At 44.3% G+C, this 254,234-nt stretch overlaps 2 protein-coding genes and 1 pseudogene across 27 annotated transcripts; 1 reads left to right on the top strand and 2 right to left on the bottom strand.

The window, feature by feature from the left end:
* Positions 1–28,980: 28,980 nt before the first annotated feature.
* Positions 28,981–193,024, bottom strand: EPB41 (erythrocyte membrane protein band 4.1). 26 transcript variants are annotated; one of them, XM_066638544.1, is made up of 24 exons: positions 192,912–193,024; positions 112,429–112,863; positions 110,634–110,876; positions 104,770–104,874; positions 96,917–96,959; positions 96,204–96,279; positions 94,391–94,609; positions 89,981–90,068; positions 89,111–89,263; positions 88,094–88,191; positions 82,899–83,071; positions 82,014–82,130; positions 80,591–80,713; positions 75,912–76,034; positions 73,044–73,258; positions 66,351–66,392; positions 65,626–65,688; positions 60,942–61,121; positions 59,340–59,390; positions 45,652–45,780; positions 40,512–40,613; positions 33,972–34,052; positions 32,397–32,530; positions 28,981–29,813 (listed from the first exon to the last, which is right to left on the bottom strand). In XM_066638544.1, exons 3-23 carry the CDS (start codon positions 110,685–110,687, stop codon positions 32,435–32,437), a joined length of 2,331 nt encoding a protein of 776 aa, XP_066494641.1. In that variant the 5' UTR covers positions 110,688–110,876; positions 112,429–112,863; positions 192,912–193,024; the 3' UTR covers positions 28,981–29,813; positions 32,397–32,434. The 26 variants fall into 26 exon arrangements, with proteins under 26 accessions (XP_066494641.1, XP_066494621.1, XP_066494617.1 ...); XM_066638524.1 differs by lacking the exon at positions 192,912–193,024 and adding an exon at positions 139,630–139,682 and having other exon boundaries at positions 112,429–112,885; XM_066638520.1 differs by lacking the exon at positions 192,912–193,024 and adding an exon at positions 119,476–119,531 and having other exon boundaries at positions 112,429–112,885.
* Positions 193,025–222,838: 29,814 nt separating this feature from the next.
* LOC136661233 (CCN family member 2-like) lies at positions 222,839–228,171 on the bottom strand. Its single transcript, XM_066638314.1, has 3 exons — positions 227,965–228,171; positions 226,364–226,593; positions 222,839–225,478 (listed from the first exon to the last, which is right to left on the bottom strand). Exons 1-3 carry the CDS (start codon positions 228,125–228,127, stop codon positions 225,167–225,169), a joined length of 705 nt encoding a protein of 234 aa, XP_066494411.1. The 5' UTR covers positions 228,128–228,171; the 3' UTR covers positions 222,839–225,166.
* Positions 228,172–238,491: 10,320 nt separating this feature from the next.
* Positions 238,492–238,605, top strand: LOC136662046 (5S ribosomal RNA; annotated as a pseudogene).
* Positions 238,606–254,234: the final 15,629 nt, after the last annotated feature.

Here is a 254,234-nt window from a genome sequence, read left to right as displayed (position 1 = left end):
TACTCCTTGCTGTAATATTTCCTAATGAGAGTCCACAATATCTTTTTCCTAGGAAAAATCACCACATATACATTAATATTTTCCTCATGGCACTCAAGGTGATGTTCAAGCAATATTCTACCTAGGTATTGGGCAGACCTAGATGTCCTTTAGCAAATAGCTGGATAACTACAGTCAGTTCTCTTTATATGCAAATTCACTCTGTTAATTCGCTTATCTGCAAGGGGCAGAGCTGCCACTTACCTCTTTGATATCCGTGGCTCTGTTCTTGTTATCTGAGAATACCGGTGCACTGGGGGTGGGGCTCAGCGCAGCAGTCGGGGGCAAGAGAGGTTGTGGGGGGAGGAGGAGGAGGAGAGACAGTGGCCTCCTCATGAGCAGAAGCTAGCATCAGTGCCTTCTGGGTGGAGAGGAAGAGATGCCTATACAGTAAATGGCTGATGGGAAAGGGGGTTGCAGTAATTGCATCCGGCCAATTATATTCCAGAAAGTTGCCTGGATTGGGTCAATTTTCTGCATCAAACAAGCATTGTATTGGCCCATGGAGAACTGTAGGACACATTTGTGTCCACTTCCAGTCTTACCCCACCATTTGAACCTCCAGCTGAAACTTCACAACCCTGGCATTGATGAGAGATCTTTAGAAGGCTACCTGAGGGCTGCTCTGGGGCTGGGGCAAACCCAGGGAAGGGGCCAAAAGGAGGAGGTGAAGCAACCCCTTCCCCACTGTTGAACTCTGAGGCCTTGTTGGGCCAGCAACTTTCAATAAGTCAAGAGATATCCAGCACAGAGGAGGACACATCAGATGTTGGAGATGTTAATGAGCCCTCGCTATCACCCAGTCCCATAGACTTCAAGTTAAGATTCAGATTCATAATGTTCATAAGGTGTATGGTGAAGAGGGTCCCCTGGAACGTAACCTAATTTTCCCAATAGGCTCAATGATTCAGTATCTGCTAATTCAGTATCCACTAGGTTTTCCAGGAATCTAACCCTAGTGGAGAACTGACTGTATGTGCCTTCAAACTATGCCCTCAGCCAGGGCTGGCCCATTCATGAAGCCAACTGAAGTTCACCTTCTGAAATAAGGCCTGGATTCAGTTTTAAACAGTTGAAGCTCACAATTATCACAATTAGTACCACAATTACTATTTGACAGATGCCAACCTGGAAGGCTTCAAGAGACCTCCTGGACGCAACTGGAAGTTGTCCAGGAGCTGCACTGACTTCCCTGCATCTCAGAACACCTCTGGACACAACTGGAAGGCACCAAGTTGCATCTGGAGGTCCTCTAAGGGCCCCTGAGGATCTCAATATCCACAGGTCAGTATCTGCAGGGGGTCTAGGAACATATAATTGGCCAACCTGTAATTGATATGATGAATCAATGGCTTCTCTCCACTCTGTTTTCAATTAACTAAAAATAAAATAGCTTTGAAATCTTAGAGGACAGTTCTAGACAAGACTACTGCCTGTCTGCCTTATTTCTGAGATGCTTTTTTCCCCCTCCCTCTCCCCCTCATTGCGTTATCACTCTGTATATCCAAAGAGGACATGTGCCTTTTATTAACAGGAGGAGCTATAGCTCAGGACCAGAACACCTGGTTGCATGCAGAAGGTTCATTCCCTAGGCAAAGAAAGTTTGCTGGAGAGACTCCACCAACCAGCATAATTACCCTGTACTAGATGAATCAATGACATGGCAGTGTATAAGGCAGCATCCTCAGTTCCTATTGAGTTGAACCATTCCTACCGAAGTCAGTATAACCTATGCTGACTGGCAACAGTACTGCCAATTGGCAGGAGTCTTTCCCAATCCTGCCTGAAAATGCCAGAGCTTGCTTCTGGGACCTTCCGCCTACACAGCCAGGGCTGTGTCGCGGGGCAGCAGCTTTTCTCCATCAGGACATGAGACCTCAAGGAGAGGAAAACAGCTGATTTTCATTTTGATCCGGAATGTCTCTTGCCATGTTTCTTTCATAGTTTTTTTTTTCCAATCCCTTTGCCATGACTGCACCTACCCTCCAACACGGGACAGTGTCAAACAAAATGGTTGTCTTGTCATTCACTTCAGAGGGGCAGTTGGCATGAAAACCTTCCTGCTATCCTTACCCCAATAAGCGGTCTTTATTAGGGGGGATAAAAACCCAAGCCCAGATGCAATTCATCAACAAGATGTTACAAATGCTTCATCTCCACTGAAATCAGTAGGACTGGAGGTTGTGCTCTTTACACTCTCACATAACACCAGAACCAGGGGACATCCACTAAAATTGAGTGTTGGGAGAGTTAGAACAGACAAGAGAAAATATTTCTTTACTCAGTGTGTGGTCGGTCTGTGGAATTCCTTGCCACAGGATGTGGTGATGGCGTCTGGCCTGAATGCCTTTAAAAGGGGATTGGACAAGTTTCTGGAGGAAAAATCCATTACGGGGTACAAGCCATGAGGTGTATGCGCAACCTCCTGATTTTAGAAATGGGCTATGTCAGAATGCCAGATGCAAGGGAGGGCACCAGGATGAGGTCTCTTGTTATCTGGTGTGCTCCCTGGGGCATTTGGTGGGCCGCTGTGAGATACAGGAAACTGGACTAGATGGGCCTATGGCCTGATCCAGTGGGGCTGTTCTTATGTTCTTAACTACAATTCCCAGGAGGCCTTGCAGGTGTCTTGTTATCTGGTGTGCTCCCTGGGGCATTTGGTGGGCTGCTGTGAGATACAGGAAGCTGGACTAGATGGGCCTATGGCCTGATCCAGTGGGGCTGTTCTTATGTTATGCACAGAGGTTCAAGCAGGTAGGAAGTAGATGGGAAAGGCCTTTGCTTGCAACCCCTCCTGCCCCATATGTAGGGCCTTCCATGTGTACAGTGGGCCCTCCTTATCCACAGGCTTGGCTTCAGTGAATTTGAATATCTGCGGATGCTGAGCCTGCAGCTGGAGAACCTCCCAGACACAGGAGTGAATCCAAGGGGGGGGCCATGGACGCATAGCCCCCCCAAAGCTGTCGCGCTAGTGGGGAAAGGCGGTGGGGGAGGGCAAATGGGGATCTAGGTTTTGTTTCCATATTGGCAGCCCAGCACTTCTTGGCAGCTCTTGTGTTCCCCTGCTGTCCTCGGGTGCAATCTCTCCTGTGCGCAGCCAGGGGGCACCTGCTGCCCTGCCTGGTCCCCCTCTTGCTGCTGCTGCTCCAGCCCCAGGAGGAGTCAACTGCACCTTTGCTGTTCCAAGTGGGCAGCAGGCGGGGACCCTCTAATTGGGCAGAACGCACCTCCAGCCCCTCTCTGCGCTCGCCTGTTGCGCTTCTCAGCTCCTGCACACCCTGACTTTTCTCTTGCTTTCTCAGGCTGCAGTCCTGTCCATACTTTCCTGGGAGTAAGTCCCATTGACCACAGTGGGACTTGCATGTAAGTAGGCATGTCTAGGATTGGGCTCTGAGGCTACAGTCCTGTCCACACTTTCCTGGGAGTAAGTCCCAAAGAGCAGTGGTTCAACTAAGTGCTTGCAGGGGCAGTGGGGGTGGGGGAAGGCAGCTGTGTGATCCTGGGGATGCTGCCACTGCCTCCTCCCTGTCTCCAAGCTGCCCCCACCCCTTAAGGGGGCAGAGGCCGGGGCCCACAGGCTAGTGCGTCATGACACCCCAGTTTGAAAAGCCCTGCCATCGACTGTAAAGAGACTTACATCTGAGTAGGCATGCCTAGGATTGGGCTCTGAGGCTTCAATCTTGTCCACACTTAACTGGAAGAAGCCCCACTGATTATAATGGGACTTACTACTGGGTAGACATACCTAGGATTGGGCTCTCTTAGGCTGTAATCTTGTTCACACTTAACTGGGAGCAAGCTCCATAGACTATAATGGGACTTACTTCTGAGTAGACATGCCAAGGACTGCAGTGCTATCCACGTTTACCTGGGAGCAAGCCCCCTTGACTTACTTCTGAGTAGACATGCATAGGATTGGATGTCTCTCAGATAGCAGTCTGTTTCCCCCCTCCCTATTGGCAAGAACTGCAATTAGCCAGCTGGAGCTGTTAGGGGACACACACACACACACACACTTAAACATATTAGAACCAACTAAAAAGTCAAAGCATGAGCAAACCTTCCTTTTCAGTTCACTCTCACCTTGGATGTTAATCATCCCCCGAAAAGGGGGGTGGATGGGGAAAAAGGATGTTTCATGGTGAAACTGCGGGGGAGGGGGGGTAGACATGCCACACCACGGATTGGGTTCTCTTAGACTGCAAAACTGTTCACATTTGGGGGGGGGGAGAAAGGAGGTCAGCTCTTGAAATGCTTCTCTGTTCTTTCTGACATGATGAGAATCCCAGCCTTTCCTACCTTGAACTGGGGGCCTAATCCTATCCAATTTTCCAGCACTGGTGCAATTGTACCAATGGGACATGCACTGAATCCTGCAGTGGAGGGGCAGTCACTGAGGCCTCCTCAAGGTATGGGAACATGTCTTCCTTTACCTTGGGGCTGCATTACAGCATCACTGGTGCTGTAAAGTTGGATAGGATTGAACCCTTAATTAGATTAGCTGGTCCCTGGTGCAAAAAGAACAGCTGCTGTCATAGAATGTTCCTGTTAAAGGCGTAGGAGACTTGTGGCTTTCCACATTAAGTTTCCACAGCAAACTTTCCATGTAAAGGGTGCAATCCTAACCCCTCATGTCGGTGCTTTCCAGCACTGGCCTAGCAGTGCCAATGGGACATGTGCTGCATCCTGCAGTTGGGTGTCACTCTTGGAGGCCTCTTCAAAGCAAGGGAATGTTTGTTCCCTTATCTCAGAGCTGCATTGCCCTTATGTCACTGCTGGAAAGTGCTGGAAACAGCCCTAACTGTGCTACGGGCTTGAGGAAGAAACAGAAAACTGGCTAAATGGTCCTGTTTGGAAGTGTTTGTAACTGATTAGCTACACCTTTGCTTTGAGTCTGATTTAAATATGATATGAGGGCAGGATCATTCTCGGGGCATATTCACGTAGGAGAGATCTGTGTTGCTGTCAAATGGAAAACTAGAAATATAGGGAGCTGAACCCCAGAAAAGAAGGTTGTGTTTTTTGACTGGCTTGCAGGATTGAATGCACTGATAATTACAGTCCCTGAAAAATATCCTATGCAAATGTACCATTCTGAGTATTGCAGATTTCATATTATATTGATGATAAATGGTATGTCCAACTCTATGGACCCAAACACCTTTAACTTGTATGTAAATTTAAGGGCACCTGCTGAAACTGGGAGCAAAGTCAGGAGAAAAGGGAGCACCCACTTGGTGGTGCATCCAACTTAGCAGTCAGACTGGGAGCCCCAGTCTATGCACACAGCAAATCCATGGAGGCCACAGGTTCATCTGGGAGCCCTGGTCTACCTAGCAGGTAGATCAGGGTTCCAAGTCCAGGCAGGAGCCCAGGTCTACCTGCTGGTTGGCCTGGGCTCTAGAGTTAAGCTAGTTCTCATGGCCCCTCCAGACACAAACTCTGGATCCGCCCCTGCCCAGACATAGCCAAAAGTGGCTTTCTGTCACATCCAGGAAGCTTTTTGAGGAAGCAGAAAGGTCAGGTAAGTTGTTATGGTATCCCCCCATAAGCAAATTCATGGAATTTGGTGTCTGTGAGGGGTCCTGGAATGAATCCCCTGCAGATATCAAGGGCCCATTGTACTAGAAACCAAAGGATTGTCAGGGTAGTTCAATTCAATACTGGAAAATAAGCCCCTGACAATCCCTCTCATATTTCTCCTTGTCTCACATGGTTACACAGCTCCAAAAGATAGAGTCTGTATCGGGAGGGGGCATAGAAACCCAGCACAATTCTCCACAGAATCCCTTTTATTCTGTTCACCAGCACACTGCACATATTTCCACGGGCTCCAGTTTCTTGGTATTACTACCTACACTTTCGATCTCATTTGTATTGAGATGCATCAGAAAAATGTGCAGTTGATTCACTGGGCCCTGGTCACTGATGTAACCATACACTTGCTCCTCATTCTTCAAAGTAATTAAGTCATTTCTTTCCAATAATGTCTCACCACAGTTATTATTGATTCAAAATGGGAGAGGGAGACATGTTAGTGAGATGGAAACTTTTGTTCCAGGGAAAATAGCATTTTCCCACCTAGCATTCATGCAGCCCTTTAAAAGACATTTTTGACGTATTGTATTGTATTGCATTGTTGTATTGGGGGGAGGTCTTAAAAATTTTCCTGCTTGACGATGTCACTTCTGGCCATGATATCACTTCTAGTGGGCCCCAACAGATTGTCATTCTAAAAAGTGGGTTCTGATGCGAAAACATTTGAGAAGCACTGATCTAAAATGTAATTTAAAAATTACGTTTGACATTGCTATTAACAAAAATCACCACTCATAAACACATTGCATTATTCATCCTATCAAATTATTAAAGTGAAAACCCAAAAACATCAAGCACAATGTCAAAAAACTGATATTTCTATTTCCATCGGAATACTCTTAGAGCAATGTCTGATCTCGGAAGCTAAGCAGGGTCAGGCCTGGTTAGTACTTGGATGGGAGACTGCCTGGGAATACCAGGTGCTGTAGGCTTATACCATAGTCTTTCGAGACTGAAGGTTGCCAACCATAACCAACTTTCCAGCACTGGCATCGGAGGCATTGCTAGAGAGGGGGCGGTGCACTAAGTTTTGCAGAGAGCCTCCCTGCAGCATGCAAACAGCTCCTCCCTCTCCCCTCAGGAGCCATTCACCTCACCCACGCCCACCCACCCACATGGCTCCAAAGGGGAGGGGAGGAGCTGCTTGCAGGCCGCAGGGAGGCTCTCTGCAAAACTTAGTGCACCGCCCCACCTCTAGCGACGCCTCTGACTGGCATAGCTGTGCCAGTGGGGCATGTGATGCATCCTGCAGTTGGGGGACAGTCACAGAGGCCTCCTCAAGGTCAGGCAATGTTTGCTCCCTTCCCTTGGAGTTGCATTGCCCTTAGGTTGGTGCTGGAAAGTGGGTTAGGATTGTGCCCTTAAATGCTTATCCCATTATGTTAAGTAGCAGTCCCAGATTTCACTTTGATTCCTCTTCTTTGGCTGTAACCCTATGCACACTTATCCTGGAGTAGGTCCCATTGAAATCAATGGGAACTTCTTCTAAGTAGACATGACCAGGATTGCTATTCTTTCCCTGCCTTGGCATCTTCTTTTCTGTGTAGGCAGTGGCATCACTAGGGTTTGATTCATCCCATGATGGACCTCCTCCCATTCGGGAGGGTGGGCGGAGCAACGCCCCAGGTGGTGGGTGTGGTGATGTGCCATCATTCCACACCTGCTACTTTTTTGGCTATAACATTTGATAGATGTTTCAACATGGTTGGTTTCATTGTGTTCTGCATGAAATTATGCGTCAAATTATATATAACATGATGACGTTATTTGAAAATACCAAGATTAAAAAAAATTGTTGGTGTGTAGTGGTGTCACCCACCCCCTGCGCATCACCCAGTGTGGCCCGCACCCCCCACACCTCCCTAGCAACACCACTGCATGTAGGTATTGGATGCTGAGGATCTGGCCTTTCCAGCCCTGCAGCACGTTTGACTGTTTTGCGCTCTCTCTCTCCAATACTATAGGAACCACATAAGGAAGGCTATGTGCTCCCCCCTCTCTGGCCCTGCAAGACACATTTGGAAGGTTGGGCACTTCCCGCTCCAGCACAGCAGCACATCTCTGCTGATTTTTTAAAAATCATGTTTTCTTCTTTAGCCTCCCCTCCACCCCCATCCTCTGATTGTCCTCCTTGTAACAGGGCTTCCTCCCATCTAAACTGCAGAGCTGGTTCATCATTCTGCTGACACCGGATCAGAGCTTGGACAAGAGTTGTGCTAAGTGAGAAAAATCCATGTATTTTTTGTTTGAATCAGCAGCAAAAGCTTTTGCTGTCCTGAATGTTCAATAGCCGGTTTAGCAAATTGGGCAGGGCGCCCATAAACTCCGGGGCTTCACATAATTCAGAATCAATCTTGCGATCAAATAAAACCATGCGGTCAAAACATCAGAGTCCAGCTGGATGGTTGCCGGGAGGATAAAATATCCTTGTTCGGGTTTATGCTCCTGCAGAAGTACAAAGAAGAAGTTGCCACCTCCTTCCTACTGAGGGCTTCTTGGATAACTCTCATCTCTTCTAGCATGTTTCAGCATGTCAGTCAGCAGATCATTTGTGGTGGGGTTTCTAAGCCTCGGCTCACCCACAGCCCATACTGCCTCCCTATGATGTGGTTTGAGTTGCCCTCAGCTGCTCCCATGTCCACAGCCCCATGGAAAATGTAGCAGGTGACTTGGCCTCTCATAGATTCCACCACTGCAAGCCAACAGCTCTCCCTGCAAGCACAGAAAAGCACCAAGATGGCAACAAAAATCATGACTTGCTCCTTGCAGCTGTATCCTAGGGTGGGCTGGGTTTTAGCATGAACACAGGGCTGAAGGTCATTGCATATAGAACAGCTTCTCACAGCCACAAGGATGGCAACATCAGTAACAAATATTGGTCTACACTCCTTTGGAGTTCCCAAAGTGATTTATGTATACTGTATTATCTTGTGATCCTTGCCTTGACCTTGTAAGATAAAGAAGTGTTCTTGCCCCCATATTGCAGATGGAGAAGACTGAGACTAAGAGCAAGGGGCTTGCCTAATGTTACCTGGAGCTCAATCCTATGCATATCTATTCAGAAGTCCCATTATAGTCAATGGGGCTTACTCCCAGGTGAGTGTCAATAGGATTGCAGCTCTAGTGTGTTCATATTGGAGAGAAACACAACAGGGAGTCCCGTTTTGTCTTAGAGTTATCAATGTGTTGCAGCTCACCCTTTCATGAACTACACTTACTGGATATATGAAGTGGTGTTTTAACATTACAGGTGTATGCAGAGTTAGCCCATCCATGACAGGCCGCCTCAGGCAACAGGTTGGCGGGGTGGGGTGGGGTGTCCACCTTCATCCATCCATACACCTTTCTCCTCTTTCCAGATTAGAAAAGGAAGAGGGAGATGGATTGTAGAAGAAGCATGGAAGAGTATGGTGACTAGATCATTGGGCACTTCCCTCTTCTGCTCCATCTCCTCTTCCTTTTCCAATCCAGGAAGTGGGAGAAGCAGGTTGGGGCATTACCAGGTAAGGCGAGCACAGTATTTGGCATGCTGCCTCAGGAGATTTTGGGTTGGCCCTGGGTATATTATGTATCTGTATACATGTGGATTGTACCTAAGGAAAGTGAATTCTGATTAAATACCGTTGGAATCGGTGGGATGTGTTATGTGTGATGATTACCTTGTCTCCACTGATTTCAGTGGTGCTTAATTGGATTTGCTGTCTTTGGAGATTATATATAATCTTTGGAGACTCTCTCTCTCTCTCTCTTTATATATAGAGACACACACACACACACACACAGACAATAATATATATTATATATTTAGAGAGAGAGAGCACCAAATATCCATGAAATGCAGAAGGTACAGCCTATCACAACTCTAAATAACTGTGTGACGATTCCCAGTTGCAGGAATCTGTGATTAGAAAAACCTTCTAAGTCTCCTTAAGTGAATTGACCCTTTGTCATGACAGGCACCCAGTGTTCCAAATCAAGCCCTGTGCAAATGCAGTCAAACCTTGATGAATTCCCTTCATGAATAATACAATTAAACCTCTTGAGTTTGAAGTGAGATTCCTGATTTGTAGCCCAGCCTCTGAGCCACTAGGCTACATCAGCTCGCTTAGTGATGCATCTCTAAGAGAAAGCTCTTTCAGCTGTCCTTGGTATATCAGAGAGGGTTGCCTAAGGGATGCTTGGGGCGCCAGTCGCAACAGAAGTGTGAACTTCTCTCTGATCCCACCTCTGCTGCTCCTCCTGCATATACACACTGTGCCTTAGGTGAACAGCAGAATACCAACGCATGGTTCCTCATCTAGCTAAGGTTACCCCATCCACATCTGATCAGCTCCTTTAAGAGCTGTATAGAAGGGAAAATCCTGCAAGTTCTTTCTTTCTTCCTTCCATGGAGCCCCTGAGATTGGAAAAGCCACACCTGGTTCCATTATCTGTCCTAGGTGCCTCTTCTAGGGCAGTGATCTTTCACAGGTCAGCCAGGACCAAGAAGTGGGTCATGACCCAACCTCCTTAGCAGTGCTGCTGCTACTATTGAGTAGGTTCAGATCTGCACAGTTGGACTAGTAGCCAAGTCCTGGATGAGGCAAATGCCACAGGAGACTGAGGCTTTGGAGGAGTTACTTTGGACAAGCCTGAAGTTTTCAGCTGACCCCTGAAGTCTTTCACCCACCTATGCTGTCTCTTGCCATAGCAGTTCCTCTGATCTCTCCCTTGCATTGCTTGCCTCACTTTCTCTTTCTCTGCCTTTCAACATGGAGTGTAGACCTTTCCCATGCCATTCTCTCTCTTCCTTCCACTTGGTCTGGAAGAGTCAGCACACCAACGGGCTGTGATTCGTCAGGAAAAGAACAGGAATTGTGGCCAACCAACCACTAGCTCATCCCTCTCACCCACCAAGCTTTCAAAGGTGTATCACCAGGTCTGGACAACTTGAAGGCTACTGTATAGAACAGTGGTTCCCAAAGTTTTTAGCACCAGGACCCACTTTTTAAAATGACACTCTTTTGAGACCCACCTAGGTTAACCAGACTGTAAAAAAATTAATAATAATAATAATAAAAACTCATGCAGGGAAATCTAGAAAGAAATCATTTATTTATTTGCAAGTAATAATAACCAGAAAAAAGATGCTCACACATTTATCTCCCTAAACGCACACATGCTTGCAAACTGCAGGAGCTGAACTCTTTGCAGGGCAGTAAGCAGCTATCTGCAGGGGGAGAGAGGAGGGTTGTGGGGAATGGAGGATTGCAGAGGGAGAGGGGATGAGGGTAATGGAGGATTGCAAAGGGCGGAGGGAGGAGAGAGGGTGGTTGTGGGTAATGGAGGATTGCAGAGGGAGAGGGGATGAGGGTAATGGAGGATTGCAAAGGGCGGAGGGAGGAGAGAGGGTGGTTGTGGGTAATGGAGGATTGCAGAGGGAGAGGGGTTGAGGGTAATGGAGGATTGCAAAGGGCGGAGGGGGGAGAGAGGGGGTTGTGAGTAATGGGGGATTGCAGAAGAAGAGAAGATGATGGTAATTTGGCCGGATCCCAAAGGATCTCCTCTATGGAGAACTCGTGCAAGGAAAGCGCCCTACAGGTAGACCACAGCTGCGATACAAGGACATCTGCAAGAGGGATCTGAAGGCCTTAGGAGTGGACCTCAACAGGTGGGAAACCCTGGCCTCTGAGCGGCCCGCTTGGAGGCAGGCTGTGCTGCATGGCCTCTCCCAGTTTGAAGAGACACTTGGCCAACAGACTGAGGCAAAGAGGCAAAGAAGGAAGGCTCATAGCCAGGGAGACAGACCAGGGACAGACTGCACTTGCTCCCAGTGTGGAAGGGATTGTCACTCCTGAATCGGCCTTTTCAGCCACACTAGACGCTGTGCCAGAACCACCACTCAGAGCATGATACCAAAGTCTTTCGAGACTGAAGGTTGCCAGCTAACTAAGCAGCTATCTGATTTTCGAACAGCTTCAGGTCTTGAGGCAATTGGTTACCTGATCTTTCCATCACACCGTTTTCATTGGAGGCTCTGCAGGACCCACCAGAAATCAGGTCACGACTCACCAGTAGGTTCTGACCCACAGTTTGGGAACACACTTTCCAGGGTCTGGATTTGGCAAGGCCTGAAGTCGCATTTCAAGTCCCTTCTCAGAACAGTCCTGGCTTGTCTCGGCTTTTGCAAACTGATACTTGCTGGCAGGACACCCTTCCAGTGATGGTAAAATATGATCAAGGATATAGAGCCATGTGTCTTCCTTCCTCACCCTGCCTTATGCTTGGCTGCAGGCCAAGGATAAGAGGATCACTTTGCCATCATTGGCAAACCCCCGAGGCTCGCCAACAGAAGTAAACACATGGAGACTAGGATCCGACCGCATTATATGCTGGCAAACGGCCATGCTTCTTGCTCGTAAAAGTCTCACATCCAGAGTTGGAAGATATCCAGCTTTGATTTAGTCCAGAAGGCTGCACAGTTCTTTGATACAGTTCCGAGGCATTCAACATCTTCTTAGGCAAATGGTTCTGTTATTGAACAGGCCCTAGAAAAGTTCGTCCTAATTGTTTACCCACATCATTTTGTGCAAGAGTCCCAAACAAGGCGTGGGAGTGGCAGTAGACAGAGTTAAAGGGGGGGGGGCAAAGGAATCATGGGGACTAGGAAAGAAAATGTGGCAGAAGCAGGGACCAAAGGAAGGGAAGCTGGAACAGACCTTGCTGGAGGTTCTGGCCTGAGAAAGTAGGAGGCGATGGATAAGACAAAGGTGGCAGAAAAGCAAGTGAGACAAAGTCAATGGGTGACAGAAAGTAGAGTTGGGGCCAGTTGTGTTGCCACAAGGGTGTGGGACGCACTGGGTAACGCATGGGGGGATGACAGCACTACTGGTCACAGTTTTTTAAATCTTGGTATTTTTGAATAATACCAAGGTTTGAGTCAGGGGAACTAATTAGCTTGAAGTGAGCATAAGTTCCGTAGGTGAAGCTTGGAACAGGAATTTGGCAAAACAGAGTACAACAAGGTCTAATTAGGCTTAGAATAAACTAATTTATTTACTGAGTTTGGGGCAAAAGTAGTTTGGTTCTGAGGCTGATGGGAGGCAAAGTTGAGCAATGGTCACCTTTGATTGTTTTAAACTGGATTGGATCAAACAATTCTCAAACGGTGGGTCTAGAATAGATCATAGGTCCGGTGAGTTGTGACCCAATTGTTGGTGGGTCGTGAAACTGACCAGGCAGATTAGGCTATGTGCATCAAGGGTTAAACAAGCTGCTAGGTGAAGGGGGAAGCACTGCTTCCCAATCACCATTATAGCCATACCCCTTGGCATTTATAAATCAGGCAGCAGCCTCTAGGGCAAGGATGTCAAACTTGTTCCACACAAAGGATACCGGAAGTGACATCACTCAACAGAAAGTGACACCATGAAGCAGATGATGGCCAGAAATAAGCACTTTGGTCTCACACAGAAACTCATTAGCAGCAAATGGCAAAAGAGGACATGTGCAAATCTTGTTCATATTTTCAAGTTAGAGCGAGCTCAATTATCAAGCTGGGAGAGCCCAACTATAATGGGGTCTGGATAAATTGCTTCTGGGGGGCCCACATTTGGCCCCCAGGCCTTATATTTGACACGCCTGCTCTAGGGTCTCTGAAAAGTTTCACTGGATTGGATGAAACATACCTACATAATGAAGTAATTTGCCTGTCCCAAATAGTACAGGCTACACATGAGCTGCTAATAAATGCTGGCATCCTCAGGACTAATGACATCCACTTCAACAACAAGCGAACAGTTTTTTGTTGTCAGGGGCACAAAAGGCAATGGAGCAAAATGTCTTAAAGAACATTTACTCCAAGATGGTTGGAAGTGAAGGAGTAGAAGATGTAACGTAAATATTGGCGAGGTCCCTTGCACCAAGCTTTGAAAAATTCTTCACAGCTCAGGGGTGTCAGCTCAGTTGTGAACACAGAGGCTTTCTGGCTTCTGGTGTGAGTTTCCTAATAAGGAACGTATGCGGGTTTTTGTTTTTTGTTTTATGCAGTCACGGCTTGGTATTTAAATCGCAAACACAGCAGTTGCAGGAAGGGTGTTGGACACACTGCAGATTGCGAAGCAAGCTAGAGGGCAATGGCGTTGTAAGATTATTCAAGGGTTGGCTGGCTGTCGGCATTGGGAGAGCAGAGGGGAGCTTTCATAGGCTTTAAGTCATTTTGACATCCAGCTGGGTAAAAGGGAAGGTGCTAGCACAGGCTAAAGTTCGGAGCTAGAAATCTGGAAAGAAGGTGGCTGATGGAGGCAAACCACTGATCCCGTCCAATGTGACATCCTGTTTTTTCCCCTCCTAATTTTCAGGGCTTGTTTGTCACAACTCAGGTCTACAGGGTCAAACTGTGCATGGGAATGTGTGATGTTGTGCCACCCACTGCCACCTCCACTGGCCACATGTTCACTCTCTTGAACATCCAGACAAGGGAGACAGCCATCTCTCACCCTGGTTCTCTCCCTCTCTCAGCCATCCTGTTGTGAGAGAAAAAGAACTCTGTACTTGGTTGTACTGCTGCCTTCTCCCCCCACCCCCCAAAAAAAATTAAAAAAAAAATTGGGGCGGAATAGAGTGCTAACCACTCTAGCTAGACTGGCCACTACTCTACTGCTCCCTACTGCCTTTCCATTTCTGGGTGGGATGAGCTTTATTCCACATGCTATTCTGAAAAAGAAATAACTATACATTTCACATTGATTCTCCCATCCTAAACGTGCAAATTAAGCTTGCAGCTTTATTTGAATTTCTAGTTTATGATTCAGCAACAGACACAATAATGAGCTATGTGTCTGGAGTGACTGCACCCCTTTGTCACTAACTAGGATTCCATTAATATCTGTACTGCTTCCAGGCAGCAGTAAGTTACAGCTGCATGATCATCTCAAGGATTCCAGCATGAATTAAACTGAACAGCAAGTTAAGTGTTTGGTTATTTTAGATTTCTGGATGTTGGCCTGGATCTTCTAGACATTCTGTCAGAAATAGTTCTTAACCAAGCCCTCAAGTGTCTCTGATCATCTCCGCAACACAAAGAGCCCCCTCCTCTCCAACTTGGATTCCCCATCTACACAGAAGAGAAGGATGATTTACCTAATAAAGCTGTTACAAGAATGTTACAAGGATTGTAAAGCAGTCGGCATGTTTAAAAGTAATGCAAATTGTACAGGGAACTGAATAATTTCAGTGGAGCTCCACATCTGACAGATTTAAGAGATCTAAAAGTGTCAACTTTTAATTCCCCTCCAGCTCCGAGCTTTTAAAACAAAGTTGTCAAAGGCTTTTACTGAGTCTGAGTGGCTTAACACAAACCAACCCAAAATGGTGAATCTGGATGAGCAGAGGGAATGATGTCCTGACACACAACTCTGCAAGACATTAATCCACACTTGTTTAGCAATGTCTTGGAACCGCTTAATATGATGCGTTGTTCTAAGTGAAAGCCGGTTTCTCTGTTAGGAAAACAAGCATATGTGTTGACTAGTGATGGGTGATGCCTCCCTGGCTCAGGTCAGAATGGTACCTGAGCATACTGAGCATACTGAGGCAGCAGGTAATAACAAGGAATGCATGGGGAAAAATGCCCCCAAATTCTAAACTTGCTGTTACTGAGCCCCTAACACAGTGGTTCCCAAACTTTTTCAACCTGTGGCTCACTTGACCTACTGGACTATCGGCAGTGACTCCCCCTTTGGGCTACAATCCTATACGCCAGTGTTTCTCAAACCTACCTAGTGGGTTTCTCAAACTAGGTGGGTCTCGAGTTAATTTCAGGTGGGTCATGTAGCACCTAGCTCAGCCACCATTGAAAATACAGAGCTGAAAATACAGGGTGCAAAGCTGCAGGGCAGGGTGGCCTCCTTTTTCAAAAAATTTTTTATTTTCCAAAATAAAAACAAACAACAAATATAAACAAACACATTACAAACACAAACTCAATACACAACACACACACACAAACACAAAAGCACACCATTGGAGGGTGCAAGCAATCATATATCAATATATCTAATCAATCAATACATATCTTCTAATCTTGTTCCTCTTCTAGTTTAGCCTCTTAATATCATTTATCTATCATATCATATCCTGTATAATATATCATGTATACAATATATTCATCTAAATGCCCTATCTTATACATCTACAACTTCATTTTCAACCAAGCATAAAATGGTCTCCATTGCTCTATCTGTGTCCGTTTGCGCTATTGATCCAAAATATCTGTAAGTCTACCCATTTCCGCCACATTCATTATTGTCTCTATTAATTCATCTTTCATTGGAATTTTAATATCTTTCCAGTATCTAACATATAAAATCCTTGCAGCAGTTAATATCATAATAACTAAATACACATCGTTTTCTTTATCTATAATGTCTAAGGTAATATTAAGCAAAATTAACTCTGGTTTCAGCGATATCATAAATCCAATGATCTCTTGTATTGAATTCCTTACCATTTTCCAAAATACTTGCATTTTTTTTACATGTCCACCACATATGATAAAACGTCCCTTCTACACATTTACATTTCCAACAATTTTTTGATATGTTCTGATTCATTTTTACCAGTTTTACTGGTGTCATGTACCATCTATAAAACATTTTATATACATTTTCTTATTGTTCTAGTAAATTTTATATTATATTTCCAAATCTATTCCCATTGTCCTAATGTAATATTATGACCTATCCATATTTAACTTTTACAATTGAAGGAAGACTTCCTTTCGTTTTTGAGGTGAATTTAAGCCATTTACGTTGACAGAGTAAATACTCCACCCTCCCTTAACCATCATGTTTCTTTTTACTATGCACCTTCTCTTTTTGTCTTCTTCTTGTTGCTATCGGTGAATGCCTCCTTGTCCCTCTAGTTTCTTCCTTTTCTGATTCCTCAGTTGTCTCTGAAACATCTGATTTCTTTTCTTCCAGCTCCATTTCTACACTTTCTAGTTCTTTTCTTCTCAGTTCCTCTTCTGCAGTTTCTTCATTTCTTGTCTCATCTTTCATCACTGTACTCAAAAAATTATCTGCTTTCATTGTTGAATTTATATTATATCTCTGTGACTGGAATTGAAAAAAAACATACCTTCTGGGAGAAGCCATCTATATGGTATTTGCTTTCCTCTTAAAAATTTTGCAAGCTCTTCATATTCTTTTCTCTTCTTTCTCACTCTCCATGGGACATGTCTCAGAATTTTCACTTTGCTACCCTCCACCATCCATTCCTTTTCCTGCGAGATCTTCAATATTTTATCTCTGTAAAAAGTTCTGATGAATTTCACATGGATTTGTCTTGGTAGTTCATGTTTTCTTAGATAAAAAGTGTTCACTCTTCTCACTGGATCCAGATCCATGAGTATCTCCTCTGTTGGCATGTTGATCCACTCTGATATCAAATCACCAATCAGGCGTTGTGTATCTTCCCCTTTCTGTTCTGGTACATTTTGTATTCTCACCACTCGAGCTGCACTCTCCATCTGAATTTCCATTAAAGTTGCCTCTCCATCATATTGGTTCTGTTCTATCTCCATTATTCTAGATTGATCTTTTGTTGTCTTTTCTTCTAATTTTCTAATTTTTTGTGTATTCTCATCTGCTTGGCCTTTAACAGCTTTCAGTTGCACACTGAGATCATTTAGTTGTGTAGTTAAAACATCCAGACTAGCTTGAACCTGCAGAAATTGATTTGTGTGCTGCTGTCCCATCGCCACTAATGTTTCTATATTGTCTTGTATTGTCTGCTTCCAATCTTTCCCTTTCAGTTCCTCTTATGTTAGTTTTCCCAAGCTTGACTCCAGGGGGGAGAGCCCCTAACTTTCGCTCCTTTTCCTGTCATCCTTTTTCTTCCTTCTTATGTCTTCTTTCCTGTAAAACTCAAATATCTGTTATCACATATATCACTATCAGTTACCCATAATCACATCATCAAGAAATCAACTGTTCACCCATAAAAACCAACACAAGGAAATCTTAACTCAAATAAACCTTTGCCTTGCAATATTTTTAACGCCACTAGATGTCCTCAGCGTATCGTCCTCCTTACTTCACTTGTCCTGTTCTTGTCCTTGCAATGTCTTTTTAACTCCACTAGAGGTCCTGATGTTCTGTTCTTCTTATTCTGTTGTTTTGATTCTATTGCTTATGTTTGTTGCTATATCAACCACATACCGTTCCAGGAGAAAGTGAGAGGAATTCAAAACAATAAACCACTTTTGCACAACAAAGAAATGCAGATCTCCAGCCCTCTCCACAGGCACTCCATGATCTCCACAGGAAAATGAAACTGAGCATTCCAAAGCAGAGTTCATATTCCAAAATGATTAATTTGTAATCCAACGAGTTTTAGATTTGTAAAGTTAGAGTTATGCTCTCATATTTCCATAACAAACTTGGCAAATCTCCTCCAAAGCTTCTTCTCACACAAGCAAACAAGTGAACGGAGAAAGCCCCCCTTTCCTCTTCCCAGAGGGGGAAAATATGCCCCTCCTTCTTCTTCCCTCAGGCAAAAGCTTAATCAGGCAGTCAATTAATCAACAGACACACACAACAGAATAACACTCACTCAGTTCTTCCAATGTCTTTTCCTGCCTGGGGCCTTCAGCTTAGTTTCAAGATGAGTCCTCACCAACACCGACATTGATGGCTGGGTTCCCTTGGAGAAAAACAGCCCTTGGCTGGACCCTTCTTCTCCAAAACCACACACCATCTGTAGGATCAAATCCTACACACAGATCCTTGGATCTCCTCAGACCCATGGTTTTTGGGAGGAAATAGCATGCTTTCCCAAGAGCTTTCAAGAGCTCAGAAAAACACAGCCATTCAGTTGCCTCTATCCCCCCCCCCCCCGGGCAGGGTGGGCTCCTGATGGAAGAGAATCATGGTGCTTTGCCCTGAATAGGTGTTAAGATGGGATGTTGGAAAGGGGGAGGACTGTGCATTGGGAAAAGGATCCAAGTCTGTGTTCTGCTTTGACTTTTGAGCTGGAATGCTTGAACTCTGAGCTATGCAAAATAACAGCATGAGCGCTCTGTGTAAGGGGACCTTGGACTGATCATGGCTTTAAGTTTGAAGCCTACATTGACATGTCACTTCCAGCCTTGACATCACACCCAGATTAATGACATCATAACCATATTTGTGGGTCCATAACCATAACCTGTGGGTCCCAATAGATTGTCATTCTAAAAAGTGGGTCCTGGTGCTAAAATGCTTGAGAAACACTGCACATTGTATAGGGCAGCGATTCTCAAACTCCCAGGGAGGTTGAGAACCACTGTAAGTGTGTGTGGGGGAGCAGAGAAGGCAGTAGGGGTGGGGGGAGGCAGCAATGCGATCCCCAGGATCTCGTCGCGATCCTCAGGATCGGGCGCAGGGGCTGGCATGTACTTACCAGTCCCTGCAGCAGCCTCCCAGAGGTGTGGGGAGCCCTGAGCAACCCTCCACAGGGCTCCCAACCTTCAGAAAATAAAAGTGGAGTGACCACAACCCACCTCTGGTTTGCACAAACTGGATACAACTCTACCCTTCCCCTTTGATTTCCTCACTACATATCTTAGTTCCACTCGGACTCTGACTAAGACAGCCTGGAGTTGTCTGGGAACCTTGGCTAGGAACCTCAAAACCCATGATCTCATTCTCCAAGTTTCCTTCTAAAGATCGGCAGTGGCAATGTACACTGGATCCTAAACTCCATTCCCAGACAGCCTTACCTGGGCTGTTCGGATTTGCATCAGCTAAATAGCTGGCACAGATCCAAGTAGCCCCAAAGGGCAGGCTGGGGCTCAACATGGGGTAAGGGGAAAAATATTCCCTTAACCCAAAGTGACTTCCAGCATGCACCTAACCTGCACTGGATGCAGCGCAGGGCACTGTGACCCCCCTGGATTGGGCCGCCCCTCTGTATAATGTGTAGAGGAGGTCTAAGGCTCACTGGATTTGTGTTCTGACTATTTGGCAGTCATTCCTTGCTCCCGAGGCCTTCTCACCGCAAAATGTCTGGCTGCAGGCCTGCTTGGGCTGCTGTTGCCAAAGAGGGGACTCTTATCAGTCACTGGAATCTGCCCTTGCATTCAATTAACAGGAGCCTGCTTGTGTAGCTCAGTGAGTTTCCTGGGATCAGCAGGCTCTTATCAAACAACTTCCTCTGGGAAACCTCGGCCCTTGTCTACAGACCTATTTATGTGTTATTTGCGCTGATCCTTTTTCCAAAATTCCCCAAGGACTGGACTACAGACCACCTTTTGACATAGTCCTGGCTAAATAAGCTTGAGCCGCTATGAACCAAACCACATCTTTTCACTTATGCAGTGGGAAATAAGCTAAAAATACCCAGTTTTGGGTCAGAATGTTATGTGACATTGTGATGTCACCTCCGGCTTCTCCCTGTAGGGTAGGGCACTGGCAGCTTCATGCCTTCCCCCATTTCCGTTCCAGTGGAGACTCCTCACACTGTCCTCCAGGGAGAACCTGGAGGTGACTGCCTTGCACTACTAATGGTGCAAGGCAATCACTTCTCCATTCTCCCTTGGGGATGAAGTGCTTGCTGTAGCAGTTTTACACCCCTGTTCCTGCTCCTTCAAAGGGGAGGCTCTCCTCTGAAGGAACATAAGAAAATAAGAACAGCCCCACTGGATCAGGCCATAGGCCCATCTAGTCCAGCTTCCTGTATCTCACAGCGGCCCACCAAATGCCCCAGGGAGCACACCAGATAACAAGAGACCTGCATTCTGGTGCCCTCCCTTGCATCTGGCATTCTGACATAACCCATTTCTAAAATCAGGAGGTTGCGCATACACATCATGGCTTGTACCCCGTAATGGATTTTTCCTCCAGAAACTTGTCCAATCCCCTTTTAAAGGCATCCAGGCCAGTCGCCATCACCACATCCTGTGGCAAATTTCCACAGACCAACCACACGCTGAGTAAAGAAACATTTTCTTTTGTCTGTCCTAACTCTCCCAACACTCAATTTTAGTGGATGTCCCCTGGTTCTGGTGTTATGTGAGAGTGTAAAGAGCATCTCTCTATCCACTCTGTCCATCCCCTGCATAATTTTGTATGTCTCAATCATGTCCCCCCTCAGGAGTCTCTTTTCTAGGCTGAAGAGGTCCAAACGCCGTAGCCTTTCCTCATAAGGAAGGTGCCTCAGCCCCGTAATCATCTTAGTCGCTCTCTTTTGTACCTTTTCCATTTCCACTATGTCTTTTTTGAGATGCGGTGACCAGAACTGGACACAGAACTCCAGGTGTGGCCTTACCATCGATTTGTACAACAACATTATATTAGCCGTTTTGTTCTCAATACCTTTCCTAATGATCCCAAGCATAGAATTGGCCTTCTTCACTGCCGCCGCACATTGGGTTGACACTTTCATTGACCTGTCCACCACCCCAAGATCTCTCTCCTGATCTGTCACAGACAGCTCAGAACCCATCAGCCTATATCTAAAGTTTTGATTTTTTGCCCCAATGTGCATGACCTTACACTTACTGACATTGAAGCGCATCTGCCATTTTGCTGCCCATTCTGCCAGTTTGGAGAGATCCTTCTGGAGCTCCTCACAATCACTTCTGGTCTTCACCACTCAGAAAAGTTTGGTGTTGTCTGCAAACTTTGCCACCTCACTGCTCAACCCTGTCTCCAGGTCATTTATGAAGAGGTTGAAAAGCACTGGTCCCAGGACAGATCCTTAGGGCACACTGCTTTTCACTTCTCTCCACTGTGAAAATTGCCCATTGACACCCACTCTCTGTTTCCTGGTCTTCAACCAGTTCTCAATCCATGAGAGGACCTGTCATCTAATTCCCTGACTGTGGAGATTTTTTAGTAGCCTTTGGTGAGGGACCGTGTCGAATGCCTCCTGAAAGTCCAGATATATAATGTCTACGGGTTTTCCCGCATCCACATGCCTGTTGACCTTTTCAAAGAATTCTATAAGTTTCATGAGGCAAGACTTACCCTTACAGAAGCCATGCTGTTCTCCCTCAGCAAGGCCTGTTCGTCTATGTGTTTTGAGATTCTATCTTTGATGAGGCATTCCACCATCTTACCCGGAATAGATGTTAGGCTGACTGACCTATAGTTTCCCGGGTCCCCCCTCCTTCCTTTTTAAAAAAATCGGTGTGACATTTGCAATCAATGTGGCTAGAGGAAAAAGGAGTGTCTACAAGAAGGAAAGGGTTGTTGGTCCAGGGCAGTAGGCAGCCACTACACAGAACATGACTTGGGAGCCGCAAGTCTCAAGCCGGGCAGTGCAAATACGGTGGTTGCACAAAGTGTCAGCCTGAACAGAAGGCCTTTATAAGTCCCTCATTAGGCTAAGCTAACTGCTGGCTTGGATGTTTAGCCATAGAGAGCAATAGTTTATGCTTGGGCTCCTGGCTGAAGTCTGCCAACCAAAGCCACAGAGAAGCAGCAGTTCTTTAACTCTTATAATGCCTATTTGTATAATGCCGGGTCCCCCCTCTTTCCCTTTTTAAAGATAGGCATGACATTTGCTATCCTCCAATCCTCTGGCACCATGGCCGTTTTAAGGGACAAGTTGCATATTTTAGTCAAGAGATCAGCAACTTCATTCTTCAATTCCGTAGTAACTCTTGGGTGGATGCCATCCGGGCCCGGTGACTTATTGATCTTTAATTTATCAATGAGGTCTGAAACATCTTCTCTTAAGGATGAGAATTAAGAATTCTTCCTTTCTCTATCTGACTTAATTCCGCGGTCGGGAGGGGCTGTTCGGGCAGCGGTGTCTGCCCGAGGTCTTCTGCCATGAAGACAGATGCAAAGAACTCATTTAATTTCTCTGCCATCTCTAAATCTCCTTTTATCTCCTTTCCCTCCCTTACCATCCAGAGGGCCAACCACTTATCTGGTGGGTTTCCTACTTCTAACATATTTGAAGCTTTTATTATTCCCCTTAATGTTGCTGGCCATGCGTTCCTCATAGTCTCGCTTGGCCTCCTGTAACACCTCTCCAACAGCACCTCCTCTTCCTTTTAAAGATGCAATAGACACCTCTTTCCCAGGTATGTAGACATTAAAGCCACTTGGCCGTTTTGTGGTGTAGACACAAGACAACCTTGGCAGTGTGTGCCCCCTGCTGGTCCAACAGCATAACACATTGAACAAATGTGCAGAATGCTTGATCTGGCATGAAAGTTAGGATACACATTTCAACATACCCTCAGGCCCTTAAACCATGTGGCATGTGTGTTCTCGTCTCCCACCTTTTGGCAAAGAAAGCATGGTGAGTCTGGGGCTGTGCAATGGTGCCAGAGTTCATTCACAGGAAGAGAGATGCCTGTACCAGAAATTCCATTCAACAGTGATTACTCAAGCGAGGGTGAAAAGTTGTTTACAGCTGGTGTTGTAAACTAGCTTCAAGCCCCAATTTGAAATCCTGGCTGAGCAGACCTCAGCTGACATAGATAGCAACTATTTGTAGTTGTGGCAGAAAGAGAAGGGAAATAAAGAGCAACATGAGAAGCATGTGATCGCATGTAGTCCAGTACCTCCAAGCCAAGGCCTAAGTCAATCTAGTACCAGAAGCACTGGCCAAACTGGATGCCCTTCTACCTGAGCATGTGCCCTGAACCTCTCACTGCTATCATCTTCTTCACCACTGCTGCTTCTTCAAAATGGCCATGTTGGAAGGCTCCTAGTAGTGGAAACTCTTCTACTTGCCAGGATTCTCCAAGTCTGGAAGCAGCAGGTGGTGGAAGAGAGGAGGTGGAGGAATGTGGCAGCAGAGAAGACGATGGTCCAGCGGTAGGGCAGACATGGGGCGTAGGACAATCCCTGCCACTTTGCCATCTCACCAGCTTGCTGCTCAAAATGGCTGCTTCTTCTGGTGGCATGAATCCCTCAGCTGTGATTGAGGGATAGTGGTCCATCTGAATTGGCCCTTGGCAACAGAGGGGGAAATCAGCTTCATGTCTGATAAGAGGGAGAACTTCGACAATGGCTAATACCTCTATCTATTGCTGTACATTTCTCAGCTTTACAATGACCCACAGGGCCTCAGATGGTGACAATGGGGCACATTTGGCATGGTACAGGATGGAGGTGTCCAAGATGAGAGGAGATCCTGTTTATTTCAGGGGGTGAAAAACCATAGAATGGCAGGACATTGTGGTCTGTATTTTACATAGTATTTATACAGGTCAAAAGATCTGCCTTCTCAATAATTGTGAATAATCTCATTTTAGTTGCTGCTTTATGGACTGCTCCCTATACTGGACAACTTTGTCCAAGGGTCCTCAGCAAGTTCCCAGCTGAAAAGGGAATTGATACAGGGATCCCAACTCTATTAGAGGATTATGTTGACCGAGTAATTGGAATTATCCTACTGCCAAGGATAAGATTCTTGGTCTTTATAATGGTGTTATCAGCAAGCATACCATCTTGAGCAGTGGGAAGAGATAGAATTTAAGTATCAAGACACCAGCTTCTTCAAGTGCAGCAGCTTCTTTCTTTGATGCCAAAGAAAAGCTTTAAAGGACAATCAGGATGACATATTTTATTCAAAAATTTATTGAAAAATGCAATACAAGTAGCAAGATTGAACACTTATGTCTAAATGCTACATCCACTTCCCCTTTGACTACAAAAGTCCAAAATAACAGCTACTGAAGCTATAAAGATTGCTATTTTTTACTCTGTTTCTATTTTTGTTAAAGAAAGATGAAATTAGCTAATTCTATACAATTCACCATTATCTTAAAAATTTTACAAAGCTCCTTCATATCTGCAGTGAAATTTTGATTGAACATGTAAAAAACACCCCCCTCAAAGTTAGAATACTCATGTTTAATTGTCCAATGAGTGAAAATGGCAAACCACAATTTATGAACACCGAAACAAATGAGGTTTTATTAGTGCTTTATAATTGTAGCTTGCACACTGGTGTTTTGACAATTGAAGCTGCAGTATACTCTTCTTCCAATTTGGTCAGGATAGGTCACTGTGGTACTGTCTTCCGTCTGTACAAACATTCATACATAAATTAGCTCCCATTTACAAGACAGTTTCGGCATGACCCTTATAAATGAGGGAGGAAGTAACTGGGAACATATCCTCACAGCATTATTATAAATAGACCATATTTCATTTAGTGTGCTGATAAGGACAGCACTGATCCCCAGAAATTCCAAAGCTGTTGGAAGCTAACATTTATTCTACAGGCTTCCATGTGACAGAGGCAGGTTAGAAGATAAAAGCAGCCTGCTAAGATTCCTCCTTTTACAATAAGTAGCAATTCCCCATCTTGGTGGTAGACAGTTCAGGAGGGTGCTTCTATGGTATCTTAATTATGAGCTTTTTTCATAGCGCCTGCTATGAAAATCTAAGCTAGCCTAGCAAATTAAGCCTAAAAGTTACTAGCCCAAACATTTTGTCCACTGGTCTACCTGCCTGCCTACACATAGTTTTAAAGTTGGTCACTTGTGACACATCAACAGCCCAGAAAAAAAGAACCACAAACTCTTGTTCAATTGACATATGCTGCCCTCTGCCTGGATGTCATGAGGGTGCCTTAGTGACAATTTAAACTTCTGTAAAAGCTCAGATAAGCAGATTGTTTCCTCTATTACCTGCTCTAGAGGAGTGTATTCCAAGTTGTTTGCAAGCTGCAACTCTGCAGAAGGGCAGAAATGTCACAAAACGTGCCATGAGATTCAGCTTTCTAAGAAATTCAGTTTTTTTCCTCATTAAAAGCAAGATCCTAGCCTTATGGCTGCAAAGTTATGCTTAAAAACATATGGGCAATGCCTGAGAAAAATCTCAAGAGCCAGATATGTTGAGTAAGATCCCCAGTAATCAAAAGGAAATGTTTCTGTGTCTCAAATAGCTCCTGCTTCTCCTTACAACTAGCAAAAGCCAACTAAGTGATGTAAAGTAGCATAGGATAGAAAAAGGCAAAATAAATGACCCAACAGACAAAGTCATATAAATCTGCTTCCTCTGCATCATTTATACAAGAAGCACAATCCAGCATTACAACAGAATTAGGTTATCTGGGTGCAGTTTTCAAGGGTGGTTTTTCTGCAGAGTACATGGAGCACTGAATGTATTTTATTCTGTGTATGAAAAGGAAGGATCTTTTATTCAAGATGGAAATCACAGCTATGGTTAGACAAAGCCAGACCAACTTGTATGAGCAACATCTGCTGGGTATACATTTTGCCAAGAGGGTCTGCAATAGATAAATGCTGTTCAAGAGCAAACAAAACAGGCAATTAGCCTTGTGTCTCTCTCTGCTGTTGCTTCCTACCTAAGGGTGGGTCTGCCACATTCCTCAACTGCATTCCTTTAAGTTCTGTTTTGTCCTTCCATGTCCCAGTGCTGCTTCTCACATTCTCCACACATTCTTGCTGCCTTCTTTTTGAACTATTTTTGAGATAAGGTTAATTTTTTAAGCAAAGATAAATACTTACAGAGATAGCTATGTGCACAACTTTAGGGTGGATGGATAGAATGCAGATACAAACGTAATCAAAACAAGGGTAGAACTCAGATGTCATTGTATGAGAGGAAATAAACTGGAGCTGGGCACAGTCAGAATCAACCAAAAATCACAGCAACAAAAAACACTTCAAGAGCAACAGCACATTAGCAGAGCCACCCAGTGTAGTCAGAAAGTAAGTAAAATGTGGGCCTTCCCCTACTGGTTTTGTTTAAAGGGCTTGTGTGTTGCTTTCTCCTACTTTGGCTAGACTTCTTATTAGCCAATTCTTTCCCCATCTTAACATATCTGCCTTTGTAATAGCGTAATTTTGTCCCAAAACAAAAGTCGGTTTACTGTGTGTGGAACTACTTTAATTCCAGCTCTTCTAATAAAAAGAAGAGACACCTGAATGAGAAACCAAATCTCTGTGTGGGGGGTTGCATGAACGTCTTCAGAAGGGAGAATGTGTGTGGAGAAACCTTAAAATGGATGAGAAGTGGGAACAGGCAAGAAGAGGGACATTCTGAGATTCATATCTCTTATTATGCAAGTACATCATATCTGTTTAATGAGATTAAGTTTCAAAGAAAAAAAGAATATGTGGATATGAACCATCAGTCAGAACAGACCACATGACATCATCAACTATCTGTGGTACACAGTTATATTAACCACACTGGGCAACAGAAGGACAAGACCACCCTTAAGAGTCATACTGAAAGACAAAAGATCCATCAACAAATAACCAAGCCATGCTAACAGTGAGGGCTAACCTTTAGATACCTCCTTTAGAATAATGCTTAAGGCTGCTGCTTTAAGCTTTTAATATAAGAAGATAAAACACTACAGAAGTACTAAGATTCAGGACTAGGGACACTGGTACATTCAAATTCTAAGTGCTATGGACTGATTTTTTTTTTTTTTAAAGTTCAATCTAGGTTCTTAGAAGGTCCCAGGCTGGTCTATCCATGAGGATGGCCAAGCCATCTGCTTCATACTGGCAGTCAGCACTCATCCCTGTCTTCCCACTTGTCCTCATTGCTCCCCCCACCACATTCCCTGGATTAGAAAAGAGGGGGACGGGGCGGAAGGGAACATATGGTGGAGAGTGGTGGGTCAGAGATGCTGTAGTTCAACACTCCCCTCTCCTCCACATGTCCTCTTCTGTTTCACCCCCTTTCCTTTTCTAATACAGGGTGTGTGAGGAGCAGAGGCTGACACATCATTGGGGGGGAAACATTTGGCAATGATCCCTCAAGCACTGGGAGGTCTTGGGCTGGCCCTGGGGATACACAGAATGATTTTTGTTCCTAAAGTTGAGGACCCCACTACATTGCCTTATGCATGTTGACCAGGAAGTTGAAGCCCCACAGCTTTCACCCAGGCTCGACTTCCAGCTAACTGTGCACATGAGTGAAGCCACTGGAAGCTGGTTGCAGGCTAGCAGTGTCTGAGTACACATTAAAGCAAAAGCTGATCAAGCAGTGCTAAATTTCTGCACCCTCCCTACACAAGTCTGGACTGACTCTTTCATTAAAATGCTCTCAAAAAAAGACTGCACGCAGTGTGACAATGTCGCTTGAAGACAAGCTCCAGTCAAGCAGTAAACTGGAGCAAATTCAGAATATAGTTCATTGAACTCAAATAATTTTAAATAAGCATTTTTAAAATAACTTAAATAGCAGAAAGCTAACCATGCTAAAATTGAGTTTAGCAGCAGAGTTTTTTCTCCTCCCCTATGGCTGCTATTATGTGATATATTCCACACAACAGGCCTCTCACAGAAACAATTTTGCTCACAACTCCAGGGGTATGTGCCTTCAAAGGACTTTCAAGAGCTGCTGGAAGGAAAGGCCAATTGTTTCAGTGCTGCCAGTGAAGTCACCTCACTTAGAAGTGAAAAAAAGATCATTCTGTTCCTATGGAGCACATGGGCACCCCCATGAGGAACCCTGTCATGCCAGCGACAGCATTTATATGCAGTGAAGCTCGTCTCCAAACAGAATATCCACACCAAATTCTTGAATGTGATTTCTTTAAAAAGTCTGATTTAAAAGCAGAACCAATGATATGGCAACAAAATCCAACAAAATTTCTCCTCTACACCCCTACTGCTGTTTTTGCAGCATGCTACATTTTCTAGTGTTTATCCGACCACTCCTTTGTAAGGAGCCATGAACTGCAGGAAACCCGGGGCCCCCTCATTTCATTCCAGCATAGCAGCAAAACAACCTACATACTGAAAGCTGTTGCTCCTTTCATTTACAGCCATTCATTTCAGGTGGCTCACACACAAGTTCATCACAACTCCACTGAAAAAAAAGGGAAGCAGCAGGGAGCACCATGGACTGCACCCACAGAGAACAACTTATAAACAACTAGAGTTTATGTTGCCTTGTAAGGAGTATTAAATGAAGGAATACTCACTCCACCTAGTTGCTCTCCAGGTGGTCTAGTTTTTAACAGCAAATCAGTGGAAACAACCTAGTTGATACCTTTACAACGGCCTGCTCAGAGACTACAGGCTCTAGGAACAGTGGATTGTCTCTAAGAGCTGACTTGAGGTTGAAGACTAGACATCCCTTGCTCTTGATACGTGGCTAGAGCGCTAAGTTTAAATAGTACTAAAAAACCCAGTATGACTGAAAACTTTATTCTAATCTCCTCCCCAAAAACCCTCAAACACAAATGATTGCTTTATTCCCAAGAAAACGTTCAAATTACATCCTGCTTCATCGGATTCAGAGTCCACACCTCTTAAACACACATTTCTAACAGGCTTGATGTAACGGAAAGCAAAAAATGAGACCAGTGGATAGCATCAACAAGTGATGTAGTCTTCCAAGGAGACCAAAAGGAGAAGAAGGCTACAGTTGCCTTGTCACGATTTATTTAAAAACTCTAGGAGAATTCACAGTATAAAAGGTGAAGCAACTTCCATTATTCTTTAATCTAGACAACTATTGAAATACCTGCGCGTGTAATTATACCACAACCTCCTGCTACGTTCAAGCATCTAGGAACTGACAAATGCACAAACACAGGAACAATCCAGAGGAAAAGACAGGAGACATGCTTTTGTGCGACTCTGTCACAGAGATAGATATAAAATAGCTGTGGATGGGAAACTCTGGATGTATTTTGGATCAGTCACAAGAGGCAGGTACAAAGGATGCACATAGCAGGATTTGCGTTTCTAACAAGAAGGGCCACTTTTAGATCATTGACATACACACACCCCATCCCCACCATAAGGTGTTCCAAGGATACAAGAGAATGCAAACTGCTCGAAAAATGAGGGCAATGATGAGGAAGGGTAATGCAAGTAAAAGCAACCCCTTTAAGTAAGCCCACCATGTTTTCTGTGGGCTTTTGACATCATAATATAGAACCAAAAAAAGTGATGGCAAAGAGAATGTGGGGCAGAGGAGTAAAAATGAAAACCTGTAAAAAAAACTTCAACACAGTGAAAAGTATGGCATCCTGTCGGTCACAATATAAAACAATAATCAAAAAAGATCCATTGTATTAAGGAGAAAACCCGAGTAAACATCAAAAAGCACAACTTCCTAGTAGTAAATGAAAGAATGCTTGACTGAGAGTCAATCTGGCAAGCTTGAGGTCATGGTGCTCCAAGGTAGTTTCCTTGCAGTTTTGCTGGTATATCTTGGGAGGCCTTTTCTGACTGACACAGACATCGCCTAGGAAGAGACAAAATGCACAATGTTACAACCAATGCAAAGAAAAACATGGTTCTGAAACTCTGCAACATTTGCTGGCTTCATCCTATACGTGGAGTGGGGTGCATCAAAAGTTACACACATGCACCCTTCATGTTTAAAGGGAGGGTTATGTCCCTGGTTTCAGTTGTGTATGAGGATCAGACAACAAACACTCATGTACAACCAGAGTACGAACACTTAGAACTTACTGTAACTCTAATTGATGAGAAGCAGAAATATAACCAAGCACTCTTGTGTTCCTGGTTATCTTCTGTGCACACAATGCTCAAGTGTCTGAGAATGAGCTATAAAAATTTTAAATTCACTGTTTAAGAGTTCTTCTGTTTCTTGTATCTGGTGCATAAAAAGATACAAATCCTAAATGCTTACTCAAAAATAGCACTTGACCTTGTGCTGAAAATGCTTGTTCCTTGTGCTGAACATGCTTGGTCCAATACATCAATAGGAAACTTGCCATTTTTCTAGAGGCCAGGCTCGCCATGGGACAAGCATCATTATCCTACTGGCTATACAGACCTGAAATCTGAGGATGTGAGCCAAGAAATGCTGCTATATGAATAAAGCTGAGTTAGGAGGACTCTGCTCCCAAGTGCTCGATTCTTGTACACACAATTTTTGCATTCTTTGAATCCACACATATCCCTACAAACTGAGGACAACAGTTTACGCACTGGATGAGGTGGGTTCCGTGAAAAGGTATGCTAAGGTATGCCAAGTATGAAAAGAATTTGTTCATACTTAAAGGTGCCACAAAACACTTTATGGTTGTAGCCAAATCCTGTTCATGTAAATTACTTGCAATGATGCTAGAACAGACGTAAGAGACAAGCTTCACTCCTACAACAAGTAAATTTCTAGCACAACACAATTGTGACAGGAAGCGACAAACCTTTCACACAAATAATTCATACAGAAATGTGTGCAGCAGCCATATATATATATGTATATATAATCATATACTGTCATATATATATGGCTTCATCGTAAGAGGCTTAACCTGTACAAAACTCAGCTTCCATGTAAGGTATATTCTACACAAGCATTTGCTGCAGGCGTTCACAACTTAAAAAAACATGATGAGGGCCATTTTATTACCATTAATAATTAATGAAGGTTGCACTTTCTTTGCAGTCCACATTAACTATTAATGGTAATAAAATGCAGACTGCATATAGTGTATTTCAAAGATATGGAGAAGAGGAGGGTGCACAGACTAATCTGTAGCATAATTTTCAACTCGCCCTCACATCAAAGTCGCAGGAGATTGTGGGGCAAATTTCTCAATACTTTGCTTCCCGTAAGGGTGGCAACAGCATACAAGTCCCTGAAGTATTCAGACATCTTACTCAGCTACTTCGTAGCTGGTGGGCTGCTGTTATTCTGTGTATGTCCATTTGCCTCTCCCCAGGGGACAGATCTGTGCTATATGAGAGGTTTGTCCCAAATCACTCTCCAGTGACAATATAATGCTGCAAGTGAGTCCTTGCCTTTAAAAAGAGCATCACACAGATTTATGGAGGAAAAGTCCATTACAGGTTATCAGTCATGCTGACTATATGCAACCTCTGGCTTTAGAGGCAGCCTATCTCTGAATGCCAAATGTAAGGGAGTAGTGACATGATACAGGCACCTTCTTGACTTGAAATGAAGAATAGTTGTGCTCCTGAATGCAGCACTGCTGAAAGAGCTGGGTTCTGAGCTGTCAGATCAGGAGAGAGATCTTGAGGTCCTTGTGGACAGCTCAATGAAAGTGAAAACCCAATGTGCGGCGGCAGTGAAGAGGGCTAATTCCATGCTTGGAATCATTAGGAAAGGTATTAAGAATAAGACAGCTAATATTGTAATGCCGTTGTACAAATCGATGGTAAGGCCACACCTGGAGTATTGCGTCCAGTTCTGGTCGCCACATCTCAGAAAGGATATAGTGGAGATGGAAAAAGTGCAGAAGAGAGCAACCAAGATGATTACTGGGCTGGGGCACCTTCCCTATGAGGAAAGGTATTTGGGCCTCTTCATTCTAGAAAGGAGGCGCCTGTGGGGGGCCATGATTGGGACAGACAGAGTAGACAGAGATACGCTTTTTTTCCTCTCACATAACATCAGAACCAGGGGACATCCACGAAAGTTGAGTGTTGGGAGAGTTAGGAAAGACAGAAGAAAATATTTCTTTACCCAGCATGTAATTAGTTTGTGAAACTCTTTGCCACAGGAAGTAGTGATGGCATCTTGCCTGGATGCCTTTAAGAGGGGATTGGACAAATTTCTGGGGGGAAATATAGGTATTTTCTGTAAATACAGGAATACAGGAAAATACAGGAAAATATAGGAAAAGTTCAAGTCATAGTAGGTATGTGCAAGCTCTTGGTTTTAGAGGCAGGCTGCCTCTGATTGACAGATGCAGGGGAGGTCACCGGGACACAGATTGTGTCTGTTTTCTTGTGTGCTCCCTGGGGCTTTTGGTGGGCCACTGTGAGATACAGGAAGCTGGACTAGATGTGCCTTTGGCCTGATCCAGCAGGGCTTATGTTCTTAAAACATTACCTGATATATATATCTATGTACACAGCAGGTCTTGCTACTTATTCTGCAATCTCAGTCTCCTGATGGACGACCACCTTGGTTACAGACATGTCTGGGTGTTGCTCCTTTGCTTCTTTGATGGCCTGTACCAGAACCTGAACAAAAATGGCATAAAGGGAAAACTCATGTGAATTCTGTTCAGGTAAGCAGCCCTGACATTCCCTGAAATCATAGATCAAGCTCTATGATTGACATCCCACACAAAAAAGCCAATGACTGAGAATTCTGGATCTAAACAAGGACTTTGTGCACTCAGTGACATTGCTCCCTTTATTGGATAGAATTCAATCAATATTTTTGTAAACAATTTATGTATTTAATTTTAATTTTATTTTCAGTCTTTTTAGACCACCTTGTGACAAACGTTTGCAAAGTACTTTACAAAAAGTTAAAAATTCAGGTATAAAATAAATCCAACAGAAAACACAACACATTTAAATCAACATCACTGCAACATTTCAAATCTCCAATTAATTTCCAAATGCTTAGCGGAACAAATAAATTTCTAGCTCTGAAGAGAGTTCAAGGAATAACACACATGGCCTACTTGACAAAGCACAGTTCAGAATAACAGGGCCAATACAAAAAGATAATCTTACCATCTCAGAGGAGGTAAACTTCAAAAGGTAAGGCTTCAAAAGGTAAAATCAACTACTTTGAATTGACCCCTTAAATGAACCAGCAGCCAATGCAGATCTTCCAGAACAGATAATGTATTCTTCTCAACTCAAAGATGGTCAACAGCATTCTGCACCAGCTGCATTTTCTTCAAGTGCTACATAGAGCATTGTGTTACCAAAGTCTCAACAGCAAGTCAACTGTGCATGAATGACAGTTGCTGCTGACCCTATTTCAGCTGTAGTTAAGTTTTCAAAATGAAACTTCTTCCCTTGTAAAGGCCTTTTTCTCTTACATCAGCTGTGCTCCAAAAAAATTCTCCCTGTGCTTACTGTTCCATTGTGCTGCCACTTCATTCTTCACCTGATCAGAGCACAGGGATGCTCTGGGCAGTCGCATCTATTAACCAAAGTCCCAGCAGGCTTTGCAGCAAGATGCCTAGACAAATGCAACTGCCCAGAGCATCCCTGTTCCCAGATCTGGTGAAGAATGAAAATGGCACTGTGACAGAACGGTAAGCTCTGCTCACGGGGGGCTCTCGCCAAACACCGCATCCAGCTTGTGGGCCATAGTTTGGCAAAAGCTGTTTTACAGGATTATGCAAGTTATAATTTGTTGCGCAGGACGATATATTTGGATCCGTTTATAGTAACAAGGGCATTTATATCTTCAAAAACAGTTCACAATTTGGCTTCTAAGTTCTGGTCTGATTACTACTAAACCTTTCATAGCACAATCCTACACATGTTTACACATAATTAAGTTTCACTATGTTCACTGAAGCTTACTTTCAGGTAAATGTGTACGCAGGCTCAAAAGGCAAGCAATACGATTTGACATTGATCTTCCAAGTGTTCTGCTGATAAAAGTTCAAGTGAGTTTGGAAATATTCAAATGTCACTAAAATACATTTCTTACTTGATCATGATCAATGTCTGCATCACCTGTGATGACAATTCTTTTTTCAATTCGCGTTTCTGAAATTCCACCTTTTACAGTCTGTAATGAAAGGATCAGCATTAACCAATTTGTCAAAAGTTACAAAAGAAACTCTCTCTTTCTCACACACACACGCACGCACACACACGCACACGAAACTGAAGAGCCAGAAAGTCATCAATCTGATCTGGATCACAGGCAGAGTCAAGGTAGTTTCAAACAACTTTGACACCTTAGTTCACATGAATTTAAAGTCACCATATGCAAATGTTATTCCTACTAACTGCTATTGCTATCATGCCAATTCTGAATGGGCTGGCTACTACGTATTAATTGTTATCACTGTGTTACTTTTATTACTTTCATCAGGCTCTAACTGGATGATGTGTGTTCTACACAATCATTTTGTCCAAACCCACATATTATAAATGACCTATGACAGGCGTCACTGTTATTTACATTTTTTAAAATGGGGAACAAAAATGGATACTGTGACTCCCAGGTTTCATATATGTTTGGAACAGAGATCTGATACCTACTTTTCTTAACCTACAGCTGACCTGGCTGCCATAATGTGCGTTAACATGTTTGTGACACCTGTTGCAGGGGCAATGAATGGGTCACCTATGCTGCCCTTGCTGTGAGTCACCCTGGAACCACTGGAGAAAAGGATTTTTTCCCTAGACACACATATTCAGAACTCTAGTACTGCAAATATACACCAGCCACAATATTTGCATGTGACCCGTTTGAACACCGCAAAGATATAGACAATTTAGTTTCCATATTTAAGGCCTGGTTTCCACATTAAATTAAAAGAGGTAGAGATATACATATAAAAATACATATAGAGATGCACATATAAAAATTAAGAAAAAGGAATGAGAGAAACAAGTTTTTGTCCTGTGGTTGGCCACTGATAGGATGAATACCCAAATCTTCAGAAAAGGGATATTAGCACTGACTCAAGGATGCAGGTAGTGGAAAAGTAACATCTGAAGTTGTCTGTGGCTTGCTTTTGTACCAAACCTATCACCCAACTAAAAAAATGGTTAATCACTCATAGGAGTTTTAGTTTATTAACTAAGCTTTGGTTTGCAAAAGAAGCATACATATCACAGCAGGCATTTTCTGAAGACAAAAAAGAACAACTCTTCAGATGGTGCCTGCCACCTGCAGTTCTGATAACATGTATATATGTATTTTATATAATTTTTTAAAAATCTGTTGTGTGGTTGATGAAAACACTTTTAATTGTTCCAAAAGGTTTTAAATGTATTAATCTATTCAATTAAACATTTCAGCCCTAGTTTTACCACATTAATGCTAACAGAAGTCTCTTAAAATTAAGTGCATGCACTCCCCATATGCCCGATCTGGTGCTTATTCACCTTATACAAAATACTTTAAGAGGTATAAGCAGCAACCCTAAGCATTAAAAGCAATCCGTGTAACACAAAATGATTAATAGCAGCCTTCCTTTCTACAATATCCTGTTCCCAATTATCTGGAAAACTGATCCATCTGCTCACTCTATCTGCCCAAATGAAATGCAATCCAGTAAACTTGATCTTGTCTATAATCTGAGGTGCTTTTGACAAAAAAGCCCATGTGACAATTCCTTTCTCTCTGTTAATACAAGACTACTTCTCCATTATTAAGGGAGGTAGAATCACAAACATGAGGTTAATAATTCTAACTTCCTAAAACAGAAACTATGCAATTAATAGGATACTATTTTCCTAAACCCAAATCAGAAGGGAGTGGACAGGAAGGAAATGCAGTGATCACAAAGTTTCATTTTGGGATAGGAACAGAGAAGCCCTCACTTCTTATGTAGTCCCAAGCCAGCTAGTTGCTATCCAGAAATAAAACCCTAGAGAAATTCTGACTGGAGGCTGTCTTATTGGTTATTCTGTAATAGGCATATGTGGGCATACATGGAGTGCTTCAACTCACAATGGACATCCACCCATAGCTAATGGGGATGATAGTAGGATCCATGTAGATTGTGCCACCTAAATTGTTATTTTTTTCAACAGTTGGTGTTCTGATGAATCTCTGTGCTCCTGGTTGTAAACTACAGTGCCAAGCAGTTGTGCTAATGTGCCCAGACGATGAGTTAGAATAGCTACGTGGTATGTGTTGACTGAAACACTGAACATATATCTGGCAGCCAATTTCACTTTCTGCCTCTTTTCAGGTCAAACTGTAGAATACTTTGAATCTTTTATGTTGACTCTTCTTCCAGCCCACCTCTACTATTATGTCAAAAGTCTTCTATTCGACCTCAGAAGCCTATATGCCTCTATCATTCTGCAGAACCAAAGGAATAAGGAACCGCTTCTACAGCTTACAGAACATGCAGTGGCAGTTCCACTAGTCCAACATGCAGTGCACAGCTTATAAAACATTAGTGGCAGTTCCACTAGTGTAGCACATGAAAATAGGTTTTTCTTAAGAATGCAAAAGAGCCCATTCACACCTGTAGTTTAGTAGTTGGCATTTTTTAATTTGCAAAATCTTTGTGAATACAAAAACATGGGCCCAAACCCAGATGACTGAGTATATATCTCCTTGAAACATGCTATTGTTTGCTACTATCCCTAGTTTCAAAAACTGCCACAATCTGGTTACTTCTAGCTTACGCTGAACAAGCTTCTAGAAAAAAATTGGGTGTTTAAGTGTGCATAGAATTGCAGCTCAGAGTGCTTAAATCCTACTTGAAATCAATAGAATTAAGCAGCCCAGCAATAGGCAGGATTACAGCATTTATATACCATCATAGGAAAAAGAAAGAAAAATACACAAAAAACTAAGTAGAATCTGAAAAATAAGAGAGGGTACGGTGCAGTTGCAGCCTCAGAGCCTCAAATATTCAACAGTTTACTAAGGAAGTAAAAATACAGATTTTCCACAGAAAGTAGAAGGCAAAATCTATAGCTGAGAAGGATTACTCACAATCAGGGACTTAAACCTATTCATTTTTATGCATTATGGAATCAAACTCCACTAATAATAGTGCTCACAAGGGTATCACTACCCCTTTCCTTCATATGATCAACCGTGAATTCACACATTTTAACACAACAGTTGCCAAGGGAGAGATTCTAGAGAGCAGTTGTGTTAGTTGGCTGCAAAAAAACAATGGTGGCCCTGTGCTCTTTAAAAAAAAAAAAAAGCGTAACAGCAGGTCCAGTCTATTTATTCATGGAATTTTTAATACACGGATTTGACTCCACGAATGGCCCCCTGCAAATGAGAAGGAATGTGCTGATCCCTGGAGAAGGGGAAAAATGCATCCCTTTAAAATCAGTTTAAAAAACTGAACAGTCCTTTACTGAACAGTGGCCTCCTTAATGAGAGAGAGGGGGGGCAGTTGGCTGACAATCCATCAATCCTCCTCTCTCCAGGGGACCCCTTCCTTCCCCCCCAGCACATGAAAGAAAGATGGTGAAGGGAGGGGTCGGAGTGAAGCCTTTCTAAGCACTTTGAGAGAGACTGATTGTTGGATTGTCATCTTACTGACTCTATCTTAACATCACAAAGGTCAACAAGGCTGTTTTTAAATCACCACAGCAAAGAAACTTGGTTTTTAAAATTGATTTTCTATAGTGAGTTTTTCTGCCATCCACATGAGTGCTTGGAACAGGGCGAATAATGAGTCTCAACCTGTATTAGGTTTGCAAATGATAGGGATGAGGGGACTCAACTGATACTTGCTTCATCCCCAAAAGAGGAGACTCTTGACTTCCTCAACTTAAACACTTTGAAAAAATTATTTCTGGCCATTGCCTTTGAGAATGAAAACAAGATCACTACAGTTGAGATCAGTGGTCACGACCCACCAGCCAGGAAAGCACTCGTTTCTGGCACCTTAAGAGGTGGGAAGATGGCAGCAATGCTACCTCCAGGATCATGCTGCTGTTGAGGACAGAGGGGTTTTTAAAAAAACTTACCTAAGCTAGTGCCAGACTCCAAGGGTGCAGGGCTCCCTAAGCCTCAGAATGATGAAAAACAGCAATCGGAAAGCACTTCCGATTTTCAATCACAAAGCCTGAAGTGAGTTCCGATTGCTAATTTTAGTCATTATGAGGCTTAGAGAGCCCTAAAGGTGCCCATGGGGCTCCCTGCACCCCTCAGAGGCTGGCGCTGGCTTACATAAGTAAAAGTTCTCCTTCTGTCCCCAGCATGAATCTGGGGATCGCGTTGCTTCCATCCCCTGCATTGGCAAAGACTTACGTGGTTCCCAGCTTCTGAGGAGAAGTTTGGGAATCACTGGCTTAGATGCTTTTTTTACTATCAACCACCATGTATGCCATGAGCCTATGCCATGAACAGGATAGGGGGAATATGTCCCTATGTGTTATGCTGGACCTCTCTGCAGCTCCTGATTCTGTCAGCCATAGTACCATGGACTGTGTCTCTGGATTAGGGTTGGGAGGCACTGTATTACAACAGGGCTGCCCAAACCGTGGCCCGCAGGGATCCCCAATCCAGCTCCCAGGGAGTCCCCCATCTCCAACAGGCACTTGGCCCGCTGGAGACCCGCCGTAACCCTCGCAGGCAGGTCGTGACTGCTTGTCATAGCAGCACAAGGGGGTGCTGCAGAGCTCTCCAGCTCTTGCCTGAGAGTTCTGCAGAAGCCCCACCCATCCAGCGAACACACCAGGTGTTGGGGAGGCCACGGGTGAGGCTGCACATTGGGTGGGGGTGAGTAGTTTTGGTGCAGTGGGGGGTTGCTGAGCAGGAGAGAGTAGCACCGGCTCATTTATGAAGGGGGTGACATGCTGGCTTGGTTTGCTTTGGTGGGTGAGCTGAGTGAGAGGGAGAAACTTGTGAGATCCTTATTCCATGTTAACTTACTCCTGTGTGTGTGGGTGAGTGAGTGACGCCTGCAAGACAGAAATGCCCCCCCCCCATTGCTTGTGAGATCCTTATTCTGTGTTCTGCTGTATTTGGGTAAGTGTGTGCCTCCTGCAATCCAAAATGGTGGATTACACTAATTTTATTTACCTGCCTTTTAAAAATATTTATGCCCTGACTTTTTCCTCCCCAGAGCGGTGCCCAAGGTAGCTCACAACATAAAAAGACAAAAGCTAACAATAATACATTAAACACCACCAAAAATTATAACAAAGAGCAAAAAAGACCAAAACACAAATAATCAAGGCAGCAGAGAACAAAAAGAAGTCACCCAAGTCAGCAGAGAACCCAAAAACTAAATAAGCAAATCTTCTCCTGCCAGTGTAAGACAGGCAGAGATGAAGCCAATCTGATCTTTAAATGGTAGGAATTTCCACATGCTGAGTGACACATCAGTGGGAAGGCCTTCTCCTAGTTACTGCCAACCAAACTTCCATCTGTGGTGGAACCTGTAGGATAGCCTACCTCTGCTGATCTTTGGAAGTGGGCCATTTCATTAGTGAGGAGGCAGTCTTCCAGGTACCTTGGTCCTAAGCAATTAAGAACATTAAAAGGTAATAACCAGCACCTTGAACTGCACACAGAAATGGACTGGCAGCCAGTGAGGTTGGTTTTACAATGAGTGACACAGTCAAACTGCCTGGTGTCAGTAATAACTTGGTTGTATTCTGCACAAACTGAAGTTTTTGGGTGGTGTTCAAGTGTAGCCCCAATTACGGCACACTAGGAATTCAGTCTCAATGCTACCAGTGCACAGATAATAAATAGGTCTGACTGATCTAAGAAAGGACGAAGGTGATGAATCAGCTTAAGCTAGGTAAAGGCAGTCTGAGTCACGGCTTGCTACCTGGGCATCCAGAAGCAAAGCTGAGACTAACAACACCCCCAAATTGTAGATCTCTTTATTAGTCTTGATCAAGTGCTGGGCAACAGCAGCTTCTAACCTTGGTTCTGTTTCAAGAGACACTCAAGGTGGTTTTCTAACACATGCTTTTCCTCATAGCTATACAGGCTTATTATTCTTCCCCAAATGACCATGTAGATAAAACTTGCAATAAGAATATGAAACAAAGCTGAAAACAGAAAAATAATATTCATGAGCAGAAGGCCATGCCCCTCCAACACCCCAGCTAAGATTAATTGCTGCCTGGGTCCTCCACTCAAAGCAGTGTCCACGTGCAGCCATTCCACATGACTGCAGAAGAGAGAAAAAATAGCAATTTTGTGTGATTTGGGGACAAGACAGGGAGGTAAGCCAACCTGAAGGCATTTAAAGTAAAAATGCACATTATAAACAGATATTTGTCACTATCCCGTATGATGCAAATCCAAGTTGAAAAGTTGAAAAGTTCAAGTGAAGTATCTTCAGTTTTGGTGCTCTAAAGTACCGACAACAAGGAGAAGGAACCTTCTGAAGACACTCCAGTGGATGTCTGCACATGAGCCTTCTGAAGACACTCAGAATGTGTGCATATGCTACAAAGCCCATTAGAAAGGCCACGCAAGGACAGACAGAACGAGACTACCACTGTACAAGTCATTACTTGATGAGCAAATCAGTGAAGTCACACATTTGTTAGTATTGTATTTTACCTTTGTAATCTGTGTAGTGGTTGTGCTGCTGGTGGTCTCTGAAGTGATGGTCTGAGCAGTTAGCAGAACTCCAGGGTCTAAATCCCCACTGCCATCATCAGTCTATGGCAGAGATACACAACAAGTATAAATCATCTCCTTGCTCAGCTCAAGTGAGTTGTTCGTTCAGCAAAGGACCACGTCAAGGAAGTGTAATGAGTGGGAGGACTGCTGCTAATCTACACGTTTTTAACACCACCGCTAATTACATCTTTGTTAATGTGGCAGGGCACAGCTGGTAAACATATTCTTGCAACAGAACCTTCTAGAGCAATACCTTGCACTTTTGTCCAGTTAGGGACCAGAGCACGGATGAAAGTCAAAAATTAATATCAAAGCACAGTTTTATTTGGCTTGTGGTTTTATTTTGGATGGCGACAAACAGAACTAACCATATAACACATGTGAATGAGCAGAAGTAATTCACTGGCCCAGTGCCCCAGGCAATGACAGCACAATGCCACATCACATTATGACAGTACTTCTGGGTTCTTGCCATGGAGGTGCTGCGGTTTCATGCCCCCTTCCCCTCTGAAGGTTCCCCTTTGAAGGGGTATCTGTCCCTGTCTCTCAAGACTCCTGTCGGTGTTTGATGACCTACACCAGAGGGGTTCCTCCTGCTCATAGTCTATGGGGCCACCATGGTTAACCATCAACCTATCCATCTCTGCTTTGGTGACAGCAGTGGGTGTAAGTTGTAGATGGCCACTCATGCTGCCTGTTTCCCATCTTTACTCGCTGCACACACACAGCTGGCAGCGCTTCCCACTCCCTGTCAGTCTGCTGCTGCAGCAACAGCCGTCACTTCTCCTGCTGCCATGCAAAAGGGTGAGGGAAACACTGTTTGCCTGGTCTGCACTCACCACCCATCTGCAGTCTTGGAATGTGAGAAGGCTAAACAGAGGTTCAGGAGGGATGAGAGAAACACTTCTTCCCTCTCTGCCTGGAGCCTCAGGTCAGCAAGCTAGAAGGGGGGCAAGAGGAAACTGTGGTGGAGGCGATCAGCACGCCAGAGGTGAGGTATGCTGTGCTGAGTGGAGCACGACAGAAGGCAGCAGATAGAGCAGAGTCACCTTATAGTCTTCCAGCACAACCCCGGAACAGAGAAGTGGGGAGCAAGCCTGCCCCTGCATCTTCCCTGCTGTACCTCACCTCTGGCATGCCAGTTGTCACCACCATGCTGGTCGGCCTGCTGTTCCAGGCAGAGAGGAAGACTTTTTTCCATGGTGCAATTGGATAAGTGCAAGGTAGGAGAGCAGCAAAGCTGAGGGAGGGCATAAGTGGGCTCCACATAAAAGCAACAATTTGTACTTAACGGGGACCTCAGCTTTGTGCCCCCCCCCCAGCAATGTGCCTGGAGTAGCTGCCCCTCATGCTCCACCCCAGTTACATCTCTGCGAATGCATGAGAAAACTAAACAGAAATAAAAGAAAAACAAGAATGTTGACGAATGTCATGGAAGGTTGGTTGAAATCGGGCGGCAGAGGAAAGCTTGTGAACAAAATCTGAAATGTGGTTATAACGGAAAACAGCTGAAACAGCAAAGTGATGGAAGTCAAGTGGCTGAAAGTCAAGGTATTATTTTAATTATTATGAACTGGAGAGTCTCCATCAAAACAGCATCTCCATTTTGCTGAATAGGAGCACAATTCTGTTGGCAAAGTGGGCAGCTCATCAGAATTTGCCAATCATGGGTCTTGGTTGAAACCACTAAGTTTACCAGGCCTTGGGCCACAAGGAAAGTGCAAAGCAGTTATTTGCAGGTGTTAAGGTAGTGAAGCAACTGCTTCTCTATGCACTGTGTAGATTTAACCAAAAAAAATCTCTGCTGCAATTGCTTAGCTTACTTTCTCCCTTCAGATGCCTCAAAGTGTTCTGGAATATGACTGACACCTGGGACAAAACCCCACCAACTAGTTCAACTAACAGCAAATAAAAGCGGATATTTTTGTTCAGAAGGTGGCAAACTTGCCAAGACAAAACATCAAACCTAAGGAATGCCCTCATTTTCACATAGACTCTTCAAAGTAGATGACCTCTGAATGCTCTTCGGCAGACATCGCCCAACACATTAAATGTATACTGGAAGCAAAGTTCCTGGTATACCAACATAATTCTTGGGTTATTTGTGATCTCCAACACATCACTTCACATGTTGCATGAGTTAGATAAATCAGATAAATGAGTTCAGATATAGCATCATTCCAAGTTATCACCACTACCTTCCCCCTGCCCCCAATCTACCAATCACATAAACAAATTAGGATGCTTTATGCCAAGTCAAATCACTGATCCATCTGATTCAGAATTGCTAATATGAATTGCAGCAGCTCCCCAGTGGTCTTTCCAAGACCTACCTGGAGATAATGTTTGCATGCAAAGCAGGTATTCTACAACTGAGCTACATTCCCATCTCCAAAAGCTAGCGTTGCATAAACGTGCTGTTGTGGAAAACACATGCTACAGGCACTATTTTATGAACTACTCTGTGACCACAACGATAGCTAACTACACAAAATTTGCAATTTCTCTACCATATTTAGGCATAAAGAAAGCCTACTCCAAGCTCAGTGCATATTCCTAGCTCAGTCTTGTGCCATTAGGTGCCCAAAGAATGATGCCACACTGCAGAAACAGAAGCACAAAAATACAAATAGAGTGTAGTTCAAAAGTTGAATATTGCACAACATTGATAGTTTGCTCCAATAGGGCATGGGTAGTAATCTGATCACCCATGCTTGTTTGGTAAATGTGTTTTCCTCAGGCTATTTACAGCTATACCACTTTCACAGCAATTGGCTCTCACCACTAAGGTAGCTTTAGTCCCAATCCTCCGATAATAGGTGTACAGCCATACAAACATAATGGAGGAGGGGAGGAAGCCTGAAGGCAATCTTGTGTTGGAGAAAGGTGGGAGGGAGGAAAATATTTTCATTCTTTAAGAAAAAAAATTTAAAATCCAGATTTTCTCTCAGTTGACGAAGAAAGGGAACATACAATTTATTGAAAATGTTGAACAAATAATAAAAACTATCTAGCTTGTGCATTTTGCTTGTAGTGCTCAGCATAAAAAGAATCCGGACGTCACCATGATAAAATCATTATACTGAAATAATTAGCTACATACAGATTCCTTTAATAGTCTTACATTTATACTGATTTACCTCTATTTGTAGAACTAATTAGATATACTGTATTATAAAATTCCCTAACAATCAATTATACCTATTTACCTCTAGCTGTAAGATCAAAACAACTTTTCTTAAATCTGCCTTAGCACACATTTGAGTTACCTTGGTTTACAGTGTTTGCTCATGTTCTAGTTCATTAAGATGAAATACTAATAAATAATTAAAGGATGAATCTTAGAGAGTTGCCAGATGTGATATCTTCAGGATGACCACTAGGTGGAAGCAGCCTCTAAAGAAGCCAAGATAATGTCAAAGATTTCTAATTACTATACCCAAACATTGTGGGAGAAACGAATTTCTTCTTTAACACCATCAATCACAGAATACACTTTAGGATAAGCTCTAAGGCATTCAACAGGATTTGGCCCAAGTTTTTCCTCAACATTCATTCTAGCCATATACTGCCAATTCGCTTCTTATTCCAGGTCAACAAAGGGAGTAACTAGTTCCACTATCCTGTCTGAGGTTGCCTGGGAGCAATTAAGTCAAGAGTTTGAGACAGGTGTTAATTCCAGTGATCCATGACATTGGTGGCCTGTATACCAAATGCTAGTTTTCATTGGGATAATACTTGAGAACATAAAGAACAGTTTTATAGCCAGTTTCTGTCACAAATGGAAAGCAAAAAAAAAGTCTAATCAACCAGTATAAGCATCATCAGTATGTATAAAAAGCAGTTCACTATGGGCTCACTTCTGTTTTGGTTTAGTCTGGGAGCATTTACGTGACATACATCATTTTCCTTCAGAAATGTAACCTGTGCAACAAAATTCAACTCTCCCATGCACTTTGTTACTTCTATCCCCATCCCCACCCAAATGTTTTTGTTCTGGTAGCACCACTTGGTGAATCTACCTATGGAGACTCTGGTAGAGATTCTGGTATTACAGCAGTGGTTCCTAACCTTTACACAAATGTTGGGTAACCACGACGTAGTTGCAAGCAGTGATGGGGGTGGCAACTCGGCAGTGCAGGCACTTCTAGTATTGTGCCACTGCTGAGAAAAACAGGGGGTTTCCCACTCACCAGGGAATCACAGCAGTCCTCTGGTGGGTGCAGGGGCTCACAGTCCCTTCGTGCCACAGAACGGCTCCCTGAACTATTGCAACCCACTTTTGGTTTCGCGACAAAAACCAGAAGTGGGCTGCAATAGCTTCAGGAAACCATTCTGAGGCATAGGGAGGCCTGCAAAGGGGGCTGCAGGCCCCTGCACTCTCCAGAGAATGGCCACAATCCCCTGCTAAGTGGGAAACACCCATTTTTCTTGGCGGCAGTGTGATACCAGAAGTACAGTCGCCATCTCCACCTGTCACCACTCCCCTTAAGAGGAAAGGTAGTGGTTCCAGCTGCCCTGGGAAGTCACGACCCCAAGATTGAGGGCCACTATATTAGAGGATAAACAATTTTCTTTTTCCATCTCTTTGTACAGGTCTTCACAAGCAGATCTAGTTCTAGATACTTAGTTTAGAACTAACAAAATGAGCTTCAAAAGCAAAAGTGGAGGGATTGTGCCCTGGCGCCGCAAAACCGGAAGTGGAGCACGATCACTCCACTTTAACTTCTTAAGCTTCCAGGAGACCCGCAGATGGTCGCAAAGGGCTCCCTGCAACCCCAGGAGACTGCAGGCGGCTCTGGTAAGTACAGCCAAGCCCCTGCAGCCCTGCCTTACAGGGAATATTGATCTGAGACAAAGTAAAATCAAAATTTCAGATTTTTCACTGAGATCATAGTGCAAAACGCCACCACCTACCACTTTAATTTGATTTATTTCCACTTTTTGTAAAGCTTTTAGCTTCAAAGGCAGAACAGAAACCTTTTAATGAAATATGTTCATGAAAACTTCTGGATTTCCCAAATTCTATATAGACTATTTCACCCAAACAGCACCATCATAAAGCAACATATCGTACCTGTGCAGCTTCGTAAGTTATAGTCTTGGTCTCTGTGTGAACAATAGGAACTTCTTTAGTTGGTATTTCACTTTTCACCGCACTGGAGACATCAGAGATGGTAACTGTCTGAGTCTTCACAAGGGGTGGCTATAAAACAGGTTTTAGAAACAAAGCACAATTAGCACTGCTATACTCCTTCAACAGTACTGACAAGCATTCTGATACTGATCTGATAAAAGCATCATGGACTCCACGTATAAATCTCAATTTTTATGTTCTAACTCCAGTCATGTTCAGAAATTACCAACTTATATCATGTGATAAAATGGAAGTTGGTTTTTTTCCTGATTTCCCTGGCCAAATATGAGCATAGCTGCAAGCCAATATGTAAAGATTGATTCAGAGTGAAAGGATAAGCCAAATATACAGTTAGGAACACCTACAGAGATTACTCAAGTTGATCCACAGACTAATACAGTAATTTATTCAGAAACTAAATGGATTTAAATAATGTGAAGAAAATATAACAGGAGTGCAAAGAAAAAACTTCCATTATGAAATGTGTGGTCCATTTGCTTTTATTAAATCACTGCCAGATCATCATTCATGATGCTCATTTTTCAAGTGTAATAGGTAAAAGAAAGATCAGTTGAGCCACCACCTGATAATTAATCAAAAGAGAATGTAATGTTAGTAAGAGCACCACAAGGTTCTCCCACTCAGTCATGTCCCCTCCACCTTTTGAGAATCTGATAGATCACCTTGATTGTTAGCAGATTAAAATGTTCAGATATTTTAGCAGATGGGTCAGGAACACTGAAGCAGGCAAAAATGTTCATTATGATAGACTGTGAAGAGGGGAATATCCATTAGGAGATTCCAACATCTGACAAATATTGTACAGAAAGGTTATATTCTGTTGTGCTAAAAAATATGACCTGAGGCTATGGTTAAGATTTGATATTTCCTGTAATGCATTCACAGCAGACATCTCACTATATCTGGTAACATCGGATGCCTTTCATGCTTATGTATTTTTCTGTCTTTGCAATGCATTCTACCTGAATGAAGAGGAAACATCTTTTTAGCAAATCATGTCTATTTTCTACAAGGGTGTAGGGGAGGAAAATCATTTGTACAGACTGCAGGAGATTAAAATAGCCGATTAGTTTGGAGGAACCATTTCAGGCCATCTCAACCTAATCTTTTGCTGGGGATTTGCGGCATATGCTTGCTGCAGTGTTTGCAGATTGACTCCAGAAAACGTTGCAGAGGAGACTGCGCAGAGAGGTGTTTCAAGTTCATATTTACTACCTGGAAACAGCGAATGAGGGCAGGAAACTCATGGTCAATACTGGAGCTGTGATACTCTCCACTGAGCTTCCTAAGTGGCTCGCTTGCCATTGTTTTTTCTTCAACAGCATGTGCTTCCTTCTCTTGCTCATGGAGATGCAGTGGAGGTGAAGGAGGGATTACAGAGATCTCCACCTCTGTCTGCTTTGAGTTCTCAGTTTCCTTTTCCACATCTGAGTAAAAGCCCTTTTCACACTTCAAGTCTTCCTCACTCTCAATGAGAGCAACAGCACCCTCCTCCTCCTCCTCATTGCTTACGGATGAAGTGTCAGTTTCATGAATTGTTACGGACTCCTGTGTGGCTGACATCTGGCTCTCACTAAAGTCTACTGAGTGCTTTAAGCCCTCCCATTCAAAGTGAGAAGTAACAGTTTCCCCCTCTGCCACTGCATCCGCATCCTCTTTCAAGGGAGAGTCATTCACACTCTAAAAACAAACACACAAAAAGAGGCCAGAAAGGATTAAGAAAAGGACTAACTACATCTAGAAACACCACAATTAAACACCACCACAGGTCTCGGCACAGGCCCTATATGAAGTCTCCTGAAATCCATGTAATGGCAGAAGGTTAGCACTTCAAGCATTTTGCCATTACTAAACTTCAGGCAACCTGGTCCACTAGAATAGACAGCACTGAATATTCTGAGGGTTAATCTTCTGTAGCCAGGTCAGAATAGCTATATTGTCTTCTCTTCTTGTCAAAGGGGCTCAAGTACCATCAAAGCGGTATGGCTACTTGAGATCCCTTCTGTAGTAATGTAAAACACTTTCATGGCAATTGCACTTTTTGACAGACTACTCCCCTCAGTAACTCTCCTGCCTGTTATCTCTGCCAGCAAGAGAATAATGCTGATATGGAAATGTGGAAGCTAGCATTCAATAACAGACCTTATATGTATTATCAAATTATCAAGATCAAACTAGATGTGACCTGGGAGATCTGTGATCAGATCTCCGAACTTTATTTAGTTTTAAAAACAGGATCCCCAAATTGGACTGCAGTTATGGCATTGGGGAAAGGGATTTAACCTCTCCCTTGATGCGTTCTCAATTTAAATCACACACACAAGTTGTTGCTATTATGGGGAGGATCACTGTACCTGTATTTTCCCCCTCAATAGTTGCTTTAGTGAAGAACATTTAAATTAACAATGCAAAAAAAGAGTTATTCTAGCTTGCAGCAATAGCACCTTTGATTCAGTTCGCTCCCTCTCTCCACAGCTGCTTTAAATCTAACAGAAAAAAAATCATGAAATCAATGACAGATCTCCCACATCTTGTCTTGTTTGGCCAACCGTGGCAGGCAAGACTATGGCTACAACTTGTGCCATATCAAGCTGTCTGTATAACATCAGTTTCTGAAACTGGTAGTCTTTCCCTTTAAATATGAAAGGCATGCCTTTGCCCTGCCAAGGAAGATGCTTAAAGATTCTTTCATAGAGCAGAAATAGTCACACCACTTTAACTTTTCTATATTACAATCGAAAGTTACTATCCAGAAGCAATATAGGAAAAAGTCTGATGATACTTTAGAAAGTTACTCTTCTTTTTAAAGTATTCTTTTAGAAAGAACACCATTTTCCTATGGTGAAACTTATAATGAGTTGGCATTCCATTTTTATGGCCAGAACTTCTGTTTTAACTTTAAAGGGGACAGTATGGATAGTTCTGACAAAGGAGTTATGTACCAGCAGATGTGATGTTAAGAGAATTCCAAATGGTGCAGCCCCAAGAGATAAGAAGACAACACCATTCTAGATGCCAATGTGTTGTTTAACTATTGACAACAGTGGTGATTGTATTTTGGATACCATATTTGACTACAGGAAATGTTGCAGTTGTTAAAAGTAGAAGCCCTTGTAATACCAACACTTTTGAACTTTTGCTGTAAGATCAGTGACAGTACAAAGATGGTGTGTAAAAGAAATTCAGTTGCCCTAAAAGAAAACAAGTGTGTCCATGGCACCTGAGATACTTTGGAAGACTGTGCCAAGCCAGAGGATTTAACCAAGGCTGGTGCTATTCTGTCTTCCATCATGCGCCTGTTAGATAGTTCTCAACTAGGTCTTCGTACACCTCTGCGAGCCCTCTAGTCAGAACTTGAAGGAAAGGAATAGTAACAGAAGAAAAGACAAGAGTTAAAAACATGTGCAAGACCAGAAAACGTACACAAAAATTAGCCCCCCACCCATCACCCACTGAATCAAACAGAACATTTTTCATGTGAGAACTGGGAAGGGGAGAAGACACAAGCATCCAAATTATGGACCAGAGTTTTAAAAGGATTATACTTTTCTAGTGTATGTTTTTCATACTAAATGGAAAGGATAGTTATTACAGGCAATAAACAGAATTGGCAATTATATGTTTACTGGGGCTAATTATATAGTAGCGGATTATAAAACAATTACTGAACTTAGCTAACTAGTAAGGGGAAAGGAAAAATCAACAGAGAACTGATTCTTAAAGCTGTTATTTCCTCTAGAATAAATGGGGGGGATTACTTATTTCTGCCCCTCTATGGAGCAGACCATTTGCTTATTGGTATTTGCAACTTTACATGCACAACCCAAGCAAATGCAGAAGATGAGCTATTTTAAAAATAGCAGTTTTTTTCCTTGTATATGACTATTATGTATTAGAGGTAACCATATCACCAAGATCACCACTTTGTTTAGCATTTCTTTATTAATTGCAAACAGAAGAACTATATAAGATGGAAATCCTATGCACACTTATTCTTGTCCTCTTAGGGTTGTCTTGGAGGACTTAAGTGCATCTCTGTTGATGGACTTTTAAAATATTTATATCTTACTTCTCACAGCCTTTTTGTTTTAAACCCCCAAAGGGGCTTACAAAAGCAGACACTGGCTGGGTTCAGATATAAACGAGGAAAGCATGGTTTTTCAATACAAGAGTGAGTGTAGGAGACCCATGGGCTTGTATGACCCCCTCCCTTCCATGCCTAAAAGGAAGAGACACATAACCTTCAATTTTAGTTCATGAATAGAGAACATACTTGGTTTGGTTTACAATTTTCACATGCCTCCTCTTGTACACTCAAGAAAAGTGGAGAATCATGCAAACTTATGGTTCTCAAAGGCTCATTCTCATAGTGAGAAACCAGAGTTTCCCATTATGTTTGAAGTCAGCTAATGTAAACACTTTTGAGTAACACGTATAAAGTCTTGTGGTTATTAGTGTCTTGCAAGAGAAAAAAATTAAAAACCAACACATGTCTAGGGGCAGAAAAACTCTTATCTCATTTTACAAGCTAATTGTGAGCTGTTTTACAAAGAAATGTACTCTGATCTGAGCAACCAGATCCAGCTCTAGAGGCACAAACCTCTATTTGTGCTACAATAGTTAAATCCGGATCTTACATAAGGCAGGTTAGGAAGAACTGCCCAGATATTATCTATCTGGATTTTTACACTCCTATCCCCTTCATTACATTTTGCACATGAAAATATGAACAGTGCTTAAAAAAATGCTGTTCTCATCACTCTATGGATGCTGTACTAAGTGCATGGATGGTTCTCCCCTAGCTTGATCTTTTCCAAGACTATTGTGTGGGTTTTCTGTGTTACAGGGATGTACAACAGTGTCAAGCCAATTACAGTCTCCAATACCTTCTGGGGCATGGTACCTCTGTGAACAAGGTGCTCCCTTGCATGACAGAAGATCCAACACTTTACTGACTCTCAAAGAACAATGCCAGGAAAGGCATTTGCAAGTAAACTCAGTGACAAAGCATATACTTTGCACACAAAAGATCAGTGGTTGAATCCCTGGAATCTCTCCAGTTAGGGCAGATAAAAATTCCTGATTGAAACCCTGGAAAGTTGCTGCCAGTCAGTGTTGATGATACCACACTAGATATAAGAATGGTCTGACTCAGTGTAAGGCAGTTTCCCATGCTCCTACAGTATTTTAATTAGCCAGAAGAGTAAGTTTATACAGGAACCCTAGAAAGTTATGAACAATCTGAACTCAATGGAATGAATATAAGAACATAAGAAAAGTTCCACTGGATCAGGCCATAGGCCCATCTAGTCCAGCTTCCAGTATCTCACAGCAGCCCACCAAATGCTCCAGGGAGCACACCTGATAACAAGAGACCTGCATCCTGGTGCCCTCCCTTGCATCTGGCATTCTGACATAGCCCATTTCTAAAATCAGGAGGTTATACAATATAAATAAATTGCCCAATGCTCTGGGTTTACATCCTATTAAAAATGCAAATTGGGCTATGAATAATGGCAAATATATAAACACATTCAAATGACATCTATAAAGCAAACATACTTGTTTTCAGTAAAGAACATATGCAAATAGTCAGCCACATGCATATCCATCAAGTAAGAGGAAAAGCATAATAAGATCAGTTGATAGGAAGAGCTTGTCCTTGTAACTTAATTGCACTAGCCTGAAGACAGATGCATTTACACACAACAATAGATTAACAAAACTAGATGTTTTATATCAGGGATAGTTAACCTGAGAGGCTATTTGCATTAGTAGATACTCAAGGGTTGGTTCATTTGCAGACTCCACAAGGAAGCAGTGTTGTAGTTTTCAGAAATGCTTGGGGGCTTTCAGAGCATGGTATAGCAATAAATTGGAAGAAAGTCCCTTGAAAGAGACTTCCCCATTATGCTCACAGACACAGTCCAGCCACAGCCACCTTCACATTCTTGGATACAATATACAATCTTTAGACTTGGATATGGGCCACAGGACACCACTTGGCTCTCTCTTCTATACCAAAACATCTATATTGATGCTAGAATGTAAATCTTTCTATCTGATCTTACTGAGCTTTAAAAAAAACTGCAAAAGCTGCTGACAGTTTAAAAAAAATGAATCAAAACCAAAATGGCCTGATTTTTTAGGTGAAGACAGAACTTCCACTAAGTAGGTAGACCTTAAGGAATCAGACCACTGGTTTTCAACACACACACTGAAATAGAAGATTGCAGCCATTCTGCTTAAGATAAAGAAAAGTGAGACAAGATGTAGTATTCTCTGTAGTGTTTGCAAGCCACAATCTGTGAGCAGTGGACCAATGCTGATTGGTTGCTACATTTTGTGTAAGAAGTTACATGCCCTGATCCAGAGGCACAATGAGCATGATATAGTTCCAATGAACACATGAAGATTTCTGTGCTTCATAAGGGCTTCCTGATATTTTGTTGACAGCTCCAGGTGTATGCTGCACTGTATGTGCATACAGCCTTGGACGCCACAGTGGCTACAGAAGGTCATTCTTTATGGGCATTTGGATCAGGCAGAGTGTGTGTATAAAAATGGAGCACTAAAAAACAGGGGATAAACTAATATCATATCATGCAAAACTTGCAGGAAATGAAACTTCAGTTACTTTGAAAAAAGAATGTCTATAAGTTCTATAAGATAAACAATAATTTTCAATTGCATCCAAAAAGCTAGAGACCTCTGGAAGGAAAGCCTAGAACTGTGCAGCCACTCCAACATGCATTATTGTTCCAGTGAGAATTTTACCAGACAGTAAACTATTCCAGCCAGAATATAAAATAACTTACGAATTTTCATACTACTAAAGCATTTGTATTAGGTTATCCCCAATATTGAAAGTATGTGCAGAAGCAGCGACATTGAAAAGTGCTTAAAGTGCATAAGCAATTCAGCAAGAGTTAACTTTATAATATACCACACTCACCAGTAAGAATTCCAAAGACCAACTGATGAACAATATCCAAATCTCAATAGGGCTGCCAAAGTACGTGAGCAAGAAGTATTATGAAGCAGGCAATACAAATCCCTGATTTAATCCAATTGTTCTTGTTCACATTTCTAATGAAAAAAGGATTGAACTTTGTGGAAAGAACACTAAGAGCTACTAAAAATGTAGAACTACAATTCATGGATCTTTGGATAGATTTTGAAGTTGCTGATAAACTATCACCAAAGATGCATTTGTATCTTTGAGGAGGCCAGGCAGTTAAGTTTTTTTAAAAGCTGAATTCTAAGATGTAAATAAATATGACAGCAAGCAGTTTTTGGTAGAGTTTGCTGTGCTGTTAACATTCATCCTCCTTCAAAAGGTACATTTACTTTAGTGATTTACTAAAATCACTAAGAGACTACTACAAAAGGGTTTCAGGCATGGTAGTCAGTGACCTCAACTTCCATTAGTTTCCTAAGTTATCACAAACTTTACTATTCAAGATGCTGAACCAAATGAATGGAGGTTATTATGTTATTACTACTGGACCATAATTTGTTACATAGCCAAACAATTCTAGAGTCCCTGTTTAAAAAAACTCTTTAAGATGTACCACATGCAGGATGAAGCATAGCTCAGCTATTTTCAAACTTTTTCATGTAACAGCACACTGACAAGTTCTAAAATTGTCAAGGCACAGCATCAATTTTTTGACAACTGATGAGGCACACCATGCTACTGGTGGGGATCTCACATCCCCAATTGCCCTACTAATAAATGACCCTCCTTCAAAGTCCCCCAGCATACCTGGGGACTATTTGCGGCACACCGAAGTGTCACAGCACAGTGATTGAAAGTCAGTGATCTGCCTCCATGAAGTCTGATTTCATACATTACCTTCTCCCTTTGTAAATGAGCAGGCAATTTTCAAATAATTTCACTTGAAAAAATTTTATGCATGCCTACTCAAAAGTAAGTCTCTTCAATGTGTTCAATGAGATCTACCCCAGGAAAGCGTGACTAGGACTGAACCAACACATGACATTCCAATCACCGTATCTTTGGAGGTTAATGGTCCCATCACATCTAGATGACCTCCTCTAAGTCTTACTGCAAGTATCTGAAATTACTGAAGTGTACCATCTTGAAGATGCCACCTACTCACCAAGCTGGGAGTCTGGTGCACAGGGAGTCAATTCCAGTGGCATCCCCATAGTGCTGGAAATCACAATTTCGTGAACATACACCAAAACATGAGATACTTTCAGAAGTGATGGAAGGTATTTTTGTCTGGCCAGAATTTCGGTAACCAACCAATTTTGTACATATATAAAATTTTATTAATTTTATATTTTTATGGTATTAACAGACCTTTGAGATGCAGAAGGGTAGAAGTTAATCTTATGCACACACTAAGAGGAGTGGCTTGGGCAAGTGAACTGGACCTACTAAATTTAGTTTGCAGTCAGCATTTCTAAAGAAACATTCAACTTTTCAGAATAGTCCCTCTATACATTTCAAACATTCAGAGCAGACAGAGCAGCCCCCCAATTATTTTATCGAATGCAAATACTGGAGGATTCCTACAGTCAAAAGATGGAAAAAGTGAAATAAATGGGCGATTACATCACATGCAGAGGATGTGACGGTAAAACAAGAAAGTTCAATGCCTTTGAATTCTACAGAACTGTTTTCTCTTCTTCCTACCATGAAGATCCTTCTCTTTTTCCTATCAAAAAATCACAATCAAACATATGGTGGCTCAAAAGCACCAACAGAATCTCATTTCTAGAAACTACTTTCTAAATATGTACAGTTGGCCCTTCTTATCTGTGGATATGGTACCTGTGAATTTGACTTAGTTCAGGTACCATGCCCATTCTTGCGAGGCTTCAAGGACCTCTCAGTTGTTACTAGAAGTACCTTCCGGTTGTGTCCAGGAAGTGTTCTGAGGCATGAGGATGCCTCCTGTGCCTCAGAAAGCCTCCCAGACTCTTTGGAAAAGCACTTTTGGTTTCTCACCAACCAGAAGTAGCTCTCAAAAGCCTTCGGGAGGCCTTCTTGTGGCATAGGAGGCTGCAAGCTGCCTCACCATGTCTCAGAAGGCCTGACAGAGTCTTCCAAGATGCACTTCTAGTTTGCTGGTGAGCCCCTCCCCCCCGCCGCAGATTTGATTACCTGCAGAAATTGGTATGCATGGAGGAAACTGGGATGGTTTCCCTGGGGATACCAGGGGCCCACTATAGAAACCAACCTTCTGCTTATTTCTCTTTTTCATGTCTTGCATCATTTAAACTAAAGATAGCTTAGTAGCAGCTATGATGCTCAACATCTGGACATAGGTTCAAATCCCTGTTAAACCATGAAACTTGCTGGGCCAATCACTATCTTCTCAGACTAATGAACAGAGAGATGAGGAAACACTTCCCAAAATTCCTACCAGCCTAATTCAATTTCACACTCTCCGTGATGCATTATCACAAAACCTCTCTGCAACAAGACTCTCATGGAGTGTCTAGATTTCCATCTGTAAAAATAGCAGGAAATACTTGGACAATACATATATTTCCAATGGTAAGCTGTGTGACTATACCTTTCAGTAAAAAATAGCCTACATTTTACAATAGAGCAGTGTTTCCCAACTGTGGGTTGGGACCTACCAGCTGATTTTTGATGAGTTGCAAAAAAACAAAAAAAACAAAAAAAAACCAAAAACCTTTTCAACCTTTCAAGCACCCTTGCCAGTTTGAAGAAAACCATTAACCAGTATGTGAATAATCTTCATACTCCCAAATTAAAATGTCATTTTCTCTAGGCATTAGCATGCTATAAATCACGCATGAACCCAGTTTCAGCCTGTTTGTCTGGCCTGGAAGTTCATAACTGTACTTCTTGCTCTACAATTCAGCCTTCTGACAACCCTGGAATGTCTATAAAAGTTTGGGGAAACAGTCCTTGAACTTCATTTCTAGGGAGAGTCTGGCAAATATCTACATACACATATTATATGTAAGGTTTCTAGCAGCCTCAGGAGCACAGGACCCCAATTATTAATAATTAACAGTGTAATAACAAATACAATTTCTTTCTAGATCTTTTTTGTGTAGTGATAGATTGCCATTTTTAAAAGTGGGTCCCAGGGCTAAAAAGTTGGAAAGCACTGCAAGTTCTAAGTAGTTATGAATCAAGCAAAATCCACAAACATGGTTATGTGTAAATAATATGACCCTAGCTAAATAAATTATTTCACAGCATTTTCAGGAATCAGGTATTTTCAGGAATCAGGGGTTTTTTGGGGGGTGTCTACACAGTTACAAATACACAATACAGTACTGGAGAATTGTTCTATAATGCAGTACTGTCACAGATAGAAAGATATACACATAATTTCTTGCGCCATTTTCCTCCTCTGGCTCATCCATGCATATGAATAGAGAACTACACAAACATTTTCTAAAGTCATACCCTGTCCACAGGTTCATCAAAAAAAGATCCACAATTTTTATCAGTAAAATGCAGCTTGCTTCTGGCTTGTTTCTCTAATAAGTAGCTTGTGCAGTATGTAAAACCAACATTCCTTCCTTCTGACATCAGTTACATTCGCTTGGGCTAGCTGAATATTATCGCTGCTCGCAAATGATTTATGAATTACTCCTCAGTGTAGAGGATGGGTATAAACATCTGTGTCAGCACAACTCATCAATGAACAGCCAAACCATCAGTTTTATAACTATGTTTTAAAATTATATAAAGAGCATTGATATCAGATAGCTATCCAGAGATTTACATCTGGGTGCTGCAAAAGTCAAGCAACATGCCAAAGTTTAAGCAAAAACCATTAATAAGGAGAGTTACAATCTAAACATACGCTGTATTACATGTTTAGATAAACTTAACTGCAAACACTATGAGAATCAACATGCAAAAAACAGGACACTTATGAACATGTTTTACATTTCATACAAGAGAACTGTTATACTGAAGCACAATTCAGTGAGCAAGATACAGAAATTAATACAGCAACAAAAAAGTACAGCAAAAACTGTACTTAAGGCAAGAGAGCAATTATGTTGACAGTAATTTAGCATTGCCTCTAATGTGATTATTGGTTTCCCATCTAATCCTGTTCGACAGAAAAACTGGAAGTTGTGATTTTTTCATCTAAAGAGTAATAAGTACAAGAAGCCCAAGTGTGTATCAGTCAAGTGCTTGATACACAAGGCAGACAGAGAAAGAATAAGCCACCTGTGAAAACAGTGTTGGACAGTGTGTACAAGTCCACATCACTTCTTGCCTGGAATGCTGTCTCCCACCCAGTATCTTAACTCACCCTGTGAAGTCATACCAATAAGTGAAACACAATTCTAAAGAAATGCCTTTTAGGGTTGAGGTGAAAAACCCTTTCAGAATGAGGTGTGAAATGTTTTTCAATTTATCATGAGAGAATTAATTCAGTTGTCTGCACTGTATCCACAGATGCATACACCATTGTCATGTTCCTGAAGATCACAGCTAGAGTGTTATTTAATTACGGATGGCAGTTACTACACATATTTTGCTGCCATACAATAGTCATTATTATAAATTAACTTTGCAATGAACAACATTAAGACTTTTGCAATTGATTTTCATCTTTTTCTAATTCCCAGGTGTATCATAAAATGTTGATGCAGTGTTTTCAGAAAATTATCATCCTTTTTCTCTCCACAAGTAGCCAAACTAACTGGAAAACCAAAGTAAAAAGTGGCTACATGCAGACAAAAAGAGTCGAACATTTTTAAAAGCTCCTGACCAGATACATGCTTGGCAGTTTTATTCTGTTCAGGGACTGTAAAACCTGAAACTTTGTTGTAAATGAAGCTTGCCTGGTGATCCACCGTGTGCCTCTTCCAAGAATCCAAAACTATATGTTGAAGAATGAAATACTGTTGTTGCATTTATGTAAAAAAGAAAAGAGACTTCCTGGGCGACTGAACCCCCAGGAGACAGAAAGATTACGGTACAAGGTGGCCCGACAGTTTCAAGCAAGGTGCTGAAAAGATTCTTGATGTTTCACAAAAGCCCCTCCATTTCCAAAATCACAGAAAAACCAGCCACCACACAGTCAGTGCAAGTATCACCAAAATTGACATCACAAAAGGAATGCGTGGAGAAGGAAAAACGCTAGAGTACAAGTGGCATGTTTTGAGTGATTTCTGCTCCTCAGGAATTGGGATAGAAATCTTTGCCTGGTTTTCTTCATTTGCTTGCTGGGACAAAGTTCCCTCAGGAGCTCTCTCTTGCTTTTTAATATTTTCTTCATTCTGCACTAACAGAGGACGTTCCTGTGTCTGCTTTCGTGGTAGAAGATCAAGAAAGACAGAGATGAACAAAATGACAGATGGAAAATGCTCAAAATGGAACTTGGGGATGTGCAAGGACAAAATGACAGAAATTGCCACAGACTCCAGGTATACATTGCTAGCGCATACAATGTGATCCTCCACTTAATCTTGGGAATCAGACTGCTTGGAGAAACAAAACTCTTTCTGACTGTATGAACTTTTCCTAAATGCTAGTGGTTCTCTGTACAAAACCCATTTCATGTTAATTCTAGTCGTGTTAAAATACACCTTTAAGAATAAATTTTAAAGTGTAGAAATATTTTGCAAAACATTTTGTTGCATTAGAAAGCGACATTACAATCTCATACAAAATATTTGTTCCTAGACTAATAGCTCCCTAGACTACACTGATCTTCAAAATGGCATTTTTTTTTTTTTAAATCAGAACCTAAACTGTAGTGCAAATATCATTGCTTGAATTTTGCTGAAGGTATTGCTTGGGAAGATAGTATCAAAATTTTCTCTTCAAAATTACATTGTGGCTAAAGTGCAAAGTGTTCAATCCTTAAAAACCAAGAAACACAATATTTGTGGTTTTAATACTGAGATTACAAAGAATGGAGTTTTGTTTCACATTTTATTTCATCTGAATCAGGGTGTAAAGAATGTAGGACATCATAGTTTGCAGTAGTTCATGAAAACTGAGCTTAGATTGGAAAACTTGCAGGAATTTTTTCTTTAATCAAATCCCTGGATATTTTCTATTCTTTTCATTTGCTATACACAGCAACAGTAATGGAGCCATCTAGGAAAGGAAAAATTTGGCTCTAAGCTCTCTTAGCTGAGTCAGTCTTCTTTGATCAGCCTGATATTTGGGGACTGCGTCTTTGCACACCCCTAAGTGATGGGTATCAGGGAGAAAGTAGCTGGGAGGCTGGGCAGCAAAAGAGATATGATATAGAATGCAAGAGTAACATGAGAATTAAAACAAAAAAACAGAAAAAGGAAGGAAGACAACATAAAAAGAACAGGGTATAGTTAAACTTTCATCATTGCTCTTTCAAAATTTATGGTAACATCTTCATGCAGCTTTGTCAACTAGCCATGCACTGAAAAAAGCAGTTGAAAGCTGCAAAAGCTTGCAGCAGGGCAAATCCTTTTACAGTGTTACATCAGGAGGCTGTGAGAGATGAAACTACTTAAAAATGCAGCCAAAAGAAAATGCCACTTAGCAGCTGCTGTTGAGGGTTTTGGTTTTGCTCAGTGCCATAACAATAGCAAAAGTTTTGCTTCAGAAGCACATATCAAAACAGCAGCTTTACCTCTGGCCCACCAACCTGTCTCTCACAGGACTGAATTGTGGCTCTCTTGACCTGGTCATACACAAAGCATGTAAAAGTTCAGTCATCATGTGATGTAGAATGTAGAAACAGAAAGTTTCCCCACTTTACAGAACATCAAGATTATGGTAACACTTGCTATAAAAATAAAATCAAATGACTACAAATTACAGGACATTCCCCCTTCTCATAAGAGCAGCAAGCTAATGGACAGGAAGCAAATGCCCCATGATGGCTGTTAATTTCTTTTATTGAAATGTTGCCCAGTCTATGTTATTCCTGAAACATTTTCACAAGGATTGCAGGAGATGAAACTTGAGAAATGGAGATCACTGATGCATAAGTGCAGTGTATAAGCATTTTCTTATACTGCCCTCATGTCACAAAAACTACTATTGTAGGAGAGAACATAAACTACTCTTCCTATTCATGGTGAACTATTACAAAGAAATCTAAAGTCCAATCCTTATAATACCTACACACCAACCTTCTGCAGAAAGTTTGTTTCACCAGAACTCTAGGAGCCAACCAGAAAAAAGCCTTATAAACAGTTTTGCTTGTTGTCATCAAAGATTCCTCTATCAGTATTTCTATTTCAACAAAACACAATAGTAATTGACTACAACCCCCGCCCCCATGAAATTCTCTCTTTTATCTCCCATCAACCAAGTATACAACAGTAGATTCTGAACTCTCTAAGATTTAGTATTACAAATACCAGACTTGTATGGCTTGAATATTAAATTAGAAACATTAAGTGCCACTGGAACCAATATTTCATCTGTGTTATTTAACATGCTAAAGTTACTGGGCAGGAGCAAAAGAAGGAGAAGAAAATAGCTGCTTGCACTGCTCCACAACACTTGCAAAAGAGTCCACACAATATCATAGTACATTCTACAGCAGTTCTCTTCTCATGCTTCTGCTCGCACAAGCGGTTGAAAGTAGAAGAACACAGTGTATGTAGTTTCATTTTTCTCATGCAACACTCTAGAATAAACTACAAAATAGAACACCCACAGAAGACATCTAGAGCACCTTCAGATTCATTCCATTGTAACTAATATTAAATTTATTAATAAATGCCAAAACCATATCCATTTAGTTTTACCACTGTTGGAGAAACACTACTAGAAGAATAATATTTGAGAGTCGATTTGCCTTATGACCATAGCTAATATCCGAGTTATACACATGCATAAAATATAAAGGAACAGTCACCTAGCATGGGTCTTACTCACTAGAATTCTTATAAACGAGATGACTACATGTAACACTATGATTGCCTCACCTTTCAGCCCCAAGTAGTCTCGCATTTCAGAATAAGATCCACTTTCATAAATTTACATTTAAAGGCCACTTCTCTCCAAAAGTTACCCAAAGCAGTTTTGATTTGCTTTGAAAATATATTCCATTCAATACATGAACAGTGAATTGGCTAAATAAACTCAAACAAGATAAACCAATACACTTATATATAAGCTCTGGTTAGGGTTTTTAAGGTATTCCCTAGAGTCCTAAAAATGATTTCAATTAGAGCAAAGACAAACAAATCACCAGTACCATGCTATATAAAGTACTCACTCCTTCTACTCCTGTGGGGATCTGTCCATTGATGTTAAGGGTCCTGAAGGGAGAATGGGTAGACAGGCGTTTGTCCCATTCACTTGGCCTTGGCTCAGGGACAGATTCCATGAAGTTTTTCTTCAGTTCACTGATGTTGGCATGGTGTTTCTTGATTTCATCTTGAGTTTTATCTAGATCCTATCATTGAAGAAAAAAATCCAAAACACAAGCCATAGACTGCATTAAAAAGTGTGTTCAAAGGTCCCCAAGCTATCAAATTGCTGTACCCAGCAGCTCACACTGAACAAATATACATTGGGGACATCGTTTCCTCTCAAATTAAGAGGGATATATTTACTAGTGAGTTAAAAGGTATCCCCTAATAAACAGATTTAAATTAATTTTTCACTTAAAAAATGGTTGCCATCTATACTAACAAAAATTCTCACAACTATTAAACACTTTGTTTTCTCTATTTTATTTGACTTTATAAAATATTATAAATCCCCAATGCACCACAAATACTGAGCATCTTTCAAAGGCTAGCTCTATTATCTGTTCTCCACTGAATTGTAGGACGGATTGCTGAACATAAAAAAGCAGCTTAGTTACACTCTTTGTGCAAAGCATTAGCAGAAATTGGTTTAAACACAAAAGGTACACTGAAAAAGTAAATTTTTCTCATTACAGAAAAACCAGTATGATGTTACAGGCAGAAAACCTGACAAACCTAATTTTGTTACTTCCCTTTGTGCTTTCCACGGCAATATATTAGTTTGTGCCTTGATTAAATCATTTCCGGAAAAAACCAAACAAAGAACAGTCATCCTAAGACTGTACCACTTCAGAATGAAAATGTGGGGTGGTGGCACATGGTTGAACATTCCTCCATCTCAAACACAGGGAGTCCATGGAAAACTTAGCATGTTGGGGAGAAGAAGGTTTTTATGTAGGAAAATGTTCAACTATGCAATCCGCAGTTAGTGTTCTTGTAGCCAAGGTCAAATAACCAGTATGACAGGCAGAATTAGTGTTATGATCGGCAGAGTCAGGGACAACTCCAAGGCAACAATGCCACTGCTGTGAAAAGAGGCAAAGCTGAACTGGGCATTTCTATTCTGGTGCAGACTAGATGATTTGACCTACTTCCACCTTCAAGATGAGGATTGAGAACATTAGGAGGTAGCACTCTGAGTTGAGAGACTTGCATGTAATAATTTTGCATGGCTTCTAGTTTTGTTCATTGTCATGAAAGCTAGAGCCACAGGTGGCTGGAGAACGGATGCAAAAGAGAATTCAGATTCTCCAACAGAAGCGTCTGCATCATAAGCATCTAGGTTGGAGTCTAGGAAACATCCTCTGCCTCAGGAGTTTTGGGGTTGTTCCCTTCTTTTATCATATTCTGGTTTTTCAGAATTGTGGGACCTATGAAATAGGCTACTCAGGGCTTGGTCTAACAATTCTAAAGAGATACAGTCCCGAAAAGAGATGGAGCAAACACATTTTCAATATGTAGATAATCTCTAGCAGCTTACATGAAAATTACACACAAAAAATTCCTAAAAGAATAATAAAGTATGCTATCAAATGCTTCTTTATTGACCAATGAATAAATACAGGATATCCTGAGAATCAAGGAGGGGGAAATGGTCGTGTTTTGTCCTGAGGATATGGCACATATTCCCATCTGCCTGCAGCCTTCATCCATGATGGGATCGACCAGTTTGCCACATGCATGGGTCAGAATAGGGGTTCCAACAGATGGCTTAACACCATTAAATTTACAAATATCATGGCCGTATGGTTACTGGAAAAATTTAATGGATACCAGAGGCCTCTGGACAAATGGAGAGGCATACAAGAAGCTGTTCAAGAACAAACAGCACAGCTGGGTACAGATACCCAAACAATAGCTGAGTGGACCCATCTTACTTGCCCAATGCACAGAGCAAAAACAAACAGATTTTTTTTAAATCAAGCAATTATCCTAAACTGTCCAATTAACCATTTTTTTTTAAATGGCATATTAATCCTGCAATAAAATAGTTAAGGGCCAGATGAGGCATGTGAATAAAAAGTTAGTAATAGATAATGGATCACGTGTGTTATGTGACACAGCCATGTATGACAACAGGAGGATAACAGTACAGTACTGCAAAGACGACAAGTGCATCAGGTTATAAAACCTCTTCTGGGAGGATATAATAAACAATCAGCTTATGGATGGACTAAAAGATCATAGGTGAAATCTTCACTGCCTCTTGCCAGGTGATCTCATGTTGACTGGATTACAGACCATTTTACCAATGTCGAAAAGCTCTGGTATTGTAGCAATCAAACCAAAAAGCTGCAAAGCACTACACATTAAAAGTTCAAAAAAGTAGTTAGTGCATTAAAAAATAACACTGTTCACAAAACCCTTATTAGTTGCTGCTTCTGTAATTGTGGATAAAACACAACACAGAGGAATAGAGTCAGTATAAGAAGGCACACAACATTTTCCCAATATATACATATAATATATGATTGGCATGTTTAGCACTTCAAGTCTGTAGGTGTGAAATCCAAATAAAAGCAAGTTTGAATACTTTAAGGCAAGCTAGTCAAGGTTACACATGTAGTGACTTCTGAATTACAAGACAAGCAAAAATTAATCAGTGAAAAAGTTGTCTCCTTGAATACACCAGACATTTCTGGAAAAAAAAAAATGCTTTCAGAAAAAAATATTTTGGGATTATGTTCTATTCACATTTTTTTTGGAGACTTAAACAACAAGCTATTCTAACACCAATGTTTTTAACATTGAAATAATACCTCTGCATATTGCTTAAGTTTTGCCAAGAAGAGCCTTTGGTTTTTCCTACTTAGACCCGTAGCATACAATCATTCTGGTATTCTGTTTTCGTGTATATAGTTGGAAGTACTTCATGATATACTGGATGAGGGATAGGAGAAGTGTGCAGTCATCACTGCTGGCGAGCTTATTTATTTATTTAAAAGATTTCTATTCTGCCTTTTCTTTGCTGAAGGAAATTCACTGAATGCCTACACTAGAACCCCTACTGGCCTGTGTCCCTGCAAACAAGGCAGTTCCTCCTCCTGCTTTTCCCACTGTCCGATGGGAATATTCTATAGAGGGCCCCATGATATGGGGCTTGTGGGGAAAGCTTCCATTTGTAAATAACAGTGCTGCCACCAGTACCAAGGGATACAGGATTGGCCCTCTAATAGGCACAAGTCCTCAGTGACTGACCTACTGTGTTGACCCGATGTCATCCCAAGTAGACTTTTTCCCAAGGCTTGAATTCTTCCCAATGCCAGGCCTTCAGACAATAATGGCAAGAGGCTGCTATGCCAGTAAACATTAGAACAGGGTGCCAGTAAACATTAGAACACTTTAAGAACCTTCTGTAAACATTAGAACAACATTAAACATATGCCAGTAAAAATCAGAACATCTAGCTTTAGTTCTGATTTTAGAAATGGGTTATGTCAGAATGCCAGATGCAAGGGAGGGCACCAGGATGAGGTCTCTTGTTGTCTGGTGTGCTCCCTGGGGCATTTGGTGGGCCGCTGTGAGATACAGGAAGCTGGACTAGATGGGCCTATGGCCTGATCCAGTGGGGCTGTTCTTATGTTCACTTTAACAAACTACAAAGAACAAAGGTGACTAAACAGTTATTCAACATAAATTGGAACTGTGATCCCTGGCATATAAGGCACAGGAAAGAACACTACATACCATTCTGCTAGATACATTTCAGCTCCCTAAGTGACTGAGTTTAACTTGCTGGAGGAAAAGAGGACACCCAAGCAGAAAGTTTTGGAAAATTCATAATCTGGGATCCTTGTCATAGAGAATGATTATCTGCTCTCATGGGTCAATGGGGATAATGCCCCCTCCATCCACTCGCTAACACTACCCAATGTGGTTTCCACTGATTCATAACCTAGTGCACCTCCTCAAATCAATAACCAACTTTGTTAATAGAAACATTTTCTTGATGCGTATCGCTTGTGTTGTATGCTTTTTGGTGTTATTGTTTGTAGAATTTGCTATAGATGTATTTATGCCATTAAAGGTCTACTAACTAACTAACAATAGAAACATTACCGTGTTGTTCTTTACTTTTTTTTGGGGGGGGGGGGTGCCTTACATGGAGTTAAACAAGCATTCCAAAAAAAGTACTAGAGATATATTTATTCCTCTAGCACAAATGAAAAAGCACGCACAAAAAGTAAGTAAGTATCACGGCACAACTATGGAATACTGAACATTCTCATGCTTTTAATATCAATAATGAAGATGGCATGGGAGTTGCAGGCAAGAGAATGGCATCAAAAAATACAACTTTGAAGTTCTGGCTGCTGCCTAGGTGCAAGTCACATACTTGAGGCTCCAGCTTAGAACCTGCAATTTGCTGACAATCATGTAAGCAAGTTACTGAATTTTTAGAAACAGACTTAAGTGAAGACTATCCCAATCACATATTTTCAGGAAAATACAACAGAAAAAAAAATCTAACAGGTAGGAAATGGCTGCATAGTGTCATGTCTATTGTTCACATGCAAAAGCATATTTTAACATCTTCATGCACGGCATGCAAAATGCAAATGCAGCAACAGAGGAAAAAAGAGTTTAGCAAAGAATGCAGAAGGTCCAGGCAAATGCAACTGAAAGAAGCTTCAAATTCATACAAACCTCCAACATTAAATTGCTATGTCTTATATAAATGTTTTCACCATCTAGTCTCTTTGATCTTTTCTGTGAAAGTGGAAAAAGGGGGAGGGGAACAAAACAGCAAAAAAAAATTAAAAGGTTGTTCTTGCAGGATTTGCAAATTGGAAACGAAAAAGGTTAAATAAACATTCGGAGAGCTGTGGTGTGCCAATGGGGACTGGAATATGAAGCCACGAGAACATGTGAAGAATCTGAGGAAATGCAGACTCTTGCTTATGAATTATGATGTAATGATATAATGACTTGCCTTTAAAAAGACAGTCCACAGAACTTCAATGTACTTTTTGCACTGTGAGCCCTTTCCTCAACAAAATGCATGATCCATTACTGCACACCTGAACAGGCCACCTGAGCTTCCAAGAGTTGCTAAAAAGCATTCTTCAGTTCAGAAAGTTTAGTTTGCATTTCCTGAAAAGATCACTGCTCATGAAATCTTGGAACAATTTAGAGAAAGAACTGGGAAATGCAAAAATAATAAAAACATACTTTTATGAGAAATTTTTTCTTCAACTCTTGCCAATTCAATTTAGACAGTCTGACGAACAAACTAGACTTGTTATACTAAGAAACATCTTCAGATCAAAATAAGCACATGAAGAAACTGAGACACTGTCTTTTTAAAATGTTTCACATATGCATGGATGATATTGCGAATCTGCTTGATGTAAGTGAAAAAAACAGCTAACCTTCCTCATTCTTATCGGTTCTTCCTCTTTTTCTGCATGCTGCTGTTTTGAGATAATTAAAAAAAAGACAAAAAGTGGGTTCATTTACTTATTTTGAAGATTTCATATTTCAGCCTTCTTTTTTTAAAAAATTAAAAAATACAAGCAGCCTAACCAAACAAACCTGAAGTTGGTAACCATTTGTGGTGGGTACTGGCACTTCGCTATGCATTTTCCCCACCTAAAGTGGCAAAAACATTTTTTTGTTTTGTTAGTAGGGTTTTGAAGACAGCTTTGTTTCAAAAACATGACTATTTGCTTTTGAAACATGGTGCAAACATGCATAAATTAACATGCAATCCCCTGAAAAGGTACAGAAATAAGTGATAGTATCTCTTACAGTGACAATGTTAGTTCAACATAAACCCAACACTTTAACAGACTTCAAATAATTCTCTCAGTTTTTCCTGCTATAAAGATGCCTCTCAATAAGTATTCCTAAGTGTTAATACATTTCAAACAGCCAGTGGCATCACTAGGATTCACGTCACCTGGTGCAGGAGGCCTGCGCATCACCCCATGCAGTGGGCGGGGCAATGCCCCAGGTGGTGGACGTGGTGATGTACCATTGCCCCACCCCCACTGGTTTTTTGGCTGTACCTTTTGATTGAACACAGATATTTCAATGTGGTTTGTTTCATTGCATTCTGCATGAAATTATGCATTGATTGATATATAACATGATGGTATTATTCCTCCAAATTCTGATTTTATGATTTTGAAAACCTGTAGAGTCTCACATGCGAACACCCTGTGTCAACTTACTAACACCTTATTGCAGCAGTTCTCAAACTTTTAGCACTGGGACCCACTTTTTAGAATGACAATCTGTCCAGGACCCATTGGAAGTTATGTCATGGCCAGAAGTGACATCATCAAGCAAATTAAAATAAATAATAAAAATAATTAAAATAAAATAAAATAAATAATTAAATCAGGGGGAGCCAGTCCTGTTCCACCAAGTGAATCTACTCTGAAGTAAGTCCTATTGTGGTCAATGGGGCTTACTCTCAAGAAAGTGTGGGTAGGATTGCAGCCTGTGAGCCCAATCCTATGCATGTCTACTCTGAAGTAAGTCCCATAGTGGTCAATGAAGCTTACTCTGTAGTCTGCCTGCAATAACAACCCCCCAAAAAGAATCAGTGAGATTTCCAGCCCTCCTCAGTGCCAAGTTTAAAGTTCTTCTATTTCAGACATATCAAGATAAAGACCCAACTGGCTTTCCAAATGCAAAATAGAAAACACTCCCCTTTCCAGTTCAAGTCACTTTTTTGTCCTCCTTAGTGGGGGAGGGGGGAAAAGGCTGTCTTCTGGAGCATTTGTTGCACTCCAGCTCCATTGGATCGGGACCCTTCTGGTGTCCTCACATACCCCTTTGCCTGGCCTGATCACAAGCCGAGGCATGTCTGCCTACTCACGAATAAACGCAACCATGTGGCTGAGTTCGCTTTCCATAGAGCTCAATAGACTGCAGCTGGGAGGGACGGACCTCCTTCTCAGGTGTTTTGGGGGCTGCATTTGTTGGATGAGGACCATTCTGACGTCCTTGGAGTTCTCTCTGCCTGCTCTTTCCTACGAACTGAGGAAAGTTTGCATACTCGCGAGTAAACACACCCGTTTCAGGTTCAGACTCACAGCTGGAGGGAGGGAACTTCTGGGGTGTTTTGGGGGGGCTGCATTCATTGGATCCGGATCATTCTGGTGTCATTGGATTCCTCTCAGCCTGCCCTTTCCGACGGACTATGGCAAGTACGCCTACTCACGAGTAAACGCACAATATGGCTCACTTTCGCTTTCCATAGGGCTCCATTCATTTTTTCTTTCTGGTTTTTTGGCCATAACTTTGGAAGGAAAGGAGCTATTTCGCTCTGGTTTTTTGCATTGCATTCCTCTGGGAATTCTGCATCCAACGGTGTATGGCATGACACGGTAGCTCCTAATTCCATGATTTTAGCGCGTGCTCCCCTCAGGGCGCATCACCCCCCAGCGCGTCACCCGGTGGGGACTGCACCCCCCGCACCCCCCTAGCTACACCACTGCAAACAGCTATTCACAAGTGTCTCTGAAAATTTTTGAGTAATTTCATTGATACATCAGAGACAGAACACAAGAAGTTTCATGATCAATCCATTTTCTATCGTACATGTGGCAGTGAAAGCCTGAACTTTGGACTTCATGGGTGCCATCTAGACTGCAATACTAATTGCTAATCACAAGGGGCAATCTTGGCACACCACATGCTATAAAACTTATGGCCTCACAGCAAGCTGTGCTAAAGGTACCAGAATCTTGCCTTTCTTTTCCTAACAGCTGGCTCTGACAGGGACCTCAGCTAGACTTCACCTCAAGTCTGCTTCTCACTTTTGGAATCCTTGGTTGCTGTCCTAATCTCCACTGCCACCTGATTGTCCAAAAGTCTATAGTCCAAACAAAACCGTTAAACATCCTATGTTGTTTGGATAAATGTCTTGATCTTGCATGAAAAAAAGCTTTTGGAGTTGAAGAGATAGACTGGATGAACAACTTAAAACCATACAATAACAAAGTATTGGAAAAACACAGGTAAGATATGTAGAGGAAGTTCTCCTAGTTTGAGTTTGGAAATGAATCTCGGGGTTCAAATCAGCCCTCTCCAAAGGAAGGAAACTTCCACAGCTCCCAAGGTTCACTTCCAAGCTCAGAGTCTGGAAAAGGCCACCTCCTTGCCATCTATTTTTCTCCTTGACATACAGAGGACCCAGGGTATCAGCTCATAACAGGGAGGAGTCAGGAGGAAAAAATGGCCTCCTCAGCACTATGCCACATGCCAGAAATACGAAAAGGAAGATGGAACTCCCTTCCCAATCACTTTGAGGGAAGGGTACATTCGGTGGAGTTTGGAGATCTGATGGGAAAGCTTGTCAGAATCTTGTATTGGCTTACCACCTGATTTTGATCAAGCTCCTGCCTCTGGCTCTTCTAACTTCTCTTTGCTTACTCTGGGACTCCATCTTCTGCCCTGGATGGGATTACGCACTCACCTCTGACCCTTGGGTTCTGGTCTGCCTGTACTTGAACTTGCCCTTGCCCATTATGGGTCAAACCTATGTCTTCAGGGCTGACTTCGCTGAGGCTTGTCAGGCAGTGGCCTGACAAGCAGGAAGCTGAGGAAACAGGTAGTAAAGACATGCTCTGAATAAACAAAAACTACAAGCAGAGGGAAAAAGGCCAGTAATACTCTTCTGCAGAGAGTTGTGCAAATACTAGCAGAAGTTCTGAATGCTACAACATCTGGATGTTGGGGCAGTTCCCAGGTTTGCTCAAGTGGAAAGACCTTTCCACTCTCTCATACAATGCTTTAACATGAGTGAAGGTGTGATTTTTCACTGATAATGAAATAAAAACACGTAACACTGATTCCTGTACTTCTCATTTTTGTAAAAAAACACACACACAAAACAAAAGCCCAAAATCGCTGAAAAAAATAAAACCATTTTCTAACACTTAGGCACAATCACTCAGGGCCAGGAGGCTTATGCTGTATCCAGCGCATGATTGTGGCCAGCAGCGGCTTAGCTAGAGGCAAGGAGAAACTTTTCCCCTTACCACGGGTAAGGGCTGCTGGTGCCTATGGGTTTCCTTGGACTTGCGCCACCTCCTGAGGTGGCGCAAGTCCAAGGAGAATGGAGCGGCTTGAAGCCGCTCCATTCTCCCCGGGAACAGGGGTTGGGATTTGGCATAACTGCTGGATTCCAGCCCCGCCACCTGCTCCCCACCTGCCCCCAGGGCCACCGATCGCCCTCCCTCCCCCCACCCAGGAACGCCTCCCTTCCCTCCTCCTCCCCACCCCCCACACCTACCTTTTTTGCTTGCGTTGGCCCTGCCTTCCCAGAGGGGAAGCTGGTGCGGTGGCATATGTCAAGCCTTCGCAGGGCGGTGCTTCTCAGAGTGTTGGCCTGACTTCCCCTCAAGGAGGCGCAAACATGCTTTACAGCATGTTTGCGACCCTTCCAGGCTGGCCCAAGGGACTTGGGACGGCCCAAGTCAGAGTTAGGATTGCGCCCTTAATTGTGTAATGACTGTGGCTGCATGTGTTGGCACTATACCACCTATTACCATCTACCCAGTACACTTTTATTATTTATTTAAAAGAGCCCTTGGAATAAAAATATATAACACCTCTTTCTGCACTTTTTCCTTGGGGGAAAAAACACCACTAACCATGAGGTGTAAAACTGCATTTCCACAAAAAGCCGGTCCCTTCCACATGCAGATGAGCATTTTTTACATCCAGTCCTTGGCAAGGCTCTATTGACAAGCAGGCAAGATATGTTTTGGCAAGACAGACTTGAAATAGAAACCCAAGGGACAAAAGATTGCAAGGCTCAAGAAGGATCTCTCCAGACTGGCAGAATGGGCAGCAAAATGGCAGATGCGCTTCAATGTCAGTAAGTGTAAAGTCATGCACATTGGGGCAAAAAATTAAAACTTGAGATATAGGCTGATGGGTTCTGAGCTGTCTGTGACAGATCAGGAGAGAGATCTAGGGGTGGTGATGGACAGGTCGATGAAAGTGTCAACCCAACGTGCGGCGGCAGTGAAGAAGGCCAATTCTATGCTTGGGATCATTAGGAAGGGTATTGAGAACAAAACGGCTAGTATTATAATGCCGTTGTACAAATCTATGGTAAGGCCACACCTGGAGTATTGTGTCCAGTTCTGGCCACCGCATCTCAAAAAAGACGTAGTGGAAATGGAAAAGGTGCAAAAGAGAGCGACTAAGATGATTACGGGGTTGGGGCACCTTCCTTATGAGGAAAGGCTACGGTGTTTGGGCCTCTTCAGCCTAGAAAAGAGACACCTGTGGGGGGACATGATTGAGACATACAAAATTATGCAGGGGATGGACAGAGTGGATAGGGAGATGCTCTTTACACTCTCACATAATACCAGAACCAGGGGACATCCACTAAAATTGAGTGTTGGGCGGGTTAGGACAGACAAAAGAAAATATTTCTTTACTCAGCGTGTGGTCCGTCTGTAGAACTCCTTGTCACAGGATATGATGCTGGCGTCTAGCCTAGACGCCTTTAAAAGGGGACTGGACATGTTTCTGGAGGAAAAATCCATTATGGGGTACAAGCCATGATGTGTATGCGCAACCTCCTGATTTTAGAAATGGGTTATGTCAGAATGCCAGATGCAAGGGAGGGCACCAGGATGAGGTCTCTTGTTATCTGGTGTGCTCCCTGGGACATTTGGTGGGCCGCTGTGAGATACAGGAAGCTGGACTAGATGGGCCTATGGCCTGATCCAGTGGGGCTGTTCTTATGCAAGGCTCAAAAGAGCTATTTTAAGCATGCCCAAGGACTTGCATATGTCCCTTGAGATTTTTTTTTATTTTTTCTCATCCTTGAAGATTATCTCCCCCTTCCACGTTGTATGATAAACTATCTTTTAAAAAATCTGTTCCATTTCTTTGAGCACAGGAAAAGTGGCATAAAAATCATTTAAATAAATACATTTCAAGAGCCGTTTGTCATATGGCTTGGAGGACAACTATTGAAGGAACAGCTTGCTCCTTTGGATTGGGTGGAACTATTTGTATACCACTTCATAACAGAGTTCTTAATAAATTCAAAAACAATCATAATTCATAAAGTCAATCCTCATCACAATTATCATAAAACAGAACAAAATGTGAATATAGTATCAGCACAACACCATAATCAATCAACTGGCTGGACAGCTCTTTAGATCCCAACTAAAGAACACCACACCTATCCAAATACCTCTTCTTGAAGGGCACAAACCGCTAAACCCATTACTTTTAGTCTTTTCAGTTGTACTCATGCAGGTCTCCCTGACAACAATATAGGGACCCCAATATACAGATATTAAGGTTTGGGTGAACGTAGCTGGAAAACACCGCCATGCACTCCATCACAAACCAAGTGTGGCAGAACGTTCGGAATATCCCTCCTCTGCCAGGGAACTAGCTCTGCAATACTGTCACTGAAACAAATGGCAGCTCCACTTTGTGTATTACCACCATACATATATTCCCAAGTAATACACAATCCCTAACCCTTTTCCTGGGCATATTTTTTTTAAAACAGAGCTGGCTCACACTGTCAATTTTGCCTGCCTTGAAAATGCGGCTGCTTTTCCTAGGCAATTCGTAACACTGCAAAAACTGAGAAGACTACACCCATGAAGACACTTTCCACACCAACACATCCTCAGACAGCTGGAAAGCAAAGTCTGCAAACAAAACCAATTCTGGAAAACTGGCTCACGGATTCCCTGCTGAGGCACAAGAAACACCTTACGGCTTCCTATCCTCAGTTATTGATTCCTCAGTTATTAGTGGTGGTGAAACTTATGTGGCTAATGAGGTCTAATCAACGGGACTTCAGTTTTTTCCAATGTCAAGGTTCGGCAAATGCTGTAACCATCCCCTCCCATCTCTAGTCTAAGGTCAGAATAAGTGCAAGTGGGAAGTGAAGGCATTCTCTCTCGTTCACCAAGGGAATACCTTCATAAGCTTCTTGTGGCACCAAGATGTCTCAGATCTGCTCCAAATGGTATCAAATCCTACACGACACTGCAACATTACACCATGCTCTGTTAATGAACTAATGTCATATGGTTAACAATTATGGTGTAATATACCTGGACTCCTTCAGCAGGCTCTTTCTTGGCCTTCTCTGGCACTGTTTCTTCATGTTTTGCTTCTTTTCTTAGCGTTTCCTTCTCTACTTTTGTGACTGCTGGTTCTTTGCTCTCAGATACAACTGCTGGAAGCATCGGTTCAATTACATGGCTCTGAGCAATGGCTGGTGCAGATGTAGGGCGTGGACTTCTGTCAGGTGTAACCACTGCTACTGCTGAGTAGAAACAAACATTTTTAAAAATGAGAAACAGTTCACTAAAGAAGAAAAATTCCATTAGCCCACCACCGCCGCAGCCAGTGCCGCAACAATCAAAGAAAAAAGTATTTTCAGATCACAACACTGCAAAAGGAAGATGTGCAAAGAAGCAGCTGGCTCATTCAGTGCAGAACTGCTGGAGTTTGTGTGTGTCTAATTGTCGCAAACTTAGGGGGGTTTGGGGTGCTCAGAGTTCTTGGTTCTCGAACTCTAAAGCCCTCAAGGTCCCCCTGTTCAGTAGTACTGCCACCACCCTGTAAGTGCCTCAGTCTAGGGACACTGAGACCCTCTAGGCTTAACTCTATCCCTTGCAGGCACTGAGCTCTTTCTCCAATTAAAGCTTCAGTCCTCAAGTTACTAGACCTCAATGAGCACTTAGTAGCTTGCTGAACAGCTAGGCAGGATTCTGAACCTTTGTCCCCAACAGACAATGAAACAACTTGGTAAAAGAAATTTTAGTTTATTAAGTACATAAGGTTACATAAGGCAGCAAATGCTAGAGGCATAAACATCTAGGAAACATATCAGCAATAAAATAATAAAGCTAGCTGGCTATCTCTATTAATCCCTATCTCTCACCTGGGTCAGTTACTCTTGTAGATCTCTTAGCTCCAGGCTACCTGTGAGGCCAGATGCCCATGGTGGACAATGGAGCTCACAGCGTGCAGGATGTTGCACCCAAAAACTCTGCCCAAGAAGAACTGGACACACGCCTTGGGGGGCACTCATTAGTATACTTCTTATGCTAATAGTACTGAGGTGACTTCATACTTATTTAGACTGTCCAATCAGAAACTTTAGAGGACAGAACCTTCTCAGAGTGGGTCTGGTTGCCAGCCCTCCTAGTTCTTACCCCTCCCAACTGGAGATCCATAGCTGTATTCCATTCCACTTGATCAGGCGCCCCTCAGTCTACTGAGGTGTTAAACATTCCAATGGGTTGTAATTCTTGTTGTTTGTCCTTTCTGGTCAGCAAAGGAGAGACAACAATCTTTTCTTACATTCTTGCAGCTAGGAACTGCTAGCCACTTCTCCATTACTGACTTAGTTTGGTTCAGGCTTCAGATGCTAACCTAGGCCTAAACTGTACATATTCATGACACTAATATTTTTTAAAACAAAAAAATTAAGAATGCAAAATTAGAGACTGCCAAAGAGCCACATACGAACTGCTAATCACTAGGCTGCATATAGCGTTTCTATATTTCAAATACTGTATGTTTGTTATTAACAACTAATTGTTATGTGAACAACACCATCCGTGTTCTATCATTAACTAATAAAAGCTATTAAGATCATTACACTCAACAACGTTTTCATCTCTCAAAGGGAGAGAGAACCTTCCCCCATACAGGCACATTCTATGAATGTTTTGTTCAAATGAAAGCCAAAAGGCAACTCTGTAAATAAAGATGTTCAGGACCCAAAACTGAGCCCCCCTTTTGGTTCCAATATTAAGGGAAACTTGCATTGCACTGCAGCCTTTACAGAATTTCAAAAAGAATGGTCAAAAAAGTCATGGGTTACATGGAGCAGTCTACAGATCAGCACCTTCCTGCACCAGCTTTTCCACTCCTGAAAGCTGGGGCAGTGCTGGCAAGAGAAGGATGTCACAGACTCTTCCCACATGGTCTGCAGCTTCCAACATCATGCTTGCAGTTCAAGAAGCTGAGTAAAAATGCAGCAGTTGCTACAATGCAATGGTAACTTCAGAAGAGGAACTAAAAAAGAGCTCCAAGGCAGCAAAAGAACACACAATCCTCCTTGCCACTGACACACAAACACCATTTATATTCAGCTAGTACTACTGAGTATTTATTAATATGCAGCTATCAGATTATTCAGAGATCCTTAGTAACCCATAACTTTAAGTGTTCTCTGAAAACTTCTATTTCTCTCATACAAGCAATTTTCAAAGCCTAAATTTAGAAACAAAAGTACGTGTTTGATCATGCAATTATATTTGGTGACTAAATCAGCAAATTTAAACTACACTCAAGTGCAACCTTTGTGCACTAGCCCTTCTAACACTCAACATTTGGCACTTTAGCACTAAAGTGAAAAAGCTACAGCAAAGTTAAAAGATTGTGAGAAAGCCACAAGGTCATGCACTTCCTTTTCTCTCCGTTATGCCTGCAACTGCCCACAAAAGCATCAGCTCTTCCACACCCTGAACCTACTCCACAGTAATACTGCAAGTTCAAACATGCTTATCCACACCAATCATGCAACTACCCTCAGAGTATGGTGAGAACAGGCAGGAAATCAGTGTAACCTCTGAAAACAGGCTAGAAGTACATCCAACCCGCATCTGATCCCTTTTCAAAGTCATCTCCATGGAGCTTTCCCTAACTTCCACAGTGCCATACAGCTTCAAAAGAAAGTAGTCATACTTTCATAAAGTCATACTATCATTTAACTTCTTGATAGTACTACAGCTACTTGGACATTCTCACTGTTCTGTCGGAGTGCCATGCCACTGGGAAATGCTGCTCATTCGAACGAGTGCTAGTGAAGTCTCACATGGTGGATGAGAGAAAATGCACAAACAGCCAAGCTTAGTAGGAGAGCATAATAGCCACACAAGTGAGAGAAGCCATGACTGCTATACCTGGCTCCTCGGGAATGGTTTCAAGGAACAGCGGTTTTTGCTCTAGATCCTGCACAATTGCCTTCTCTTCTTTCTCCTCTTCTTTTATTGGGCTTATATCAAACTTTTCAAGAGCATGTATTGCTAAAAAGAGTTATGCATGCATTTTAAAACGTCAAAAGACTGAAAGGAAAAGGAATTACTAAATTTGCAAGCAGGATTTGCCTTTCCTGAACCTGAGTTTTACTGCCCAGTTTTTAAAACACACAAACACACACACACTATTCCAGTAGGGGTCTCTAATATGTTCAACAAATAATGCGCTACACAAAGATAGAAAAGGCATAAAATTGTAAAAGTTATTTATTGATAAAGTTTGCATATTTCATATTTGATAAGATGCTCAGTAAGTATTAATCTCAGAAAGAAAAAAGAGGAAGTCAATAACTTCCATAGTCCTACACACAAACCAAACACTGCAAATTCTTCTCTCAAATTTCACCTTTTCTAAAGTGGAGGGAAAATAGTTGGAGAACTGAACAACTAAAGGTGATCAAGCACCCCTCCAGATATTGCTCCAAATACATCTACATGCAGCAAGATGGAATGCTCTTCTTGTATGTTTCTCACTTGTCCTGCCTCTGTTCTACTGTACACACAGGTCAGCAGTGTCCAAACTGAAGACCACTGTGTCTGGAAAAAGCCTTTCCCGTCCCCACCGGTGCTTACTGTTCTGCTGTGGCACTGCTTATTTTTCAACCTGATTTCTGCACAGGAACACTCTGGGAAGTTGTTTATTGCCCAGACGAGACTGCCTGGAACATCCCTGTGCAGAGATCAGGTTGAAAAATAAGCGGTGTTGCGGTGGAATGGTAAGTGCTGTTCATGGGGAGGGGGAAGAGGGCTTTTTCCAAACCCTGGATCGAGCCCATGGGGTTTGGAGAGCCCTGGTGTCGGCAATGCTAAGATTAGGAGATCCTCTCATTTTTTTAAACTGTATTCTCTCTGATACGAACAATGAAATGGTAGACAAAAGGATTTCAACATCCAGACTTAGGAAGATTTCTGCATTCAGATAACTGCATCCTCTTCTCAGGTCTTTCATGATTTCACCATTACCCCCTCACCTGCTCAGCAATGAAGACAAAAACATTGGTGCTTTTACTGTGTAACAACTTTCCATTAATACATCTACTGGGTTTTGTTTGCTCTTGATCCTGCACAAGCTGCTACTTCTCATCTTCAAACTGCTCTCTGTGCTTGTATATCCTGACATGCATCTACTTGTCATCATTGCTTGTCCAGCTGCATCACCCTCAGCTGTCAAAAGCCTCTTGCTTCCAGATAACTCTGCCCTTTCTTCTTGGCGGCTCTGTATACCTAGAACTACTTTCTAGAATGCCTCTAGGATGCCACTCCTTCGTTCAAAAACCTGTTCGAAAGCCACCTTTTCTGTGAAGCCCTTGGTACAATCCCCTAGTCCCAATGGTCTATGCAAACTAAGAATAAGTGCACATAAATTCTGCTCTTAATTTGTAACACAGAATTTAAACTGACTACACATTTCAAGTGGAGAGATGATGGGTGGGTGTGCACTTAATTTTCCCTACTCAACACTGCTCTCCTTAGAATCACCCCAATTCTCTGTGTAGAATCCAAGGCTGTTTGCCCTCCTCCCTTTCTTTTTCAAAAGCCTCCTGGTTTCTGTTTGAACCAACATGTAATTGCATATATTGTATCGGTCTTATACTTAAGCTTTGGGTCAATGGTTGTTTTACAAAACTCATTTGCTTGACTGAAGAGCCAGTAATCAATTGCAGCCTGAACAATGTCAAGAAATGGAAACTGCAAGCAGAGATTCTGACATTTTCCACAGCATATTTCAAAAACAAAACTTACAATATTTTAGTGTTCAATAAAATGTTGCTTTTAAGACCATATCAAAGATTTCTCTGACTGAAGAAAATTCTGCAAAGCAGAAAAATTCTGATGCTTCTTTGTACATTCAGTTTCACATATAGGAGTTATGAAACTTTCCAAGTTATGAAAAAATCTTGCCAATGCAATCAGCTGATTTTTAACCTTATTAAATGCTCCCAGTGGTCTCTCTAACAATTATTTTACATAGCTTGGTAAATATACACAGAGCTGCTGCTGTAACTCTCCCAAAGAATAAAACCCACAGGCTACTATAACCTGAAGGCTTGAGAGTTTTATACTCTTTTGAAACACCATTAGTTATCAGTGGTAGGAGATGCGGGCCACACCAGGTGATGCATATAGGGTGATGACACCACTACTGCCCCAAATTTTTTAAAATCTTGGTACTTTTAAATACCATCATGTTATGTATCACTCAATGTGTAATTTCGTGCAGAATGCAATGAAACAAACCACAATGAAGATCTCTATTCTATCAGAAGTTATAGCCAAAAAACCAGTGGGGCAGGGCAATGGTGCATCACCACATTAAATGGCCATGGCACTGCCCCGCCCACTGCATGGGAGAAGGTCCATCATGGAAGTGATGTACTAGCCTCCCACACTGGGTGAAGCAACTAGTGATGCTACTGTCAATTATAACCTACAAGCTCCTTTGCAAAGAGAAGACCTTTTTGGACTGCATCATGAAGAAATAATTAAGTATAGTTAGGAACCAATAAATCAATGCTTTTTTGTATAGCTCCAGCAAGGGTATTTTGCACAAGCTATGTGCACCATTAGCTGTGCAAAACAGCTTTCATAGTGTAGAAGAGTCTTTGGGTACAGCTTGACTTTCTTTGTACAAGGTGGTTGAGCAGGGAATAATGGCTACTTTACATGCAGAAGGCAGTTTATTGTATAAGGTAGCAGATCTATAGATCCATGCAAAGGTATTTTACTACAAAAACTTGTTTATATTATTGTAAAAGATGGCTATGTTGATACATATACCTTATCAACTAGCAGTTGGTTCCTGCTCTTCTGAACTGGCTAAGAATGCCAACTTTGGTTTAACTATAAGGACACTTAATTTGACTTAACAGTCTAATGCATTCGCTCAAGTCAGATATACCCCGGGAGGCAATTACACCAACGAATTGCTTACCAACAAGGGGGTGAAGCAAGGCTGTGTGCTGGCTCCCACATTGTTTAATCTCTTTCTAAATGACCTGGCTCCTTCCCTGGCCACAGTTGACGGACACCCTCCCAGATTGAGGGATTTGCAGGTCCCGATCCTACTCTATGCTGATGACGCGGTCATCTTATCTCATTCTTGCTTGGGGCTAAAACGTCTGATTAGGAAGTGCATTGAATTTTTCTGCTCTAATGAGCAACAAATTAATTACACCAAATCAAAAATTATGGTTTTTGAAAGGTCCTGGAGACCAAGAGAGTGGAGATTCAATGGTCAAATTGTGGAACAGGTTAAGTCATTTAAATACCTGGGCATTCTTTTTAGCATGAACCCACCATTGTTATATGGCTCGTTCTCTTGCCAAAGCCTCTTCGCAAGCCATTGTCGTTTTTTTTTCACAGCAAAGGTGGCTTGTATATTCCAGTGGCGTTGAAGGCTTTCAATGTGAAATGCTCCACCCAAATTTTATATGGGGTACCGATCTGGATCAAGTTATTCAATAGCTCACTAGAGCAGATTCAAACAGCTTTCTTAAGAAGTACACTTGGCTTGCCCCGGTGTGTGTCTTATGAGGTGCTTTGTATTGAATCTGGGCAAATCCAACTCGAAACACTGGCGTGGATCAGAGCGACTAAATTTTGGCTTAAAATCTTTTACAATATCGACTCCAGCACTCTCTTATATAACCTCCTTGATGATCCTTATTTTACAGACAAATTTTGGAGCACAAAAATAAAACAATTGGGAGTTGAGCTTGACTTACTTGGCCATCTGTCACAAGACGAGGCATTTAGGCTCATTAAAGGGAGACTCCTGGACATTCATACTTCCAATATTCTATCTGCTGCTAATAAAATATGTTCACCAATACACTTTCACTTACCCGTTAAAGTAGGGGAAATCCCCAACTATTTATACATTTTGGAATGCCCAAAAATCAGAAGGGCCTTTTCTATGGCCCGTTGCAATTCTATTCCATCTGCTGTTCTCTGGGGCAGATTTAATGGTACTCCTCCCCAGGAAAGAATTTGTCCCTGCTCCCAGCGAGTGGTAGAAAAGTTAGACCACCTTCTTTTTCATTGTCCGCTCCACAATGAGGCCAGGAGGAAATGCTTAGTTCTTCAACCCCATCTTAATTCCCTTTTTGAGGACTCTGTCATACTGCAATACCTATTAGCTACCACTGACCCTAACACCATTTTTCAGATTGCTACATTCATCTCACAAATTGTGGCGTCCAACTTGAAGCGTGCCCCTATTTCTTGAAGTCCTTGGTTTCTAGGAGTTAATTGTAGCTTGGTATGTTTTTAGTAAATGAACCATTAGTTAGCTCCTTTAAGCTATTTTTCTGTTATGTATGAAAGTGTTCAATGTTTTTTGTAATTGTATGCCAATAAAGGTACTGAAACTGAAACGGACTTAACAGTAGCATGGGAAAACAAGAAAAGTTGGAGATCTGAACATCTAATTTATAATACTGTTTACATGCAAGAGAAGGGAGAAAAAAAGAAGCAGACTTGGGTATGGTAGTAAAGAATGTCACACCACACTTAAGTGAGAAGCCATCATACAATACTTGTACCTGGCAGGTTTTTTAATGGTTCCACTATTTTTGTTTCTGGAACAGGAACTTTAAACACTTCCAAGTTCACGTCCTCCTCAGCCACTATTTGTATCTTTTCAATATTCTCAAGAGTATCTTTTGCTAGAAGAATTGTATGGTTAATATACTACCAGTGAGACCTCAAGAAAAACCTATAATGTTATGGTTAGATGGTTAGGCAGCGGGCAGGTTTATGTTCTACTTATGTAAATAACATAGTGTAGGTGGTATACAAATCTTAAAATGATGACCCTGCTCTTAACCAAACAGCTGCACAATTTGAGGAGCACACATTATAATTTCTTTTTTCAGTCATTTATGCTCATCACAATTCTGCCACCTACACAACAAAGCGGAAGGACATGCTTCTGTCTAAGTTAGGGAAATGGTATATTTTGTAGAAGGATATCACACATTCAGGTACCTTTGCTCAGTCATATTCAGAGGTGAGTAAAACATGATTACAGTCTAAATCTTACAATCTTAATCTTACAGTCTAAATTACAATGGACTTACTTCCAATAACTTCTCTACTATTGTGTTAATACCACAAGAAATTATGCTCTAGGGTTCAAACTGAATTACAGGAATTTTAAGAAATTTAAATTAATGCAGAAGGGAACATACAAGAATAGCCCTACTCCATTTATACTAATGGATACAATAGTCTAATTAGATTCTGTTGGTAAGAATAAAAGGTTAATTTGGGGGAAAAGAGCTATACTTGAGTTCCAGACTCAGTATGAGAATCCTTCATTACTAAGAAAATGCACTTGGCTAATGTAACAAATACATTTTGAAATGTACTTTAGAAATATACATTCTATGCATCACTTCTTTGAGAAAGGAAATGTAAAGGAAAATGATTTTAGAAATGCAGTTGAATTTTGGTAAGAAAATTCAAATGGCCCTGTGAACAGTAAAGTAAAACAAGACTGAGTGAAGGCAAAGCATGCCCTCTGTTTCAGAGAGAGTCTGAAAATAATTTTAGGATCACAAATGTAACAGTACTTTCCAGCAAAGCAACTACAAAACATTCAAATTTGAGAATGTTGGGGTAAGGGGAAGGAGGCTCCATCTTAAGGTCTCTGCCTTCCATTACACTATTTTCCACTATGATCAACTAGATTTCTACTGCGGCTACCTGACCATTAGTCCAAGGTGCTATTTACCCTAACTAGGTTATTCACTGAAGTTGACAGTGCTGCTGCTGCTTTGAGAACTGAAATACAGACACAAGAAACTATATGCTATCTGGTTAAGTCTCACTACTTTGTATAGGGGAAAAACCTGCACCAGAACATGTGAAGCATTTCAGAAACAGATAAGAGGTCTCAGCTCATGAGAAGGATAGAAAAGGCACCGCAGAGAGACAGAGAATCAGAGCTACCCACAGCGATACCTGGCTTTTCTCGAAATTGTTCCACAGGTTCTGATTCCGGAACCCCAACCAACACCACATCCTCCTGCTTCTCCTCCTCTACGGGTCTGAACTCAATTTTTTGAGAGGTACGTTTAGCTGAAGAAATGGCGCACATGTTACACAAAGTACATACATTACACTGCTAACTCACAAAGTGCACAATGTTTAGATATAATTAACAGGCTACATTAGGTCAAGATATACTGTTAAATTTAAGAGAGCAATTTAAGGGTTTCTTTTCATGAAATTTAGTTCTCAGGTTACTCCAACAACATGGGTGCTGTTGTGCACCTATGCCTTCCCACCCTACATGAGAAGCCCTGCGCCATGTGGGAAACGTTTTCCCAGGGTTGGACTAAAGATTTCCTGGCACTGAAATGGCATACCAAATGCTGCCCCCCCTTTCTTAACATGCCGGTCACCACTTCTGCCACTCCCTGGATTTGAAAAAAAGGGAACAGAGTGGAAGAGGAGCAGGCGCCACCCTAAGTCACCATCTGAGGTGACACCTTGATTAACCCAATGGACAGGACAGCCGTGCTCCTCCCTACATGGCCTGAGGCTTCTCACATTATCTGGCAGCAAGGAAAGGAGTGGTGACTTCAGTGATTCCCACATCACTAATGTTAAGTTGTAAAATAGACCTATGTTCCTGATTATTTTATTCCTGGTGCAACATGCAAATCAGGACCTTGTGAAGCCAATGAAATTGAAAATTTCAATAAACATTTGTTAAAGTACAACTGCAGAAATATTAAAATCTTGGAAGCCAATTTATCTGAAGCATGAGGAATAATTCGCAAGCAGTAAAGACTGTGTGTATATAGGTTTTTTTAAGAGAGTAAACAAAGTTTAGACACTCACCCCCATCAAGGCTTCTTGAAGCCCGTTTACTCGCAGTCCGTTCAAACTGTGGTGCAGGTCTGTCAATCAAAGCGCTAGCTTGTCTTGTTTGGGCTTGTGTCCGACCACTGTAGCGGAATTTAGAACCCAGTGCCAGGAACCTGCTCTTGGGTATTGCTTCAGTGGAGGTTAGCCTAAAAGGCACATGTATGCTTTAGTTTTACTTCTCTCCAACCCAGGAACCAATTATGCAAAGAAAAATAAGATCAAATATTAATCTGGGGAAGTTATCTACATCACAGGAAACAATAGCATTCATCATGCTCTTTAGACACAGATGCAGTGTCTTGCTTAATCCTGGGTGCCACCCCCCCAAATGATGTCACCAAGTGCCTCCATTTAATATCTCTTCTATGAGTTTTTTCCACATTCATCCACAAAATAAATTGCTGCACTTGACAACAATGTTCCCAAAACCATTACCACCATTACCAACAGCAAGTGGCCTATCTCCATCAACAGGGACCCCAAGGGAGGGTGCAATGTATCATGTGTGCATACAGCACACCACTTTTGAACCAAATCAACAAACTATTTACATAGAATAAATAAATGGTTCCCAGTCCCAAAAAGGGCTCACAATCTAACCAAAGATGCAAAAGAAATACCAGCAAACAGCCTCAAGGAAAACATATTGTGATGGTATGAACAGTCACTCTTCCCCTGCTAAGTACAAAAGGAACACCAGCAATTGTATTTGTTCACAAAGTAATTTTTAAACAATTACATTTGAATTCTGCCATTTTATCCTGACAACCACTCTGCAAGAGAAGAAGGTACATACAGCTGAGACATAATGACTAACCCAAAGTAACATTTTGGGTCATGACGATTTAAACACAAACCTTTCCAGTTCAAGCCCAGCACATTATACCACTCTGATTCTCAATTAATTGAATCCAATGCTTAGAAAATATATTCTAATGGCAAAGTAACGCCTTATGCTTTTTCAGTCATTTATGAGTATAAAGGACTTGGAGGGAAAATCTTCCTGAAAGATTCTATGCTGCCCGACATCAACTAATAAAAAAAAACACCCCAAGAACACGTTTCCCTTCAGCCCGAGGCATAGAGGTTGCAAAGCATAGAATCAACATCCTCCATTCATCAGGTTGAAGAGAAACAAGCACCAGGCGCTGTGTTGCTTTCGTCTGCTGAGACAGACCACTAGTTAAATCTGCCTCAGAATTGTTCACACTGACTAAGAGTGACTCTCCAGCATGTCAGGCAGGGGCCCTTTCCCTGTCTCGCCTGAAGATGCCAGGGATTGAACCTGGGACCTTGTATACACAAAGTAGGTGCTCTCACACCTTGACAAATTAAAAATCAATGTCACCGGGCCCAGATGGCATCCACCCAAGAGTTATTAAGGAACTGAAGAATGACGTAGCCGATCTCTTGACTAAAATATGCAACTTATCTCTTAAAATAGCCACGGTGCCAGAGGATTGGAGGATAGCAAATGTCACACCGCTCTTTAAAAAAGAAAGGGGAGGGGACTTGGGAAACTATAGGCCGGTCAACCTAATGTCTGTTCCAGGTAAGATGGTGGAATGCCTCATCAAAGATAAAATATTAGAACACATAGACTTGCTGAGGGAGAATCAGCACGGCTTCTGTAAGGGTAAGTCTTCCCTCACAAACATTTCAGAATTCTTTGAAAAGGTCAAAAGGCATGTGGATGTGGAATAATCCATGGATATTATATATCTGGACTTTCAGAAGGTGTTTGACATGGTCCCCCACCAAAGGCTGCTGAGGAAACTCCACAGTCAGGGAATTACAGGGCATGTCCTCTCATGGATTAGGAACTGGTTGAGGACCAGGAAGTACAGAGTGGGACTCACATTGTAATTTTCACAATGGAGATAGGTGAGAAGCAGTGTGCCCCCAAGGATCTGTCCTGGGACTTGTGCTTTTCAAACTGCTCATAAATTACCTGGAGACGGGGTTGAGCAGCAAGGTGGCCAAGTTTGTGGACAACACCAAACTTTTCTGAGTGGTGAAGACCAGAAGAGATTGTGAAAAGCTCCAGAAGGATCTCTCCAAACTAGGAGAATGGGCAGCAAAATGGCAGATATGTTTCAATGTAAGTAAATCTGAAGTCATGCACATTAGGGTAAAAAAATCAAAACTTTATATATAGGTTAATGGGTTTTGATATGTCTGTGACAGGAGAGAGATCTTAGGGTGCTGGTGGACAGTTCAATGAAAGTGTCAACCCAATGTGCAGTGACGGTGAAGAAGGTTAATTCCACGCTTGGGATCATTAGAAAAGGTATTGAGAATAAGAAGGCTAATATGAAAATGCTGTGGTACAAACTGATGGTAAGGCCACACCTGGAGTATTGTGTCCAGTTCTGGTTGCCACCATCTCAAAAAGGATATAGCGGAAATGGAAAAGGTGCAGAAGAGAGCAAACAAAATGATTACTGGGCTGGGGCATCACCCTTACGAGGAAAGTCTACAGCATCTAGGGCTCTTCAGTCTAGAAAAGAGAAGCATGAGAGGGGACATGATTGAGACATACAAAATTATGCAGGGGATGGTTAGAGAGACACTCTCTTTCTTCTCATATAACACCAGAACCAGAGGACAGCCACTAAAATTGAGTGTTGGGAGAGTTAGGACAGACAAAAGAAAAAAATTTTTTACCCAGCGTGTGATTAGTCTGTGGAACTCCTTGCCTCAGGAAGCAGTGATGGCATCTTGCCTAGATGCTTTTAAGAGGGAATTGGGACAAATTTCTAGAGAAAAGGTCCATCATGGGTTATTAGTCTGTGTAAGCTCCTGATTTTAGAAGTAGGCTACCTCAGAATGCCAGATACAGGGGAGGGCACCAGGACGCAGTTTGTGTCTCATTGTCTTCTGTGTTCCCATTTGGTGGACCACTGTGAGATACAGGAAGCTGGACTAGATGGGCTTTTAACCTGATCCAGTGGGGCTCTTCTTATTTTCTTAACACACTTTCTCCCACCTAATTCTAGATCTTTAAGAACATAAGAACATAAGAACATAAGAACAGCCCCACTGGATCAGGCCATAGGCCCATCTAGTCCAGCTTCCTGTATCTCACAGCGGCCCACCAAATGCCCAGGGAGCACACCTGATAACAAGAGACCTCATCCTGGTGCGCTCCCTTGCATCTGGCATTCTGACTTAACCCATTCCTAAAATCAGGAGGTTGCGCATACACATCATGGCTTGTACCCCATAATGGATTTTTCCTCCAGAAACTTGTCCAATCCCCTTTTAAAGGCGTCTAGGCTAGACGCCAGCACCACATCCTGTGGCAAGGAGTTCCACAGACCGACCACGCGCTGAGTAAAGAAATATTTTCTTTTGTCTGTCCTAACCCGCCCAACACTCAATTTTAGTGGATGTCCCCTGGTTCTGGTATTATGTGAGAGTGTAAAGAGCATCTCCCTATCCACTCTGTCCATCCCCTGCATAATTTTGTATGTCTCAATCATGTCCCCCCTCAAGCGTCTCTTTTCTAGGCTGAAGAGGCCCAAACGCCGTAGCCTTTCCTCATAAGGAAGGTGCCCCAGCCCCGTAATCAGCTTAGTCGCTCTCTTTTGCACCTTTTCCATTTCCACTATGTCTTTTTTGAGATGCGGCGACCAGAACTGGACACAATACTCCAGGTGTGGCCTTACCATCGATTTGTACAACGGCATTATAATATTAGCCGTTTTGTTCTCAATACCCTTCCTAATGATCCCAAGCATAGAATTGGCCTTCTTCACTGCCGCCGCACATTGGGTCGACACTTTCATCGACCTGTCCACCACCACCCCAAGATCTCTCTCCTGATCTGTCACAGACAGCTCAGAACCCATCAGCCTATATGTGAAGTTTTGATTTTTTGCCCCAATGTGCATGACTTTACACTTACTGACATTGAAGCGCATCTGCCATTTTGCTGCCCATTCTGCCAGTCTGGAGAGATCCTTCTGGAGCTCCTCACAATCACTTCTGGTCTTTACCACTCGGAAAAGTTTGGTGTCGTCTGCAAACTTAGCCACTTCACTGCTCAACCCTGTCTCCAGGTCATTTATGAAGAGGTTGAAAAGCACCGGTCCCAGGACAGATCCTTGGGGCACACCGCTTTTCACCTCTCTCCATTGTGAAAATTGCCCATTGACACCCACTCTCTGCTTCCTGGCCTCCAACCAGTTCTCAATCCACGAGAGGACCTGTCCTCTAATTCCCTGACTGTGGAGTTTTTTCAGTAGCCTTTGGTGAGGGACCGTGTCAAACGCCTTCTGAAAGTCCAGATATATAATGTCCACGGGTTCTCCCGCATCCACATGCCTGTTGACCTTTTCAAAGAATTCTATAAGGTTTGTGAGGCAAGACTTACCCTTACAGAAGCCATGCTGACTCTCCCTCAGCAAGGCCTGTTCGTCTATGTGTTTTGAGATCCTATCTTTGATGAGGCATTCCACCATCTTACCCGGTATGGATGTTAGGCTGACCGGCCTATAGTTTCCCGGGTCCCCCCTCTTTCCCTTTTTAAAAATAGGCGTGACATTTGCTATCCTCCAATCTTCTGGTACCGTGGCTGTTTTGAGGGACAAGTTGCATACCTTAGTCAAGAGATCTGCAACTTCATTCTTCAATTCCTTAATAACCCTTGGGTGTATGCCATCAGGGCCCGGTGACTTATTGATCTTTAATTTATCAATGAGGTCTGAAACATCTTCTCTTTTAACCTCTATCTGACTTAACTCCTCGGTTAGGCGGGGCCGTTCGGGCAGCGGTATCTGCCCGAGGTCTTCTGCCGTGAAGACAGATGCAAAGAACTCATTTAATTTCTCTGCCATCTCTAAGTCTCCTTTTATCTCCCCTTTCCCTCCCTCACCATCCCTCACCCTCCCTTTCTCCCATGAATATTCACAAGTCCTGAACTGTATGCCATATTTGGGACTATATGATGGATTTTAACTTACTCCAGTGATTTTCAACCAGTGTGTCATGGCTCATGGTTTGTCTTGACCATTTTAGCACCTTGTCAGTGTGCCATGAAATGAAAATTGATGCAAATTGCTGACTTACTCCTTGGCCAGGAACTGGAGTAAAAAGTCAACACGCAACACAATTTGTAACTTCCTCTCGCAATAAAAAAAACCCTCACTAAAAACAACACATACCTGAAAAATGTATGATGTTCAACACAGACTTTCCACAATTTCTTAGCTGCCCGATAGCTAGGTAGTTTGAATCCAATTGTGCTTTCATATTGTTCATGCTATGGAGAAGAGCAGTACAGAGTAAGTTCTCAAATGTCTAGAAGATGTATAATGGATATGTCTATCATCCAGCTAGCATGATACCTATACAGGCTAAACTAAGAAACTAGGCCTCTCTGCACTGTTCGCTAATCAATATTCAAGAGGTGTAATAGCCCTATGGACCAGATACCTTGAACATTAAGGTTATCATGAAAATCTTACAATGGGCATTGCTTCAATATGTTATACTTCTGAACTATTTTTTACTGAACAGGGAAGTCTAGAACTTTGCTGAACAAATTAGCATGAAACTAACATTTCAGTAAATCTCAGATTTTTCTGGAGCTTTCACCAACAAGGAAAATTTTTTTGATTGCTTCATACTGAAGAGATTTTTCCTTATTTGAATATCACAATTATCAGCATCACAGAAATAGCAATACCTGTCAATTGGATCAATCTGCCCCAAATGTCTGGTGAAACAATGAAACTGATCAATTTTTGAAAGTCCAAAGGCTGACAGATTGGCACCACTACAGAAAAGGTCTTACTTCTAATACAACTGATTGATTGTAAAGAAAACACAGGGCATCTCCAGATGATGCTGGTGTTTGTAGAAGCACCTTAAATATTCCATATTGAAGTCATTTAGGGCTTTATAGGCAAGAACTAAACAGCAGAAAACTACAGAAGAACCACCAAGACTAGAAAACCATAATATGCTGCCTGCGGCAAGCACCTGCAGTGTTCAACTGCATTCAAGTCCCATTTAAAGGGCATGACAAGAATCAAGCCAGTGAGTTACCAAAACACAAATGGCAGCAAATTGATTCGGTTTGAACTGCTATTTGTAGACCCATCATTGTCTTCTCAATAATTTTCTAAGATGGAAGAAAGAAAATTGATATAGAAATGGCATATAACCTCAAAGCCTACCTCACCAGGTCGAATCTTTATAAAAAAGCTGCTGCGCTTGTAGGAAATCTTCAGTACTTTGGGCCAAGGGAAACGATTGATTCTCAATTTATCTTTATAGACAAGAAGTCCACTGGAACAAACTCCCAAAGTGATGTCCACACCTTCCAAGTCCTAAAAAGTATACAGGGATAGGATGACACTTTACCAGTATTATTTATAGTTACACAATTTAATAATGCTTCATCAAAACTCTCACCCTTCATGCCTTTGGTTCCTTTCTCAGCCCTCTGAATTTATATTTGCATTTCACCAAGTTACTGGATCACAAAGCCCACATTCTAGATGCTGAGTAACCTCCTTAGATTTTGTTAACTTAAGAGTAAGGGGGATGCCATGCCTTAGACACATCTATTCTACAGTGCGATGCACTGCCACCTTGATCGCCTCCATTTTGAAGGCAGAACGGTGAGATACAAGACATCTAAATTAACTAAGTCCGCATTAGCCCAAATGAAAGATTCCTGGCTTCTTCCTCCACTACAAATATATCAAAGCAAAATAAACACCTATACCAGTGGTTCCCAAACTGGTGGGTCATGACCCACCAAGGAAAGCAGAGGCAGGGCATTCCCCCTTAAGGGAAGTGGCCCTGCTCCAATGGCAGCAATAGTGCTGCAGCCGCCAAGGGGTTTATTTCTTAGCTTGGCGACAGAGCTGACCTCCTGCAGGGTACTGGAGGCTTGCAGCCCCCTCAGATGTCCTTCAAGGTTTCTGTAAACAATCCTTACCTCAGATCAGCAGCTACTTCCTGTTTCCTAAGAAAATCTAAGTTATAAGATTTAAGTTATAAGTAAAAATCTAAGAAATGAAAACAACATTATCTTCTACCTTGGCTTGGTGCAGATCAACTCCATACATAGACAGCTTTTTGGCATTCTCAAGAAATTCCAGATCAGCCTGAGCTGGAGTCATGGACCTGCAGAAGTATAATGGCAAAGATACAATGGGCCCATTCATAATTTTCAGAGACCGATTTCTTTCAAACCATTATTTGCAGATAACTTGTAAAATCCAATTACTGCATTATAGGCATTTAAGAAAAGAAATACACATGAAACTTGATCCTCCAAAGCTCTTGTTCTTTGCATCCCTTCAGTGATGGTTCTTTAGTACTCTAAAGAGTACTACAAAAAAATTGCACTACATTCCATAAGCATCCATTTGCTACATACTGAGGGCCCAATCATATTCAACTTTCCAATGCTGATGCAGCTGTGCCAATGGTGCATGCGCTGCATCCTATGGTCTGGGTGTAATCATGGAGATCTCCTCAAGGTAAGGGTATGTTTGTTCCCTTGCCTCAGGGTTGCATTGTTGCTGAACTGTTAAATAGGACTGGGCCCCGACACTGCACACTTATTTGGGAGTCAGTCCCAATGAATACAAGCATAGGGCTTTGCTGTAATTTCCCATAACAGGTTAGCTTGCAAAAAATGTGGACAATGAACTGAAGCAGGAAGAAAACTGAGATCAAAATTTACATCCTCAAATCAGAGGGAAAAAGGGAGAAAACACGGACTAACTAAAGCTGCAATTCCATGCATGCTTTCTTGGGAGTAAACCCCACTGAATACTTGATACCCCACTGAAAATTGATAAAGCAGTATATATGAACTGATCAGTGCACCAACAATGCCAGTTTGCTTTCTAGGTGATCGTTTTCTACACTGAAGTGGACTCGGCTACTGTACTTTATACTAATGCTAATATTAGCACAATATACTGTAGTAATGTGTCTTATGGCATGCTTGCAACACTCAGAGCTGGCACAGGGAACCCCGAAGCAGCACAGCACTGGGATTGCACTGTTAGAAGCTTAGACCTGAATCAGGATCCGTGGGAAGATCCTCATAATTCTGATTCTAAGTTAACACAAGTCCATTTGAAAAAATCTATATATATGAGCTTAGACAATTCACAGCAGTCAGTTCTTAATACAATTCTTAATATAAAATTAAGAATACGAACTATCACACAAAGGTTTCTTAGACATTATGTAGGAAAAAATGTGCTTATCAGCACATTTGAATGCTATGCAAGTAGCTTCCTAACATGTATACTGTCTTCCAACAGGATAGCATCTAGAGATGTGAAGGTCTGGAAAAATTTGGGGAAAAAATGGTTTTCCCATTTTTCCCCCTGAAGCCTTCTTGCTTTTTTCCAAAACATGGGAAAATTGAAAGAAGAAAAAATTTGATTATGGAATGTTTTATTTTAACTTGATGAATAAAATATTAAGACAAGGTGTTCAAATATTTTCCAAATCATTTCTAAAAAATATGTATGGTATCAGATTACTCTAATTTCTGTGCACCGAGGACAAGCAAGTCCTAGGTTACAAACTGAACTCTCCAATGCAAGAACAAGATGCATTTATTCCTTTAGGAGGTGCTGCTATTGTCACAAGAAAAGAAGAAGGTTTCAGTTTTGTTTTTGCATGTGGGTGGGTATATTTGGTTCTGTTCTGTCCTCTTCACTAAGCCTCAAAGCATTGGAAGAAAACACAGAGCAACAAAAAGGACTTGAAAGTATATACTTAATTTAAAAAGGTAAGAGTTTACATTTATCTGATTCCAGAAAACTGAATCATTTAGCGACATTAGTTTATCTTTATAACCTTTGTGTAAATAATTTAATTACTACTAATCTGGTTCTTTACTTCCCCCACCCACAACCATAATTAGTGTCTTCTTGCAAACTAGCCATTAAATTATTTTTTTTTCCTACTCCCCTCAGGAAAATGGGGAGAAAAATGGGGAGCATCTAGCACATGGAGGCATTTTCACATTACAAGTTCTTCTGAGAACAAAAATGTGATTTGCAAATATTGTCAGATGAAATATGCATTTCCAAATGCTACCAGGATGACAAAACACATTCTTATATTGAACAAGTGTCCTGTAGATATTAAAAAATCCTTCATGGATCCAAGTGAAGAGGACCACAAAGATGAAAATGCACATAGTTTTTCTCAATGTTCTCATTCAAGAAGTCCTCTTTCTACTCCATCTGTAACATCAGCAGCAACACAAAGTGTTGCCCCAACAGCAGCATCTTCAAGTAAACAGAGACTGAAGAGAGCTGCACCCAAAAATTATTCAATAACTTCATTTGTAGACAAGATGACACCTGAAGATCAGGAAAAAATTGATCAAGCTCTTGCAAGAGCAATATATTCTTTTGGAACACCATTTTCAACAACTGAAAACACATACTGGCAGGAAGCTTTGACATGACTAAGACCATCATACCATTTGCCCAGCAGACATTGGAGTTGGAACATGAACGTATAATGGAATCTGTGCAAGGAAAAATTAATGAAGCACTACTTACAGATGGATGGACAAATGTGAAAGGAGAAGGAATTATAAATTTTGTTATAACACCTCAACCAGTTTTTTACAAAAGCATTGAAACAGGCGAGAGTATACTGCAGAGTATATCAGCTGTAAAATATGTGAAGTCCTACAGAAAATTGGGAGTGGTAAAGTATTTGCTTTGCTGACTGACAATGCCAGTAATATGAAAGCAGCATGGGAGATCATAATGGAGAAGTATCCACATATTACTGCAATAGGATGTGCAAGAATAAAATAGTGACACTGAAGCTCTGTTGTAAAACTCGGTGGGCTGGAGTGGTGATCTCCTTTGAAAGTTTGCTGAAAAACAAAAAAGCTCTTCAAGAAACAGTAATAGTTGAAGATCTTAAAGTACCCAGGAGTGTGAGAAACACTGTTCTTGATCAGGATGTCTTCTGGGTTCAGCTGCAAAATTCCCTGAAGATTCTAAAGCCAACTGCTGCAGCAATCACTGCATCTGAATCAGATAGTGCACTTTTGTCAGAAATTCCTTATCTAATGACCAAGATAAAAACTGAGATTTTTGAAAATCTCAGTATATCAGTATCTTAGTATCTCAGTATATCTCCACTTACAACTACAGAAGAAAGTAAAGTGAAAGATTTTATTTTAAAAAGTGATGAATTTTGTTGCCATTCAATTCATGCTGCTGTAAATCTGCTGGATCCAAGAGTCAAAGGTAGAAATACAAGTGATGATAGCACTGTTACTGCATTTGACTGGATTACAAAACAAGCATCACATTGAGGACTTGATGTTGGGAAGGTACTTTCAAATGTTGCAGAACACAGAACATCTTCAGGGATTTGGTCCAGGAATGCAATCTGGGATTCTGCCAAACATATTCCTCCTGCAACATGGTGGCAAGGTCTTTGTACAACACAGCCTCTTGCTTCTCACCTTCTTCAGATTCCTCCACTTCTGCAGCATGTGAAAGAATCTGGTCTATGTTTGGAAACACTCACACTAAATCAAGAAATAAACTGACATGTGAAAAGGTACAGAAGCTTGTTTCAATCCAGGCAAACCTTCAGTTTTTAGAGGTCCATAATAACTGTGATAATGACAAACAGAGTAGCTGCAGAAGCAGAGACTGAAACTGATACTGATAATTACAGCTCAGAAAATGATTCTGATTAAATTTCATGCCCATTCATTAAAACTTAGTCCCACTCCCTTCTATACACTTCTCCCCTCTTCGATTCTTTTTATCAGAATGGGTTTTTTATTTTTATTTCATACTGTGGAGAGGAAATATGAATAACTGTTACTTCTGGATTTTTTTTTGTGGAGGTATTTTGTCAGTTCCACATAAACTAGTAAACAGTTTAGGAGATGGTTGCTCCATTTGTTACAATTACAAATAAATATTACAAGAAAAGTTAATTCTGTTTGTAATAATTGTTTGGATACACTATATTTTTAATATGCTAGTTGTGATAATTTTATGCCAAGTCAAATTGTCCATAGTCATATTTTATGTTCCTAAAGTAATAGAATGACTTTCAATCTGGAAAAGAAAAAAGTGCTAATGTAGCATTTTTTTCAATTCTTCCAAAAATTTGTTTTGTTAAAAAAAAACTGGGTTTTTTCCGAGCTTCAAAATTTCTGGAAGTTTTACATCTCTAGTAGCATCCAATGAGAGAAGCAACAAAATGCTTGAGAAACTCAACAGTCAAGTAGAAAACGAAACCCGTTTCCTAAACTCTGCAGCAATGTAGGAGTTAGGTTCAATTTTTTAGGTGCAGGGGCTGCTTGATGTCAGGATTGTGGCACTCTTGTATACACCTGTATGCTTTTTTTCCATTACAAAGATATCACTGGAATTGCAGTTGCACACATCTTTTTACTTGATCATTGGATAAAGTTAAATATTCACCTGTATGTTTTATGTAGTTCCATGACCTTGTCTCCTAGTTCCTTCGTCTGATTTGGAGCCAACTTGAATTCATTGACATAATCTGCACTGTGCAGATCTGGGTCATAGTCTCCTAGCTCGGACTGGATAGTGTAGGAACCCAATAAAGCTAATGTAGCAAAGGAGCATGGAAGCCGCCCAGTGATGATGTCTTTTCTCAGTTGAAGACACAAATAATACCTGCAAAAGAGGGAATGAAACATCATAATGAAGCATTCAAGCCTCTGACACAAGGATGATCACTTTCTCTATAAACAGCTGACTGGCTGGTACTGCAAACTAGCTTTTTCATCTCAAAAGTTAGCATACCCTCTTCGCTTTCACTTCAACTGTACTTTCATGTACTGGAAAAAGACTCCTGGCCATAATGACAAGCAGTCAGACTTGGTATCATAAGCATGTATTCAGTATAGACATTCAGAAACATTTTTAAGTTGTTTACTGGATTTTGCGAGTTTACTATTTATACTTTTTAAAAAATTTATAATTCTTTTTTTTTTAAGTTGTGTTTAGAAGAAACTTTGAATGCTTGGGAGGGAGATAAAGTGGGGTATAAATTTGTAAATAAAAGATAGCAATCATTTTAGTGAAGATGCTTACTCTGCACAATCTGGAATATAAAGGATCACGCCTGAGTAGCATCTCTCTCAGATCCCTTTACTTCTCTGACATTAAATTATACTTTTGCCAGCCAAAAAATAAAATTACCTGCTCAAAAAGAAAATGGTACTGCACATGTATATAACAAGTCTGTTCCTAGAGCAAGCACCTAGACAGCTTAACACAGAGGTCTCTGTGTGCACATACGGAGCCTGGACCCATAGTGCAGCTACAGCAACATTCTGATCCTGAATGCTGGTGAGCTTACAAAGCCCCTGCTTCTTGCAGACCGCTCTGTCCCTCTCAACTGGAATCTACCTATCCAAGTCTGAATTGGCCCTTGCACACAGGTTATTCCTGTTCAGAATGCACAAATGGTTCAGATTGCACATGTCAGGAGAAACTATACTATAACTGGAATGATAAATCACACATGGGACTCCTTGCATCATGTGGCCAAGCAGCAGATCTACCCAGTCCCTTCCTGCTCTTTCCTAGGCACCAGGACATGGCCTGGAAAGTGCACAATCTTCAGGAAATCTTTTGTGGTACATACAAATACCTCCTCATACACAAGTTGGGTGGCGGTAAGTGCAAGGTTTAAGGCAAGCCACTGTTCTCTGCAGCCTGCATGACTAGACTAAGCCTGCATGACTTAGACTAGACATGCTCAAGACATGCTTAGAATTTGAAACGCTTTGTTCTTCATCCGCACGACTGACCTTTTATAGACCATTTTACTGATTGGCAAATAGAAACTGAGAGAAAGTAATCTGACCAAGGTCACCATTTGAGGCACACAAAATCAAACCTGACACTTCTGAAATAAATCAAATAGCAAATGTTACATAGCCAGGATCCAACAAGCCCCTTTAGGACACTGAAGAACTTGTATTCATCCAAGGTATTTTTTTCCCTTTGCACAGTAGATCACTTCCACAACTGCTTTCAAAACCGCTCCCCTCCCCAATTTCAAAATGATCCAACTCATGACTCAGAAGGCTGGTCTCAAGGAACTCATCACACAGTTTCATGGCTCCTGGCAGGTGTGTGCATTTTTAAAATCTTACACTTTATTATTTATCCTGTCAACCTGACAGATGGACTATCATTATCCTTTTTTTAAAATCAAGAGAATTATTTGACTTCTTGTTTTCCCCCAAACACTGCAAACCTTGTTATATCCTCTGTTAGTTGTGCTGGATCTGGAGGATAAAATTTCACATTGAAAGTGAAATCCCATGGGCCTCCTGAAATTAGAAAATGGGAAATTTGTTGTGAGTTGTCACTTTACAATATTTCTTTCAGATATAAATTACCACAAGAAATTATAAAGATATCAATAACATTTCATAACTATTTATGAAATGCATAACTTATCAAATCCCCTATCCTTGCTTTCCCCCCATACAGAAATGAGATCGAAAGATACAAGATAGAAGAATGTGTCATAAAATCAAGGTTTTGTTTTACAGAAAGAAGTTGACTTTCCCCCAAGCATCCATTCATCTATCCAAAATATGGATCTTCACTCAAAGTGATGCAATACAGTAAGAGGACATTCACAGTTTATCTGTTAGAAAAGTTTCTCATTTTTATTAATAGGGGGAAACATGTTCATATAAATTGCTTACAGCAATGTTTTAAAAAGTCTGTTGTACAAAATTTCTTTTGTAAACATACTATAAAAAAGAAACAGTTTTATAGGGGAAAAATTGGTACATAAGCTGTAAAATATAATGGTGGTACATTGTTTGAATCTGTGCTGATCCCCTCCATCAGCCTTGTATGAACTCCAGTGATTCTGAGCAGTTGTCTCAGTTGCATGCCAAGGTTATAAATATCTATAGTCGAAAGAAAAAAAACCCATTCACTCAAGCCACTTACCATGAACCTGCTTTTTAATCTCTTTGGCAGCGTCAAGCCATGTCTGTAAGAAAATACTAGCAATTATTCATACAGAGTTTAACAATTATTACAAAGAGCATCACATGGAAACAGAGGGCAACAAAATTTACTAACAACTATGGCTGGATGCCAATTGGGTTAGTTTAATGTGTAATACTGCTGCACAGAGCTATCTAGCGCACTGGTGGAAGCAGATTCAACCCCCACAATACAAATGATTAATTCAAATCAAACTTCTGAAGATTCCCTCATAATTGATTAGGCATTTAGCTGTGGCTAAGCAGTTCTTGCTTAGGAACAGCTACATTTCTCTTAATCTTGCCTAAAGACCTCAGTCTGACAGAGACAAATCACTTGCACAACAATTTTACTGATTTTGGAAGTTCATAAACTTCTTTTTACAGAGATGCTTTTAAGACCAACACAAAAAAGATACAGGCCAATTCTATGGCAAACAGGTGAGCCCAAGTCCACTGATGAGTAAGAACAAGCTGCATAATGCAATCCTATGCATGCTTATTCAGAAGTAAATTCCACTGTATTCAACTGGAATACCTCCTAAGTGAGCCCACACAGGTTTATAACCTAGCTGCCCAATCCTATCTAAATTCACGCATGGTGCAGCAGCAGTACCAGTGCAGTTTCTGCTGCATCCTGTGGGGAATTTTTAGTTGCTGGGGGTCTCCTCAGGGTAAGGGGATCTTTTTCCCCTTGCCCCAAGGTGAGCCCCAGCAGCTGCTATAGGGCAACATGGACCTGCGCCCACTCAATCACTAGCTCAACTCCATATTGCTCTATGCAGGTGGATCAGACCTAGGAAGGGGATCCGGATTTGGCATAGACCTCCACAGCCAATCCTGCCTCCCTTCTGAACTGCTCTCCTCCATCTCCTAGTCACCACCGCGTTCTGCCCACCCCTCCCCCATTCCATCCACCTCATTCATCCCACTCCCTGCAACCCTGTGCTAGCTCACTTCCTGCAGGTGTCTGTCAGACGCTGGTCACTCACTGCTTGGCTAGGCCACATTTGTGATGGCCGTAAAGGAGGCTATGCTGGCAGAATGCATGTACCACCAGTATAATCCTCCAATAGAATTGGGCTGTAAACCACCTATTTACAGTAAGAAAAAGCAACAATTTGAAGCCAGTTTAAGAGGAGCAGAACAAAAATCTGACAAAATAAAATCTTTACTTGACCAGAGAAATTCAGTTTCCCTGGAAGCAGCCCCAGACTGCTGCAATGGAGACCTCCGCGCCACTTAGAAGTTGCGCGGAAGGCTCCATGGGGGCCTTGGAAGCTTTCCCTCTGCCTGTGAGGGACGACCTGAGAGGCAGAGGAGGGGCGCCCAAGAGCGCTCCTGGGAGGCAGTGAGAAGCTATCTCTCAGGCAGCGCTTCAGCGCCAGACCGGGTTGCCCCCCTCCCCATCTACTTTATAGGAGCATAGGATATGGGCAACCTAGAGCATCGGTGCAAGGGAAGATGCGACTCCCGTTGCACTGACGCTCTAGGGCGCCTGTCTCATATCCTCCGGAGAAAACACTTCTCTAGGGCACCCTCCCCCCTCCTCTGGAGGATACAAGACAGGCGCACTAGAGCATCAGTGCGACGGGAGTCGCATCTCCCATCACGCTGCTTCTCTAGAACACCCTCCCCCCTGCCCCGGAGGTTACGAGATGGACGCCCTAGAGCATCAGCGTGACAGGAATCGCATCTCCTGACGTGCTGCCTCTCTAGGGCGCCCGTCTCCCATCTTCCTAAAAAAGAGGAGCAGAGGGGCGCAGCTCAATCAGCACTGAGGCGCTGATAGAGAGGCAACTTCTTGCTGCCTCTCCACACTGCTCCTGGGCGCTTCTCCTCCGGTGGGGGGGAACAAGCCTCGAGGAGGGGCCCCTGGAGGGTCAGCGGCCCGGGGACTTTGGCCTGTTTGCCCCCCTCTAGGTACGCCAGTGGGTGAAACAGGAAGGGATGGAGATTTCAAACACCCATTAGAGAGTTTAGAGCCCAATCCTATGCATGTATACTCAGAAGTAAGCCCCATTATAGTTAATATGGCTTACTCTGGTAAGTGTTGATAGGATTGCAGCCTTAGTACGGCTATCAGTCCCACAAAACTGTTACCAAAATGTATATACCAAATTGTATATCTAGCCTGCATAAAAGAGCTAGAATGAGGTGACCAGTTTCATTTTCACACAATTTGAAAACCAGGTCTGCTGAGATGAAAGAATACCCTTCCTAAACCACCAAGCATCTTTCCTAGCCTAAAGGATATTTTATTCTAGAATCTAGATGGTATTGGTACAGCTATGGTTAGTTTTAAAGTGAGGTTCTTTTAAAAAATTATGTCTACAACTATTACTGCCATCCTTCTAACTCAGGGGCACCCAAACCCCAGCCCAGGGGCCACTTGTGGCCCTTGAGGCCTCTTAATGCGGCCCTCAGGGAAACCCCAGTCTCTAATGAGCCTCTGGCCCTCCAGAGATTTGTTGGCACCCACACTGGCCTGATGCAACTGCTCTCAGTGTGAGGGCAACTGTTTGACCTCTCGCATGAGCTGTGGGATGAGGGCTCCCTCCACTGCTTGTTGTTTCACGTCTGTGATGCAGTAGCAGCAGCAGCAAAGGAAAGGCCAGCCTTGCTTTGTGCAAGGCCTTTTATAGGCCTTGAGCTATTGCAAGACCTGCATTCATTCATATAAGTTCATCTTTAATATATTCACTTATGTAAATGTATGTAAATTTATGCAAATTTAAAATGTAAATTCTTTTTTCCCCCGGCCCCCGACACAGTGTCAGAGAGACTATGTGGCCCTCCTGCCAAAAACTTTGGACACCCCTGTTCTAACTGAATGAAGTTGAAGTCTGTCCTGTATTTCCAAATAACCACCTGGATTTAACCAGCCGAATGCAGAATGGATAACATTAAATTGAATTTGCACTGCACATTGTGGATGCCCTCTATAAGTGGGGTACCGTATCTTCTCCCAATTGTGACTGCGTGGTTGAAAACCCAACATATAGTGACGGAGCGGCAAAACAGACCTTATAATAGATTTTGCTGATTTTCTGGCTGTGACAAATGAAGTTTAAAATTTATATTTGTAAGTTTATTAATATTTTAGATTTTTTATTTTAATCTATATGTTTATTAAATGTGATGTGAATGTGCCATATGATAAAATAAATTGAATGATATTGGTATTACAAAATCCACACAATTTGGTACAAAGGCTCATCTTGTGGATCTGCAATTTTGTAAGCCAGGCAATTTTTTAAGGTGTGTATGTGCTGATGTTGCAACTGCTGGCTTTCCACAGCAAAATAAGCCATCCCCAACACAGCCTTGCCGGCTCTAAACTCAATCATGCATTCATAAAACTCATCCTGTTTGCTTAATCTAAAAGACAATGAGGAGGCTGAGCAATTAATGATACTTTTATCCTCATGCTATGTCATGAATCAGAGGGAAACAATTCTCTCTTTCAGACAAACATGAAGTTCTACATAAACTCCTTCCAGTGCTCAATGGACAGGCTATTAACTTTCGCTCGCTCATTGTACAGTGTGGGAAAATACCCCTTTCCTTGAGAAAACAAATTTGACACAATGCCAGGAAAAAAGTTAGCACAATATTTTACTCTCTGTACTAAAAGCATATAGATAAAATTACAAGTAAATGAGGGTTGAACAACAAGGCTAGTATGCCTACGAGGCTTGGGGTTTATATCTTCACCCAGATCCTCTGTAAGTAAAGACTGCACCATCTGTTGCCATATTTGTTTTCTACACACGTGTTCTCTGGCATGAAAATGCATGCTGGGTGTAAACAATTCAATCACTACTCATAAAATGGCCTCATATCTATATGCCTACAACTGCAGTTTATACATCTGTGTATTAACGAAAATTGGGGTGGCAGTGACATGTGGAAAGTATGAATAATCTATTCTGAACAAACATACCAAGAAATTCCACTTCAGATCATTTTAATAGGCAAGTGAAAAACTGCAGCTGGAAGTATCAGCCTTTACATTAATGAAGTGGAATGCCCACATGCAGACAACTTGAAGGCCTAAACAGAAATGAAGGCAAAGCAGAGACCCTGCAGAAAAATAAGTATTAGATCGCTGTGCCACCAACAAACCTTTGAGCTGCTAAACCCCAAATACCAGCTCTGCAAACAGATGCAATTTCCTCACACCACCAAAGATCATCTCTGGCAGCAGTGAACAGTATGCAGATGTTAGCCTTGGGCCCAGGGAAGACAGAGAAAAATGTTTTGGTGTTTGAATTACTCTGACAATGCCCTTGTAGCCCAAAAAATCTAGCACAGTGTCCAAAAGATTCTTTTAGATCCTAAAAGATATAGCACAGAGAGCCCTTTTTGTAAGCCAAAAGATCTAGCACACATAGATTTGGTGCCCAATTGCCACCAAATGGATTGGGGGTGTACTGGGAGCCCTGAGCAAAGGTGGCATCAGGGTTGGCCAGATTAGGCACTGGCCAAGGACCAATGCACTTTAGAGGTCCCACCATGGTGGTGCCTAATATATTATCCAGGTTCTATGCCTAATAAAGGTTTGTTGATATTATCTGGGGAAGCCAGGAAGGAAGCCACATTTTGCCCTAGACATCCTTAGGACCAGTGCTGTTGCCCAATTTCTGGACCCCCCCCCCAATTCTTTGTCAGCAATGGGAATGGTAGTTAGCCGCATTTATCCATCTGTAAAAAAAATGATGTGTGCTGGAGTGAAGAAGCTGGCACCAATGGATAAATGCCAAAGTGTACATATCCTAAGAGCCCAACTCCTGCCCTTCTAAACACCCTTCCTGCAGCAAAATGCCAGCCCTCTTTTAACCTCCAAAAAGGATCAGGGTGGAGTTAATACCCATGAAATTTCAAATTGTCTCACTTTGCAAGTAACTATTACAATTTGATTAAATTATATCAGGCAATTGCTCATAAGCAAATGACTACCAACAGAATGATCCTTGAATACATATCTTTTGAAACAGAAAGAGGGGCATGGAGGTAAAAAAAAACTATTATCCTTATGTAGGGAATCACTTTAAATCCATTCATAGCTGATCCTTCATGGTCTGTTTCTAACAGCTAGTTCAAAAGTATAGACAACGCTTTATTTACATGGGGGTTATATTCTCAGAAAAGGTCAAGTATACTGAAAATGCATAAATTGAAACTGCTTTTCCCATTGGAAATATTTGGTATGGGATAGGGCTGCGGTTTTCAAACTCTCAGGGAGTTTGAAGACCGCAGTAAGTCCTTGCAGGGAAGGGGAGGGAGGCAGCAGGGGCTAGGGGAAGGCAGCAACACTATCCAGGGGATGGGATCACATAGCTGCCTTCCCCCTGCCTCCCTCCCCTCCCCTGCAAGGACTTACTGCGGTCTTCAAACTCCCTTAGAGTTTGAAAACCGCAGCCCTAACCCATACCAATCCCATTTACATTTAGGGAGAGGGGGAGGCAAGGGGGGCTGCAGGGACTGGGATGTAACTCACCAGTCCCTGTAGCAGTCTTCCTAGGGTGTGGGGAGCCCTGCACAAGCATCTGCACAGTTTTGTGGAGGTGTAGCACGATTGCTCCACTTTCACTTTTGGAAGGCTGGGGAGCACCGCAGATGCTCGCACAGGGCTCCCCACAACCCAGGAAGGCTGCTGCAGGGACTGATGAGTGCATCCCAGTCCCTGCAGCCCCCCTTGGCTGCCTCCCCCCTGCCCCCACCCCTTAAGGGGGCAGAGGCCAGGGCTCTCAGCCTGAGGCGTTGCAACACCCCAGTTTGAATAGCTCTGGGTTATAGGAAAAGGAAAATTCATCCCGTTGATGACTGGGAATTACAGAGGGAGGCTACTGGGAGTGGGATCCTGAGGCTGCTGATGTAGATGGCTTGGCAGAGAAATGCAGAATTTAGGGGGAAGGGGAGGCAAGAAAGCTTGCATTAAACCCACCTGGAAAAATCAGAAGTATATTCCGGGGGAACGGAATTACTCAGAGCTGGGGACCAGAGACTCTTAGAAATCCAGGCATTCTCACTTTCTAAAAGTTTTGTTTAGTTGTTAACATGTGGAGGGAAATTTGGCTGGACCTTATTGACCTACCTCCCATGGTGAAAGTTGGCTCCAGTATATAGATTTGGATGGGATGGGTAGGGATTTGTGTTTTTCCTCATGCACAAGTTTAGAGTTTTCGGTATAACGGGAGCCAAACAACCACAGGATAAGAATCAATGAAAGGGGTGAATTTCCCCTCCAAAATTCCTTCTCTGACCCACACCATTAAAGAGCCATAAAAGCAGGGTGAACAGATACAATGGAGGACACAGTGTCTCTATCCTTAAACATTGTATAGAAGAGGGAATATTGGCAAGTGCAGCTTTTAACCCTTCCATGTTGAGCTGCAACTGCCAAAATTCCCTCTTCTATACAATGGTTAAAAGGTACAGGCATTGTGTCCTCCATTGTATCTGCTCACCCACATAAAAGTGAAGTGAAACTCCCCCATGCTCCCAGTCTCACTTGAACTAAACTTGTCCCAATATTGATTAGTTATTTCCAGCTACATACAGGCATTCATCTCAAGGAGCCATCTCATGCTTATCTATAGACTTGTTGCCTGCTATGATCCCAGTATGTTTGGTTGCTAAATGCAAATGAATTAAGGAGAGAGAGAGAGAGAGAGAGAGAGAGAGAGAGAGAGAGAGAGAGAGAGTGAGATTAACAGGAAGGAAACTGCTGTATGGAGAACTGGTTAGAGGCACTCTCAACAGCTGTTGGCCTATGAAGCCAAACAGATCTTAAGATAGTGAGCTTGGAAGGCAGAAACCTCAACAACTAGACCAAAATTTGCCACAGAACTCTTGCTCAATAACTGTGTTTTTCAAAATTGTTTTCCTGTTCAAAGATGTCAGATGTCCCTAGAAGGAGATGCTGTCCACGGTACTTATCTACAAAGAAAACCTAAACACTGGCAAATACAATACCATTCTGAATCAGAATAGCAAAGCTCTATCATCCCAGTTTTCTTTTAATGTTAGATAGCCTATATTTTTAAGTTTTCACTCTCTAAAGCAGAGCTTCTCCAACTGTGCACTGTGACACCCAGGGGTATTGTGACAGGTCCTCAGAGGCACTGTGGAATGTACGCCAGCCAAGCTGCTCGGCAGCACAGGTACATCACGACAGACCACAGTACAGAGCAGAGGCTCTGCTCCACAGACTGCACATCATTATGCTGTTTTGGGGGGGGGGGGGGCTCCTGCCTGTCCTGACCTGTTTAACACTGATTTTAGGGAACTTGGAAGTAAGTGCCAATGACATCACACTGCATGTCATCTGCACTTCCGGGTTCTATGACCGGCACCAGCAGAGGCAGGATGCTGTGTCGCTGGTAATTTCTGGAACCCCGCTCTAGTAGATAGCACAGCTCCCTCAGGTTTGCAGGTCATCTATTTCATTGGAAGCAGTTTACAGGTGTGCGCGTGTATCCACGTGGGTTCCATTCCGGAACCCCCTGCGGCCACTTGAATCAGGGGATATGTGGGACGCCTTCTCCCACCCACCAGAGGTGAGGGGAACTCTAAAAACGTCACTTCGACAGAACTTCCCCCACTTCCGGAGGGGACATGCATGGGGGGTCCCATGGACCCAATCCACAGTTAACTGAAACCGCAGATACGGTTTCCTGTCTTGGGTTGCAGATCTGCAGATACGGGATCTCCCCATACAGTACTTTGTATATAGAATGAGGCATTTTTTAGGAAAACTGTCATTTCCATATCACATTCTACCTGTTTTTAAAATTGTATTCTTCTTACCTTAGATGTTGCAGTATCCCATATGGCCAATCCAAAATAGTCTTCTTCTAGAAGATTGAGGTGATCACATACTTTCTTAAGAAGATCCTGCCCTTTGGCATGTTTCTGAACACAAACAGAAATGTGTGATACTATACAGTCTCTTTTGCCTCTTCTATACAACCATCTCTCAAAATGAGTGACTTCCATTCCTGTCCTGGGTTTTCACAACTCTTTAACTCTAGAACTAAATTCATTCTATGTGGGACCACCTTTGAAGTTTACTCAAAAACTACAGAAGGTACTTGTAAGAGATCTACCCAGAGTTGGGTTTTCTGAAGCATATTATACTGCTAAGTAACTGCACTGACTCCCAGTTAATTTCTGGGCACAATTCAAAGTGTGGCTCATCACCTTTGAAATCTAATATGAGTTAAGACAACAATATCTAAAAGGCCCATCTGCATTTGTATCTACCTGCCTGCCACAATCAATTGTTGAGGATTTTCTGTACCTTCCTCTTCTGAGATTCGTTTGGCAGGGACGCACAAAGGCCTACTACAGTGATCTCCAACCTTTTTTGTGCTATGGCCTTAATAAATGAAGTATGAGACTGGGGACCCAGTGTCAATCCCACCCCCTCCTGGGACCCTATCTGCTCACCCCAACCCCTTCACCGCCCATTCCCCACCCCCATTATACCCTCACAGCACTGTTCACTGTAGCCAAATATTCTTGTCAGCAGGAGCAGAAAAAGTTACCATGAAGTCAGGTACTAATGAAAACTACTTTTGCACAGTTCCTAACTGTTTAAATTGCTTTTGTGTTTTACTTCTATATTGATTTCAGTTGCCTTGAGCATTTCATCACAATTGGAAAGGGGACGAGTGTAAATAAATAAATAAATCTTCCTTCATAGGTATGGAATGCAGATTTAACCAAGAGAGATCTCCCTTGATTTGCTTGATAATATTTTAGTTAACACCAGGAAAGACTGTTTAGACCAGGGGTGTCAAACTCATTTCATATAGAGGGCCGAAGTTAGCATTCAGGACTCCAGCTGAGGGCTGGAAGTGATGTCAGTAAGCAGAAAGTGACATCATTAAGAAGTTAATGGCCAGAAATCAGACCCTGTTCTCATACAGAAACTCATTAACTGTAAATGACAGAAGAAAAAGTACAGGTCCAGCCTATTTATACACAAATTTATACACAGATTTGACTCAACACGAATGGCCCCTGCAAATGAGAAGGAATGTGCTGATCCCTGGAGAAGGGGAAAAATGCACCCTTTAAAATCATTTTAAAAAACTGAACAGTAACACTAACCTTGTTAATGAGAGAGTGAGAGAGGGCAGCTGGCTGACAATCCATCAATCCTTCTCTCTCCAGCGGGCCCCTCCCTTGCGCCTAAGCAAGTGAAAGAAAGGAGATCACTTTGCATTGGTGAAGGGAGGGTTGAGTGAACACCTTTGTAAGCCCTTGGAGGACAACTGATTGATGGATTGTCTTCTTAATGACTCTCATCTTACATCACAAACGTCATCAAGGCTGTTTTTAAATCACTGGAGCAAAGAAACTTGGTTTTTTAAATTGATTTGCTATAGTGTGTTTTTTGCCATCCACTTGAGTGCTTGAAACCCACACAAATGAGTCTCAACCTGTACACAAATCTTGATCATATTTCAAGATTTGGGAAAGCCCATTTTTCATGTGGGCTGCCATTTCAGCTGTGACACCTCAGCAGCTGAGAGCCTGAGGGTTGGATAAAAAGCTTCAGGGGGCCGCATCTGGCCTGCGGGCTTTATGTTTGACACCCCTGGTTTACACCACAGAGAAGTGGCCTCAAGACTAGCTCTGAGTAGGATGCCAAAGTTGCAAAGGAGGCTGAACAGGGAGCTCATACTGCTATGGAAAATATTTAGCAAATCCTTTCTATTTGAGGACAAAGATTTACAATAATTTGGCACCCCTGCCCTTCCCCACCACTGCACTTACCAAGAGAATACAATTGCAAGAACAGAGGGGACATTTATAAGGGAGTCTTGATAACCAAGATGATTCTACATGTTTCTTCTTGCTATGCTTTCACCCCCTTAATCGGTCTTAAAAAATGGAAGGAGGAAATTTCCAAGGAAAAATTAGCAAATACAATGCCCTCATATTGTTTTACAAGTACACCAACCCACCCACAAAACGGGCTTAGAAACCTCGAGTTTACTTCATAACATTAAGTTCTTCCCTGAAAATCAGCTCATATGTTTTTTGGGGTGAAGTGGAAAGCGTCAAAAGCCCTTTTTGCATGATATGGTGGAAAGTCAGATGTAACTTTGTGGTTCGGAATTAGTTCCACAAACCCAAAAAACAGGCAGGAGAATTATGGGCCATTTAAACCATCTACATTTTTCTGGATATTTGTACATGCAAGTTTGGTTAAAAGCCAAATTAGTTTCCCCTGAAGCCTCAAGCACATAAATCTACATAGAAACACTCATTGTGTCAAGCAAAGGCAAAAGGATTTTTCTCTCCTTTGTCCATAACTTGCTATGGCTTGACTTTCAATGCTCTAGTGCAGTGATTTTCAACCTTTTTTATCTTGCGGCACACTGGCAAGGCACTAAAATGGTCAAGGCACACCATCAGCTTTTTTGACAATTGACAAGGCACACTGTGCTGGCAATGGGGGCTCACATCCCCCAATGGTCCTATTGATAAATGACCCTCTCCCAAATTCCCGTGGCACACTTGGGGACCAGTGTGCCACAGCACAGTGGATGAAAATAGCTGCTCTAGCAATTTCCAAGTATCAAAAGGGTATGAAAAGCTGCTTTATACTATGAGAAATTGACCCACCTCTCTCAGGACTGCCTAGTCTGGTTATGAACAGCCATCAAGGGTTTTACCCTGAAATTCTTTAACCAAAGATGCTGTAGGCCATGAGGCTACATATAAGGTTAGCATGTACTCTATCACATCTCCATATGAAGAAGTGATTTCCAGTTGGTTCCATTTCTTTTGCAGAAGCTAAGCACAGTTCTATGCCAGCACATAGGAACAACAACATATACATGTAATAGTACTGTTGGATTAGCGAGTAGCAGACATCTTATGTTACAAAGTAGAACAAAGATGTACTGACCTATTGATACAGGAGAAGTTAAGGTAACTGTCTTGCTCAAGCAGCTATGGGAACTGAACCAGCACATATACACACACCCAGACTTAATCATAGTGTTCAGGGCAATAACAAATCTACAAAAGTCTCAGTGAGGGTTAGGTAACAGACTAATACAGTATTTTGGCTTGTTTTTCAAATACAGCATTAAAGATATTCATTCTACATTATTACTGAACCTACTATCATCTTATGAGAAATGAGAAGTTGTGCAGACTATACTTTCTATTGCTTACTTCAAATCTCTTCTTAAAACCCACCTATTACACAAAGTCTTTGGTTCTTACTCCACATGCTTTCCCAATTTCCTCTGCCTCCATCCTCTTCCCACCCTCTGTTGTATCAATACCTAGATCAGTGATTCCCAAAGTGGATGGTACTGCCCTTTGAGGACAGAGTGGTAGGAGGCAAGGGAGAGGCGCTGGAGGTGGTGGGATTATGGCCCCAAGCTGGGAGTGGCATTCCAAGTTTCTGCCTCTGCACAGTGCTGAAATTATTCCAGCAGGTAGTGAGGTTCTGTTTCGCATAGGTCACCACACAGTATAATTAGACAATTCTTCTCAGTAACAGTTCAATGCAACAATGCATAGCTGAAAGTGTGGAAGATACATTGTGCAGCATACTAAGGACAACAGTGTTCAGCATTACAGCTGAATGAGTTAACTTTGCCAGGCAATGAATCTTTGCTTCTAGCTTATATTCGCTTTATAAAAGACAACCGTTTGGTTCAAGAGTTGAAAAGGGAAGTCATTATTTCGTGTTGCTGAGCAGTTTATTCAAAGGCAAGGAAATTCAGCTTACTAAAATGCTTGTGCAACTGACAGAGCACCAATGACTGGGCACTACCATAGGTATTCTACATATTGGAAAAAAGCAGTGCCAATTTCTTGACCATTCACTGTGTTATTCATCAACAATATCTGGTTGCAGAAAACCCTAAGTGATCATCCTTACAAACTGTCATTATTTCAATTAATAAAATTAAAGCCCATGCTCTCAATGATCAATTATTCTAAGAGCTCTGTGTTGAGAATAATTACCTTACAAATTTACACCCTGCTTTATGTCCCTCACAGGCATTCAAGGAAGCAAAGGAAAATAAAGATTTTGAAAACTGCTGCTTCATACTGACATTCGTTGGCTATCAAAAGGCAACTGTGTGAGGCACTTTAATGACCACAACAAAACTGTTATGCAGTTTTTTTGAAGACACAAATGCTTTGTTCAGTGATGAACTTGAAGAGATCAGGCACAACACTGTTTATAAGAATTATTAGCAAAGTTCAATAAAATGAATTTGCAGTTGCAAGGAAATGAGGTCAATCGTATAAAAGCCAAATCTGTCAGCTCTGCATTGATTTCAAAGCTTATACAAGTGCATAAATGGCTATTATGAATAATGCTTTTAAGGGGCATTGGGGATGTGTTTATGGGACCAAGGGGGCAGTAGCCCAAAAAAGTCTGGGGACCACTTATCTAGACTGCAAGCCCTTCAGGGCAGAGATTTGTCCTTTTACTGTATGTACAGCACCAACTATGCTCACCAATACAAACAAAATATAAGCAACACAATGAGTTTTAAAATATGATTAATAGTTTATCCTCATTTATCAAATCCCTTATTTGTTCAAATCTACCTAAATTGTAAGCACTCAGGAGGAAGAGTTTGCATTTATGATGAAATCAATATTATACAACTTGAGACCATCCCAAGATCAGACAGGCTAAAAAAAAATACTGCTGCTATTGCAGGTTTCCAGAACTGCTATAAGCAACAGATATTAAAAAATGGTTATTTGTGTTCCTTAAAAAGTATCTGTAAATTCTTCCACTATTAATCAAACTACTCATTTAATGAGTTTTTTAAATTAGAGTTGTAATAGAAGCCTAAAAAAAATCAAATTTGAATTCACTGTTATGTTAAAAACATTAGTTTATTCTCTTCTCTTTTTAGATCACATTCTGTTACTATAAGACTCCCTGCCATTTCAGTAAGATCCATAATGGGGAGCAGGAAAGAGGTGACAGAATCAATGTCAAGCAGGGATAGTAACAGGCTACAGTAACTTTCAACAGTTTGAAATAAGAAGACAGAGACCACAGCATGGTTCTGCCTTGTGCTCAGTCTATCTACAGGGTTAAATGTATCCAGTGGGACAAGGGAGGACAATGAAAGCAGTTCCTGCTATCCCCAATTATTACCTGTCCCAGTTGCTGGACTAGTTTGTAGCAAAAATTACGAACTCAGGGTAGCCTCTTGGGGTGGGGGCTTGCAGAATGTTCCAACCAGTCCTTTCCACCATAGACTGAGGTCCTACCCAAAGTTTGACTGTCATTTATGACTAGATAAACAAAAAACCAGGAATTGTTTTAAGGAAGGTGCAAAACTAGGCCACCAAGGCTAATCAGGTGTTCATGGCCACATTAATCAACAGCCAACTTTTATCCACAACCTGACTTTGAAGTAAGTAGCAAAACAGAAAACATATGCAGCCATACTGGGGTCTTCTCAAGAGGCATCATACTTTTTGAAACTAAGGGATAACTAGGAGGAATGGTCTACTTTCCCTAACAATATCCTAACCGAACACACTTCCTCCCTCATGCTATGCATAACAGCCCCTCCCATCCTGTCCCCTCCTTAAGGATGGGAACTAGTCTTGGCAAAAAGGATCAGGAACTTTATATGTCTTCCCAAATAAACACTTACATCCAGAGAACATTCAAAGATGGTATCATCCAGCAAAGTAACCTTGCAGTGCATGCTGTTTCTGGGTCTTCTTGCTGTTTTCTGAACACCTTTTATTTCTTTGTCCGCTTTCACCTTGGTGTTTTCCTTTTTTTCGTCTGTATGAAAATGCTCCACCTGCTCTCCTCCTTCCGTAATCTCAAGATCTCTGTTCTCTAGATCTCGATCTGGATCCTGATCTTCTCTCCTATCTTCTTGAGCAGGCTAAAACCACAGAGCAACAGCATTTTTTAAACAATACAGTGAACAGCATTTGCTCTGGATTACTAAATTTAAAAAAGCATTTCTAGTTCAACATTTGTCTGTGGTAAAGTAAGCCTTGCGTAAACCTTTGGGACACACAAGCATATAAACTGAATAAATTAAAGTAGGGTTAAGAAGACAAATATTTCCAATTAACTACCTATCATGTGACAAACATTTAATGAGACAAGAACACATTTGCAGAACGGTGGTCCAATTTTTAATTATATCACAGTTGCAACTGGCAGCAAGGGCAAGAATGAGAGTGCATTTCACCCAGCCACCCACCACTTTATCTGGAAGCACATACTCCCCACCCTACACCATCACATTTAAAAATCAACTTTTCATTCTTATCGATTTCACGAGTGTTTAATTTCACCTGAAACATTTGCAACTGTTTGTGTTATTCCTGGACTTCCAGGATAACAACCAAGAAGAACTGTAATCTCTTGACTTAATTTGTATATGACTGCTAGCTATAAATAATATTTGACTACACCAGTATTTCCCAAATTGTAGGTCATGTCCTGATTGTTGGTAGGTCATGAAATCTAAACTGACAAGCTGAAAAGCAACTAGGAAAATGTATTGAGCTCTACAGAAAGTGAGAAGTTGCACACATGCATTTACTCATGAGTATGCAAACATGCCTCAGCCCATTTTGAAGGGCAGGCCAACAAGAATGCAATGCCACCAGAATGGTCCCAATCCAATGAACACAGGTCCCAAAGAACACTCCAGAAGGAAGTCCCCCACTCCAAGCTGACAAGAAAAATGTACTAAGCCCTATAGAAACTGAAACAGAGCAGCATGTGTGTGTTTACTTGTGGACAGGTAAACATGCCTAAACTCCTATCAAAGCTCAGGTGAAGGGGAACACAAAGCCACCAGAAAGATCCTGATCTGATGAACATGGAGTTCAACAAATGCTCCAGAAGGCAACTCCCCCACCACAGAAAAAAGGATAAAAACAGAAGATTGAGCAGCTGATAAGGTAAAATTTGTTTTTAGGTCTGACAAAACCAAGTGCACCCTGAGCATATCTTTTAAATGTGCGTCCCAGTGCTAAAATGTTTGGGAATCACTGGATTACACCATTTCAAAATTTAATTCATCATTTCAAAATTGTTAACTAATTTGGGTACTATAAATAGCACAAGCCTCTTCACTTGTTATAGTAAGTGCTTAAAGTGCTTATTGTATTGTAAGCTGCCTTGAGTGCCTCCCCTTTTTGGGGGGGGGGGAAATGGGGCAGGCATTGATTAAAATAATGTTTTAAATATTTGACTGATCAGGAGGCAGTATTTTTTTTTTAACTAATGGTCAGCCTAACCAGTTAGGAAGTCCTAACCAACAGGAAGGCTGAAAGCCTATTTATATTTACTTGGAAGCACACTCCATTGACATTAAAGGCACTTATTTCTGAATAATCAAGCTACACAGTTAAGAGTCTTGAACATCTCTAAACCAATATTCACACAGACAAAACTATAGCTTGTGTCATATTCACCTGTGTTTCTGCACTGCTGAGTGAGTGGAGATCTAAAGATGGGTCAGTTCTGAGCTCAGGTTCAGGGGCTGCTATTGGAGCTTTCAGCAAAATCTCTTCACCAAGATCCACTCCTATATCTGTGTCTTTTTGCCCTCCATCGTTTTCCTTTGTTTCTGCCTCGTTGCCTTCTTCCTCAGAGACCTGAGATTTGGGTCTCTTGAGGAATGATGAAAACAGGCGTGACAGGCCCCGATTTTCAGAACTGCGCTCTTTGTTCTTGCTGTGGTCCTCTCGTGTGGGTGTGTCACCATTGGATGCTTTCAGTTTCTTCTTTGATTGATTATCCCCCTCAGGTGTTTTCTCCAAAGTAGCTTCTTGTGTTCCTGTTTCAGGAGTTACCTCCTCCTCCTTTGGCTGATCCTGCTTAGGAGTTTCAGCCTCTGCCACTAAACTCTTTTCAGTTGTCATGATGTTTCTGGTGAAACAAATTTGCAAGAAAAAATGTTATACAAGCACAGAACCCCTTACATAACAGTCAAAAATGATACAAAACTTCATTTCCTCTCAGATACTCTCTACAGACAACCAAGCTTTATGGAAAGAGGAATTTTTAACTGGAAGATGATTACCAGCCCAATCCTAACCCAAGCTGAACTGGCAGACCAGTTAGCCTCTGCTGTATCCAGTGCAAGGTTGGGGCTGGCTGTGTGACAAACTGGGGCAAGGGAAATCAATTTCCCTTAACCCAGGTAGCGCAGTTGTGGCCCAAAATGAGCTACTTGGATCTGCACCACCTAAAGAGGTGGCACAGATTCTAGCAGCCTAGAGGTAGGTTGGGCCTCCAGAGGGGGTGATTAGGATTCAGCCTAAGTGCTGGATCCCAGCTCCACCTCCCTTCTGGGCTCACCCTGGTCATGGCCCCACTCCCCCATCCCCCTGTCCTAGAATGTCCCAGTTCTGCCCTTCCTAGACTCCCATGCCTGGGGCCCACCACCAGCACGAATCTACCTATCCCAGTGCTTGCTCCGACGCAGGGGGGCTGGTATGCGTCCTTGTGCTGGTCTCTCCGACTCATCACTGACATATCATATGGCATGTTTGCAACACTCCTCACTCGGCGCAAGTGACTTGCGCTAGCCGATAGAGCGCTTGGGATTGCGCTCTAACTGTACAGTACAGATGTTTCTTGCAATTGTTCTGTTCCTGCCAAAACTCAAACGGAGAACTGCTCTGAGAACTCGCAAAATATGCACAAGAACATTAACACACCCTCCCTATAACTTTGGGCTATACTGTAATGTATTGCTCCTAAAAGCAGAACACATGTAATAGTCTGAACTCTAAAAACCATAAGGCAAACAAAAATAAGATGAACGCCCCTCAATTGTGCTGTCAGACCCAGTTTGGATGGCTCAGCAAACAAACCCACAAAGAAAGGAACCATGCAGAGAAGAAACTGACCAAGTGAAAAAAGATCTGAGCTCAGGTCTCAAAGTCAAGCACAATCTACAGAAGAATTGTCTATGATGGTGTTTCCTGAGGTTAAGCCAGTTCTGCCCAACACTGAATATATGCAACAGGGATCAGATCTGTACACCTGTAGGCTGGGCAGAAATGTGTTAAGTAAAAAACACTTTGACATCTATGCTTTTAGTCTGTCATGCTGAATTACTACGAAATAATGAGTTGTGCAAGAGTTTGTATGAGGCTATACTCACATTTTAAGGGGAATAAAATCTTTCAGGTTTCTCACCTGAATGTTTCCTGCTAAGAGGACACTAGTTCATCTACTCAGTAGTACATATAGCATGACTGTAGAGAAAGGTAAGTGTTGCATGTAAATTATAATGCTTATCATTTAGACAGAGCAGTTCAACTTCCTGTGAATTCAGAAACCTTATCTTAGTCATCCTTACAACAGTCCGGTAACAGCACCATTATCTCCATATTGTAAATGGAGAACTGAGAATATAGTGGCTTGCCTAAGGTCATCTCGTAAGTTCATGGCTGTCATAAGATTTTAAGCAGAAACTTCTTGGGCAGCCACAATTATATTGGCTCTCTATTTGGAGTACAAGATTATACTCCCATGGAGAGAATGGAACCAGTCATTAGGACCGCCTCAAATGCATCTTTAAGGTTGCAATCCTATCCATTTACTTAGGAGTAAGCCCCACTGACCATATTAGGACTTACTTCTGCATAGACATACATAAGATTGGGCTGTACTTCTACCTACATGGGGCAAAACTGCATAAAACATGTATGGTTCCAGTTTTAACCATAAAGCAAAATCACTCATTTAAAGCATGTCTCACTGGCTACTTAAGGAACATATCTGACAGTCAAACCAAGCATGTGTTTTTTAAGTTAAAGTTAAATGGTTGGAGCACCAGTCACCTCATCATGGTTCCAATCTGGACTGAGGGCCCAAAGCTGCTGTTTATCAAGGAAAAAAGCTCCCATTGGCACCAATGAGGCTTTTTTTTTTTCATGGCAAATAGCAGCTGTGAATTAAAGCCCACATCTGTTCTCCTGATTTATGGGGGTCTAATTCAATTATTAAACCGTAAACAAACAAGAAGTTGCTTAAAGACAGTAGAAATCATTAAAGAAGTTCAGGACATCTCCATTGACACAGCTAATACTCCCTCATCATTTAGGTGTATGTTATCCCAGCTTCACCCCAGCACTGTCTGTTCTAGTGGCTGTCTGCTGGTATTCATTTGCATCTTTTTAGATTGTGAGCCCTTTTGGGACAGGGAGCCATTTAGTTATTTGATTTTTCTCTGTAAACCGCTTTGTGAACTTTTAGTTGAAAAGCGGTATATAAATACTGTTAATAATAATAATAATAATAATCATCACAGCCAAAGGGCACCAGCCTACCCGCCTTAGCAAGGATGGCGTCTGAGATTATGGATACTTGAAAGTAATGCACAGCTTGATGTCGCGATATGACTCCTGTGAAGACTCCTGTGAAGATTTGACATTTCTCTCTAAATTGAGGAGTGAATTTCAATAGCAATTTCCTGCAACTAGACCACCACCATTTCAACTTATAAGAGAAGCCATTTTCAAATACTGTACACTGGGAACTTTCTTTGGCTATCAAGTTGCTTTTTAAATTAGTTGTTATAAACTTAAAATTTTACTTGTACACCCCTGCAAGGTAAGACTTGGAAAGGATACATAAAACTACACCATTACTAAGAACCTATATATTTTCTTTACACATAATGCTATAAGAACTGACAAAAAGTTCTTGGATACTATACCACCTCAAATTAGCCATTCTTCTGATAAATATTGTCTGCATACTTCTGATAAACATCTGCAGCACTGTCCTGGATTACGCCCTACTCAGTCAGTGTTTACTTATTCAGAAACGAGGGATAGGTCATGAACAATATTTAGGGCTGATTGCCAAGCAATCTGCTTTGTTACTGGTTGCCACCAAGTTCACTTGGGAAAGCACAAACAAAAACATCATGCTTTGCAAGCCTTTCCAAACCAGTATCCTTTGAAGGCTTCGAAGTAGAGAATGAGGGATTGGTTTACTTGCAACTATAGCCCTGCTTGTTATTTCAACAAAGTAAACCAGACACTGGGAGTAGGAAAGAGACTTCCCATTTTAAAAATATGGATGTAAGACAACAAAGTCTGTTTGCAAGACTGTTTATACTGGACTGGTGTATCGCAGGATATGCACCTTTGAAAGCAACCCACAGGAGGGGCTTGATTAGATGAATGTATGTCTCCATGTCCTTCCTCTGTCTTCCTGGAAATTACATTACAACAAAGCCTTAGGCCATCCCCCCCTTTTAAAAAAGTGGAGGGGAATAGAGGATACAGGAAGACAAATCTATAAGCAGGTTCTTTTCTGATACAGCCCTTCATTCATGGTATTCTTACTGATTCAGATCTCCTGAATTTGATAATAAAATGTTTGCTGCACTTGAAAAAAGAATGAAGTATCTTCTTTTCAGGTGGGAAAACTGAAGAGGGAGTCTATATGAAACAGACCACAAACACTTTAAAAAAAAATTAAGAAATTTAAAATATTAAGTAAATATTATGTTTATATCACCTTGCAAAACAGTGAAACATTGATTGATATTACTGGTAAACAGGTTTACTTAGAATTCTTTTAAATTGCCTTACACTGGATTGTATCCTATTGTCTCTTTCCTTCTGCCAAATACTCTGCAAGGTCTTATTTTGCAGGAGAAAGAAAACCTTAGGATATAAGCTAATCTAGTGAGTTAATAACATGACTACTATAAACAAACATCGACAAAAAGGAAACAAAATCATACTTATCAAATTTCAGTCTACTTCTGCAATTCAGCAGTATGAATTGAAGATGTGAGGAAATGCAAAACATAATGTTATAATGGGGAACTGATACTGTATTGCAGGCATGTCCAACAGGTAGATCGCGATCTACCTGTAGATCGCGGAGGTGTCAGAGGTAGATCACCAGCCCCACTTGGCTCCATCTCTCCAGCAGCTTGCCCCATCGCTAGGAGAGAGCTCTTGCCGGCAGGTCGCCTGCCGAGGGCTTGCCGCTGCTGCTGATACTTTGCCCGTCTTTTTTCCCTGCCTGCGGGAATCTTGCCTGTGGGTGTATTGGGTGCACTTGTTGTTTTCGTGCCAAAAGTTTGTGGGTACCCCAGGGGACCCCCGCCCTTGCCCCGCAATGAGACGCCACAGGCCTGGCATCATACCTGGTCTCCTGCCTCTCAGAATCACCCATTCCTGCCCCCGCCCCAACACCCCTTAGAAGTGTGTTATATACCGGGCAATATCCATTCGCCCGGGTTTTAACTGAATACGCTTACCGAATTAGTTGTGTCGTGTGCTGGTTGTTGGTCGCTTTATAGTTTGCTTTCATGAAACATTTTCAGGCAGACACAACAAAGTGTCAAGAATTTGGTGATTTTGGCAGGCTTTTCCAATTTTGTTCTAACTTGCTTATGCCTTGCTTTTGAATTGGTTCAAACCATTTTATTTTGCCTAGCCTTTGCATTGATTCTACACTGTGTGCATAATTTATTAAATCATGAGTGGTGGTATTTGAACTTGTTTGGCAGTATTTGATTTTATCTGGTTTGCTGGACAGGTGTTTTGAGTTTTTTTGATGATTGTTTGGTGGTATTTGATTATTGGTGCCAGTATGATGAGTTCTTATTTTTACTTTTAGAACTGCATGTGTGGTTTTGGCATCTCCAATCCTTGTATTGCACATCAACCAGAGGTCTTCAGTTCCTGTTGATCTTTAATACTTTGGGACAGTGACAGTTTTGGACCAGACTCAGCCACTGTTTATACCAACTTAGCAGATTTGGCCTTCTTACATCCAGCCAACCCAGTATAATGAAGATGAGTGTTCCGAAGAAGAGCAAAACCTACCACTTTCATGATGAATGGGAAATGGACTACTTCTTCATCATGGTGAAAGACAAGAGTTGTTGTCTAATTTGTAATGCCCCAGTATCCTTGCCCAAAAAGGGGAATCTGGAACGTCATTATAAGGCTCTGCAGAGCAATAAGTTTGATGCTGATTTTCCACCCAAAATTGAAATTCTGAAGCTCAAAGAACTTAAAATTGGCTACTCAGCAACAGCTGATGGCGAAGCAAAGGTCACATTCGGTCAATGCAACCATAGCATCCTTCAAGGTCAGCAACCTGATTGCAAAGAAATGCAAACCTTTCACTGAAGGGGAATTTGTAAAAGATTGTTTTCTTGAAGCAGCTGACAATCTTTTTGAAGGATTTAAAAATAAGAAAGAGATCATAACTGCTATTCAAGATGTACAACTGTCAAGAAACACCGTTGTGCGGCAAATAGAAAAGATGTGTGGAGACACAACTGAACAATTGTTGGAGGATGTTTCAAATTGTGTTGCTTTCACACTCCAACTGGATGAATCTACAGACATAAGAGACATAGCCCAGTTACTAGCCTTTATCGGGATGGTTTTTGAAGACTTCAGTGTTAAAGAAGAACTACTTGGAATGATTTCTTTAAAAGGGAGAACTACCGGTCAGGAAATATTCAGTTCTTTCCATTCTTTTGTGACAAAGTGTAATCTTCCATTGCATAGACTTGTTTCCATCACTACTGATGGAGCAAGAGCAATGACAGGTGAGGTTAACGGTTTCATAGCCCTCTGTAGACAGCATGACAACTTCCCAGATTTCCTTTCTTACCACTGCATCATTCACCAGCAAGTTTTGGCAAGCAAGAGACTCAATACAAAGACTGTCATGGACATCACTTTCAAAATTGTAAATTCAGTTAGTGGAAGATCACTTCAAAGACAGCTTTTCAATCTTACTCTTGATGAAGGAGCAGTGGAAATCATTTTGCACACAGATGTAAGGTGGCTAAGTAGGCACAAATTTCTGTAAAGATTTTGTGATTTGCTGAATGAAATAAGTTATTTGAAGGAGAGGGTAGATGAGCAAGCAGAGTTGGAAGATGAGGAGTAGTCACGTGATCTGGCATTTCTCGCTGACTTGACAGGCGAACTAAGTGATATGAACCTTGAACTACAAGGTAAAAACAAATGCATCGGCAAGATGATGAGTACAGTTTCATCCTACAAGAGCAAATTTGAGCTAATGATGACTGACCTTGCAAACACTTTTGATCATTTTCCTAATACGTAGGACCATCTGGGACAATATCAAAATTTTGTTTTTCAGAACGAGAAGTATGTGACAGAAATCTGTTCTGTTATCCAGGAATTCGAAAATAGATTCTGTGACTTCCAAAAAATTGGAACAGTTGTGGAATGTCATACCCATTCAAAGTAGATGTGGACATTAAAGAAACTGCAGCTGCTATCAGTAAAAATTACTCATTGAACAAGCCACCTCTTGAAAACGAAATATTAACCCTTAAAAATGACATTTTTCTCAAGACCCATGCTGAGCAAGAAGCTCAGCTTTGGAAGCTAGCGCCTAGAGACAAATTTCCCAGCTTGAGAAGATGCAGTGAAGCTGTACGCTCCTGTTTCGGTTCAACTTGTTTGTGTGAATCTGCGTTTTCCCACCTGAAAATGACAAAGAGTACACAACGTTCCAACATGACAGATGGACATCTCCAGGATTCCCCGAGACTGGTCCTGACACAATATTCACCCAACTTCATAAAGCTGGTGGATGAAATGCAGGCTCAGACGTCTCACTAATGAGCAAGAGCAAAATATTAAAGATTGTGCAAGATCAGCCTGGATCAATACTCGACCTAAATTTAACACAAATTACTCAATAAAAGTTAAAGAAAGTTATTAACAAGCAGTCAAAAATAAACCAGCTCTTTTCCCTGTTTATACAACTTCCTTGATTGGTCTTACAGTGGTAGTTTTTACTCAGCACAGGCTACTAGGCAAAGGACCACTGAGAAGCAACCTTGTTTTTACAGTGCAAGAATTCAGGTCTATCAAATTAAGTTATCAATCAATTTCCAGCAATGAAGGGCAACTAAACTGCAGAACAAATTTCTTGGGATGTTAATTGTTTATCTGCAGGCAAAGCTTGGCACTTTCAAGTCTCAGCAATTTCAACAAAAAGCATTAAGCATGTGTATAACTCTGCTTCATCTATGGAACATACTGAAACAGCAGCTTCATACAAAAATGCCAACCTGATTAGATGTATTAGACTTGGGATTCGCATTCAAACACCTGTTCAGTCTCTAGAGACTAACTCACTGGTGAATCTTAAATCACTCTCTCACAGCTTAAGTTTCTCATCTGTAACCTAGTAGGGTATGTGACAACGCTGATGGAAGATTTAACCTGTAAAGTGCTCAATGTGTTCAATGAGACTTACTCCCAGGAAAGTGAAGTTAGGATTGCAGCCTTCATGAGTTTTCTCTCCAACCAGATGAGACAGTAGAATTATTTTCATTTAATAAAAAAATATAAAGGTAAGAAAACATGGGGAAATTTATTTCCATATTAGAATCACTGTCCAATCTAGTTTTCTGAGTTTCCCATCTCAAATAACACAGTAGCTGCAAGCCATGAACATAACAGTTCTTTAGGGAATGTTTAAAACCACATTTTCTCAAATGATGTGGAGTTCATATTTACCCCCATACTGTGTTTGAAACTATTTAAAATATCCAATTTGGAAGTACAGGTTGGGCACCCTTTAGCTAGAATTCTGAAATATGGAGTATTCCAAAATATGAAACTTTTTTTTGAGAGCCAACATTACTTTCTTTAAACTTTTTTGCCCAAAGTAATAAAATCAAACTGCAAAAAAAATCTTATTTCATGCATAAATTAAAAATATTGTATAAAATTACCTTTAATCTATGTGTATAAGGAGCACACAAAATATAAATGGATTTTGAGGTAAGATTTGGCCCCAGTTCCCAAGATTTCTCATTATGTATATGCAAGTGTTCCAAAATATGGAAAATGTTTGAATTATGAAGCATTTTCAAGTCATTATCTAAAGCAATATACTTGAACTGAAAAGCTTTATTACAGAAAAGTAGAATTTTTGGTGCAAATGCTTAAGCTCATTTTTACTTCACTTCCTCCCAGTTAATTAACAAATACTTTAATAATAGAATCATATCAGTGATGGCCAATTTTACATTTGTACTACAGAAGGAATGTTTAAAGCCATGTCCAATTTATATTGTTCCACGTATCTAACAGAAAGAAAATGAAAGCAGTTTGTCAATGAATCAGCCAACATGAAACTTCAGTTCTAATTGAGCGGGAAAATCTCACTATTCCACCTGCCTTATATCAGATAATATTCTCATTTTAAATGAGAATATCATGTTTATTAAATGGTATTAATTTCTTTTAAAGTCTGTTTTACATGCTTCATTTAAACAGCTTTAAAGCAGTAGTATTCATTTCGCTCCCATTCTATTCCTCATTAAACTTTTTTTCTTCAAAAGACCTCCACATCACAGAACCCTGAAGTACAAAAGCTATAGTCTGTTTCTCCAATTAAGGGACTATACTTTTTTCTCTCAAGAAGTAAAACACAGCTACCCTGGTTATTCAGAACCATGAATACCGACTATGCGTAACTCTCTTAATTACATCAACAGAATTGCAATAAATGTGTTCGTAAGTTCATTTACACTCCAAACGTTACTGAAAATTTTTACAGTTCAGTATATTTGTCGGTCACAGAAGAACAAACCACTTAAATGACCTAGTGTTTTGTAAATTTCTGAAAGTTTACATATGCTGGTTTGTACTTCAAAATCTCTCTCTTATACAGCCCCTTTAACATACAGATCAAACTTCACCACAATTTTTGCAAAAATTATTTTGGAGTAAGAATTGGACAACACCCACAGTAAATTCATCTGTTTGAACATGAATAGAGAGTGTGCACTCACCATATAAAAAGTGTGCTAGACTTGAAAGTAGCCATCTCTCACTAACTGATCAAGGTGTGAGTGACTGCTGTACTTGATTATACCTGTCTGTGATCTGACAGATACTTGTTTTGAATTTTTTTTAGTATTAACACACAAGACATGGAAAGCAGAACAGACTGCATTGTAAAATAATTTCTGATTAGAACCTGACTAATAGTCATGGCATTACTGGTTGAGACAAAAATATTTTGTCCCTACATTACATTTATTCAGTTATCCGAAGTCCTACTGATACCTGTGGTGGACTATGTAAACAACTTTATTATTCCCAGCTCTTATGACTGATACAATTATGCTGGCTCCTTCTATCTGCTACCTGTGGAAATACTGTACAGTGAATGGCAGGGTGCTTGTTCTCATCTGTGACTTAAACTACTACATCTACTTTATGACCCAGTGTAATAGAAGATCATTCTGCCACTGAGGCTGAGTACCAAATTATATCTACGAGTATCTCCTCTGTAACAAGGATAGGCAAACAGAAAATTTATAGATACCGTACAGCAGAATATTGAATAGATAAGTTGAACAGTTGAATAGATAAGTGTAAAGACATCGTTTCGTAGAGTTAGTCGTTTTTATCTTAGAGTCCAAACTCTAAGTTTATAGTAATACTCTGCCTTGTGGTGTTATTAAAAAAAAATCTAGCTTCTCATGGCAGATCTTTAAGAAAGATCTCTTTGGGCAATAATTTAAGCCTGAAAGAAGGGGTGACCCAAGAAACGCTTTTCTTGGGAACACAATTCATCAGTGTTTTAATAATATCCCATTTAGCTGTTAAAAAAAGGAGAGCCCGCAGTTGTTATATATTACATATACTTGTTTGATTTGCATTATATTGAACAGTGTCTCAGCTAGTAAGATACATGCTGTATTAAACATTGCAATTTATTCCAGGTATAACACCATAAAAAGATCTTAGCTGTTTTATAGCAGTGTCAAAGGGATATGTCCAAAAACAGCTGATTTGAGAGTATACGTGGCAAAAATGTATCTGACGGTAAGGACTAGTTTATCATTATACTCTAAGTAATGATAAATGAGGTAATAAACAATGAGGATTGGTCTTCTAATTCTCTCAATATGGATGTCATCTCTTATAATTTAATAATTGAGAGATCACATTGGGAGAATTAGAAGATAAACAATCCTCAACTCTGAAGCATTACTTTTGTTACATTTATGTTGTTAAAGTTGGTACATTCAGCACTTTCAACAACTCAAATCTTAACTCATATTCATACTTAGCATTACCAATATGTTTCAACTCAGAGTAGATTCTAATCTATTCAGACATTCTATGCTACAATAATGCCACTGATATGTGAATCAGTGTTCAATTTGAACTTCTGCAGTGCAGCCTTTTCTCAGTTGTCACTCCCCTCATGTCCCATGCTTCACAATTTGTGCTTGATTTCCCTTTGTTCTTACCATTAATTCTGGATTTCCCTCCCCCTTCTGTTCAATCCTCTCTTCCAATACAGTCCCAGAAGATGGACCCCACTGTCTCTCTGGTCCCCACCAGCTGCCCTATTAAGCTTCTGTTTCATTTTGTATTAAAAACACTCAGCTGGGAAATGCTTAATATCCCTGACTCCATTGAAGGAAACCTTCGACACAGATGTTTCCAGGCAGACAATGGGGGGGGGGGGCATATTGCTTATGAAAAACCAGAACAGTTTGCCACACTAGATGCTGTGCCAGAACCACCATCCAGAGCGCGATACCATAGTCTTCCAAGACTGAAGGTTGCCAACAACATTTTGAAGCTAGATTTTGATACCTGCATTACAGTTGTGATTGATGTAGGTTACATTTAGAATCCCTATAGAACATAGGACAGTGATGCTGACCACCAACTGCAATTTTCATTTCAGAAGACTAAATTGTTCCCAAAATGTTAATCCAAACAGGGAACAGTACATTAAGATACTCAGGAAAACTATCACTATTGGTGAATAGTAAAAATGAAGCAGGGGGAGAAAATGAGTACAATACAAGGTTCCCAGGTAGCAAGATACCTTTTAACCCCTGCTAACTGGGTAAGAGGCACTTTTTCAAGTGGGTGCTCCTCTTTTTAGCAGGGGGAGAGTAACTGGCCCACCTCAACCCAGCAGTGTCTTTTCTCATGACTGTCTGCTGGTGTTTTTTTTTTTTTGTTTGTTTTTTTTGCATCTTTTTAGATTGTGAGCCCTTTTGGGACAGGGAGCCATTAGTTATTTGATTTTTCTCTGTAAACCGCTTTGTGAACTTTAGTTGAAAAGCGGTATATAAATACTGTTAATAATAATAATAATAATAATGACACAAGGTGACAGAATGTGGATTTAGCAAACCATGATAAAAGCAAAAGTACAATCATATTTCTAAATGTACTGTAAATGATTTTTCACATGAATACTACTAATGTATAATGTAACTTCAATGCATTTAAGGACAAAGAAAGTGATAGATAAAATTAAATCCAGACACGACAGAGGTTCAGGAAACCTGCAACCGAGGAAATGAATTCTCAATCTGCTCTGGGCAGGGTTGCATACTCCTTGTAAGGCTAGGCTCACAGTTTGGGGGTACTCTTGAACCAAGCTTTGGCTAATTATCATGGCTGTAGCTCACTGCACCTTTGCCCAGCTTAAGATGGAGCACAAACTGCATCCTCTCTTACACCTAGTTATTTGTTTTGACAATTTGTTACATACTCTTTGCATTTGCAGCAATTTTTGTAATGTTATTGTTTTGATTTGTTATTATATTATTTTTAATTTCTGTTGTGGACACCATGGGCATCTCCCAAACAGAGGGAAAGGCAGGAGACAATTATTTTAAAACAAACAAATGACATCAGAAACAACAATTTAGTAAAAATAACTCGGGTACCCATCTGTCTAAAATTTTGATACTGACACCTAGAAATGTCAAATAGCATATTTAGTTACAGCAAGTATTAAAAAAGACTCTACAGCAGTGGTTCTCACAGTTTTAGCACCAGGACCCACTTTTTAGAATGAGAATCTGTCAGGACCCACCAGAAGTGATGTCATGACCAGAAGTGGCATCATCAAGCAGGAAAATTTTATCAATCCTAGACTGCAATCCTACCCACACTTACCCAGGAGTAAGTCCCATTTACTATCATTGTTAAAAGTATATACAGCCTGTTCAAAGTACAGGTCTGTAACAGTTCCTCAAATGCAGTCACACACCATTGCAGCATCAAGTCTAATACATTAAAAAGAAAATACTGAAATGAATGGGGACCCACATGAAATTGGCTTGCAACCCACCTAGTGGGTCCCAACCCACAGTTTGAGAAACACTGCTCTACAGGATAACCATGAAGCCTGCTGAATAGAAAATATATTTGGAAAGAACTAAACTTCCAAGGAAGGCACAGTTAATTTTCACAACTACAATCAACTGTATAGTATTTGTGACATGGGTCTCAGTTCATGACCTACGGTTTTGCTAATTATAAAACAATGCTTGATTTTGACCTTCTAGTGCAAAATCAGACATATCAGATGCATGCAACAGTCCCCCATTTATTTTATTGAACAGCTAGAAGAAGTTGTTACTAGGAATAAAAAATTCCTCAGCATGATAAAAACACTACAAAAGCCTAGTTTTAAAAAACTAAAAGCAGTTAAACCAACTCAAGGGCATAAGTAGCAAACATCAGAAAACACAACAGTTTTATAAATAACTCAGAAAACAGCCCTGAAAAGAATCTTCAACCTCCAATAAAATACTGGCAAGAAAGGGATGGACACACACTGGAAGGATATTTCACAGTGTGAAGGGCACTACCAAGCAGACTCTCTAGCAAGTTGTTACCAGTCAAAGTTCAAAAGGTGGCAGGACATGCAAGAGACCCTCCCTCCCAAACCTTGATAGCAAATTCATATTGAGGAAGGCATTTGGGTTCCAAGAAGCTTAGGGCTTAAAGTCATTACTTGCACACTTTGAATTGTGTGCAGAAACACACTGGTAGCCAGTGCAACTAAAACAAAAGCAAGACGTGATAATAGGTCTCATGCCAGTATTCTGCATCAGGTGAATCTTCCAATGGGTTCTCAAGGGTAGCCCATGTAAAGTGAATTGCAGTGATTCAATTGTGGTGACTAAGGCATGGATCACTGTAAACAGGTCAGAATGACACAGTAACGAATTGCACATGGACAAGGGGGAATAGAGTAGTGAAAAACACTTTTTTCTACCTCAAAACCACTCTCCTCAATGTGCTTCTCTACTTATGAAGAGACACCCCATATCTTTTCCCCTCAAGCTGGAAACATAGTTCAGGGAGGGTAATTTTGACAGGAATAAGAACATACACCCTTCCACTGCTCCTCTGATCAAAAATTCACAGACTGTCTTGGTTTCCTTTGATTCAAGAATAAAGTTTAGAATTCTGTTATGAGTATCTGTCATATACTGGCTAGTCTGGGAAGAAAACTTTGCGTAAGTTTTGAAGTCCTTCATATTCACTACCACTGAACTGATAATGCCTCATTCAATTGCAGAATCAAATCTTATTTCCAGGTAATGAGTCTACTGCTTCATGATTCTGAAATACTTAATTTACATTCTGCATGTCGCAAAGGTTTCCAATAAGCAAAGAAAAGTGTTGGACTAGTAGCATGTTGATCTCTACACAACTATTAGCTTCAGATTGCAGTTTTAAAAAATTGCTTCTAATATGTTTGTTACACTGAGACTCAAAATAATTCTGAAAGATAAAGGCATACTACCAAACAAATGACCTATCGGTTTGAGAATGTAGCTGACAGACGCAACAATTTTGCCAAAATCCACATTCATGAAGCATAAAGGAATAAAAAGCCATACAAATCCTCTTTTCTGCAAGCATGACTGATATCATTGTTAGAATAAAAACCACAGTGAGGAAACCCCTCCAAATGAATCAAGGGTAAAAACACAGCAAGGGATCAAATGCTGACTACGATCACAATCAGAAAAATGGCTTGCGTAAACGGCTTTCTGCTAATGCAATGAAAACTATTAAAAACGACCCTTTCTAGATTTCCTCAAAAGCAAAACGACATAATTTCCTTTGGTAAATTGTTACAAGAACTAAGCGACTACAACTAAAGTATAAAGGAGTGAAAGGTAGACAGAAGAAATACTTAACAGAATTGTGTCTGGTCAAATACTCTGCTGGATATAGCACTGATATTCTATAAATATCAATATATAGCATGGAGGGCCACCTGCTTTTCAGATGAAGTACAATAACAAAAGCACAATGTCCCCATCCTTTCACAATGCGTTTAATATTAGAGGAGCTGTCCAGCAGGATGAATAAGCAAATCTTCAATCCTAAGTGCACGTGAAAACACACACACACACGCTGAAATCCCACTGAATTCAGTAGACCTTTCTCCAGAGTAAACATGCCTAGGATCATGCTGCAGAACTCATCAGCCTGACCATACGTTTACTTAGCACAACAGTGATTACTGCAAGTAAGTGTGCACAGGATTGCAGCCTTTGTGATTTCACAATAACCTGACAAGTGTGTTTATGCCATTTTGAATGTGACACTTCAAATAAACTGGATTAGTTTTTACCCTATAAATCCAGAACACTGTACAGCTTGTAGTGCAACTGTGTTAATAAAAACAAGAAAAAGGTCATGCACTATCTTTATTGTCAAAGCCAAGTATAGAGAAGTAATGAAGGCAGAGAAGATTCACTGTTAGTAGTTCTTAATTATATTGAAACAAAGTATACAGTATTTTAAAAGTGTGTCTAATTTTGGTTCACAAGAAAGACACCACAGATGGGATCTAAAGAGCTACGTAAGAGGAACCCAAGGGTTTGCAAGTGCCTAGTGGAATATTTTTCCTCTTTGAACACCAGATCCTATGCCACAGCAAAAACTTGAAACAGAATGAGCAGTGTTCTAAAAAAATAAACAAAAGTAGTTTGTGACATAGTGTGGAGTCTGCTAATTGACAGATGTCTAAAGCCCACTTGAATGACTGGAACTACTTCAATTCCGCTCCACTGACAGAAAAGGATCTGTAACATACATTTTTGTATCTGAATTTTTTGAACGACCCAATCATTTTGTTCTGAAATGACCTTTTAGTATTATTTTCCCTCTAATAGTATATTGGGTGGTCCCATGCCCCCCCACTACAATAGAGAATCCAGGCCACCCAGAAAAAGAAACTGTTTCCCAGGAGACATCCCAAGTACGCAGAAAAATACTGGATATAACACTAGGCAAAACATGGGAAGACTAAGTGGCAATACAAGGACAGAGCATAGGTACAAGTGCACAATGTTCAGGGTGTCCTGCTGCTTACAGACCTTCAGCCTAGAGTCTATTTGGGGGGGGGGAGTTGGAACTTGGGGACACACAACTAATGGTGCATATAAGCTGTCCCAAAACTACGCTCCAAGGGAGTCTGCCCTCAGGTCAATCATAGTGATTAATATGGAGGCAATTTTTTTCATTAATCACCACCCCTCAGACTACTACTAGCAAGGAAGTAGACCAGTGGTTCCCAAACTGTGTCCCTAGAAGCCTTGACAGCTCTCCCAGGTAACACCATCTTGGTCAGGCTGAGATTGCACGATTGCCACCATGACAGGGCCCCCATGAATGAAGCATGCTGTAACCATGGCAAGTTTGGGAACCACTAGAATAGACTTACAGCTTAAATGGTCCTGAAGGAAGGAAGTAGGGCAGGATGCACTACTTAAGCGATTCCCAAACTCATCAACAGCTGTGAACCAGTGTAAGTCGGGGAGGGGTTAAGGCAGTGACATGATCCCCAAGATCATGCCTCTGCTGGGGACAAAGGAGGGTTTTTTAAACTTACCATTCCAAGCAACAGCCTCTGGGGGGTGCTGAAAGCCCCATGGAGCCCTCCGCAGGGCTCCTCAAGCCTCAAAATAGCAAAAAAGTAATTGGAAACCACTTCTAGTTTGCAATCACGAAACTGGAAGTGCTTTCTGATAGCTTTTAAAAAACTATTCTGAAACTTGTGGTGGACTCTCTGCACTCCCCACAGAAGCTGGCACTTTGAACAGTAAGTTTTAAAAGCCCCCCTTTTGTCCCTGGCAGTGGTGAGATCCTGGGGATCATGCTGCTACCTTCCCCCTTCCCCTGCCCCTTAAGGGATCAGAGGTAGGACCTCTCAGACCGGGGCATCGCAACAGCGCAGTTTGAGAACCTCAGCACTACTGGAGCTCACTCCCCCTCCCCCCCAAAAATCTTTCCCATATAGCATGGAGAGGAAATAAAATCCATGCACAAGAGCCAAGCTGTGTGCTGTATCAGTCCCCAATCTAACCTGCATGTCATCAGAACAAAGGTGGAAAGAAACATTTCCCCATTGTTTTATACCCCCCCCCCCACAATGTCTCACTGGGCCCACAATTCATTAGTTTCTTTGAGAACCTTCAAGCTGAAGAATGAGGTACAAAGTTTAATGCCTATAACTGTGGTTTAGTTCAAATATCATGAACGTGGGGGGAGGGAGATTAAGAATTAAGTTGGTAGTACGTGATAGAGCTGAAGGAAGAAGAAAGAGATGGGTATAGCCTTATAATAATGCATATCCTTTGCAAAGAGGCAAAGAAGGAAGGCCCATAGCCAGGGAGACAGACCAGGGACACACTACACTTGCTCCCAGTGTGGAAGGGATTATCACTCCTGAATCGGCCTTTTCAGCCACACTAGACACTGTGCCAGTTGCCAACAATCCTTTGCAGAACAGAGTATCCCTTGAAAGGATGAAAAAGCTGATACCATATTTGACAATTGAGAGGTGTTAAGGAAAGGCCTCACTGGAAAGAGACATTGTCCATGATGGCCAAAAGTTGGTACAAACCAAAATAGCACAATACACTGATGACAGAAAGGAACATGTCCAATAAAATTTTCTGCCGCTGTAAAAAAAAAAAAGTAGCTTGCTGAAACAGAGTGATAATTATACTAACACATCACTTATTACAAGGTACATCCGGAGGACAAAAAGTAAAGCAACTTCAGCCACAGATGTTTCTCTTAAACTTGAAAAAAGCATAACATTGAACCTGATTAAAATATTTATCTGAAAGTCATCTCCATCCACATTCGTTCTGTAGCAACATTTAAATGTTGAATTAGTCACTCAAAAATATTCAGTTCAATTAACACAAATATCTGAGAAGCCAAGAAATGCAGGATTCAGATCCTCACAGACAGCAGAACACAAGGAAATATACAACAGAAGTCAGTCTGAGCCAGACATTTTAGGATTACAGATACTGTCATAGTGTGCGGAATTGCTCAAGTAATTGCCATATCACCCAACCTAGCATAGGTTCAATTTGAAGCCATGTACTGTAAGCCTGATTATAAGTGCCTGCACCAGGGATGCTACTACATCTGTTTTTATGCCAGTGTAAGTATTGTTGGCATCCTGTGATTCGCAGGAATCAAACTACCTCTTCCATCAAAACTTTACACCTCCCAATCCTGCTCCAAGCAAAGTTTTGCATAGTGCAAGTATCCCTGAAACTGCCCAGTAAAAGATTTGTCCTCTTAAAAGAGCAGTAAGCTACTGTTACATAGGAGAATTCACCCGAAAGAGCCAGTGGTAAAAAAGAAAAAAAATCAGAGCTTGGGTTTCATATAAGCTTAGGATGGGGGGGGGGGCAAGATTTAGGACAAATTCATATTCCAATACACTGTGGGTGAAACATACAAGTAAAAAATAGGCCCACATCTTTCTTTATGCACAATGAGGACTAGAAGCTTAATTAATGATATTAAACATTCTAAACTAAGCATGGTCTAGGTCTACTCAGAGTATAGGTTTTACTCCACTCAGTGGCAGCTTCCCAAGTCCTGTGCTTAGGATGGAAGTGCCAGACACTAGAATAGGATTTCTCCTTACTGGGTATAATCACAGTGAATGAAGAATCCGTAAACACCACAAAAGGTTTTCAGATTAACTGTGCTATGAAAAAGTATTTCCTAATCTTACTATACTTTAAAGTTCATTTATGTTGTATTAGCTGTAAAACATTTTCATACTGCAAGAATACACACTCTTATCACAAAAAGGCTACTGAGTCATGAACACTGTTGAATTTTTAGTACTTAAACACTGATTTCCATAAGGTACAGAAAAACATCTCTTACTTCCCTGTTTCAGCAACACACACACACAAATCTATACCAATATCCATAAAAATAATGTAAGCAAGAAAGCAAGACTACATAGGTCAAAATAGCATCAAAACAGCTGCAGCAGACCCACCTCAATGCAATTACCCAAACCCCTCCCGCCAAATCCTTGTGCCTTTCCCCAGATAAAGAGGAAGAAGAAAACCACACACATGTAGAAACATATCTGGGGGAAAGGCAACAGTCTGAAAGAAGTGGATTGTGTAAGCATGGTCAGAGTCATAGTTATAACTTATAGTAAATGTAGCTGGCTCCCAGAATGCAACAGTGTCAGAATGAGAAGTAACCATGTTCACCACCCACTGTGACCTACTTTTCTCAAGTTCCTCGAAGTGATCAGGGAGCTCCCATACTGATATCAATAGAACTTATGTTCAAGCATGAATTCTTAAAACTGTAACCTTCATGTGCCACAGGTTGGCCATCCCTCTTGTACATGTGCCACTAGTGGCACGCAGACATTTCTTAAGTGCCACATGCAAAGTCACCACACCAACCAACACAGGGTTACACAGCCACAAGCGCACAGTGTTTCTCCCAACATGAAGCAATAAGGCCCAGGGTATGTTTTAAAAGCAAAGTTTAAGGATTACTATATGATCAAAAAAATAAACCCAGACTCCCTGTGACAGACTGACATACACATGGCAAAATATCTGATCTTTTCATTTGAACAAACTTTGAGCACCAATGGCAGCACAATGCCAAAAATGCCTATTCTATTAATTAAGTAGACATTTCCAAGGGTTATTACTGTTTTTCTTCATAAGAAAAACTTGAAGAACTGAGATTTTGCACTTGTAATGGAATACAGGTAGCATCAATGCTAGAAGCACTTAAGTCTAAGCAAACCAATAGCCAGTGTATTTCAGATAGGCGTGTTTTTTTTTTGCCAGCTACCAATTAAGTTAATAGCACAAATCTTATCAAGTACTCCCCCTTGGACTGTCCAACTGCCTCTTCAAGTTAGAAGACCTAAGATAGATCCCTAAGATCATTCACCTTAACTTCCAAAGCCAGTGTTTTATGTTCTGACACATGACAATGCACTTGAGCATCTACTGTACGAATGCTGCTCACAGCCATTATATTCAGCATTTGTTCATATGCTGGACCAAACACAAGCCCTTTCAAGGAACTTCAGCAAAAACACATGATATTCATTTTCAAACAACAGATGGGAGAAACTACTCTTCATAATACTTGTGGGTGGACAAGTCACATGATTCAAAGAGATGCACATTTACAAGCACAGATGCTTTCACTATGAACACAAGGAGGAAGACATACGCACACAAGATATGCTCTCCTATCATGACAGATCATAAAAGAAATTCCATGTCAAAACAGCATTGCTTAGGCAATACAGTCATTATCTGTTAAGAGAACAAACATAATAAGCTTACAGATTTTATAAGAGATCTGCATATCAGAATGCAGCTGTTTTGCCTTCTTACAAAACATAGCAATTTAGAAAAAAAATATATAGCCCCAACATAGAACAGTTTCAGTGAAAGCTGAAACTGCAATAGTTAATCTCTGAAAGTTCAATCTTGTGAGGAGTACTTCCATATTAAAATGGGATGAGCATTAACAATTATTATCTGGATTAGCTACAAGCCATAAACATTCCTGTCTAAACCATTTGATGAGCAAAGCCAAATCTGCGTGCACGGCAGAACTTTATGAAAAGTGAAACAGTTTAAGTGAACCTGTTTGTTATCAAACTTGGCATAGATGATTATTCATTTTAGTTTGCATAATAAACTCATCTTCTACAACAGTTGCTTCGGAATATGTCTACCTTTAAAGGAACCCATTCCAAATTGGCTCATCTATCCAGGAACTCTGGAACATCTGTCATGGAAATAAAAGAGTTGTCACAGAGACTGAGGTGTGAACTATACATGTAGGGCAGTGGTTCCCAATTTAGGGTACATGTAACCCCACGGGTACCTGCCAGGACCTTTAGGGGTACTTGAAAAAGAATTGAACAATGGTAGAAAAAAAACCAGGTCTGTATTAGAATGCCTTATGGGATTGACAAGGCAAGAAGGAAAGCAGCTAGGTGGCTGCCAAAACCCCAGCAACTGCTGGTTTTTTGTAATCGATTCATGTATTATCAGATATGGATCAGTAGCTGAAAACATATAAATTTGGAATAACAGCAAATTTATTTACAATCATTTTGCTAATATGAGGGGTACAATTCATGGAATTGGACTGCCAAGGGTATGCAAGTCCTGCCTAAGGCAGGGGGGTTTTCCTGTCTAAGGCAGGGGGTTGGACTAGATGACCTATTAGGCCCCTTCCAACTCTATGATTCTAAGTGGAAAAAAATTGGGAACCACTGATCAGGTCTGTCAACACCACAGACCTACAAGAAGTCAAGTGTGTCCTAGAATATACTCGACATTCACCTGCACAGTGTAAAAGAAAACTAGTAGTGATGAGGTGTCTTCTAAAGAACATCATCTGCAGTTACTGATTTTCTCATTGAAGAACAGGAATAAACTTGCAAAGAACCTCAGAGATCCTCAGGCACAGTTTGAAAAACAGTGACTAGCCTACATCATCTACAATTAGGATGAACTCCAAATACTAAGCATTTGATGAACCAATCAAAGCACATAAAGCAACCTGAAGATCAACAGAAGTCTAACTGCTGTATTTCACAAATAAAGTATAATTTTGCAAAGACATATTTGAACAAATGCTTTTTCATATCCTATCTATGTGCTGAGAAGATGATACAATCTGTTTTTGGCAACACTGAAAGAAATCCAAGCAGGAAGGTCTTGTGTGACAGTAAGCAGATCTCATCCATTAAAACACAGCCTTTTAAAGAATACTTCCACAATATCATCCCAGAGTATTGGTAAAGAGTAATCAAATTCCAGTAATAAAATGTAAGTATCAAATGCCACAGTACTACAGACAAGACTTGTAGAAGTTCACTTGTCTGAGAAGCAACCAAAAAAGTTACAAATACTACTGAAATACAAGAGTTAGAGAGTTGTGAAAGAAGCAGTCATTTTGTCAATGGTTCAAAATTTTAACAGATCCTTCATTACAAAAGAAGCTGCAATTATAGGCTTTTTTAATAATGAAATCCTATAACTAGGCAAGTTTCTCTCGTCAACTATCCATAACACAACAGTTGAAAATGTTTGCGCAAGTCCTTCACTGACGACAAATGATTTTTAAAAGTCAGAGTACAACCAGGAGTATTGTGTCCAGTTCTGGTCGCCATATTTCAAAAAGGATATAGTGGAAATGGAAAAGGTGCAAAAGAGAGCAACTAAGGTAATTGCTGGGCTGGGGCATCTTCCTTATGAGGAAAGGCTACAGCATTTGGGCCTCTTCAGCCTAGAAAAGAGACACCTGAGGGGGGACATGATTGAGACATACAAAATTATGCAAGGGAAGGATAAAGTGGATAGAGAGATGCTCTTTACACTCACATAACACCAGAACCAGGGGACATCCACTAAAATTGAGTGTTGGGAGAGTTAGGACAGACAAAAGAAAATATTTCTTTACTCAGCGTGTGGTTGGTCTGTGGAACTCCTTGTCACAGGATGTGGTGACGGCATCTGGCCTGGATGCCTTTAAAAGGGGATTGGACAAGTTTCTGGAGGAAAAATCCATTACAGGTTATAAGCCATGATGTGTGTGTGCAACCTCCTGATTTTAGAAATGGGCTAAGTCAGATGCAAGGGAGGGTACGAGGATGCAGGACTCTTGTTATCAGGTGTGCTCCCTGGGGCATTTGGTGGGGTCGCTGTGGGATGCAGGAAGCTGGGCTAGATGGGCCTATGGCCTGATCCAGTGGGGCTGTTCTTATGTTCTTAACTTTGAGTTCACTAGCATCTTCTAATGCAGTGTTTCCCAAACTGGTGGGTTGTGACCCAACAGGGGAACTGGCCATTCCCCCTTAAGAAAAAAGCCCAGAAATGGGTGTCCTGATAGTGCTGCAGTGATTGCTAAAGTGCTGGGAGCAAGGGGCTTTGTAACATACCAGGGGGGTTGTGCTGGCTTCCAGGAGAGTACAGGAGGCTTGCAGCCCACTTGACAGACCTCCCTGCTGCTCCAAATAGCTCCAATTGCCAATTGAGGTGGCGCCCTCAGGGCTCCTCCACTCCAACCTTGCAAATACTTTAGGAACTGCTGTTGTAATGCAAAAAGTTTCATGAACAAGTATGTATCCGGCTTATGTCTAAGAGAGTGCTTAACATACTGGCATGTTTTTATTGCACAAAAGAGTTTAAGCTTTTCAGTTGATCATTGTTTTTAGTGAAGCTGTTCATAACCAAGAATATCCATTTGACTGTTTGGATCATCCATAATGGATGTAAATAAGTTACATGACTATGGCAGTGCCAGCTGGCCCACTAGTTACATGAATGTCATAATCTGGCTACTGTCTTCCAGGAGTAGTGGAACATCCCACAAGCTGTACCATTTCCAGTCCTCTCCTGTTGCCACTTCTGGGTGTATGGGTGCCTCAACTAACATCAATTTTCTGGGAAACACGCTATTGTAGAGACTGAACAACACATGAACTACCTTGAACACATTTCCCTGAATCAGAAAAATGCTGAAGCTGAAATTGAAGTGGGAAGCTTGGGGCTCTACCAAATATCCAGGAGCACTTCTGCTGGAGCAGGCATGCCTCCCAAAATGTGCCACCCAAATCAGCCGACTCGGTCTTACAGTAGAACTGGCCCTGCTAAGACAATGTTTAGATTAACAGAGAAAGAATTTATAAAATCTAGTGCCTTGGCAAGAAAATTAACATGCCTCACATATTGAATACCCCACAGTAGAGAAGGAAAATATAGCTTGCTAAAATGATTGGTTGCTTTGAAGACTCAGTTATAGCATGCTACATAGGATGCTTAGCTTTTTATATACTCTGAACATCATTCAGGCTGAAACTTAAGGTGTCTGTAAAGATTACAAGACGCAAGGCCTTACAGAGCCATACCTATAAGAGGCGATGCCCAGTCTACATGCAGCACACTGCTTCAACACATTCAGCAGCTGGAATTCTCTTATTAACTCAGGATTACATCATTAAACAAAATTCTGACAGCTGGCACAACTGATAAAGATGTCAGTGGCTTCAAGATAAAGTGGATATTTGCTAAAGCCCCAAATACTAGGTTCCTAGAGGGAGAATTATTTCTTAAAAACCTTTTCACTCGAGGCTCTCTTTTATAATTTCATACTGTGCAATATTTCATCAAGATGTAAGGAAGTTATTGATAATATACAGAATTTACTACCAGTTAATACTGGAAGCCTAAGGTGCACAATGCATCAAAAACTCTACAGATATTGTAAATTAACAGTCCCAGATCTTAGGCACGCAGTTTTTATTAAAACGCACCTGGAATATAAATTATATTATGTCCTCAAAGTTTACTACTTTCAGAGGGGATAAAAGTGTTGAGCTGTTTGCAGCAAAACGTAACCATTATGTTGCGCCTTAAAGACTAATACATTTCATGTAACATAAGCTAATTTACTAGATGCTACATGTACTATGCATACTGGTTGCTAAATTGATGTACTTAAACTTCTGCATCAAATTGCATCTCAGTGCATCCATAGCAGAACATACATTTACTAGAATGAAAGCTTTTTAGAAAAAAATATGAGAGAGCACATGTAATCCTAAAATTAAGTATACTAGTTTCTGTTATAAGAAGAGAACTGAAACTCTACTTTGTTAAAATGAATACAAACAACTGGAAATATAACACAACCAAAAAGGTAACTCAAGTCATTTCTAATTCCATGAAGCATTGCAACTTCAAAGTTTGTATAAATGTCACAGGCTTATCTAAAGAGCAAACCGCCCATCCCATTTCCTTGTTGATGTAAAAACAGGAACTGTACACATCACACTCCAAATGTGAACCATAAACAATTAAATAATTAACAGCCCAATAGACATCTCACCCTTCTAAGGGTGACAGGTTCAAGAATTCAGACCCCTGGATTCCACTGAATGCTTTAGCTTTAAAATCATACTAGATGTTCCTTGACAACATTATTTCAAAAATAATTCATTACACCAGGGGTGCTCAATAGGTGGATTGCGATCTACTGGTAGATCGCGAGGCAAAATGAGTAGATTGGGGAGCCCTGTCTCTCCAAACTGTTAATATGTCAGTTTCGTCTACTGACTAGATGAAACTGACATATTTAGCTGACACTAAACTGACACTGAAACTGACACTTTAGCTGCTCTTCAGGCATGCAGCAACAAAACTGATGAAACTGACTATACTCCAGCAGGGGCTCCATACATTAAAGGGGGTGTCTGTCAGACGCTTCCTTCCCCCCTGGTAGATCTCCGGGCCTTGCTGGGTTTCAAAGTAGCTCTCGAGCAAAAAAAGTGTGAGCACCCCTGCATTACACTTTCATAGAAAAGGGGTCAGAAGATAAAAGCAGAACTCTCTGAACCATAGAATTTTTGTCAGCAAAACAGATGCAAATTTTTGTCAGCAAAACAATTTAACTCTGTCATCATCAACACAGTGTAAGAAAACACATTAGAATCCAATCAGAATTCACTCTGTGTGTGTGTGTGTGTGTGTGTAATAAAAACCTATTATTATTAAGCAGCACTGCTTTGGTTAACAACTCCATGACTCCACCGCAATATACATACCAATCTCCTCTACCTGAGCTGCTTTGTTCACTCTACCAAATGCTTATACAACTGCTGAGCACCCCCCTTCCTCCTCCAAGATTCAAAACTGTCACCACCATATCCTCATGCATGCCCACCATCTTTCTCCCCCTTCCTGTCAATACAACAAAATACAAGTGATTAATAACTAAGGGTGACCAGATACAAATTAGGACAGAGTGCCTATACCTTTCAACCCTTGCATAGGGGATTTTGGCAGGTGTAGCTCAACAGGGAAAGGTTTAAAAAGATGCACCTGCCAAAATTCCTTTTCTATACAACAGTTAAAGGTACAGGCACTCTGTCCCCCTCTTTGTATCTGGTAGTCCTATTAATCACTCTCACACACACACAAAGAAAAACTGGGCGAGCTGAAAAAGAGGGGGGAAAGCACTTTTAACACATCACATCCCTTCCCCCTGCAGAAGGGAGATCCCCAGGAGTGGTAGCAATGGGGGGGGGGGAAGCTGGTGGAGAGTGGGATGCTAAATGGATGCTGTGTCTCTGATGCTGACCCACCATCTCTCTCTCTCCCCCACCACACACAAACACACCATTATCCATCCAATGCAACTGATCACCATACTGAGGCTGCAATCCTATCCACACGTACCTGGGGGTTAGCCCCATTGACTGTAAGTAGGCATGCCTAGGGTTGGACTCTCAGGCTGACAATGCAACCCACACTTACTTGGCAGTAAGCCCTGTTGACTATAATGGTGCCTGCTTCTGAGTAGATAAGCAGAGGATGGGCCTCTTAGGCTAACATACTAGGAGTAAGCTCCATAGACTATAATGGGACTTCTGAGTAGACATACAGAGGATGGGGGCTCTTAAGCTGCCACCCTATCCACACTGATCTGGGAGTAAGCCCCACTGACTATATTGAACTTACTTCTGAGTACACATGCCTAGGATGGAGCTTACTTAGCTGGAAGTAAGCCCCAGTGGGACTTAATTCTGAGTAGGACCTTAATGCCTAGGACCAGGCTCTTATGCTACAATCCTATCCACACTTAGCCTGGGAGTAAGCCCCAATGGAACTTACTTCTGAATAGACATGCCTAGGATGGGGCTCTCAGGCCACAAATGTATCCACACTTACCTAGGAGTAAGCCCCATTGACTATAATGGGACTACTTCTGAGTAGACATGGATATGATTGGGCTCTCAGGCTACCATCCTATCCACAATGGGAGCAAGCCCCGCCGACTGTGATGGGGCTTACTTCTGAGTAGACGTGCCCTAGGATGGGGCTCTCAGGCTGCCACCCTATCCACACTTACCTGGGAGCAAGCCCCGTTGACTATAATGGGCCTTACTTCTGAGTAAACACGCCTAGGATGGGTGCTCTGAGTCACAGCCTCTCCATCCCATAATTCCTCCTCTGACACGGATGAGGCAGACCCGCAGACACGGTCCCCCCCCACGAGGTCAGCAGCTGCAGCTGAGCCCCCCCCCCGTTCCATCTCAGCCTCCACCCCGCACCGTCCCTGCGCCACAGCCTGTTGCCCCACTTGGCACCGCCTCCTCTTCCTCCTCCGTGGGGACGGTGCCCACCGCCGTGCCAGCAGCAGCGACGGCGGCACCTGACGCCGCCCCAAGGCCGGCTCCCGGGGCCACGCATCCTCCTCCTCCTCACGCCGCCCCGAGGAGGAGGCTCTGAGGGGCCGCCGCCGAAGCCCGCGCCGCCGCCGCCGCCGCCGCCCGCCTCCCCTCAGCGCTCACCGTCCTTCTCCTCATAGACACGCGCTGGGGTAAAACTGGGTGAGGAGGAGGCTGGGGGGCAACCGTCTCTACCGCTGCGGCTCTTCCCGACACCTCCCTCCGCGCCAGCCAGCCAGCACGCGCACGCGCGCACACGTTACCTGCCCAGTGGGCGAGATGAACACCCCAGGTCTCGCTCTCCTCTCAACCACCTTCTCTCTCCTCTCCCCCCTCCCCATAACATAGTAGTAAGTTTCTATTGGTCGAGCCGGGGGAGGCGGGGCCGCTCCGCCGCTCGGCCATTGGTCGAGAGCGATGGAGAGGCGGGGCTTCTGGTATATATTGCGTGTGGTGGTTGGGAGGCAGGCGGTGCCTGCGTTATAGGAGGGGGTGCGCGGGCGACACGCGAAGAGGCAGTGGGCTTGTTTGGGGGGGGAGAAGCAGGAGGACAGTAAGAGCGTGCGCGCTAAAAAAAGGAGGGGGTGAGGGGGATAGAAGGAACAGCAACACACACACAGGCGCGCGCGCGGGAGAAAGAGGGGGTATGTTTCTGTGTGGAGGCTCGCTCGAGAGGAGGTGGGGGGTGGCAGGAACAGCCGACGCGCGCGCGGGAGAGGGGGTTGTTTCTGTGAGGAGACCAAAACGGAATAACGGCCATCTGGGTCAGTGAGGGGAGGGGGGAGGGAGAGCGCGCGCTCCCCCCCGCCCACCGATTAATCTCGTTAGCCTGACAAGGCTGCCTCAGCCTGCCTTCGTTCCCCTCACACAACAGTGGGTGGGGGGGCTGAGGGGGAGACACACATGAGGACCACGGCCTGATTCTCTGCTAGAGACCTTCCTCAGAAGGCTGTCAGTCAATAAATGGCAGTTTCTTAAGCACATCCTGGGTCAGGCCAAAAATGGTTCCCCTCAGACCAGCATCCTTGTTCCCCGCACACAACGGCCGAGCCGACAGTGGCCAACCCAGTGGCACGTGCGCCACCAGCGGACATGTGCGGATGCTCGTGGCGCACTCCGAGTCACCATCTACGGGTGACTTGGCGTCGCTTCATGACCTTCCGCTTAAGCACGGGCCGCACCTGCGACTACAAAGTCAGGCCAAGAGACCCACCGCAGCCCAGCATTGTTCCCATACACATTGGCCAAGCCGGCAGCACGTGTGCCACAAGCAGATGCCTGTGGACGCTTGTGGTGCACGCCAAATCACCATCTTCGGGCGATTTGGTGTCGCTTCACGACCTTCTGCTTAACCACGGACCGCATCTGCGACGACAAAGTCAGGCCAAAAAAGGTTCACCTCAGCCCAGTATCATTGTTCCCATACACAACAGTCAAGCCGGCTGCACGTGTGCCACAAGCAGACGTGCGCAGACACTTGTGGCGCACGCCAAGTTGCCATCTACAGGTGACTTGGCGTCGCTTCACAACCTTCCGCTTAACCACAGACCACATCTGCGAATACAGTCGGGCAAAAGAGATCCATCGCAGCCCAGCATTGGTGTTCCCATACACAATGGCCAAGCCAAGGGTGGCCAACCCGGCAGCATGGGTGTCAAGAATGGACATGAGCAGATACTTGTGGCACACACCAAATCGCCATATACAGGCATGCATCGCTTCACAATCTTCCGCTTAACGACAGCTCACAAATATGATGATGGTGGTCACAGTGCAACGAAGAGGCGCTTCACAAGGCCGTCCGGTCTCCCACAGCCTGCAGCACGCACACAGAGGTGTGTACACACACACACACACACACACACACACACAGAGGTACAGTTTCTTAAGCACAGAAGAAAAAAGCCCTGCTAAGTCAGGCCATAGAAAGTTCACCTCAGACCTTTCAACATCCTCGTTCCCATGCATACTGGCCAGATCAGGAGGGTGGCCAACACCGTGGCATGTGTGCCACTACTGGACACATGCGAACACTTGTGGCACAAACCAAGTAGCCATATATGGGCAAGCATCGCTTAACAACCTTCTGCTTAACGATGGACCGCATCTATGACGATGGTGGTCAAAGCAAAACAAAGAGGTTCTTCATGATGCAAGTAGGTATCCCACAGCCTGCAGCCACACATACATGTGTACACACACACACACACACACACACACACACACACACAAACACAGAGTTTCTTAAGCACAGAAGAAAAGAGTTCTTTTCTAGGTCAGGCCAAAAAAAGATCCACCTCAGCCCAGCACCCTTGTTCCAACAACTTCAGCCAAGCCAGGGGTGGCCAACATGTGCCACGTATGCCACTAAATGGCACATGAATGCTTTCTAAGTGGCACATGCAAAGTCACCATATACAGGCGTGTCGCTTAACGACCTCCCACTTTACAACGGACCAAGTCTCCCACAGCCTTCAGCAGAGTGTTTACACAACAAAGAGGCTCTTAAGCCATTTCAGCCCAGAATGCATTGGTATAGAGGCTATACTGCATTCCGTCGATAAATGGCGTGAATAATGGAATCTAGTGGAATGAAATTTTAATTATTTAACAGTATGAAGGTAAGAAATTGGATTTTGGTGTTTTTTTCCCTTGCTACAAAGCATTTAAAGGTGGACCTCAGTATCAGTGGTAAGTCATATCAGTGGATACCAATGCACCACCTGTATGCAAAAGGGACCAAATGTGCCGGGCAAAAATGTGTGTGCCGGGCAAAAATGTGTGTGCCAATCTGTGTGCCGGGCAAAAATGGGTTAATGCAAAGAAGAGGCAATCAGTCTCCAGTAGCCTACTCAGCCAGCAAGTGTCTGGCAGAGGGTGTTTGTTTACATAACAAAGATACTAGATTGGGCTGAATATTCGCTTAACAACCTAATCAAATAATAACGGGGATACATCAGAGAACATATCTCCATGATATCTCACATGTGACACATTCAAGATTCTCTACATAAAAAGTGGCACATGCTGTGCTGCACATAGGCCACATTTGTGGGAAGCCCACAGGCCAGACCTGGAGGGAATAAGCTTGCCATGTTTGTGCACCCTGGAACCTGAGGATCCAAGGTATGCTGTCTCTGAACATGGAGGTTCTGTTGGGCTAGTGATAACACAAGCACAGCTAGGGACTGTCCTCTTCCTAAAGTTGTCTAATCCCCCCTTTAATTTACTGGTCTGGGCTGGTATCAGGCAGCCAGGGGCCCTGGGACAAAACCATGTAGTGCCCCTCCACCGGACAGCTTACTGTGGATGGGATGGTGGCAGATCCTCCCCACTGGCAAATGCAGCAGCTGACCAGTACTGGGTGAAGTGAGTCAGCCCACCTAGCTGAGCCTTCTGATGGGTGTAGCTGACTTTGGTAGGAGCCCTTCCTGGCCCAGCCATAGCCACACGTTGCACAAGTGAATTCCATAAATTTCTTGTGTGCTGGGTAAAGAAGCCCTCTGTTATGTTTTTGCCCCACATCTATTGCCAATCAGTTACCACCCAAACGCAGAGATTATTAGACAGGGTGCCAGAAGACCCTTGCTAATCAAGCATCAATTTTCATTTTCCCTCCCCCCAGTTTTATGTAACGAAAAACAGGCCCCTGCTTTTCATCTTGTTCCCCCATCACACAACACTACTCCACCTTAGGGACTTCCAGGCATCTCCTGCAGCATCCCTTAAGATTTTTCTCCCCCCATTATCATCTTCATTTATATAGCCTGCAGGCTCCCCTGATCTTCACAGTAATTTATGGCATGCTTTTAACCCACTCCTAATTTCTCTTGGTTACGTGCATTTGGTCAGTAATTACTGTAGAGTCGCAGAGGCCTCTATTTGTGATGGTGGAGAGTTTCAGTTATTCCCCAGAGCTGTTTCCTGCTTCTGCTGCCTCCATTCTTTCAGTCCTTATTCCGTAGCTATTCAGTACCCCATCTTGCCAAACTGCACTCACCCTAGTCATCACCACATGTGTGAAGAAGGACCCAGTTTGGTCACATGTCAGCAAATTAGCAAATACTGAATCATTGAGCCTATGGGGAAAATGGGGTTAGGTTCCAGGGGACCTTCTTCATCATACACTCTATGAACCTGACTCTTAAGAGGATGTGCTTTGCGCTCACATTTTTCCAAAATTCTAAGCCTTGGGGAGTCCTGCAGAGGGCTGCACGGGGCTTCCTGCTCCTCCTACAATGTCCTGCACGCATCAGTAAGTGAAAGCACCCCCCTTCCACCCTGTTAGCAATGCAATCCTGGGGAACGCTGCCCTCACCCCCTCCCCTGCCCCTTAAAGGGACCAGAGGAGCTTTACACAAGCTGGTGGGTTTGTAACCCACCGGTTTGAGAACCACTGCTCTAAGACACTCAACTATCTGTGCCTAATCACAAAGAGCAGAGGTCATGCTTAATGTTTCAAAGCAAAGCAAAGAAAGAAAGACACAGGTATATCATCTCCTCAGCTTAGACAAAAATACAGACACTGCAACAGGCCATGTAAGTGGCCACTCTCACTCACTGTCGAAGCCATTCCAGGAAGCAACAGCAACATGCAGGCACTCACCAAACCAAACAGCATCTGCACATTCCCACTGATGCTCAGAACATCTCCAATGGCAATTGGGAGGGGCCACTTACATGGTGAAAATTGTGGCACCTGCAGTACTTACTGTTTTGCCCCTCCTCTAGCTACATAACTGATAGGCATGCAGGAGAATTTGCACTTCAGTGCTGGTCTTGCAGAGTCACATCAGTGTGGTGGTGGCGGCATACAGCACAGTGTGTAGTGGTTAGAGTCTCTCATTAGGTGTAGGTACACATCCCTATTCAGCCTGAATGTTCACTGGGTAGGTAGCCTTGGACCAGTCACTCTCAATGCAGACTATATCATTAAATTGTTGTGAAGTGGGGCAGGTGGAGGGGGGGAAGGATAACCTTACATGATTTCAGTAATCCTTAAACACACCTGTAAGGTAGGAGAGTATAATCGTCTCCATGTTGCAGATGGGGGGGGCAGAGAATGAGGCCAAAATGGAATGGGTTGCCTTCAGGCCAGCGAGTAAATTCATGGCACAGGAGATATTCAAATAGGGAGCTGCTTCCAATTCATCTCTTAGCCTCTACACTACATCAGAAGTACACTACATCTGTAGTACATATGTACTACAGAACAACTGCTCTGTTCATAAAACAATTACAGTACAATTTTTGTGTCTATAGATTCCAGCCCCACCCAGAGCACGATACCATAGTCTTTCGAGACTGAAGGTTGCCAACATGAGATTCCAGCCCCACATGATGCATGCTAAAACTCACAGCTGAAGTGGCAATAAGAACACTATGTACACTATGTTCTTTCTTTTAAGAACACTATGTACACTATGGATACTCACAGTCAGAAGCCAAGGACAGTCTTGGCTCCTTACTTTGTGTACCCATCATACATGCACTAAAAGACACCACCATTTCAGACTGTATTTTAGCAGACTGTAACACAGACCCACAAACAATGTAACTCAAGAAGTGGCTTTTAAATACACCACTCATGGGGGCTTCATTGCAATGAGCAGCAGATTGATACGGTTGTGATGAGCAGCAGATAGATTTAGAGCCCAATCCTATCTAATTTTCCAGTGCTGGTGGCAGTGGGGTGTGCGCTGCATCCTGTGGTGAAGGGGCAGTTTCTAGAGCCTTCTCAAGGTATGGGAACATGCGTTCCCTTACCATAGGGCTGCACTGTAGCTACACTGGAGCTGGAAAGTTGAATAGGATTGGGGCCTTAGTTGTGATGAGAAAATTGAATGTTGTGAATTGTAAACCCAGAATTCCAGGCAAGGTCATTGCCAACATCTAATAAAACTTTGGCTCCTGTGAAAATTAACATTCCAACCACCAAGACATAAACATTCTCAAAGCAAACAAAATGGGCAATTCTGTAATACTGATTAATCCACTTTGATGCACAGCAGATATTTGGGTATATTATAAGGGTATTGCAGGGTGCATGGGTTTATGGCTATATTTTTTTGTTCCTTTCTGTTCTCAATTGAATTATAAATCAATGAGAGCTTTGACAATAACATGTGTGGAAAAAATGGATTGTTTCATTAAAAAAAGAAAGGTTTTAAAAATCTCAAACAATTTTGCAAGAAGGAAAGCAAAGGAAAATAAACCAAAAGGGCCCCTTCCATTCAAAACTTGGGAGAATCATCCTTTTACCTTCATTTGTGTATCAAAGACAGCTGGCTGCAAACTCTGTGTAGAGGGAATTTCAAAAACATTTCCCTTCCTCTCTTGGGGCTCTGCGGCCCAGACAACTCTGCGGGAGATGCTAGCTGCCAACAATAGACTGCTCGTGTTGCTGAAAAGCGCACAGATGCAGCCCCCCACATGCTAAAAGCCTTTAATGGAAAAAAAAGTTTCTAGTCATGCATATTAATAATGACAGTCTACTATAAAGATTTCCTAAAATAAAGACATTTGACAATATTAAATAGACTCAACACTTGACAGTTTCTTGAATGGGTGCCATTTGAGGAGGCGTCACCAATGAATCCCAGATTCTTTCAACTTGTCATCCAACACAAAACAAACATTGGTCATTAAGAGCAGGGTTGAAATGACATGATTAGAGCAGTGATTCCTCCTAGAGCTAATAGTTAAGAGGATTGAGAGGTGAAGGGATTATAGAGAAAGAAAGAGCAGCCAAGCAAAGAGATTGAGGAAATTTATTGGTTCACAAGGAATGATGAAACAAAATCATGGGCCGGGCATTGTTGGGGATTCCTAATTAACACAGAAAATAGATTCAATAAGTTCTATGATTTTTTTTCAATAAGATCTAGGACACTGCTGTACAAAATTAGCTTTCAGAAAGCGATGTTTATACTCTGGATGTACAAACAGTGCGTAATCATGTTTTTTTAGATGTGTTTCTTTCACTTTCCAATCAGTAACATTTCGGGGGGGGCGGGGGGAGACAGTGACAGCTGTTCAATGCCAAGGTCAAATTCTGCTTTCAACACATATATAAATCCAAATAATCTCAGTGAAAGGAGCCCCCCCTACCCTTGCATAACATGTTTACCATGCGATAGCTTTTCCTGTCAATAAGAGGGTTATTCATGCAGTATCTTGTATGCATGCTCAGGAGTCACATTTGTGGGGTCCTCTCCCCAACTAAAACAGAGTATGGATTATGCATATTGCTTTATGTGCACTGAACATATGTGAATAACTGCAGGTGTGTACAGATCAACAATTTATGTATGCTGGTAGACTGTACACACAAACATAATGTGTTAATAGTTAGAAATGGAATATGCATAAGATTTCCCTTATCCTTTTTGTTAAATAAAAAACTATCACCATGATTCCAACCTCACAATCGCTTGCACAGATTGTGATTGCCATCGCATTAAAATACAGGCAGAAAATATATTCTAAATATCATTATTGCGCGAAGGATTGGAGTGGGGGACAGACCAAGTCGCTTGTGCCAAATCACCTCTATGATTGGGACGAATTAAGGAGTAAGTGGACTGTTCTATTTCAGTTTGTGTGTGTGTGTGTGTGTGTGTACACTAATTGTCCCAGAATAGAACATTTCATTGACAATGTAATTTCTAGTACAGTAACTAGAGTGAATTTATAACATTTAAATCTATAATTAGCATGTTCTGCAATCAGGGTGACCAGATGTCATCTTTTTCCAGGGCATGTCCTCTTTTCTAGCCTCTTGTCCTGGACAAGAACTTAAATGTCTTCCTTTACCCTATGAGCAGGCACCTGCAGGCAGCACAGAGCCTTCTTGTAATTAATAAATTATACGTAATAAATGTACGAGTATTTTTAACTCTTATTTTGTCATATCCTACATTTTTCTTGGATGTCCTACATTTTGGGGTATCTTGACCTCTTTTGTGGTTATGACATCTGGTCACCATGCATGCAATTATATTGATGTATTTAGTACTGTATTGAGTTTTAATAATAATAATAATAACTGGATATTTACATACCACCTTTCTGGTCATCGGATTACTCCTCTGACTTTATTCAAGGTGGTTTACATGTTTCTAAATCCCCGAGGGGATTTTTACAATCACAGAAAGGTTCTGTCTTGCAAGAACCACACAACATTTCAGATGGATCTTTCTGGTCTGGTATATTTCTGGTTCCGCATGACCTGGACAAACTACCACATAGCTAGGAATATGCCTTACACATGACTAGTAAAGTTCTCCAATTTGCAGACACAGTCCATTCCAAGTTGCTACTTGGGGCTATCAAGGACTGAAACGTCTGCATGCAGATGTCCTACCACTGAGCTACTGATGTACCCCTTGGGCTCATCTCCTCTCCAAATCTCTAGCCCACCACTTTCCTATACTCCAGACTTGCTCTTCTAGCCCATTCCTCTCCTCCTTTTTGAAATCAAGGAGGAGTTAAGAGAAAGAAGGAGGGGGAATGCTGGGAAGTCTTGGGCCAGCCCTATGGCCAATCAACATTTGTTTTGAGCAAAAAATGTGTACAATATATTACAATGAGTTACTCAGGCTGCAATCCAACGCACACTTTCCTGAGAGTAAGCCCCATTGAACAAAATAGGACTTACTTCTGAGTAGACCTGGTTAGGATTGTGCTGTCACAGAACATGAGTTTAAAAAGACACACATGTACATATCAGCCTTCTGTGACATGATGCTGAGAAACTGAAAACTTTAAAATCTAAAATGTCTTCCCAAAATCACAGCATCTCAGGATGGAAATTATTAATCTACAGTATTACTACCCTTCCCCCTAAATGGCAAGGTGCCCAGCGTGGCTTACAGTAAGTACAGCCTAAACAATGAAACAGTAAAACATCACTATAAAATAAAACAGCACCAAAACTTAAAATACAACCTGTCAGCATATCTAAAGCTAGCAGGCACAAATAAAATAGAAAATACAAACAGCATATCCCATATTGTGTAGTCAGAATAGTGATTAATCCACACTTCAACTGTCTCCATTTATTGGGAGGGGGTGGTCACTATTTTGTAGACCCCATCCCTGGTAAATGTCTGTCCCAATTTTTGACTTTTGTAGATGCTATTTAAACCCATCGCTGAGATTTGCAACATTTACCATCCTTCCAATTTCAGACCCCCTACTCCAGGTCTCTAGCTATTAAATCTCTGAATCGGCGAGAAGATCTATCTTGTCTCTAGTGCACCTGCATGTAAATACATGCACATAAACACTAAGGCACCATGCAGTGCATAGCCTGTCATTTCACACACTGCAGCTGCTGAGGTGTATTTTGAGCAGTTGATAACCTATCAGAAGGAAATTGTGTTTTTCCTAGTAAGCATTTGATCCGAAGAACAAACACCCTGTCCACTTTTAAATCAGTGAAGGGCAGGGTATTATAGGATAGATGAATACAGCAGATGGAAAAGAGCAATTTCTAACAGTAGGCTGAAGGGTAGAAATCTGCTGAATGAGAAAAGGGATGTTACACAAGGTACTATTTTAACATATGGAATGTTGGAGGATATAGATAAAAAAATTTTAAATATAAAAAATGGCATCTAATGCTATCTCAAGGGGAAGGACTGCCGCTCAATGGTATAGCACTTCCTTTGAGTGCAGAAGGTTGCAGGTTCAGAACCTAAGAACTTCAGGTAGGGATTGGAAAGATGCTTCTCTGAAAGCCACTGGTCAGTCAGTGAACTGAGCTCGTTGGACCAATGTTCTGATTTAGCCAAAGGCAACTTCACATGCTCATATACCAAAAACATTCAACTACTTCTTGCTGCTGGATTAACTTCATTGCATGACCAACATGCAGAAAGTTTCCCTGCAAGGAGTGGGCAACACCATCTCTGGAAAAGCCTATTTCTGAAACTTTGGAGAGCCACCACCCATCAGAAAATACACACACAGAGGTATAAAAATTCTTCCAGTGTCATTAGTCACCTGCCATAATTATGAAGATAACATAAGGATAATTCTTCTAGATTAGAATGGCCTATCTAGTCCAGTATCCTATTTCACCACTGTAGTCAACCAAATGCTACTGCAAAGGTGAAGGCAGAGTCCTCTCCTGCAACTCATATTCACAGGGCATACTGCCTCTGGACCTGGTGGTAGCACGATTCTGTCATTACTACTAGCAATTGATAGACTTTGCCTCCATTCATTCTGATGAATGGAGTCATCAGAATGACCGATATTAACCATCTTGGTCTTGCCAAAAGAAAATCTATGAGGCAAGAGATGAATGAAATTGAATAACTCATGTTCAATATTGGATTCTGCTTACACGGCAAATGGACACAAACTAGATGACAAACATCTTGAATTGGGAGTGTGTGTGTGTAAAAACTAGCTTGAACAAGACTTCTGAAATTAACTGAAATTCTGTAAGAAGAGAGTTTGATCTTCTAGCACAGGGGTGCCCAAACCCCGGCCCTGGGGCCACATGCGGCCCTCAGGGAGCCCCCAGTCTCCAATGAGCCTCTGGCCCTCTAGAGATTTGTTGGAGCCCGCACTGGCCCGACACAGCTGCTCTCAGTGTGAGGGTGACTGTTTGACCTCTCGTGTGAGCTGTGGGATGAGGGCTCCCTCCACTGCTTGTTGTTTCATGTCTGTGATGCAGTAGTGGCAGCAAAGGAAAGGCCAGCATTGCTTTGTGCAAGGTCTTTTTAGGCCTTGAACTACTGCAAGACCTTCATTCATTCATATAAGTTCATCTTTAATATATTCATTTATGTAAACTTACGTAAATTTATTCAAATTTGAAATGTAAATTAATTCTTTCTTCCCCGGCCCCCGACACAGTGTCAGAGAAATGATGTGGCCCTCCTGCCAAAAACTTTGGACACCTCTGTTCTAGTACATTAATTGACTGCCCCATTGCTCCCCCCCACACACACACACACAAACACACCACCTTCTTCTCTACAACTTTAAGAGCTGGGGAAAAATAATTTTATAATTAAGAAAAAGCTTTTTGATGATACATGAAACTGCTCAATGAAAATCTCAGGACAGCCCAATCCTTGCTAAATTCCTCTATGGCGATGCAGGCTACAGTTCATTCTGTGGTGTCGGCTACAGTACAGTCTGCATGGAAATTTCAGCTATTGAAAGTCTCCTCGGGGTAAGGAGACATTTGTCTGAGCTGGTACTAGTCCAAGTCAATCCATGCAGGCGAATCTGGCCCAGAAAGGGGAATAGGATGCAGCGCATGTTGGCGCCACCAATCCCACCACCATCCCGATCAACCCACCCCTCTCTAGTCCCACCCTCCCCCTGCCCCATTCCACCTCCTCTCTGCCCCATGTGGTCTGGTGCATCTGTGACTGTAGATGTGTGTGAGAATGCTCCAGTTTTCCCACAGCACACCAGCTAGAAGTACTGTCGCAAAACACTTTACATGCTTTTGCGATAGCATGCACCAGTGGAACACACATCCCACCAGTGCAGGAGAATAGGATTGGGCTCTAAATCCCTACAAATTAAATTGTAACTAGCTTATACTAGTATTTGCGTCAGCTTGCTCCTGTGCAAGAAATGTATTTGTGCAGGGTTGTTTTGTTTCTAAATCCTCCTTAATCATAATGTTGGCCTCTAGTTGAATGTTTTTGTTCATTATGGAACATAAAACAGTTTTCAAAACGTTCCTTTAGAGGCTTTGTTGTTTTCCCAGCGATGACAAAAAACAAGCTGTGCAACAGAGAGTGTTTCATCTTCATTCTTGAGGAGCTGGGATTTTATTGGAAGAAGGGGGGGGGGAAATACTGCAGAGCTCATGACAAAATAATGAGAATCAAATCTGGCTGCCTCTTGTGGTCTAAATGAAACATGAAAAGCAAACGGATTTTATTCTGAGGCTATAAATAACTACTGCCATTTGCTTTAATAAAAAAAAAAAGCCAGGGCCAGATACCAACAGCCCCAAATGGATAAACACAAAAGACAATGGTGGGCACCTGAAGGCATGCAAGTCCCAAGAAACTGTTTTGCAAGCCTACACAAGGGGCTCTTGCCAAGCCCCCCCCCCAAATAATAATTCCTCTGTGCCCCATTTATTTCCTATGGGGAAAACATAATTGAGACCATCAGCAACTCGGCCCCACGTTTGCATAGCTGCAGGTTGTTATATCAAGATGCACACAAGGAACGTGAAGAGGCTCTCCAGCAAAAGCTGTCACCGCTCTCCTTGCTGCGCAGACCACCCTGGATTCTTGCTCTAGTATTACCTTCCTCGTGTTTTCCTTGTCAGTTGTCAAGCGGCTATTGTTTGTTCTAATCTGTCAGGTTCTTCTGTCTGCAAAAGCAGCCATGAGGTTTGTTTCGCATGTTGGGAAGACAGCTGTTTTCAGCTGTCTCTTTAGAAGGGAACCGTCTCCCTAGTAAAATCTAGGGCAAGTGCCAAGACATTCAGAGACATGACTTCATTTTTTTCTCTGGGGCAGGCCAAGGCAGTTGCCTCAGGTAGCAGACTGCAAGTGGTGCCCCTGGACCCCACTGCTTTTCAAATCCAGGGACTAGGAGGAAGAAAAGGAAGAGGGGGATGGAGCAGAAGGGGGAATGTGGAGGACTGTGCCACTACTTCAGAGATGCTCAAGCCCACCACCGGTCTCCTCTTCTCCACATTTCCTTTTCCCCTCCATTCCTCTCGACCTCTTTGAATCCCAAGGTTGGGAGGAGCAGCAGAGGCTGGTGTGTCACTGGGTAAGGAGGGACGTGACAGCATGTGACATAAGACATCAAAAGGTGTCATGTTGGACTTGAGACTGAGGCAGTCCAGGTTCAAAGCCTCCATCAGCCACAAAGCTTACTGGATGACCCATTGCCATCTCTCAGCCTCACTCAGTTGTCTTCAATGTGCCAAGAGCTGGGAAGCATCTCAAAACCCAAACCGCAACATGGAAACACAGCAAGAGGGTTAGGCAAGTGAATGGCCTCTATTCCTCTTTTCCTAGTTGGTGGTGGCCAGTCAGCACGATAGCTACTGTATCATTTTGCCCCTTCTTTCCTTCCAGGCCAACTGGAAGAAGAAGGGAGAAAGAAAATGGCATGGCAACAGTGTGCAGGTAATCTTGAAAGGTGGAAGAAAAGAAAGATGACACAAGGCAAGGCCACAAAGTAGAGGAAGCACCACGTCAACAGACAGGATTCTGCTGGACCTCCAGCCAAGGCCCATTTCCCAGAGCTTCCATGATGGACACAGGGGAGGCCCCTGATGGAGGAACATGGGTGCAGCAACTCCTTCCCCAGGGAAGCTTCTGTACTCAACCCCAAGTTCCTGCAAGAGGGTACAATTTCCAAGGTCCTGAACAGTTGATGACCCACACCCAGAGACTGGCTCTTCCTCTCTTGCTCACTCCTCCTCAGTAGGAGGGCCAAGTACGCCCTCCCTTTTCTGGGAAGAGCAGGATAGAAATCCCAATTAAAACCAACGACTGAGCATTGCTTCCCTTCCCTGCAGGCACTGCAGAGTTCCTTGTCTTCCTTCACCTTAAGAATCCCTTTAGCCACTCATGTCTATATAGCTTCAGAACTCTGCACTGTATCTCCACCTGTCACCATCTCAGAAGCATTCACTTTTCTATAGTCTTAAGAAATTCACAGAGCTGGCACAGTCAACAGAGAGCAGCACCACGTTCTCTTCTCCACCGCCCAATTCATCATCACACTGGCCACAACAAAGCAAAAATACAAACTAGCCCCAACGTGTCCCATAGCCCAGCTGGCTTTCCTGCAGCACAATGAAGGCATGCCAAGAGCCTCTCTGGAAGCAAGATGGTTCATTTCCCAGTTTACCTCTAGGCCGCTGTCCAAGTGATGCAACAGGGCATGATCCAACCACAATCAGGTCTTTGGAGGTCCTACTGATTATGGGAGCAGCCCAATCCTATGGTTCCCAGTGCCCACAGCTCCAGCAGCACCAAAATGGCAACTGCTGGATCCAATGGGCACAAGGGCACTGCCAGAACTCTCCTTGGGGGAAGGGAGCATTCGCTCCCTTATTCCAGGTAGACAGCAGCTGGTGGCAATGGGTCTCCCCGGTTCTGCACTGTGATTGCAAAGAGCCATGTCAGGCTGCCTACACTGGGAGGGAGGATAGGATATGGTGGCAGAGCCTACTGCCATCTCCATCCCCCCATCTGGGCCGGTTCCTCCTCTGCCCCCCACCTGGAGTGCCTCTCCCCTACCTCAAAGCCCTTACCGGTGCCTGGAGCTCTTAACTTGCTCCAGGTGGCATCCATCTAGCACTGGGCCCAGCATCCCCTCCTCACAGGGTGCCATAAATGTGCTTCACAGCACATTTACAACACCAAGTGCTGGCACTGGAGCTCAGCCCCAGTGCAAGCGGCCCATTGGATTGGGCTCTAAGTTTGTTCTTCAGAGTCTCCCACTGAAACCAGTGAACCTGACCATGGCTGGATTGTGCCCAAATGTCCATTGTGCAACATGCACTGATAACATCTCTCACACTTTTATCTTGACCTTAAAAGGTCGCTTGATCTGCTTAGTGCAAGGTCCCTAACTCTCAGAGAGAGGGGGGGGGGTCATACCAAAGACTTCACAAACTCCAGTCCTGCCCTCTAAACCATCCTGGAGCTATTGCAAGAGCAATCCTACTTTTTGAACCCCACCTCCAATTTCAAGCTGATAGTAAGTTTTACCAGATGGGGGTGAAAAATTCCTATCCAACTATAACATGTGTTAACCTATAAAGCTGAAGGGCAACATAAGTCACTAGTTTTATTTTGGAGTGATCCTCCAAAAATCACATTTTCCTATGTTCTTTCCAATGAAGCAATAAAGTTGCCTGTTTGATCACAGCCATTATCAACAGGAAACATTAAGTTTTCTAAGTTTGCTTGCAGGCTGGCAAAGCTCTTTACCTACAAATTATGAAGATACTTCTAGCAAGTCAGATCTAAACAATCTAGCTTCGTTCTGTCTATGCACCTACACCGATGGGCTCTTCAGGGCTTCAGACCAGGGTCTTTTCCCAGCTCTGCCTCAAAATGCCGGGGACTGAACCTGGCCATTTCCACATACAAACAGGTGTTCTAGCACTGAGCCATGGTCACAACCAGGTGATTCTTTAAAGATCCAGCTCAATCTTTTGTTCCCAGACAAATATTGTGAAGTTCATAGCAAGCTGTTAGTGTGGGAACTCACACTTCTGTACATCACAGCACTGTTTACCACATATACCTGGACAGGGAGTTTACCATAAGACGTAAGTGAATCTGAACCACAAGATCAACAAATGTTCACCATCTTGCCCAACATCCAATTAGACTATAACAGAAAGAGAAGTCTTCTGAATGATTCAATTTCCACACCACTAACAGCGCAATCTTAACCTGAACCAGCACAGCTTTCCCCACACTGGCTCAAAGTGTTGCAAACGCCTACTTGGGAACCGGCTGGGCTGGCACAAAGGCCTATGCAGACCCAGCAGTGCCAAATTCTGAACCTGCACTGGCTTGCAGAGTTAGGTTTGCACCAAGGACACAGGGCATGGGGAGGGTGGAAGAAGGAGATAGGGAGGGGTGTTTTGGGGGGAAGGTGGAACAGGAGGATAATCAGGCCCTGGAGGGGATAAGAACATTGGAAGCCTCCTCCACCATATCCTAACCCCCACTCCTGGGTTGGGCAGCCCTATATCGGTTTCACAGATTCGTACCAGCTGGTGCAAATCTGAGAAGCCCTATAGGAGTAGCTGGGGCGTTACGCAGGGCAAGAAGGAAAATATTCCCTTTCCCCAAGAAGCCTCCAGCCTGCTCCTAAACTGCACTTGATGCAGCGCAGGCCATGTGGCTTGGCTGTTCTGGTGCTGGTTAGCATTGGGCTGTAAGTTAGCTGTAGATTCCAGGGCTGGATCTTGCCAATACCTAGATAAGAAGCTGCCTGGAGTACCTATGTAAGCTACCGTGGCTCTCCGGGAGGCAAGCAAAGAATACAATCAACAAAACCAGTACTTCTATATATTGCTTCCCACTTCGTTTTGTGGAAGGCAGACATAATCCCAGGAGGAGGTACTGGTTAAAACACTGCAACAATCATTGTCGCCCCCAGTCAAACACCACATCTGCAGCTTTTCAGAAAAGCAGTACTCTTTGGTATTCCAAAACAGAAGCTGCTTCAGACGACAACAAAAAGAGCAACCATCTAACTAGTACCAACTCTCTTCAATGGCAATTGTGCATTACCTCCTAGATTCTATGAAAGGAGAGAGTAGCTCTCTTCACCCCTTGCATTTTCTCTGCCACTACCATATTTTTTTTAAAGCTGCAGCCAAACCGATTTTGCTCCCTCCCAACACCCTAGCAATGAATCCAGACAAGCCTGGAGAAACTTTCAAGCTTTGCCAGTTTCATCAGGTTTCTCCTGACTCACTACACAAGTGGTGGGAAAGGCTTCCATGTGCTCCATTAGTTTTGGAACACATTTATTATGTTAACAAAAAACAAGCCTGGGGATGAAACTGACAAAGCTTTCTCTCATCTCTGCAGCAAATTCAGAAATTCCTCAATGTTTGTCAATTCTATGAGGTTTCCTGTCCATTTCACTAGAACTGTCTGTCAATTTCTTGGTGACTGTTTGAATTTTTTTTACAATAATGGTGGCGGCAGAAGCAGAAGGGCAGTCCGCTGTGACTGGAAAGACAAGATTAGACTCAGTCACCTGCACTCCTCTACCTAAGACAAGCCAAAAATGTTACTGTTAGTTAACACGGAAGGATGCTACCTACCAGCATATATAGATTTTTAAAACATCTTGGTACATCAACACTTTGAAGCAAAAAAAAAAGTTACAGCAAAATACACCAAGAACGCAAAGGGCTTTCTGGGATGGGGGGCATCATTTGGATTCTCAGGAACAAACAAGCAAGCAAATATTGTTAAATGCATACCAGTGAAAATGGCTAATGTGCAAGCACCCAGAGAAATATCAACAAACAAGAACACTGTGAAACCTAGTAAGTGCCTCTTCCCACCTGCCACCCAAAGTACAATTGCTCAGACCTAAGTCCCATTTAGCTCAGTGGGTCTTGCTTCTAGAGCAAACATGCTTCAAATCTCATCATACATCCGCAGTGCTAAAACCTACCTACTTGGAACAAATCCCCACAAATCACTGAGACTTACTTCTGAACAATTCTAGGATCAGTGTGTTACAGTCACAGGCTTTGCAAAGCAGGAAGTTTACTTTCAGAGCCTCGAAACACAAGAGCACAAGAGTCTTTGAGAAGCCCTCACCACATATCCCTCCATAAGGGCTCAATTCAAGTTTCAAATGCTGCAGTAGCACTCTCCAGAGCTATACTCGTCTTCCCATTACCTGAAGGGAGCCACACATACCCCCAATTCTTGTAGGAGGATCTTCAGTTTAAAAATCAGTGCACTGCATTTGTCCAGGGACTTTGTGTAAGTAACTGGGATGCAAATCAGAGATCAGATCTATATGTTTCTGCAATGCAAACAAAGACTGCTTAACCCATTTCTGCCCAGCCCACAGATGTACACATTTGATCCCTGTGGTGTATATGCAACGTTGGGCAGAAATGGCTTAAGGTGAGTTCAGAACTGAATTCCAAGCAGCAAAAACAACCTTCTGAAGACAACATTTCATTGCGAACTGAGCAACTTGTTAGAATTTGAGATACTCTCCAAGCGTTTTACTCCATCTGCTATTTTGCTACACAAAACGACAACATCAGTACTGCAATTGCATTAGGAGGGAGGTACTGATGGATAAAAGTCAGAAGAATTGAATTAGGAGGGGGGGGAAAAATACCACCACAGATCTGGTAGGATTATTTCCACTCATTAGCAAATTTGTAACCAAGCACAAGTTACTCACCGAAGGAGGAGACCAATCAGATGAAGCCCAAAGGTGAGCCAGGAGCATCCATCAGAGAGCAGCACATGGAAAAAGAGTGAAACAACAGTGATTAGCCAGGCACTGCACCATTAAAAAAAAAATAAACCACAACCATAATAGGTACAAATGCCCTTAATCCACAAAGCTAAGCATTTATACCCACAAATTTTTTCAAGTTCAGCAGAGTCTTTCCTTAAGTTTCCCTGGAGGGTAAGAAAGAGTCAACCAACCATAGCTACAACTGGACCATTTTTTATAACAAGATTTCCAGGTTGATTAAAATCAGTCCTGTGTTAAAAATAAAACACAGGCTACCCTCCAAAAAGCGACATACAGCGCTAGGGGTGTTTCTTGTGTTTTCATCTCAGCAACACAGTGTTATGTTTTATTTTTACCATTTGAGGTGGTAGTTTTGCACATGGACCAGATTTTTCACAACCCCTCAAAGTGCATAGATAATGAGAGCAAAGAAATGATACAGCTGGGGAAAAAAATATGACACTGGAATTTGGAGACGGGGGGGATAGGAACACAGATTGGCTGCATATTTCTCTTCTGTTGGGTCTGGCTAAGCCTGGATCAGTTATATAAGGTAAACCTTGCTGGGTGGGGAAGCGGTGGTCTGCTCAACTGTAATGCAGGGGTGCTCAATAGGTGGATTGCGATCTACCGGTAGATCGCGAGGCAAAATGAGTAGATCGCGGAGCCCTGTCTCTCCAAACTGTTAATATTTCAGTTTTGTCTAGTGACTAGACGAAACTGACATATTTAGCTGACACTAAACTGAAACTGACACTTTAGCTGTTCTTCAGGCATGCAGCAACAAAACTGACGAAACTGACTACACTCCAGCAGGGGCTCCATACATTAAAGGGGGTGTCTGTCAGACGTTTCCTTCCCCCCGGTAGATCTCCAGGCCTTGCTGGGTTTCAAAGTAGCTCTCGAGCCAAAAAAGTGTGAGCACCCCTGCTCTAATGGGTTCTGACTGAGCCCTCTAGTGGATTTTTCGAAAGAAAAAATTTTTTTAAAATTAAATTAACACTTCTAGCCAGCCAGTAATCTCAAATCCTCCCACAACAGCACCATCAAGTAAATTCACAGGATTTCCTTTTTAACTGTTGGCACTCAAAACACAATATTCCCTCGTGGATTACACAGTGCTTGCCATCCTAGACTTTCCAAGTCTATGAACTCCAAAATTCAGGTAGTGTGTGGTGTTTAAGACAATGCCACTGGCATGGAGCTGGACTACACTTACACACACATTGCCTGCCTTCTGGTTTGTCTTGGAAGTTTTGTGTTAGGCAGCCTGCAAGGAAAAAAAATGAGCTCACAAATTAAGACCTAAGGTAGAAAGAGCACAAACACCTGCATTTGCTTCTACCGCTGTTGTTTTTTGTTGGCTTGTTTTCAGAGGGGAAAGTTGCTACTGAGTCACAGCTATGTTGAAGTCTGGGATTGCACCACTTACTTATTCATGGGTAGCTGTCTGTTTTCCCCACAAGAAAAGGTGAAAGTGATATTAAAAGTAATCAGGAAGCCCAGACAACTTAAATGCAATTGTTGTCCAGCTTCTACAGCCATCAGAGCCACAGGCAAGCATTCCCCAACATTGCCCGGTCTGTCTCCCATCCTGAGTAAAAAATTATTCAAAACAAGCTCAACCATGTCAATTTCCACCAATGCTGTAACTGCTACACCTGTACACCCAACTTAAACATTCAACCAGCCCGTAAAGGCTCCCAGGAGGCAATCTCCATTACAACCCAAAAGCAAAGCAGCAATGGAAAGGCCCCCTCCAACATCACCTTAAATGGCTTAATTCCAAGAAGCCAAAAGTGAGTCTCAATACAAACAGAATAGGCTTTCTCCAGAAAGCTGGACCATGTAGTCTAATATGGTCACTGTTGACTGGCAGTGGCTAATGGGTTTCAGAGAAAGGTCTGCGCAGCCTTACTGCTGAAGATCTTTTAAGTGGAGATGGAAGAAATTGCTCTTGGAACCTTCTCATGTCATGAGCTCCACCACTACATTTTGGACAGCAACAGGTAACGTTTCACAAGGAAGCACAGGTTCAATTCTGTCTTCAGTGCGAGGCAACCCCACAAGGCCACCCCTAAAATTTGCCGGCCGGCAAACCCAACTGTCCACAAGGCTGGGAACCTCCAGAGGGTGTTGTGGGTGAAATCTGAGAATGTGATAGAACACAGCCACTGTGGATTTTTAAATTTTAATAAAATAAGAAATGGGTGTTGTTATTTTTCAGGTCAAAACCAACATCTGCTGCCTGAAGAGAGCAAGAAGTCAGTGCAAATGCTGAAATTGCTACTGTCAAATGCTCCAGGGAAACAATCTCATCATGAGGCAGGCATCTGTTCTGCACCAGCTGTGGATCCCAGACAGTCTACGATAGCTGCACAGAGATCAGGGTAGAACAGCCAGCATGGGAGATGAATTCAGCAACTCAATGACAGCTGCCAGGTCAACATTGAGTGGAAAGGTACTACAACTTCTCACTGAGCTTGGAACATGTAGGAAGTTAGTGGCTTTAGCCCACCACTCTCTTCTCTTCCACACTTCCTCTTCTACTCTGTCTCCCTTTTCCAATCCAGTGAGTAGGAAGAGAAGGGGATCAGTGGAAGGGAGTAGGCTGATGGAGGTAGCTGTCCCCTACCAATCTGCTGCCAGAGAAAACCACCTTAGTTGCATCATTGATGGGATGGGCCTGCCCTGCCTTTACTGGCAAAGACCCAACTGATGTACGACTCCAAGGGTTCTTAGTTTAAGAAAGTTTAACAGGGAAAGCCTGATCCTTTCCCTGTTATGGTAGTTTATATTTATAGGCAGTTTTTTTTAACATAGGAGAGCACTATGAAGTGGCATCCCCCAATGGCAGTCCAAAGCAAGTTTACCAATACCCAGGACTGGCCTGGAGCCTCCAGAAATAAACATCAATCTCTGGGTGACTACAGAAAGCAATTCTGGAGAGTTAACAGGACCTCCTTTGGCTTAAAGCCATTAAATCACATTAGGAGGAAGGGGAAGCATCTCAAGGAATAGGTTTACTCAAGAATTGGCTACCCTGGTCTGAAGTGGTACGATTCACTCTTAACACCCGGGTCAGTATTTTGCTGCATGAGTAGACCAGGCCTAAGCTATACAGACAAGGGAATAAAGATCGAGAGAGAGAGTGAGAGAGTGAGAGAGAGAGAGAGAGGAGTTTGGACCACTTCTGACTATAGGGAGAGAATCACAGTTTAAAATACTCTCTACATTATTGTCTCCTGCAAACAGACAGGCACGGACTAGAGCCTTTCCTCACTGGTGTGCTAGATTTCAATGGGAGATTTGCAGGGAGTTCCCCCCCCCCCCAAGGAAACATTCAGAAATGTGACCCTCCAGCCACAGTGCCAATTCATACAATCTAGTCTTCCACCAGCCCAGCTTAACCCAGGTTTGCCTTTGGAGTGGTGTGTGCACTGAAGACAAAGAATCTTAATGCATGGTGGTGGGCAAGGATTATGGAAAACACTCCTCTTTTTGGTTTAAGCAGCCTGTCTCTATCCTGTTTCCTCGCTGCTGCGCACAGGGCTCCCTGCCCAGATGAGAGCGGCTCAGCGGCTATTTCAAAAGCAAACAAAACTGTCCTCCTCTGACCTGGGGATGTTATCTGGGCAGCCAGTGAATAAACAGCCCTCTGACGTTCACCTTCTGGAATAAATCCCAAGAGGTTTATGGTCTCCCCAGCCTAGGCAGGGGCACAGATGGTCCTAGAGATTATAACATATAAGGAATTAAACATGGCTGTGCAAATGAGCTTCCTCATTCAGCCCTCCCAGCACCACCAGGTGCTGCCAGAGGCTGGTTCTGGGGCACAATCATTACAAACGGTTTACTTCTGGTGTCCCGCTAGGCAATGTGCAAGAAAAACATGGTGGAAAAATAACGATAATAAATCAAAAGTAGGGAAATGGAGAAGGAGAGAGAGGTAGAGCTGGAAATGGGAAAGGCCAGTTTGCCCACTCCATTTGCCAGCACATATTCTTTTCATTTAAGGCTTTAATGGTCTCTTAAGAACTGCGTATTATGGTTTGGGTGGCAGACATTGCCATGCAAAAGCCCTGCAGCTGGGACTGATCATGCTGAGGTAGAGAAAAGGATTCTGTATTATCTCATTGAAAAGACCTTTCTGCTTTAGAAAGGAGGCAATCAATCGTGTATGCATCAGCAACCCTAAAGGCTTGTCCTAAAAGATAAAGTGAGATCAGAAATGGTGATGGGTTTGTACTCTTGGTCCTGTGCCATTCAGGACATGTATAAAACTAGAAATGACATCATCTGGGAGGTCTCTGAGCTGAGGTCCCAATGGGCACAGGTGGGTGCCCACACACACACACACACACACACAGAGGAGGCTGCAAATCCCAAATGCACTTGCTTACATACTAGAACTCAGTGGGACTTGCTTCTGATGGCTGAAGACATGTTGTGTTAAAAAATGGCATTTTCCCTTCTGAGTATAAAGTAGCCCAGTTCAGACTGGGACTTCAGCATGGGAGGAGGGTTAACCTATCCTCATAAGAAGAGCCCTGCTGGATCAGACCAAGGGCCCATCTATTTCCAGGCCCATCAGATGCTTCAGGGAGTACTCAAGACAAAGACACCCTATAACACAGGCCTACAAAACTGAGGGTCAGAAAAGTTTTTCCCAAACTTTATGGTGGTTTGATATGAATTCGGGGTGCCGATTCCAAAAATGGCATCCGTTTTACCCTATCCCGTCTAGTTTCGGAGACACGGCATAGCCTCTTTAGTGAATGGTTCAAGCAGCTTCCTCATGAGGAAGCCATGGTGTAGGCAGTAGGCGGTTTCTCAACAATCATGAAAGAATCAACAGTCAGGAAGCCATGGTGTAGGCTTCCTCATGAGGAAGCTGCTTGAACCTTTCACTAAAGAGGCTATGCTGTGTCTCCAAAACTAGATGTGATAGGGCAAAATGGATGCCATTTTTGGAATCGGCACCCCAAATATAACCAGGAATTGGGGTAACGTTTAAGGATCCAAAATGTGTGTTGGCCTGTGTAATCTGTTGCCACTCCCTTACACCTGGCATTTTGAGATAACCTCTGAGGCAGCCTGGCATATCATGGCTTGTAGCCTGTAAAGGACTTTTCCATACATAAATTTGTCCATGATAAAGGCATCTAGGCTAGGTACCATCATAGCCTCTGTGGCAAAGAGTTCCACAGATTAAGTAAACATTTTCCCCCATGCTATGATCCCCAGCTGTTGTTTACAAAATAAACTACCAGAAACCAAGGCCAACACCAACTGGGCATTTAGCTTAACAAGCAGATTAACCCTGAACACACGCATCTGAGACTAAGCCATCAACTGAAATAGAGTTTGCAGTATCACCAAGGTTCATATTTCTGGGTCCAGATACAGACATCAGGATCTCATAATGCTGGTGCCAAACATTATGGCCTCTTCCCTGGCCTTAATCTGAAAATTCAGCTCCTTCTTTCCTCCTGCCCAATGGGTCTGGACTGGCTCAGATCAAGCAAGGCCATTTCCTGGTTTTTTGGGAAGGGGGTGGGGAAGGCGGCTGAGAGAATAGCTCAGTTTATTCCAAGCCAAGCCTGGGGGATCTCTCCCAACCCCAGTTCAAGTGCCTACTAAATAAAATGTATGTCTGCTTGGGAATGGCCACACCAATGTCTTTTGGAGCACAATGCAGACACCGGTGTACAAACCAATCCTTGTATACACATAGGTGAGTTGAAGCCAGTCCTCTTTCAGCTCTTCTTAGGAGCACAGAAAGTGGCCCTCAGTAATGTAGTATGGATACAAACTGCAAAAGAAGAGATTCAGGTTGGGCATCAGGAATAAATTCTTGACGGTAAGGGCAATTTGGCAGTGGAACAGATTGTCGAAGGAGATGGGGAATTCTCCCTCACTGGAGATCTTCAAGCAGAGGTTAGACAGGCACCTACTGGAGATGCTGTAGGGGGATTTCCTGATAAAGGCAGGGGGTTGGACTAGATAACCTTGTAGGTACCTTTTGATTCTATTATTAAACAGGTTGGGCACCCCTTATCCGAAGCGCTTGGGGCCAGAAGTATTTTGGATATTGGATTTTTCTGTATTTTGGAATACTTGCAAAATACATAATGAGAAATCTTGGAGATGGGGCCCAAATCTAAACATAAAATTCATTTCTGTTTCATATACCCCATTATGCTCATAGCTTGAACGTTTAAGAAAAAATTGTCATGTTGGCCCTCAAAAATGGTACTTCTATCCAGCTCTTAAATTGGGGCTCCCAATGGCCTAAAGCAGAAAAAGGAAGAATAGTACCAAATAAAACTGGGAACACTATAGGCATGGCAAAAAAGACATGATTTAGAACAGGGATGCCCAAACTCCGGCCCTGGGGCCACTTGCAGCCCTCAAGGCCTCTCAATCCAGCCCTCAGGGAGCCCCCAGTCTCCAATGAGCTTCTGGCCCTCCGGAGATTTGTTGAAGCCCGCACTGGCCCAACGCAACATCTCTCAGCGTGAGGGTGACTGTTTGACCTCCTGTGTGAGCTGTAGGATGAGAGCTCCCTCCACTGCTTGCTCTTTCACGTCTGTAAGAACATAAGAACAGCCCCACTGGATCAGGCCATAGGCCCATCTAGTCCAGCTTCCTGTATCTCACAGCGGCCCATCAAATGCCCCAAGAAGCACACCAGATAACAAGAGACCTCATCCTGGTGCCCTCCCTTGCATCTGGCATTCAGCAGCAGCAGCAAAGGAAAGGCCAGCCTTGCTTTGTGCAAGGCCTTTTATAGGCATTGAGCTATTGCAAGATCTTCATTCGTTCATATAAGTTCATCTTTAATATATTCATTTATGTAAACTTAAGTAAATTTATTCAAATTTTAAATGTAAATTAATTATTTCCCCCCCCGGCCCCTGACACAGTGTCAGAGGGCTGATGTGGCCCTCCTGCCAAAAACTTTGGACACCCCTGATTTAGAAAAACAAAAATCCAAATGACACCAGATCTCATTTCTCTGGCTAGCACGTTTCAAATAAATCAGCAGTAGTATCTTCTGGTTTTCAACATGCAAAGTTCTTTCATCATCAATGCCTTCTTGTTTTTCAAGCTTGTAGCAGTCTCCCCGCCAAGAGAGTAATCCGGGTCTTGCCTCCAGGGCTTCTGCAATGCTATGGCCTCAGTTGCCCCCAAACTATGCACTAGGCTCATGACAACCTTGTTTGTCAAAGCCTTGCAGCCAATGCATGTGAATTCCTTCTCTCCCCCCATCACACAATAAACACAGTTTCTCTCAAGCTCCACACTACAGAAGCAAAATTGGAACTCCAGTCAGTACACATGCACCCACCCACAAGTACCCACTGATACTGCACATGTGGGCACATACGTTATCTATAAAGAAAAGGAGGCAGGAAATTCTCCTGCTCATGGCAGGAGAGCTTTTAAACTAGCTCCCGTACAGTGTTCCATTTTCTACCCAGCATCCAAGAAAATCCCCAAGCGGCAATGACCCCATCTGCCAGCCCAAAGAACCAGGCTACTCACAAGCCTACGGATTGGGCAGGGACAATCTGTACCATCCACGAGAGGTTTACCTTTACGTCACAGACACGTGCACTTGCCACAACATCAACAACGCTGCAGTCAGGTCACGTTACAGCACAACGTGGTGAGGGGGGTGGGGGGGAACTGAGCAAGTGGGTCACATCTCGCCCCGGCGTACCCTGATGCCTAATGCTGTAATTAACATGCTTGCACCGGGGACAGAGTCTTAATCAGATGTTTACTATTTTGAATGCTGGCTGTTCTCAAAGCCTAAGGATCTCTTGATGCGTGTACATAATATGTCAATACTCACTGGCTTTTAAAAATAAAAGAAAGATTCTCCCCTTTTCCAAGCAGTTCTTACAGATATTTTAGCTATCACATTTTATTAAGCTTCCATTTACCCAGGGGTCTGAAAGCTCTTTCAGGAGTACTATTGTTATGCGCTTACATAATACCATCAATGCGCATGATGCTTCACACAGAGCAAAACGACAGATCCCAGCGCAGTGCATTTTGGCAAAGCAATTTTCCTCTTTCCCTCCTGCCTTTTCTTTTGGCCCATCCCTTTCTTTTGGGTGGTCTGCAGGGCAGATTGTGCCTTGGATGGGGGGGTGGGATCACCCATGGTGGAACATTCCAGATCCCATCCCCCATCCCTGGCCCAATTGGCATTACTTGGGCCACTCGGATCTACACCCGTGAAATCACGGGCACAGATCAGAGTAGCCCCATAGGGCTGCCTGGGGAATTGCTCAGAATAAGGAGAAGGAAATTCCCTAACTCTGAGTTGCGCCCCAGCCTGCACCAAACCCATGCTGGATACAGTGCAGGCCAAATCAGATACAGGGTGCAATCCTAACCCCTTAGGTCAGTGCTTTCCAGCACTGGCATAGCGGTGCCAATGGGACATGTGCTGCATCCTGCAGTTGGGTGTCACTCACGGAGGTCTCCTCAAAGTAAGGGAATATTTGTTCCCTTACCTCGGAGCTGCATTGCCCTGGAAATCACTGACATAAGGGGTTAGGATTGTGCCCACAGCTGGATAAGGTGCAGGCCAATCCTAACCTGCCTGTTTCAGTGCAGGTTAGGATCATGCCCCAAGTCTCATTAATTCTAAAGGGACACCCTTTGGATAGAAATGGTTGGCAACCTTCAGTCTCGAAAGACTACGGTATAAGCCTACAGCACCCAGTATTCCCAAGCAGTCTCCCATCTAAGTACTAACCAGGCCTGACCCTGCTTAGCTTTCGAGATCAGACAAGATCCACCCCACTGTGTAACTTGCACTGCAAGGCTTAAGCAATGTTGGAAAGCTTCTGCTCCCCAGATCAGGGCTTATCCAGGTTAGATGGCCAGTCTTGCCATGAACCAAGGACTCTGTGAATCACAGTTTCTGCTTGACAGTGTGGCATAAAGGGTGCGGCTTTTTTGTGTGATGGTAAAGTTAATTAATTTGTGCTCATGGCAACTCAATCACCGTGCTTGAACCCCTGCCAACCAAAAACCATCAGCCCAGAGAGAAAGTCAACAGTTGGCAATATGCCTCCCAATTAAAGCATTTTAACTTGAGCATTTCAGTCTTGCAGTTGTTTTTCTTTTTAAAAAAGCATTCTAAGTGACTTGCAAATGCTTTAGACAACTCCCAAGGAGGGTCAGAATAAAACGTTTTCATATTAAAAGGCACCTTAAGTCTACAACAAATGCCTAACAAACTTCGAGACCCAAATCCATTATGTAACATGGGTTAAAGTTGATTTAATCAGAAGCTGTAGTACCTGGTCATAATCTGAAGGCACGGGTGCCAGTGAACCTGCCAGTGTTAAGCAAGCCTGGGTCCAGTACCTGGGTGAGAGACTGCGTAAGAACCGTAGGGATGCCATCTTTCCAATTGGATTGACCCTGTCCAAATATTCTGGCACTCATTTTGTACTCGGGTGGGCCTAGAAGCACAGGTGCAACACCCTGCCCTGGTGCAGTAATGTCACATGCATCAGGTTTCTCCCCAGAGGAGGGGCATGAAAGCGCTGCAGCGAGTGCCCTCTTAAAAGGGAGCCTCCACAAGAGAAGGAATAGAGGGTGTGAAGCTGCCAGTACCTCCTTTGTAACTAAGGTGGAACCTGAAGGGCAGTCATGCAAACCCCCTTGGCTTAGTGCCCTGGGCAAGTGCCCCTCAGGCTCTGTCTGGAGGTAGCCAACCAACACCAGATTTCAGCTCACAACCCAACACTGTGCTATGTCATTGTGTGCTTTTTCCAGCTTGGACGTGCTAGCAGACACACTGCCCTGCAAGACCTGAAGGCTGGTGAGAAGTGGGCATATCTCAGTAAGAGAGCAAAGAGGTTTGGCTCAGAAAGACCCAGTGTGATCTAGCAAACAGAATTCTGGGCTTTACAATGGGAGTTCAATCCCAATTCAACTGAGTGGGCCTCATGGGAGTACCACTGGCAAGTCTCTCTTTCTCAAATGCAGTGTTCTCATCTGTAAAAGCTGCAATACAAGGACATCTGCAAGAGGGATCTGAAGGCCTTAGGAGTGGACCTCAACAAGTGGGAGACCCTGGCCTCTGAGCGGCCCGCTTGGAGGCAGGCTGTGCAGCATGGCCTTTCCCAGTTTGAAGAGACACTTGGCCAACAGACTGAGGCTAAGAGGCAAGAAGGAAGGCCCATAGCCAGGGAGACAGACCAGGGACAGACTGCACTTGCTCCCAGTGTGGAAGGGATTGTCACTCCCGAATCGGCCTTTTCAGCCACACTAGACGCTGTTCCAGAACCACCATTCAGAGCACGATACCAGAGTCTTTCGAGACTGAAGGTTGCCAACACGTCTGTAAAATGAGAACAGTCAGCACCTACCACATCACAGGACAGATGCAGTGAAGAAGGGCCAGTCTGTAGAGTGCATGGCACATGCAGCCTGCTTGAGAATTTGATCAAATGTGTATGGTAATTCTTCTATTGCAACAGATCTGGCCTGCCCATGATGCCAACTGAGGCAATCACCTCAGGCAACAGATTTGCAGAAAGGTGCCCGCCTTTGTCCACTTGTCTGTTTTCACTACCTTCCTCCTCCCTGGATTTGGGAAGAAGAAGAAGAAGGGAGTGGAGTAGAAAAGGAAGTATGGAGTGGTGGGCTAGAGCCTCTTGACACTCTAGTCCACCACTCTCCTCTCCTTCACACTTCCTCTTCCACTCTATTCCACTTTTCCTTCTTGAATCTAGGAAAGGAAAGAGAGAAGCAGTGGAGATAGCAGCTGACATGCAGTTGGGTAATAGGGGGCAGGTATGGGAGGTCTTGGGCCAGCCCAGTCCTGCATCACAATGACACACATGTTTCTGGTGCAACATGTGCTCCTATCTAACCTCTACGGCGGTGCTTCTCAAAGTGTGGGGTGCGGATTGGTGCCGGTCTGTGAGCCTACGGCTGCCAGTCCACACCATAGCTTCTGCGGCTTCTGGCCTCTCCGATAGGCTGTGGTATCTGGAGAGATCAGAGCCATGAAGTCTCCCAAGGCTTGCTGTGGGACTTGGACACTGCTTCTTGGGGCTGGCACATCAAGGTTTGTGAGAGGCTATAAGACAGCAGGCTGTGAGACAAGGGAAGCAGGAGGGTGAAGAGCTGTGCAGGTACCAGGGATGGGTAGACAAGGGGCAGGAGGGTAGAACTTACAAGCAGAAGGCTGACATAAGACAAGGCTGGCCGGAAAGGAATATATTTATGCTGGTCTCTGGAAAAGAAATAGACCAACTCATCAAATAGCTTTCTGAAGCATTGCACACTGTAAGGATAGGAAGGCAAAGAAACAGAGGGAGGCATGCTATTTACTTTCTCCAATTAATGATTCCCCCTGGGCTTCTCTGAATTTCATTTACTTTCTCCCATGGATCACATCTACTGCACTTCACTAATGAATCAAAATAAGCAAACATCACATGACAAAGTCAATGCAGCAGAGCAGGACAGGCATCCTGGCTCCTGTAAGCAACCTGCTCCCCTGGTCCGTCTCACTGGTTCTCTTCGTCTAATGGTGCACCCCTCCTCCCCTCCAACTGCCTAATCAATGAGCATGTCCATTATCTCTCCAGATCTAGACTCCTTTGAAACATGGAAAATGCAGGCACTCTCCAATCAAATAACACTTTAGTGCTCACTTGGAATTGCCACATCCCCCTTCAGAAAGGCAATCAGGCAATCTGCAAGGCAGAAGTACAGGAGTCACATTCATGGCTAGCTGGCAGAGTCTTCTTGGAGCTTCCGGAAAGGTCCAAGAACGTTATGAGAAGCTCTGATCTTATCATGATGCCTGCTCACGGCCAGCTCATCCATGAAGCTGATTGAGATGGTTACCTAAAGGGACTGATTGGTGGAAGGAGGGTGCTGGCCATCTCCGAAGTTCCTCCTCCCTGGCTTTAAAAAGGAGGAGGTGAACAGAAGTCATATGAAAAGAAGTGGTGGGCTAAAGAATTTAGATACTCTAGCCCACCACACTCCTCTCCATTTTCTCTTCTGTTCCCTTCCTCCTTTTCAAATTCAGGGACTGGGAAGGGAAGCAAGAAGGGTTGCTGAAGCAGGCAGGAGTGAGCAGTACTTGACCAGCTGCCTCATGCATCAGGAGATCTTGAATCACCTCTGTCAGAATGACTTCTCCCTACCAAACTTTTTAAGAGTTTCTGTTGCTCATGGGGGGGGGGGGAGATGCAAATTATGTGCAGGCAGACTCCACACAGGGAGAACAACTGACTTGCACCTCTCAGACCACCCCAACATCTGTGCACTGAACTGAGTGTCATCAATGTGTGGGGTCCACACATGCACAACCACATGGGCTTTTCATGCCAGTGGAAACCTCAATCATGCAGGGCTCCCAGTAGTCTCAAGAGCCAATGCAAGGACAGCTGTAGCTCCCTCTTCCTTTGCTGACATTCTGCTCAGTATTCAAGCATCAGGGTAGAAAGAATAGCCCCACTTCCCCATGTAATGCCTTTTCACATTAGAGAAAATGTGCACATGTCAGAAGTGTGGTCAATGGGCAAGTCAGCATTAAGAATATCTATACAGCTCCCTCACAACAATGATTCTTAGAAGAGGCGCCTATAGCAAATTAGAAGATGGTTCCCTGTCCCTAAAGGACTCATGATCTAAAACAGAGATGACAGAGAAGTCGTGCAAGGTAGTTAAATGAGCCAACAAAAAGCACACACATCCCTCCACAGTTCCTTTTGTTACACAGCCCTGGCCCTGCTCCCCTCCCACGTGTGAGTCCAGAGTCCTTAGGAAAGTGTTCAACACAATTTAGGCAGGTGGGTCCTGAAGGAGAAGAGACCAGCTTCTTCTGAGCTTGTGAAGGAAGCACCAGCTCAGACAGACATCTCAGAATGGCTGCTACATGTCTCAGGAAGAAAAGTCCTTTTGGTGTGCACTGCAAGGTCTTTGGGGGGGGGAAGCCTCTCTTCACTTCCTGTTCTAATTGCTGTCATGCTCTGTCTGTGGACTACTTTGGCTGGAGCTAAGAGAGTGTGAACAAGCCTACAGGTAGGCTGCAGCCACAAAACAGTTGCCTACTCTGCCATTAGTCTGTGGAACTCAGGATGTGATGAACCCCAGGATGTGATGATGGTGTCTAGACTAGATGCCTATAAAAGGGGATTGGAGAAATTTCTGGAGAAGTCCATCACAGCCACAATGTGACTAACAGCCCCATTCAAGGCATGTCTACTCAGAAGTAAGTCCCATTATAGTCAATGGGGCTTACTCCAAGGTAAGCATGCATAGGATTACAATCTGAGGAGATAGGGAACTGGCCAAGTGTGGGGTGGGGGAGGGCTCCCCATGGACAAAGCTGCTGCTGCTCTCTGAGGAGGAAGAGTCAGGGGTTGCACCTGCTGTACTTGGCTACAGTGGTGCCTGTTCTGCAACTTCTGGGATTGCTTCTCCCCAGGTGGGCAGCTTGCAGTGAGACAGCGGAGGTGCTGCCTGTTTCCCTCTCCCAAAGGGGTGCCAAAACCTGGTTGCCTGGATCCCTTGCTCCACCCCTGGCCGTTAGAAGGGCACATCCAGGGGGCCCAATCCTGCCAACTGGGGAGGGGGTACCAGGGCTGGGGGTTGAGCACACTGTTTTTCCCCTCTCCTGCTGCCACACTGCCTCCAACTCCCTTCCTCTGTGTTCCCTGGCCAGATGGAGTCCGGACTCCCAGGGAAATCACATCCAGAGAAACCCACTCCCAGGGAAACCCCTTCAGCCAGCCAGTGATGCCTTTGGGAGCCTGTTCCTTCTCCTCCTCATTACTCCCATTCCTCCCCTCCTCAGGCCCCCCCACCTTCTCCTCCAGCGGCACTCCCCCCCCCCCGCCCGCCCAAGAGACTTCCCAGGCTGGCTGCAGTCCTGATTTGACTCCTGAAAAACCAGGCTGCGAGGGCTCACCTCAAGGCACAGGATCAAGGAATGGAGGCAGCAGGCTGGAGGCAGTGGCGGCAGGGCACCTCTCCTCTGCATGCAGCTGAGCCAGGAGGCTGCACAAACGCGCACACCTTACAAGGGGCCTGCGCTTCACTTTTTCGCTTGTCTGGGCACTCACAGACAAGGAGGGAAGGGAGGTGGAGGGGGAGGCAGGAGACGGAGAAAGGCTGTGCTCTGATTGGCTCTGAGCTGCTCTGATTGGCTGCTGGCACTGCAGAGGCTTTTTTTCTTCCTGGAAGGGCATTTTTTTTCTTTTTTCACCAGAGAGGTCGCGGATCACCTGGGAGGCTGCTGCGGACCACCAGTGGTCCACAGACCATGGGTTGGGAACCCTAGCTCTAAAGGATGCCTCTTTGCCAAGTTAGCAAGAGTGGAGGCAGAGTCAGCAGGACTCTGTACCCCTTCACACATTCAGCAGGAAGTGTACCCCTTCACACATTCATTAAGCATGCCAGAGGGGACGTGTGTTCATGCATGAAGGAGGGTTGACTAAGCACCCCATGCATTCTCTACACAGGGTTAGCTACACTGTTTACGGCAAAGGTGCCATTCTGTGAATTTCTGGCAAATCTGCAGAAGAACTGCATCTTCCAGCACCAGCTTCTGAGCATCACTGGCACTGCAGTCAGGTAAGCGGAAACAGTTCCAAGAGTTGCTAAGGGCATATGCAGCATTCCTGCGCTAGATCTCCTGCTCAAATCCGGCCAAGGTCAACTACGGCCAAAAGTAATTACTCTCCGGCAGACCTAACCGAAATGAACTGCAAATCACTTCTAAGAAGAGGATTTGCCTTTAACTCCTGTGTGACATCCCTTTGCTATATGGAAAGAAGAGATGCTGGGACTGGCATGGAGAAGGAAGAGAGAAAACTATGGGATCTCAGCAACAGGTCTTCATTTTGAAACATCATTTTGATGCTAGTGCAGAGTTTCTCAAACTGTGGATCGGGAACTACTTGGTGAGTTGGGACCCAATTTTTAGTGGGACCCACAGAGCTTCCAATGAAGAGACAGAAAGCTCAGATAACTAATTGCCCCAAGCTCTGAGGCTATTCAAAAATCAGATAGTTGCTAATTGTCCTGCAAAGAGCTGAGTTCCCGCAGTTTGCAAGACAGCTGCTAATTGCCCTACAAACAGCTGAGCTCCTGCAGTATGCAAGCTTGTGTAAGTATAGGGAGATAAATTTTTGAGCATCTTTTTTCTGGTGTACTTCTCCCCCAAATCTGTCAACAACAGGTAGTGGGGGGGGGCAGGTGAAGGTTGGGTCACATAAGTAAGCCCCTCAACCCTTGAGGCCATTCATTAGGGCTGCCTCATTATGAGAAATGGATCAAGTTTTTTTGCAAATAATAAAAGAATGGTAGTGCTTCATTTTGGTTTCTCCCTTCCCAGAACTGTCCCCTGCACCAGACAGAGGAAAAGGTGGAACAGCAAGGCCCCTTCCACTGAGCTAGTGGGGACCCATTACTATTTGATTATTCTCCTTGCATTAAACCAGAGACTTTTTCCATGCAAAGCATGTACTTCTCCATCAAACTACTGATGCTCTTAGCAAACATACACAAGGGGCAGTACGACTTGGAGTGCTGTCCCACACCATGCCACGACTGCTCCCTCTGCTGTAGTACTGTAGAAAAGAACTCAGAAGTGTCACACTTCCGGTTTTATTTGAAGGGATGATAGGTGCTGTCCCTGTAACTAAAGCCACAAGTCTTGCACTTCCGGCTTTAAAGAAGCTGTGCAAAGAGCAAGATAAGGAAGAGGGAGGATCTGCTGCTTGCTTGGGGAAGCAGGAAGCAGGTGGTGGCAGTGAGCATCCATTTGCTTACTGGGAGGCAGGCAACAGCAGACCTGAAGTGAAGCACAACCTGAATCCGCCACCCCCTTGGACTCCTCACTTCACCTCACCTCATGGATGGGATAGTAGTGTAGAGCCTATTTATTCATAGATTTTACATCCACAGATGTACATCCACTCGACTCCACCTGAATGCTCCAAAGGTGACAGGAGCTGTGCTCTGGTCACCTCCAGAGGGCTTTCTGAAGCTCAGGGAGGCTGTGGGCAGATATGCGTGAGCTTCAGAAAGCCCTCCAGAGAGTTTAAAGGGCCAAGAACTGCAGATTTCATTATCTGTGGTTTTCTGTATCCGAGGGGGGGGGGGGTCTGAGAACAGATCCCTAATGGATACCAAGGCCCCACCTGTACACCATTACACCAAAAAATCTCCAAAAATAGTTGGCAACAGTACAATACAGTACAACAGTACACCTGGCAATAGGTGGCTTGCTATACTCTCCTACTATAAATATCAGCTCACACTTGGAACGGCTTGCACATTTTGTATCTCTTGTTCTTCCAGTCCTTACCTTGTGAGTTTCAACCTGTCATGTCTGACATTTTTCACACGCCAGGAAAATGACAATATGCCAGGACTCCTCGGTTAGTGTGTGCAATGGGCCCGACTAGTTAGCCTGTAGTAGCGGAGAAACAAAAAGAGGTGTTATCACTATCATTACCAAAATAGAAGTGCTGAAGCAATACATCTATTCTGGATTTAGTATTGGGATAAGATCCTTGGCCTTTGAGAATGTCTGCCGCTTGAATTTCTCTCACCACTGCAGATCCAAGAACACTACTCACTGCTCCCTCCAATAACTCCACCATTTCTCCTTTGCTGTCCCTTATGTTTATAGCTGGGACTGGTACAAGATCCCTTGGCACCTAAGGCACTGCACCAAATGCTATGCACCCCCATTACCATCCAGCAGCACATTAGTTGTCCTCCTCCCACACGCTGGATTTAAAAAAGAAGAGGGAATGGAACAGAAGAGACTGATGGGCTAGAACAGTTGACACTCTAGCCCTCCATTCTACTCTCCTCTGTTTGCCTCTTCCTTTTTGAATCCAGGGAGCAGAAATAGAAGTGGTGGAGACTTACACCACACACACACACACAATGTACTTTAAAGACTATCTCATGTAACCGAGAAGTCTAACAAGATACTATTAAACTATGTAAAGAAAGAGCCCCCATAGCCCAGACAAAGCCTTGACAAAGCTACTCTGAACCTCTGGCAATGCACAAAAAGGGTTTCTTTGGGAAAGAAGCAGACAGCTGCCACCCACACATATTGGCTGAAAAGTTTCTCTCTTTCTCCTTTGCACACCGCAAGAAAGCAGAGTTGGAAGCCATTGCAGGAAGTTTACTTAACTCAGAGAAGCGGACAATAGCAAACAAGGCTTTTCAGGCCAGAGAGCCTGTTTTGCAAGTTCCAGATTACATAAAACACCCCAAATCCATTAAGAACAAGGAAACTGCCGCAGGTTTTTGCCTTCAGCCAACTGGCAAAGGCCACGCAAAGGCTATTTGCCAGCTGTGAGAGAAAGTAATTTAAGCAGAGGGAACTTGCATCACAGTGCCAAGTCGTGATGCAAGGCGGCCCATAACAAGCTTCAGCGGCGCATTTCTGTAGCAATCAAGCTTGATTTCCAATGTGGAAATTTGATTGTGCTCTCCTGATAGGCTGCCCTCAAAAACAAATTCATTTTAAGAGGTGCAACAATTCCCCTGAAAAGCAAAACTACAGCCATTCCCTAAAACTTTGTGGTGCTGAAGAGGGTGGGGTGGGCTGATTCATCTCTGGGAGGGACAACACTGCACATGGAAGAACAGCAGGCAATCAAATGGGCAGTGCTGCAGGTTATGCATGATTCTGGCATCTGCAGCAATAGAAGATGGGTAACATCAGTCATGTACAGCAGATTTAATCTGACATGACATTAGGGCTTCCCTGAATCAATGCTTCGGCCCATTCCTGGAATACAAGGTTAGAAATGGTTCTTGCAATAATCATGCTTCATTTTCGTTTAAAAAAATAAAACAAGGTTCTAGACCGCATGGGTATGGAAAAGTATTTCAAAACGTTTGATCAGTATACACTAGAGCAGTGGTTCTCACATATTTAGCACCAGGACACACTTTTTATGTCAGAATCTGTCAGGACCCACCGGAAGTGATGTCATGACCGGAAGTGACATCATCAAGCAGGAAAATTTTTAGCAATCCTAGGCTGCAATCCTTCTCACACTTAACCAGGAGTAAGTTCCATTTACTATCATTATAAATAATAAATATAGTAGCTTGTTAAAAGTACAAGTCTGTAACATTTCCCCAAATGCAGTCACATACCAAGGTAGCATCAAGTCTAACATATTAAATATAAAATATTGAAAAGAACGGGGACAGACATGAAATTGGCTCATGACCCACCTAGTGGGTCCCAACCCACAGTTTGAGGAAACACTGCACTAGAGACTTAGAGAGCCTTGGGCAACATGTTTACACTTGCCAGAGGAACAGGTAACCTTCCTTGCAAGAATACACTGTGTAACAGCTGTTTATTTCATGGAGACTGCCAAGCAGTTCATCACATTGGTTACATGTTATCATTCATTCCAACTCTCTCTATTTACCAGGGACAGGCCCTGTTTTCTCCCTAGTTTGCCCTTGGCCAGTGTCCACGCACTGTGTGCATTAGAGTTCCTCAGGTTTCAGCCTTTCCCCACAACGCCAGCAGCTACATCTCCCTGTGTATGGGGATGCATCTTAACTCCAGTGTGCACAAGTGTAAACGCAAGTGCTCCTCCTCCCATGCACTGGATTTGAAAAAGGCGAAGAGCAGAATTGAGCAGAAGAGAGTGGTGTGCTGGAACAGCTAACAATCTAGCCCACCACTCTACTCTGCTCTGTTTGCCTCTTCCTTTTTGAATTTTGGAGCAGAAGAAATGGTGGAGATGTATGTGTACACACACACACACACACACACACACACACACACACACACACACACACACACACACACACACGTTAAATTATCTCAAGTAACAGAGAAGTCTAACATGAGATAAAATGGACAAAAAATGCCTTCACCTCACCTTCTGCACAGCACTCCCACAGCCACAAATTCAAATTCAAGTTGCAGCTTTTTTTATGCCAAGCATAACGAGACCAATGGCAGAATGAAAGGCTCTGTTAGAAACACTAAGGTTTCAGAATCCAATGCAGGACCCAGGATACGGACACCAAGGAATACAGCAGGCTCAGCAGAGCCTTCAGTAATATGTAATGCTAGGTAAGGAGTAGTCAAATAGTGGCCCTTAGTATGACAACAGGAATGTGACAAGCAACATGAGATTTTGCAAAGGATAAAGAGATAATATTGACAGGCATTGGTATCTGTAGAGGTGTTTTAAAATGTGTTTAAAAAGGTGTTTTAAAAGGTGTTTATTCATTTTACTCAGAAGCAAGCCAGTACAACTTGGGCTGTCATCCTATCTTGGGGGGATGTGGGGCGGCGGCAAGAAACAGGGCCTTCTCAGTAGTGGCACCAATGTTATGGAACTCCCTTCCCCTTGACTTGAGAATGGCTCCCTCTCTTGAGACTTTTCGGTGAGGCCTGAAGACTCCGCTGTTTAAACAAGCCTTCTGACTTCATGGCCTTTTTAACATCTTTTATACATCTTTTAGTTGCTTTTTTACAGGCCTGATTCCTCTATGAACTGCTGTTTTATGCTCTTTTTTATTCTGACTACTGTTTTTATGGTTTCTGTTAATGTGTTTTTCATATGTTTTTATCTGTTTGTTAAATTATGTTTTAATCTGTTTTTATATGTTGTAAGCCGCCCTGGGTCCCTTTAGGAAGAAGGGCGGGATAGAAATAAAGTTTATTATTATTATTATCTTACTCACTAGAAACAAACACCGCTAGTTATCTGTACCTGTGCAGTACACGTAAACTAACGACTGGTAGAACTTTTGCAGATTGGGGAATCTGTAAGGTCTTCATCTTCATACAGAACTGCAAAGTTTCCATCAGTCGTAACCAGTGGCCTCATGAAGGTTTGTATCACCCGGTGTGGGAGGCCAGCACGTCACCTCCCATGCAGTGGGTGGGGTAGTGTTCTATGTGCTGATGCATCCCACCCCTGCTAGTTTTTTGGCTATAACTTTTCACAGAATATGGATATTTCAACACTGTTTCAGTACATTTTGCAGGAAATCACACATTGAATGATATATAACACGATGGTATTATTCAAAAATAACAAGATTTTAAAAATTTTGACCAGTAGTTGTGTTACCCCCCCCACACACACACACAGTGCGGCCTGTACCCCTCTAGCAATGCCACTGACTGTAGCCAAACATTAGAAACATGCTACAAACTGTATGTAATTGGAAGCGTTCCAATTATTCATACTGCTTCATAATACCTTTGGGTGACATGGGCAGTCTGGATTCTAGGCAGGTTTTCTTGGAAATAAACTAAATGCATTGCCATTTGCACATACAGAACAACAGCCTTAGGGCCCAATCCTATCCAATTTTCTGGTGCCGGGGCAGCTGTGCCATTGGGGTATGCACTGCATCTTGTGGCGGGGAGGCTGTCACAACGGCCTCCTCAAGACATAGGAACATTTGTTCCCTTACCCTGGGGGCTGCATTGCGGCTGCACCAGTGCTAGAAAATTGGATAGGTTCAGACCCTTAGCTAACCCTTAACTAGTTCCAGCTATAATTGCAATTCACTTTTCCTCACGTGAGCTAGAACTGAACCAGTTTCAGAGAGAGATGCCAAAACGATTACCAACATTTCATCAGCATGAACCAGAACAGCTTCAGTCATAGCTAAACCCACACCCAACATGAGAAGGACACGCGGCAAGCGCATCTGCTGTGTATTTTCTATGTGTGTCTTTTTGCCTTAACAGACCTTCCTTATTACAGCTCATTAGTCCCTTCTGCACTCTTCCTACAATACTCCTAGGAAAACATCAATCATGCTGACAGGTAACCATATATGTGTGTTTGGTAATTAACCTCATGCTCTTAAGACCAGTCAAGGGACATAAATCAAGCAGGGGGTTGCATACAGACACCCCCAAACCCCCAGAGCTGGTATCAGGCTATTTTGCACCAGAGGCAAGGCTAACTACTTGCATACACATCCCAACCTTTTTTTAAATATGAATTTATCATTATATTCCATAGTACTGTTATCATATTTATCTTCAAAAATATAAATTGTCAGTTGCATTTTTTTACAGTCAGTTCTCTTTATATGAAAATTCGCTATCTGCAAATAGCAGAATTGCCACCTATTTCTTGTTATCTGCAAATCGGTTCTCGTTATCCATGAATACTGTGTCAGTGGAAGCCAATTTTCACATCAAATGGGCATTGATATTGGTCCGTGGAGAACTGTCAGAGGCATCTGTGTCCATTTCCAGACTTGTCCCACCAGTTTAAGCACCATCTGAACCTTCACAACCCTGGCGATCATGGCAGACCGATGATAAGAGGTCTCTGGAAGGCTACCTGAGGGTTGCTTCTGGGGCTGGAACAAGGAGCCAGAGAACCTAGAGAAGGAGCCAAGAGACAGGTGGAGGAGGAGGAGGAAGGAAGAAGCAGCCTCTCCCCACTGCTGAGCTCTGAGGCCTCTGTGTTGGGCCAACAACCCAGCAACAAGAGATATCCAGCCTGAAGGAGAAAGTACCCAACGCTGGAGGTGTTGATGAGCCCTCACTATCATCCAGTCCCATAGACTCCAAGTTAAGATTCAGGTTCATAAAGTTCATAGAGTGTATGGTGAAGAGGGTACTCTGGAACCTAATCCCATTTTCCTCATTGGCTCAATGATTCAGTACCTGCTAATTCAGTTCCCGGAACCTAACCCTAGCAGATAATGAGAACTGACTGCATATGGGTTAAAAAACAACAACACACTAAACTGTGTTTTAAAAAACTAAAACAACACTAATCATGCCCTCAAAGGTCAGTACTGCACCCGTTCGAGATCTGCATCAGGGCCAGCCTTAAGACCTGCAGGGCCTAACTGGAAAAATATTTTGAGGGTGCCCAGGTTCACAGTCAAAGTCTGTAGAGATATAAAATAAAATTTATTATAGACTTCATATTTCTAAGGTAGAATGGAAAGCAATCAAAACGTGCACTTAAAAAAGTGCATGTGAGTTAATGGACCAAATGAATCTAAGCACCTCTTCATTTAAAAAAAATGCATACTACAGTAGATTACTATCATGTGGGGTCTCCTTAAAGCATAGAGCTCAACTGAAAGCAATTGTCCCAATTGGCTTAAAGCTGGCCCTAATCTACACCCTAGGCCTAATCTACACACCTAGTTGGCCTAATGATAACATTAGCCCTGCCTTCTCCCCACATGAATAATCTAGTTAGTGGTTATTTGCATTATATGAATATTCTATACACACACACACACACACACACACATCAGTAATCTAGCCTGGAGGCTCAAATCTTATACCTAGGAAATCTCCTGGTCTCTTTACTTAACCCCCAAGACAACCTGTCTGTGCCGCTCCAGCCTATCCCTTCAGAAACACACGTTCCTTTCATTGATGGAGCAGTTATATCAGGCAGAGTGATCTACAACCAGGCTCTCTCTCCGGGCTGCTGTCATTTGAGCCCCCCTGCCTGGTCCTAGCTCTCTTGCATCAGCAGCGACTCTGGGTCCCTGAAAGTGCAATGGAGCAGCAGAAGAAACTCTTGACTCAAAGAATGAAAGTAGAGTCCTGATGGCAGCAAAGATCCAGCCAGTTCCAGGCTGGCCTCTGGCAGTAGCCCACCAGATGCCACAAGCAGAACAGAAAGACAATAGATCTTTGCTGCTGTCACTCCTCCTCAGCAAGAGCAGAGATGCCCTGCCAGGATGGCTATTAGCCATTTATTGATCTCCTCTGTTAGTTTTGTTTAATTTCCTTTGAAGCCCTCCTAAAAGAATAGGGGTGGTCATCTGCGCCCACGAGCCACATGCAGCTCTTTGACCAGTGATGTGCAGCTTGCAGAAATATGTTGGTTGAACACCTTTTAGCAGCATAATTAACATGAAAGGTAAATAATTATAAAGTTTGAAAAAAAATTCTTTGCCGGGTGTAAACTGAGAGTCCACTGGATTAAAACTTAAGTTTAATGTTAACAGTAAATATATTGAAGAATGTTTCTTAAATATTGCAGCTCTCAAGCATCTCAAACACCTAAAGTTTATCATACGTAGCTCTTACATTAAGAAAGTTGGCCACCCCTGTAATATAAGACACCAGATCCCTGCCTTATACAGACTACAGAGCTTCCATTCACTGGCATAGTCCATGAGATTCATGATCATGCAATAAAAGGAATAGATATCCATCTTTTTTTCCTTATCACAGAGAAGCATCATGCACTGCTAGAATGGTTTGGGGCAGGGGCAGGTCTTTCTGGCTTCTTTATTTGTGTGCGGCCTCCAGGCATAACAAAATGGGATCTGTAGGGGAAAGATGTCTACATCATCTAGATGACCAGATGTCTAGATTTGTGACTTCTAGACAGCCCCTTGACTTCCGGAATTGCAAGTCAGGCACTGAACCTGCACCAGCAGAGGATCAGGTTGCGACTCCACCAGAAGATCAATGGAGGAAACAGACTGCCATCTCTGGCAGCCAATCAAGCATAAGCTTGAACGCAGGCCAGCTCCAGGACTTGACCACCATCTGCCATTCTGGAAGCATCATCCCCACAATGGCATCCAAGTTTAAATACAGGCAGGCAACACAAGGGCACAGTTTTACAACAACAGGAGAGTACACAGTGCCTACATTTTCTCTGCACAGCAAGTGGTTTGTACCTCCGGGAAACAACACTGAGAAGATCGTCTTGCCCTGCAGACTCTCCATGAAGACAGGAATGTGCAGACCAGCCCTAAGGGATCAATTAAGCAGGCTGCAGGAGATTTGCAAGTAGGATCTTCCACATCTGATTTCTTAAGAGACACTAAGGCAGCCTCGAGGGCAGGGCCAGCCCTTCCATGAAGCAACCTGAAACCGGGCATGTGGGAATGGCACAGCTGGAGGGGTGGCAAACGCCTGGACCCCCAGCCTGTCTGCCTGCCACCCTCTCCAGCCTGCTGCTCCAATCCTTTTACAAAGTGCTGTGCCACACTGGAGGAAGGGAGAGGCAGTTTGGATCCTGCCCCCTTCCCTTCCTCTCCAGGAGTCCAGGACTCAGCCTCTCTGCTCCGTGCTACTTCCATTTCCAATGAAAACAGGTTCACTGGAAACAGAAGTGACATGAAGGAGGGAGGCTGCAAACTGCCCCTTCACCTTTTCTTGAGTAAAGAGAAGGGTAGTGGGGGGGGGGCGTGCCTGCATACTCCTCTGCCCCGTCTGCTTGCTTGCTCCTCCCCTCATCCACAGGGAAGGACATTCTGTGGGGGGATTCAGGCAGTACATGGGCTGCTATTGTTGAGGGGGTCCAGAAGTGAGGTACACACACATATCACAAAACTTAACAGCAACTTGGAGAGAGATTTAGGTTGGGGAACAGAGAAAGCTGCTTCACGCCAAATCGGAACCTTGTTCTCCTTAGCTCAGCCTTGTCAACCCTGCCTTGCAGAAGAAGGTTACAGGCGGAATTTCTTTTTTGCCCCAGGAGAAAAAGCCTAGCACTTCTGCGCATGAAACATGTGCTCTACCACTGAGCTACAGTCTCTTCCCCAATGCACAGCAGTACATAAGTCAAAAAAAGTTAGAAGCCCCCTCCTCCAACACAGATTCCTTGACCAAACTAGACAAGTTTGTCAAAGTTATGCATGCAGTTATGTCAAAGTAAAAAGGGGGCTGGGTTGTGGGATTTTGCATGCAGATGGACCCAGACACAATCTTTGGCATCACTAGATAGGGTGGGATGACCCCTTGTCTAGAACCCTCAGCAGCAGCTACCATCATCATTGTCAATATTCAGTGCTGAGTCAGACCAAGAAGAAAACCAATTCCTATGTTTAAAAAGAAAATGCAGCAGATTCCCATTTCCTACTTCTCATGTTGCATCTCAGTATCAGTACTGGCAACCTTCAGTCTCGAAAGACTCTGGTATCGCGCTCTGAAAGGTGGTGCTGGCACAGCATCTAGTGTGGCTGAAAAGGCCAATTCCGGAGTGACAATCCCTTCCACACCGGGAGCAAGTGCAGTCTGTCCCTGGCCTGTCTCCCTGGCTATGGGCCTTCCTTCTTTGCCTCTTAGCCTCAGACTGTTGGCCAAGTGTCTCTTCAAACTGGGAAAGGCCATGCTGCACAGCCTGCCTCCAAGCGGGCCGCTCAGAGGCCAGGGTTTCCCACTTGTTGAGGTCCACTCCTAAGGCCTTCGGATCCCTCTTGCAGATGTCCTTGTATCGCAGCTGTGGTCTACCTGTAGGGCGCTTTCCTTGCATGAGTTCTCCATAGAGGAGATCCTTTGGGATCCAGCCACCATCCATTCTCACGACATGATCGAGCCAACGCAGGCGTCTCTGTTTCAGCAGTGCATACATGCTAGGGATTCTAGTGTGGCCCTAATTGACACTCAGACCAAGAACACGAATAACTCTGGCTGCAAACCCTCGAAGCCCATAATAACCAACGATTTATGTCTTGAGAGGTTGGACTAAAGAAATCCTGAAGAGATCTGGGCTTCACTCTCAATGGGTTAGAATGACTCATGAGTACACATGAGTGGCCTGCCCCACTAGTATTGCTTGGAGCCGGGAGGGGGCTGGGGAGGAAGAAGAAGCTGCACCTCCATTTCGACTACTCCGTTTGCCTGAATCTTTTTGCCGAGCCATTTGAGATTATTTATTCTGGAGCGAGGAAAGCCCACACAGTCAGTCATTTCCGGCTTGAGGAGAGCTGTTCCTTTCAAAGCAAGCAACCATTCCTAGCTTGAGGCAAGCTCCTTCTTGTGGAGCAGGTGTTTGGGGTGGGTCAAGGGAAGAGTGCCATATGACCCAGATTAGCAGGTTTTTCCATGAATTTTACACATCCTGCCCAGCGCCAGTTTTGCCCACTAGCTTGCCAAGGTTGCCAACTTCCATTTAAATCAGAAAAATTTTCCAGCTGTTCTGACATGAACAGCTGACTTCACCCAGAGATTCACTGCAGAACATGGAGATGTCACAGACAAATGTCTCCACTGGATATCCCTAGCTGCCCTGAACTATAGCTCCCCAGGGAACTCTTACACTTAAGCCACAAGCAGGAGGTTCCATTCAAACAGTATATTTACCATGCAGAATAGGCACAGCAAGATTCCACCCAGTGGGGAAGGATTCGGTACATGATTGTGACTTATGACAAGGTGTGTCAGTAGTCAGAAGGAAGCTCTGCTTGGGTGATCTTCAGTATACTAGGAAGCATTTTAGCAGAAAAGTCTTTCTTCGTCCCCCCTGTATCCCAGTAAAAAAAAACACCTGCTGAAATAGGAACAAAAAGTTGGGGGACGACGACGACGAAAGAATTGCATGAAAGAATTGCAAGCTCAGTGCTTGTACTAAACACAAGCTTCGTAGGCCAAACATGTGCTCAAAAGCACCCTGTTCCTTAACTCTACACCTGCCCCACCCCAATTCACTATTTTGTACCTGGCTCTGGTTGGTGGACCTTGGGGTTCGAGAAAAAACTAAGTAGATCCTGCAAACCCAATGAGATACGCCCTCACCGTACTAGATGAGGTTTAAGGTTTGAGGTTCCAGTTTCCAGAAGAGATTTTTGATCTCTAACTTAATTTGTTAGTGGCTATTTGACTGCCTTGGGGCTGTCAAACTCAACTAAGGCCTTACAGCTTCAGTAGTGGTGCCCACACCATTGGAATCAAATAGATATAAACCAATAAGCATTCAACAGAGCTCTGCCATTTGCCCAAGACCAGCCACCACCCATAAAAATAAGCCACATCATCATTGCTATTTTACCATTGAATCTATTACACTTGGTGTTTATGGAAAGAGTCCATAAATGTCCACCATCCTGCATCACACCACTTGTGCCTTGGCTGTCGGTCATAACTAATTTCCTAGATAATTGCTGTGTCTGGCTGGCCTCTTTCCCAAGTGGCTCTTTTCAGATGTCATCCTGGCAGCGCTGCGGGCACAGATGAGGAAGCACTTTTCCACCCAAACCAGTGGCCTCCAGAATCCTCTAGAAAACCTGGGATTTTGAATTGACTTTCATTCTGTTTATTTATTACTCCCTTTGCTGTGGTTGCAACCATTTTTCTGGTTTTATTGTTCTGATCTGCAGTTACCATCGTTGTTTTTCCAGGATGGTGTAGTAGTTCTGGTGTTGAGAGGATCTGGATCCAGGTTCAGAACTCTGCTCAGCCACAATGCTTCTTGGGTGAATCTTGGTCAATCACTATCTTTCAGTCTCACCTACCTTACAGGGTTGTTGTGAGGACAAAAGGGGGGAAAACCATGTGCACCACCCAGAGCTCCTTGGAGGAGGGGCAGTATAAAAATGCAAAAAAATAAGCTATAATAAAATAAACTTGGTCAGTGGGTTTGTAGCACCCGGTGTAGAAGGCTAGCACGTAATCTCCATGATGAATCTCCTCCCATGCAGTGGGGCAATGCCCCAGATGGTGGACATGGTGAAGCACCATTGCCCCACCCCTGCTGGTTTTTGGCTATACCCTTTGCTAGAATACAGATATTTCAACGTGGTTTGTTTCATTGCATTCTGCATGAAATCACACATCAAATGATATAAAATATGATGGGATTATTTGAAAATACCAAGATTTTAAAATGTTTGGCCAGTAGTGGTGTCACCCCCCCTGTGCGTGTCACCTGGTGTGACCCATACCTCCCTAGTGATGCCACTGAACTTGGTTGTCGGACGCCTAACAATTGAGAGGGGAAAGCAGAGAGAAAAGTTTGGTGCAAATTGAAAGCACACAGGCTTGACCACCATGCCAGAGACTATCCTACTCCACTTGGTTAACCTCATAGATTAAAATCCATCTTGTCCCAGCTCCAGCAGGCAGAGATTAGTAACCAATGACGTACAGGCACACTCCCAGCCAGAACAAAGCCAGTCTAATTCAAACGGCCATTCTGGAATGCAGTCAATCAAAACAAAACAGAACAAAACAACCCTCATTATAATTACTCAGCTTCAAAGTAGATCCAATGTTGTCTCACCAGGCCAGCAATGAAGAAATGCACAAGTCCTTTCTACAACCACCATGTATTTTCTAAGGTGGGGGTGCCTAAACCCCGGCCCTGGGGCCGCTTGTGGCCCTCAAGGCCTCTCAATGTGGCCCTCAAGGCCTCTCAATGTGGCCCTCAGGGAGCCCGCAGTCTCCAATGAGCTTCTGGAGATTTGTTGGAGCCCACACTGGCCCGACACAACTGCTCTCAGCATGAGGGTGACTGTTTGACCTCTCACATGAGCTGTGGGATGAGGGCTCCCTCCACTTCTTGTTGTTTCATGTGTGTGATGCAGTAGTGGCAGCAAAAGAAAGGCTGGCCTTGCTTTGAGCAAGGCCTTTTATAGGCCATGAGCTATTGCAACACCTTCATTCCTTCATATAAGTTCATCTTTAATATATTCATGTATGTAAACTTATGTAAATTTATTCAAATTTTAAATGTAAATTAATTCCCCCCCCCCGGCCCTCCTGCCAAAAACTTTGGACACCCCTGTTCTAAGGGATGGATCTTGCAGGAAGGGAGTGTGATATAAGGTTTGGATCCAGCTCCAATACACCATAAAACACCTCTGTGAGTCAGTCTTTCAGGTTGCATTCAGGTTCAGTCAACAGAACAAGCAACCTCATACTAAAGTTGGGAAGGAAGGGGGGAATATTATATTTATTTTAAATAAGTGTTATCCTGTGCTTTCCCCTCCAATCAGGGAGACAGTGAGGCAGCCAACGTCATAATTTAAAAACAAACCCTAAAAACACCAACAAAAGCAAACATAAAAACGCAAAGAGAACATGGCAGCATAAAACAATCTATAAAACAGAGATACTCAGCAACACCAGAAGTCGTAGTTGCCCCCTTGTTGCCCAGAGCATCTAACCTAATTGGGAAAGAGTTCTGGGAGCCGGTTCAATATTCTGGTGACGTTGCACTTCTGGGTTTATCTGATGTTTTGCCATTCTGCAACAGAGGCTGGGCGCAGGGGCAGCATTATAGGTGGGACCTGGTTGGAATCCTGCTGAAGCCCCATGCCTGTACTCAGCCAGCCACACTGCCCCTGACCTGCTGCTGCTCACTCACTGTGAGTGTCTTCTATGGAGAAAGGATACTTTGCACACAGAGGGAGCAGACTGCCAAAAGAGCCTGCTGCCTGCGGTACCCACCTGGGAAGAGCACTTGGTTAGCACCTCTCTTCTCAGAATCCTCATTACAGGTACCCTGCCCCAGGAAGACTCCACACACAAACACCCAACTGCTACTCCATCACTTCAAGTTTGGAGAGGGGGAGCAGTAGTGTCACTGCATCTCTTTCAGATGCGGCTCTACTTTTGAGACTATGGTAGGCCACGGAAACTGACTAGCCCTACCACACCCAGTCCTGTGGGACAGAATATTTGGGACTGGCCCTTGGAATGCTTTAGTGACACAATACTTCAGAGCATATACCGGAGCTCTCAGGAGGTTTGAAACATCCCAGTGGAGGCAATGAGCATCACCAGGAATCACAGGAATCAACATCAGGAGACAGTTACTGTCATTATCCGGCTCTTTCCACTAACATTCCTCTACCGCTACCCCAAAGACAAAATTAGAGAAGCAGCAAGAACATGAGCAGCTGGGTCCCGTTAGGGAGAAGGGCGGGATAAAAATAAAGTATTATTATTATTATTATTATTATTATTATTGTTATTAGTGGCAGGGATGCCATTCATTCTCCAACACTCCTTTCCTCTGCCATGAAACCCAGAAGTGCGGGACCCCTGGTTTCATTCCAGTGCACTGTCCCTGGGTTTCTTCTGAGTTTCACGGCAGCTCACAAGGAGAACGGAAGGCAAGGAAGGGAATGAGCCGCTACTTGCTCGAGCAAGTGGGAAGCAGGTCTTCATGGCTTGGATTAGCAGCAGGTTGGAGAGACAGGGTAGTGATGGCAGACTCAGGGTGAAAGTCACCCCAAATCCACCACCCCTTCAGAACTCTTGCAATCTGCCACTGATGCAACCCCCATCAAGTGGCCTCATAGATGGGCCAACAGTGGTTAGGGTACATGTGGAAGATCAAACCCTCTAAAGCCCCTGGTTCATTGATTCAAGGTTGCATGCACAACAAACAGTAAGTTCATTTTAACAAATCACTTTTAATTCCTTCCGCATTCATCCTCTTTCCCTCCCTAGTGTAGCACAGAGGCTATTATTCTCCAAATACCAGAGGAAGCTTCTTCCCAGGGCTTATAGCAGATTTGAAACAGCTGCCTTCATTTGGACTATGGCATAAAGCAGTGATTCTCAAACCTTTTAGCACTGGCATCCACCTAAAAAAAAAAAGTTTTAGTTTTAGTTCACCAGACACTGAAGCCTCTGTGACTATAATGGTAATTGGGCAGCAGTGCTGTCACACCACCCCCCTAATAGCAGGTTATTTAACCCTTGATGCACTCAGCCTAATTTGCCTTATCAGTTTCACAACCCACAAAAAACTGGGTCATGATTCACTGGTGGGTCCCAAACCCAGTTTGAGAACTAATACTGTAAAGCAGTGTTTCTCAAACTGTGGGTCGGGACCCACCAGGTGGGTTGCGAGCCCATTTCATGTGTGTCCCCATTCATTTCAATATTTTATTTTTAATATATTAGACTTGATGCTACTATAGTATGTGACTGCATTTGGGGAAATGTGACAGACCTGTATTTTTAACAAGCTACTATGTATATTCTTTTAACAATGATAGTAAATGGGACTTACTCCTAGGTATGTGTGGGTAGGATTGCAGCCTAGGATTGTTAAAAATTTTCCTGCTTGATGATGTCACTTCCAATCATGACATCGCTTCCGGTGGGCCCTTATAGATTCTCATTCTAAAACTTGGATCCCAGTGCTAAATGTGTGAGAACCACTGCTGTAAGGGAACAAAACCAATAAGTGTCTCCACTCTGTACACTGTGGTACTAAACCATATTCCACCCCCATGACTGTCATTTCAATGAGGAAAGGGAAAAAAATTGAAGCACAAATTTTATATCTGGTTTGACCTTAAGAAACCGTCTTAAGTCCCTGCCTCAAATCCATGTTGTGCCACAAATTGATTGCACGGCCTTCCACAAACCACTCCTCCTTGGCCTCATCATCCTATCATAAAGGCATAATAGTGCAGTGACCTACCCTGCAGGACTGTTGGAAGGATGACTGAGATAAAAATACTTTTACCTGCGTGATGATGATAGTAGTAATAATAATAATAATAATATACAGTATTTATATACCGCCTTTCTTGGTCTTTATTCAAGACTTTATTCAAGGTGGTTTACACAGGCAGGCTTATTAAATCCACGCATGGATTTTTACAAATTGAAAGAAGGTTCTCTCTTTCAAGAACCACTACATTCAAGGTGTTACACTCCGATCTGGTTTAACATTCTGGCCTCCATCCTCCCACGCTCCGAGCAGATGGAACAGCTCAGCTGCAGCTTGCCAGCTGCTTCAAGGTCGCATGGTGCCGGTGGCCTCGAACTGGCGACCTTGTGGATGTTAATCTTCAGGCAAATGGAGGCTCTACCCTCTAGACCAGACCTCCTGCCCTGTGATGAAAACACACCTCAACAACTGTGTGATGCATCCAAGCCAAACCACACAGAACACGAAATACATCAGTTAACTCAAGAAGAGTATTCATGTAGGGCTTCAATTTGGATCATGACCACAGTGTGGAAGTAGAGAATATTTAACAATTGACTTCAACACTGCTACAAATGGCCCTGGCAGGGTTAAACCATCTTTTCAGTTAGGCAATTTTCAGCTCGAAAACAGCAGGAGGTAAAGAGTTAAATGCCCTACTCTTGAGGTCCTGATCAGAGTTACAGTCCTGTATAGCACATAAAGACAAATAAATGTAGGTTGAAATCTGATACACACTTACAAGGGAGTAAGTGTCATTTAATTTAATAGGACTTCTGATACACACATAGGACTGCACTGCTGAACCCATAAAGTCTATACTGATGCATTTGGCCTCACTTGTAGCTTGGCCCTTAAACATAGAATAAATTTCTTACAGCCCTAGCCTATGCATGTCTATTCAGGAGTAAGTCCCATTGAGTTACTTTCAGAAAAGTGTGTGTAAGATTTCAGTTGGACTCTTTCGCAGACGAGTTTTCTGGAAGAGAGCAACAAGGTTATTCCCCTGGAACCCACTGCCACGGAAAGCATGAGATGTCACTCTATGAAGGGGAAACAGCATCACCTTCAGCTTCACTTAGAAATGTTACAGACTGTGGGTCAAACCAGATGTTAAGCACCCAACTGGGGCCAGGCTGCTAGGTTTTCATTCAACAAATAGCAGTCCTGCGGCATACAGGAGCCTCCTGGCTGGCAGGGCCAGGTGACACAGTGACATGGAAACATCATCCCTCCATGTCACGCCATTGCCCTCATCCTGCACTGGACTTTCCAATTCAGAGCCATTTGAACCCAAAGGAGGGAGAATTCAAGTTGGGAACTGTTCTAACTCTAACTTGGGAGAGTTAGAACAGACAAGAGAAAATATTTCTTTACTCAGCATGTGGTTGGTCTGTGGAACTCCTTGCCACAGGATGTGGTGACGGCATCTGGCCTGGACACCTTTAAAAAGGGATTGGACAAGTTTCTGGAGGAAAAATCCATTACGGGGTACAAGCCATGATGTGTATGCGCAACCTCCTGATTTTAGAAATGGGTTATGTCAGAATGCCAGATGCAAGGGAGGGCACCAGGATGAGGTCTCTTGTTATCTGGTGTGCTCCCTGGGGCATTTGGTGGGCTGCTGTGAGATACAGGAAGCTGGACTAGATGGGCCTATGGCCTGATCCAGTGGGGCTGTTCTTATGTTCTTAACTACAATTCCCAGGAAGCCTTGGAGGTCTCTTGTTATCAGGTGTGCTCCCTGGGGCATTTGGTGGGCCGCTGTGAGATACAGGAAGCTGGACTAGATGGGCCTATGGCCTGATCCAGTGGGGCTGTTCTTAGGTTCTTATGAGGGCAGGTGGGCCCAACTCAAGGTGCTCTCCACTTTTAGCGATGAGTGCTGTGTGCATTCACATAATGAGCCCAGAAAACACCCAGAGCACAGTGGAGGGGGAATGCACCGCCCCAATCCCATCCCCTACATACCACTGGCCCCTGACACCCCTCTGCAGCCTGCCAACTAAAACCTGGGAAGCCCAGTCACACTTTTCTTCAGCTGCTATAGCAGCCAGCTCAGACCCCTTAGGCAGTGTTTCCCAAAATGTGTGTTGCAACACTCAAAGGTGCTGTGGTAAACTCACAGGGGTGCCATAGAATGTCCCTGGCAGCCTCTTCTTACCCTACAATTGTACAAGATCATGTGAGATCTCGCAAAATTCAAGGTGGCAGCTACTGTGTGAGCTGGGTGATGGCGCCACTGCAACAGGGCATTGAGATTGCGATAAGTTTGGGAAGAGCTGCCCTAAGGATTGAAACAATGTGGCACAAGAGGGGGAGGTTTCAACTCTCTGCTTCTAGATCTGTATCAGTCCACCTGCAGGTGCAGTTTGCCCTGCTTTGTGAAAAGGAGAGAGATGGCAATACTGGACACACTCTGGGGAAGGCATGCACCTTCCAAATAAATAGCTCCCCCCATTGCAGGATCCCTGTAGCAACTTCAAGAAATGGCACTTTTCACATGCTCCGACTGTCTTTGTTACCATCAATCAATCTATATAAAAAGTGTATGTCACTCTGTCCAGATCAGTGGTTCCTAAACAGTGCATTGGGACCCACTGGTGGGTCACAACCTGATTTTTGGTGGGTTGCCAGAGAGTGATGGAAAGATCAGATAACCATCTGCTTCAAGCCCTGAGGCTATTAAAAAAAAAAATCAGACATTGAAGCTGCTAATTATTTTCCAAAGAGCTCAGCTCCTGCAGTTTGTAAGACAGCTGCAAACTGCCCTCAAGAAATGGAACTCCTGCGGTTTGCCAACATGTGTAAACATAGAGAGAGAAATATTTGAGGATCTTTTTCTGATTATTATTACTTAATAAATAAAATATTTTGTTCTAGATCTCCTTTTTTTAAGGTCTGGTAAATCAGGTGGGTCCCAAAAAATTGTCATTTTAAAAAGTGGGTCCTGGTGCTAAAAAGTTTGGGAACCAGTGATCTAGATAGCTGTTCACTACAGGCTCATTTCTGTTTCTTTTTAGGACGGCAGCGTTAAGCACAAGATATCATGATCGTTCTTTTAGAAATCTGGATTCAGAAATAATCTGCCACTGGATGGAGACTCTCGCTCCCCAGATCTACCTGCAAGCACTGCTCCCCCCTCTACCTATTGACCCCCCCTTGCCCCCTACAGGCATCCCCACTTGTCAGCAAGGGGACAAGAGGTCAAGAGGAGAGCCCAAACTCCACCAGTGCTGCAGGCGGCAAAACTTTTGCAGTCGTCTCCGGGTGGAAAGTTTGCCTTGCACTCTGCCCTGCTGGCAGCATCAGATTCCAGGGCAACGTGTGAAGCTTGGCATGCAGGGAGAGGAGAGAGAGAGAGGCAGTGGATGTGCTCCAAGAGAGGCAGAGAGAAATTCCGCAGTGCTACCCTAGCCTGGCACAGCTACATTCTATGCCCGGAATCTGCTGATCTTTCATCAGGGGCCCATGCAAATCCTCCAGCATATCTGGGCAGGGGAAAAAAGCTGGTAGACGGGTGGGCAAGCGGTGGGGTGGGGTGGAGGAGGGAGACACACAGCAGAGACTGGCTGCAAACAGGTGCTCCCTGAGCCCCTCTTCTCAGAAGAGGTTAGGCAAACAAAAAGTCTCCTGAGCATGCACAGAGTGACAGGGAGAGAGTAGGACAGAAGAGAAGTCTGGCTGCCTGTGCAAGGAAGTTTTCCCAGTGGTGCTCTCTCTCCCTCTCTCCCCCAGCCTCTGCTGAGTAATGGCCAAAAACGTCACAGCAGCAGCACCAGCAGCAGCCCAGAGTTGCAAAGTCATCGGAGCACCAGAAAAACACTCACACACACACAATCTCAGCAGGTCAGGGGCATCCCAGGCCGGAGAGGCAACAAGTAGTGGGGTGGCGTCTGGGATCGCACCCCTTCCTCACTCTCCTACATTCCCTCTCCAGCCCCCCACCCATTAAAAAGAGTCAAAAGTAGAGGGGGGTGCGCTTACCTATGGATCCCAGGACCACAGACAGCTGCTCCAAAGTCACAATTTTAGAGCCTCAACCCCCCCACCTACGTCCCAGTTCATTTGCAAGCTGATTCCTGGGGGGGGGGGGGGTTGCCCAACCTTCCTCCTCCTCCCTCTCCAAGGGCTCCGAGGCTTGGAAGTCCCACTTTCCCCTCCTCCCCAAAGGAATCACCCCCAGGGGTCGTCCTGGCAGCTGCATGCAATCGCCTTCTCTGGATGGGGAGGGGATCCCCTCCTGCCTTGCACCAGTGGGTCTCCCTCTCCCAGCAGGTGTGGGCATCTGTGGGTCTTCCTCTCCCAGCAAGTGTGGGCATCAGTTCTCCCCCCTGATCTGCACTTACCTGAGCTGGTCCCTTTGCAAAGCAAGCCAGCAAGAGTGAAAAGTCCTCCTCGCCCTTTAAGAAGAGGCGCCTGGTCCTCGCCCCGACCAGCCAGCCAGCGCTCCAACAGCACCAGCCCCTGCCACCTGAGCCAGCTGCAGACCGGCCTCTTCTGACGTCACACCAGGACTCCGGCCACGCCTCCCTCTCCCCGTTCGCAGCGGTCACTGGTTGCCTGCCCCGCCTATCATGTCCTCTGGGACCTGGCTCTCCAGAGTGAGCGGCTACAGTGGGTGGGGGCAGGTAGGTGAGCCTATGACGTCAGAGGCGAAGTGCAAAAGAAGTCTCACCTTGATTTTTTTTTGGGGGGGGGAGGAGAAAGAAAGAAAGAAAGAAGCTGATACAAAGTCGTTTTTCCTTTTTCCCCCAAACTCTACGCATGACGTCATTAAGTAACATAATGAAGCGTTCTGATTGGCTGGGGAGAATGTCATGATGTCACAGGAGACCCCAGCACATGTCACACACATGACATCAGAAGGGAACCTCAGTTTTTTTCAGGAAACTCTTCTTAAGACCCATTTCTGCCCAGCCCACGGGAGTACACATTTGCATATATGCAACATTGGGCAGAAATGGCTTAATAAAAAAGAGGTTGCATCACTGAAATGCCATCCTCGGCATTTACCCTTCCTGGTTGCAACAAAATCACCTAGCAGGGCTGGTTCAAAATGCTACCTTGTCTTAACTTGTGTTGTGCTGCTAGACGCTGCACCTCATACTCCCTGGACTAGAAAAGGAAACTTTGTTTTCCAGTCCAGGAGATGAGAGACAGAGGAGGAGTGGTGAAGGTGAGTAGTGGACAGATTTGGGCACTTCATGCCAACCTGCTGCCTGACAGCCCAATCCTAACCAATTTTCCAGGGCTGATGCAGCCACAATGGAGCCCCGATGTAAGTGAACAAATGTTCCCTTACCATGAGGAGATCTCCATGACTGCACCCCTCCCCAATGCAGAATGCAGCCCATGCCCCATTAGCAGGACTGTATCAGTGCTGGGGAGTTGGTTAGGATTGGACTGTGAGGCATCTGCCTCAATCGGCCTCATGAGTGGAGCTGGCCCTGCAGCCAAACATCCTGTAGCTCCTAAAGTTCTGATCCAATTTCTTCAGTGTAAACTTTCATAGGCCACTATCCGCTTCATCAGATGTATCTGGTTTGCAAATGGACTGTAAAGTGGATTATAATCCACAAAAGTTTCTTCTGAAATAATTATCTAGGCTGTAATCCTATACACACTTTCCTGGGAGTAAGCCCCATTGAAAGCTAAAGGACTTACTTCCAAGTAGACATGCATAGGCTTGAACTGTTCATCTCTTCAAGTTTACCTTGAAGTTAAAAATAACATAAAATTTGGGCTGCATCAAGTCCTGCATTCAAATGTTTAAAACTGCCATAGGATCGAATGTTTTCACTGGCTTCCTTCCTGCTCCACAGTTTTCTGTATTACAAGGCATTGTGCTGTTTGCTTAAGACAAACTGGACTTTGCCCTTTCTGTGAGACAAAATTGTAGCTCAGTGGGGGAGCAACTCTTTTCCATGCAGAAGGTTCCAGGTTCAGTCTCTGGTATCTTCAGATAGGGCTGGGCAAGGCCCCAGTTTGACCCTTGAGAGCTACTGAATTGATGGACTGTCAGGGCTGGCCCATGCATGTGGCCAACTGAAGCCGTTGCCTCAGGCAGCAGATGGGGGGGGAGCATCTCTGTCTGCCTACTCCCCTCCACTGCTTCTCCTTCTCCTTGCACTCCCTGGATTGGAAAAGAAAGAGAGAGATGGAAGAGGAAATGTAGAGGGGAGGAGAGTGTTGAGCTGGAATGCTGGAGAATGGGAAGAACAGAGGCTGGCACATCATTGGGTAAGGGGACAGCTTTTGGCATGCCATTTCAGGCTCCAGGGAGTCTTGGGCGGGCCCTGACTGCCAGAATGAGATGGACTGAGTTCATGAGGCAGCTGCACACATCCAGCTATAAAATGTACACTGGTTATGATTTTTAAGCAGCAACTGCCATAATAAAGGCCAGAGTTGTTTCTGTAGACAACAGTGGGTTGATGGAAGCACTTCCTGGAAAGATAACTGAGAGAAGAGAGTCAATAGCTTGATTTTACATTGAATTGTATCTTTATAAGTGTTGGAGGAATCTTAAAAAAATTGGTTTCCTCTTTAGGGGAGAAGCAGAGTAGCTTCAGCAGCAGACCCCCCCTTCTTGCTGGGAATCAAGCCCAGGGAAGCTCCCACACCCGGCTGACTGCTAATTAATAAAAGACAAACGACAATGGCTGTTGAAGTTGCAAAAGAAAGTCATTTACTCATGGTTCTATAGAAGCAAGTTTACAGCATCTGATTATGATCAGAGGTTACACTAATTTAAGATAACAAGGCCCTGGAGCTGCCTCATCCTGTGTGTGCCATGTGGTCAAGATGGCATTGCCAGCAGAGCCCTGCTGTGACCCATCTTGTCAGGGCAATGTTCAGTGAGGAAGAGAGGGCATACATGGAGCAGAAGGGAAGGTTATAGTGTCTAGGCCACACCCCCACGTAGGTCATCTAAAGGGGACAGGTAAAAGTGTAGGGTCACTGGGCCATGGCTTAACCCTTTCAGGACAGTATCCTGCCTCCTCTGGACAGCAGACAGAGTTGCACCAAACTCCAACAATAAGAGTGTGATTTTGAACCTTGTGCCCAGGTTGTGTGAGAACTGTGAAATTACAGGCATTCCCAAATGAGGTCTTTTAATCAGAGAGGGTCACATTTCAGTTCACTTGCTCTTTATGCAGTGTCATCATCTGTCGGTTGTCCACCTGTAATCTGTCCAACACTTAAAACATCACATATGGAGAGTTCAACATTTGAGAACTGTGATACAGCATCAGTGCTTGTGTGGACTTTTCTTACAGCTCCTGTTCAGTCAGTTGTGTTGCTACGGTGGTGTGGGGGGGGCGGCCTGCACTGGGGAGAGTGACACCACTTAAAATCTTGGTATTTTCAGAAAATACCATCATGTTATATATCATTCAATGTGGAATTTCATGAAACAAACTACGTTGAAATATCTCTATTCTATCAAAAGTTACGGCCAAAAAAACCAGTGGAGGCAGGGTGATGCTATACATCACCACAACCAGCTTCCAGGGCATTGTCCCATGGGGTGACATGGGGGGGTCCCTGGCCTCCCACACTGAGTCATGCAAACCCTAGTGACGCCTCTTCTTGTGTGGACTGTTCTTGCAGCTCTTATTCTGTCTTTCTGTTTTTAAGGTGTGCCCAGATACAGCAGGCAGGAGCATCTTCCTTACCAGGAAAGGTTACAATATTTGGGGCTTTTTAGCTTGGAAAAAAGGTGATTGCGGGTAGGGGGGTGTGTGGTTGAGACTCTCAAAATGATATATTGTGCGAAGAGAAAAAGACGTCTTTCTTCCTCTCTCTCAGTTTTTAGAACTCAGGATCATCCAGTGATACTGATTGCTGGGAGATAAACAATGGACAAAAGGACATACTTCTTCACACAGGGTGCATAACTGGTAAGTGGAACTCACTGCCACATGATGCAGTGATGGCCACTAGATTGGATGGCTTGAAAAGGGGATGGAACAAAAGGAAACAGGTCTCTCAATGGCTACTAGCCATGTTGCTATCTCTATGTTTGAGACTAAGATGATTGCTGGGCTGGGGCACCTTCCTTATGAGGAAAGGCTACGGCGTTTGGGCCTCTTCAGCCTAGAAAAGAGACGCCTGAGGGGGGACATGATTGAGAGATACAAAATTATGCGAGGGATGGACAGAGTGGATAGGGAGATGCTCTTTACACTCTCACATAATACCAGAACCAGGGGACATCCACTAAAATTGAGTGTTGGGAGAGTTAGGACAGACAAAAGAAAATATTTATTTACTCAGCGTGTGGTCGGTCTGTGGAACTCCTTGCCACAGGATATGGTGCTGGCGTCTAGCCTAGACGCCTTTAAAAGGGGATTGGACAAGTTTCTGGAGGAAAAATCCATTATGGGGTACAAGCCATGATGTGTATGCGCAACCTCCTGATTTTAGAAATGGGTTATGTCAGAATGCCAGATGCAAGGGAGGGCACCAGGATGAGGTCTCTTGTTATTTGGTGTGCTCCCTGGGGCATTTGGTGGGCTGCTGTGAGATACAGGAAGCTGGACTAGATGGGCCTATGGCCTGATCCAGTGGGGCTGTTCTTATGTTCTTAACTACAATTCCCAGGAGGCCTTGCAGGTCTCTTGTTATCAGATGTGCTCCCTGGGGCATTTGGTGGACAGCTGTTTGATACAGGAAGCTGGACTAGATGGGCCTATGGCCTGATCCAGTGGGGCTGTTCTTATGTTCTTAACTACAATTCCCAGGAGGCCTTGCAGGTCTCTTGTTATCTGGTGTGCTCCCTGGGGCATTTGGTGGGCCGCTGTGAGATACAGGAAGCTGGACTAGATGGGCCTATGGCCTGATCCAGTGGGGCTGTTCTTATGTTCAGCAACAGCACCTACTTCTGAATCCCAGTTGTAGGGGAGCAGTGGTGGGAGAGAATTTGACCTTTGTCTTCTGCTTATGGCTTTTCCGGTGGCAACTGGTGGGCCATTGTAGGAAACAGGGTGCTTGAAAAGTGTTTGTCAGTAATATGTGGTGAAACCTCACCATCTAGTGCTGGAAGGAGAACAAAGGAGTGAAGGAAACTGGGTAGTGGTTCACTGACCCTGCTTTATAGCCATTTATGCCCAACGTTGCATATATGCAACAGGGATCAAATGTGTATACCTGTGGGCTGGGCAAAAATGGGTAAATGTCTTGCTCCCCTGCTTCTTACCGTGAGTAGTCCAAACAGAGTAAGGCCGCAATCCTAAGCACATGTTCCTGGGAGTAAGCCCTATTGAACACAATGGGACTTACTTCTGAGTAGATATGCCTGAGATTGTGCTGTTTGGTCTGATCCAGCAGGACTTTTCTAACTTTTTTATGACCACTGCAAAAACTGGGGAGGGTTAAATCTCATGTGTCATCAAAAATGCTACATCTGCCTTGTGGAAGGAGAGAAGCTTCCAGTTCTACATGCACCTGCTCATGGAAAAACAATGACTGAGCACATTCATTACAACAAGGAACACTCCTGGAACGCCTGTAAATCCAAAGATGTGCTCCTGTTGGCTTACAAACTCCTGAAGTCTCTTGCACAAGCAGAATCATTAGAAGTCACCTTTTATCTCATGGCTTGAATTGTTGTGCAATTTCTTGCGTCTGAAGGGGTGATACTGGCTGCTTTCCAGCTGGTTATTCTTTCAAGCCAGGCCATTGAGATTGTATTTCTGATAGCCTTTAAGAAATAGAGAGGCCAATGAGGAAATGTCTTTCTGTAACCAATTCATCCAGTAAAATATTAAACATCCAGCAAACATTAAAAACAGATTTGTTTGGAAAAGGATGGTGCAATGTGTAACCTGATCTTTCCAGATGAGACTGGATCTTTGTAATCCAATTAAGGCTGCAATCCTATGCACACTTACCTGGGAACTTCTGAGTAAACATGCATAGGATTGGGCTCATTTATTTATACAATTTTCATCCTCCTTTTCTCCCAGATGGGCAGGGTAGCCCATTCTCTCAGATCTAACAAAGCATATCGAATATCCATTAAAAAAAAATTCATAACAATGAAAACATCACAAAAAAACCCATAAAACCATCCATTGCTAGTCACATACCCTGGAAACAAGCCCCATTGAACACAATATGACTTACATCTGAGCATTAATTGTATTTTAAAATATATTAATGTCATGCTTCACTTAAAAGGACCAAAGTGCTTTACAACCATTAGAACAGTGTTTAGAAGAAGCAAACAAAGCACTCTACAGCATGTCCATGATTGGACTACAGAATTGCCTCTGTTTAATTAAGGCTGTAAGCCTATTCACACTTACCTGGGAGTAAGTCCCATTGACTATAATGAGGCTTACTTCTGAGTAGGCAGAAGTAAGAAGCATAGACTTGGGCTTACTCCTTTGTTTCCAAGAGAATGCTCTAATGCTTTGGGTCCACAGTGTTTTATTTCTGCAGTTTTTAACTCCATTTTCTTTTGTAGGGCACCACTTGCAAAAGAAGAATCTTGTGTAACTCAAAAGCTTGCATGTAGCATTAATTGGACTGATTTTAAGCAGTGGCTCACACTCACTGGAGATTTTATCCAGTAGGACCAGCATAACTGACTGTGGCACTGAGCTTCCTGTATGAATTGCATCACTTATGTGGTTAAAACTGTGTTTTTACTACTGTGGGAGTCACCAGGACCAGTTCAGGACTTTGTGGTGCTTGAGAAGGCCTGCTAAATCCTGCTTTACTTGTTGATATGCAAGTCGCTGGTCCTCCTACTCATTGAATTGGAAAAGAGAGGAACAGAGCGGAAGTGTGGAAGAATGGAAAGTGCTGAACCACTGCATCAGAGACGCTTTAACCACTCCTCCCCTCCATTTCCTTTTTTTCCTCCACCCCCTCTTTCTTTTCCAATTCAAGGAGTGGAGGAAGCAGTGGAGGCAGGTGGGTGGACAGAAATGGGCAGCCCCATCAATCTGCTCACCTGAGGTGACTGACTCAGTCGGCCTCATGGATGAGCCAGCCTTGTAGATCACAACCAATCAGAATTCACCAGCACATGTGCCTCTAAAAGACATATATTTCTTACCGATGAAGCTCCTTGAAGCAGACCATCTAGTTAGTATTGGCTAGCAGAAGCTCATCAGATTGAAGTCTTTCCTAGCCCTACCTGGAGCTGCACCTAGTTCCTTTGGTGAGCAGGATAGGTGCTCTCCCACTCAGTTAAGCCCCCATCTTGTTACATGGCTGCTTCTCCAGCATATATGCTTGTTACAGTTGCCTCCAGATTTAGTTACAGTTTGACCTCCAGGTTTAAGAGCATCACTCCAGAACTACAAAGACTCACGCTTGAGCCAAATCACAGACTTTCTGGCTGCCTGGCCTCTTGGTCCCTAAACAGCTTTGTGACTTTATGTACCAATGATTTCACCTTGCTTTGAACACTGATTTCCGTCCCATGAAAATGAGAATAGGAAAGAGAGGCACTCTGCTGCTGCAAAGCCAAAGAAATGTCCCTGCCCTGCACGTGGCCATCCTCGGGAGAAAGCGACAGGGAACGCGGCCTTGCCATCAGAGCAGTGCACAGTGTGTGGTGACGCCTGTCATCCAGGAGAACGGCCCCCCAAGGGACAGCATTGTTGGTAGCTCCATTACGTGAAACCAGATGGCAAATGAACACTGAGTCAATGACACTTGGGGGGGGGGGGGAGTCTATTAGGCAGGTGACACCACAGCATGATGGATTCTTTCTTGGTAATAATCTCCGCTGCAGGCCTGAGTCTTGCAAGTAACTGGGAGCCTGATCAAAGCTGCAGCCCTGAAGATCACTGGGCTTCGGGAGAGAATACCTGTTAAACTGTGTGGATTTCTCCTCTGGAACCAAATGGCATTACTTTTTTCACATGTTTATCCCACCCTTCCTCCAAGGAGCTTAGGGTGGTGTCCACGGTTCCTTCCCTCTTTTGTCCTCACAACAGCCTTGTGAGGCTGAGAGATAGTGACTGGCCCAAGGTTATCCAGGAAGCTTCACAGCTGAGCAAGGATTTGAACCTGGATCTTCCAGGTTCTCCTGAACCACTACTACACTGTCCCGGCTCTCGTTCTATTACATAGCTCAGCAATCAGCTAGCAGGATATTTTTCTCAAACCTGGCAGCAGAAAGGAAGCAGCGGTCACTAAAGGAAGTCAGGAAGCCTGTATTCTGTGTGGATGTTCACCTGTTGGCTGTCTCTGAACAGACCCAGGCCTGTAACACAGTGGAAGAGCACATGCTTTGCATGCACCATGCCCCAGGTTCAAGTCCTGACATCTCTAGCCAAAATTAGACCTCAGGAAAAAGTTTTTTGGAGGGCATACCGTCAGTCTGTGTTGTGGGACAACACTGTGTCACAGCAGCCTTGTATGACAGAGACCATTAATACCACTCCCTAGATTGGGAAAGGAAGAGGTGGGTGAAGCAGAAGAAGCAGTGTCTCCACACTGCTTCTTCTGCTTCACCCACCTCTTCCTTTCCCAATCTAGGGAGTGGTATTAATGGTCCAAGAGAGTGGTGAGCTAGAGCAGTGATTGTCAACCTTTTTCATTTCACGGCACACTGACAAGGCACTAAAATGGTCAAGGCACACCATCAGGTTTTTGACAATTGACAAGGCACACCATGCTGCCAGTGGAGGCTCACATCCCCCATTGGCCCTACTAACAAATGACCTCCCCCCAAATTCCTGTGGCACACCTGTGGACCACTCGTGGCACACCAATGTGCCACGGCGCAGTGGCTGAAAATGGCTGAACTAGAGTGTCTCAGCTTTCCATGCTTTCTCTTCTACTCCGTCTTCAAAGGAGTGAGAGAAGGTGGAGCAGTGGAGATGAATGGGCAGGTGGAGGTGGGGCCTCCTGCCAATCTGTTTCCTGAGGCAACCAACTCAGTCAGCCTCACGGATGGGCCAGCCCTGGGCCTGACTCAGGGTAAGGCAGCTTTGTCAGGTCTTGCCATTACACTGGAGGTAAGTGGGAGCGCTCCCCTTGCCTGAGACCAGTACAAGCACCCTGGGCTGCTCCATCCCCTTTCTGAGTCTGTCAACTTAGTAGCTTATACAGGAGGCACAGCAATCTGCATCAGGTCCACTTTCTGGGGCGAAGACGCATGAATCTGCCATCGCGTTTATTCTTGCCTCCTATCCCTGGGACTGGGAGCGTTGCATGCAAAAGCAGAGCTGCACCTCTGAAAGTGAAGCCAGCTCTGTGCTTGCTGTACGAGCCACCGGACTTATCAGCTCTGCCTGTGTCTGTCCTTTCCAGCTCGCTGAGTCATTGCTCTCTGGACTGAGGGGCTCTGCTGTCGCAGCAACATAAAGGCTTACTCCGAAAACAAGCTCAGCTCAAACAAAACAGAAGAGCGACTCTGTGTGTGTGTGTGTGTGTGTGTGTGTGTGTGTGTGTGTGTGAGAGAGAGAGAGAGAGAGAGAGAGAGAGAGAGAGAGAGAGCCAGATCACAAAATCAACAAGTCAGCAGTGGGCTACTGAGCTGGGACAGCATAATTTTCAGTCCATGTGGGGAGCAGAGGAGTTCATGTGATGCTGGGGTTCAGAGGAGATGGGTGGAAATGCATAATTCTCCTCTGCATGATCAAGAAGTTCACTCCCGAATTGGCCTTTTCAGCCACACTAGACGCTGTTCCAGAACCACCTTTCAGAGCACGATACCAGAGTCTTTCGAGACTGAAGGTTGCCAACAACTAGATCAAGAAGTAGGATGAATCCCCTACCCTTGGTCTACCATGTAAGGAGAGGGGAAGATATTTTACCACCACCTCATTGTCCATCCCATACTGGGAGATGTTTGAGTCTACCATATGTGGACTGGACTCCCACAGTCCCTATTTACCAGGGACAGACCTTCTTTTCCACTGATCTACTGGCCAATTAATAGGCAACCAGGGACAGTCTGTCTGTGAGGCCAACTAAGGGCCAATCCTATCCAATTTTCCAGGGCCGGTGCAGCCATGCCAGTGGGGCATGTGCTGCATCCTGTGGTGGGGAGGCAGTCGTGGGGGCCTCCTCAAGGCAAGGGAACATTTGTTCCCTTACCTCAGGGCTGCATTGTGGCTGCACAGGTGCTGGAAATTTGGATAGGACTGGGCCCTAAGGCAGTTGCCTCAGGCAGCAGGTTGTCAGGAGAATGTCCCTGGGGATAGGAAGTGGTGGGCTAAAGTGTCAGCTCCAGGGAGTGAGGGGAGCAAATCATCAGCTAAGGGGGCAGCATTTTGCACACTATGTACTCAGAGTGGTAAAGAGCGGGTGGAAAACGCTAAGTTTTGCAGGAAGCCTCACTGTACCATGCAAGCGGCACCACCCCCTCCGCTTTGGAGACATACTGGGCTGCCTCTGTTTTGCTCTTCCAACCAAGAATGGCTCCAAAGGGGAGGGAGAGTGCCTGCTTGTGCCATGGTGAGGCTCCCTGCAAAACTCAGGGTGCAATCCGAACTGGTAGTTAGGCTGGGCCAAGTCCCTTGGGCCACATTTGCGTCTCCTTGGGAGGAAGCCAGGCCGGTGCTCCAAGAAGCGCCGGCCTGCAGAGGCTGACAGAAGCCTCCGTGCCAGCTTCCTCCCAGTGCCTTGCGTCGGCTCGGATGGTCGACTCAGATGAGCTGATGCAAGGATGAAAGGTAGGAGGGGGGAGGCAGGGAGGAGGAGGAAGGGAGGCGTTCCTGGGGGGGAGGGCGGGTGGTGGGAGGCCCGGGGGCCCAGTTATGCCAGTTCCCAACCCTCATTCCCAGGTAGAATGGAGCAGCTTCAAGTCGCTCTGCTATCCTCAGAATTGTGCCACCTCCAGAGGTGGTGCAAGTCCGGGGAGATCCATTGGGGCCAGCAGCCCTTACCCAGGGGTAAGGGGAAAAGTTTCCCCTCGCCTCTGGCTAAGCCGCTTATGGCCACAATCTTGCGCTGGATGCAGTGCAAGCCTCTTGGCTTGCCTGTTCCAGTGCAGGATAGGATTGCACCCTTAGTGCTTTGCACCCTGTCTAGCTATGCCACTGCATGCGCCAGGAGTCCGACATGCTTGGAATTACAGGCATGGAGCTAAGAAGCAGATTGAGTTCAGCAAACATACGCCACTCTGGGAAGGCGCCGTCCTCTTATTCGCTGATAGAGATTACGTCTCTAAATAAGGCCTGTCTAAATAAAGCCATGGGTTGCCCTCACCTGGAACGCTGTCCTTAGACGCTAGTCCCAAGATCTTAAAATAGACGTTGCAAAAAAGGGGGCAAGGGAGAAGAAGCCAAAGATGGGGCATTCAGTGGTAAGAATGAGAAGAGCGTGTGCAGAGGTAGCCCTGGACACGCCAGACTTTCTGGCAGTCAATCCTGGTCAAATTGCAATCCCAATTTTGACTTATGGGGATGCCATATTAAAATGTTAGGATTGCAAATTATCATTCTTCAGGGTTCACCTCCCTCTCCCGGGCCTCCAGGTGTCAAATGACTGAGCGGGAATGGGTATATCTTGTCTCCAGGGCACATGCGTGCAAATACACGCGCTGAACACTTGGTGCCGAACTAGCTGGGACGCAGAACACCTGGCAACATTTTTCTTTTTCAAAAAAAACAGCTGTGTGGAAGAAAGGGGGAGGGACTGGTTTGGATCAGAGCTGCGGTGCACATGGGGCAAGGGACCAGGATTCAGGAGCAGCGGCGTCACCACGGGGCTGCACTCCACCTGAGCCTCCATTTGGCAGTCTTCAGCCCTCTCCAGGCCCGGCCACTTTGCATTCTCACCATGAGAACATGCAGCGAGGTGGGCGGAAGATTGCCAAATGGAGGCAGACTGGAGGCAAGCTTATCACATGTAAAGCAATGAGATAGCCTGGATGGTCGGGGTCAATGCGATTACATCATTATGTCACCCTGTAACTTCCAGAACATGAAGCTGCTGCAGATAAGTGCCCACCCCAGGGACACCTCTGGACTTCCCAGTTGCAGAAGTCCCAGGCAGTAGCGTAGCTATGGGGGGCCGTAAGTACTGCCACTGAAAGTGGCCCGTCCCATCAGAGCCATTCCAGGCAGCGTTTCGGCATCTGCAGTGCTTTCCACGCCACCCCCCTCTAGCTATGCTTCTGCTCCCAGGCCACGTCTCATTCAGCCCATGCAGTGCCCAGGCAGACACTGCAGCTGGGGAGGAAAATTGCAATGAGTCAATCACCTCTGCAGGACCACAGTGCTGTCTTTAGCCAAAAAGACAAACTCTCCTGGCTTTTTAAATCAGTGGAAGACCAGCAAGGGCAGAGCAAATGAATACAGAGGGTGGAGTAGAGTCATCAGTGGCAGAGATAGTTGGGGTGGGGCTTGGGGATGAGGTGTGACAAGCACACCCCTTTTCTAGTCTGTGACATTTCCAAGGGAGGCTTCAGTTTCACTCACTCTCCTGGGCTGCCCTGACACCTCCCAGCTCCTCAATACAGCCTGCCCCCTTACCCAGCAGCACTTCAGCCTTCACTGCTGCTTCTCCACCTCCTGCCCCCCCCCCCCATTCATAAAGAAGTGGAAGTGGGGACAGGAGGAGAGGGCTGGGCTTGGAGCATCACGCACATTTCTCTCCATGATGGGGGACGGATGTCATTGGATATGCCATCTCAGATGCTGGGAGGTCTGAGATGAGTCTTACCCTGGTTCAAATCCTCTATCAACTCTGAAGTCTCTGGGTGATCCTGGCCCAGCTGTGGGGCACAGAAGGCTCAAAGTGCATTTCTGTGGGGGTGAAGTTTGTTCTTTTTGTTAAATTTCTGAAAGTCAAGTCAATTTCATATCAGAGGTCCCAGATCTAAATGTAAACAGAATGGAGCAGGCAGGCAGGCAGGCAGGCAGAGAGAGAGAGAGAGAGAGAGATGTTTTTAATCAATTGATGATAACAAACATTTCACATATCCCAGTGCCTTTTCTGTGAGTTACTATAAGAGTCCAGCAAGGGGAGATAATGGGGAGGTGAGTTGCTATTTGGGGAGGGTTCACTTGCCATCAAACCTGCTTCTGATGGCTCCTACAAGACCAGTCACAATCACAGGTTATTGTAGAGATCAGAATAGGTGAGGGAACTTCTAAGGGTGACCTGAGCTCCTTGCAGGAAGGGCTGGATCGAAATGTGACAAGTTGGAGATCTTGTTTCTATTTAATTAAAACAAAAAAATAAAGGGACTATTGTGTTTCTCCCCTGGTTTTTCCGTTTGGATACCTTTGTTTCTGAACAATGAAAGCAGAGAGCAGAGTGAGTCTCTGCAGGTCACGTGGAGACACTGACTCCAACACCAAACAGGCTGCTGATGTCAGCCTGTTATGAAGGTTGCAGGAGGTGAACAGGAATAGAGTGGTCCGTGTGTGTTGGAGATGATGGTGTTGAATTGGACCCAAAATGGGGAGGCAAGAGTAGAGTAATTGTGTATCCTCAGGGACAGCTGATGCAGGAGGAGTGGGGTATGGCTGTGCATGTCGGTGGGTTTTAGCATATCTTTTGTACCTAAACTTTAAAAGCAGAGTTAAGGATATAAGGGCACAATCCTAACCCCTTATGTCAGTGCTTTCCAGCACTGGCATAGCAGTGCCAGTGGGGCATGCGCTGCATCCTGCAGTTGGATGTCACTCACGGAGGCCTCCTCAAAGTAAGGGAATGTTTGTTCCCTTACCACGGAGCTGCATTGCCCTTATGTCACTGCTGGAAAGCACGGACATAAGGGGTTAGGATTGTGCCCTAAGATAATATTAAATACTCTGGAATATAAAAATGGACACGTAAATTGAGGTGCACTCAGCATTTGTGGGGTGGAGAAAATAGAGAGAGAGATGCTGTCTTTGGATGGACCTAATCAGGAGAAACCAACTGTACATTTGCCCATAAAGGGGAGTGGGAGATGACACTTTCCTGGGCACTAGAGTAGCTGGGGGGGCGAAGTAACAGTTCCCTGGGTTCCAGGTCTCCATGTCACACGGGGGGATGCCACTTCTCTGGTGAGGAGTGCAGTGTGCAGCCTCCTCGGGCCTCGTAAGGCCTCCAGGAGGCCTTCAGAAGTGTGGGAAAGATGCATACACAATGAAATGCTGATCTATAGACAAATTCATGCACCAAGGAGCAGCTGTGGTACCCCTAGGTGAGCAGTTGCTCCGTCTAAAGAGCACCAGGAAGAAGCAGTAGGAGGATCCAGCCGTGTCTCTATTCCTATGGTGGTGATTACAATGAAAATACAATGTGGATTGTACCACTTAGAGTTCTAGAGCATGGGACCCTGCTGTGGCGTTTAAACCATGAATGGGGGGGGTGTTAAAAATTTGTGTTCCCCCGGGTGCCAGATGCCTTAGCGAGACGTCTGTTCCCAGCTCCTGAGAATGGTCTCACTACACTTCAGCCGAACAGCATCAAGGTTTGAAGAGTGCAATCCAATGCATGTCCGCTCAGAATTCAATGGGATGTACTCTCAGGCAAGGGTGTCTAGGATTGTAGCCTGTGTGTGTTGAAGAGCTCGGTCCTTTGAATGCACCCTGGAAAGACAGAGAAACAAGCCTGGGACTTCTTTTTCTGCTCTGCAAGGAACTTGGTCCCGAGACAGCTGGGCCTGACTGATAAGCAGCTGACCTGGCGATGCCAGAGACCCTTCTGGGGGCACATGTCACATCTTTGGCTCCACGAGAAGCCCCAGAGGCAAATACTGAGAATCTGCCTTATCCCTTCAGAAGCAGCTGGGCCATGCAGGCACACCCAGGACAGGCCCCATCAGTGACACACAAACACAGGACAGCCAGGGCCTGGGATGGAGAGATAGAGCTGTTCATAGGTAGGCCCTGCGGGGAGACACGTGGGGAATGAAATGTCTCAGCTGCAGCTTGCAGGGACCGGCAGCACGTCCAGTCTGATGAACTTGGCTTGTTAGCCAAGCCGGGCAACTCACCACTCAAATGCTGCCACAGATAATTAACTGCAAGGGGTGTGTGGCTGCGTATGCCAAAGCGGATGACATAGGAGGAACAGCTGCTTTGCATGGAACGGCTGAGTTCTTTTCTCTAAGTTCTTTTTCTTGAAGAACCACAGAAGCGGCAGAAACTTGGCTTCGCAACAAAAGGCACCCTTGCAACATTCATTTGTGTAAAACATGTAGAAAGCCAGGATGGTGTAGTGGTCCAGAAGTTGGACTTCAACAAATCCCCTTTCAGCCATGAAACTTCCTGGGTGACCGTGGGCACATATCTCTCAGTCTAACCTACCTTACAGGGTTGTTGTGAGGACAAAAGGAGGGGAGGAACCACGTACACCACCCTGTGCTCCTTGGAGGAAAGGCATCATAAAAATGTGAAAAATAAATAAAACAAAAAGTACAACAAAAAGTAAAACAAAAAGTGCATGGTTTGCATGTGCCTGTTCAAGGGGCAGGGTTGAATCCAGAGTTGGACCTTATGACACTGCAATGCTCAAGAATTCTCAAGCTCAACAAAAATGGCCCAATAATGTATATATGTTTGTATTAGCATGATGTTGCCATCTTTTTGAGTGGTGTGTGGTGATGGGAGGGGAGCCCTGATGGTGACACCTTTCTTCTTTTGCCCAATCCAACAGGACCCTGATTGGCAAACTCTGCAGCTGCCACGAGGAGAAAGCCAGGAAGAAGAATATCATCCTCAGAAGTCTGCCTCCCAGTGACATGAGAATTCACCCCAAATCTAACAAATAGCATGTGGTCTAGAGTCGAGGAGGACTGGGGCTAAGTTCTGACAGAATTCAACCACCCATAGGCATGTTAAGAGTTAACACATAAAGAGAGTTTATGAAAAATTATGGGGGGGGGGGAATTGCATCATAGAGGGAGGAAAGAATAAAACAAGCAGGCTTTGCCCAAGTGTGGATTTTAGCAAAAATGCAGTCAGATTACAGGCAAATTTAAAAGCAAAAATAATCCCCTCAGGCATCAAAGTCTCCCTAACTGCACTGACTCCAAGGACAGCTTAAAGAGTCCATCACACCTCTCTGATCCCCAGAAGGTGTGTGAAACTATTATTGTTAAGAATATTTATTACCGCTTTTCAACAAAAAGTAGTTATCAAAGTGGTTTATATAGCAAAGTAAATCAATGGTTACCTGTCCCCAAAGGGCTCACAATCTTTAAAAATGCAGGGGGGAAAAACAAAACACCAGCAACAGCCACTGGAAAAGATGCCTTGCTGGGGTGAAGGACAGTTGGTCTCCAGTTAGGAGAGATTATGGCCATGCACAGATCCTTTCTCTGAGGGTGCTAAGAGCACCTATGGGCTCACAGTGACGGCGCTGAGCTCCAGCAACAAAGCTGGGTGTCGCAAATGTGCTTTAAAGCATTGAGAGAGGAGGGGCCATGGCACTGGGGCCAGTGGCGTCACTAGGATTCGCGTCACCCGGTGCAGTGGGCGGGGCAACACCCCAGGTGGTGGGCGTGGTGATGTACCATTGCCCCGCCCCCACTGAGTTTTTGGCAGTACCTTTTGATAGAACACAGATATTTCAATGTGGTTTGCTTCATTGCATTCTGCATGAAATTACACATTGTTTGATATAAAACATGATGGTATTATTCCTCCAAACTCTGATTTTAGTGATTTTGAAAACTTGTGGAGACACACACATCCCCCCCCCCCGTGTCAACTTACTAATACCTTATTGCAGCAGTTCTCAAACTTTTAGCACTGGGACCCACTTTTTAGAAAGACAATCTGTCCAGGACCCATTGGAAGTGATGTCATGGACAGAAGTGACATCATCAAGCAAATTAAAATAAATAATTATAAATAATTAAATTAAAATAAAAGAAATAATTAAATCAGGGGGAGCCAGTCCTGTTCCAGCAAGTGAATTTTCTCTGTAGTCTGCCTGCAATAACACCTCCCCCCCAAAAAAAGAATCAGTGAGATCTTCAGACCTCCCCGGTGCCCAGTTTAAAGTCCTTCTATTTCAAGCACATCAATACAAAGACCCACCTGGCTTTACAAGTCTGAGAGCCCAATCCTATGCCTGTCTACTCAGAAGTAAGTTCCATTAGAGTCAATGGGGCTTACTCCCAGGAAAGTGGGGATAGGAGTCCAGGCTCAGAGTCCAATTCTATGCATGTCTACTCAGAAGTAAGTCCCATTAGAGTCAGTTTGGCTTACTCCCAGGAAAGTGTGGGTAGGATTGGGCTGTGAGGGAAACTTTGCAAGTGCAAAATAGAAACCTTTCCCCTTACCACCTCAAGCCTCTTTCTTGGTCCTTTCTAGGGGACTAAGGCTAGTTGGACCAAGGGGGGGAGGCTGCCTTCTGGGGCTTTTGTTGCACTCCAGTCCCATTGGATAGGGACCATTCTGGTGTCCTCACATTCTTTGCCTGGCCTGACCACCAGCCAAGGTACATCTGCCTATTCGCAAGTAAACACTATGTGAGGCTGCTTCGCTTCCCATAGGGCTCCATACACTTGCAGCTGGGGGGGAGGGACCTCCTCCTCAGGTGTTTTTGGGGGCTGCACTCATTGGATCAGGACCATTCTGACGTTGTTGGAGTCCTCTCAGCCTGCTCTTTCTGACGGACTAAGGCAAGTGTGCCTACTCGCGAGTAAACGCAGCCACGTGGTTTCGCTTGCTTTCCATAGGGCTGAATAGGGATCTCCTTCTCGGGTGTTTTTGGGGGGCTGCATTTACTGGATTGGGACCATTCTTGTGTCGTTGGAGTCCTCTCTGCCTGCCCTTTCCGACGCACTAAGGCAAGCACCCCTACTCACGAGAAAACGCACGATACGGCTCATTTTCGCTTTCCATAGGGCTCCATGCATTTTTTCCTTCCGGTTTTTTGGCCATAACTTTTGAAGAAAGGAGCGATCTCAATGGGGTTTTTCTTTGCATTGTGTTCTGCTGGTCATTCCACATCCAACGGTGTATGGCATGACACGGTAGCTCGTAAAGGTGCGATTTCAGCAGATCACCCCCCCAGGGCGTGTCACCCGGCGCGGTCCGCACCCCCCGCACCCTCCTAGTGACGCCACTGACTGGGGCAGTGTGCTGGTGCTCCTGCAGTACAGGCTGGCAGTGAATATTTTTAGGGCAGGGGAGGCAGGGAGTGGGTGGAACAGGGTGGGGAGGTTACTGGCCCAGGAGGGGGGTGGGACCCGCAGAGTATCCTATCCTCCATGCTATGCCTACCTGTCCTTTGACCTGGCCTGGTGGATGCTGACCCGAGCAGGTGGAAGAGAAGAAATCCACAGAATGGCCTTTCTGCAATGGCATTGACTTTACAGTGTCTCTTTTCTACTTAACCTTATGCTGAAGCTTTCTTTAAGGCAAACGTATGAGGGACAAAGAAGGGCACAAGGGGAACTTAATCATTCCATAGCATCTCAACTCCACTTGCTTCTGGAAGAAATTGATTGTTCGCACTTGGAGACGGTCTGCAGACTTTTGGGTTGGTAGAATCCAGCTCCATCATTCTGGCTGATTCCAGAGAAGTAGTGGACACCCTGAACCAGTACCCAGAAGTTATTTTTGGCCACCTATGAAAAAACCCTAGGGACATTAACTTAGGAGCAAGTTCCACTGAACTCCAAGGGACTTATGTTTGAGTAAATATGCTTTTGTATGCAGCTACAAGTCTGTTAATCCTCTAAGTCAGGGTTCTCCAAACTTTTTGGCTGGAGGGCCACATCATCTCTCTGACACTGTGTCAGGGGCCAGGGAAAGAAAGAATTAATTTACATTTCAAATTTGAATAATTTTACATAAATGAATGAGATGGAACTTATATGAATGAATGAAGGTCTTGCAATAGCTCAAGGCCTATAAAAAACCTTGCACAAAGCAAGGCTGGCCTTTCCTTCGCTACTGCTGCTGCATCACAGACGTGAAACAGCAAGCAGTGGAGGGTGCTCTTGTCCCACAGCTCACGCAAGAGGTTGAGCAGTCGCCCTCACATTGCATCTGGCCAGCACAGGCTCCCACAAGTCTCTGGTGGGCCAGAAGCTCATTGGAGATTGAGGCTCCCCGCGGGCCGGATTGGGGGTCCTCAAGGGCCACAAGTGGCCCCCGGGCCGGGGTTTGGACACCCCTGCTCTAAGTATGACTAATGGGTATTAGTCCTCCATCTAGTCTCTCTTGACTCCTGTTTGCAATGCTTAGTGAGGCACCTACTGCCACCTACTGACCAATTTCTGAATTGACCCACTTTAGCTTGATAGGATGTCACAATATATTCTTATCTCTCTTCAGTGGTTCCCAAACTTTTTTGGGCTAATGCCCCCTTGAGGCCCAGGAAAAATTCCTAGCGCCCCCCACCTCTTTGCTTAATAGTCTACTGCAAATTCAAAACAAGTAATACAACACTATAAAAAAAAGCGTATGTATTTGACAAATAAATCTAGTAAACAGTATTTAAAGTTAAATATATAACATTTAACATTTTTAATAAATAACATTTTTAAAAAGCTAAATTTGCATCTCTTCTGCAACTACGTTGTCTTCACAAGTTTAATGGGATGGATGTATTTGGTGTAGGGATATCAGCTTATCAACATCTGGCTGGAAGGAACTAAGGAAAAGTCTTAGATCCCCATGTTCAATAATGTTCAGTCTGTTTCTTTGCTTGGAAAGTAGGTAGGCGACTGCACTGAAGCCTCGCTCCACTAAATATGATGTAGGGAAAGCAATGAAGTACATCTTAACTTTGTTCCACAGTGCAGGGTATCGGTCAAAAAATTTTTTTTGTAACCAAAAGTCTTGATATGACTGTTTGAACTAATTGTAAACCAAATTCTAATTGTAAACCAAATTCTATTGTTCTAAGCATGTTGCACAATGTGTCTTCAATATTTTCAGCCATTTCATCCACTCTTCTTTGAACAGAGTTATCACTGAGAGGAATAGCTTTAATAATTTGTTTGGGTGACTTGTGTAGAACTGTGCGCAGAACCTCACTGACTGCTGGCAGAATAAGCTGTTCCCCAATTGTATGAGGCTTACCAGATCTAGCAATTAGCAATGAGATGTTGTATGATGCACGCAAACCATCACTGGATTGCTGTGAAGTGCTAGCAAACATATTTACAATATTTTTCCTTTTCTGTAATTGTTCCCGAAGTGACTGAAAATATGCTAAGTTTTTGTCTGCTTTATCAGAGTGCATTTTCTTCAAATGTTGTAGGAGCCTGGAAGGTTTCATGGCTTCATTTGAAAAAACTCCCTCACACAGTAGGCACATTGGTTGCTGCTCGTTATTTGGTGCTGGTACAAATCCATATTTCAGATATTCCACACTGTATTGCCTACACTTCTTTTTTGTTTGCTGTGTTGGAGCCATATTTTATTCTGGAACAAGAATATGCAAATTCTTTGCAAAGCACGCACTCACTATTTGCAGCAAACTTTGCAACCAACCTTCTCTGCAGAGTCTGCAGAAGTCTCCAGCAGGCCAAGTCAAGAAACACCTGTGCAAATCACACACCACTACTTGCAGCAAACTTTGCAACCAACCTTTTTGCATCCAGCATCAACCATCTTGTATATGTATAAATTTATAAATAAATATGTATAAATACATTGCATATATTTTTTTATCTTGGGGCGGGGGGGGGGTGCATGCATGACGGGATTTTCTTTGGGGCAGTGCAGGCAGGTCCAGAGGGGTTGGGGGGGGGGCAAGACTAGTTAGGCTGCAATCCAAGCCACTTCATTTCAGGGGGCTTACTTCTGAGTAGACACAACTGGGATGGGGCTCAGACTGGGAAATAGAGGCTGCAGGTGCAGGGGGGGTTGTGAGGGGGAGATTGCTGGACTGGGGGCAAGCCCAAATGAGTAATGGACCTTACTTATGAGTAGACACAAGTAGGATGAGTAATGTTTTTAACGTAATGTATTGAGGCTGCATGTATTTAACGTAATGTTTTTAACGTATGTTAAAACGTTTTTTAACATGCATGTTTTTAACGTAATGTATTGAGAGCGTCTATCCAGAATCGCAGTGTGGATTCCGAGCCAACAGGTCCACCACTGATATGGTATTCTCCCTTAGACAACTGCAGGAGAAATGCAGGGAACAACGACAGCCACTCTTTATAGCCTTCATAGATCTCACAAAGGCTTTCGACCTGGTCAGCAGAGACGGCCTCTTCAAGATTCTCCCCAAGATTGGATGTCCACCCAGGCTCCTCAGCATCATCAGATCTTTCCACAAGGACATGAAGGGCACTGTTGTCTTCGATGGCTCCACATCAGACCCTTTTGACATCCGAAGCGGAGTGAAGCAGGGCTGTGTTCTTGCACCAACCTTGTTTGGGATTTTCTTCGCTGTCCTGCTGAAGCAGGCCTTTGGAACTGCAACAGAAGGCATCTATCTCCGGACCAGATCAGACGGAAAGCTCTTCAACCTCTTCAGACTGAGAGCAAAATCCAAAGTCCAGCTGAAATGTCTGCGTGACTTCCTCTTTGCCGACGATGCAGCTGTCACTACCCACTCTGCCAAAGATCTCCAGCAGCTCATGGATCGTTTTAGCAAGGCCTGCCAAGATTTTGGACTGACAATCAGCCTGAAGAAAACACAGGTTATGGTTCAGGATGTGGACTCACCTCCCTGCATTACAATCTCTGAGCATGAACTGGAGGTTGTCCATGACTTTGTGTACCTTGGCTCAACGATCTCCGACACTCATTCTCTCGATACCGAGCTAAACAAGCGCATCGGTAAAGCAGCTACCACGTTTTCCAGACTCACAAAGAGAGTCTGGTCCAACAAGAAGCTGACGGAACATACCAAGATCCAGGTCTACAGAGCTTGCGTCCTGAGTACACTTCTGTACTGCAGCGAGTCATGGACTCTTCGCTCACAACAGGAGAGGAAACTGAGCGCTTTCCACATGCGCTGCCTCTGACGCATCCTCGGCATCACCTGGCAGGACAAAGTTCCAAACAACACAGTCCTGGAACGTGCTGGAATCCCTAGCATGTATTCACTGCTGAAACAGAGACGCCTGCGTTGGCTTGGTCATGTCGTGAGAATGGATGATGGCCGGATCCCAAAGGATCTCCTCTATGGAGAACTCGTGCAAGGAAAGCGCCCTACAGGTAGACCACAGCTGCGATACAAGGACATCTGCAAGAGGGATCTGAAGGCCTTAGGGATGGACCTCAACAAGTGGGAAACCCTGGCCTCTGAACGGCCCGCTCGGAGGCAGGCTGTGCAGCATGGCCTTTCCCAGTTTGAAGAGACACTTTGCCAACAGTCTGAGGCTAAGAGGCAAAGAAGGAAGGCCCATAGCCAGGGAGACAGACCAGGGACAGACTGCACTTGCTCCCGGTGTGGAAGGGATTGTCACTCCCGGATTGGCCTTTTCAGCCACACTAGACGCTGTGCCAGAACCACCTTTCAGAGCGCGATACCATAGTCTTTCGAGACTGAAGGTTGCCAATACCTATTGAGGCTGCAATCCTTAAGACACTTTCTTGGGAGTAAGTCCCATTGAATATAATGGAACTTACTTCTGAGTAGACAGCCTCAGGATTGCACACTTATACTTCCTTCTCCTCTTTTACCTGGATATCAATGGAGAAGACTGCTGCAGAGTCTGTGGTGGCGATGGCAGGCACACGGCACAGGCAAGCAGCTGTGGCCACACAGGCAGCAGGCAGGCACCACGACCAGCTTGAGGCTGTGGCCTCACAAGCAGGGAGGCAGGCGGCAAAGCGGCGCAGGGGAAGAGCACTCACGAGGCTGTTGCCTCAGAAGTCTGGAGCGCTCTGAGTGGTGAGGGGGGAGGAGCCTCCTTCTCCAGCTCATTGACTCCAGGCAGAGAAAAACAAATCAGAGGCGCGCAAGGACAAAGCGCGCCAAATTCAAACGCTGGCCGCCTGGAACCCCTTTTTTTTTGGTGGCGGCCAGCGTTTTTCACCTGGCCTGACCTGTCACTGCCCCCCTATCGCCCACTTTGTCCCCATCGCCCCCCTAACGCCCATTTTACTTTCAACGCCCCCTTGGATCTTTCCAACCCCCCCCCCTGGGGGGCGCTAGCGCCCACTTTGAAAATCAGATGGAGTAAAATTAACTTTGCATAACCAATTTTGGAGTAAAATTAACTTTGCATAACCAATTTTGGAGTAAAATTAACTTTGCATAACCAATTACTATTAGTATAAATTATCACTATGCTGTTTTTATTTTCCATACAAATGATACAGACTGTAGCGCATGCATTTTTGTAAACTTTAGTCTCACTGTTTGCATTTTTTCTCTGTTTTTTTCTATACACCAGCCTTGTGTGTATATAAGCCTTGTGTGTATATACTCATTCATGCACCTACCTACTCGGGATAACACTTCATGCATCTGTTGAAGATGATTATAGTCCAGTTAGTGCTTGATTAATGGAGAAAAAAGGTAGAGGGCCCTTTAATGAAATAACCGCAAAACAGGACAAGGTTCCCCAAAATGCAGGACATGCCAAAAAAATATAGTACAAAATAAAAGTTAAAAAACACTCATATATATTGATTTCATGTGTCTAATTTAAAACTATATTACTTATTATTAAATTAAAAACTATGAGCCCAATCCTATGCAAGTCTACTCAGTCCCATTAGAGTCCATGGGACTTACTCTGAGGAAAGTGTGGATAGGATTGGAGCCTATATTACATATAATTAATGTAATTAGCCCCCTCCAGCCCACCGACTGTCCCCCACCAGTCAAACCAACCCCCCTCATAGTCAGGACTGGATCCAACCAGGACCTCCTGGCATCTGAAGTACTACCCCAAATGTTGTCCCCTCTCATGCAATGTTGTGCCAGCCACCACTCCTCCACCTGTTCCCTGGATCGGAAAAGGAAGGGGGAATGGAGTGGAAGAGGACGTGTGGAGGAGAGGAAAGTGGTGGGCTAGAGCAGTTTCTCAAACTGGTGGTTGGAATGCACTAGGTGGGTCGCAAGCCAATTTCAGGTGGGTCACATAGCACCTATCTCAGTCAGCCCTGAAAATACAGAGCTGCTAGGAGGGCAGGCGCCCAGTGCGAGAGAGGCCTGGTGCTTTGCCCTGAACAGGTGGGAAGATGGGATTCTGGAAAGGGCTGTGTGGCTGGAGAAGGATCCAAGTCCGCCTTCTGCTTTGATTTCTGAACTGGAATGTTTGAATTCTGAGCTATGCAAAATAACAGCACGAGCACTCAATGTAATGGGACCTTAGGCTGATTGCAGCTTAGGTTTGAAGCTTAAATTGATGATGTCACCTCTGGCTATGACATCACTTCCAGATTAATGGCATCATTCTGGTGGGTCCTGACAGATTGTCATGCTAAAAAGTGGGTTCTGGTGCTAAGAAGTTTGAGAACTACTGGACGAGAGAGTCAAAGTCCCTGATGCTCCAGCCCACCTTTCTACCACCTGTCTCAGTCAGTCACATAGATGCAGTGGCTTTCCTCGAGCCTTTGAAAACGGTAGCTAAGGAGGCATCTTGAAAGATAAGGGGGGGTGCCCTTTTCAGCCCTTCTGTAATTCAAGCACTGCTCAGAATTCACCTTTTTTCAATAAAACATGTGGCTCAACCCACTCATCTTCTCCCCTGATAGCTGGGCAAAGAAGTGGGGTACTTTCAAAGTGGGGTACTCCTACTGAGCAGGGGGAGAGTAACTGTCCCTCTTCACCCCAGCTGGACACCTTTTCCTGTGCCTGTTTGCTGCTGTCTTTTCTGCACCTCTTTTTAGACTGTGAATCTTTGAACAGAGGAAACCATTTACTGTCTTACTTTGCTATGTAAGCCAGCTTTGTGAACTACTTTTTGTCAAAAAGTGGTATATAAATATTCTTAATAATAAGCCCCTTGTGATCCAGCCTAAGGAGGTAAGAGATACACCCAGGACCAGCCTTAGGGCTATTTGCAATATTTCTTATAGGCTCCACGCTTTAGGGGGGCTCTGCACGGGGGGGAGGGTGGGTAGATTGGCCACTGCCACAGCCAGTATCTGAATGGCTGGGAGGGTGCAGTGGTGAGAGGAGCATTGGTTCGTATGGGCTCACCTGGCCCTGAGTCCATCTGGCCCGAAGCGGGCCTCCTTGAAGTAGTTGGTGGGGATGACATCACCGCCAACTATTTCTGGATGCCACATTTCGCCACACGTGTCTAGCTTGCTGTGGCTGCTTGGTGAGTGGGGGGGCCGCGGGGAGGATGGGGGGCTTTGCACGAGCACTCCATATTGGGCTTCACCACTCCCAGGGCCGGCCCTGCATGAGGCCATTTCACAGCCAAAAGCCTAACAGAAGAGGAGACAGGCAAGGGGACAACAGCAACGGATGCACATTCTGGGGGTCTGGAGGTAATTGCTGAGAGCCAGGAGTTGTTCACGGCTCAGCTTATGATCAGGGAGTACTGAGTTTTGAATTCCCACTTAGCCACGAAGCTCACTGGGTGACTTCGGCTCAACTGCTACCTCTCATCCTAGTGAGGAAAAGGACATTGTTGTGAGGATGAAGTGGGAAAAGGATGCATGCTACACTGCATTCATTGGGGGGAAGGAAAGAGTACAAATGTGATCCCTAAATCTTTCTAAATTGATGATGTCACCTCTGGCTATGACATCACTTCCAGATTAATGGCATCTGCCATTTTGCTGCCCATTCTGCCAGTTTGGAGAGATCCTTCTGGAGCTCCTCACAATCACTTCTGGTCTTCACCACTCGGAAACGTTTGGTGTCGTCTGCAAACTTAGCCACCTCACTGCTCAACCCTGTCTCCAAGTCATTTATGAAGAGGTTGAAGAGCACCGGTCCCCAGACAAAACTTCAAAATTTCACATATAGGCTGATGGGTTCTGAGCTGTCTGTGACAGATGAGGAGTGAGATCTTGGGGTGGTGGTGGACAGGTCGATGAAAGTGTCAACCCAGTGACACAAAGAAGGCCAATTCTATTCTTGGGATAATTAGAAAAGGTATTGAGAACAAAACAGCTAATATTATAATGCCGCTGTACAAATCGTTGGTAAGGCCACACCTGGAGTATTGTGTCTGGTTCTGGTTGCCGCATCTCAAAAAGGATATAGTGGAAATGGAAAAGGTGCAAAAGAGAGCAACTAAGATGATTGCAGGGCTGGGGCATCTTCCTTATGAGGAAAGGCTATGGCATTTGGGCCTCTTCAGTCTAGAAAAGAGGCGCCTGAGGGGGGACATGATTGAGACATACAAAATTATGCACGGGAAGGATAAAGTGGATAGAGAGATGCTCTTTACACTCTCACATAACACCAGAACCAGGGGACAGCCACTAAAATTGAGTGTTGGGAGAGTTAGAACAGACAAAAGAAAATATTTCTTTACTCAGCGTGTGGTCGGTCTGTGGAACTCTTTGCCACAGGATGTGGTGACAGCATCTGGCTTAGATGCCTTTAAAAGGGGATTGGATACGTTTCTGGAGGAAAAATCCATTATGGGTTACAAGCCATGATGTGTATGTGCAACCTCCTGATTTTAGAAATGGGCTATGTCAGATGCAAGGGAGGCCACCAGGATGCAGGTCTCTTGTTATCAGGTGTGCTCCCTGGGGCATTTGGTGAGGCCACTGTGAGATACAGGAAGCTGGACTAGATGGGCCTATGGCCTGATCCAGTGGGGCTGTTCTTATGTTCTTAACTACAATTCCCAGGAGGCCTTGCAGGTCTTCTTGTTATCAGGTGTGCTCCCTGGGGCATTTGGTGAGGCCACTGTGAGATACAGGAAGCTGGACTAGATGGGCCTATGGCCTGCTCCAGTGGGGCTGTTCTTATGTCGTTCTTAAGCCACCAACACCTGTTCCTTGATATACCATGACTACGTAAACAAAGACAACACAATCAGAATTGTTGTATTTTTTAACTGCTCAGGCCAGCCCTGGAAGTCTGGCTGTACCAGTCATCAGAGATTCACCCAGACAGCTGAATGGAAGCATCTCTTATCCTGTAGAGATCAGGCAGGGGAACCAGCCCCCTGGAATGATGTGATGAGCAGAGCCCATAAGCTGCTAAGCCTCCACAAAGCCCCTCTCGCGTCCGGGCCACATGAACTCTGGTGTGCTTTACACATCTGTTCTGTGGCTATTTGAAGCTCAGCACTGGAAACTTTGGGTTTCAGAGGAGGGTTGGTGGTTGAGCACCTGCCTTTCTTTTCACTGGGCTGGAGTAGAAGTGACCGATACGTCTGTTGTAACCATATGCTTCTGCCATCCCCATTACCAGGGACAGTCGCAGTTCTCAAGGCCCCGGTGCTGGCAAACTGCGGTTCCTACTTGCACTTTAAAAAATGAAGTAATTAATTGATTTGACTTGGTATGTGTTGCCTTTCTGCCAATGTGTTCCAGAAAGATTAAGGTCTTTACAGGGCTCATGAAAGAGGGGTGCAGGGGGTAAATTGCACCCAGGCCCTGGGTCAAAAGGGGGGCCTGACAGCCAAGGGATGGAGCTCGAAAATTTCCTGGGATCTTACATTTTCTGAATTCACCATGGCCCATGAGAGGGGGATGCAGGGGCTACATTGTACCTGGGCCCAGGGTCAAAAAGGGGGCCCAGAAACCAAAGGAGGGGAGCCCGACATTTCTTGAGATCTCCGAAAATGTTTGCATATATTGCGATGGGATTAGCATTCACATTCTGTGTAAGCCTACATAGTTTTATATATAGGGATTTGCAGAAACTACGATCCAATGATTGTATCAAATTACAATCCAAAGGAGAAGAGAAGGGGTCGGAAAGAAATTTGTACCCCCTGATAAAATTCCTCTCAAGATCTTGGTCTGAAACAAGGGATGGGGAAGGAAGAGGAAATTAATCCAGATACCAATGCTTATATCGTGTTACACAGTTGTTTATAATAACCGCGAGGAATGAGTGTTGAAGGAGGCCAATCTAGCAGGGGGGCCAAAAAGCAGTTGCTCCCACCTAGGGAAGGATCTTGCTGTCTTAGCTGTCCCTCAGATCATGCAGCCATGTGGAGGTGCTCCTAGGGGAGGCAGTTCTAGAAGGAGTGGAGAGATATGGTAGTTGGTTTCAGCCACGCTCATGTAGGGGTTTCACTGAGACATTCCTCCAGGCTCCTAAGAAACTAAGCACATATAAATGTAAGAAGAGCCCCACTAGATCAGGCCAGAGGCCCAACTAGTCCAACTTCCTGCATCTCACAGTGGCTCATGGGATGCCTCCAAGAGCACAAATGACAACAAGAGACCTGCATCCAGGTGCCAAACCCTTGCACCTGATCTTCTGAAGCAGCCTACTTCTAAAATTGGGAGGTTGTACATACCCATCATGGCTTGTAACCTGTGATGGACCTTTCCTCCAACAATCTGTCCAGTCCCTTTTCTAAAGGCATCTAGGCCAGGTGCCATCACAATGTCCCGTGGCATCCTGCAGGTTCTCCAACCTATGTTGGCCCATGAACCTGTTTCGATAGAGGCAACCAGAGTGAGAAAAATTCTGGAGACAACATTGCACCAGACTCACAAGACCAGACTATGGCTTGCTCACAGTCACCTGCAAGTTATATTCATAGAGCAATCCCATGGTGTTCCTACTCCCAGGAACACACTTTCCTGGGAGGTGTGTAGAGGCTTGCAGCTTAAGGGAAGGAAATTTTTCACTCCAGTCCTGCACATGCTGACTCCATGCACATGTAAAATACTACTCCATTAGGTAAAATGTGACTGACCTCCGAGTGAACATGCATAAGATTGCCATATTTGTTACTTTGTAAACTGCAATGAGAGCTGGAGAGGACATGATGATTTATGGTGGAATACAGGAAATTAACTTGAATCCATTAAATGTACGCAATTCTTTAAATACATTGACTTTAATATGCTTTAAAAAGAAGAATTTGCTCACTAAAAGCAAATTCAGAGCATTTTTTTTTAATTATGGAAGGAATTGTGTCCCACTCTATGGGATATTTCAGGCACTGACCACAAGAGGGCTGTTCTGTAATGCCTGATATGACTCTATGTTTTGCCAGATTCCCAATCCAAGCTTCACTTAGAGAACCTATGCCCACCCTAAGCTAATTAATTCCCCTTCGTTCCCCAACAGTGGCCCCAGTTCTCCACTGCAACACTGCTGGACCCCACCACCACTCTGTTTAACCTACAGAGGTCTTCCTTTCTCCCCTCTCCTGCCTGCAGCTTCTCCAGCTACTGCAGCAACACCTTGGTCCCCAGCAGGTCTTGGGCATGGCAGCCACACACCAATCTCCAGCAGTCTCCAAAGTCCATTCACCCATCTGACCTTTCGTCAGTTAGTCCGTCAGTTGGTCCATCAGCCGTCCGTCCATCCAGCTGCTTCCTTCTTTCCTCCTTCTACTAACCACCATACTCTCCCTTCATCAGGTGCTGACACCACACCCTTTCTCCCAGAGGGATCTTGCGCATTTCCATTACACTCGACAGCAGTGGTCCCCAAACATTTTAATGTTGGGACCCACTTTTTCAAATGACACTCTTATCAGGGCCCATCTAAACCCACCAAGTTTGCCAGACTTTTTAAAAAAGAGACTTAGAAAGAAGTAATATTCTTATTTATTTACTTACTTACAAGTAATAACATTTTTGTTTGTTTATTTATTTACAAAAAACTCAATCCATTTCTCATAATGAAGTAGCCCTAATGGACTTTAATGGCTGCTCGCCTTCCTTTCCCACATTCCCAGAAAAAAAAAAAATAACAAAAAACTTCTGGGTTTTTTAGGAGTTCTTTCTTAGGGGGAATAAATTAGACATATTCATCTCCCCAAACTTACACATGCTTGCAAACTGCAGGAGCTCATCTCCTTGCAAACCCCAGGAGCTGAGCTCTTTGCAGGGCAATTAGCAGCTGTCTTGCAAACTCTAGGAGCTGAGCTGTTCATAGGGTAACTAGCAGCTACCTGATTTTTTTTAATAGCCTCAGGGCTTGGGGCACTTAGTTATCTGATCTTGCCATTACCTTTGTTTACACTGGAGGCTCTGCCCAGCCTTTCGTGAAGCACCAAAAGCCAGGTCGTGACCCACCAGTGGGTCTTGACCCACAGTTTGGGAACCACTGCTCTACAGTGAAGCTCTTCCTTTCTCAGCACAGCTGCGGGACTCTGGATTTTCCCTCTTTTGCCTGGAGTTACCAAAGATCAAATCTGGGACCTTCTACATATACAGCATGTGCTCTACCATCAATCTACAGACCCGTCCTCATCTGGCCTGGATTAGGACCAGAATACCTGTTGGATTCCTGCTCTAGAATTTCACTGAGATGACCCTGAGCCTCCCCCCTCTCCTCCCACCCTCCTTCCCTTGCTGTTATCCTAACCAAGCTCACAAGGTTGCTGTGAGGCTAAATTCTGTTGCCTCCTTGACAGTGGTGGTGTGGAAGCAGTGGAGGGGGTGGTGTTGCAAGTACTGCAGCCACACAGTGTAAGCGGCCCCCTGCCACCCACTGTCGGAGCCTTTCCGGACTGCTACGGCAACACTCTTGGTTTGGTGAGTGCCCACGTGTTACCATTGCTGCCCAAAATGGCTCTGAAGGGGCTCTGTAGGGGCTCTGTAGGAGGCTGTAGGAGGATGGCCTCTGTAGGAGGGGCTCTAGGAGGATGGCCTCTGTAGGAGGGGCTGCTAACACTGCGCACTGCAGTGCCTGCAGTACTTACCAGGCCACTCCTCCTTACTTACCACTCCTCCTACTTATCGCTACTCTACTGCTCCTTGGAGGAAGCACAGAATAGAGCTATGGGTTGCTGCGCTGTCTGACTGCACTCCTGTTGCTTCTGAGCTGTTTTCCTCCAGCACAGATTCAATACTGGAACTGGGGCAGGCAGGAAGAGCCAGAAGAAGGAGAAGGAGAAAGTAATAAACAGAGAAACCAATAATGCTCCATATGGCAAGGTAACATAACTAACAATACTGTACAAAGACTTGGGAATGGGAATGAGCATTTCCATGGTATTGACAGCTGAAATTGGAATTCAAGAGGCCAAGCTGGAAAACCACGTCTTGAAAGGGGGACCCCCTGATGCTCTTTTCTGGGCAGCAGTGCAGAGAAAGGAACAGGAGTCTCTCCTACAAATAGCCAAAGAGGAGCAAGATTTTAACACACATCTTCAACTGAAGCGACACCCACTGCTCAGCTCAAGTCTCTCCTGAAAGATGGATCATCTTATGTGGCAGGTTCTTCTGTATTGCTCCTGGGACAACTTAATACTTCAGGAGTTTGAAAGTTTGCCTCCATTCTTTGAATGTGTTGTACAGTATCGCAGTCCCTCGACTTTCACCCACTTGCCTTTCATTGCTTTGCTCTTCCAGCCATTTTCAATTCTAACCACGTTTCAAGTTTTGTCTGTGTGCTTTCCTTTCACCTGATTTCATCCAAACTTCCATGATGTTTGTCATGTTTATTTTTTTCTTTTATTTCTATTATATAGGTTCATTGGCATACTTGGGAGGGTTGGAGGGGGGCAAATGCCCTCAGGTGCTTCCTGGCAGGGGGTGCCACTGAGACCTCTTCCCCCTACCATCTTTTTTTTTTTCTTTTTTGTCTTGACAGGCCCTTTAGACACTTTTACAGGGTCTTAGAAGGCCTTCTAAGACCTCCAGAAACCCTAAAAAATCACTTCCAGTTTTTGGTGAAAGTTGGAAGTGGTGGTTTTAGGCCTCCCGGAGGCCTCAGAAGGCACACTGGGCTGGGGAGGCTGCATGCGGCCTCTCTGGCCCTCAGAAGGCCTAAAAGCATCACTTCATCGAAAACTGGAAGTGACATTTTTAGACCTCCAGATGTGAATGGGGGGGGTGCATGGAGGTGCGGCATTTTGCAGTCCTGGCCCCTGGCCCCCAGGATAGCAGGTGTTTAGGTTTTACACACATTCACATGCGTTACATAGTTATTTACATTTTGTTGCCAGCCTAAACAATTTGCAAGCTAAATAAGGCTCCGACATTCATCCATTTTTTACTTTGATCCATGCTCTGGTCCCTAACCAGACAAAAGTGCAAGGTATTGCCATACTTGTTTGATACTTTCCATGTTGGCAGCTCACATCATTTCTCAGAGTTCATATTTCCAGCTGGTTTCACGCCTGGACCAAAGGGTCTAAGCGCAGTGCTAGGTTCATAGCTCAGCGGCAGAGCACCTGCTTTCATACAGAATGTTCCGGGTTCAACTCAGGATGCAACAACCCCAGGTGCAACAGGGTCATACTGCATCAGTGCTGCGGGCATGGATGTTCTGGGCAGTGACGTGATGCGCTTGGCAGAAATCAGTGAGGGCAGCAAGGTTCTTGTGGACTGGGGAGGGACCATGGGAAGCGAAGGGCGTCAGGGGATGAAGAAAATTGCCAAAAGCCAACACAGCACAGCGACCGGTTTGCAGCTGCTCTCAGATGTGGATGAGAACATTTGGGAAAGGAAAGGTGCTTGGATTTGAGGCTTTGGGTGCAAGGCAGCTGCTGCCAAGGCTCCTAGCAATGCCCATAGAACACACAGACACACAGACGCGTGCCACGGCCACACTGCGCAAGAGTCCATCCATGACTGAGATCCTTCTTATTCAGGCTCTGCTTTGTTCACAAAAAGTCAGCAGCAGAAGCATCTTGGAGTCCTCCACCACAGCCAGCCGGCCTTTCTGGAAGCAGAAGGGAGAGACCCTACTGCCTCTCGAGTTTGATATGGTCCCCAGTCATGCGCCGGTGGTAGGTTGCCAGGAAGATATCATTGTCAATAGGGCAGTCGTTGTGGCAAGAGCAAGACCTGATCATCATCATCTTGCGCACAAAGGTGTCTCCCTCTGGGCACCGGAATTCCACTTCAGCAGTGTGGGTTGTGTGAGGGGTGCAGCAGCGCCCATCTATGCAGCTGCCACAGAACTTGGGCCGGTAGGAACGGGTACTGGTGCAGCCCGTAAACTCAAAGTGGGTTGTCTGGCGAGGCTTGGGGTTCCTCGTGCACTTCTTTCCATTCTGAAATGAGATACCAAAGGAATAGGTGATCCTGGCCCAGTTCTTGCTGAGGAGGCAGGGCCAGTCCAAGGACACCTTCCCCCAGCACTTGAGGTGGTGGGCCATATGCTTCTTTCCCTTGCCCAGTGGTCTACCTGTGGTCACCCTCCTCCTCCCACTTCCTGGGTTCAAAAAGAAAGAGGGAAGGAGCAGAAGTGGAAGTCTGGAGGAGAGGAGAGGAGAGTGGTGGGCTGAATTGTCCACTCTCCTCTCCTCCGCACTTCCTTGTCTGCTTTGATTCCTTCTTCCCTTTTGAATTCAGGGCATGAGGTGGAGAGGTGGTGAGTGGACCATCTAGCAATCTGTCACCTGAGGTCAGCCTCAAGGGCAGCCTCCATCTGGGCTGCCCCATTTCAGACTGCAGGTGTGGGCTTACATGACTTCCTGCTCACACCGCTGAATTCTCCTCTATTCAGAAAAAGAATACCATCCCTGCATACACAGATCTGGGGAGCAGGTTTCTAGGCTAGAACCCTTCCCTTGCCACCTAGTTTTCCACCTGGAGGATGTCTGTAAGGAGGCACATTCAATCCCACGCAGCCCCATCTGCTAGTTGAAATGGCACAACCCAGACTGAAGCCTGCTGCCTCAATGAGAACTAGACCCTTTATAGGGCACTGCATCTAACTTCAATCCAGTATGTTAGGATATGGTAATATATTGGACTGCCTCCCTGCTCCCAAATGCCTTGAATCCTCCCTCCCTTTGGGGCCAAGACTGTTTGCATTCAAAAGATCCCAGGTTCAACCCCTGACACTAGTGATCGAGAGGGACTAAGGGTCTGACCCAGAAGCTTTCTATGATGCCTTGCTGCACATGCCATTCTCCCCCTTTCCCGCACGCTACCTTGATGCTCTTCTCCAAGTGGCTCTTGCAGTGTCGGATCATGCAGAGCTGGCTCTCCTTCTCCAGTCGGCACTGGGAGTTGTCGTTGGTGACGCGGGTGGAGATGCCCATCCCACAGGTCTTGGAGCAGGCGCTCCACTCGGTGGTCTGCACCAAACAGTTCTCCCGGAGACTGGTGGACTTGGACTTGGGCCGGGGTTTGGGTTTGTGGGCAGGATTGTCCCTGTAAACTGAGATTGGAAAAAAGCAAATATGAGCTGTTCCTTGAAACAGAAGTCCAGAACAGGAGCAGGCCTTGACCGTGGCACTGAATAGATCAGAAGAACAGCACACAACTGTAACTTGTACTGGAATCGCAGAAGCTTTAGTGGTAGGTAGATAAGGTAGGTAGGTAAGAAGAGGTAGATGTGGTATCAGCAGTGGCCCCTTTAAGTGTAAGGCCTGGGCATCCAGCAGAGTGTGCTGCACAGCTGTAGCCACTTGAAGGCAATAGGGCCTTCAGGGATATAAGGAGCACCTGAGGCAGGAAGGGTTTGTGGGTAGCAGGAGGAGGAAAGCTTGAGGAAGCAAAGACTAGATTAATGGACTAAGGAATTGATGGCTGGTGGACTGATGTGTGAATGGACTTTGGAAGCTGCTGGAGCAGAAACTCGTGGAGACACTAAGACTGGTGTTTGGCTGCTGTGCCCAAGACCTGCTGAGGACCAAGGGGCTGCTGTAGTGGCGGGAGGCTGCTGGCAGGAAGGAGGACCTCTGTAGGTTAAATAGGCAAGCTACCCTGGTGGTGGGGTCCAGCAGTACTGCAGGGCAGAAACAGGGTCATTTTTTGAGGAAAGAAGGGGAGCTAATGAGCTAAAAGTGGGCATAATTCTCCAGGCGGAGCTTGGACTGGGAATCTGGCAGAACACAACTCAACCAGAAAAGCCCAGGGCATCACATTTAGAATGATGGTAGGACCAGCCTAAGACCTCCCAGCAACTGAGGCAGCAGGCCAGATCCTGCCCTCCCCTTTACCCAGTGATGTGCCCTTCTCTGCTCCTCCCACTACCTGGATTGTAAAAGGAAGCCAGGGATGGAGCCAAAGAAGAAGTGTGGAGGAGAGGAGAAAGGTGGGCTAGAGCACTGGAGACAGGACCATGAAAGGGTTAAGGGCCAAATGAGGCAGCCACTGGAGAGGGTGGAACAAGGCAGTGATGGAAGCAGGATGAGTGAATTGGGGTAGGTCCAGTGGCAGCCATCAAATCCTAACCCTCTTCTCAGAACCGACCCTGCAACACTGGCCCACATGGACCTGAGCCAGTGATTTTGCTAGTGCAGGTCCTGTAGATCCACCTCCCCCAGTGCCACAGAGGCTTGTTCATGATTGTTCCCTTACCCAGAGGAGACCTACCCAACTGCCCTCCTGCAGGATGCAATGGTAGCCATTTGGGTACCACTGCATCATGGAGGGAGGGAGGAAGAATAGGATTGGGCTGGTAATTCTTCTTCGGTACTACCAATTAATAAACTGGTCAGAGACTCTTGAGGTCCCAACACTCTTTCTGCTCCCTGCCCCACCAGTTCCCACCAGTCCGGTGGCCACCCCCGAGGGTGCCTCTCACCTGCCAGTCCCTTTCCATAGTGACTCTTCTGGTTGCCCCCTTCACAGACCCACTCTTCACAGCACCTGTTCGGCACTTTGACCCGGCGAGGGAAGGGGCAGTCTGGGGAAGGGAGTCGCACCCCGTCCGTGCAGAGCGGGATGCAGCCGATGGCTCCGTCCATGCAGATGCACTGCAGCTTGCAGCTGGGCTGGAAGCTCTCCCCGTTCAGGTAGATCTTCCCCAGCAGATCACAGGTGGCCCCTTGACGAGCTGAAGGGGGCAAGAGAGAAGCAGGTGAACCATCAAGGGGGACTCACCTCCGGAATACAAAATGCTGCCCTTGAAACTTCTTACCACTCATGGACGAGGGACTGGATATACCTATTGCTGAAAAGGTCTAATCATGGACCAGTTTAATTGCATGGGGGGAAAAACAGATGTCAAAGGCTGTCTGAACATCAGTTTGCTTTAAAGAGCTAATGAAGATTGCAGGACATTTTCCTCTGTCTTTTGTACTCAGGGATACATATTTCAGTGCAAACAGTTATACAGGCAGCCTTTCCAGTGCAAGGAGCACACGCATGCACTTCCCCTTTAAAACATACATGGACAGCCTCAGCTGAGACAGGCATATATGTCTTGGTCTGTGTACACAAGTGAGAATCATGCAAGAGCCCTTCTGGCTAAGGGAGACGCACAGTGGCATAGCTAGGGGGGGTGCAAAGCACTAAGTTTTGCATGCGCCTGAATGCACCATGCAAGCAGAGTCCCCCCCCACCCCTTTGGAGCCATTCCTGGCAGTGGGGGCAAAACGGAGGTTTTCAGCAGCTGCAAAACTTAGTGCTTTGCACCCCCCTCTAGCTACGCCACTGGAGATGCGCATGCATTTTGCATTCCAAAAAGTCAAAGAAGAATAAAGCAAAACGTAAGGCCAGTTTTGTCTTGGTTCTCTTATACCCATAAAGGAGGCTTAGCTGGGCCTTTTATCCTCTGGTGAGATGCCCACATACCCACCCCCACCCCCCAAGAGAACAGGGAAGTTATGGAAGAAGCAGCTCACCTAAGCAGATACCGCTGTCTCTGTGGATTCTGGAGAAGTCGCAGTAGAGACTTTTATGGTGATCGCAAGGCTTTTGGAGGGAGCACAGCTCGCCCAGTTGCCTGGCGCACACCTTGCAGCACCCGCAGCCATCCAGCAAAAGGCTGGTGCCAGCTGGGCACTGGAGTGGCTGTGAGGGGCAGCGACAAGGGTATGAGCATGCCTGCGATGCCACCTGGAGGACAAACAAACACATTGCAAGAAGAAGGTTCTCAGTTCTGGTCAGCAGCACCAGTGAGGGTGGAAAACCATACGGGGCTGAATGAAGACTGACATAACATAGCCTGAGCCTAGAGGCATCACTAGGGCTTGCATTCACCCAGTGCGAGAGCTCATGGCGTCACTGCCCATGATGGATCCTCCCGTACCAGACTATACGGAATAAATTACAACATCATATGCACAGCCCAAAGGATCTCCTCTATGGAGAACTCGTGCAAGGAAAGCGCCCTAAGGTAGACCGCAGCTGCGATACAAGGACATCTGCAAGAGGGATCTGAAGGCCTTAGGAGTGGACCTCAACAGGTGGGAAACCCTGGCCTCTGAGCGGCCCGCTTGGAGGCAGGCTGTGCAGCATGGCCTTTCCCAGTTTGAAGAGACACTTGGCCAACAGGCTGAGGCAAAGAGGCAAAGAAGGAAGGCCCCTAGCCAGGGAGACAGACCAGGGACAGACTGCACTTGCTCCCGGTGTGGAAGGGATTGTCACTCCCGAATCGGCCTTTTCAGCCACACTAGACGCTGTTCCAGAACCACCTTTCAGAGCGCGATACCATAGCCTTTCGAGACTGAAGGTTGCCAACCTATGCACAGCCAAAAATGCAGTGTCATTACTAGGATTGCTGTAACCCCATTAATTTCATTTAGTAATTTATTTTAATATGAAATAGTCCAGGTCACCCAAGAAATCATTAACCAGCAAAAAACCAGTGTCCAACTTGATGACACACCACTGAATAAGAGTTCTAGTGTTAACTCTGATACATGGAAATGAGAGCTGACTCCTACTCACATCTTATTGGCTCCCTGTCATGACATAATAACTCCTCATTGGTTCTTGGAACAATCAGTCTCATTGGTTAGTTTTGAGTTAAGAAGATCCACTTTTTGTTACAAAAGGCAGTTGTGTTTTCTTTTTCTGGTTAATTGGCCATAATGTTTGATAAAATACAGATAATTTCAATGCAGTTTGTTTCATTGCATTCTGCATTAAATTACACATCGAATGAAATATGACATGATGGTATTATTTGTAAATACCAAGATTTTCACAATTTTGCCCACTTGTGGGCAAAACCACCCACCCCCCACCCCCAAAGATGTCATCTGGTGCTGCACATCCTAGTGATGCCACTGCTTGAGCCATGAGCTCAGCTGGACGGACATACATTGCACACCGAATTGTAGTCAGCAGCAGCTGTGTTTTCTGTTTCCATGAGAAGTTGGATGTGTGGAAAGCCAACTGGCCATCATGAAACCACCTCCTTCCCACTTCCACACATGACTGTGCAAAGTGTGGAGCAGTTGGCCTTTTGGGCAGTCACCAAACCACACCCTCTCGCACAGAGCAATGTTTCGAGTTTAACGAAAAAACACAGACAGATTGACTTCAAAGAAAAGGTCCTGAATAAATGTTTAAATAGATAAACATTTGATGTGAACTGCTTTATAGGCTGATAGTGGGGAAATGGTTGGAACATTTTAAAAAAAGAAAAACAAAAGTGGCACCTGGAAACAAGAGACTTTTGGAAAGTCAAAAGCACGGGGGGAGGAGCAAAAAGAGCATAGATCGGAATAAGCCGCTGTGGAAACCCCCACTCTAATAGATTGATTATGATTCCTTTAAAAAGTGATGAATTAGAAATAAGTGAAGTGAAAAATAAGTGTCCATCTTCCCTGATGAGAACAGAACCTCAATTTTGACAACCAGCCCTGCTTTTGGATACAGAGCCTTCTTGTATAAGAGAAACAATCACACTCAATTTATTTGCAGGCCAACAGGTATGCCCAAACAATTCTGAACAGCAACATAAAGGAACTAGAAAGGAAGCTCTAAGGGTGGAATCTTGCTCCAGCCCCAGAGATAATTAGATCTAAATACATAAGATCTAAATTACCGCAATAAATCTAAATTTCAATCCAGAATGGTCAGATCCATGCTACACTGATGTGCTGGATCCCTCCCTTCATGTTTCTATCAGTTTTTACAAGGATCACATAAGAACATAAGAACAGCCCCACTGGCTCAGGCCATAGGCCCATCTAGTCCAGCTTCCTGTATCTCACAGCAGCCCACCAAATGCCCCAGGGAGCACACCAGATAACAAGAGACCTGCAAGGCCTCCTGGGAATTGTAGTTAAGAACATAAGAACAGCCCCACTGGCTCAGGCCATAGGCCCATCTAGTCCAGCTTCCTGTATCAAACAGCTGTCCACCAAATGCCCCAGGGAGCACACCAGATAACAAGAGACCTGCAAGGCCTCCTGGGAATTGTAGTTAAGAACATAAGAACAGCCCCACTGGATCAGGCCATAGGCCCATCTAGTCCAGCTTCCTGTATCTCACAGCGGCCCACCAAATGCCCCAGGGAGCACACCAGATAACAAGAGACCTGCAAGGCCTCCTGGGAATTGTAGTTAAGAACATAAGAACAGCCCCACTGGCTCAGGCCATAGGCCCATCTAGTCCAGCTTCCTGTATCAAACAGCTGTCCACCAAATGCCCCAGGGAGCACACCAGATAACAAGAGACCTGCAAGGCCTCCTGGGAATTGTAGTTAAGAACATAAGAACAGCCCCACTGGCTCAGGCCATAGGCCCATCTAGTCCAGCTTCCTGTATCTCACAGTGGCCCACCACTTTGCAAATCACCATATTTGCAAAGCTGCCCCTCCCAGTACCTTGAGCTGTAGGTGTATCCCAAAAGAACTCCCATCCTGGGCTCTTGTGTGTTTACGCAATGATGGCCTGGTCCCATCTGCTCAAGCCTGCAAGTCAAAACAGGATTTGATCTCATTTGACTTGTACCTGCCAACACTGCAGGCTGAACCTGGGTACCGGGGAAATGGAATGAGTAATATTCTTTCTGCTTCAGATAACTTTCCCTACCACCAAGGCCTTCTCGAGGAGAAGCTGGTGCTCTTCTCTGCAGCTGTTCTGGCTATAAAGAGAGCCTTGAATCGGATCAGTGAACCACACCAATCTCACCTGGGGAAAAAGTGTTAATTCAGGCAGCCTCAAATTCATCGGGTTGCTTTCTGATTCATTACATGCAAGGGGATTAGCATGTATATTAGCACATATAATTATTAGCGTATTCTGTTATTTTTAGTCATTTGTTCTTGCTGTTGTTTTAGATCAGGGGTGCCCAAACCCTGGCCCTGGGGCCACTCGTGACCCTCGAGGCTTCTCAATGCAGCCCTCAGGGAGCCCCCAGTCTCCAATGAGCCTCTGGCCCTCCAGAAATTTGTTGGAGCCCACATTGGCCCGACACAACTGCTCTCAGTGTGAGGGCGACTGTTTGACCTCTCACGTGAGCTGTGGGATGGCGGCTCCCTCCACTGCTTGTTGTTTCCTGTCTGTGGTGCAGTAGCAGCAGCAAAGGAAAGGCCAGCCTTGCTTTGTGCAAGGCCTTTTATAGGCCTTGAGCTATTGCAAGACCATTCATTCATAAGTTCATCTTTAATATATTCATTTATGTAAATTTGTTCAAATTTTAAATGTAAATTAATTCTTTCCCCCCCCAGCCCCCGAAACAGTGTCAGAGAGATGATGTGGCCCTCCTGCCAAATACTTTGGACATCCCTGTTTTAGATCAATAAATTATTTTTGAAATTTCAGGGCAGAGGTAAAAATGACCCAACTATTTGTTGTGGGTTTAATTTCCACACACTGCTAGATGTCAGTTCCAGGACTGCTGTCACACCGTGGGGTGTTACAAAAATGTGAAAGATACATGAACAGGAAGTCTTGATCCAAAGGCACCCTTTTGCACAAAGGAAAGTGTCTTGTGTACACGGAAGGGCTGCTAGACACATCGTGCTGGACAGTGTTTCTCAACCAGTGGTACTCTTACCACTGATGGTACTTGAGCTGGTGTCTGGTGGTCCTCATGGAACCCCCACACATCTGCCATCTAGTAGTGAGACCAGCAACGCAACATGGCAAGCTGCGGTAGGAAGCTCAGCCCGACGGGCAGAGTTCCAGCATGTGCTTTTCATACCCTTGAAAAAGCCCTCCCATCCTCTTACCAGTGTTTGTTGCATTGCGTCTGGTTTCCCAATCTGAAAGTAACTGATGATCGTCACCAGTTACTTCCAGTGGTATTTCCAATAGGTGGACCATGCAAAATGATATGGTGGGGGACAAACATTGAGAAACACTGGATGCCTTGGAATTGTGAAACTTCACTAGGAAATGCTCGCCTTCTTCTTGCGCAACCTTATGCACAAGGTTGGTTGGCAACCTTCAGTCTCGAAAGACTATGGTATAAGCCTACAGCACCTGGTATTCCCAGGCGGTCTCCCATCCAAGTACTAACCAGGCCTGACCCTGCTTAGCTTCCGAGATCATGGTATAAGCCTACAGCACCTGGTATTCCCAGGCGGTCTCCCATCCAAGTACTAACCAGGCCTGACCCTGCTTAGCTTCCGAGATCATGGTATAAGCCTACAGCACCTGGTATTCCCAGGCGGTCTCCCATCCAAGTACTAACCAGGCCTGACCCTGCTTAGCTTCCGAGATCAGACAAGATCACAAAAAACTGCTGTTGAATCCGCCTCTTGGAGGTCCTCTTGCCCACACTGCCACACAAGCAGAACATTTTGCAGAAGCACTTGCAGTTTTATTTTCATCCTGCTCTTGATTCTTTGGAACCCGCTCATTCCATTTAAAAGGGCATCGGAAGGGACGGGGAAGAGTCATGTTGCTCAGTGCGTGAGATATCACAGAGACTCTTCATCAAGCATTGCCCTAGGGGGGGTTGGGATCTCTTTTGCCACACTCACATCTAAAACCAATGAGCTACGTGAATTGTCAGCTCATGCTTTTTGCAAAAGTTGTGCCACTGGTTGGCTAAAATAAACTTTCCAATAGAACTGGAAGTCGTCGTCCCCCCAACATCACCTGCTAAGTCCCATCCCAGAGTTTCAAGTTTCCATTCTCGTTTGCCCAAAAGAGCTTCTCCTCTCCCTTATGGGGGATACCTGTTCCACTCCATTGTCTGCAAGGACCCATTAAAGGACTCGCTGCATCCCATCAGTCAGCCTATTGCCACTTTGTGCCATCTCAAGCAGCCCCACCTGTCACCTCCTCATCCCCAGCTGGTTTCCCTCACTTGCCCACTTCCAGAAATCCTGAGCTGAACAGAACACAAGTACCTAAGGGGAAGTGTAGAATGCTGCCAGACTGAGTCTGACTATTGATCCTTTCAGCTTACTGTTGTTAACACCGGCTAGCAGCAGCTCCCCAGGTTGCAGACAGGAATCTTTCCCCCTTTGTCCTACCTGGAGATGCCAGGGATTGAAAGTGGGACCTTCTGAATGCAAAGTAACTACTCTTCTGCTGAGCAATGGCCCTTCCCCAAGGTGCAACAGCCCTGCCCCACAGCTGTAGCAATCTACCTGGCTTGTTCATTCTCACTGGCCCAGAGCCACCTTGCTTCCTTTGGCAGCAATTTTCCTTGGAACGGGAGGTTTGACATCGGGCCAGTCTCCAGCACTTGCTGCAACAACCCCTGCTATATATACCCAAAAGAGGGCATCGCCACTGGATCTTCACACTGGCAAAGAGCCACCTGCACCTTGATGCCGAGGCACCCAGCCTGGCACAGTGATCCGCGGCACATGCACGAATCAACACGGCCTCCACCTCCAGCCTTCAGAGTCCAGCCAGTCATGCTGCTGTGCTCAACAGCGGCTCACCCTGCATGCATTCAAAGCAGGTACAAAGTCCATTCATACAGTTCACACCGCCAGTTCGCACAGGACGGTCCATACGTACCCGGCCAGGCCCAAAGACAAAAAGGAAGAGGGTGGAGGTGATGATTGCCCCACAGATCTCATACATCCTGAGCCTGTGGCTCTGTGCATCCCTCCTCTGCCTTGTGGAGACGGCTGCCGTCAAGCCCATGTGTAAATAGCCTCCTCAGAAGGGGTGTGGCTGGTCATGAGTGACAACCTGGAAAGCAGCCGAAAGTGGGTGCAACAGAAAATGACTGAATTCCAGAGAATTCTTCTTTTTCTCCCCCCCCCCTTGCAGAATTCCTGTGGGCCTGGTGGTGCAATCTGGGATACAGACATAACATTCCACGCTGGGGGGGGGGGAGAATCAACAGCTCTGGCCAAGGCCTTTTAAATGGATTTCTTTCCATTTTTAATCCCCCAAGCATGCCGGCTGGAATGACTTCGCAGGCTCCATTCCGCCTCCTCTTTCTCCAGTAAGTCTCGACTGGCCATGAAAGCTCAACTTGTAAAATAAACTCAAGGTATGCTGGGCTAACGTCTTCCCCCCTGCTTTTCGAAAGAGGAGGAGGATGGAATGTTTGGCTGTCTTGAAAGCAATTAGGTACTGCTGGGGAATCTACATCAACACACTCCAGGGATGCAAGCTCTACGAAACATGCCAGGATTTCTGCAGGGTCCAACCACCTGTTCTGAGCCATCCAACTGAGGTCTCTTCCTAAGAAATCTGCCCATTGACTCCAGCAAAGGAGCTGTCCCAGTGGCTCTTTGCTGGTGCCTCTTCTGTGTCTGTTTGAGACGGGGAGGCTTTTTTTCCATCATGGAACCCTCTTGTCACCTCTTTTGCTCTGTTAACAGGGTTGTGAACTTTAACTGAAACATGACATATAAATTCTATCATTCATATTAGTTGTTAGATTACTGTAAATATATGTATAATATATACATATGTCTAAAGTGGGGCCTTGGTATCTGTGGGGGACCCATTCCCGAACCCTCCACGATTACAAAATTCTGCAGATAATGGAATTCATGGGGGGGGGGGCAGACAAAAAAACTGGAAGTGCCTTTCAGAAGTCTCCCAGACTAGAAGGTACTTCCAGTTGCATCGAGAAGGTCTCTAAGGCCCTCCGCCTGCTGGCCAGTGCCTGTGTAGGATCAAATGCATGGATGCTGAGCTCACAGATAAGGAGCACCTACTGTATATTTAAATGTATATTTATAGTAATAAATAATATTACTATTAATACAAACACAATAATTTTTGTAACATAACATAAGAACATAAGAACAGCCCCACTGGATCAGGCCATAGGCCCATCTAGTCCAGCTTCCTGTATCTCACAGCGGCCCACCAAATGCCCCAGGGTGCACACCAGACAACAAGAAGACCTCATCATGTTGCCCTCCCTTGCATCTGGCGTTCTGACATAACCCATTTCTAAAATCAGGAGGTTGTGCATAGACATCATGGCTTGTACCCCGTAATGGATTTTTCCTCCAGAAACTTGTCCAATCCCCATTTAAAGGCATCCAGGCCTAGAAGGGGAAATAAGACAATGACAGCTCAGGAGATTTCAATTTCTTAGTTATAAGCCAGTGTCTCTCAAACCTTTCGGTCCATGATCCTAAATACAGTTTTAGGTCTGCATTCCCCCACAATGCACTGGCCCTCCAGGCAAGGTCAACCTGGGACCTCTTGGTGTAGTGGTTCCCAAACCGTGTGCCGTGGCACTTGATGGCACTGTGGTGAACTTACAGGAGCACAGCAGGATAGCCCTGGGGGCCTCTCCTTCCTGGCTCTCCTGTGCCCCAGCATCTTGCAATTCAAGACGGCAGATGCCCACCTTCCTGGCTCTCCCTGGTGCTGCCATCTTGGATTGCGCAAGACCTTATGAGAATTGCATGAAATCTCACCTGATCCAAGGCCAGGGAGAGCTGGGAGGAAGAGGCCACCATGAAAGAAGTGGACCATGACCATGGTAAGTTTGGGAGCTGCTGTCCTGCAATGAACGTTTGTCTCCCCTACTGCATCTCTCACTCTCTGGGTATGAAAAAGAAAAGAGGAATGGAAGAGGAAGTGTGGAGGAAAGAAGAGTGGTGGGTTAGAACACTGGAGGTACTGTACTCTAGCCCACTACTCTTCTCCTCCACACTTCCTCTGTGCTTCCCTCCTCCTTTTCAAATCTGGCAAGGGGAGAAGGAGCAGGAGTATTGGAGATAGGTAGATGGAAGCAGCCACCCCTCCCACCAGTCCATCACCTGAAGCATCCTCTTGGTTTCATAGGTATGTCAGCCCTGATTTTTTTTGGGGGGGGTGTGTTTGAAGAAGCCTAGGATATAGTTTAATTGTCTTCACCTAGCTATCCAATGCCTGGATATGCTACGGCATTTGGGGATCTTCAGTCTAGAAAAGACTGAGGGGGACCTGATTGAGACATACAAAATTATGCAGGGGATGAACTGAGTGGATAAAGGAATGTTCTTTTCCCAACACCAGAATCAGGGGACATCCACTAAAATTGAACGTTGGGAGAGTTAGCACAGACAAAAGAAAAGATTTCTTTAGCCAGAGTGTAATTAGTCTGTGGAACTCCTTGCACAGGATGTGGTGATGGCATCTGGCCTGGATGTCTCTAAAAGGGAATTGTACAAATTTCTGGAAGAAAAGTCCATTGCAGGTTGCAAACCAAGATGGGCATGTGCACCCTCCTAGTTTTAGAAGTGGGCGACCTCAGAATGCCATGTGCAAGGGAGGCAACGGGATGCAGGTCTCTTGATGCTTTGTGCGCTCCCTAAGGCATCTGGAGGGCCACTGTGAGATACAGGAAGCTGGACTAGACGGTCTTTGGCCTGATTCAGTGGGGCTCTTCTTATGCTCTTATGATAGGAGACCAGCTGGAATAACCATGGACACCCACTCACTAACCCCTCTCCCTTCCCTGTTGGGAGCCAAGAGATGCAGAAATAAAGGCTGAATGACTCAGGATGATCAAAGAGAGCCAACACCCAAGTTTGGGGCTATTTGAGTCTCTGCGCTTCTTTTTTGCCTGAGCTGCTTTTGAAGGAGAAGCGATAAAGACGTCAAACTTGCTTACAGTCTCCCTGGAGCAAGGAATACCCCGTGTTCAATTCACCGGTTTAATGCTCTTCTGAACTGAACCTCTTGCCAGCTGTTTCTCCTGCATTATTATTATTATTATTATGGATACTTCATCACAGTCTCGGCGAGTAGGCTGGACTGTTTATATTCTGCAATTCAGGATCTAGGCAAGATCCTAGGAACCACATAGATCGCAGTAGGATTCTTGCTGTTCCAAGAAATGTTGTTTTGTGGAGCTGAGCTGATATCATCATCATCATCAACAACAACAACAACAATTTGGGCAATTAGTTAAATACAATGCAATGCTGCTGCAGGGGGGAGGGAGGACATAAAAAAAGCCAAAATGCACTAGAAGAGCAAACTTATTTGATTTTACCAGGGAGTCCAACTGTTACCCTGCACATGCCTGATCTCATCTGATCTGGGAAGCTAAGCAGGGTCAGGCCTGGTTAGTACTTGGATGGGAGACCGCCTGGGAATACCTGGTGCTGTAGGCTTATACCATAGTCTTTCCAGACTGAAGGTTGCCAACCATTTTTTTTACCAGGGAGTCCCAAGACAGGGTCCTTAGCTCTGGCAGCAGGAGAGGAGTGGTCTCACTCTAAGGGCACAATCTTATCCAAATTTACAGTGGCATGCAGCTTCATGGCATGCAGCTTCAGTGCAGCAATACAGTCACAGAGGCCTCCATGACTGCCCGCCACCGCAGAATGCAGCACACGCCCCATTGGCACAGCTGCATCAGCACTTGAAAGTCAGATAGGATTGGGTCCTAAGACTGGACCCTAAAACACACAACAGGGAACAGAGGAATCAAAGTATTCAGAAGAACAGTGGCCAAGAATGAGCAAGGCAAGGACGCGGCAGCCAGGGTACACATAACCAGCATAAAAGGCCAATGCCCTTTCAGAATAGAGACCAAAAAAGGAAGCTGACTTGTATTGATAATAATAATAATAGTAATAATAATAATAATAATAATAATAATAATAATAATAATAATAATAATAATAACTTTATTTTTACCCCGCCTTTCTCCCCGAAGGGACTCAAGGCAGCTTACAACATATTAAAAACATAATTTAAAAACAAATAAAAACATATTAACACATCATAAAAAACAGCAGTCAGAGTAAAAATAGGTAAAAAGAGCATAGAGCAGCAGCAAGTCATAAAAGAATCAGGCCTGTAAAAAATATTAAAAGATGTTAAAAAGATGTTAAAAGGCCAAGAACTCAGAAGGCTTGTTTAAACAGAAGGGTCTTCAGGCCTCGCCGAAAGGTCTCAAGAGAGGGAGCCATTCTTAAGTCAAGGGAAAGGGAGTTCCATAGCGTTGGTGCCACTACTGAGAAGGCCCTATTTCTTGCAGCTGCCCCACGTACCTCCCTAGGCAGCGGCACTTGTAAAAAGGCCTTCTCTGATGACCTAAGAGGACGAGCCGGATTGTACGGGAGTAGGTGATCTCTAAGATACCCTGGTCCAGAGCAGTGTAGGGCTTTAAAGGTCAATACCAGCACCTTGAATTGGGCCCGGAAACGAATGGGCAGCCAATGCAGCCGCTGGAGAAGCGGACTGACAGAGTCAAACCGCCTACCTCCAGTAACCACACGGGCCGCCGCATTCTGCACTAGTTGCAGTTTCCGAACCGTCAGACCGTTCATCCCATTTACTTCAGTAATGTCCACACTGATTGGCAGACAATCTCCAGGGATTCAGATGGGCACTTCCTAGCCTTCCCTGAAGATCATACAACACTTATGATTTGGAAGGCTCTTTGGCCCTGCTCAGCATAGGTGACAGATACTAAATGTGAAACCCTCTGTGTGCAAAGCAATTGCCCTCCCTCTGAACCCAGAATTGACCCAAGATCCTATCAAACAGTCCTACGGCTGGTGGGGACTCACATGTCTGGAGCTTTCTGGTTGAACTGCACACCCAGGGCAGAGAGAAGAGTGAAAGTGGAAGCACATTATAATACTAGCAGCACTCAAGCCTGTAGACAGAAGCATTTTGAGCATGAGGAGAACCAATGAACCAATTTTTGGTTGTAAAAAAAATGCCTAGACTTTTTTTTCTTAACCCCAAATGCTGCTTTTCCCCCCAGTAAGAAACAATTCTTCATGCCTCGGATTGCTAAACACGAAGCTACCCAGCTAGGTAATGGGGGCCTCATGATGGTAGAACTCACAATTGTAGGAATCACTGTAGCATTGTGCAGGAGTCATTGTAGCACAACCAGAGCAAAAATACAGGTAGCACTGCCTATTTAATAGTTATTCAGTTCTACAATGTTTCGTAACCAATTGGGTAGAATCTGGTATGCACACTTTTCCATATCTTTCCAGAAATGAAAGGGCTACTTATGGTTTGTTTTTCCAAAGAAACAAAAGACTTTTATAAGGGCCTGGAATATTGTTGGGGGGCAGGACTCCAAAAGTTCCCTTGGAGCTGTGGCTGTAGGGACAGCCTGCCCATGAGGCCCACTGAGGCAGTTGCATCAGGTAGCAGATAGGTAGGGTAACCACATCCATCCACTCACTCCATTTCCTCAGGCCACAGCCCTAGATATACAAGAGGACTGAGCAAATGGCAAATGAAAGTGGACCTGCCCTGTGACAAAGCATGGCTTGCTGGGGTGTTTGGAAGCTCTGATCATTGGCTCTCATTATATGTCCCTGAACAGCTTCTATATCTGTTGGAATTGGCTCCGATCCCAAGACATGTCAGCAAGAGAAGGAACCCTGCCTTCAAAAACCTTGGTTCCTTTCACAGGTCTGCAGCTGTGAAAGAAAAGAAAAAAAGCAACACCAGTATCCAGGGAACAGAAGGAAGAGCAGTGGAGGCAGGTACCCTTCACCAAACTCTTGCCTGAGGCAACAGCCTCAACTGGCCTCATGGATGATCCGGCCCTGGTGGGAAGGGAGGTAGAAAACGGAGCTGGGACAAAAACAGAGCTATGGATGCTGTATATGCCTTCTCTTGCACTGCCATGGATCTGTCAAAGAAACCAATCTGATCTCCAGTGTGTCATATATGGCCACTCTTTTTACAAGCTACGGAAGCCTCAAAATCTTATGCAATCTTTAACCGTCCTTCTCAGCTGCAGTCTTCGGTTCCATAATCACCCTTTTTAAATTTATTGACATGTTAATAAATGTTGATTCTGCCCCAGCTGTACTCCCACTCCATCCAGTGCAACACAAGACCATCTGGGACAAAGGGCTGCCTCGTGAATTGCAAGACCAATATGGAGGAGGAAAAAAAGTTACAGGGAGGCCTTGAGTCAGTGCAGAGTAACGGTTAGAGAACTGGTCTATCATCAGGGAGTCTGGGGTTCAAATCCTCACTTGGCTGGAAGTTTGGGCCAGTTGCTACCCTTTAGCCCAGAGATGTCAAACTCATTTCATACAGAAGGCCAAAATGAGCATTCAAAATTAGCAGAAAGTGACATCCTGAAACTGATGATGGCCAGAAATAAGCACTTGGTTGTCACATAGTAACGCATTCGCTTCAAATGGCAGAAGAGAAAATATGCAAATCTTGGTTCATACTTTCAAGATATGACAGCGCCCCGTTATCAAGCTGGGAGAGCCCAATTATAATGGGGGCCATATAAATGGTTTCCAGAGGCCACATTCAGCCTGTGGGCCTTATGTTTAACAACCCTGCTTTAGCCTAACCCACCTCACAGGGAAGTTGTGAAGATAAAATGGGGGGGGGGGAGACACAGAACCTTATAGGTTGCCCTGGGTTCTTGAAGAGAGGGTGGGATTGAAATGTAAAAAGTTATTCCTTATACCCCCCCGCCACCCCCATGCAAAGCTTCTGTGTCTTTAACATCTGAAAGAGGCAGAAACACAATAGGTAAAAACTTTCCTAACTGTGTCTCTAGGTTGAGCAAAACTCTACCTGTTGCATTTCTGCCTCATGCAGCTGTAATAAGCACAGATGCTCTTTTGAGAAGAGGGTGGTAACTTAGCCGCACCTAAATGTTTGAAATAACTGAGAGCCATTACCTGAACAGAATGTTCCTTGAAAGTGTGGATTTTTTTTGCTGTATGCATCTATTCTGCTTCTGGCTGTTTGATCCTCACTCTCCTTTTTCAATTCTTTGTCTAAACTTGAAAAATGTAAATTCATGAACCAATTTTGGTTGTAAAAAAAAAATGTCTAGACCTTTTTTTTTCTCATCCCCAAATGCTGCTTTCCCCCCAGTAAGAAACAATTCTTCATGCCTGGGATTGTTAAACACGAAGTTACCCAGCTACGTTATGTGGGCCTCATGATGGCAGAACTCGTAATTCACCACTGTAAAGCCTTGGATGCTGGTGCAAAAGCTGTGTCACCGTCATGCACTTCAGGGCTGCTGGTGCAAACTGCCATAAACCCTGCATGCACAACAGCAGCTCTCAGACTCCCTGAGAGTAGGTAGGTTGGCGGAGGGAGTGGCTCAGAGGCCATTTGGGACTGAGAGCCAGCCAGTAAGGGGATGTTTGGGAGGATCTTGGTGGCAGCCATGCACATTGAGATCCTCTCCCCCTTTTCCTCCCCTTTTCCTGCCCCCCTTTTCCTGCCCTCTCCCTGAATCTTCTTGGAATTATGTGGGCAAAAATAGCTGGCATTGGTCCAAGGGGATCCAGAGGTTTTACTTACCTCTCCAGGCCTGGTCGCCCCCCTCCCCCAGCATGCTGCATACAGGGTTTGACAGTGGGGCTGTGTGCTATGGGCTGGTAGAAGGATCGGGCTGTTCATCTTACATCTGTATCATTCAATGGATTTGAGTGGAGAGGTTCTTGGTCAGGAGCCAGCAACCTTTTGGGGCAAAGGAGCTGGGTGTTCGGCAATGACATCATCACACAATCACCAAACATCTAGGTTGCCAAACCCTCAGAAGTGACTGCACACAGCTTGGCTTGGGAGGTCTTTGCCTCCTGCCCAATTTGCTGCACACCAGAGAGAGCATGGTAGAGCTGCTTGCTCGGTGATGGTGACGCAGGAACACTGAGAGACTGGGCAAGAGGCTCTGCCCTGTTTGGCAGGTGCAAATTGGGCGGGAGGCAAAGCCAAGCTCTGCATAGGCTGGATGGCTTCAGGTGCTGAGCAGGATCCAGCCCATAGCCATAGATTGCCAACTCCTGCTCTTGGCTACTGGAAGAGCTACTGAGATCAGAATCCAGTTAGTGCAGTACTGCAATTAGTGCAGAATGCGGCAGCCCGTGTGGTCACTGGAGCTAGGCGGTTTGACTCTGTCAGTCTGCTTCTCTGGGGGCTACATTGGCTGCCCATTCATTTCCGGGCCCAATTCAAGGTGCTGGTTTGGACCTTTAAAGCCCTACACTGCTCTGGGCCAGGATATCTTAGAGACCGCCTACTCCCGTACAATCCGGCTCGCCCTCTCAGGTCATCAGAGAAGGCCTTTTTACAAGTGCCGCCACCCAAGGAGGTCCGGGGGGGGGGGCGGCTGCAAGAAATAGGGCCTTCTCAGTAGTGGCACCAACATTATGGAACTCCCTTCCCCTTGACTTGAGAATGGCTCCCTCTCTTGAGAGTTTCCGGCGAGGCCTGATGACACTGCTGTTTACACAAGCCTTCTGATTTTTTGGCCTTCTTAACATTTTGTAGTTTTTACAGGCTTGATTCCTCTGTGACTTGCTCTTTTGTGCTCTTTTTATTCTGTCTTTTAATCTGACTACTGTTTTTATGGTCTCTGTTAATGTGTTTTTAATGTTTTTATCTGCTATTTGTCCTAATTTATGTTTTTAAATTTGTTTTTTACGTGTTGTTAGCCGCCCTGGGTCCCTTTAGGGAGAAGGGCGGGATATAAATAAAGTTTATTATTATTATTATTATTATTATTATTATTATTATTATTATTATCATCCAGTTAGAGGCAATGCAAAGAACAGGCAAGGGAATGCATTTCCCTGAGAATGAAATGATTAATGATTGCAACAACAGAGTGATGCAGAAGCCCCTGTACCCCTCTCCATATACACATATCTTCAGCACACATTTCACTAGAACACAACAATTGAATGGTACAGCAATTTGAATCCTGTACAAGGAAAACAAGTTCCTTGTACAGCTCATTGAGCTGTCCAGCCTCTCTGGAACATGTTGGAACAGGTCCTGTTTATCACTGTGCCTTGGTCTAAATGGTCACTTGGGATCAGACGCCACGTCTCAAGCAGAAGAAAACTGAAAGGAGCCCTTTGCTGCCCCATTCTGCTCAGGGCTGGCCCCAGACCTCCGGTGCCTCAGGTGGCTTGCCAAACCTCATCTCCCCAGTGACCAGCCATTGTTGGTGTTTCTTCTTCTCCTCCCGCTCCTTGGATCTGAAAAGAAAGAGGGGAATGGAGCAGGAGAGGAAGCGCAGAGGAGGAATGGGCTAGAGCAGTGGTTCCCAAACTGTGGTTCGGGACCCACTTGTGGGTAGTGATCTGATTTTTGGTGGGTCGCCAAAGGGCGATGGAAAGATAAGATAACTAATTGCCTCAAGGCTTGAGGTTATTCAGAAATCATATACTGTAGCTGCTAATTACCCTGCAAAGAGTTCAGCTCCTGCAGTTTGCAAGCATGTGTAAATAGGGAGATAAGGGTCTGTTATTATTATAAATACATGAAATATTCCTTTCTAGATCTCCTTTTTTAAAAGTCTGGTAAAGCTAGGTGGGTCCCGACAGAGTGTCATTTTAAAAAGTGGGTCCCAGTGCCTAAACGTTTGGGAACCACTGGGCTGGAGTGCTGTTTGGTCTTGGGGACACTCTAGCCCACCACAGATCTAGGAAACAGAAGGAGGGGGAACAGTGATGAGTGAGCAGTTGCAGACATCCTCAAAGATCTGATTCCTAAGGCAATTGCCTCAGTCAGCCTCACAGACAGGCTGGTCCTAGATTGCCTGTGTTCCCACCCATAGCCTCCATGGTGACAGAACATCCTCCTGGTCAATAGAGCTGTCTTCACTTCTTCCCTCCCATCCTATGCACAATCAGAGCTATCCCCAGGAGGTCCTTGTGACAGCACAGGAGCCTTGGGGGTACAGGGGGAGGAGAAAGTTCCCCTTTATGGAGGGAAAGAAGTTGCAGTGAAGTCATTCTCTCCCCAAGGCCCATCCAGCCCATCCAAGAAGTCAGCTGAGGCAGTTCACCTCAGGCAGTGGAGTGCTCACCTCCATTTGTCCACTCACCTCCACTGCTGCTGTTCTGGATTGGAAAAGAGAGTGGGCGATAGTGGAAGTGTGCGTGAGGGTGATGGTCTAAAGCACCTCCACATTGTAGCCTGTCACTCCCCTCTCCTCTTTCTCTCTATCCTTCTATTCCAATCCAGGGAACTGGAGGAGCAAAAGTTCTGGTCAGACCTCGGGCAGGAGGTCTGGTCTAGAGGGTTGAGCCTCCATTTGCCTGAAGATAACATCCGAAGGTCGCCAGTTCGAGGCCACCAGCACCGTGCGACCTTGAAGCAACTGACAAGCTGCAGCCGAGCGATTCCATCTGCTCTGAGCGTGGGAGGATGGAGGCCAGAATGTGCGACCAGATCAAGAAAGAAACATCTTGAATGTTGTGGTTTCTTGAAAGATAGAAACCTTCTTTCAAATTGTAAAAATCCCTACGGGGATTTAAATTGCCTGCCTGTCTGTGTAAACCGCCTTGAATAAAGTCTAAGGAGAAATCTGAGGACCAAGAAAGGCAGTATAGAAATACCTGTATTATTATTATTATTATTATTATTATTATTATTATTATTATTATTATTATTATTAAAGTTGAGCACTATACCATAGTCTTTCGAGACTGAAGGTTGCCAACACATATTAAAGTTGGTGCATCACCAGGTTAGGGGGAAAGCATTTGGCATGCTGCCTCAAGCAAAGGAGGTCTTGGGCCAGCACTATCTTGCCATCTCACTAGTCAAGGTCAGACCCACCAGAAACCTTAACAGAAGCCATCAGGGTAGGAGGAGGCCATGGAGAGTGATTTGCTGATGGCCCCTACAACTTGGAGTTAGCCCTGCGCATGTCCCTGGTTAGGGAACAATGCACTGTATTAGTGTCCTTCATCCTGTGGGTTGTGACCCTAATGAGATCATGAAGCCTTCCTTGGGGAAGGAGGGGTCAAGACAACCTTTCACAGCCTATGCAAGAGAGAGGGTTTGGATCCAATCCAATAACGGCACTGCCTTATCAATACTGAGTTCTTGATACAATCCTGCACAGCCTCTGCTCTCTGTCTTGCACCACAGCTCCTAAGATGACCCTGCTCAGGATGCTACGTCACACAGTTCTTGTGAAGACACAGGAGGTGGGGGAAACGGGGCAGGTGGGGCGGGTGGATTGGGTCCTAGGACGGGGGGTGTGGGACCTAGTGTCGTACTTCATTAGTGTATTTATTTTGTTGGGATTGTGGCATGAAAAGGGTTGAAGACCAGTGCATTATTGGTAGTAGCTTCCAAGTTGTACTTATAGTCGTTCAAAAGACTTATATGCTACTTATAGTCCTACTGAGTCCAACAACAACGACAATAATAATACAGTTATTTCTATACTGCCTTTCTTGGTCCTCAGATTTCTCCTTAGACTTTATTCAAGGCAGTTTACATAGGCAGGCAAATTTAAATCCCCGTAGGGATTTTTACAATTTGAAAGAAGGTTTCTATCTTTCAAGAAACCACAACATTCAGATGTTTCTTTCTTGATCTGGTCGCACATTCTGGCCTCCATCCTCCCACGCTCAGAGCAGATGGAATAGCTCGGCTCAGCTTGTCAGCTGCTTCAAGGTCACACGGTGCCTTTGGCCTCGAACCGGCGACCTTGTGGATGTTATCTTCAGGCAAATGGAGGCTCAACCCTCTAGACCAGACCTCCTGCCCAAGCATGCCTTATCCCTCTTCTGACAGCATCTCTGTAAGCCGGTTCATCGAAAGTTCTCCCGGCGCATCGAATGTGGGATGGAAGCTCCCCTCCTCCATGACTTGGCTGTTGTGTCTTTGTGGAGACAGCGGGGATATTTCTGGCAAGCTATAAACCTAATTCAAATAAACAGAGGCTAAGAATAGGCTGCCCACAATCCCAAGAGCACCCTTGAGCCAGATGTTGGCAGCTGCTGGAGGGGCTTGTTGGGAATCCCAGGCAGTCGTGCCAGCATCAGGGAAATGTGGCATCTCCCACGACCGCAAAGGGAGGCGTGTTCAGGAGGGAAACACTCCTGGTGGTCACTGCTTGAACCAGGGAGCCAAGAGAATTGCCTTGCATCATGCTGTATTCTACAGAACCAAAGTTATGTTAAAGTCAGCCACGCTATATGGCTGGCAGGGTTGCCGGCTATGGAGTCAGCCTGTCCTTTTAACAATGCTTTGAATGGCAGCAAATGAGCAGCAGTTCAGCTCCATGCCATGAAAAGCTCCATCTGTTGATTTCTGCCTCTCAAGCCTCTCTTTGAGTCGCAGCAGCAGGCCAAGCCATTATTTTTCTGAGCAGCTGGCAAACCTAATGGCTGACTGCATGTGCCCTCAATTGAACCTCCCCCTATGTCTCTTTGGGTCCCTTAGGGAGAAAGGCAGGGTATAAATGTAGTAAGTAAGTAAGTAAGTAAGTAAGTAAGTAAGTAAGTAAGCAAGCAAGCAAGCAAGCAAGCAAGTAAATAAAATGTCTTGTTTACCTGAATATTTGCATCTGCTGTCATCTTGGGTGGCTGAAGAGTAGGGTGGACAGAGAGACTGGGGAAAGAGAGGAATTAGAGCAGTGTTTCTCAAACTGTGGGTCAGAACCCACTAGGTGGGTCATGAGCCAATTTCAGGTGGGTCCTCATTCATTTAAATATATTAGACTTGATGCTGCTACCATGGTATGCGACTGCATTAGGGGAAATGTTACGGACCTGTACTTTTAACAAACTACTATGTACGTATATTCTTTTAATAGTAAATGGGACTTACTCCTGGGAAAGCACGGGTAGGATTGCAGCCTAGGTTTGTGAAAAATTGTCCTGCTTGATGATGTCACTTCCAGTCATGACATCGCTTTCGGTGGGTCCTGACAGATTCTCATTCTAAAAAGTGGGTGCCGGTGCTAAATGTGTGAGAACCACTGGACTAGAGAGAAAGAATCACGCCTACATCCCTTTCTGCAGCTGCAGATCTGTTAAAGGAGACCGACGTGATCTCCGAGAAGATATTTTCAAGCTCAGCCGTTGTCAGAGTGTGGGAGGAAAGGAATCTGAATGCTCAAGAGCAGACTCTCCAAGCAGATCTGAAAGCAGGAGTCTCCTAAGGAGAGACTGAAAGTGTATGCAAATTTTTTACTCAACATACACAAATACCACAGAAGGTCTTCAGAAGCCTTCCCACCCACCCACAAGGTGGCTGCCAGGTTTTCCACTGTTAAAATGCTCCCTTCTGCCTTATGGGATGCCCCCACAACCCATCCCATATTTAGGTTCTCTCATCCTTACCAATTACGCACACACACAGACAGACACACATATACCACCCTTTCAGAGAATGCTTTGGGGCCAACACAGTTGACGCGACAAGTTAATGATGTCTCAAAGGTCAGCCAAGATGTCCGAAGAAAGGAAATCTGGTCATGGGACCATGGTTGGTCTCCAGGGACAACTGGAGTCCTTCTCCCAGGCCACACGGAGTGGAGAAAACAGCTTTTGGGGCGAATACTCAGGAAAGTACTCCTCACATTTTCCACCGCCTCCCATACACTTTCCATGTACAGCATTACTGTGAGCTGTGCAATGAAGACAGGCCTGTGGAAAACAGAAAATCTCCAGCCTGGCCCCGTTCCTCAGGATGGCAGACATAAGACGGTGGGTGTTTCAAATGCACAAAGAGGCAGGGATTGGTTTACTGCAGTGCAAGTTATATTAGGCAGACCACATTTCAGTCCCCTTATGCACTACTGTAAAGTTGGATATCTTGTAGCAGAGATGTGTTCTAGGGTCAGCTGAGATCCTAACTTAGAGCTGGGTTGCCAGCTTCCAATGAAGAGGTCCTATCACCACCTGATGAAGTCATAAAGCAGGTTGGCCTGATTCACAGCCCAGTCCTATCCTTCCCTAGCGCCCAGGGCAACAGCAGTGCCAAAATGGTGGCTGCTGTATCCTATGGGGTCAGGGAAGCAGCACCAGGTCTCCTCACGGTAAGGGAACAAACGTTCCCTCAGAGGCGTCGCTAGAGGGGGGGCTCCTTGCCTCCGTTTCCCCCACCCCCGCCCACATGGCTCCAAAGGGGAGGGGAGGAGCTGGGTGCGGCTAAATGGAGGCGAATGGCTCCCGACGGGAAGGGGAGGAGCCGCTTGCAGGGAGGGTCTCTGCAAAAGTGCAGAGTGCACTGCCCCCCCTCTAGCGACGCCTCTGCATTCCCTTACCCTGTGTAACACCCAGGTGACTCCAATGGGTCTCTTTGGATCTGCGCGCTCTGTTGAGCAGGCACAGAACCAAAGAGACCCATGTTGGCTTTCCTGGCCTGGGAGGGGGTTAGGATACAGTGGCAGAGGCTGCTGCCATCTCTGCCCCCCTCCTGGGCCCACTCCTCCCTTTCCTCCTCCCTCCACCCCCTTCCAGTTTAGTCCCCTTCCTGCCCTCGCCCCACCCCAAAAAGCCCTGGCACTGGCCGCCGGCTGTCCTCACTGCCAGGACCTCTTGGCATTGTCTTCGAGTGCTGTGGCCCAGCACCAGCTGGCACTGGGCCCAGTGCCAGTGGCACATTGTTAGTGATATTTGGCATTGTTAGTGCCTTATGACACTTTTGCGACAGCCCGGGGTCGGTGGTGCCAGCACCGCAGGCCATAGGATTGGGCCTTCTGTAGTCAGTAACTCTCCAGTGGCTTCAGACAGGGATCTTTCCCAGTACCACCTGGAGATGCCAGAATCGGAGCCTGGGAATTTCTACATACAAAGTATGGACTCTACCACTGACAACCCCTCCTCCTGCAATAGAAACCATACAGTGAGGTGGCCTCTGCCACTCTCACCAATTCCTTTCTTAGTCCATCTGCTTACCTTTCTCCCCTGCCTGCTAAAAGTCCTGCTTGTTACAGAAAGAATAGAGGAGGGTAAGTGGACCATGTGAGAGGCACGGACACTGCACAATTGCTCCTATGCAAACATTAAACTTGGTCTTATACTGAGTCAGTCCATTCTTCCAGCTACCCTAAGAGAACCCCAAGAGTGTCTATGTCAGGGGTCGGCAACCCGCAGCTCCGGAGCCGCATGCGGCTCTTTCAGCCGTCTGCTGCGGCTTCAGAGTCTGGGTGAAAGTGCACCTTTTTGATGGACTTCCCCCACAACAAGCAGCCGCCGCGTTCAGTTCCACCTCCCAGTCCGGCACCTGCCTCCCTCCCCTCGAAAGCGCAGTCACTGAACGAAGGTCCCCCCAGCCTCCCGCACCCAGCCCAGCCCAGCACAACCCCCCCATAGGGCTCCTCTTCTCCCCCCACCCCATCCTTTCCCAGGCAGGCTTCCTCCTGCACCAGGCAACTCTGGCTGACAAGTTGACTCTAATGGGACTTATTACTTCTGAGGAGACAGGCACAGGAGTGGCTCTGAGGCTGCAGTCCTTTCCATACTTTCCTGGGAGGAAGCCCCACTGCCTCTAATGGGGCTGACTTCTGAGGAGACAGGCACAGGAGGGGCTCTGAGGCTGCAGTCCTCTCCATACTTTCCTGGGAGGAAGCCCCACTGCCTCTAATGGGGCTGACTTCTGAGGAGACAGGCACAGTAGGGGCTCTAAGGCTGCAGTACTGTCCACACTTTCCTAGGAGGAAGCCCCACTGCCTCTAATGGGACTGACTTCTGAGTAGACAGCCATAGGCTTTGGCTCTGAGGCTGCAGTCCTCTCCACACTTTCCTGGGAGGAAGCCCCATTGACTCTAATGGGACTGACGTCTGAGTAGACAGGCATAGGATTGGGCTCTTAGGCTGCAATCCTAGGCACTTTCCTGGGAGTAAGCTCCATTGACTAGAATGAGACTTACTTCACAGTAGACATATCTAGGATTGGGCTCTTAATCCTGCCAGAGATATATATCTGCACCCGTTTTCACATGGTAAGGGCTTGTGAAAAGGGATTCTACATGTCTACAACGTGCTGTCCAGCCTTGCCAGAGATCCTCCTCATCCTTCCCCTACAAGCATGCCCTCTGCCAGCCAGTATTTGCAGCTCCTCTCCAGCAATGCACAGCAGCTGCTCAGGGCAGCAGACAAGGTAAAAAAAAACTATATATGCAGTGTTATCTTCATTTTAGATGTCAAAAGGGTTTTGTGGCTCCCGAGGTTTTCTTTTCTCTGGAAAACAGGTCCAAATGGCTCTTTGAGTGTTTAAGGTTGCCTACCCCTGGTCAATGTGAACATATAGGAGCTCTCCAAGGTCTCCGACAAAGGTCTTCCCCAGTTCCCCTTACTCTCTCTTCCCCAAGATTTGAAGAGAATGGAGTAGAAGGTGTGTTGAGGAGAGAAGAGCTATGGCCTAGAATGTCTCTAGGCCACCATTCTCCTTTCTTCACTTCCCTCTCCATTCCTGTTGTTCTTTTCAAGTGCAGGGGGGTGAAGCTAGAGCAGAAATGGCAGTGGTGGTGAAGGACGACCACTACGAGGATGAATGGGGGCCTATAAGGGGTGGCATTGGGTAAGCTTTGTTTTGAATCCTTTCTTGCTCTTAATAATAAGCATAATATACAGTTCTGAATGGGGCTGTTGGCCACCAGAGAGAACTGAGCCTCATTTAAGCTGCTGGGATTTACAGTTGGGATCCTGCAGGATCAACAAGCAGGATCGTGTTGTCAATTGCCTCAATGAAAACCTGCACTGAGTGCTTAGAGAAGCAGCCCAGCCAAAGTGCAGTTCCTGATGGTTCACAGGAATTTCCTGTCTTGTCAATGAGCACTTCCTCTGCTCCACGGAGGAATGATGTACAAAGCACAGAACGTTCCACGGTTAGAGGGTAACAGCACCAGCTGGAAAAAACAGAGTCCAGAGTTGTGTTATTACCCCTGACAGACATCTGTCTCAAACTTGAGCTTCTTAGACAGACTGCTGTTAGGTTGGTTTCAGAGTCTTCTGGGCACTGATGGAACCCAAATAGGATGGGCACTAGACTTCCGTAGGCAGCAACATTCACGAGGTCAACAAATTCAGGACTGGAAGTCTTCCCAAGAAGCACACATCCTGTTGGCTCAGTTGTAAGAAAAACATCAGAAGCTCCCAGCTGGATCAGTCTATCAAGCCCAGTGGCATCTGGTCTACAACTGTGGCTAATCAGATGCCTCTGGAAAGTTCCCAAACTGGGAATGAGGGCAGCAGTCCTTCCCTGACACCTGTTGCCTACATCTGATACTTGGAAGTATGCCACTTCGGTATATGGAGCCATAGGACCTAGAGCTGGTGCTCGTGCCCACAGATGGATTTGGCAGGGCTGACTGAGGAAGTACCCTTAGGTAGCGGATTGGCATGGTATCCACTTTGGCCTACCTGCATCCACCACCTCTCCTTCTTCTGCTCCCCGAGTTTGAAAAGGGAGAGGAGAATGGAATGGAAGAGGAAGTGTGGAAGAGAAGAGAGTCATGAGCTAGAGTGGCGTCAGTGGCATAGCTAAGGGGGTACAGGGGGTAGCAGTTGCACCAGGCAACAAGCTTTGGGGGGCAACAAGCTGAGCTTGACACTAGTGGCCAAAATTGTGAAAATCTTGGTATGTACGAATAATACCATCATGTTATACGTATATCATTGGAAAGGTAATTTAAAGCAGAATGCAATGAAACAAACCACATTAGAATATCTCTATTCTATCAAACGTTATGGCCAATTTACCAGAAAATGAAAACACAACGAGGAACAAAAAGTGGATTTCTTTAACTCAAAACTGACCTATAAAACTGATTGTACCGAGAGCCAATGAGATGTTATCATGATACAACATGGAACCAATAAGGTGTGGATATGAGTCAGCTCTCATTTCCATGTATCATAATACAGTTAGTCCTGCTAACTGGTAAGGAGGCACTTTTTTAAGTGGTGCTCCTCTTATATTTGCAGGGAGAGAATAACCGTCCCTCTTCACCCCAGCACAGTATCTCTAACCAATAAGGGGCACGCTATTTATTTATTTATTTATTTATTTACTTACTTACTTACTTACTTACTTACTTAATTAAATTTGATCTTGTTGTGGGGGGGTTACAAAATCTTCTTTGATCCCAGGTATCTGATAGATGCCTTAGCTTTGCCACGGCTGGGGGGAGGTAGCAGATCAAGTGGGTGGTGAACTGCTGGGGGAGGAGGCAGGTTTCCCCCTAATTAGCACTTTTTAAAAAGAACATAAGAACAGCCCCACTGGATCAGGCCATAGGCCAATTAAGTCCAGCTTCCTGTATCTCACAGCGGCCCACCAAATGCCCCAAGGAGCACACCAGATAACAAGAGACCTGCATCCTGGTGCCCTCCCTTGCATCTGGCATTCTGACATAACCCATTTCTAAAATCAGGAGGTTGCACACATACATCATGGCTTGTAACCCGTAACGGATTTTTCCTCCAGAAACTTGTCCAATCCCCTTTTAAAGGCATCCAGGCCAGATGCCATCACCACATTCTGTGGCAAAGAGTTCCACAGATCAACCACACACTGAGTAAAGAAATATTTTCTTTTGTCTGTTCTAACTCTCCCAACACTCAATTTTAGTGGATGTCCCCTGGTTCTGGTGTTATGTGAGAGTGTAAAGAGCATCTCTCTATCCACTCTGTCCATCCCCTGCATAATTTTGTATGTCTCAATCATATCCCCCCTCAGGCGTCTCTTTTCTAGGCTGAAGAGGCCCAAACGCTGTAGCCTTTCCTCATAAGGAAGGTGCCCCAGCCCCGTAATCATCTTAGTCGCTCTCTTTTGCACCTTTTCCATTTCCACTATGTCTTTTTTGAGATGCGGTGACCAGAACTGGACACAATACTCCAGGTGTGGCCTTGCCAGCGATTTGTACAGCGGCATTATAATATTAGCTGTTTTGTTCTCAGTACCTTTTCTAATGATCCCAAGCGTAGAATTGGCCTTCTTCACTGCCGCCGCACATTGGGTCGACACTTTCATCGACCTGTCCACCACCACCCCAAGATCTCTCTCCTGATCTGTC

The sequence above is a fragment of the Tiliqua scincoides genome, chromosome 10 (assembly GCF_035046505.1).
Source record: "Tiliqua scincoides isolate rTilSci1 chromosome 10, rTilSci1.hap2, whole genome shotgun sequence".
In the NCBI taxonomy this organism is placed as follows: domain Eukaryota; kingdom Metazoa; phylum Chordata; class Lepidosauria; order Squamata; family Scincidae; genus Tiliqua; species Tiliqua scincoides.
This window is presented reverse-complemented; position numbering and strand designations above follow the sequence as displayed.

Excerpts from the sequence above, each read along its gene's own strand:
- EPB41 (XM_066638520.1), bottom strand. The coding sequence starts at position 119,510 with ATGTTGGAACGTTGTGTACTCTTTGTCATTTTCAG. Across the intron at positions 61,122-65,625 it reads ATAGCAATTTAATGTTGGAG|GATCTAGATAAAACTCAAGA; the intron begins GTTTGTATGAAT and ends CTTCAATGATAG. Across the intron at positions 40,614-45,651 it reads TAACTTACGAAGCTGCACAG|ACTGATGATGGCAGTGGGGA; the intron begins GTACGATATGTT and ends TCTCTGCCATAG.
- LOC136661233 (XM_066638314.1), bottom strand. The coding sequence starts at position 228,127 with ATGGACGGAGCCATCGGCTGCATCCCGCTCTGCACGGACGGGGTGCGA. Across the intron at positions 226,594-227,964 it reads CTATGGAAAGGGACTGGCAG|TTTACAGGGACAATCCTGCC; the intron begins GTGAGAGGCACC and ends TTCCAATCTCAG. Across the intron at positions 225,479-226,363 it reads ACTTGGAGAAGAGCATCAAG|AATGGAAAGAAGTGCACGAG; the intron begins GTAGCGTGCGGG and ends ATCTCATTTCAG.